This window comes from Rhinolophus sinicus, chromosome 3 (assembly GCF_057876585.1).
Source record: "Rhinolophus sinicus isolate RSI-liver-muscle chromosome 3, RSI-T2T, whole genome shotgun sequence".
NCBI lineage: Eukaryota > Metazoa > Chordata > Mammalia > Chiroptera > Rhinolophidae > Rhinolophus > Rhinolophus sinicus.
Genome location: NC_142503.1, coordinates 101189630 through 101427131, shown reverse-complemented (window position 1 = coordinate 101427131; position 237502 = coordinate 101189630). Strand labels below are relative to the sequence as shown.

The following is a 237502-nucleotide window of genomic DNA, read 5'->3' as shown; positions in this document are numbered from 1 at the left end:
GAATATCTTTGGAATAAACACACACACACACACACACACACACCCCAGTATTTTTACAAGGGGCTTGTAGAAAACTCCACTGGGGTCATACCTGACTCTGGGCCCGAAGTCCCTCCCCATCCGCCCCCATGTCTGGGGTATTGTGTCCCGTCTTCCACTCTCTCCAGCTAGGCTGGGCTGGGCATGCTCAAGAGGGAGTGAGTGAGCTGGGGACCCATCTGTCTCGCAGCAGATTAGAAAGATGTCATTTTGCTGACAATGCCGTTTATCACAGAGGCTGCAAAAATTAGTAATGCTTGGGTTGAAAGTGTTGGGTAGGGGTGGGGGCTGGCAGGTGGCAGTCGCTAATGCTGTACTGTGTCACCAGGTCAGGGGAGCTGCAGGGCAATCTCTGAATAGGGATTTTCTGATTTAGTGCTCAGCCCCTCTGAAGACCCTCCAGTGGAAAAATGAACTGGCCCAGAACCAGGGAAATAACTTTGGCCATATGACAAATTAATGCCCAGTCTCTAAAGAAAGGTCTAGGTTCAGGGCGTGACCCTGGTTGGAGTTCAGCATGTGAACGGGGTTAGGGCTCAGTGTGAGCGGGGTCAGGGCTTAGTGTGTGAGGAGGGTCGGGGTTCAGTGTGTGAGGAGGGTCGGGGTTCAGTGTGTGAGGAGGATCGGGGCTCAGTGTGTGGCAGGGTCGGGGCTCAGTGTGTGAGGAGGGTCGGGGTTCAGTGTGTGAGCAGGGTCGGGGCTCAGTGTGTGAGGAGGGTTGGGGCTCAGTGTGTGAGCAGGGTTGGGGCTCAGTGTGTGAGCAGGGTCGGGGCTCAGCGTGAGCAGGGTCAGGGCTCAGTGTGTGAGCAGGGTCGGGGCTCAGTGTGTGAGCAGGGTTGGGGCTCAGTGTGTGAGGAGGGTCGGGGCTCAGTGTGTGAGGAGGGTCGGGGCTCAGCGTGAGCAGGGTCGGGGCTCAGTGTGTGAGCAGGGTCAGGGCTCAGTGTGTGAGCAGGGTCGGAGCTCAGTGTGTGAGCAGGGTCGGGTCAGTGTGTGAGCAGGGTCGGGGTTCAGTGTGAGCAGGGTTGGGGCTCAGTGTGTGAGCAGGGTCGGGGCTCAGTGTGTGGCAGGGTCGGGGCTCAGTGTGTGAGCAGGGTCAGGGCTCAGTGTGTGAGCAGGGTCGGGGCTCAGCGTGAGCAGGGTCGGGGCTCAGTGTGTGAGCAGGGTCGGGGCTCAGTGTGTGAGCAGGGTTGGGGCTCAGTGTGTGAGGAGGGTCGGGGCTCAGCGTGAGCAGGGTCGGGGCTCAGTGTGTGAGCAGGGTCGGAGCTCAGTGTGTGAGCAGGGTCGGGTCAGTGTGTGAGCAGGGTCGAGGTTCAGTGTGTGAGCAGGGTCGGGGCTCAGTGTGAGCAGGGTTGGGGCTCAGTGTGTGAGGAGGCTCGGGGCTCAGTGTGTGAGGAGGGTCGGGGCTCAGCGTGAGCAGGGTCGGGGCTCAGTGTGTGAGCAGGGTCGGAGCTCAGTGTGTGAGCAGGGTCGGGTCAGTGTGTGAGCAGGGTCGAGGTTCAGTGTGTGAGCAGGGTCGGGGCTCAGTGTGAGCAGGGTTGGGGCTCAGTGTGTGAGCAGGGTCGGGGCTCAGTGTGTGGCAGGGTCGGGGCTCAGTGTGTGAGCAGGGTCGGGGCTCAGTGTGTGAGCAGGGTCGGCATACAGTCTGGGGGTGAGACACTTGACTTATATTAGGACTAAATCTTAGTTTTTGCCTCCATGACTCAGTCTGGGACAGACCTCAACTTGACCTCAGCTTCCACGTTATCTGGGTAGCGATTGGCAGTTAGTCTTAGAGTTAGAACCAACCCTTGGAGTGGGTTTGTGCTCCCAAGGGAAGGAGAGGAGGTTGGAGGGTTCAGGATGCGTCTTCAGGGGATGAAGACGTCCGAAAAAGAGATGGTTCCGCCAAGAAGGGGACGCAGCCTCCAGGGAAGATGAACGGGGCTTGCCTTGCACCTCAGCATAGGATGATGGGGTCATTTAGCTTGGGAGGGACCTTTTGACAAAGCAGTTCCCATCTCTTGGCCTTGCATCCCTGTGGCGATCACTGGATAGATGGCCAGCAGAAGGTCGGGTGGGCGTGACTTCCCAGGCCTGGCTGAGTGCTGCCACCTGGCTGGAAGCCCTGGTCTTATAGGACTTAAACCTGTTCCCTCAGGTACTTAGGCCTGGAGTCTGGCACGTGATCACACAGATAAGATCATTTATTCGTTTAGCAAACTTTTGCTGAGCTGCCCTATGCCAGGCTCTGGCTGTGACTGGGTGAACCAAAAGATGGTAAAGGCCCAGCCATGCCCTCCAGGAGTTCAGAGGCTGGCTTCCTGGGAGGGTGAGAAGCAGCTCTCTCCAACCCTGAGTAAACACTCGGGGGTGGGTGAGGCTCAGGGTATGCTAAGGTGCCCACCAGAGCTGCCCCCTTCTTTCCAGGGAGCCTAATGGATCACCCTCACCAAGGCCCTCCTGGATGCTGGCTAGTGGGCTGGTCTCTGTCATTCTGTTGTTGCTGGACAGACATGACAGACCCTGAAGGCCAGTTGTCACTCTGGCTCCCAGGACCTGCGGGATGGCAGCCCTAGGCCAGGAGCCAAAGTGGAGACCTGACTGCAGGGACACATTGACGCACCACAGACAGACATACGGGAAGGGGCTTTGCACAAACACATGTCCCTTACCCACATGTACATGGGGACAAGACAGATACACCTATAGCACATGCTCACATGTGTGTGTACATGCATGCTCAAGCACAGACACCACGTCTTACTCTGCACTCAGACCCCCCAATACCAGACACACTCAGATGCGTTTACTATACTCACAGGGAAAGTCAGATGCAGCACACACACCGCACGTGCACAGACACCACAGCATACACTATATACACCTGTCACTACTACATGCCCGTGTCTACCCAGGCTCCCTCACGCCGCCCGGTGCCCTGGAGAAGGTAGTAGAAAAACCATGAGAATGCCCCCCTCCTCCCGCCACCAGGAAGCAGTTGGGGCGTGATTCCCAGCCCTGAGGACAGAGGAGCCCCTGGGTAGCTCCCAGCCCTCCAGCCTGGGGTCCTGCCTCTGGATGGGGTGCACTTGGCTGTGGGGCCCTGCATACCAGGATAAGTCGAAGTCTTCTTGCTGCCCTAGCGCTCAGAGATGCCCATCGAGGGGCCACCAAGGACTGGTGGACTAGAGTAGGAGGTCCTGCCACCCAGCCCTCCAATTCCTGTCCTTGTCCGGGGTGGGTGTGGGGAGCTGATTGGAGGGCACAAGCCCCTAGATTCCTGGTGGGGGTTTGCAGCTGCGTCTCCAAGCTCACCAGGGCCAGAGTCCTCTTCCTTCCGGCTTCTCCTCTCTCCTCCCTCTGTGTCCATGGTCTGCCATCTGGCTCCTCTCCCTCCAAGTCTCTCTGCCTCCCTCTGGCTTTCATTTTTTTCTCCTTTTACTCTGCCTCTTGCTCCCATGTCCCTCTACCCTGTTTATCCTCTAGAGTAAATATCAGCATTTCATTACCCTGCAAATGACAGAGCTGTTCTTGGAGGCCCTGACAGGAGGGCTGTGTGGTGGCGTGGCTTGGGCACCCACAGTCTCACTGTCCTTTGTTTGCTTTTCTCTTCTGAAGCTTCATTTTTCCTCGGAGAGTGGAAGCATGTTTCCCTTCAGGGGAGGAAGGGAGACAAAACAGAAATAAAAAACTGTCATCGTTGTCTTGTAAACATAGTGTGTAGTCCAGAGTGGGGGCTCAGCAGGAGAGAGGGACCGAGGGAGAGGCAGGGACAGAGAAAAGGGAGCTGAGAGATGGGAGAAAGGTGAGCTGGGTGAGCAGCGCTCCTGCCTCAGGGCCTGGTGGGTGTGGGCACCAAGCCAGACTGCCAGAGGGAGGAGACCCATGGGATGGTGGAAAGGACTCAAGGAGAGAGCCCCTTACGCGGAGTTCCAGGCAAGGCCCAAGAGGGACAGGGCCTCCAGCTCTGGGGATGCCAAGGTGAGTAAGATAAACAAGAGTCTGCTCCTTTGGGCTGTAAAATCTACCAGAAACAAAGCTTCGTGTGTTCAGCGCTTGCCAAGGGCCAGGTACTTCCATAAGCTGAAAGAAGGTGGGTGACCTGCCCAGTGGTACTCAATCAGGGGTGGGGAACACCAGGGTTCCAGCCCGTCTATCTGCCTGCAATCCTCCCTTCACATAGCCTCTGCTGGGGAGCTGGGGCTGGGAAAGAGGGTTGGAGACTTCTCTGGGCCTCAGTGTCCTCATCTGAAAAATGGAGAGAATGTTGGCTGCTCTGCAGGGCTGTGGGAAGGATCAAATGTCTGGATGCTGGTGGTCACCCAGCTGGGGTTCCCTGGAAAGTCAGCTGAGGGTGTGGGGGAAACAAAGAAACCCGGTGTTGGGGGAGGGACTGGCCAGCAGCAGCCACATCAGCAGCTGGAAGGAGGGGGACTCCAGCTTCATTCCCTGCTGCCACCCAGTGGCGACATTTGGGTACTGCAGGTGATGGGTCTGAAGGGGAGTGCAGAAGGATCAGAGCTGGAAGATACCTCTAGGGAGTGCTGTCTGGTCTTCTCTGGCTGTGTTTTGCAGAAAGGGGAGGAAATTACCCACAAGTCACCCAGGGCAGAAGCTTGGTCTGAGATTGGCTTTCACCCAGGGCAGGGTGCTTCCCCTTAGCCCCGTGGTGCTCAGGAAGCTCCCATGGGGCCTCAGAGCAAGACAGGTGGAGCTCTGCAGCCTCCCCTGGAAGCCACTTTCTCCAGGGACTCCTCCAGGGTTTCCTCCAGCAGGAAGTGGACTCACTGATGCCCTGCAGCTCTATACATGTCCTCTCCTTGTTCCTCCTGCTCCACCTGCCCTGAACTTCTCCCCTGCCCCAAGCAAATCAGGCAGTGAGCCCCTTGAGACATTAGGGATAACGAAGGACCATCGTCACTATGCAGAGGTTACCTGACAGGGGCCCAGCTCTGTCCTGGGACTTTCCCTGCATAGTCTTATTTAGCCTCCTAATGCCTACAGGAGGTTGGGGTGATTTTTGAGCCCCAATTTTAGGGTGAGGAAATAGACACAAAATGGTGGAGCAGGGATTCAAACCCAGGTCCATCCGTCCTCGGGGGAGGGGCCCACATTTGGTGATGAGAACTATCCGCATGGCCGTCTGACAACCAGCTGTGACCAGACACTGAAATGACTGGTACAGGGTCCTGTGGGCTCAGGTCTCAGCCACAGCCCTGTACTGCTGCTGTGTGACTGGGTAATGCCCGTTGCTCTCTGGGCTTCTGGTTCCTCCTCTGTGAAACATGTGTGTGTGTATTCTGGGTGTCCTCAGAGATCCATTCTGGCTCTGGAATTTGGCATGTCCAACCTTGGCTTGGCCCTAGGATGGATGCTTCTGAAGGGTACTGGGGAGAAGGGGTGAGTGAGCTGCAGGTCTGGGAGGGCTGAGCTCTGGCTGGCCCGTCAGGTGCCACAGCTTGGGTGTCAGTGTTGGGGACTGGGGGTGTCCTGGGGATGTGTGAGCTGTGAGGGTAGGAGGGGTCCAGATTGGGACAGGTATGGGGGATGGAGGCTTTCCCTCTGCTGCCTGCTGGGGAGGGGGTTTTTCTTGGCAGGAAACAGCCTCATCAATCAGGGGCAAAGGGGGGCTGACAGGCGGCCACTCCCTGACAGCGGCTTGAGGCACACTCATAAATCCCACTCGGGGCTGAGCTGTAAATTCCTGTGATTCACGCCTGGCCTCTTGGAGGACAGAGACATTTAGTCTGTGGGACAGGCTACTCTCCTCTGGGCAGAAACAAGGCAGGAGGGGGCCCGGGGGCCGGTAGGGAGTAGTCTATTCACAGGCCTGGAGGGCTCAGCTCATAGGCTCCATGGGAGATACAGCTACTGAGCACCCCAGGACACCTCAGGCCCAGCCTGAGCCGCCCACCTCAGCCTTCAGTCTCAGCCATTCCTGTGTCCCAGCCTCAGTCACCCAGGAATCACATGTGTGGACACTTTCTATGTCCTCTGAGGTCTTACGGGGCCTGTGGCTAAGAGGGACCGCCCACTCACCCCCACTCCTCCTGCCACTCCATGTGAGTCTGTCTTGGTGATGATGAGGAAAAGGTGGGAACCAGGGCCTGGTCTGTGTATTGGTCATTCCAGGAGGCCTGGGCCCTGAACCCACTGCCTCTCAGGGAGGGAAGGGCCTCAGTGACCCTCGGGTACAAGGCTGTGGTCATGTGTCAGCTTCTACCAGGACTCTTACCATGCTCAGATGCCAGCCTTTCTTACTTACTTAAAAATTTTCTTTAATCTGGATCACTTTTAAAATTTATATGTGTGTTTTAGCCTTGTCTTAAGCAATATTTGTGAAATAAGACGTCTGATGTGCTAGTTAAACACACACACACACACACACACACACACACAAGAATAGATACATGAAAACAAATATATGGTTAAAATAGCAAATGCCCATCGCTGTGTATTAAAATAGTCTTGGGTCTCACCAATGATGCATATACGATTCTTCGAGAAAAGTGGTTCTAGTTTTCTTCTTTCATTTTACAGACAAGGCAACCAAGGCCCAGAGAGGTATAGGAACTTGCCCAAGGTCACACAGCACTGGGATTGTTGGCCAGCCCACCTGTAAAATGAGCTAGGCTCATACAGAAGCATGTTACATAATTGTTTGTGGAGGGGCTGGTCAGGGTGTATAGGCCTTCCTTCCCCCAAAGCACCTTTGCATCCTTTGAGGACTTTTGGAGAGTGTGCCTTAACATGGAGTACAGTGGGCATCCTGGCAGCAGAATGATGGGCAGGCAGGCAGGCAGCCACCCTGGGTCTCCTGGTGAGATGAGGCATGGCCCTCTGCTCTGACTGCCCTTCTTGGTGCCCATGGCTCCTACAGTGTCTCAATACTGGAAAGAGGTGAGGAAAGGAGTCCCAGGGGAGGTGGAGAGCAGGGCTCCTGCAGCAGCCCTTCCCTGGAGAGCTGCTTACTGAGGCGATAATTAGTGGCACCAGCTCCTGGCTCACAAGACGAGTTGCCTCATTAGTGAGTGCCTTTCCTGTCCCACTCTCAGGCTCCTGCCACCAGCTCTACCATGGCTAACACTGTCATCACCCCAGGGACATGGCACAATGACTCTTGTTGGGGAGCCAGGAAGGAGGTGTGTGTGCAGGATGGCCAGGGTGTGTGTACACTACACACACACACACACACACACACATACACACACACACAGAATGCAGAAACACATGTGTCTAATGTAAACACACCAGCACAGTAACGTGTACGACCCGACATCCCACACACTCACAGAGTCGGTACAGAGACGGATGTGCACAGAGGTGGACCTAAACGCAGACATGCAGTGCACGCCTGCAGACACCCACGCGGAAGGTGGACACGCACCCACACCAATAGCCTCGAGGGTGTGTCCACACAGACAGCCTGACCTGTGTCTCCAGACTCAGGAGTGTGCAGAATCGTCCACAGATGTGTCCGTGCTGGGGAGCCTGCTGACGCACAGCAGCACACGGTGTGCCCTGGGGGTGCAGGGACACCCCACGCACATGCACATCAACAGCACGTGTGTTAGGCTTTTCTTGGACTCTAACCAGGTGCCAGGTGCAGGATGGTTCATTTCCTGGGGGACGTGAGGACATATTAACGAATTGTCGTCATCCCTGACAGAGGGAGAAAGGGAAGAAAGGAGGGAGAGAGGGGGGTATGTGTGTGTGTGGGGGGAGGGTGAAGGTGACCAGGGACTGGGAGTAGGTTCGAGAAACCCTCAGGGCCCAGGGCATCAACATTTTAGCTCAGGGCAGGCCCAGGGTCCCATCACTCGGCCCCAATCCCAGCACCAGATGGACCCTTCAGGGCAGGTGGTTGGGCTGGTGTGGAAATCTCTTTGCAGATCTCCCTCTGCACAGCTTTGCAGGTGGAGGACCCGCCTGGTCTTTCACTGGCTTTCGCTCAGTGGAAGTCTGTCCCCCAGAACCTCCCACTCTCAGCCCCACTTCTGCTGAGATCCACTGGCTCAGGGCGGAGGGAGCTGTTCTGTCACAGGACTAGGGTGGGGGGACATGACTGGTAAGGAGGCGTCCTGACACCAGGACAGCTCCCCTACCCTTGCCCTGATCTCCGCCCTGAGACAAAGCCCTGGAAACAGGGGTGGACAAGGACCAACCCTGAAGGAGACAAAGGTGTGAGCCAGGTGAGACGCGAGCTGGGCGGGCAGGAGTGCGACAGATATACCCAGGGACCAGAGGTGGACAGAAGGGACTGGTCTGTGAAAGCCAGACAGGCCCAGAGACACAGCGGGAGGTCCAGAGAGAGTCACAGCCGGGTTGAGACAGATCTTAAGGGAAGAGATACAAAGAAAGATCCAGAGATTGGGGGAGATAGCCCAACTCTGCCACTTTCCCTGGTTGGGGGGGAGTCACCCCACGTGAGGGGCATGGGAGGAGGAACCCTGGCCTAGAGAAAATGTGACCATTCCTGGGCCACCCAACCTCTCTGAGCCTTGGTGGCTGGTCAGTGAAGTGGGGGCTGGGCTGAACCTGCTTCTGAGGGGCCCTGAGGCTCAAGGGGAGGCTGGCCTGGCCCTGGTTCCCTCTACTTCCCCCTTGGGCACGTGAGCCTGTAGATGGGGGTGGGGCCTCTGTAGCGGTTCAGGGTGCAGGACCCACTTGGGAGCCCCAGAGTTGGCAAATTGGGTGGAGGAGGAATGTCTCGGGGCCTGTGGTGTGCGGCAACCATGGAGTACTGCGTGATGATGCGTTCACCCTCAAGATTGAAAACGCATAAATATCCACTGTCAGGCACCCAGGCAGACATAACTACAGAGTTGCGGATGCAGCCCTCAGTGATGATTTACTGGCTTGCTGCTGGCACTGGCAGGGGCACTTTTGCTTGGCTCTCAGAAGCGTTTTGGGGATGGCTGTATGACCACCAGCTGCCGCCTGTGTCCCTTCTCCTGGAGAAGTGTTCTTTGGGGATTGCTGCCTGTGCTGGAGGTGGACCAAGGTAGTTATTCCTGGGCTGCTCCATCCTGGGCTTTTGGGGCTTTTTCCACCTTCCCCTCCTCCAGCATCTCCTGGCTCAGGAGGCACCACGTCTGTGTCAGACCTGGCGTGCACCCAGCCCTGGTGCACTTGGATAAAATGAGAAGAGCTCCAACCCCACTATGAGAGCTTCCAGACTGGGCCACAGAGCAGCCACCCCAGGCCCTGCCCTCAGGAGCTCACCCCAGGGGAACTGAGGCCCAGAGAGGAGACCCACACGCTAAGGTGGCTTCCACACATTCCACCTCAGCCCAGCATGTCCACAGCCCCTTCGCAGGAAGGGTCCTTGCAGCAGGATGGCAGGAAGGCCATGGCATCCCCCGGATTGGACACAGGGCCTGCCCCATGCTGGCTTGTCACACCCTTCTCTCCAGGCTAGCGGGGAGTCATCTCCCTGTCTCTCTTCCCAGAGCCGGGGCATGCTGATGCTACGGCCTGCACAACCTGAGGGCTGTGTTTACTTTGAGCTGGGACGCCGGGCCCGTGGCTATGTTCAGGGGGCTGCGTCGTTCCTGTAGCACAGAAGCCATACCTGCATGGGTGGGCACAGTGTCCTCCACACTGCGGTCCTGCTGGGGTCCCTGAATCTCCTCTTCCCAGGAGAGGTGGGGCTGGGCTTCCCTGCCCTGGGCGAGACCTCACATGGGTCAGAAGTCGCTGAACAGGCACCTGCTGTGGGGGTTGCGTGAGCTGAGTGGACATCATGAACCTTCTGGGCACAGAGCAGGGGTGGGAGTGGGCCAGACGGGACTGGGTGGGGACTGGGGGTCTGTGGGCGGGGCTGAGGCTGAGTCTGGGACACAGAACTCATCTTTTGTTCCTTGCCTGTTTCTCATCTTTACCTCCCTAAGTATGTCATTGTCATCGAGGACCCCCAAGATGACAGCATCTCGGTGGGTGACACATGGTCCTGGCCCGTGCCGTCTAGGCCTTTCCTGCCAGAAATACCAATAGGCTTAGGGAATACCCATGTGCCTGGATAGATGGGCTGGACAACCACTGCTAAAGTCAGCTTTGGCTGGTTACTCTCACATTGACTCAGAAAGTAAGAAACGCTGCAAACAGCAGTCACCTGGTCTACTGTCACCCAGCTCTCTTCTCAGTCCTAGTTCTGGTGTCTAGTGTGTGGCATAGGCCAGAGCCGAATCTCAGAGTTTATTCCTGAGTGATTTTCATGCTGACTCTCAGTTGCACATGCCACTGCCACCTGCTCTTCTGTAGAGCCAGGAGGAAGCAGTCTGCAGCCCCACTCCTGGCCCCTTGACGTGCTGGTTCCACTTCAGCTCCTCGATGAAGAGGCACGAGCAGGATCCCGCACCTGCATAACAGGTTCCAGTGTCACAGCAGTGGACACTCCAGGGGCACAGAGGGGGCACGGGCTGTGGGCTCCAGCTCAGGGCACAGAGGGGGCACGGGCTGTGGGCTGTAGCTCAGGGCACAGAGGGGGCACGGGCTGTGGGCTGTAGCTCAGGGCACAGAGGGGGCACGGGCTGTGGGCTGTAGCTCAGGGCACAGAGGGGGCACGGGCTGTGGGCTCCAGCTCAGGGCACAGAGGGGCCACGGGCTGTGGGCTGTAGCTCAGGGCACAGAGGGGCCACGGGCTGTGGGCTGTAGCTCAGGGCACAGAGGGGCCATGGGCTGTGGGCTGTAGCTCAGGGCACAGAGGGGGCACGGGCTGTGGGCTCCAGCTCAGGGCACAGAGGGGGCACGGGCTGTGGGCTGTAGCTCAGGGCACAGAGGGGGCACGGGCTGTGGGCTGTAGCTCAGGGCACAGAGGGGCCACGGGCTGTGGGCTCCAGCTCAGGGCACAGCAGGGGGCACGGGCTGTGGGCTGTAGCTCAGGGCACAGAGGGGCCACGGGCTGTGGGCTGTAGCTCAGGGCACAGAGGGGCCACGGGCTGTGGGCTGTAGCTCAGGGCACAGAGGGGGCACGGGCTGTGGGCTGTAGCTCAGGGCACAGAGGGGCCACGGGCTGTGGGCTGTAGCTCAGGGCACAGAGGGGCCACGGGCTGTGGGCTGTAGCTCAGGGCACAGAGGGGCCACGGGCTGTGGGCTGTAGCTCAGGGCACAGAGGGGCCACGGGCTGTGGGCTGTAGCTCAGGGCACAGAGGGGCCACGGGCTGTGGGCTGTAGCTCAGGGCACAGAGGGGCCACGGGCTGTGGGCTGTAGCTCAGGGCACAGAGGGGCCACGGGCTGTGGGCTGTAGCTCAGGGCACAGAGGGGCCACGGGCTGTGGGCTGTAGCTCAGGGCACAGAGGGGGCACGGGCTGTGGGCTGTAGCTCAGGGCACAGAGGGGCCACGGGCTGTGGGCTGTAGCTCAGGGCACAGAGGGGCCACGGGCTGTGGGCTGTAGCTCAGGGCACAGAGGGGCCACGGGCTGTGGGCTGTAGCTCAGGGCACAGAGGGGCCACGGGCTGTGGGCTGTAGCTCAGGGCACAGAGGGGGCACGGGCTGTGGGCTGTAGCTCAGGGCACAGAGGGGCCATGGGCTGTGGGCTGTAGCTCAGGGCACAGAGGGGCCACGGGCTGTGGGCTGTAGCTCAGGGCACAGAGGGGGCACGGGCTGTGGGCTGTAGCTCAGGGCACAGAGGGGCCACGGGCTGTGGGCTGTAGCTCAGGGCACAGAGGGGCCACGGGCTGTGGGCTGTAGCTCAGGGCACAGAGGGGGCACGGGCTGTGGGCTGTAGCTCAGGGCCGTGGCAGCCTTTTCACTGCTGGGTCTGCCTCCTCCTCTTCACCTCCCCTACTGCCCTAACCAGCATGGCCCAGCAGCTCCCGGGAGGCTTCTCAAAACACCTGTGAAGGCCCCTCTCCTCACTCTTCAGGATAGTGGGAAAGTGGGAAAGCTCTAGTCTCTTGTCTGGGAAAGCCCCGCCTTCCCTGGATGGAGACAGATAGGTCTCCCTGAATCCCAGCCCTCTGGGCCTCCAGCCGCAGATGCAGCAGGGGCCTGAGTGGGAGCTGCTCTCTAGTGTCTCCTCTGGTCCCTACCCCCTTCTCGGGGCTTCTTCAGCTTCCTGGGGCTCTGCTCCCCCATAATTGTGGTTGGTGTGTGCCCCTCACTGTGGCCCCAGCTCTGTACCCTGGCTCCTCTGGACACAGGCTCTTGGCTTCTGCCTTTGTTATGGACTCACTGCATGTCTTGGAAGGTCAAGTCACTCAGGGGGACAGTCTGGCCTGAGTCATGTTCCACCAGGCCAGAGGTCAGTGAACGGTCACGGGGGCGTGTCCTGTGGTCAGACATTCATGCGTGCTCCAGGGTGACCCAGAGGAGCCATGGGGCTCTGGAGTGGGGCCATCTTCTTCAAACAGGGTGGAAATGGGGGCAGTGACCACTAGTGGCTGAGAGCCTGCACTCGTCCTGGCCCCTCCACCTGGGCCCCGGCCATGCCTCCTGTATGCCAAACACTGTGTTGGGCTTGGGGGGACACATACGAACAAGACTGTCCTTGCTCTCTGGGCTTAGAGTCTCATGTGGGTGACACTGTGTCCATAAATAGCAAAACACAATGATATCAGAAGCTCAGGGTGCACAGAGAAGGAGAAGTTAGGTCTGACAGAAGGGTAGAAGTGTTTCAATGGAGGGGGTGATATTTGGTCTGAGCCATGAGCTGGGACTTTAGAACGTGGTTCTGGGGCTGCTGGAAACACCCCTCTGTGTAGCTGAGATGGTACAGCAGGAACAGTGGCTCTGTGGTGGGGTGGGGAGCTGACTACTAACCTGCCTAACTTGGTTGGTGAGAGAGCCCAGAGCAGTGAGGGTTTACCTGGCTCTGGAGGGCAAGTGTCTGGCTGAGGGTGTGGTTGTTGTTTGGCTGGCAGTGGGGGCCTAGGAGGATGCTGAGGGAGGGTGGTCTGGGTGACAACAGAAAGGCCCAGAGGGCGGTGGGTGGTGGGGCTGGCAGTGCTGGAGGGCCTGTTTAGCTGAGCTGCTCTGTCTGGGGTGGGGCCAGCCAGCCCTCTGACACCCCTGCTGGGCTCCCCGCCTGGCCTGCATTTAGAGGGGCAGACACACAGCCCTCTCCCAACACCCCTGGCCGCAGCCTTATGTCAGGGCTAAAATTAGTTTTGTGGGGGCAGCAGGAGAAACAGTCGTGGGAATCACACCTGCCTGTTCTTTCGGAGGTGGTTACAAGAGCTGCGAAAAGACAATGGCCACAGGCCTGGACCAGGCTGGAGTAGTGGTGGGGTTCCCTGGACTGCCTTCCTAACCTGGCTCTGGGAGCAGTAGCCATGGAGGGCAGATGCCTTGCCTCTCTCTCGGCCACCCTTTGCCACTGCCAGCTGCCTGGGGGAAGGGGTGGCCAGGTTCTGAACCCTGGGTGCACACAGAGGAGGCATCAGGCCAGCAGCCCCCTCCCCCCCCACCTGAGTGTGCAGGTGCTCCACTGCTTCGCTGTGCGGTTGCCATGGCAACCCCAGGTAGCTGAAGTTCGCATAAGCCTGGCTCCCTGAAGGGATGGGCAGTGGGTCAGGGCACATGGAGGAGACTGATCCCCAGCCTGCTCTCATAACTCCTCCCTTCCCCTGGGACTCAGAGCCTCTGTCTGGGCTCTGCCCGTTTAGCCCATGGCCTGGCTTCATCCTCACCGCCTCCCTCTCCTGCTCTCCCACAGTACTGCAGCCCCCTAGTCCTGACCATTCCCTCCATCCCCCACTCTCCACTCTGCCCCAGCTTCCATGCCTCTGACCCAGTCCCGTCTGCAGTCTGCTCTCCATGCGGTGAGCTCTGTGCCGTCATTTACTCCTGGCCCGAAACCCTTCAGGGGCTCCCGCTACCCTCCAGACAAAGCCATGCTCCTGCCCAGCCTTTCCTTCCCCTCGCCCCCATTCCTGTGCTCCTGCTCCAGCCACCTGGGATGCTGAGCTTGAGACACTGGTACGTGTGGAGAGCCACCCTTCCAGAACAATATCTGTGGAGCAGTAGTGATGTCTCTCCAGAGTTAATGCTATACCTTGAAAATGGGTTTCGTGTGCAGCTCTTCTGAGAAGGTTGCATATGTTCTATCTCCTGGAAATTCACAAGACACTCTGTTACATCTTAAAGACTAGGACAAGTCCTAAGGTGAAAAAGTCTATTTTGCCTTACTTAACCCAGGGTCCCAGAGTCTTTGCCCATAAAAAAGGACATCCATGAACAGCTCTAGCAACTAGTTTCTCTGGAGCACTGTTTGGAAAATGCTGGATGGGCCCTAAAGTATGGTGCCCTGTCCTCGGGGATTCTGAAACCTGCTCCCTGTTGTGGAGGGCCCTCCCAGGAGGCACATCCGGATATATGGCCAAGCAAGCATTGGGAGGCAGGGCCCCAAATCAGCACCCGATCCTGTCTCCTGGATCAAGCACGGTTCTTGATGTGTTTTATTGAAACTACACAATGTTCTTTTAAAATTTGACCTGATTGCCAACACTTAAAACACAACAGATTTTTGCATTTTAAAGTCCTCTTATAAAACTAGCAGCCCCATCAACATGGTGAGCACAAATCCCTCTGTGGAAGTGGAGAAGGCACAAACCATTTATCTGCAAAGCATAAAATTTATCTGGCTGGCTGAACCCCCTGAAAACATTTGCATTTCTGACCCCTTTCAAGGGAAGTGTGGGCCTCTTCTCAGTGGAGTTCCTCTTCATTGGGTGACCTATACCTGACCCACCCTGCTCCAGGGCGTTAAGTTCTGTAAAGGACTGAGGTAGGTGGAGCTTATGGAAGGTTTCTCACACCCCATGAAACACCAGGTACACTATGCATATTAAGTCAAGAAGTCCACTGGCCACCCCACTCTCTGCCCCTAGGCTCTCTTGACGTCAGGTGGCAGAACTGTAGAGAGGTGGGGGGAGGTCTGCCAGCAGCATCCTCTTGTGTCACCTGCCCGTGGTCTCAGTGGACAAGGAGACTCCATGCAGCCACCCAGGTCACTCTGGTAATCGGAGTGTGCTGGGTGAGAGATTCACTCCCAGCAAGAGCTAAAAGCTGAGAACAGTGTGGGGCCGACCTCACTGGCACTTCTGAGCTAGCTCGCTGCTGTGGAGAGCCAGCTGAAATAGCCTGATTCTGGGCTGACACTGGAACCTGGGGATATCCGGCTGTGGCCCAGAGGTGGGATGGGCTATTGAGGGCCCTGGCCCTGCCCTGGGAAGACAGCTGGGGAGGCTGAGCTCTGACATGACGGCTGCCGTCTTAGGGTGGCTGGGGGAGGCAGATAACTGAGGAACGGCCCTGTCGTGTTGAGACAGGGCACCAGGATGGGCTTCTGTCCTGGGTGGGCTTAGGGGGGTCCACAGGGCCTCTCCTGCACAGCTGGGCATCCAAGCTCTCTGGGCTCTGGCCCCAATCCCCACCAAAACCCTCCCTCAGGATGTCTGACTTCAGCTGTCTCCTGCTTTGCCTGAACATGTCCCGTTCTCAGCCCATCCCCTCCTCAGCCTAGTCAAACCTCCCTGCTTGAGGTTTCCACATGTATGTCTCCCCCCCCAGCCCCAAACCCCCTCCCTCCTCCCACTTGAAGTACCAGTCCCTCCTCCCCCCTGCCATCCAGGCCCCGGGGCTTCCCCTCCCTTAGAGCTGAGCCCACCGCAAGCCCTATCCCTCTCTCGGCCTCCCTGAAATCAAAATCTAGAGAAGGCCCTGAGGCGCGGCTGGCTGGAGTCCTTTGCATACCTTACTGTGCAGTCCTGTAAGTGTCACCAAGCCCCACACGGAATCCTAGATGGGGAGAGACTGAGACCTGGGCATGACTGCTGTGCAGGCCCCTCTCAGATGACTGGTGGTCCAGCCTCTGCTCACATGCCTCCCCAGGCAGCCCTGCCCTGCTGGTGTCCTGTTCCCCTGCCCCCTCTGCCGCAGTTCCCTAGGGGTGTGCTCCAGCCTGGCTGAGGGTCTTACACACTCCTGGGAGGGGAGGGGGCTAGACCTACACAAGACCTCCGAGGGCAAGTCCCAGTGGGCAAGAGCCATCCCCTGCTGAGGCAGGACTATAGGGAAATTGAGCTAAAGGTGCTGGGCTCTCCCCAGTGTCTACAGCCCCATGCTTTTCCTCAGCCTCAGATGGAGCCAAGGGCAGAGATGGAAGACAGGCCAGGGAGAAAAAAGGGCCTGGTCATTGAGGAAGGTGGGTCCCTGTCCCTGTGGTGAGTTAGCCAGGCTGGGGTGCCAGGAGCAGCTGGCTCCTGGTGGGTGGGAGGTCTCCCCTCCCCCATGCTTGCTTCAGCGATGTCCCAGATTTCCCCGACACAAACCCGCCTGCCATGGGCAGCGATCACCCAGACTTCCTACTGGGGCTGAAGGGAGCGCCTCAGAGAGTTGGGAGCACAGAGGCCCCCGCTGGCCAGTCTGTCTGCAGGACCTGGGGTGAGCCCTTCGGTGCCTGGGGGGGCCTCACTTGTCTATCTGGGCAAGTTCAATATTGGATCAGACCAGACTGGTTAGTGGTTGACACTCTGGGAACTGAGATCTCACTAACTGAGCAAGCTTCAGCCATTTGCTTAACCTCAGTCCCTACATCTGTAAAATGGGGATCGCAATAAAATGTTATCGTGAGGATTAAATAAGTGTGTATGATATAATTAAATGAGAATTAAATGAGTGCAGAGCCTAAAGTATAGTGTTATATAAATGTTAATTAATATTACCAGGTCACAGGTTCTTTTGAAAATTCAATAAAACATATAGACCCCCTTTTGGAAAAAACCTGCACTCACATGCCCATTTCGGTGCACAATTTCTGGTTATCAACTCCCTGAAGCTCACCTGCGTAAGAAGACACGCTGAGACATTGACTCTAATATGCTTTTGTTGTTGAATTTTGGGGTCAAATGAGTATATGTGTGGGGACAGAGCCCCAGAGAGTAGTTTACAGGCTCTCGGCCTCACGTGAAGGGGTACTGGCTCGGGGGTGAATGGCCGTCGGCTGTGGCTGATTGGCCGTCGGCTGTGGCCGGTTAGCTAATTGGCCGCTGGTATAACTGCTGCGACTACGGAGGATTGCCGAGGATTGCCGAGCAGAGCCGAGCAGAGCCGAGCAGAGCCGAAGACAGCAGAAGAGGAGCGCCAAGAGAGAGGAACAGAGGAGAGAGTGGAGAAGAGTCTTGGTCGGTTGGCGGAAAGGCGGACGGCAGGTCGGCGCCCGGTGGGCCCAGCCTCCAGTGAGACTGTAGTGGTATGGCTCCCCTACCTATGGCTCCGTGGGTGTTCCTTTTCGGCCTCACCATGTCCTGTGTTCTTGTATGGGGAGCGGGAGCAGAGACCCCGCAGGCCGCCCCGCCTGAAAGATGGCGTGGCGAGCAGGGTCTCCCGCAAGACAATATGCAAATAGTTTTAAATCTCCAAAGAGAAATGGCTGTCCCGTCTCACCCCCACCTCTGGACCCAGGCTCCTCCAGAGGCCACTTACAGCCTTTCCCAGGTATTTCTCCTCCACACCCAACCTCCTTCTCCCAGCGTTGCTGGCAGGGGTGGGGAAGCCTTAGCTGTGAGCTGCGGAGCCTGGGATGGGGTAGCAGGCTTGCTCCTGTTTCCTCCCCAGAGACTGTGGAGTTGGGCTCTGCCCCTCTGACTCACTGCCAGGCTCTTGCCCAGTGCCCTCCAGCACCTCTCCCCTGCCCCAGTCTGGATGCCCTAATTTGTTGCTTCTACGGTCCCCCTCCCCACACTGGTAACCAGAGCTGCTTTCAAGTTGCAAATCCCACCACATCCTCTCCTCCTTACAACTCCCAATAGCTCCTCATTGAATGTGATGGTTTTAGCATCTAGGTTGAGGGAGGAAAATTTATGTAAGATTCATGATGCCCTGGGTACAGAAAATGCAGAATTCTTCCTGGTAGATAATGACATCAGCAAAGGGGCTTGGGGTTGGTCCAGGGGCCTGTGGAGTTACTGAGCCTGGGCCTGTAGCTCCTGGGGGTGGGGGCAGCTGGAGGAGGCTGGGATGAAACCACTTCATGCAAATATATTGAAATGAGGCTTTGGGGCAAGATTGACAAGCTGCTAAGAACAAAGGCTCTGTGATTCTGCTGTGTCCCACCTCCCAACCAGCTGGCTCAAAGGACCGTTTCCCTGCAGGGTGCTTGTGTGTGTGTGTGTGTGTGTGTGTGTGTGTGTGTGTGTGTGTGTGTGTGACGGGCTGTCGCCCTGCCCTCCCTCACACACTTTGGTGTGTGTCCCTTGCCTATAAAGTGACACATCAGCACCCTTGGGCTGGTATAGTGGCTGGGTTTCTAGCTCATATCCGAATAACACTCCCTTTTCATTTTTTCCTTTTAAATGGACCTGAGGTGCACAGAATGGGGTTAACCACCAACCCAATAATGACACACTCTCAGTATTGGCCCATGTAGGGCCGCTTTAATCGAGTGATTTGTTGATTTGCAGTGATACGTTTTCGTCTGCAGGACGTGGTGAATGTGTCGGAGCTCAGATGCACTCGTCTTGTGCCCCTCATGATAGCCACGCCTCCCCCTCAGAGTAATCACCGAATTTTGTGTTTATCAGTCCTTTGCCTTTTTAAATATAATTTTATAACAGTATCAGCCAGGACAAACTAGTTAGATGCTGGGTAACAAATAATCCCTAATCTCAGGGGTCAACCCAGCACAGGGTTATTCTTCATCCTGCTGCATGACCAGTGAGGATCGTGACCTCTGCCCACTGCACGCACGGCGGCCTGTGATGTGCTGCTCAACACTGAGTTCTGGGGTTTGCTTTGGCAGGGGAGGAGAAGAAGAACTCAGCACCACTTCTTAGATATTTCTGCCCCAAAGTGACACTAGCACTCTGGTGACCTTTCATCGGCACAGGCTCTCCCTAATTTCAGGAAGAATGTACTGAGGAGGAAGGAAGAGCAGAGGTCTTGCTGATCTTGGGGGCATTACCACAACCACACCTCTGTGGAGGCCTAAACAGTGTTTTATTTGTTTTGTTTTTTTTAAGGCGGGTGCAGCTCACAGTGGCCCATGTGGGGATCCAACCGGCAACCTTAGTGTTATCAGCACCATGCTCCAACCAACTGAGCTAACCAGCCACCCTGCTAAACAATGTTTTTGATTTTAGTGGTTTGTGAACTTTCGGAATGGATATTGTGTAATAAATGATCTTCTGAGACTGACTTTTTCACTCCCTGTTATGTTACTAAGATCCACCTACACTGTTGTATGTCGCTGTGTTTCTCCCATTGTGTTGCTGTCCATTCGTCACAGAATGACTCTACCCCTTGTATCCATTTTCCTTTCACAGTGCTTTTCAATTGTCTGACTCTGTTCCCATATGAACCGTGCTACTGTGAACAGTCTCGAACCGTCACTAGGATTTCATCATCCCCAACTGCAGACTGTGAGCTACTCCCTTCTCAGCCTTCAAGCCCCAGAGCCCGTGCCTCTGGCCCCTCAGCCATGGAGGCTGCTTATTCTCCTGCCATCAGCCCCGCCCCACCCCGTGGACTCCCTAGCAAAAACACAGCAGCTCCAGGACACAGGGTCATCTCATAGTTTCACAGTTGAGGACAGCATGTCGGTGGTCAGGTCCTTTCTTCCTTTTTTTGAACAAGTTTTAAGCTTTGGCTGTTGAACCACAGACTGTGCAGGATGCTGGAGAAATAGAAGAACTCGATACACTACAAAGCAGACATTGATTCACTTCCTTTTATGTACAGACTCTGTTGCGCTGGGACCACGAACAAACGGACCTGTTCTCAAGGTGCTCGTAGTCTAGATGGGGAAGCGGATTTAGACACAGGACTGTACTTGCTGAAGTAGTTGTGCAGGTGTGCAAATCTCATCATGGTCATACCAGGACTTTACAAATCTAAGTGTTTTTAGTCATATATTTTTATGTCTATGTCCCTATGTATCTATGTATCTACCTACCTATTTATCTATCAAATGTGATTTGATTTATGTGAATTCAACACCCTCTATCCTAGAATAGAATAGGAAACCAGATCTTGATTGGTGGGTTATTATTTTTATAGATCATAGCGTTCCTGAGCTAATACTCTGTTTTCAGTTCTTCTAGTTGGGGCCACTTAAAAGTTCCCACAGAGAGATGGGAACAGCTTTTAGCTGCTCTTTTGATTTTCTCCAAATCCTTATCTTCTTCTTTTTCTTGGTTGCTGGTGGGCCAAAATGTCACTGCATCTCTGGGAAGTTAATATTGAGCTTGACCCTAATGCAATAGCAATGCCTGCACTGTTTTTGAGCCATGGTTACATTCACGGTGAGAATACTGGGAAAGTCACCCAAATTCCATCTCTGAACAGCGACGTGGCTTGTTGCTGCTGCTTCAATTAAGAATGCGTACGGAAGTGACAGTCTGTTGTGATGTCTTGGGCTGCCCCATTCAGCCCCCCCTCCAAGAGGGTGGCATCATCTTATGCAGACACCATTTCAGCGCAGTGGGCAGGGCACCGAAGCAGGCTTCCTCTGCATGGCCAGGGGAGGGCGGCTCTAACTCTGCTTGGGTAGGGAGCGTGGCGGGGGACAGGGAGCTTGAAGAACCAGATGGCATTAGGCAGGAGGAGAAGGGGGAGCTGGAATTCCAGCCAAAGGAGCACACATGCAAAGGCACAGAGACTGACAGGACACAGTGCTCACAGGGGCAGAGGGCAGTTCGCAGTGGCTAGAACAGAGGATCATTTAGGGGACAAGATATATGCATGTGGTGACCTTACCTGTGCTCAGCAAGACTTCTGGCTGTCTCTGCATTCTAGGTACGCGGCTCTCCTGCCGTTAGGGAAAGGTGGCAGGGGCCTTGCATGGCAGCATGTAATGGATTTTTTTATTGTATTATAGTAAAACAAATCTATATCTATATCTATATCTATATCTATATCTATATCTATATCTATATCTATCTATCAATCATGAAGTTTACCATTTTGAAGTGGATATTCAGCGGCATTAAGTACATTCACAATGTTGTGTAACCATCACCTCTATTTCAAGAATTTTTTCATTACCTCAAACAGAAACTCTTTCCCATCTAGCAGTAACTCCCCGTCTCTCATGCTTCCCTGCCCCCCAGCCCCTGGTAACCTCTCATTTACTTCTGTCTGTAAACTTGCCTATTCTATGTACCACATATAAGTGGGATCATACAGTATTTGTCCTATTGTGTCTGACTTATTTCACATAGCATAATGATTTCAAGTTTCACTCATGTTGTAGCACATATCAGAATTTAATTTCTGTTTATGACTGAATAGTATTATCATGTGATGGGATTTTGACTTTCTCCTGGAAGCGCTGGCATGCTGGGGAGACTGTCATCTAGAATGACAGCACGCTCTTGCTGCTTAGGAAGCTTTCCCATTCCTGTGTGGGAGGATGGGGGCGGGAAGGGCAGGGCCTCAGGAGCCTGTGACAATGGTTCAGGAATGGAATTCCGACCCTCCCAGCAGTGTAGCCTCACCTCTTCCGCTCTGAAACCCCCAGGGCCCTTTCTGTCTTCTGAGGATTCACAGCTGAACCACATAATCTCTGCTGTCCCTTAAACTTTTGACAGGTGAGGACTGTGCCCTAAGCACTCTCGGGGCCCTCAGGCTTCTTCTCTTTCTGTCTCCTCATGGCACAACCCATGATGGCTCAGGCCTCATTGGATACTGGAGTTGAGGCTCAGGGAAACGAGTCACCCCCAGACATCCATGGCAGGTATGGTCCTGGAGGGGTCAGTTTTTCCCATCTTGCTTCCCCTCTCCCAGCCCTTGGTGTTGGGGTGGGGTCAGGCTGCATCCCACCTGTCAGCACCCCCACCTGCTAACGTCCCTGGCAGGTTTCATCTCCAGAGTTGGGGTTGAAGGAGACAGAACAAGCCCCAGGGGTGTGGATAACAGGGTTATAATCCAGCGGGATGAGACTGAGCTCTCTGGAGTCTCATAGCATTTTTCCAGCCCTGGCCAGTTTATTACCGTATCTCTGAGTGATGGGGCTCGGGGGAGCTGTGGTTCCATCAGCTGCTCCCGCTGCCGCACTCACTTGCGATTGATCAAGCTACAATTGGAGTGAGCAAATTCCTCCTGCCCCCCAACCCGTGGTTCTGTTCCACTGTTCTCCCCAGTGTCTTCCTCTCTGGCTCAGCTGATGGGGGGAGATGCAGACTTGGGCTTCAGACTCAGGAAGCCCATTGTGTGACCTCACTGTGTGACCTTCATCCTCATTGTGTGACCTTGGGCCTCAGTGTCCTTCTGCGAACAATAAGGGCTGGAGCCGTTGTCCTCTGAGTTTCTGAAACCCCAGGCAATGAGGGCATCCTTCTTTCTCCTCCAGGGAAGCATGTGACTAGCCCGGGGCCAACAGGCTGGTGACTGTCCTCAAGGCTGCCTTAGAGTCCAACCCATTAAGCCAGAGCTGTGGGGCAATCAGATGCCATCTTGACTCAGTAAGCCCCCCTGTGGGAGAGAGTTGGCAGAACAGGCCCTGAAGAGAACCCAGCGGCCACCCCTAGCCATGTCAGATTACCGGATGTCTGTCGTTCTCCAGAAGTTCTTTGGGGAAGGACTTTTCACAGATGAGAGAATTTACCAGTCTAGGGTTTTATAACCACAATATTGGACCAAGTCATTCTAGTGAGAAGTTGTAAATGATTTACCTTCCTTCCAGGTAGGTGGAGGTATTAACTAAAGAATGGCTGGGACTCATTTTAAGCAGATCCGAAGAACGATGACTCGCTTCACGACTTTTTTTTGTCCACCTGGAAAACGGTGTCTCTGCTTTTGTAAGACTGCCAGCCCTTTTCTGCTGTCTGCCTGTCCACGTGAGCCCCACATACCAGGTGATGGAGACAGTGTCTGGCCAGCACATAGCTCTCCTGTTCGAAGATCTATCATGCTCCCCAAGGAGTGAGGGGAGCCTGGACTGCTCAGTGGTGGCCCCAGGGGCCCTGCGATTCTCTCTGGCCTCTCGATGAGGTCACATCCACAAGAATGGTTTGAATCAGCCCCAGGAAGGAGACTTCAAGGAATCATACTTTGAAATCCCTCTGCATCTTAGTGGGGTGGGGGGCTAGGGAGACATGAGGAGAATTGGGGTGATGGGGGAACAATGGATTCTATTTCTAGCTGTGCCACTAACCATTGCACACCTGTAGACAAATCTCTGCCTCTCTGCCCCTCTGTGATATCCCCACCCTTCCACTGCACTGGTGTTGAGAGGGTATAAATGAGGTAGGAATCCTTAGATATTGGCATAGATTTCTACCCTTACACCCTGGTCAGAATATTCAGGCCTTTATTACCTAAAGTCCATCAACAAACTGCCTGAAAACAAATCATATATAAGAGGACTACCCAAACAAGTTACAACTTGCAAAAATAGACAAAGTTAGAATGAAAGTTTCTGTAGCATGTAGATGAAGCTCTGTAAAGCAGACGTGAGAGATGAAATACTATTAATTGGGCTGCTACACCTCTCTGTTGCTTTTGTTTCTTAATTTAAAATTTTTTGACCTTTTCTTTATTGTTTTCTTCCTTGTACTTTTTAAAGGCTTATTCTTTTGTTCTTTTTCTTCCTTTTTGCATTAAATAACTCAGTGTGTTTATTTTAAATATTTTTTATATTTTAATAAATTCATTTAAAACTATACATTTACTTCTTTTTTTAATTAAAATTTATTGGGGTGACAATTGCTAGTAAAGTTACATTTACTTCCAAATATTGCTTTAGCTGCACCTCACAAGCTATAAATTGTATTTACAATCTTATCTGGTTACTCTTACATTTTAATATACATATTTACTTATAAGTTTTTCTAACAAAGTTCAAATATTATCCAGTATCTTTATGATCCTTCAGAACAAGTAAAGAATTTTTGAAATTGTCTAAAATCTTATGCCTTAAAAAAAATCACAATTGGGGGCAGTAGGATGGCTCAGTTGGTTAGAGCGTGGTGCTTTTAACAAGTTTGCCGGTTTGATTCCCACATGGGCCAGCGAACTGCGCCCTCCACAACTAGATTAAAAACAATGACTTGGGGGTGGCTCAGGAGGTTAGAGCTCCATGCTCCTAACTCTGAAGGCTGCCGGTTCGATTCCCACATGGGCCAGTGGGCTCTCAACCACAAGGTTGCCAGTTCAATTCCTCAAGTCCCGCAAGGGATGGTGGGCTCCGCCCCCTGCAACTAAGATTGAACACGGCACCTTGAGCTGAGCTGCCTCCCGGGTGGCTAGGTTGGAGCGCGGGCTCTCAACCAAAAGGTTGCCAGTTCAATTCCTTGAGTCCCGCAAGGGATGATGGGCAGCGCCCCCTGCAACTAAGATTGAACACGGCACCTTGAGCTGAGCTGCCACTGAGCTCCCAGATGGCTCAGTTGGTTGGAATGCGTCCTCTCAACCACAAGGTTGTTGGTTGGACTCCCGCAAGGGATGGTGGGCTGTGCCCCCTGCAACTAGAAAACGGCAACTGGACCTGGAGCTGAGCTGCGCCCTCCACAGCTAAGACTGAAAGGACAATTTGAAGCTGAACGGCACCCTCCACAACTAAGATTGAAAGGACAACAACTTGACTTGGACAAAAGGCCTGGAAGTACACACTGTTCCCAATAAAGTCCTGTTCCCCTTCCAAAAAAAAAAAAAAAGTGCACTTACTTGAAAAAAAACAATGACTTGACTTGGAGCTGAGCTGCGCCCCCCACAACTGGGTTGAAAAACAATGACTTTACATCCTGGAAAAACACTGTTCCCCAATTGAAAAAAAAAAATCACAATTGTAGCTATTATTATTATAATTATTTGGTCAATAGTTCAGTTAACTAATATTTTTAAACCAATTTCTACACTCATTGTTATTTTTAACACCCCACTTTTTCCCTTAAGTTCACTTTTCATTTTGCTGAAGTACATCCCTTAGGACTTCTTTCAGTAAAGTTCTCTTGGGTATAAACTCTCCTAGTTTTCACATGTTTGAAAAAAGTTTTATTTTATTTTTAATCTTGAGTGATTATTTAGCTGCAAATGGAATTTTACCCCCCATTCTTTTATACTCAACTTTGAAGCACTTGTTCTATGGTTTCCTGGCCTTTTTTCTTGGTGAGAGTTCTGCACATCTTGTCAATTCTTTGGTAGGTGAAAAGTCTTTTCCGTAGCTTTTCAATTTTTTATCTTTATCTTTAATGTTCTGCATAACTATGTCCAGTTATGATTAACTGTACTTATGATGCCAGGCACTTAATGTTTATTTTCACCCTGAAAACTTCCCTTTTTCTTTAATTCTAGGAAATAATCTGCTTTTATATTTTTGACTATTGCTTATTTTCCATCCCTTGATTCCCTTCTCCTGGAACTCCTATTGGGTATTTGTTGGGACCTTTCAACTTACCTTCTGTTCTTCTTAATGGATCTATCACATCTTTACCTTTCTATGCTGTGTTCTACATAAATTCCTTAGTACTAGCTTCCAATTCACTAAGTGTCTCTTTGGCCATGTGTAGTCTAGAATTTTCCCAGTTATTGAAGGTTTTATTTAATTACTTTATTTTTTCATTTTTAAGATTTGAAATTGGTTCTTTTTCATATCTATCTATTCTTGTTACATTTACGCTTATTTTTGTTTTATACATTCTCATTCCTTTTTGCAGATGCCAGTTTTTAAGGTTTCTAAACAGGCTTATGTTAAGTCATTTTAAGATTACACTATTATTTATTTTGTCTGCAATAAACTCCTCTTCTAACTGTTGATTTTGCTTTAGCATCAGTCTTCATTGTGTATTTTGAAATTGTGCTCTGTAAGCTTGTCTTGTGGGGGAGTTTTTCTCTGTTGTTTTGTCCCTACAACTATTGGTTTTACAGTTGTGCACTCAAGTCTCAAGTCTTGAGTGTAAAACCAGGTCTTAAATTCATTTTCTTATTATTGTCTAAAATTTTGGTTTTAGCCCTTTTTCTGTACCCCACTTAGGGCTCTTATCCTTTGGTGACTTTGTAAGTATTACAGATCCAGTCCCTGAAGCAGCAGGTGGCTTTGCAGGGCCAGCTTCCTCTGGCTTCCCTAGGTTCACCTTCATTTTCTTCTGGTAACATTTTCTGTCATGGTTACAGGTTTGCAGAAAAGTGGAGGGAGTAAATGGTAGGACCACAGAGCATGAATGGAGAGAAACTTCCTGACTGAAAGTCCACTGGCTTTAGCTACTGGGACTTTAGTGTCACTGTAATAACAGAAACTTATTCTCCCAGTATTGAACAGCAAGTGCCAAAGACCTTTGCGTGTTGTGACATGGTGTCAGTTCCTGCCTGTTCTGGGCTCACTGAGAGGCTTGATGCTGCAGGGTCAGCCCCACTCAGTGGCTAAGCTCTGGAGTATACTGGACGCTGCTCTGTCCTGTACCCTATCGCTAGGGTCAGCTCCATCCTGGGGCCTTAGCTTTCCCCTCACACCCCTGCAAGGTGGTCCATGCCCACCTCGCTCTCTGTCCTCCTTCTATGGGTCTCTGTGGTTCTCTGCTGGAGATAAGCTCTGTCGGCCTCTGCCCAGGCCCTCGCCCTTCATCAGCTTCTCTTCTCCTGAAGCAGGGCCTTGTTCACAGGGTTCTCCGGCCATGGGATGTGGGCTTGTAGAGACCCTGGAAAACATTCAGCATTCCCTGGCCAGATGCATCCTCCTCCACCCCCATTATTTATATATACTTTTTTTTAAATATAGGTGAGTTTATAGCTGTTCTGTATCACACAGGATCTCATAAACATTTACTCGTGTCATTACAAGATCCTTACTACTTTAAAGTTCTTTACTACCATTTACTTAGTCTTTCTCTCAGTGTTATTTCCGGTTACTTGTAATTAGAGGTAACCTGATGGCATAAAGCTTTGTCTGCACTTTAGGTTGTGTCTTTAGGAAAGACCTCAGAAGGGAATGACAAAGTGGAAACTGGAGTCCTTGGCTGTTGGTACCTGTGTAGAGCAGACACATGCATCCATGTGGCGTTGGGACTTGAGCTGCTCTTCCGCCCAGCCCTACCCACCACCAGCAGCTCCCAGTGTGCTGCAAGCAGGGAGGGGCCGCACCACGCTTCGGATAGCAAGTCATTTCATTTCTACTAGTCAAGAGCTCCTTGGTTACAAACTCTTTGATTCCTTTAAGAAACTCCTGGCTGGGCCCCAGATACAGGGAACAAGAAAGCAGAAAGTGTTGAGAAAGCAGAAGCCTCTGGGTGGCTGGGTGAAGGTCCCGAAATGCTACCAGCTGTGAGGTTTGACATCAGACAATAGAATGGCTCAGGGGGGATAAGTAGTGAACATTTTTTGAAGATTCTTGCTTTACAGTTGGCCAAACTGTTTTCATGTTCATCTTTATTATCCTTTACAAACTAAGCTGCAAGGCAGATGTTGTTATTATCCCCATTTTCTAGAGGAGAGGGCTGAGGCTCAGAGCCACTCGGCAGGGCTTCTGAAAATGTAATGTGCGTATGAATCACCGGGGATCTTATTAAAACACGAATTCAGATTCAGATGACCTAGGGAGGGGCCAAAATGCTGGCTTCCAACAGGTGATATCACTGCTGCTGGCCCGAGGACCTCACTTGAGTCAGGAGGTGCCAGGGAGCTTGGCCAAGTCACACATATCCCCAGGGATTGAAGAAACCCGTGTCTGTCTGACCCCAAAGCCTGCGCTCCGTGTCTGCTGTTCCCACCTGGCATCTTACAATCCATCCACTTCCTTTGCAGGTATCAGAGAGAGGAGGCTTCAGTTGGAGAGAGAAGAAACTTTGTTCAGGGAAGGGGGCTGCTCACGCCCCTCCTCCAGGCTTAATGAGGAAGAGATGGATGGATGGAAGGGCTGTCTCAGGGGTAGTGAAGCACCGCAGCCGGGCAGCTGTCAGTGGTTCTGTTGGAAAAAATTAATTTTTTAATTAAAAACATATTTTTCTCCCCCTCTTCTATCCCCTTTGCTTTAATGTCTCAGTCTGGAGTAATTATGAGTCGCTCTGGGGAGACTGAACCTTAGAAAAATTGTTAGTGTGACTGGCCAGGAATTTATCTGATTAACTTTGGCTCAGCCTTTGAAAGAAAGAAAAAGGGAGGAGGGAAAGCAGCAGCTCCCCACTCTCCTTCTGGCACAAACTTAATCACCGTGCCTGGAAAGACAGGTGGGTGCTGGGCTGGCTTCTCTGGGCCAGCCTGGGGCAAGGTGAGCTGGGAAGACCTGAGCTCATTCCCATTCCTGGCATTTCCTGTCCCCCAGGTTTTCTCTGAGGGGCAGGGATGTGTCATTCTGCCTGACCCAACACTGGAGATGTTGTCTTACTTAGGCTGGGTTCCTGAGAAGCAAGCTGGAAAAGGGGGTCCAAGTATTAGAGAGTTATGAAACAAGTGCTTTCAAGTGATGCTCATGAGAGAGTGAATACAGCGGAATAGGATGGGAGGGACCTAGGCAAGGATGTGGGGTCAACTGAAGTCTGGTCTCCCATCCCAGGGAGCTCTGCAGCTAGAACAGCACCAGGGTTGTCAGGGGGCGGAGAGCAGGCTTTTGTCCCTGGATCTGTCAGCTGTCGGTTGTGGGTTGTAAACCCCCAGGCATTTGCTGATAAGGTAGGTCTTTACCTGCTGAGGGTGACTTCCAGAGAAGTGGGGCAGAGTACTGGCCTGGTAAAGGGGTGTGGGTAAGGCCCCAACAGCACCTACTACAGATGGACTGGAGGGGGCCTGGAGGGGCTGGAGAGGAATGACAGGATTCATGCTAATTTAGGGGATAGAGTTGAATGAATGGGTGATAGAGGGTGAGGTGACAAGGGGGCTTCCAGGCTACTGACTGGGGCACCAGACTCTAAGATGGGCACCCAGAGGAGGGCAGACCTGCTGAGGCTGAGGGTGATTTGTTCCCCGGACGTCCCAGTGGGAGTGCCCAGCAGGCAGCTGTGTGCACCAGATTGAAGCAGAGATAGGCATGCCATCTGTGTGCAGTTGGGAGAGGGAGGGTGGGAAATGGGGAGAGAAGAGGCAAAGCAGAGCCCTGGGGACCCCCTATGCTTGGGGCTGGCAGAGAACAGGGAGCACCATGGCAGCTAAAGATGGTGCAGCCAAAACGGCAGGACCTGGTCCCTTGTGCCACCTCCCGTGCTCTGTCCGTCTCCTTATCTGTTCCCTCTGTGGGTGCATCCTTGTGGAAGGATGCTGTCATGCAGGGAGTCATGCGGGGTCTCCTGTCCCGCTCCCCACACAAGAATGCCTGACATGGTGAGGCCAAAAAGGACCACCCACGGAGCCATAGGTAGGGGAGTCATACCACTATACTCTCGCTGGCGGCTGGGTTGGAGACACAGGAGGCAGGAGCCTCACGATCCGCAACCTGCCGTCCACTTCTCTCTGCCAACCAACCTTACTTGCTGGCTGCAATCCGCCCTGCTAACCGCAATCCGCGCTTGCAGGTTCAGCCACCATCTGCTTGCTAGCCCCCATTTGCTGCGAGCGTAGCCACGGCAGTTATATTAGTGGCCAATGGCTCACTGGTTACAGCTGACTGCCAACTAGCCACAGCTGATGGCCATCTACTACCTGAGGCAGCACCTTTCCATGTGAGGGTGAGAGCCTGGAAACTGAACTCCTGGCTCTGTCCCCACATTCAGACATGTCACTGCGGCCTTTGGAGCCCCTGAGCTCAGAGGGGAACTGAGGCCATGCTTATAGGGTACAAGTAGAGAGCTGCGGTCAGACAAATCACCTCCAGTCTCAGCTCCGCCATGAAAGTGTGGCTTGGCCAAGTACCTGAGCCTCTTTGAGCCTCAGGTTCCTCATATGCAAATGGAACTAATTACACATTCCCAAGATTTTTGCGAGCATTAGAAATGCCATGAGGTGTCTGGCACACAGGGTACTCCTATAACGGCCCCACTACCACATGAAGCAGCCTCATGGCCCCATTTGTTACATTAGCACCTCTTTGCCCGTCATTGGAAATGTAACCATTGCCCTGCAGTAAGTGGAGGTCTTGTGACTAACAACTGCCTGGTGGCCATCAGGGTGTGCGGACATGCCTGGACTTGTGCAGCTGGATGGCCACTATCCGCTGGGGGGTAGAGGGGCGTGCAGCAGGGCTGGGAAGGGAGGCTGGGAGCTGGGAGTGTCCAGACTCCCCTGGGCAGGGACGTGGGAGCTGGCAGTCTTTAGTCAGCCCCCACCCATGACCACCACGAGGGGAACTGCCAAGGTGAGACTAAGGACTCCCGCAGGGTCCCTCATCGTCCAGTCAGCACACTACCCAGCTCCAGGCGCGCCACTGACACTGCAGTCTATGGGGTTGGGCTCCAGGGGACGCCGCGGATATAGAAAAGGACACGAATAATGCCCCCTGGAGGTGTGCAATGGAAACTTGTGAGCTCTTCAGGGTGGCAGTCTCAGAGCCCCACAGCTGCTGGGTATCCCTGCAGCCATGACAGCCCCTCCCAGTGTCTGCCTTCTCCTAGCTCCCTCTGGTGTTACTCCGGCTAGGGCACCGAGGCCTCTGAGGAATAGCCCTGAGCACACCGTGTCTGAAGCCTTGACGTCACACCCCTTCTGCCCTGCTCCAGTCTGGGAGCTCTCAGCGGCATGGCTGGGGCCTTTGCCTCCCTCTGTCTCCTGCCAAGCACAGGGCTGGCACATGGAGGCAAACTGTAAGATTAAAATACCAACGTCTTTCATTCTTCTACTGAAGAGGCATTCACTTCTCAGCCTCCAGTTGAGCCCTGGGTGCTGCTGGGGGGTGGAGACATGGCGATAGAGCAGACTGACCCTGCCCTTGAGGGGTCCCAGCCTTGTGGGGCGACAGACAGTCAGAGTTCAGTGTGACCAGAGCTATGATACATGGCAGGCAGGCAGCCATGTGAGCCAAGTGATGGACAGAGGGGGCACCCGAGAAGGTTTCCTAGATGAAATGACCCTTGAGTTGAAAACTGAAGGGTGGGTAGTGGGGTGGGGCTTGTGTGGGGCAGAGGAAAGAGCGCTGGACAGACCGGGAGTCAGGAGACCTGCACCCAGTCTCAGTTTTTTCTCTAAGTACCTGTGTGACCCTGGACAAATGCCCCCGACTTCCTCTGGGCCTCAATTTCTTTATCTCTTGTAATGGGGACTGGGTGACATCATCCCCAGAGCCCCTCTGGCTTGGAAGCTCTTGGCTTTCCTTCCAGGACCTTGTGTGGGAACACAGGTGGTGCCGGGACCCTCTGGGGCATGTTTATAGGTTGGTTATGACTAATCCAGACTTACCCCTTTGAGTGCCAGGAATGTTTGCTTTATTGTGAGTAGCTCTGCCTCCAGCAGCAGGCTGCATTTGGGCCCAGCTTTCTGGGAATGGCAAGGTCGGGGTCTGCTGGAAGTATGGCTGAAACTGGACACTTCCATGGGAGTGCTCCACTCTGGCCTGCCTGGACGGAAGGGGGATTCTGAGCGGCAGAGAAGGCCTGTTCTTCCAGCCTCCAGTGGCTCTCGGAGGACTGCCAAGCATCTCCCTTCACCCAACTTGCTTCTTCGAGGTCACTCTGCTGACTCTCCCTTTTATAAAGGAGCCAATTAGCACCAGCCAATCATCTCATGCCTTCCCTCCTGTGAGCTGGAACTGACCAATTACGCTTGGTATGGTCTGTCTGTTGTTAGGTGCTGAAAGCTACCTCCCTATTGCGGAGGGCTTGGGTTTTAAAAGTCCAGTCCTGGGTCTGGAGCTGATGTAGGAGGTTGGGTACTCCAGGAAGATGGATTTAAGATTTCCTCAGTGCAGTGTCCAGTGGGCTGTGCCCACCATCAGAGCTGTTGGAACTCAGGGGAAGGAGCGAGCACCTGGCCCAGGGCAGTCCTAGAGGACTTCCAGGAAGGGGTGTGGAAGAAGGGGTTTGAGGCCCAGCCTTGGCGCCCTTTTCTCCAGACAACGGACCCTCTCAGACCCCTGCCAACAGCCTCAGCACTGTCATCCTGGCAGCGTTAGATGTTCCCTGCCCCTCTGCCAGCCCTGGCACTGTCCTGGTCCCTGTGTGGCATCAGGCTCTAGGACCCTCCTCCTCAGCTCATGCACACCCAGGGCTCATGTGGGGTGTAGGACGTCTGCTTACCCCCAGGCCTGAGTCATGATCCACACTCCCTTCCCTGGCTCCACGGGCTAGGGATGGAGAGGACGCAAGCAGTGCCATGGAGGAGTCAGAGAGAAGGGGAGGCTGTCCTAGGTGTGAGTGAGTAAAGGTTTGGCGCTGGGTGAAAGGGTATGCATGTGTATCTGCCTGTGGATCTACCCCTCTTCAGCTGTGCAATCTTGGGAAAAACAACTTAACGTCTCTGAGCCTCAGTTTCCTCACTTGTAAAATACCTACTTCTATGGGTTGTCATAAGGATCAAATGGGGCCCAGTGTAAGGGAATTGCCTGGCACAGGTCAGGCACACTGGAGGTACTTAGTAAGTGTTTGCTGAAAGGAGGGCTTGAGAGCTCTCAAGTCTGGCAGTGGGGCCTGCATAGTTGCTCTGCCATGGAGCCGGACAGGGTCCTGTAGCTGGCTAGAGCTGGATACAACAAGAGTAACACGGGGCTTCTGCCTGAGACCTTGTCCCTTACAAGCTGGGGTAGCCGGGAAAGTGGGGGAGGGGGAAGCAAAGGGTGGAGAGGGTTAGCACCTTCTATTTCCCTATCCCCTACTCTTGTATCGGGGACACCGCCTTTTCTCTATGAGCGCGGTCCTTTCTTAAGTGGGGAGGGCCTCTGCCATCTGCAATCACTGGAATCTGGCTGCCTGGTTTCCTACTGAGATGGGGCGCCTGGGGGCCCAGAGAGGCAAGTGTGTGCAGGACCCCCAGAGCAATTGGTCCTGAAGTTACCTCATGGGGTTTCCCCATCAGGACTTGTGAATGGTGGGTGTGGGGACTGAGGAAGACCCTTAGCAGACTCTTGCTCAGTTTTAATTTGAAAGCACGGGTAGGACAAGAATATTTCAGGTCCCTCAGATTTAGGACTGAGGATTTGAGCAGCCCCTGAGGGCCCTTTTCCTCCTTGCCCAGAATGCTTCTCTCTGGCCATCTTTTGAACACAGCAGTGGAGACCACTGCCTTCTCCCCGGATGTGCATTCTGGAGCCACAAGCTGGGGGTACATATCTGGGTGTGGCTCCTGTCCCAGAGACGGAGGGCTGCCCAGGGAGGATGATGGTAATGGTGGTGATGATGGCAGCTGATGACATTTCCTGAGCCCCTGGCTGAACATCTCCTGTGGCACTCATCCCAGTTCTGGGCTACAGCCCATCTCATTGAAACACAACCTTTCCATGAACCTTCAGATGGGAATGGAGCCCCCCACAGGGAGGAGGGAGGGATGTATTAATTCACGAAGTTCACTGGATTCTCTGTGGTGGTGGTGAACCTATGCAATAGCTCCCCCTGTGTGCTCAGGGTAATAGTCCATGTCCAAATGCCAATTTACCTCCCTACTTTTAAAGAACATGTCCAGAGAACCAAGGCACTTTTGGGGTCTCCAGGCAGAAGAGGTATTTCAGGACCCTGGAGAGTACCCCAAATTCTTCAATAATGGGTGTAACAAGGAGTTGGGCTTTTCAGAACTGGTTCGTCCTGGGAATTCATCACAAAGGGTAGATCCTTGGAACCGAGGGCCCAGGGAACATGAGTTCCAAAGTCATTCATCAAATCAGTGCCTCATGTTCCACAGGGCCTGCTTGGCTGGGGCGGTGTCTTCTGGAATAGTGGCAAAAGCAAGGGCAGCCCAATTTGCTTCTCTAGTCTAAGTCTGCAAAGACACAGGTATCTCACTTTTTGCACTCTCAAGAGTGTGTGCAGGTGGGAGTGCTGTGAGCTGAGTCTGCCTGCAACACCGTCCTGGCGACTCTGGCGTGGGGGCAGTACTTGGCTGTTTTGACAGGCAGCGTGGTGCATGGTTAGTTGCAGACTCTGCAGTCTCACTGTTTGAAATTGAATCTTGGCTCTGCCTCTCCCAAGCTGTGCAAAATTGGGTACATGACTTAAGTTATGCATTATTCTACGCTTCAGTTCCCTCATCTGTAAAATGGGGATGACAAAGCTCCTACTTTACAGAGCGTTGAGACAATTAAACACATCAGGCACTTGAATCAGTTCCTGGCATTAGTTAGTGCAGTAACATAACATCATTACCTTTTAATTCCAAGCATTTCTGCCCCAGCTCTGACACCCCAGTTCTCCCCATGGTGCCCCGAGTCTTGCTTCCAGGGTTAGACTGGGAAGAGGCAGGCATTTCCTATTGGATCGCCTGTAGAGCTGTCTGAGGAAGCATTGGTTTAGGAATTGGGAGGCCCTACTGCCCTGGGACCTGAGGAGAGGTTGGGCCCTGGCACCTGCTTCCTCTCCGTTCCTTCTTCATGGTGGTTCTAAGCCAGAAAAGCCCAAGCTCACATCTTGGCTCTGAGCCTCAAAAGCAGTGACGTGGGCGAGTCATTATTAGCCTCTTGGAGTCTCATCTGTGTAAGGACAGAACAATACCCTTGACGTGGTTGTTTGGACGATGAGAGGAGGAAATGTAGGCAGAGGCCAAGTGCACGCTCTGTAAGTAAGTTGGCGCTGGAACACGCTGTCTTCCTGGCGTCTGGCTCATCTTGGGTCCTGGCCACTCCCCCACCTCCCCCTCCTGGTGGACGAGGTTCTCACCCCTTCTCCTTGACTTCCCGCTTAGTCCAATCCAGAGGATTGGGGACCTTCAGAGTTGGCCCATCCAGGCTGAAACCTCAGAGACAGAGGCTTTTAAGATAAAAGTAGGTTCTGACATCCTGTGGTCCACTTCTTGTGGCCTCGCCTCTTCTCTGTGCTTTGTCTTTGCCTTAATGCTCTGAGTTTCTAGACAGAGCTTTGTCCCATAGCTCTAGGCAGACACCCTTCTCCATCCTCAGCTTTGCCCCATTCCAATAACAAGTGGTAAAATATTTATTGTATTAACAGCTCAGATTTGACAAGCATGAACTGGGGGGTGGGTTCTAGGCCTTATCACATAAGTTATCTCATTTATAATTAGCATTTAATTAGCATCTAATTTTTATCTGGCACTGTAGGAAGCATTTTACATATCTTTTCTTATTTAATCACCCAACAGCCTCTAGAGATAGCTATTATTACTAATTTTATTTTACAGAGGAGGAAACTGAGGCCCGGAGGGTTTGAGTGATGCTTGGGTCACATGGTGGGGACCTTAGAGAGCCACAGGGAGGAAGCCTGTGAAGTCCTTAGCAGTGCCCAGCATGAGAAGGTGCTCAATAAAAGGTGACAGCCCTGTTCACCCTGGGTTCCCTCTCCAGGACCCCTAACTGAGAGGATTCCCCTTCATGCCGTCTCCCACCCTTGTCCCAGCTCTTCTGCTGGTCGGGAATACACAAATTTGCATTTGATGCAGGGGCAATGGTGGAATTTCAGGCACTGTGACCGTTCGGTGGGGGACACAGAGAATAGCCATTAGCTCTGATCATGCCTAAGGCCCCTTCCAGCTTGCTCTCGTGGCCACGTCCAGGGACTCCAGGGGCTGGGCTGTCACTAAGGGATTATTCATCTGCGTGGGGACTTGGACACAGCCATAGCCCCTCACTCATCCCCTGCAGCCTCTCTGGGCCTGGGGTGTGGAGGGAAGTGGGTTGGGACTTCTGGGGCTTCAGGTGCCCTTCTGCCACTGTCACGGGGCCTGGCCTTGACCATGACCTCTCTGAGATGCCCACATGGGCTGCAGAGGAGACCTAACTTCTCAGTGGCTCTGTTATGGGCAGTTCACCTTTGGGCCGAGGGCAGGTCTCTGTCCCTCTCTGGGCTTCAGTGTCCTCACCTGTAAAATGGGAGGGTAGGACTGGTTGGTCTCTGAAGGCTCCCCCAGCCCTGCCAGGCACCCCAGTAAATACCATGGAGAACCTCTCTCCTCCCCTGTGCCAGCTCTGCCAGAGGGTGTGTAGTGGAGGGTGGTAACAGAGGACCTGGCAGTAGGACGTGGGGAATGAGGCAGAAGAAGGAGTCCCAGGAGTTCCTAGCTCTCTGGCTTGAACAATGGTTGATTGGGGTGTTGTTTACTGAGATAGGGAAGAAAAAAAGCAAGAGTAGGTTTGGGGAGGGAAGATGAGTTCAGTTTTGGATCCAATGGATTGGAGGTGCTCAAGGGATGGGCCTACGCAGCCAGTATGGAGGTGAGGGTGGATTTGAACCAGGAATATCTGCATCAAAGGACATGTTCCCTCTGGCACACCAGCCTGTGCAGAGTGTGCAGTGTACTCAGTTGAGCTACTGAGGCCTAAGGAGGTGCCAGAGAGGGCTCATGTTCAGGGCAAGGCCAGCAGCTGGGAAGAGCAGCAGCTGGGAGAAAAGAAAGCTCTATCAGGGAAGGCTTCCTGGAGGAGGCCACTGAATGTTGCGTTCTGTAGATATCAAGAGAGGGTGAAGTCTGAAGGGGAACAGGAAGGAAACACAGTCACAAGGGTCCTTGAAGGCCATGCTCAGCAAGAATAGATGAGTTGTCCAAGGTCACACGGCTAATAAGTGGCAGAGCTGGGATGACCAGCAGGCCGGCTTCACTCCACAGTCTGTTCTCAACCCCACAGGGTAATGCTCTCGGGGCCTGAGGCCTGGTGGGAGGAGAGAGGGGGACAGGAGCTGCAGATTGCGATGGACTGAGTCTCTCCCAATTCAGACCAACTCTCCTCACCCCATATGTGGTCAAATTCCAAACCAGCAAAGAGACCACTGAGCTTTGACCCTTAAAGTCAGAGGATGTGATGCTGGGATTGTCCTAGTTTTAAGACAGCTCTGACTCCAGGTACAAGGGTGCCCACGCATGTAGGTGGCCTGGTAACGACTTAGCGCCAGTGAATGAGGTGCACCCAGGATCTCCCCTGCTCCTCAAACTGGTCTCACCATGCCCAAGAGTCTGTTAGTGCACCCTGACTTTGGAACAGACATGGTCTGACCACCCCCCTCCCAGGAGGGGTCACTTCTTTGGCTCCTCCCATTTCACACAGAGGGGACTCACCAGACACCTTCTCCTGGGCAGAAGGGGCGCAGCCCCTGCAGGGGACTCCCTCCAGGCTTTGCAGATGGCCAGTCTGCCACGTGAGGGCCTGGCTCTTCTGACAGAAGGGCAGGGAGCCACTGGGCCCAGCAAACCGCAGTGGTTCCAGCAGTGGAGATCGCCAGCAGTGCAGTGAGTTGGCAGTGTCAAATGGGGTGCACTATTCTCCATGCAAATTAAAAATTAAAATTAATCAAACACTCAAATTGATTTCCTTCCCGTCTGTTGGCTCTGCTGTGCCAGTCAGATGCCTGCCTGCCTGCCTAGCCTAGTACATCCCAGCTTCACACCAGGGCTGGGCAGCTCAGGCTGCTGCACAGGTCTCTGTGACAAGCCTGGGGTAGATGCAGGTACCTCATTCCAGTCTTGGGAAATTGGGAAGAGTGAATTAGGCTGGAAAGTGAACAGGAAGGAAGAGACACTACTCTGGTCCAAAGGAAACATCTGTGCTGGGCTGGGAGGCAGAACCCTAGGGAATACGCCTGTGGCCATCATTAATGACATTATGAGCCTGGGCACATTCTGAGCTCAGTTTCCTCATCTGTGGAATGAGGAGGGAGGCAGGTGGAGTAAGTCCCTCATGGTTCTAGCACTGGCCTATGGGTGGACTGGCTTTACCTAGGGTCTGACCGCCACCTCTCTCACCCCCACCTCACCCCAGCCAGCCAAGGGTCCTGGCCTCCTCCTGTCCCAGGCAGGCCCTGACCTGCCCCTTATCAGCTGTGCAACCATGGGCAAGACACTTAACATCCCTGAACCTCAATTTCCTTATGGGTAAAATGGGGGTCATAACACCAGTGTGTGGAAAGAGATTAGCATGCAAGAGGTTTAGTGGGAGGGATGGAGAGAGAAGCAGGATGCAGCTGAGGGAGAAGGTGGGCTGTGATGGGTTGGGACCAGAGTATCCTTTGAGGGGTTATTCTGAGTTGGGGCAAGAAGGATGGGCCTTTATCCCCTGCTTTGACTAGTCATTGGATACAGCTGCCTGTGGGGGGGCAAGGCCTTGGGCCAGGCACACCTCTCTCTTCAGTGAGGGAAGGCACTCACCTGTGACCTGGCAGACTCACCACCTCCAGCAGAGGGAGGAGTGTCCCGCCTGCAGGGTGTCTGGGCGGTGTGCCATGGTTCCCCCTACTCACTGCAGACAATCCAGGGAGGCTGGTGTGAGGGTTCTCTGGAGCAAGGTCACAAAGCCTGGTGGGGGTCAGCTCCCAGCAAACAGCAGTCACTTTGCTGAAAAGGCTTTGGGACCCTGCTTTCCAGCCTTCACACCCAGACACTCCCCAAGTCCCGCCTCTTAATTCTTTCCTTTTTTATTTATTTTTATTTTTGAAAATTTTATCGGGGAATATTGGGGGACAGTGCGTTTCTCCAGGGCCCATCCACTCCAAGTCATTGTCCTTCAATCTAGTTGTGGAGGGCGCAGCTCAGCTCCAAGTCCAGTTGCTGTTTTCAATCTTTAGTTGCACAGGGCGCAGCCCACCATCCCATGCGGGAATTGAACCGGCAGCCTTGTTGTCAAGAGCTCGCGCTCTAACCAACTGAGCCATCTGGCCGTCCTATTTATTTATCTTTTATTAATTAAAGTTTATGGGGGTGACAATTATTAGTACTACCTCTTAATTGTTATGTCTATCCTTGGACCCCTCTACCCCACTGCACCGCCTCTGCTGGGTGACCCCACAGCCTCCTCTCCAAGCGCCATCTCCAATTTCGCCCCCTCCAATCCATCCTCCTCATAGGAGCCAGGCGGAGTGTCCACACATTCGGATCTAACTCTCCGCCTCCCTTAAACCCTTCAAAGTCCAATCATCTTCTGTGGTATTCATGGATCTCCGCGACCTGGACCTGACCCCCACCCCCACCCTCACCGCCCTGCTACCTTCTCCCAGTGCGCCCTGTTCACCATCCTATTTCTCCCTTCAGCGTGTGAGTGGTGACTCAGGCCAGCCCCTGCTCTTTGGCGCCTCCGTTTCCCATCTGTAAACAGGACCCATAAGCCTGTCTCTGCCTGGTGGCACCCATGAGGGTGATGCAGTCCTCTTGGGGAGGTGTGCCTTGTCTTTGAGGAGAGTGGGCAGCTGACTAAGGTTTTCCAAGAGGGAGGTTTTGTAAGGTCAGCTGGTGTATCTGTCTGGTCCAGGAGGATGCTTGACAAGGGAGCAGTACACCTGAGGTTACACCAAGAAGCCCAGTTTCCTTCATCCTGTTTCCTGCCAGGGAGACTATAGGAAGAAAGAATTATTCCCTTTCACAGATGGGAAAACCAAAGGCCCAAGGATCCAATGTAGCTCTTATAGGCCTGCAGAGACCCCACGACATCTGATGGGGAAGTAGTGAGTGAGGGTGCTGAGTGGTGGTGGGGTGTTCAGTTCAAATGCCACTGTCTTCTGCTTCAAACCTCCAGGGCCAGCCCAGAGCCACCAGACTAAATCCCCAACTCCCTGTGGGGCTCACAAAACCTGTTGTTCCGACCCCTTGCCACTGCAACCCCATCTGCAATTCCCTCTTCCTGTTCTGGCCACATGGCCTTTCCTCCTTCCTCCCACCACAGGGCGTTTGCACGTGCTAGTCCCTCTCTGGAGCTCCTCACTTCTCCAAGTTAATGTCTACCCAGACTCACGATACTACGTGAAATGGCACATCCTGCCAGAAGCCTCTCCTGACTTCCAGGAACAGAACGGACCTTGACTTAACGGCCCCACAGCTATTCATAGCACTTGTCCCAGTCGTCATTTTACATTTCTTTGAATGATGGTTGGATATCTGTTTCCTTCTTTAGACTCTGAGTCCTCTGGTGTGTATTCCCCACACCTGACACAGTGCCTCGCATGGAGTAGGTCCTCCATAAATGTTCATGAAAGAATGAAGAACAATGGCTCTCAGTTCAAATCCTGTAACCCCACACTAAACCTTGATTTTTCCCTTCTCTGAAATGGAAGCAATAACACCAGGGTTAGTGTGAGGATGAATCAATGAATGAAAACTCCTGACACATAGTAGGTTAAAAGTAAAGAGGAGGAGGAGATTGGAGTAGGCAGAGGGTAGTCAAGGAAGGCTGTTTAGGGATAAAAGGATTTGAGAGGTGAATGGGTTGTGTGGAAGCCAAGTGGTGGTGGGGGCAGGTGGGGAAAGACGTGGAGGTGGGCAGATCAGAAGAGAGACAGCAAGGAGAGCCTGGCTGGGTGGGGTGTTTCTCTGAATGCTTGGTGACCCTCTTTACTTTTCAGCCTTTCCCAGGAAGCCAGGGTTTGGCTGAGAAGACACGCAAGAAATGGCCACTGCCTCCTGGCACTCCATGTGGGCCACCCAGCCGCAGACTGGACCTGGTTTGGTGACTGGGTCTGGGACACTGCCAAGGTCTCCCCCACTGGCCTCTGGAAATGGCTGAAAATAGCAGAGGGGCCCCTGGTAGGCATCTGAAGGGGCACTGACCCAGTGCTTGAGGCAGGAAGCAGCCAGCTTTCAACTTCTGGTGAAGGGGCTCTTTCCTGGAGCTGCCCACACGTGCCTGGCCCCTGGCCCCCAGCCCCGCAGCAGCTGCTGCTGCTCTGCCAGTGGAGAGCGGTTCCTCCAAGTGGGCCTGTTCATTATCCATGCTTTGCCTTTGTGTAAAGCCTGCTGGGAGACAGAGGTCGTAATAGCTCCTGGCCCTAGCACAAGGGCAGGACACAAGGGGGTCCGAAGGGGACCTTTGCACATGCTTGGCTCTGTGCACAGAGGCTGGATAGCGAGCCAAGGCCTGGACCTGCTGAGGGAAAATAAATGACAGACTTCCATTCATTGCCCCTGTGGTGCAACAAGCTTGCCCCCATACTTAGAGAGGAACTTGAGGCTCAGAGAAGGTGTGCTATGTATCTGAGGTTGCACAGAAAAGCTGGGGGCATAAATTCCCAGTACAGACACGAAGGCTGTGTGGCTCCCAGAACAGGAGAGGGGGAGAAATGGACGGGATGTAGACTGGAACTGCTGCTCTGCTTGTATGTCAGAGACTCTGGGGAATGGCTGTTTGTCTCTGTTTGACTTTCCTAGGCCCCACCTGGGAGCCCTGGGAAGACTCCTCAGGAGGTGTGTTGATCCAGAACAGGCAAGAACCATGAGCTCATCTCCCTCGAGGCTCCCAGAAAGTCTGGGAGGAGGGCAGAAGAAAAATGGACAAGCAAGGAGGGAACAGGGAGATAGTAGGGGCCTTTGGGATGGCCCACAAAGCCAAACTGAGATGTGGGGAAGGAAAAGGCCATTTGCTGAATACCTACTGTGTGCTGGGTCATTCTTGTGCATTATTCCTCATGAATCCTTCACCAATTGCCTTAGTGGCTGAGTATTTCCACTGTACAAAAGAGGACACTAAAGCTGGAATTGGCCCTGATATGCTTAACAGCAAAGTCTGGGGTCTTTACAGGGCACCTGGATAGGTGGGTGCCCAAGTCTGGCCCTTGCTGCACTCATTCCCGCCACAGCCAAGGAGTGGGGGTGGGGGTGGGGCTTCTCCCACTTCCCGCTCTGGTCAGCAGGGGGAGACTGTGTGGCATCTGGCTGCAGAGACAGGGCGCTGAGGTTGGGACTGGGCCTCCGGGAGAGGGGGCTTCTCTCAAAAGCTCCTGGATTTGGGGAGCCCTTAGCTATGCCTCTGTGATGGGTGAAAGATGGAGAGGGCTTCTGCCTAGATTTGCTAAGGGGCAGCCTTGCTGCTGCCCCAGAACAAAGTGAAACTCTTCAATTCAGGGCTCTTACAGCCTCTCTTCTCCATCCTTCCGTTTCCCACTTCTAGGTCTTTGCACATATTCTTCTCTTGGCATGGGATGCCCTATATACCCCTTTCCTGTCTGGCCAACTCCTACTCACCCTTCAATCCCTGACTTCAATGTTACCTCCTCTAAGGAGCTCTCCTGGACCTCCCCCATTCCCCAATGTTCCATCATACCTCCGGCTTTCTCATTTTTCGAGGATGGGAATGTGTCCAAATCGTCTGTGTCCCCAGTACCTAGCACAGGACAGGGCACATAATAGATGCTTAGTGAATAAATGGGCAAAGGGTCTGTCTGGGGTGGGAGTAAGAATGGAGGACCAGGAAGAGGAAATGTTCATGTAGCAGCCCTATCCAGGATAAGGCTGAGCAGGAGTTTAGGGGTGCACTTTACTTCCCAGGGTTGTCATGACGATCTAGGGACATCTGGGATGTCAAAGAGTTCTGCAAACTGTAGTGTGCTGTCCCTGTAGGTCCCTGTACCTCTCAACTTTACCTTGCTCTACTGATGAGGAGAATGGAGAAGGTTATAGAATGAGGGAGCGGGCGGACCAGGCCTGGTGAGGGTGGGGTGGTGGTGGCCTCAGCACTCCGAAGCAAGGAGTGGGTGGGATTCGGGGGTCTGAGGGCCTGCCGTGGGTCTCCCTCTCCTATGGGCTCTAACCCCACATCAGAGGTGAGACATGGCCCCAGAGATGATGGAAGTCAATATCTTTTCAAGGAAGGGTAAACTGAGGCCCATAGAGAGGCAGACATTTGTCCAAGGTCACACAGCAGGACCAGCATGACAGGTGTTCTCACCCTGGGCTCAGATTCGGACAGCTGCTTCTCTGATCCCTCCTCCCCGGCCGCGCGCTCCCAGCGCCCATCGTGCACTGCCTCCACACCCCCAGTCGGCCCCTAGGCTTAGCAGCCGACAAGCACTGAGCGCCCCCTGGACGGCGTGGTCTGGGCGGCTTCCGACCGCCCTTCTCCTTGACTCACCTCCAGCTGGGAACGGCCCTGCTCAACGATTGCGGACAGGGCGCCGCCCACACAGCGCCACAGCCCCGGACTGTCCCGGCGCGACGAGGACGCCCTACTCGGTGCCTCCGGGTGGGGCAGGTCGAGCCCGGTGCATTATCCCTTTAAGCCTGGGAGAGATGGGAGCTGTCAGCGACAACCCAGGCTAGCGCGGGACGTCGCCGCCCGTCAGGCCGGAGCGAGGAGCCGCAAAGCGAGTGGAGAGCGGAGGGGACAGCGGGGCCGGGGCCCGGCGGGTACCCTCGCCGCCCACTGCGCACTCCAACCCTGGGCCCGGCGAGCCGCGGGCGGCACCAATGTAATGCGGAGAATGTGAGGCCGCGCAGGGCGGCCGGTAGCAGAGGGCGCGGGAGAGGGCGGCGGCAATGTAGCCGGAGAGACAGCGGGAGACACAGCGGACCAGAACCTGGGGGAGGGAAGGGATAGATAAGGAGAAAGGACAGGAGGTAAAGAAGGGGCAGTGACAGAAGAGGGGAAAGGAAGGAGCAGGAGAGCACGCGGCTGCGGGCGGTGGCGCGGGCGAGGAGGGATCCGGCGCCTTTGGGTGCGAGCGCCGGCAGCCCAAGTTGGGCGCCCCAGCCGGGGTTCAGGCTGGGAGCGTGACCGCGGCCCGGCGTGGCATGGTGGCGCAGCAAGGACGCCCGAGGGCTCCCCTCTGGGAGCCCCAGGGGACCTGAGACGAGGCCAGCCGGGAAGGGGGACGCAGGTTCGCTAGCGAGCACCGCGGGCCGCGTTCTGGGCTCTTTGTGGTCGCCCCAGGAGGGCGAGTGGGGCGTGCGGAGCCGGGGGTGCGGCGAAGGGGTGCACGCGCGCGCGAGTGTGAGAGCCCCGGAGGGTGGGAGCGCGCGTTAGAGATTCTGCTGGCATCGCTGCGTGGAGGGCAGGAGGCAGGAGCGGGCGCGCAGGGGAACGCGGGGGCTCTCCCGCGCACAAGCGCGCGCGCGCGCACACACGCCCTCCTTCCTCGCTGCTGCTGCCACCATCTCGGAGCCGAGCCCTGTGGAACGGGAACCGGAGCCGGAGCAGGAAGCGGAGCGGAGGCGAGCTGGGGATGCGGCCCCGGAACAGAGCTGCGCGCGGACTGCGCGCCCGGAACGGTGAGTGTGGCCAGGCCCGGACGCTGCGGCGAGGCAGGGATCGAAGGACGCAGGCCGGGAGCTAGGGTGTCTGCCCGCCGGCGCCGCGTGCGCGTCCTCTGATTGGGTGGGAGTCTCGGGGCAGGGGTGGGGGTTGGATGTTGGGTGCGCGTCCGTGGTGCGTGCACGCGCGGAGCGGGAGGGGGCGCGCCCGGCTCCCCAGTCCGTGACCGCGCTCCCACCCGCTGCGCGGCCCCGCCTAACCCTCGCCAGCCGCCGGAACCCCGCGACTTGGAGCAACTTTGTGTGCGCGATGAGCGGATGGAGGCGCGTTAATGGTGGCACTTGGACCTTTCTTTGCTGAGGAAAGAGCGCGAGGGAGGAATGGGGCGGGGCGCGGGCTGTGCCGACGGGTGGACCGAGGGATGCGTCTCTACCTCCCCGTCCGGACAACGACTGGCTCTCGGGGACATCTGTCCAGCCCTACGGCGCTGCGCTGGAGTCTCTCCGGGCGCCGGAGTCCTGTGAAGCCCTGCCAGGGTCGGGCGGGACCCCGCGGCGAGAGCTTCCAGGTCCGGGGGCCTCGAGGTCGTCTTTGCAGCCAGGCTGAGGACACGAGGCTTGAGGTGGGGGAGTGGGGAGACGTGACTAGTGTGTATGTGTGTGTCCTCGCGCCTTCTGCTCCGTGGGACAGGCGGCTAGAAGAAGGGAATTGCCCAAAATGTGCAGAGCTTCCCAGAGGCTGGGGATTGGAAGGGACACCCCTAGGCTCCCCAGGCCTGGTGCCCCGCCATCCCTGCTTCACTTGGAGCCATGCTTCTTCGTGCCTCACTCTGTGATGAGGTTGTGTCTGTGCTATGTCCCCAACCCCCATTCCGTAGTCTTCTGTCATATTCCTTTCCTGTGCTGGCTGCCTCAGGGGACTTCCTAGGACCCCCCCCCCCTTCCCCCAAATGCCGGCTCCGTTCCTGCAGTACAAGATGGGATGGGGAGATGTGGTCCAGGATCCTGCCCCTGAGAGGGACAGAACCCTGTGTCCCCAGGAGTAAGAGACTCAAGGAAGGATCAGAGGTCAGGCCTCCTGCAGGCCCCTCCCCTTAACCAAATCCTTCCTGCTTCCAGGGCAGGTTCTTCCTTCTCTAGGAAGCAAGCCTTCTCTGATTGCTCTGGAATCCTTCCATCAAGCTTGGGCTTCTAGGTTGGAGCAGCTGGTTTCCTCAGCAGCCCTTGTCCATATGCCCTCTTTCCTGGCACTCAGCCTATCAGCCTGTGGGATCAGAAATCTTGTTCTAGGTGTCGGTGGAGGGATGTGATGTTGGACCATTCAGTATCTACCGAGGTCTCTAGAGTATGATAATATGTTGTTTGATCAGCTTTCAGGCTTAAAGCTTACTTCCACTTCCATGTCCCCCCTGGAGTCCCTCAGCCACCATGTCAGAACGCAGGGCCCATAGCTTCCTCTCCATTTCACAGGGGAGGGTTTTGAGGCAGAGATGGAGTTAGGAGAACTTCAGTCTCAGGGTGGCCCCTCCCTGTGAAGGTATCCTTTAACCCTGGTCTTTGGCAAGGTGGGGAGGGGGCAGGGAGGGCACCCAGCCCTCTTTATTGACCTGGCACCATGGCTCTGGGTGCCTGCAGCTGGAGGGTCCCCCCCAGGCCGCTATCCTGCTGCTTGCGACCAACACCAACCCCCCGCCCCCGATGGGCAGGGAGGTGGGCACAGCCACTCCCAGACTGATTCTCCCTGACTTGACTTCTGGTATCTCTTGATCGTGGCCTCATTAATCTCGCTTCCTGGATTTGGGGCCAGTGTCTGCCAGGGCTCTGCGTGATGGTTTGTAAATCCTCAGCACTGGGATGTCTGTGTCATTCTGGGGATCAGGGGCATTTCCCCACCCCCAGCCTGGCACTCTAGGCTAGGCTCTGGCGTTGTCCTCCTGTTTGGGCCTTGGAACCCTTCCCACTCTCCTGAGATCTCCATCCTGGAGCCAAAGAGCTCACCCTTAGGGGAATGGGTTCCACACAGAGTTCTAAATGTGCATTGAGGGGAGGGGGCCTGGTGGCTATTGAGACCACTTCCTTCCCAGGTGGCCCACGTGAGGCACAGGAGGCTAGAGTAACTATCAGCCCCAGGCAGGCCTCTGTGACCCCTCCAGTCCTGATGGCCGCCCACTCAGGCCCTTGGAGGCCTCCTCTGGGGTTGTGGAGGGACGAGCTCTTGCCCAGGAGTGACCACAACTCCTGGAGCCGTGGGATGGCGGGGCCTGCTGGGCCTGGTGGTGGCTCCTTCAGCCTCTGCTGGCTTCGTCTCAGGCAGCCTCTTGCTGACTCAATCTTTCTTAGCTGTTCCCTCTCTCCCACCCCTCACCCCTTTTGTCCCCTGTGACTTCCCGAGCTCTGGACTTTTGCCTCCTGAGTGTTGATGCTGTGTTTGACACCCAGGTGACAGGTGGTAGGAAAGTGGCCCCACCCCTGCCATCAAGGCCTGCTTGAACCCCTGGGGGGTCCTCCAGTCCAACTCCAGCAGGATGAGCCCTCTGTTTAGGGCCTCAAGCCATGGGGAGGGAGAGAGCAGGGTACCTCTTTGGCCCCTGGTCTGTGCTGTCAGGGGTGAAAATCCCAGCTAGATGCTCCCAGCCCCCACTGGCTACCTTTTTAGATTGACAGCCCCTCGCCCCTCAAACCTGACTGGTAAGGGTAGTGTCTAGGGTGACCCCCTTAATTTCCCTCTCCAGCCAGGCCCTGACCCTGCCATGTTTGTGTTTTAAATTATGAAAATATTACATTCTAACAAATTCAATGATAAGAAGCTGTTGAATGGGGTGGGCTTTAGGGTGACTTGAGGGAGGAAAGTACCCCTGACCACTCAGGTCTCCTTTTGGGGGAAATGAAGCCAGGCCACCCTGGCCAATCAGATTCTCTTCTGTGGACTTCCGGGGCCCAGACGTCTGCTCCCAAGAACCACACCTCGCTTTGCTCCTTGTTGCCTGGAGCCCCTACTTTGGGCTCACTCCACGTTTGGGGGTATCTCCTAGTTTGAGGCCTAGGCTGACTACTGGGGATACTGCTGACAAGCCTGGGTTCCTCCCTGAAAGGGGCCACAGCCACCCACTCACACCCCATATGAGGCAGAGTGGGCTGGGCAGCTACCGGGTAGGGGGAGGGGTGGGCAAAAGACTGGTTCAGACGGACTGGAGGGCAGGTGCATTGGGACCTGCACAGATGTTCTTGCACTAGGTAGATGCTCAGTAAATGTGCTGCATAAATGAATGAATGAAGAATGTGAATGAACGGGGGCTTTCCAGCAGATTGCACAGCATTAGCAAAGGCGACGGAGGTGGGAAGCAGCAGCCATGGGTGGAACGTGTTTGCAATGGAGTAGTTCACTTAGGGCCACCGCAGGCACAGAGCAGGTTGGCAGAAGACAGAGGAGGCCTTGAGTGCCCGCCTGAGGAGTGTGGGCTGATTCTGTATTCAGGGCCTGCAGGGTTGAAGTTCTGGAGGGGTGCGATCAGATTTGCAATTTAAACTGCTCCCTCTGGTGGTCGTGGGAGGGGTGACCAGGAGAGCCCGAGGGAGGGAGGCAGTCCTGAGGCTGCTCTGGGAATCCAGGTTGGATGAGGGCGGTAGCTGGGCTAGGAGCCTCGCCTGCCTTCACCAGGATGGCCAAGGGGCTGTGTGTGGCTCCCCCTCCAATGGAAGGTGGAGCAATTGGGTCCAGGTGGGGAGCCAGGTGGGGCGATGGAGGCTGTGAGTTGGGCAGGGCCTTGGGCTTCATTCACCATGCCCACTACCTGGGTGTACAGAGGTGGCAGGTAGCCTTTAGTATGGGCCTCCCAATGTTGCACTTGAGGCTGTGGTCCCTCGGGCCTCAGTTTCTATGGATAATGGATAAGCTTATTTGTTTGCCTGGAGACCTGGAGTGAGTTTGGGTGGAAGTTCGGGACCTCGGAAGTGGGATACAAAGGGAAGAGGTAGAGGGTTAGTCAGTACCCTATTGGACAGGGAAGAGTTTGAAGCGCAGAGAGATGTGGGGACTCTCACAAGGTCTGAAAACAAGTAGGGGGCAGGGCTTTCCTGGCTTCGCCTGAGGCCCGCTGGGGCAGTGGCTGGGCCTCTGCAAAGGACATCCTCAGACAGTTGCCTCGGCAGCCCAGCTGTCAGGGAGCATATGGGGCCATATGGCCACATCAGGGGAGGTGCCAGCTGCTGAAAGAGGGATAGTGGTTGCCACCCTGGCCTTCTGGATCTATGCTGGCACTGCCAGCCACCAGGGTCAGGGCGAGAGGAGGCCAAAGTGGAACCTTGGTGTCTGGGTTGCTTTGGATGTGGAGGTTGGGCCTTGGCAGGAGGCCCAGTTCCAGCACCCATCTGCCAAGGCAGCTGGACAGGCAGCTCCATGCCCAGGCCTGATCCAATTAGCTCAAGACCAGCTGTGCCAGCCATCCTCCCACTCTCCACTCAGCTCTGATGGCCTGCTGGTCCACAGGCCATGGAGTGGCACATTGCATCTGATGCCAGGGTCTTGTCCTCAGTGGAGTATGTGTATGTGACATGCAGCGTCACCCGAGCACTGATTCTGTGGCTTTCAGATTTGGGGGTATGGAAAGGGGACCTTGAATTAGCCTGTTGTGATCAAAAGGACCTGGGCTTGGATGCCATCTGGAAGTGGGTTTGAATCCTGGCTCAGCCACCTCTGAGCTTGGTGAGCTCTGGCAAGTCACTTCAGTTTTCTGAGCCTCAGTTTCCTCATCTGTATCTGGGAGAATGCTACCTACCCCGTAGGGCTGTGATTAGCATGCTTTGAAAGGGTACCTGGAAAGCACTCACTAGCCTGCTACACTGAAGAATCTTAGTAAGCGTCAGCTCACGTTGCTCTCTGCTAGGAGAGGGAGGTGAGTCCTGCTGGAGCTTCAGTGTCCATGCTGAAGTATGGAGGAGCCTTACTGTTATTTTCCAGGACAAAATTTGCTTTATAATCGTCCATAAATTTTTACAGTCCTTTCCTCCGTTAATCCTTACAGCAGTTCTGTAGAGCAGGCGGAGAACCACTGAGTTATAAAACTGGGAACTGAGTCTCCAGAGTTGCACGGGGACCTGGGCTCAGCCCTACCTTTGAACTCCGGGCCCAGGATTCTTGCTCCATGGGTATGCTCCCCAAACTCCCGGGGTGGAGGCCTGTCCAGACCAAGCTTGGGAACTCCAGAGATTCCCTGCCCAGCCCTGTCTCTGTCATAGGTGCGAAGATAGGCTGTCATGGTGACAAGCAGCCAATCCTAGCCAGGGTGGTATGGGAGACTCAGTGAACAGCCTTTGCTGCATTTCTATGGCTGCCCAGCCCTGGGTAGGGGTGGGAGGGGTGTCAGGGAGTAGGGAGAAGTGGGCAGCCCTGGGCCATGCCAAGGCGAGCAGGGCTTAGCCTTCTGGTCAGGGTGGGAGACCACTGGGCTCCACCCCTGACTAGCTGGGTGACTTTGGCCAGGCCACTGTCTGTCCCTCTTTGAGCCTTAGCATCCCTCTTTGTACGTTGGAGATAATGATCTCCCTGCCTGCCTCACAAGGCTGTTCTTGAGGCTCTACTATAAATATATGTTTTTATACAAACATGACATTCCACAGCTGGGTGTCCAGAGCCCGCGGTCCTCCATCTGATGAGCCTATAATCGCAGCGATTCACTTGTTGGGTAGTTCCTCTGGGCCGGCTGTGCTGGCTGCTGGGCGGACAGAGAGGAAGAAGAGCAACCCCCACCCTCTTGGGCTGTGCAGCCTGACATTAACTGTGGACTCCGTGGGTTTTAACTGTGCACCAAACACCGCTGGCTGTCATGCTCCTGGGCAGCACCCTGCACGGCTCTCTCCTGCCTGCAGGCTGGCGTCCGGACCCCTCGGGGCTTTGACAGTCTGACCCTGGGGCCCTCTGCCCCAGCTGGCCCCCTCCATACTCCTCTGTGCCCCCAGGCTCCAGCCAAACACCATGCACTCTCCCCTTTATCCTCCAGGGTTTGGCTGTGCCGTCCCCTCCGCCTGATTCCTTCTTCCATCTCAGCCATGTAGATCTCATCCACTTGCCAACACTTAGCCCAAATGCCATATTTAAATCCCCCCGCCCCCACCCTGTCTCCCTAGCTGGAAGTAGCTGCTCCTTCCTGAGAACTCTGAGAGCAGCGTATCTGCTTTACATTTATCAAACATTTGCTGTGCATCTGCTATGTGTGAGGCTCACTGTATTTGAGGCTTGTGACCTGTGGTGGTGTGTGTCTCTCCATGGCCTGGGGATGCCTTGGTGGCAGGGCCTGGCCTGATCCATCCTGGGTACCTGGCTCACCCAGGAACTGGGGCCGGCTGGGCTGAGTCGGGGCATGTGGCATGTCCCTCAGGGCCCCTGCGGTCACTGACACTTCCTCTTCCTCCTTGGGCCGGGGCTGTGGGCTAGGCCCAGGACATCTGTCTGAGAAGCTTCGGAGTTATGGGCGGCTTTTGTGCTGAGGTGCTCACCACAGACTGGCCCCGCCCCCGGAGCCTCGGCCAGGCCAGGGTGGGAGCGCCCAGTCTCTGGCCACTCATCTGTCTCCCTGATGAATTGCATGGCGTTCAGCAATTAGCAACTGATTATCTGGTACTGGTAGCTCTTCCATTGTCGACTGGCAGAGGCGGGCCTGGCCAGTGTCCATGGCGGTCAGCTAGACCTGGCTGGGCCATTGCAGGCGTGGCCATCTATTCCCAACCAGGAAGCTCGATAAATAGGAGCCAGAGAAAAGGAGGTGTAGTCCACCTCTCCGACACGTGCTGCCAGGGGAGGGATTGAGGGATGGGGAGTAGGGGGTTGGGGTGGCTCCCACTTTGGCTCACTCCCACTTTACTCTGTTCCCACCTTTCGTGTTCTGCTTCTAGCCTCTCCTGGTCCTGGGTCTCCGCTTTCCCATGTGTTTCAGTCTCTTTGTGGGATAACACTGTGCCTTTGAATGAGATGGCCAGGCAGTCACTGGTTTGTCGTCATTTCTGCTTAGCCAGTGGGGGCATTGGGAGGCTCAGAGAGGGTGGTCGCCACATGAGGGGGAAGCCAGCATTGCAGCCACCGGCCCAGAGCTGCTGTGCAGAAGGACAGGGAGCTGGATGCTGGGCTGCCGGGGGCGTGGGTCAGAAGACACCAGGTGTTTCACGAAAGCTCTGTGTCTGGCGTCTGAATGCGCTAAGGCTTCTGAAAGGGGAGCTCGGACTCAGTGGAATCTGTGAAAAAGCAATTTCTAGGGAAACCACATAAAGGAGATGGCGGGGGTGGGGTGGGGTGTTTAACCTACTTAGGAGACCCGCTGCCTTTCAGACGCACAAGGAGGGTGGGGCACACTGCTGCTCTGGGCTTATGTGACCAATGCTGAGTTTTTTAGAACAATTTTTTGTTGGGAACATTTTCGAACATACAGAAAGGTAGAGAGAATAGTACAAGAAACTCCATCGACCCCTCGCCTAGATTTAACAATTGTTGACATTTTGCCATATCTTTTTTTGCTGAGCTATTTTAAAGTAGATTATACACACCATGGCATTTTTACCCCTAAATATTTCAGCATCCATCTGTAAACAATAGGAGAAAATTTCTATCTAACCTCAAGTGGTCACATATTTATTTTCATTTTATCCTTGAGATGAGGAGAGTGGGCCCTGAGAGGCGGCCTGTCTTGTCCAAGGTCACGTAACAAAGAGGCCGAGGGGAGGAGAGGTGGGAGTACCGTGTTTCCCCGAAAATATGACCTAACGGGAAAATAAGCCCTACCTAGCATGATTTTTCAGGATGATATCCATCCCCTAAACATAAGCCCTACTGCGTCTTTTGGAGCAAAAATTAATATAAGACCCGGTCTTATTTTCGGGGAAACGGTCGGAGGCAGGCTACAGGTTTCCGCCCAGGACTGGCAGAGCTGGAGGAGGGAGAGCGGAAGTGCTCTGCAGCCGGGCAGGTGGCTGAGCGGAGTCCCCCTCTGGGAGGGTTTCTCTGGCTCAGGTCATGGAGGTTCCACCTGGAATCAGGAAGCGACTGTCTTTTAGGTTAATCGTCTCTTCCTTTTGTTTGCTGAGGGGAATTAATCGGGAACTGCAGCGTCAGGAAAATCTGAAACAACTTCTTGTTTATTGTTTAATTTAGGAGAATGTTATCAGGCTCTGACCATGCTGGGTGTGGGAGCCTCTTCCGGTAGGAGAATCAGGGCTGTCCCCCACCATCCACCTCCGGGGGCAGCGCAGAAGGCGGGGGAGGGCTGGTCTGGTGGGAGGGCTTAGCACCCCTGTCTGCACAGCCAGGGGTCTGAGGCAGTTGGAGGTGTTGGGGGCTTGGGGCTGAGCCTGAGATCAGGACTGGGCCGAAGACTGTAGTCTCCCTGATGGGAAGTGAGGCACGGAGGCTGAGCTCCTGGGCACGTGCAGAAAGCGGGAGGCTCATGGCTGCCGCCAGCCTTACTGGGGAGCTGTCCTTTGCTCTTCTGCCCTGGCCATCCTCTCCCTGGGGAGGCTTCACAGGGCGGTGTCCACTGCCAGCCTAGGGCAGGCGAAGGTCCCCTGCACCTTCCTTGTCTCTTTGGGGTCAGGGTGATCCTGCCCCTGGCACCCACACCTGTTTGGGACTCCTTATTCTGCCCTTAGTGATTTGGGGACATTTATTGACTCTGCAGGGGTCACAGGTCATGGAGCTGGGACTGGTCTTTGCTCTCATCTCTGTCCCCACAACAGAGCAGAGCTCTGATTAGTGCCAGGCTTACAGTTGAGCTTGTTTCTCTAGGACAGGATGGGGGGCAGAGGGCGGGAGAGGCCTCTGTGAGAAAGGCAACCAGAGGGAAAGCAAGAGACAGACATCGAAGAGCCTTTTGGTCCCGTCTGCCCCTGTGGAGACCCTACATCAAACCTGGTATTCTCCTCAGTTGGGGAAAGAGAGGAACACAGCCAGCCTCAGATGAGGGCGCCAAGGGGGTTGTGTGACCTGGGGCATGTCACCACCCCTCCTGGTAAACCGGGGTAGGGAGGAAATGGACCTCTTCTGCTCTCAAGTGAGGCAGGGAGGACCAGGAAGGTGGGGGCTGTTAGCCCCCTGCCCAGGGGGAAGTGGGAAGGGTCACAGGAAAGAAGGTGGGTCCTTGTTGCCACCCCCGCCCCCAGGCCTTTCCTCTGCTCTCCAGTGCTGCAGGGGGTTAGGGGGGGCTGTGCCTGAGGTCCAGGGCCAGGTGCGACAGAAGCACAGTGCACACGTGCTGGAATGTGGGCAGGGCACTGGGAGAAGCCTTGTTACCTGCGTTCGTGTGCAGATGAGGGAGCGGGCTCAGAAAGGTCACCCCGCTGGTCTGTGCTGGGAGAGGGATTTGAGGTCAGAACTGCCCCCTTTGACTTTGAGACCTGGTTTCTGCTCTCGGCTTTGAGACCTGGTTTCTGCTCTCGGAACACTGACTGCTGTTCCCTGGGCCTTGGGGTTTGCCTTCATCCCAAGGGGCCGGGAGGCTGGCTGAGGGCTGGGCTGCTGCCACAGGCTAAGCCTCCAGTCGCCAGCTCCTCCCGGCCTGGCAGGTTCTGAGCGTCGGGGCATGGTTGTTCTTGGAGAAATCATTCCTGAGCCATGCGACGTGAGAGCCATGCTGAGGGCTTAGGCTTCTGTGAATGTGCAAAGTCCTTCAGAGCCTCCCACACCCTCAGCTCTCAGCCACTGTGTGTCCTCTGTGCGTTTATCAGTTGACTACAAGGTGGCATGGGAGCCTGTGTGCGTGTGTGTGGCCCATCCTGAGAGTCACACTTGAGGCCTGAGCAAGAAGGAGGGCAGAGGTAAGTTTATTGAGCACCTACTAAGTGTTAGTCACAGTGCCACGTGCTTTACAGCATTACTTCATTTAACCCTAAACAACCCCATGACATATGTACTAGTACTATTCCCATTTCACAGATGAGGAAATGGAGGCTCAGCGAGATGGAGGGACTTGCAAGATCACACAGCTAGTGAATGGAGGAGCTGGCATTTGAATTTAGGAGTAACTGCTTCTGTGCCCCAGACAGAGGGGAGTCTGCTGCAGGAAGGAAGAAGCAAGTTGGGTTTCAGGAAGGGGCAGCTCTGTATTTGGAGAGAGGAGGCCGAGGGTCAGGTGGAAGGTCCAGGTAAGGAAGAGGTGGTGTAGCTGGAGAGACTGGTTGGGCTCAGCCTCTGGCCTAGAGCTGGTGTCCGGGCTCTGTCATGTGCTCCGGGTTTCTCCTCGAGCTCGCCGTACCCCCTGCCCGGGGCGTGATGCACACTCCTTCCAGCTCCTCATCAGGCGAGGCTCCTCAGAGCACAGTCAGTCCGGGCAGCCTCCGTGCGGGCCTCCTGCAGGTAAGATGGAGAGGGCCTCTGGCTCGCAGGCCTCGATTGCCAGCCTGCAGGCTGGGTGCTGTCCAGATTTTGAGCAGGGCCAGGTCTGTGGTTGGCACAGGTGGCCCTCTGGTGACTGTGGGTCATGGATGGTGGGGAAGGAGTGAGAGAGCAGGGGACTTCTCCCCTGCTGGCCCCAAACCCCCATGCCTGCAGGCTGAGGGGTCAGCTCACCTTTCCTGGTCTCCCATTCTCCGCCCTCCCTTTTCCTGCCTCCAGAACGTGAGGGGGGAGTGGAGCACGGGGGTCTCTGGCCCCTCCCAGGGTTCTCCCTTGGAGGCTGTAAGTATTTCATCTCTACCATCTCTGCTGCTGGAAATTGCTGCTTTTAACACTTTTTTCCCTGTTACTTGATACAAACAAATGCTGGAAAACTTCTGTGCTGGGCACTCACTCTGTCGCTTTTGCTCGTGCCCAGAGTCCCCCCACAAAACCTCTAATTGCTTTTAAGCTGCAATAGTTGGCAAAAGCAGTTTCCTTTACATTATGGAGAAAGGGGAAAATCCACCAAATTTATTCTCTCTCTTTTTTTTTTTTGACTCTACCCTTTTGTTTTGAGTTCTTCCTCATTTCTTCTAAGGTTCTGGAAGGCAAATGGTGTAGAAAGACATGTGGGCAGGGAGACAGGGCACCCTTGAACGGCATTTTGCCTCTCTGGGCCTCAGTTTCCCCATATGGTTGTGCGTCCATTCATTCATCCAACAGACATTCCCCGAGTTCATCTACTGGAAGCAACCTGAGGATGGCACCTGGCTCTGGCCTCGCGTCCCAGCCCCAGCGCCCAACACAGAGTGGGCACTTGTTGAAAATAAGGTGACTGGCTCCACGGCTCTACTGTGAGCCAGGCACTTGCCAAGCACTGGGAATGCACAGGACGAGTCAGACACATCCCGGCCACGAGAGCTCACTGATGGGAGGGGAGCCACTGCACAAATGTCAGGACTTGTTACCCAGTTGTAACACAGCTGTGTCCTGGGTACTTAGGAGCACAGAGTAGGGCGGGATGGGGGAGTCGGGAAGAACTGCGCAGAGGAGAACATGAGCTGCATTGAGAAGAGGGGGTAGGAGTTTGACAGATGAACGGGGGGGGGGGGGGGGGGCTAAGGAGGAGGGAATTCCAGATAGGAAATAGCTCAGTAGGCCACCCAGACGGCTTGAGTTGCCTGGGAGAGCTTTGCATGGAGGTGTGGAGTTGGGACTCTTTCCCTAGGATAACAGGGAGCTCTGGAAGGCTTCTGAGCAGAGTGCATGTGGGGGTGCTCCAGTCAGGGAGGAAGGATGCTGGCTGGGAGGCTGGTCCCAGGTGAGCCTGTGGGGGGAGGGAGGGTGGCAGTGTGAGTTTGAGACTGACAGGACAGGAGTGAGTGGATGACCCAAATCCCGGTGCTTATCTGCTCTGCTTGTGCTGTGGCTGCAGGCCTTCCCTGCACCCTGGGCTGGGGGTCCCCTCAAGATGGACAGCTCTTTACAGTGTATAAAGCCCACTTACCTCTGACCCTTAGTAGATCGTAGATATGGTCCCCTGAGGTGGGCAGAGCAGGGCGTCATTTCCCAGTGACAAGCATAGGCCAGGCATGCCCCAGGGCTCTGCAGACAGGTGGAGACTGGGTAGGATTTGAACCCAGGTCTCAGGGCCTCTAGCCAGCTGTCTGTACCACCTCTGCTGTGCCTCCTTCTGCCCCCAGTCCTCGCTTCCCCTCCCCTCCCGAACCCTGTGCTCTTTCCATGTTTGCAGAGCGTGTGGGGCTTTTCAAAAGCATTAATGATAGAAAATAAATTGGAATCGGAGAGGAATCATCGCCAGGCATTCTCGGAGGGCCGCCTCTGCCCTCCCGTCTCTCAGCCATTTTGAAGCCAGCAGCCAGACCAGAATATGAATGAGTCCAGGCCGGCATGCTCTTAGTCTGTCGGGGAGCCCTCCCTGGCCAGACGGCACTCACCAGCCCTGAAGCGCTTTGAAGCCAGGCCTCTGTGGTGCACTGACCAGGACGGGTTTCTCTGGGTGGGGGCACAGTCATGGCTTTGGAGGAGGGGTGGACGGGGCCTTGAGCCCAGGCCTCCCTCCCCCTCAAACCCCTTACTGGGGTCACAGCTCTAAGGTCAACCCTGGGTGGGGTCAGGCATCTCTGCCAGGGGAAGGGGCACATATGAAGCTGCCAGTGGCTTCAGGATCTGGATTCCTCATTTGAGCTTTCAGGCTCCTGTGTGAATTTGACCCTCTTTGTCCTGTCTCCCCCAGGAAGCCTTCCTTTATCACTATCCGGCTCACACTGGATTTTCCATTTTCAAGCCTTTCATGGCCCCTGAAGCCGGGGTGCAAACCTGGTGCCTAAAGGGGGCGGCAGGTCCTGAGTGGGGCAGGCAGTAGGGAGAGGTGAGGGCTGCAGCAACGAGGAGGCACAGGCCACACGTTTGGAGTCCGGCCAGGCGACTCCACTCACAGCTCTGCTGTCACCTTTGCTCCACGGCCACGGTTCCTAGGTATTTGCCAGCCACATGGAGCTCACTGAGGGCAGGTGGGCATGGGCTGGGCACTGGGCAGACTTCCCATAAAGCATCAGAGACTCTGGAGACCTGGGGAATCACTTAGGGCAACCTTCTCGCTTAGAGATGGGGAAACTGAGGACCAGAGATGGTGGCTGGAAAGGGCCTCGCTTTGCTCTAAGCAGACTGTATACCTGTGCTCTTAGAACCCTCACACTCGCGGAGGTGGGTGTGCCTCTGGTTTAGAGGAGGAAGCTGAGGCTCAGCGTGGCTGCATCCAGGGGGACACTGCACGCCTGCGTTTGAATCTGTCTGTTGGAGCCCCAGTGCCAGCCGCCCCTTCCTGGCAGGGGTAGGGAGTGCTGAGGCGTGCAGTCACCTGAGGGGGGAGAGTTCCCAGAGTAAGTGCAGCCAGGGTCAGGAAGCCTGGGGTCCCAGCCCAGAGCTGCCACCAGCCCCTGTGTGACCCAGGGCAGAGGGCTCTGTGCCTCGGCTTCCCCAGGCTAGGCTGGGAGAGGCCCATGGAAGGGTCGAGACTGGGGGGACCCACTGAGCTCGTGCACGTGGCCTGGCTACCAGCCTTGCTCAGGGCCTCTGTCCAGCCTGTGGGCTCCCTTGGCCCCAGCCCAGGCTCATAATGAAACCTCTCATTCCTGTGCTGTCCAGGGTCACTGTCCTATGGGAGGTGGTGACGGGGGCACCCACGCAGGCCCAGTGAACAGTGTAGAGCAGCCTGGGTAGCCTGTCCTCTATCCCAGGACGGAAGATGGCCTCAGGCCACCACCAGGTGGGAGGACGGCCCAAACGTAGGACTGTGCACTCAGCCCTGCACCCTGGAGCCTCACCCCTGCGTTGCCCAGCACTTCCTTTCACACACTCAGAATGGACCCACAGAGACTACTTTGTTTAGCCCTGGGCTGTAATATGGGGAAACTGAGGCCCTGAGAGTCCGAGTGAGGTTCAGGGTCACCCTGACATCTGCCCCGTGCAGCCTGTGCCCTTACCCCCAGATGAGGGACTCAGCACGGTGGCCGCCATCCAGGACAGCTCTCTTCCCTGCTCAGGACCAGCGTCTACTCCTTGTGACTCCACAGGGGCCACAGAACCTGTACTGGCCCCTGCCCCCAGTCACCCCTGATGTACAGGTGGACATGGGGTCCCTGAGCCTTCTTTCCTGGGGGGCTGCCTTGCTCTGTCTCGCTCCGTGGTTCTGAATCTCTTTGGTCTGGGGGCTTGTTGGGGAATCTGATGATAGCCACAGCTACACCTGAAATAGGCACCCCCACCTCGTGCATATATTTCCATCAGTGCTCACAGACCTCCTAAGTCCCTCTCCCTGGGGATCTGGGTTAGGAACGCTTGCTTCCATCATTTCCCAGGTGACGTGGCTGATGTTACCTGTTGTGTTGACCTAGGACAGGAAGCGAGGTGTTTCAATCCCCAGGCCCTGCTCTTTCTGCTTCGCTCTTTGCCTTATGAAGGCCCCACTGTGCAGCTGGCTGGGGCCAGTGCTGTGATAATCCACTCATTCTTGCCCCAAGTTTTCGTTTTCCGTGCCTCCTCTGTGCGGGGCCTGCACTGGGCTCTGGGTGCAGAGAAGGACAAGACCCACCCCTGTCCCTGCGGAGTCACACCAGTCAGCACTTGCAACTTGGGCGCTCAGGGCAGGACAGGGGTGACTCAGGGCCAGGATACCGGGGGGCTCCCGCTTCAGCCTGGAGGGACAAGTGGGGGAGTCCGAATAGGCTTCTTGAAGGACACTGGAAACTGGTCAGGGAGGGAGGGCACCCCCACAGAGAGGACAGCAAGAGGTCAGGGGCTGGTGCTGGAGGGGCGTTACTGGGGCCACTGGGCCTCTGGGATTAGCATCTGCTCCTAGCCTCTCCAGGTCTGCTGGCTGCCGGGAAGGAAGCCCTAACATACATTCTCTCTCTCTCCCTGCCCCCACATCCAGGCACGCCTCCACACTCCCCTCCACAGTTTACCTCCGCAGACCCACGTGAGCCTTCTCTCTGTGAGCGCTGACACCTGCACACACCAGGCCCCTCTTCTTGTACCCACCGTCTCTCTTTGCAGAGAAACACACCCCCAAGTTCCCTGTTACTTTTCCCTGTCCTCTTTCTCCCGCTCCTTCCCTAGCACCAGGGCCCTGCAAGAGCCCAGAGCTAAACCTCAAAGCCCCCTCCCCTGGAGTTTTCTGCAGAGGCCCCTCCCGTGTTGCCCTCACCCCTGGGCTCCCCTGAGCCTCAGCCTAGGGTTCCCCAAGACTGTGACATCCCAGGGTTTTCTGGATACCTAGGGAAACCTCCCAACCCAACTCTGAAGAGCTGGAAGCGGAGGCCCTCGCTTTAGCCCCGGCCAGTCTGGACTGCCTGTGACCTTGGGCAAACCCCTGCTGTGGGCCTTGGTTTGAGGCAGAAGAGGTTTGGCTTCACATCCTCTGGCTGAGGTTCTCTAACTGGGCCTAGAGTCCAGGTGTCCCTGAGGGGCCTGGGGGCCATGGGTCTGGGTGGGGCTCGATAGGCCCCTCCCCTTCCAACCACAACAGGGCTGTTCAGATTTGCATTTTACTGTAGGGTCTGGCAGGATTTGAAGAAAAAAATCATTAAGTCTTTATTGATTTTCCTTTTCTGATTGCAAAATAAATTCCAACAACACATTTGTGGGTGACGAGGACCATGAAAGCCCCTTTGCCCCCTCCTTGGAGGCCATCACTCTGCTGTCTGGTTGTTGCCCTCCAGCCTTGGGGGCGTGTACCAGCAAACTTATTTCTAAGAATGGGCTCATTCTGAAGTAGCCTCGTGCCGCTTGACGTGTTTCATGCCGCCTGTAGCAGTGCTTCCTTCTGTCGGGGGCTGCAGAGCTCCGTGGCGTGGGTGTGCTCTGTTCTATTTGGACATTCACTTATTGATAAACACGTAGGCCACTTCCGATTTCTGTTTTACTTGTACCAGCAATGCTGCTTGGAGCATTCATGAATATTTATATGTGAGGGCCTGTGCTACCATTTCTGCAGGAGAAGCTCCTAGAAGTGGGATCACTGGGATATAAGGTGTGTGGGTTTAAAATGTTACCCGGTATTGCCAAATTACCCTTCCGAAGGTTCAGCTTTCCCTCCAATGGGCCGTTCCTTTCCCTACATCCTTGCCAGCACCGGTTGTTATAAATCAACTTAATTTTTCCCAGTCTGATGGGCAAAAAATGGTATTGTGTCATTTTCATTTGCATTTGCCTGATTACTGGTGAGATAGAGCATCTTTTCAAATACGTTTATTGGCCAATTTAGTTCTTCCTCTGTGGATTTCTAATTCACTGCCAATTTTTCTCTTCTTTTGCCTTTTTTCTTATTGATTTGTAGGGGCTCTTTACATATTAGTGATATTTTCTTTCAGTGTCTCACTTGCCTTTTAACTTCGTTTTTAGTGTGTTTTGCTGTACAGATGTTTTATGCGTTTATGTAGTTGGATTTATCTAATTCTCTTTATGCTTTTTGGATTCAATGTCTGGCATAGAAAGGCTTCCCCCACTGCATACGATTTCATTTCAAATAAGAATTTTATTGCTGAAAAGTCTTTGCAAAGCTCTGGTTTTTAGGCTCCTCCTGGCAGCTGCAGCACGGCTCTGGGGGAGGTGGGCTGGCCATCTGTCCACCCATTTTCATGTCTGCTTCTGTCTGTCTGGCTTGGGGTCAGGTTGCTCTTTCTTGGGTGTTCTGCCCCTCCTTTCCGTGTCTCTGCTATTTTCCGTCCCCTGCTGGTTTCCCATTGGGCAGTGGTAACTAGGGATGTGAGGTGCAGCTGTGGCAGCCCTCAGTGGGTTGGGGCGAGATGGTGATCTCAGAGAATGTCCGCCTTGACCTGGCACCTTCCAGCCCCAAGTCACGTGGGCTGCCAGGCAGACCCTGGCCCAGTTCTCTCTCAGAGAAACTCATTTCCTGCTGGGAGCCTGAGAACAGGCTCTGAGCCAATCCAGGTCCCTCCTCCAACAAGAAGCCTTCCCAGACAGCTCCTTCGTCCACGTCCACAGCCCTGGCCTGGCCCTTCCCTTCGGTCCTCACTGTTCTTTCTCTGTCCTGCCTTCTCAGCACTGAGTAACCGGGGGTCCACCTGTGCACAATAGGCCCTGGGAGTCTGTACCAGCCGCTGGGAGCCATGGCCCACATGGGATACAGCAGAGCTGGTGAGTCTTCCAAGCCAAGCTCTAGGAGGTGTCCCTTCTTGCCCTCTCAGTATTACCCCCCCTTTCCCCCCCAAGCAAACCAAAAAGGAGAGAATTGACGTGATGCTGACAGAGATGGGAACTTGAGTTCTATGAGGCGATGACTGATGAGCAGGGCTCCCTTCTCCCTGCCTGGCCTCGGCCAAGGGCAGGGTCTGCCTCTCGGGAGAGGAGAATGAACGATGCATCCGGGTGCTGAGCCTGGGGGTGGAGGGCAGTCCAGTCAGGGCAGCAACATTATTTGAACTCTCTGGGTAACAAGGCACTTGGCCCATGGTTCCTCATTTCTAGGGACGGGGGTACTACTGGGGCATACCCCTATTTCCTCCTGGAGGTGAGAGCCCCAGGTGGCCTCAGGGCTGTCCTCCACTGGCGGCCTCCATGTGGAGCCTGTTGGGGGCCTTGGGCTGGGAGAGCCGTTGGGGAAACCTGGAGGTCTCTAGAGGACGGCTCAGAAGCACATAGCTGCAATCTCTGAGGTAACTTCCCTGGGGTCCTGCAGCCCCCAGCACCCTCCCTCTCACCATGACGGCATCTTCTCTCTGAGCTCCTGGTAGGCAGGAGTGGTGTCCTTTACATCTCTTTCTCCCAATCATCAAGCACAAAGTAGGCACTTACCAAAAGTAGAATGAATGAAGGAATGGATGGAAAGCTGGAGGTGTTGGGTCGAGGGTTCAGGTCTGGGGAAGAAGAGACCTGGGTTTTGGGCCTGAATTTTTGGTTGACTTGCTGCGTGACCCCAACCCTTATTGGGCCTCAGTTTCCTCATCTATACAATGGATGTGGGTCTCTCAAGCTCTGTGATTCTGTGACTGTGTTGACCAGAGCAGGCCCACCCCTCTCTCTCTCTCTCTCTCACCAGTACCATCCCCTTTGATTACAGTGTTTGCTGAGTACCTACTGGGGGCCTGCCTCCCACAGTACTGAGCCCACTTTGGCAGTGTCCTGGAGTAGCTGTGTCTGTGGAAGTCTCACGCTCCTTGGGGCGCGTATTAATTCTGTCGAACACACAGACATTTGATTTCTAGAGCTCCCCGGACTCCAGTGAGGGGAAGGAGCCAGGAGGGCAGGGAGGGAGATTCCAGCTGTGCTGTGATTCCCTTCACGCCTTTGGCTGAGGGGCCTGCAGCTGGGATCTCATGTCCTTCCTGGACTTGGCACATTGGCAGGCCTGGTGTCCGGGACAGCTCCTGGCTCCTTCTGCGTCTCCTCCCTTGCTCCAAATCATTGTCATGCTCTGCCTGTGGTCCCATTTCCATAGCAACTCCTTGTGACGCTACTGAGGAGAGTGGGAGCTTCAGGAAGGTCTGGGGAGAAGGGAGCAGGGGGCCCGTTCATTATCTAGAAATATGGCAGCTGGGGGCTTGGAGTGGTGCTGTGGGGACGGCTGCCCTGCCGGCTCAGGTGGAACTAGGCTCAGGGCTACCAGCCAGGTGGTCTGGAGGCCTGCCAGGCTGGTGCCTGTGTACCGGGAGCCAGCTAGGGCAATCACTGAGGGCACCTTCCCTAGCTAGGCCTGGTCTGGAGGACCCCAGCCTGAGGAGCTGCCCAGGCCCTGGCGACCCCTCTGTCCCAGGTTGGTACCACTGTGTCCTATCTGCCCTCCAGGATCAGCAGCCAGTAGGAGGCACCTCTGCTGCCTGCTGAGAGGAGGGGCAGTAGTTTGCGGCTGGTGAAATGTGGGCTGGGCAGGCCTCTTACTGGGTCCACCCTGCTTTGTGGCTCTGTTGTCAGGACGGGATGGCCAGGGTGTGCCCTGGAACCTGCTTGCGGCCCATTGCCTCCTTCTTGGAGGAGAGGTTTGCACCTCCTGAAAAAAGGAGACTCTTGCCTCCAAAGAGTCTTCACCTGCCACGTGGCTAGAAATGCCACCATTTGGCCCTCAGACTTGGTAGAATGTTGATTTGGGGAGGGACTCAGAGACCTTAGCCGTCTTCTGCCCGCATTATGGCAACTGTCTCCGAGCCCTGCCCACCCGTGCTTCCATCTGTTCCATCTGAAGGGCTTGTGAGTGCCCTGGGGACCTAGGGCTGCACTGGAGTGCCACGGGGGGGGGGGGGGGGGGGAAGGAGGCGCTGGCCTGGCCTCCCTGGGAGGGAGGGGGTGCTCACCCTCGTGTGGGCTGCCTGGAGCCAGGCCCAGGTGCCATGCCAGCTTTCCATGCTTCCCTTTCACCACCCAGGTTGTAGCCACCTCTGGGTGCCACCCACCTTTGTTTGCTTAATCCTGTCTGTACGTTGACAAAGGTTTGAGGGCGGATTACCTGCGCTCCCTGAGCTATACATCCACGAAATCACAGCGGTGACGTGCCTGCCAATTTTTTTTAATACCCAGAAAAATGAACACATACTTGTGGAACTAAAAACATTTGTATACCACCCAGGATCCCCCCAGTGATGTGTGTCCCAATCAGGAATCTCTGGGCAACATCTCAAGGGGATTTAGGTTTTTGCGACGCTAAGGAAGCTGAGGCTCCGTCCGGGAAGCTGTGCCCAGGGAGCATCTCCACAGCCAGCACGTGGGAGGTTTCCAGCCTGACGCCTGTGTTCTGGGGCCTTGCCAAGGAGACAGGACTCCCTAGTGTCCTTCCCAGTCACAGAGGCTGGGGGCGGGGTGGGCCCCAGTTACCCTTGGAGAACGCGGGGTGGAGGCATAAGCCAGAAGATGCATCGGGAGGGGTGGGGGTCGGAGCTTGGGCGTCCTGGGGAAGCAGGGGGCTGAGGCCCGGGCGCCTCTGCTGCCCTGGCTGCTCCCCTCCAGGGCCAGCCCCTGCCTGCATCCTGGTACAGGGCTGGCGAGGCCGGCAGGTGGGCCCTAGTGGTGCCTGACACCTGCTGTGCGTCAGGCTGCAAGTCCCACCTCTTGTTATCTTCCCAGTAGCCCTGGCAGGGAGGACAGTATCCCCATTTCATGGGTGAGGGAAGTGAGGCTCCGAGACTTGACTTTCTCGAGGTCACAGAGCCAGTGGCTAGGGGAGCATATTCAGACCCCCCTTTGCTTAGGGCCAGGAACCCCACCATTCCCAGAGCCTTGCTGGCCCCAGCTGGTGGCATATGAGTGCATAGGTGACAGTGAGAGCACATGTGAGTGTGTGCTTGTGTGTGTGTGTGTGTGTGTGTCAGCAAGAGAGAGTGTGTGTGAGATGTATGAGTGTTTATTGCCCTGCCAGGTGGGATCAGACCAATTGTGTGCATGCCCCCCACTTCCCAGAACTGACCCTTGCGGCCCCGCGCTGGCTGACAGCTCGTCTCCTCTTTTTCCCACAGCCTCCTGCACCCATAGGCCCTGAGGCTCTGGTGCCCACCGGCAAAGAGAGCAACTGAGTCAAGCCCAGGCTGACCCCCAGCCCAGTTGCACCCCCAAACGCCTGCCTGACGAGGTAAGAAGCCACTTGGCCACAGGGCAGAGTGCCATCCCCCAGTGAGGCCGTAGGGAGGCCATTGAGGGGTAGTCTTTTTTGGGGGGGTTCGCCCTCTCCCTCCCCACATGAAGTCCAGTCCAGGAGGTTTGAGCCTGTCGTGCCACCCCTCATAGCCCTTGCTATAACAGGGCTCTGGCAGCCAGCTCAGAAGCCTGGGTCATTCTGGGTGACATAGTTTCATGGACTCACCAGCTCATGAGTTCCTGTGTGGTGTGGGAGGTCTCTAGTGGGAGCTGAAGGACTCTGTCTTTGGTTCTGTCACTCTGTTGACCAAATGTGTGCCTGACTCCAGGTTAGGAGGGAGTGGGAACAGGTGAACTAGACAGTCAGGGTCCAAGAAACTGTCAAGAGGCTGGCACTGGCTCCAGTGTGTGGAGTTTAATGAGCCCGAGTCAGTGTGCAGGTCCAGACACTGTCAGGGCAAGGGGAGGCTCAGCCCAGGTGTGGATGTGGACATGTGACAAGCACTGGCAGCCAGGTGACCTTGGCTCTCTGTGAGCAAAGAGGATGGCTTCTTGGACTGTATCATGAGGAGCAGGACACCCAGACTGTGGGAGGTGACCGCCCCCACCATGTCCCATATGAGAGAATGTGGGGAAACTGCAGCAAGTTCTGAAGAGGCGGGGGAGGGGGAGGAGTGGGACCTGGTTGCTGCCTGTCTTGAGCCTGGTTGCCCCCTGGCTCGCTTGTGACCTTGGACAAGTGATTTCCACCCTTTATCTGGGCCAATCCCTTGTCCTTGACAGGCCTCTGTGACCCATGAGAAGGCTGCAGAGAAACTTTGCTAAACGGAAGGAATGCTGGGGGAAGACTAGGGGAGCAGGCTGGGTAGGAATGGTATCCCCATTTTTCTGGTGAAGGAGACCTAGAGGCTGAGCAGGGCTGCAGGCTTGAATCCCTCCCCCAAAAGGATCCGGTGACAGTGGTAAATGTGGCAGAGGCTCAGGCAACACTGTCCTCCCAACAGGGAAGCTGGTGGGTGGGGCAGGGGCAGACGCTGGATTTCCCTCCCGGGCAGTAGACTTCACTTGGAAGTCCACTTGTCTCCATCCAGGTAGTCCTGCTAGCCAGTCACTCCTGGGTGGGTGGGCTGAGCAGCTAATTAGCCCCTCCAGTTTGGCCTGTACTTGCTGCTGGGGGAGGGGGGAGATGATGCAGTCAGGGGTGTCTGACCAGAGTGATGGGAGGGCCAGGGGCAGGGCCTCATGGAGGCTGGGCCCTGCCCCCACCTCAGCAGGGGCCGCAGGGCCTCCCAGCTGCCCAGCTGCGGGAGACAGAGGAGAGGGGGAGTTCAGCCCTCTCAGCTGGGGGCTGGGGGCTTGGAGGACAGGACGCCTGGGCTGAACCTTGAAGGCTGTAGGATTCTTTCAAAATCTTCTATTTTTCTGATTATTAAAAAAACATGCGTGTTCTCTGTAGAAATTGTGAGCACTTGGGTGTTTTGCCTGTCAGTCTTTTACAAAATATGTGTTTATGACATAATTGGGATCAAACTGTACTTACTGTTTTCTAACCTGCCTTTTGCACTTAGTACAATACTGAGGTCGTTTTCCATCATTAAATACTTTTCTGTAATGTGATTTTTAATGGCAGTGTAACGTTCTAGCCGCTGTGTGCCATCGCACGTTTAAGCGGTTCTCTGGTGTGTATTGTCATTGCTTCCAGTGGTGTGTCACTGTGAATTCTGCCTGGGTGAACAAGGTGATGCATGTGGGGTTATGATGGGCAGAGGTGCTTAGGGGAGGCGCAGGCCCCTAAGTAAAGGCCTAGAGGCAGGGGAGTTGGGGTGTTTGGGAGTGATGTGCCAGGAGGGGGCGGGCTGGTGGGGGGGGGGCTTGGAGCCTGCTGAGGACTGCAGACCTGACTCAGCAGAGCTCTGAGCCCCCGAGGACCCCAGGTTTCCCCTTGCTGACTCCTGCTTCCACTGCCTGCTCCTCTCGTGCTCCTGTGCCTGGGGGTGGGGGGCAAAATGGAGAGAAGGGGGAGGGCAGGCAAAGTCGGGGTTCCCGATGCCCCAGCCTTGAGTCTCTGGCAGGATCACGCTTCCTCTCTCTGACAGCCCTGCCCAGGTCTTCTCGCAGGAGGACGAAGAAGCCTCTGGGAACATTCACTGACACCTGAACCAGTGTGGCTGGGCACACAGGCCTCCCTCATCCCCTTGGCTGGGAGTGGGAGGTGGCCGGGCCCTGAGAGCCAGGGAGCGGAGCTGGGCTGGGGTGTCTCCCCCGGAGCTTCCCTGCCCTCTGGGCCCTGCCTGTGCACAGGTGCCCACCCAGCACTGCTTGCAGCGAGTGGAAGTGCTCCTTGGTGTGGGTCTCTGTCCCCAGTGGCCATGGGCGCCTGGGGCAGACGCAGCCTGGTTCGCCGCTGTGTTCCCTGTGGCACGCACCAGGGCTGCACGAATGCTCGCCCAGGTCAGGCCCTGGCTCAGTGGCTCGTTCATCCTCCCCTGGCACACTTACTGAACCCCTGCTCGTGCCAGCCCCGTTCCAGGTGCCCAGATCCCATGGGGGAGTAACTTAGACAGGTCATTGTCCTCCTCAAGCTTGAACTCTAACGGAGTAGAGAGAAGAAAACATAAGTAATTCATGATATAAGGAGTAATAAGTGCCGTGGAGAAGAACAAGGCAGGAAAAGGGAGTGAGCACATGGGGAGCGGTCTTCTGTAGGGTGGTCAGGAGAAGGCCGCTCAGGGGAGATGCCCTTTGAGCAGAGACCCGAGGACGAGGGAGGTCCAGACAGGCTCTGAGCTGGGAGCGCCTGTGGAGAAGATGGAGAAGAGGGCGCAGGGTGTGAATGAAGCAACTCATGTCATAGGCTCTCCCCCCTGCCTTGTGGGGAGGTGGGGCAAGAGTAGAAGCTGGCAGCTGGTTAGCAGGCTCTGGTGGGAGGGCGTGCTTGCATGTGGGCGACTGCAGGGCGGTGAAGGATGGGCTGGGAGAGGCTGGGCTGAGAATGGGGGGGGGGAACCTTTGAGCTGAGCAACAGGGGCCCAGGACAGGTTTGGAGGGGTAGGGAGACCTATTTGGAGGGGTTCCATTGAGATGCCCTTAGGCAGCAAGGCTGCAGCTGAGGCCGAGGGTGCTGAGCGTGTCAGGGAGGGTGTCATCAGCGTCTAGGGTGGTGGCAGAGGTCGGGTGAATCTGGCCCCTGGGGCTCCTGCCCATGGATGGGCCTGTTACTCCAGCCTTGCACGCAAGCCCTCTGGATTTGCCAGCCTAGAGAAACTGCTGCCAGCTCTCCATTTCTGCTTCTCCTCCCAAATAGCCGGATGGTTGGCACCGTCATTCTGTCACCTTCTTCAGGGCTGGTGTGGGCAGATAGTTGGGTGCTGACACTGGGCCCAATTATTGCACCCTCCGTCCCCAAAGGGAGCTTTGTTGGGTGCGTGTGCTATAGCCCAGACCCCTCTGAGCCCCGCTGGTGGTCACACCACAGGCCTCCCTTCCTGCTTGTGCCTCAAAACCCTCAGCAGTCTTGTGACCTGAGCCTGAAGTCCAAACTCCCCCTCCTGGTTATTCAGGGCCTTGCACGGTCTGGTGGAAGCCCACCTTGCCTGCCCCCCTTTCTAACAGGCGAGTCCCCCTCTGTCCCCTGCACACCCCAGGCTCCCTCTCACCTTCCCTCACCTCCCTCCGGAATGCTTCTCTCACCAGCAGCCTGATCCCACCTGCTCACCTTCTGTCCCTCACAGCCTCGCCTGCCCCCCACCCCCGCCCATTGTCAAAGCTCTTCCCCAAGAAATCCTGCTCAGCCCCCGGAGCTTTCTGTCCAGGGTGCCCAAGCCTGGCTTTGCCTCAGAACCACCAGAGATGTTATTAAAGAGAAGAATCCTCGGAGGCCCGGCAGCACCTTCTGATTCAGAGTCCTTGGGGGAATCCGGGCATCAGGATGGCTAACAGGTCCCACAGTCACCTCTGATGGTCTGCTGGCCCATCCAGACCCACGCAGGAGGAGTGCAGCTGTCCCTGAGAGCGTGGCCTCTGACCTTTTGTTGCACACTTGCAGGGATGGGGCCCTCACTCTCTTCAGGGCAGCCCAGGCCCTGGAGGCAGCTCTGATGTGCACAAAACTCTTCCTTGTGCTGACTGAGCTCGATGTGCCTGCTTGCAGCCTCCATGAAGGTCTGGGCTCCACAAGGCAGGGGCCACGCTTGGTACCCGGCAGCCCTCCTTTCCTATTCCCAGGGCCCAATGGGAGGCCTGGCATGTGGTGGGAACTCAGGCAGTATCTGTGGCTTGATGGATGGAAGACTTGCCTCCCTCTACCTCTGCCGGCCTGGAGCAACTCCCTTTATGCTCAGGCCGTGGCTGCAGCCAGACCAGCCAGCCCTCTGTGTGTCTGTGGATCCAACCATCACTTTGGGTGTCAAGGGCTTCAGCCTTTCCAGAACGTATCCCACCCTTCATCTCATCTCATCTCATCTCATCTCATCTCATCTCATCTCATCTCATCTCATCTCATCTCATCTCATCTCATCTCATCTCACCTCACCCTTATCACGGTCATGTGGAAGATGGATGCTGTTATCCCATTCATTCTTCCAATAAGCATTTATTGAGCACCTACTGTGTGCCAAGCAGTGTGCTGGGATGATGAGAGCAAGCCAAAGTGTACAGAGGGGCGAGGGCTTGTCCGATGTCACATATCTACTGAAGGCCCAAGTCAGCACTAAAACCCACGTGTGCAGATGTATTAGTTTGCTAGCTCTGCTGTAACAAAATATCACAACTTGGGAGGCTTAAACAGAAACTTACAGTCTCACAATTCTAGAGGCTCCAGTCTGAGCTCGGGGTGTGGACACGGCTGGGTTTCTGGAGGCGGTGAGGGAGGCTGGTTCCAGGCCTCTCTCCTTGACTGGTAGATGGCCATCTCCCATGTCCTCCGTTGCCCAATGGGGTTCTCCCAAGGTGCATATCTGTCCAGATTTACTCTTCTATTGTATAAGGACACCGGCCACATTATGTTAGGGCCCACCTTACTCCGGGATGATCTCCTCCTAATTAGCTGATTACATCTGCAGTGGCCCGATTTCCAGATAAGCTGACATTTGGAGGCAATGGGGGTTGGAACCTCAACATATGAACTTTGGGTGGGGGGGACACAATTCAAGTTCTCAGCGTGGAGTGTGTGTCCAGACCTGGGATTTCCGCAGCAGTGCGTGGATGGTGGGGAGCATGTCGTGCCATGGGGTGGGAAAGGGGGAGGCCAGGCGAGCCCTGCATCAGGGCCGGGCTGGGGCCCTGCGAGGGGTGCCTCAGCTGGGATGCTGACTGGGGCCCAGGAACATGGAACCTGTGTGTGAGGATCACAGCCCTGTCCCTGTGCACTCTGGTGGGAGGCAGGTCACAGGGTCAGGCCAGGAGGAGGCGCTCCTGGGCTCTGCACCCCCAACGGGGTGGCCTGGGTCCTTGCTGTCCCTTCTGGGCCTCAGTCTACCTGACTGACTTGGGACCCACCCTGCCTGCCTGGATGCTTCTGCTCATTTTCATGTCTACACAGTCTGCAGGCATTTGTCAGTGTAGCTGTTTGCTGGGTCCTGCCATCCCCAGGGACATAGAGATGAGGTGCTCAGTGCCCTGGCCCTCAAGACAGGCAACAGGCCGTGGGAGGGGCAGGCGGGTGAAAGTGGCACTTAAGGTTAGGCCCACTCTGGAGCCAGACTACCCGATCCTGTCCTCGCTTCCTTCTCCTAGTGGTGTGAATTTAGGCCATTTACTTACGGTCTCTGGGCCTCAGGATCTCCAGGGATGTTATTAGATAGAGGGCTCCGCGGGGGCCTGGCAGCACCTTCTGATTCTGAGTCCCTGGGGAAACCCAGGGGTCTGGATGGCTAACTGGTCCCACAGTCACCTCTGATGGCCTGCTGGTCATCCAGACCCACACACGAGGAGTGCAGCCGTCCCTTCATCAGTACACTGGTAACAAAAGCAGCAACTCTCTCGTGGCTTCAGTGGGTCGGTGCACGTAAGGGGCTCAGAGCAATGGCTGACTCTAGGAAATACTAAGTCATCAGCTACAGGACAGTATGAGGGAGGGCAGCAGGGGGTCATGGGGAGTGGTCCCTGCCCTGCTGGGTGCCCTGTCAGCCTATTAACCATTTAGCCATTTGCCACCTTTGCTCCTAGGTCACTGCAGGTGTGGTGTGGTGAGAGGGTATGGAGTGGCATGCTCCAAGGGAGAGATTGGAGGCTTTCTCACAGTCGTGGGTGGGGCCTGGGTGTCTGCAGGTGGGCTGGGGCAACTCTGCACTTGGGGAAGGGGTGCCCTGGTGCAGGGCTGGGGGCTTGGCTTGTTAGCCTTTGTGTTTAGTGGGCAGGTTTGGGGAGAGGCGGTGGTGGGGAAGCAAAATTAAAATTCCTCTTTGAGAAGTTAACAACTTTCAAATTAAAGGATTCTTATTTGTGAGATGCCCCAGGGGCCTTTTCAATCAAGAGGCTCTTCTGAATAATAAACGGGCTTGAGCTGGGGTTGGAGTCCAAGCTGCAGATGAAGGGGGGGGGGGGCACTGAAGGTGGCTCTGGGCCTTGAGAACCATGGCTGTGTGATGGGGGTTGGGCGTACCCCAGGTCCTTTCTGCTCAGGTTGGCGGGGGTGGGGTGGGGTGGGGGGTGTCGGGATGAGGAGAGCAGAGCATGGGTGTTCCCCACCCCCACTCCCAAAGCCTGTAGCCCCTCCGGCCCCAGCCTGAGCTGCGAACACCGCGTCCTCCACGAGAGACCCTCTGTCCTCCACAGCTGACCATCTGCTCTTCCACTCAAGCCAGGATGGAGTCGGGAGGAGGCTGGGGTGTGCTAACGACAGTTTGTAATGGTGGATGTGGCCTGGCTTTGGGCTCAGGACGAGCCCATCTGGACGGGAGGCAGGGTCCTTGTGGCTTCTGAGACCTCAGGCTCCTGGTGCCCATGCTGTGCCCATTGCTCTGACCCAGGTGTTCAGGTGACATCCTGGGCATGGTTTTGTTGCTGTTTGCTGGGAGTGTCCACCTGCATTTTAGCCTGGCATCTCCACCCAGTGCTGCCCAGCTGGTTTCCTGTCCTGCTTGGGGCTGAGTATCTGCTGTGTCCCAGGTAAGGTGCACCCTCAGACTTTGCCAGGGACGCTGGCCTGTGTAGCTGGGTGCCTAGAATGTGGAGGCAGCTATTACTCGAACCCCACTTACAGATAAGGGAGTAGAGGCTCAGTGAAGTGAAGTGACCCCTCAACGCAGAGAGGGATTCTTGCCAACAGGGGTGTCTTTTCCCATGTCCCCGAGGCCTTGCAGTTCACCAAGCAGAGGAGCTGGAGGCGACATGGGTCCAGGCCCTCTGCTCAACGGGCAGTCCGGCCTTTTCCCCAGCCCCCAGGCTCTGCGCCCAGGAGGTGCCAAGGTCATCTGAGGAGACCTTGCCCTAGTCCAGGCAGTGGCTCTGCTGCCCAGGTGGTGGTGGTGGTGGGAGGGGTGGCTGAGTGTTTCCAGCTCACACCCCTCAGCCCCTCCTCCCCCTGAGTGTCCTACTTTCTGGAGCCACAGGCCGTCTGTGTAAATACCCAGAGCTGTGAGAGCCTGCCCCTCCAAAAGGTCATCCGACCATGCAGGCCCTCCCAGGAGTCCTGGGGTTGGGCTGATGATTAGGAGAGGGAAGGGACAGTCCATCGGCCTGGGTGAGGGGGGCCATCAGGTGGGCAGGGTGAGGAGGCTGCCTCATCAGGTGCTCTGATCAGGCTGGAGCTTAGGGACTTGGGATTTCGGTTCCAGTCTTCACCGGTTGTCTGTGTGGCCTTGAGCAAGTGACCCCATGTCCCTGGACCTCAGTTTCCTCCTGTGGGGCTGACGTGGTGAGGGTCCCATGAAATGGCGTGTGTGCACTACCGGGCTGGCGGGTCATGGGTATGCACTGCCACTGGACAGTGCTTCACTTCTCTTAACCTCAGTGTCCCCATCTGCACAATGGGCACAATGACACCTATCTCACAGAGGTATGGACTCCATCAGTGGGAACCCTTTCCCCCTGAATTGTTTGATGAGCCTGTCCTTCCTGAGGACCCAGTGGGCTTAATGGCCACAAAATGATAGCAAGCTGAAGTGAGAGGGACCAAGGAGAAATGTGAGCACAGGAAAGGGAAGGAGATACAGGCTGGAGAGTCAGGGAGGGCTTCCTGGAGGGGGCTGAACCTTAGTGGTCAGGGGGATTGAGGGGGGCGGGTAGGAGTGTGGAGAGGGCATGCCTTGTTGGGGATCTGTAAGCAAACGCCAGGCAGGAGTAAACACAAGGTAGGGTGTGAACCCCCAGAGTGGGGCAGTGGGGGTGTGGGGTGTGGGAGGGTAGGTGGAGTCAGAGCCCAGAGAGGTCCTGGCTCTGGAGCCCTGGTGGGGTGGGGACCTAGGACTTGGGAGTGGGGCAGCTGTCTCCTGCTGTCAGGCGGAGGGTCAGCAAACGTGCAGCTGGCATGGGGCCAGCGGGGAGCCGGGGTTCAGTGCAGGCTCGATGCACACAGGACTTCCCCGGTCCGGGGCCTTGGGTGGGAGGTGTGGAGGTCTCTTGCAGGACCTGAGAGAGGCAGGTGGCGGCCGCCCACACTGCAGGACGGTCCGTGGGGAGGCTCTAGGTGGAGGGGGAGGTCAGCCTGAGAGCAGCCTCTAGACGGGATGAAGGAGGCTCTCTGACCTGGCTTCTTCAGCGCCAAGAGACAGAGAAGCAGGAGGGGCCTATGGCGGGCTACGAGGGCTGGGATTCCTGCTTATCCAGTACCCACTGTGCCAGGCCCTGAGTCAGACTCGCTCCGAACCCCTCCACTTACACAACAGCCCAGAGAGGGGGTGGCACTTGCCCTCACCCTAAGGAGTTGGAAATTAGGCTCAGAGAGGCTAATGCCTTGTCTGTCCTGGGTCATATTCCAAACCTGAACTCCAAACTTCTTGCCTTTTCAGAGACTCCACATTACTCTCCAGGGCTGTGGTTTATAGAGGCGATGGCCTCCTGTTCCTTCCTGGGTGGCTCAGTAGAGGGACACTCAAATATGCAGTCTTCTTGGCTTTGCCTATCTTGAGGAGGCTCAGAGAGGTTGAGGGTCTGACCCAGTGCCACACAGCACAGGGGTCTGCAGTCCTTGGCTCCCTGGAAAGGAGGTGCTGTGCTCCCTTCCTCCAAGGAGTATAGTCAGGTCTGAGGACAGAGGGAGTCTTTCCAGCCACAAGTCTACTCATGTCTCTTAGCCACTGAGGGAGGCTTTAAAATCTAAGCCCCTAATTAAAACCTATGAATGCTTCAAAACAATGAAAAATTTCCCTAATAAAAGAGAAGGCACACTCAGGCATGTCCTAAACGAATGGAGTGACTTCTGGGATTAATCCAGGATGTATGGGCGGATGCCCAGCTAGGGAGAGTGTGAGATGGATACTGTAACAAATCCTCTGCCTGTGCGGATTGCTGGCGGAAGTCACCTTGGCTCCCTCCCGGAAGCAGCGTTCCCTCCTTAGCTGGCCCTGAGCAGGGTCGCTGGACGTTCTGCGATGACCTTCCAACCCCAGAGGCCAGTCTGCACGGGAGTGGGCGGCCCGGAGCCTCTCCTTGGAGCCCCCGAGAGCCTTCGGAGACCCGCCACCTCCCCCGTCTGTTCTTCTGACCCAGCGGGGGGTTCGTCCTCCCATGCCATGTGGGCCACCTCTTCCTCTTGGAACTCAAGACTCAGGCCTGCCCACTCCTCCACCTCAGACCACCTGGTGAGTCTCTGCACAGACTCCCTCTCAGCTTGCCTCAGTTTACCTTGGCCAGCTGCCTCCTCCCCAGCTGCCTTACCTCATGCAGTGGCAGGAGGGGGCAGCATTGTTTCTCCCTGGCCAGTTCTCTCAGCTGCCTGAAGTGTCTGTGCTAAACCTGGGGGAAGGGAAGGCTAAGCCAGTTCTACTTGGGAACATAAGGGAACAGCACTGCTGAGGCGTAAAAAACAGAGAGAGCCCTCGGTGTTCCGTTTCCCACCCCCCTCCAGGGAGTGGCCAGGGCAGGAGCACTGGTTTCCGGAGTCACATGAGCCTGAATTTGGGTCCTTGCTCCCCACCTGCCCACTGAGGGACCCAGGCAACTCCCACAATCTTTCTTGTTTCCTTGTCTATAAGACACGGGATTTTTTTTTTTTAAAGTTTATTGGGGAACATTGAGGGAACAGTGTGTTTCTCCAGGGCCCATCAGCTCCAAGTCATTGTCCTTCAGTCTAGTTGTGGAGGGCGCAGCTCAGCTCCAAGTCCAGTTGCAGTTTTCTACCTTTAGTTGCAGGGGTGCAGCCCACCATCTCATGCGGGAATTGAACCAGCAACCTTGTTGTTCAGAGCTCGTGCTCTAACCAACCGAGCCATCCGGCCGCCTGGGATTCTCTTTATTATCATCGTAACCTCATGTTATTGAGAGCAGTATCTCATTCACCCACACGACAGTCCTAGGAGGTTGGTCTTGTTACTATCCCCCATTATACAGATAAGGAAACTGAGGTTCAGAGAGGGCCAGGACTCTGACCTGGATCTCTGATACCCTGTAACTTATTCCATGAAGCTGTTTAGAGAAAAGCACAAGATCACAGGTGCTGCTCCATAAGCTTTGTCCTCACCTGCTCCCTTCCCTTAGCTGACGAGGAGCTGAGGCCCTTCAGAGGCTGGGGCAGAGGACACTGGGGACAAGGAGCCCCGGCCCCCTTCTCACCAACCCTCTCTGCTTCAGTTGTGAGCTGTCCATTCATTCATTCATTCATTCATTCATTCATTCATTCATTCACCAAGTGTATGAAACACCCACCAAGTAAGTGCCGGGTGCTGTTCCTGCCTTCAGGTGGTTTCCGTTCTTTTGGGAGTGACAGCAGCCAAATTGCAAATAATTTGGATAACATCAGACTGTAATGAATTTGGGAGGAAGAGCATCAGGGCCATGAAATAGGGAGTGGCTGAGGTGGGCCGAGCAGCTTTGGAGGGGAAGGGTCCAGGCAGGTCTTCCGGAAGAGGTGACACTGAAGCTTAGACCTTAAGTCTGAGAAGAACTGGCCCCCTGGTGGGCTGAGCAGTGAGGCAGAGGCCTGCAGGGGGGAGAGCTGGGTGTGTTTAAAGACCAGGAGGAAGAGGGCTGGCTGGCTGCGGGTGGGGAATGAGGGAGAGAGGGAGGAGAGGGCTGGGAAACCCCACTGAGAAGCAGTGTGGGGACAGCCAGGAATGCAGTTTCCAGGCTCTCGGCCTCACGTGGAAAGGTGCTGGCTCAGGTAGTAAATGGCCATCAGCTGTGATTGGATGGCCATCAGCTGTGGCTAGTTGGCTGTCAGCTGTAACCAGTGAGCCATTGGCCATTAATATAACTGCTGTGGCTACGCTAGCAGCAAATGGGGGCTAGCAAGAAGATGGCGGCTGGGCTGGCAAGCGCGGATTGCAGCTAGCATGGCGGGTTGCGGACAGTGTGGCTCCTGCTTCCTGTGTCTCTGGCCCAGCCTCCAGCGAGAATATAGTGGTGTGACTCCCTTACCTACGGCTCCATGGGTGTTCCTTTTTGGCCTCACCATATCCTGTATTCTTATGTGGGGAGCTTGACCAGAGGCCCCGCAGGCCACCCCGCATGACAAGCAGCTTTCATTCAGAGCTCCGTGGGAAGCTCTGGAGGTGCTAAGCAGGAGAGTGTTAGGATCTGACTTGTGCTTTTGTCATGCAGGGAGGCCTGCAGGGTCTCTGGTCCCGCTCCCCACATAAGAATACAGTATATGGTGAGGCCAAAAAGGAACACCCATGGAGCCATAGGTAGGGGAGTCATACCACTATATTCTCTCTGGCGGCACTATACTCTCACTGGAGGCTGGATCCACACTGTCCGCAAACCGCCATCCACGCTTGCCAGCCCAGCGCCATCTTCTTACTAGCCCCCATCTTTTCTCTTTCACTCTCTTCTCTCTGCTAGCGTAGCCACAGCAGTTATATTAGTGGCCAATAGCTCACTGGTTACAGCTGACGGCCAACTAGCCACAGCTGATGGCCATGCAATCACAGTTGGCCATTTACTACCCGAGCCAGCACCTGTCCACGTGAGGCCGAGAGCCTGGAAACTACCCTCTGGGGCTCTGCCCCCACACTCCACCCCTACAGGCTCTCGCCTCACTATCTATGCGACAAGCGTCTTCCGCGAGGGGACCTGTGCGAGGAGCCTGGGGGTGAATGCAATATCCTGGACATAGCCAGGTTCTCTGGGCACAGCTAGGGTTTCTCAGGGCACCACCAGTGCTTCTGGGCACGGCCAGACTTCCTGGACTTCTTAGGGTACCACCTGTCTTCCCGGACACAGCCAGGGTTTCTCAGGGTACCACCAGTGCTTCTGGGCACGGCCAGACTTCCTGGACTTCTTAGGGTACCACTAGTTTCCCCGGGCACAGCTAGGATTTCTCAGGGCACTGCCACTCTCTGTGGGCACAGCCACACTTCCTGGACTCAGCCAGGGCTTTCAGGGCACTGCCACTCTCTGTGGGCACAGCCACACTTCCTGGACACAGCCAGGGCTCTCAGGGCACTGCCACTCTATGTGGGTACAACCACACTTCCTGGACTCAGCCAGGGCTCTCAGGGCACTGCCACTCTCTCTGGGAACAGCCCGACTTCCTGGGCACAGCCAGGGTATCTTCAGGGCTCAGCCAGACTTCCTGGACTCAGCCAGGGCTCTCAAGGCACTGCCACTCTCTCTGTGCCTCTCAGGGTACCCTGCTGGAACAACAGCGACTCACAATCAAGGTGCTTACATATTCTCAATGGCGGCCAGTCAAGAGACAAAAGCAAATATCCCCCAGTTCCACTAACAACAGTTCCCAAACAAACAGTCAAGCGGTCCATTAAATTAGGGATGGAAGGCAATTTCCCCATAGTCCATAGTCATTCACCAGGGCTGTCCTGGGGGTGAAGGACGACCTTGACCTCACCCTTATCTCCCACGGAGGACTCAGCAAACGTTACCTCCTGGGACTACAAGTCCTGCATCCGGGCTGCCTGAGCAGGAACTTCCCCGGCCCGCAGGGCTGCAACGACCTTTGCTTTCTCCAGCCTGTGCTGGTTGGGGAACCGTCCACATCTTTCCACCTCTCCACGGGGCTCCATCTCCCCAGCAGCTGCATGGCTTTTCCTGTGCTGGTGGGAGAACCGTCCACGTCCTCCCACCCCTCCACGGGGGTCCAGCTCTCCGGCAGCTGCTCCTCCTGGTCTTCCTCAGACTGGGTGTTCATACACACAAACTGCTCCACCGCTCTTGGGAGAGCCTTGGCCGGCACCATACCCTGCTCGCTGCGCCATTTGTCATGCGGGGAGGCCTGCGGGGTCTCTGCTCCCGCTCCCCACATAAGAACGCAGGACATGGTGAGGCCAAAAAGGAACACCCACGGAGCCATAGGTAGGGGAGCCATACCACTATATTCTCTCTGGCGGCACTATACTCTCACTGGAGGCTGGATCCACACTGTCCGCAAACTGCCATCCACGCTTGCCAGCCCAGCTGCCATCTTCTTACTAGCCCCCATCTTTTCTCTTTCACTCTCTTCTCTTTGCTAGCACAGCCACAGCAGTTATACCAGTGGCCAATAGCTCACTGGTTACAGCTGACGGCCAACTAGCCACAGTTGATGGCCATTTACTACCTGAGCCAGCACCTTTCCACGTGAGGCCGAGAGCCTGGAAACTACCCTCTGGGGCTCTGCCCCCACAGCTTTCCAAACTGTCTGGCCAGCATGGGGGAGAGAATTGGTCAGCATGAAGGCAAGGAAAGCAGGGAGCCTGGTGGCAGGGGGTGCAGGGCCTGGGGGACAGTGGTGGGGTCATGGTTGGGGTGGCTGCGGGATGCTGAGAAATAGATGATGGAGAGATTGGCCTTGGGGTGGGAAGGCTGAGAGTCCTGGTCGGGAGAGGGCATTTTGGCCTGAGTGACAAGATTCACGGTGGCACCATTTTCTGAGACGGGAGCCTGGACGAGGTGGCGGGGTGACAGTCCTTGGTGTGAGGTGCCAAGGAGCCTCCAGGGGACCCTTGTTCCCTGGCCTCCTGCATGTCTATGACTGCTCTCATCCGGTCCCTTGGGCCAAGCTCAAACATGTTGGGTCATCTCATTGCCAACTTCATTTTTCAGACGAGGCAACTGAGGGGCTCACCTCAGTCCCCGAACTGCACAGGGCCTCAGTCTGACCTCTGGCATCTAGGGGAGGCAGCAAGAACCTGAGTGACACTTGGTAGGAAGGTGGCAGGAAAACTGGAGCCCAGCTGCCGTCTCCTGCTGATGCCTGGTGCGTGTGTGTGTGTGTGTGTGGAGGGGGGAGAGAGAGTGAGAGTCTGTGTGTGTATGTGCGTGCATGCATGTGTGTGTGTGTATATGAGTGTGAGTGAACTTGCGCGTGCCTTGGGCCCATTAACAAACAGAGAAATAAATTAACAAGTATTCAACCCACCAAATGTTCCTTCTGTTCTGTATAATAGAGCATAGGAACATGATTTTCCCCTGGAGCAAATTGCTGCAGCTGAACCTCTCCTCCAAAAACTGCTTGAAATTCTGGAATGCTTGTTGATTTCCGGTCCTTTTCCTTTCTGCCTTCTGTCCCCAACCCCCAGGCTGTTTCCCTCCACCTTCCCCTGCTCTGCCTCAGAGGAGACAGATTGTCACAGAGCAGGGGTCCCTACCCTGCAGATGGGGGGATCCTGGAGGGCAGCAGCTCAGTCCAGGGGTGCAGAGGGTGAGCGTGCTTTTCGTGTGCTGAGCATGAATGAAATGCCCAGGGCTGAAAGAAAAGACCCACGACCTCCCATGGAGGCTGCCACAGACTGCTGTGTGACCTTGGGCAAGTCATTGCCCTTTCTGGGCTTTAGTTTCCTCTGGCAAAGTGGGGCTGATCACGCCCACCATTCCATGTGAAGATGCCTTGTGCACAGAGCACTGTGCAACTGTGAAGCGCCTCCTTTGGTGACACCATGTACAGGAAATGGGGTGCCCTGTCACCCCACCTCTGAGGACACCGTGACCAGGGAATGGGGTGCCCCCTCACCCCACCTCCTTCTGAGGACACTGTGTATAGGGAATTTGGTGCCCTGTCACCCCACTTCTGAGGACACCGTATACAGGAAATGGGGTGCCCCCTCACCCCACCTCCTTCTGAGGACACCGTGTACAGGGAATGGGGTGCCCTGTCACCCCACTTCTGAGGACACCGTGTACAGTAATGGGGTGCCCCTCTCTCCCCACCTCCTTCTGAGGACACTGTACAGGGACTGGGGTGCCCCCTTCATCCCACCCCAGGCCCTTCTCTGGAGCCTTTGGACTCTGGGACTCTTGCCCTGCCTCTGAAGTCCTCTAGGACACTTCTAATTTTCTTAAAGCTAAGTAATTCTTATCTACTTTAATTAAACATGTCATAAAAATGTTACTTATATATAGACCTTCGCTCTCTTTGCTTGTCCTGATCATTTCTGTCACTGAGAGCCCAGCCAGGTCTCCACTTGCAGGCAACCCCCTTAGGGTGGGAGACTGCATTGTGCGGATGCCTTTGCATGCTGACTCCTGGCTGGCTGTGGCCAGGCTGTTTACTTTTGCAGGGCAGAAGAGGGAAGCTGGAATCCGGTGCTTAGGAGTCATACAATTCCAGCCCCCTACCCCTGTCTGAGGGGGCCGGCTATAGTTTGTGGAAGACCCTCAGTTCCATTAATTCTGCATCTGTCTCTGTGCTGCTCACAGAAAATCAAACCCCAAAGAAACTGCCAAGGCTTTGCAGTCTGGATGAAGGATGGACCTTAGCTGGGCCTACCGTGTGGTCACAGGTCTAGCCAGCCAAGACCTGGCCTGTCTTCTCTAGCCCTAGGACTGCCCAACACCTTGTCTCCTCCAGGAAGCTCTCCTGGGCTTTGCCGCTTGTCTTAGTTCTCCTGGCTGCTGTAACAAAATCCTATAGACTGGGTCACTTAATCAACAGCAGTTAGTTTCTCACAGTTCTGGAGGATTAGGGCTTTACCCTTATGATCTATCTAACCTTAATTACTTCCTTCAGATACAGAGGGTGCCAAAGAAAGTACACACATTTTAAGAAAGGAGAAAACTATTAAAATTGTAATACTCAATACATACCGATAACAAAAGATGAATACAAGTCACACTTGACTTCTGCAATGACAAGAGGTGCTCACAATGGTTACCATCCGCATCCAGACACTTCTGATGACGGCGAACTTTGTTTGGTAGACTCCTGTGGCGAGCGTGTAAACGGTTCCAACGCCACAGCGGAAGCCGCAGGATATGTTGCTGCGCGAGGCCTCCGGGGTCCCCCCGTGTGCACGTGACACATAGCGCAACGCGTCTCAGACTTATCACGACTGCGTGCAGTTGTTGGGTGTGTTGGAGGTTCTGATGCAAACTCACGCCTCCGTTGACGTTGTGCTTCTCGAATTTCAGACACCACTTCCAAATGGCCTTGCGCTCCTCAAATGACAGCTGTGCTTCCCCCATTTTCTTTGTCCTGCCTGTCGCATGGTGACACTACCATTCATTTGATCAACGCCATCTTTTAAGCAAACATCATACTACACATTGCTACCGTAACTTAATGCAACTTAGAAAAGTAATACATAGATTTCATCAATGAAAATGTGTATACATTGGCACCCCTGGTATAGTCCCATTGGGAGTCAGGGCTTTAGCATACGGATACGGTTTGGTCCCTAGGGCCATTCCTGCCCTCCTGTCCCCTGGCTACATTGAAGCCCACAGTCTAGCATTTGTTGCAATCTGTTGGTTTTCATTTTCCCCAGGTCTCCTCCCAGCACAGTCCTGGGCATACGGGGGCTCTAAAATGACACTGGCTTGAGCTGCTACTGGCTGAGTTTGGGGGAATTTCCAAGTGCTTACCCTGGCATGTGGTGGTGAGTTGCACACCCCAGCCTCTCCCCCTGTCCAGGCTGCCTGTTGTCCACCTGAGGTGGGCAAGCCTCCAGATGCATACATCTGCCACGTCCTCTCCTTCAGTGGCCCACCACTGCCCATGGGGAAAAGTTCAACCCCCTTGGCTTGCTCTTTAAGGCCCTTCAAGCTTAGTCTCTGCTCAGCCTCTTTAATTGCACTTCTGGCCCATTCTGTTGCCCTAAGAACATGTCTTACTATTTTATTTCCTGTTTTCATACCTACGAAAATGCGACGGGCCAGCCGTCACGAGTCGGTGGGTTCCCGAATGGGGGAGTGGGAATGAATAAAAGACACTCTCACATATGATGGCGATCGCGGAACTTCAGTGATCCTGAAGACACTAAGTTTATTTTACTGCTCCCATATAAGCAGTTTGAGCACGTGCAAGTGTGTATTAACATAACAAATGTAAATTCTTTAGCTTTCACATAGAGGATACAAAATTCACCGAAACTCACAAGTAATTATCTTATCAATTGCCCTGATAGGCATCAGCCTTCTGTGTCTGGGAACTGGCCGTTCCCACCAAATTCCTCAGCAGCTTACAAGCTCAAGCTCCCCTCAGGTGCAGGCAGAGACAATTGCCTCAGGGGGAGGAAACAGGTAGCATAAACCGAGCCATTCTGCAAAGCTCAGAGTTTCCTGTAACCATGGCTCCCCACACGAAAATGTCTCCTCGTTCAGCCAGTGAACCCCTACTTATCCTGCAAAGCCCCCCTCAGCATGGCCTTTCCTCTGCTGACTTGGTCCCTCCCTTCTCTGAACTTCAGTGGCATCCTGGGCTTCCCTTCCCTGGTGTTAACACCCTGGATTGTCCCTGTCAGGGGCTGTGTCTGCTTCACTGCTGGGTCATAGCACCTCCTCGGTGCCTGGCTCCGTCACTGTCTGTGCGGTGAATGGGTAGATGAATATGTATTGATTACCTACTAGCCCAGGCACAGTGTTTGGACCTGGGAGGCTGTCATCATGGAACTTACATGCTAGTAGAGGAGACAGACTTAAACAAGATGCATAAGCAAAATATGTATTGTGCTAGTGATAATGTCAAAGAGAAAAATATAAATCAGGGAAGGGAAAGAAAACGTCAGGGGTGGGGGTGCCTCACTGAGAATGTAACTTTTAGGCAAGGACCTGAGGAGGCAAGGGAGCCACGGAGATACCGGGGGAGAGCATTCCAGGCTGAGGGAACAGGTCCCCGGGTGGGAGCACACCTGGCCTGTGTGAGGAATAGGGAGGCCAGAGTGGCAGGGGTGGGGGGGGGGGAGGGAGGCAGTCACTGCTCTGACGTCAGAATGCAAATGGGGCAGAACTTGCAGAGCATTGTAAGGACTTGGGCTTTTGGTGAGTGAGGTGGGAGTCGCTAGGTTTTGGCAGAGTGACATCTGTGACTTGGGTTTTAAGGGTCTCTCTGGCTGGAGTGTTGAGGACATTTGGGAGGCAGGGGCAGAAGCTGGAAGCCCAGGGAGGAGGCTGTTGCAATAATCCAGGAGAGAGTGTGGTGGCTTCGACCAGGGGGTGGCTGCGGAGGTGGTGAGAAGTGTTCGGATTCTGGATAGATTTTGAAGGTTAAACCAGCAAGACATGCTGATGGATGTGCTGTGAGGGTGAGAAAGAGACGAGGCCAGAGTTGACCCCGTGGTGTTTGGCAGCTGGGTTTATGGGAGTTCTGCCACCGGATATGGGGATGCCAGCTGGGTCTGGCTTGGGGTGAACTGAGACACTCTGCTGTGACATGTGCAATTTGATGTTTCTGTGCTGACCATCGGTAGCGGTAGGCTGACTGATGGCTCCCGAAGGGTCCATATCCTGATCCCCAAACGCTGTAACAGTCACCTGCATGGGAAACGTGTGACAAAGTCAAGGATCGTGAGATGGGGAGATTATTCTGGATGGTCTGGGTGGGCCCCACATACCATCACTAGTGTCCTTCTGAGAGGGAGGCAGAGGGACATTTGATACAGAGAGAAGGGGATGTGACCCCGGAGGCAGAGGTTAGAATGATGGGGCCATGAGCCAAGGAATGCTGGTAGCCCCTGGAAGCTGGAAGAGGTGAGGAAAGGTTCCCCCTTGGAGCCTCTGGAGGGAACCAGCCCTGCTCACACCCGGATTTTGGCCTCCTGAAACCGACTTCAGAGTCCTGGCCTCCAGAACAGGGAGAGAATACATTTCTGTTGTTTTGAGCCACCAAGTTTGTGGTAATTTGTTACAGTAGCCACAGGAAAGTAATAACAATTGTAACAGGCCTGGTAAGTTGTTACCAGTGAGTGAAGCACTGTCAGTGTACTGGGGCCATGGACAGAGGGAGTGTGTGCCCTCCTGTGGGGTGTGAGGTCAGAATGCCCACAGTGAGGGACCAGACCACTACTGTGACACAGCAGTGACAGGAGTAGCAGTACCCCGCATCCCACGTACCTGGCACTTGATGGCTGACTAAATCATGAGCGCTCGCTCCTCCTAACTCCCCTGTGATTAAGACGGGGTCTAGGAAGGCTGGAGTGAGCACCTGTAATGTGTCAGGTCCTGCGCCCGCGCTTCTCTCCTCCAGTGTTAACTCAGTGACGAGGGCCATCTCTGCAGGGTGGGCTCGAGGAAGTAGCCAAGTCTTCCCAGGCGGGGAGAACGCCTCACCTGGCCAGGCTAGAAGGCTGCGCTGAGCAGGGAGCCCTTAAGAGCTGGGCTCTGGGGCCAGCCTGCCTGGCTTTGAATCCTGGTTCCTCCACGTGCAAGCTGTGTCGCCCTGGCTGTGCCTCAGTGTCCTGTCTGTAAAATGGGTGTGTTAGTAGTGGGGGCCTCATGGAGTCGTATGAGGTTTAAGTTATTACATATAAACATGTACAATGCTCAGAACACGTCAACTTATAACCCTCAGGCCTTGGGGCCAGGACTGTGCTGGAAGGAACTTTGCAGCCTACTGTTCTGGGTTTAAGTTCCAGCTCCCACACAGGCCAGCTGTGCCATCTTAGCGGCTCTGTTTTGTCCTCTTAACACCAGGTGCCTGCGGAGCTCTTTGGGAGGGCTTGGTGGCTGATGTGTAAAGGGAGGGCCTGTCACACTGGACCCCGAGGTGGGTCTCAGCCAGGGTCAGCTCCCTTCTCTCCTTCCCACTAAAGCCATGGGCAGCTCACCCATCCTGCAGCCCGCCTCTACTGTGGGCACATTCTCTCTTAGGGCTTGCAGGGCAGCAGTGGGTGCATAGGCAAGGGGTGGACTGGGGACTCTTCAGTGGCCCTGGGCGTGCCAGGGAGGGTGGCCAGGACAGCCAGGGTGAACCTTAATGCACCAGTAACCCGCTGTGGCAGCATACTTTTGGTTTCCTCGGCCTCAGCAGCAATGTATCCAGGCCCATTGGAATCCACAGGGAAGACATGTGGTGATATTTACAGCCCAAATCCCTGTCCCCATAAAGGAAAGTGGGGGAGGGTTTGGGAGGGGGAGGGAGGGGCTGGACTGTTTGATATTGTCATAAATGAGTCTGTCTCCCTGGAAACGGTGGTGGCGATGGCAGCCACAGGCTGACAGATGTGTGCGCTGTAATATGGGCCCATGGTGGCAGTGGCGAGGACATTGGGAGGGATGGATGGGCTGTAACTCACCAAGCCTGGGGCTCAGGGACAGCTGGCTGCACTAATGAGGGCATGGCTGGGATGCTGGTGGAGGGATGAGGGCTTGGAACTGGGTATCTGGGGGACAGGGGGGTGCCTGCTCACCAGGGTTTGGGGGAGACCCTCCAGCTTCTGGCCAAGGGCAAACCTTAGAGGCAGAACAAGCCGGCAGGGAGATCTTTCAGAGTGAGGGGCCCTTCCTGACTCCTTAGTTGGGTACCCAGGACACCGATCTGCACCATGTTGTTCTGAGCACCTGAGCCCCAGGGCCGGGAGATGGGAGACCTGGGTTCTAGTGCCAGCTTGGCCCTGACTTGCGTGTGACTTCAGCTGGAGCCCTGGGCCTCTCTACGGAGCACTGAGGCTGTGGGTGGGGAGCTGCTGGGGAGGAAAAGGCAGAGCTTGCTGCTGGGTGCCGGCTCCAGCCCCTCTGACCACCTTCCTCTGCAGGCAGTTGGACCCAGTAAAGGGGAGACTAGAAATCCATGAGTGATCTCTGTGCCCAGGTGAAGGGCTCAGCTCGGGGTCAGGAGATTCTTTTCATCTGTTGCTGCTGAGTGGCAGCCAGCTGTGTGACCTCTCATTGCTGATGCCACCGGCCTGAAGCAGGTTGGCAAGTGGACTGTGTGTGTAGTGCCCATGCAGGCACCTGGCATTGCATGTGGCAGCACGCGCGCGGGTATGTGTGCGTATGTATGTATGTGTGCATGTATGTGTGTATGTATGTGCATATGCATGTATGTGTGTATGTGTATGTGTACGTGTGTATGTGTATATGTGTATGTATGTGTGTATATGTATGTATGTGTGTTTTATGTGTATGTGTGTTTATGTATGTGTGTATGTGTATATGTGTGTATGTGTATGCATATGTATGTGTGTGTATGTGTGTATGTGTGCATGTGTGTATGTGTATGTATGTGTGTATGTGTGTATGTGTATGTGTGTTTATGTATGTGTGTATGTGTGTATGTATGCATGTGTATATGTGTAGGTGTGTGTATGTGTATGTATGTGTGTGTGTGTGTATATGTGTATGTGTATGTGCGTGTATGTGTGTATATGTGCATGTATGTGTGTATGTGTGTTTATGTGTGTATGTGTATGTGTATATGTGTGTATGCGTGTATGTGTGTATACGTGTGCATATGTACGTGTGTATGTGTGTATGTGTGCATGTGTGTATGTATTTATGTCTATATGTGTATATGTATGTATGTGTGTATGTGTATGTGTGTATGTGTGTTTATGTATGTGTGTGTGTATGCGTGTGTATGTGTGTATGTGTTTATGTATGTGTGTATGTGTGTATGCGTGTGTATGTGTGTATGTGTTTATGTATGTGTGTATGTGTGTATGTGTGTATGTATGTGTATGTGTGTATGTGTATATGTGTGTATGTGTGTGCGTATGTATGTGTGTATGTGTGTGCATGTGTGTATGTGTGTTTATGTCTATATGTGTATATGTGTATGTATGTGTGGATGTGTGTGCGCGTATGTGTGTGTATGTGTGTATGTACGTGTGTATGTATGTGTGCATGTGTGTATGTGTATATGTGTAGGTGTGTGTGTGTATGCGTCTATGTATGTGTGTATGTGTATGTGTGTATGTGTGTATATGTATGTGTGTATGTGTATGTGTGTATGTGTGTAATGTATGTGTGTATATGTGCATGTATGTGTGTATGTGTGTATGTGTATGTGTATGTGTGTATATGTGTGTATGTGTGCATGTGTGTATATGTGCATGTGTGTATGTGTGTGTATATATGTGTGTGTATGTGTGTGTGTGTATATGTGTGTTTATGTGTGTGTGTGTGTGTGTGTGTGTGTGTGCACTGTACTAGGGGTTGGAGCAGGATGCCCCACAACGTCTGGCGTCCAGGGGTGTGTGGGTGGAGTTGGGTGGGGGGGCTGCTCCTGGAGTCTGAGGTGGAATCTAAACTAGAAGGTACTTGAGGGGCAGCAGGCCTGGGTGAGGTGGGCAAAGCGCTGGAGGGCTTGGCTGGGGACAGAGTGGCATTGGGCAGGGGCTAAAGACCTGTCACGCGTGGTCAGTGCAGATCAGCATTTCATGTGAGGGAAGGCCCACACTCCCTTGCTCTCTTGAGGAGCCAAGGAAACTTCCTGGGAAATTGAGCCCCTCCCTGCCCCCTGCACACTCTCACCGTCCCTTAGACTGGCCTCCATGGCATCCAGCTTCCCTCAGCCATTGTCCCCAGAGAAGGCATGGGCCAGCCTGCAGACCCCAGAGGGTCTAGCGAGGCAGGGGTCAGTGTGATCATCCTTCCCCAGGAAGCAGCTGAGAAGGGTGGTAGGTGGGGTGCAGCACCCATCTGGGGACCTTGTAACTGCTGCTCTGGTGGTCGGAGCTCAGAGCTCGGCAGCCTCACAGAACTCACAACTCAGTGACTCCTTTGGAGCACAGAGGTGTGGGATTGAGGAGGGGCATTGTGTCTGAGGGTTGGCGGGAGCCTGAGGGGTGCTCTCAGGATTTAAGGGGGGCCAGGGAGCCGAGACCCCTGAGTTAGCAGGACAGATGGGGGGCCTCTCTGCCCAGAGCGAGCAGCTACTCCTGGGGTAGGTTCCCAGGGTGAGGGTATTGCAGGGGAGCTCTGTTCTGGTGGGGCTTCTTGGGGGCTAGCTGGGCCCAGGTGAGTTTACAGGGCTGTGAAGAGGGGCCAAGAGCCCATATTCTTAAAATCCTCCCTCTCCCAGGCTGTGTGACCCCAGGCGAGAGCCGTCATTGGCCTGTATTGCTGTACAGTAACAGCTCCCATCTCTGGTGCCCAGGCTGTACAATCACGCCTTCCTTCCTGCGTGGATCTGGGCTGCAGTCAGGCTGGGCCGCATGGGCTTCCAGGGTGCTGGGGTGCGGTGGGGCTCAGGTGGCCTGCCTCAGTTCAGATCTCACCTACCAGCTGTCATCTAACTTCCCTGTGACTAGCCTCCTTATCTGTAAAGAACATGGGGAGAGACGATCTCATGGGGCTCTGTGCCCAGGTTAAATGAGTTGGTTCAGTCAATCCTGTACATAGCAGGTGCTCATTAAATGTGGGCCATCGTTGTTATAATATCAGAATTAAAGTACTCAGAGTCTAGGCAGCCCCCCCAAAACTGCCTCTCCCAGAGACAGAGCACCTAGGGCTCCATGTGTCCTCAGCAGTCATGCAGGCAGCTCTACAGCTCAGATGTGGAGAGCAAGGCCTCAAGGGAGGGTGCAGCTGCTGGGACCTGGGCTCTGAGAGCCCATTACATGCCCGTCACCCAGGTGAGGCTGAGTGGGTGGAAGACTGGGGGATGGCAGGAGGGAGAGACTGAAGCTCACTCCCCAGCTTCCAACCCCCCAGAGCAGAGGCTGGTTCCTGCCGATTAGATTCCACTAGATTAGATTAGCGTGTAAGGAACCATGCTGAGGGGCCTCCCCAGTCTGCTCCCAGACACATCAGTACAGTGATTTTTGGCTTCTGGGGGGCAGCTGGAATGTGGAGGGGACTATTCAGGCTTTTTCACTGTGTACAGGGATTTTCAAACCTACCCACTGTCTCTTCATTTGGAGAAGGGAAAAGTGTTAATGGACCTTTATCTGCAGCTGAGAAGGACAGTTTGTGATAGAGATGACAAACTTCATTTTAATGAGGCAAGTCGCACTTTATTTTAAACTTCAGATCCCCCTGCCCCTGGCTGTGGGTTTTGGGCATTGAAAGTGGAAGCTGAGGTGTCAGGTGGGGAGGACGTGAGGCTGGCTGGCTGCTCAGGGAGGCCTGGACCAAGCCCCCCCAACCCCACGGTTTGCCTGCTCGCACCCCCCTCCTTTTAGGGGAGTGCCTGTGGCCTCCATTCATGGATAAGGAAACTGAGGTCGAGAGGTGTTAAAAGGCTTGCCCCAAACCACTGGAATGTTAGGGGTTAGGGGGTGACATTTGAACCGGGGTTGTCTGACACCAAACTCCATCCTGACCCCGGGGTGTGGGACTGTTCCCCCAGGTCACTCCCAAGGACAGCAGGTTAGAGAAGCCTGGCAGTCTTCCAGCCACTGGCCAGCCTGGCCCCAGAGTACCTGCGGTCACCTTCCCCAGGAGAAGGGCTGCAGGGTTTCTCTTTCTGCATAGATGATGCTGTTTGAGGGCATTCATGGCAGGCCTGGAGGTGGGCGTCCTGCCTCTCTGGTGGCCTCTGAATCAGAGGGTGGCCACTCTGAGGATTCTAACACCAGACCCAGAGCTTGGCTGGAGAGGGACGATCCAATCCATGGAACACAGGGAAACTCAAGGCCAGAGAGGGCAGGCAGCCTGCCTAATGCCCCACAGCTTTTCAGGGCCAGAGCTGGGATGGGAGCAGGTCCCCCGTGCCCAGGATGTCGAGTTGAGCCCAGAGTCTTCTTTCCTGAGTTATAGCATCTGTGGAATGGGCCCAATAGCACCCTGTTCACGTGCGTGCAGAGGGCTGGCAGTGGTTTCTGGGGTCCCTGCCAGCCTCACCCCAGCCTCCTGTCCCAGCTTCCAGGGTCCTGAGGCCAAGCCCCACCTGTCCCTCATTGGGGGTCTCCATGAATATTGGGAGCTTGGAGAGGGTCTGGGAGAGCAGGACCAGTATGGGGGTTTCCTTCCTACCCTCCGAGGACTCTCTGTGGAGAATCTTAGGACTGAGAAATGGCTGTCAGAACCTTGGTTTTCTAGATCAGAGGAATGTATTGCAGAATCCCCTCCCCCCACTTCCCTTCCCTGCTTAGCCTGCGACAGTGTAGCATGAGGACATGCAGGCTATGTGCTCAGGGCACAGGGCACCGACATCAGACCCCAGTCTGCCACCCGTCACTGGGACCTTGGGCAGGTCCCGTTCCCTGTGAGAAGAATAGGTTAAGTCTGCCTCCTGCCGGGCGGTGGAGAGTGTGAGTCCCGTGCTGTGTGATGTCCCCTGTGTGGCCGTGCTCATGCGTCGTGGCAGATGCATATCCCCAGAATCGTGGGATTTTAGAATCACAGACCCTTTGGAGGTCCAGGATCCTCGAATGCCAAGGAGGTTGGAAGGATCGTTCTGAGCCCCTGGCCCAACCCCTGCTCCAGAGGAGCGTGCTCTTCCTCCAGGGCTGGGATGCTCTCCTCTCACCTCTCTTTGGCCTCATTCTCTCTCTGACCCTGTCTCACCCACCCCGGTGCCTGTGGGTGAAGAGGTGTTGTGTCGGGGGATAGGGTGGGGTAAGGCTTTCTGTGTGACTTGAGTCCAGAGAAGGGCCACAGTTGTCATTCGTGGGCTGGAAGATGGGGACCAGCTGACTCCTCTGGGGCCCACCGTTCGGACTGGCCCAGGCAGGGGTGGAAGGTGATGGGTGTCTGGGTGCTCTCCCTGGCCCTGGGAGGCAGCTTGCCAGGCCAAGCTGGGAGCGCCAGCCTTCGGTGTCGCTGGCTCTGAATGCTGAGCCCTGCCCTGGCCCTTTCAGGGCTCAGAAGGGCCTGCTGAGTCTGCAAGCTGAGGATGGGGAAGGGCCCCTGGATCAGGAGTCAGGCTTGGTTCTGAACCTGCCCTTCTAGTGTGTGACTGGGAGAGTCCCTTAGCCCTTCAGAGCCCCACTTTTCCCATCTATAAATGGCAGCAATGATCTAGCTCTCCAGGCGGTGGTGAGGACTCATCCAGTGCCCAGCACTTAGTAGGTCTTCTCCCTGGAGGGAAAGTGCTGGTTTTGGGCCTGCCTCTCTGGGGGTGAGCCTGGGAGGAGTCCACTGGGGTCCCCCCACTCCAGCTGAGAGCATCACAGGTTATTTGCTTCCTGGGACTCAGGTCCCAAGTGCTATGTGCCCCCCCCATCTGGAGGACCCCTATCTCAGGCGGCCCCTGGGAAGAACCCAGCTCCCTAGGTCGGCATATTTGACACTAGATCCCAGCCCCACCACCTACCACAGTGTTACTGCAGCCAAGTCACTAAAACTTGCTGGGCCTCAGTTTTTCCACCTGGAAAATGGAGCCAATCAGGGTCTTAGAATTAAACAGGCGCACATGAGCAGGTAAGGAAAGGCAGGTCTTATGTAAGGTGCCTGGCATGGAGGAGGTGCTGTGATGGTGGCTATGTCAGGCCCTCCCTGGACCCCCTTCCCAGGGACTGTTTCTGCTCGTGGTGTGGGGTGGGGGTGGGGCACACGATGAGTGGATGACAGCTGTCCAGCACTGTCAGGTGTGGGTTGCTGTCCACCAGGGGTGGATGGGCGCCTGAGGAGCTGGCTGTCTTGCCTCATTCTCTCTCCGTGCCAATCCCGCTGCTTCCATCCTTGGCTCTAGTTGGCTTTGACATTGCCCAGCTCAACTTGGGGTACAGCAGGATGTGGGGGAGAGTCCTCCCGTGGGAATCTGCCCCCTTACAAGCCCTGGCGTCTCCATTGGCCAGCAGATCTCCCAGGTCACCTGCTGTGCGCTAGTGGGAGGAAAGCGGCCCAGGTCACGGGGGAGACTGAGAGAGGTCATGGAAAGCTGCTTGGAAGAGCAGTCTCAGGAGGACTTGCAGTGGGTTACCTGGGTAGGAGAACGGAGAACCCCTTGGCCAGGTGCACTCAAGAGCGAAGGCCTAGAGGTGGGAATGGGCCAGGGGGCTGCCTTCCTGTCCATGAGCTCTTGGCAGAATTCCACTATCCCCAAGGCTGGGCTTCAGCACGGTCCCTCTAGAGGGTTTTGCTGACTTTGTGGCCACTGGTCAGGGCTTCCCTCTCTGGGCTCTCCTCTGTTCCAGCCAGATGGTGCCAAGTGGTCCTCAGCTCTGGGCTCTGAGCCTGGCTGGCCTGGGTCTGGCTGCAGCTGGAACTACATGCGGGACCCATAAATTGTCCCTTAGAGCAGTGGGAGCTATGAAGGATCTTGAGTGGGAGGCCTGAATGGAAGCAGGGTTTAGGGAGGAAGGAAGGGTCAGGAAGACACCTGCTGTGACCGGGCTGCAGCAAATCCAGACCCTCCCCATGGCTGCAGCACCACTGGCCTGAGTGAGGAATGAATTAAGTGTGTAGATCTGCCTGGCCAGGTGGGCACCAGTGTCCATTAACAGGTTGGGCTGTAGGTTCCTCTCTCCTGCTGTCCTCCACAAGCCTCGCCCTGGGGTGTGATAGGTGGGGCGCAAAGGAGGGAGACAGGACAGAGCTGGGGGTGGCAGAGAGAGCCTCACCTGTTTCTTCCTTTCTCCAAGGCTGGATTCTCCTGTCAGCCCCCCACCCCCCGCCCCATACCTCAATGTCCCTGTGAAGACATCAGAATTCTGCTCCCACTGACCTGGGTCCTTTCCCTCAGGGCTGTCCCCACAATTTGTCTTTATTGCTTGAGTTGCTGAATATGCAGCTGCCTTGCTCACAGCCCTGTCCCCAGTGCCTGGGACAGAGGAGGCATTCAATAACTATTGTTACAGGAAAACCCAGCCAGCTGCTGGCTTTGGGCAGACCCCCTCCTCAGGAAGCCCTGCAGCAAGGAGCAGAGGAGGAGCAAGAGGAAGCTGAGCCCCTCCCTGTCTGCCCAGAGGATCTGCTCTGCCCCTTTCAGGGCGGGGAGGGGAGGGGTCCAGCAGGAGTGGAGGCTGGAGCTGGCCAGGAGGCTAGGATGCTGATGGGTGGGGAGTGCATGGGACCCTGAACACTTACTTATGAGTCAGGAGGGGGCTGTTTAGGGCTCAGAGATGGCCACAGTGGGGCAGGGGTGGGGGGTGGGGTGGCACTGGTGTTGCTTTGCCACAAACCCTACATCCTCTGCCCTTCCCTGGGCCCTTTGCCACTCTTCTGGAGCAAACTCAACTCTTTGTGGATTGTGTGTTTACTTCCCTCCTTCTAGATAACTGGCTTATATAGCTGCATCTTGATTTTCCAGTTTCAGGCATTACCTACTGACTAACTAGAGAAGTTGAGGATTGAGCTGCATTTGACGACCGCTCCACCCCCCTTCCACCACCCTCACACAGTTTTAGTTAGCTGAGCCTCCCAGCTGAGGCAGGTAGAATACTCTGATTACTTTTCCTTTCTTGACAGCTGTTTTCCCTGGAGTTACTAATTGTCTATTTCAGGTGTGTGTGGGGGGCTTTGTTTGTTTTCGGGTTTTTTTTAAATGCTTATCACTAATTCAATTCCCAGCTCTCCCCCAGTTGGGTAAATCTCCTCTAGACATAGGTAAACACATGAAGTCCTGTATCAGTTTTATCTCCTGGAAGAACTCTGTACGTGAGTCTTCTGACCTGCTCAGTTCCATTTCTTTAGAGGCCCACCTGCATTACTCAGACTCCCTGTCATCGCTCTCTACAAGTCCTCCCCTGTGGCTCCCTTGTGGCTGGTCTGCCTGGGCTGGTTCACTGGGGAGCCCTGATGGCAGAGCCTCCTGGAGCCTAGTGGGAGAGGAAGGCTATCCGTCCGTCCATCCATCCATCCATCCATCCATCCATCCATCCATCCATCAGCACACAAGCTTTCACCGGCTCCTGCAGTTTTCAGTGTGGTCCCCACCCTCCATCTGGCCTAGTGTCCCCATCAGCTTGACCTCCTTTCCCTTCATCCCCCGCTTCCCAAGGAAAACCCACAAAACTCCAGTCTTCTCTGGGCAGAGCTGGGATGGACACTGCTTGGAGTTCTCCTCTCTTTACACAGCCTTCCAACCAGGCCTGCGTTCCTATGTCAGGATACCTGGTGCCATAAGGTATTGAGCCTCTGGTGGGTTCTGCCAGGTAACAGGGCGGCGCCTTGGGACTTTCTCAGCTCTGCCAGATCAATTACCACTCATTTGTCTGCTTCCCAACTTCCAAAATTATGGTGCTGTTTCCTTTTCTTCCATTCTTTGTTCTTAAGGATTTTTGTACAAAAAACTCCTTTATTGTTGTAATGGGGTTTTGGAGAAAAATGAAGGTAAATGCGTATGTTCAGTTGGCCTGTTACTCTGGGCATTCTGCAGTTGGTCCATTCTCTTGCCAGTGCACACTTGCGGCGTTTCCCCTTCACTCTTACAAACGCGGCTGCCTGCCGTCAGCATTGTCCATGTTCCGGACTGTGGTGGGTATCTCGGTGTGGGGGGTGTCTCGGTGCAGAATGGTGATGGCAGGCAGGGTAGATGCATCTGCAGCTTCACAGGCCACAGCGTTTCCCCAAATGCTTGTGGCAAGGTCCACTTCGCCCAGCAATGGAGGAGAGGTCCTGTTGCCCCATAGCCCCTAAGAAGCACGGTGACTTCTTAGATGCCCACTAGCTTAATGGGCCCAGAATTGTGTCTCATACTTTTGCTTGGTGTTTCCAGGATCTCTGCTGCACGGGCCGAGTCCTGTCCTGTCTGTGGCTCTTCAGGGCTCCTCACCCTCCAGTTGCCTGTCCTATTACTTTGCCTTTTACAAAAAGTGGATGATTTGTCTTTTATAAGAAAAAGTCTTATTGATTTGCAGTTTGTTATATAGCCTGGAAATAGGTTTTTGGTTTTTGTTTGTTTGTTTGTTTGTATTTGTCAACTATACTACTGCCAGTATATTCTAGTCTGTCTATGGCCTGTCTTTTCCGTTTGTGATGTCTTGTTGCACAGATGATTTAAATTGTAACAAAGTCAAATTTTTCACTTTTATGACTGGTGCTTTTCATAGTTTGTTGGGAATGAGCATTTTTTAAGGCTCTTGATTATCTATTATCCATCCATCCATCCATCCATCCATCCATCCATCCATCTATCCATCTATCACCACTGAGAGAAAGCTGTCCTGATTTGCCTTTGGAACAGGCAGAGCGCACCAGCATTCCAGGTGCACGAATGCTGGGCTTGCCTGCAGTGGGAGCCAACCAAGGTGTAAGGCAGCTGACGGGAGGACAGTGCTCAGGGCTTCCTGGTGCTGTAGAGGAAATGCTGTTCCTGGTGTTCTTCCTTGCGGAATGGAGGCCTCGGCCTTGGCCCGTCACAGGTAGTGATGATTCTAGCTCAGCTCCCGCAGTGGTCACTGGGTTGGGATTTAGTTGAGGAGGCCCCCCCCCCCCCAGGTGGTTAATTAGTGTCCAGGGGAGACGAGAAGGAGCAGCCACCTTCTCCCAGGGTAGAGGCCGCTCCTGCTGTTGCTGCCAGTGGATTGTTTGTGTTTCCAAAAGCTGCTGCCTGGGGAAGTGGGAGGGGCTTTGGGGTTACAGAGCCTCGGCTCTGTGGCTTACAGGGCCTGGACCTCGTGAGCCTCTCTCCTCCATGACGCGGTGGGAATGATGCTGACCCTGCCCTCAGGGAGCTGGGAGGGCTGAGCGAGGTGATGCAGATTAAAAGCACCAGAAACTGAAAAGATTTTCTTAGGTGGAAAGTGTGTTCCCTGCGGGGAGAGCGGGGTGGGGTGGTGTGAGCACTGAAAAGTCGGGCTGAGGTGCCGGCTGCGCAGGGAGATACTCAGGGTTGGCCCATGGGGGACGGAAAAAGCCTTGGGTGGTGGTGGGGCTAGGACTGTTTATTGACCTTTATTTTCTTGTAAACGTTCTTTTTTGAGAAACTAGGACGGTGACCCAGTGAGTGGGCTGAGGGGGAAGGGGTGGAGGCTGGGGAGCAGGTGCAGAGGTGGGGCCGGGGGAGGGGCGAGGTGGGGCCGGGGGAAGGGCGAGGTGGGGCGGGGGAGGGGCCAGGTGGGGCCGGGGGAGGGGCCAGGTGGGGCCGGGGGAGGGGCCAGGTGGGGCGGGGGAGGATCGCGTGGTTCTCCAGCCTCCGCTGGCGCGTCACCCTCCTCCCCACACCTCACCCAGTCCTCCCGCCTCGGACCAGCTGGGCCTGAGGGGTTAATTTGCCGCCTGAGCAAGGCTGGCGTGACTGTATGCAAATTCATACACTTTCATAAACTGCTTAATTAGGCGAATGTTAATGAGACGTTAATTACTGTTGTGCCCGCAGATCCCACGGAAACGGAGATTATGTTTCTCTTCAAACATCCCGTCTTAATTATAACTTGTGCTTAATTCTGCTGCTCTTGCCATCCAGGGAGGGCGGGGTGGGGCGGGGCCGCCAGCCTGGCTGGTGTGTGGGGGTGGGCACCATCCTCTCTGGGCATTTCTTCCATGTCTCCTCACCTTTGGTCCTCCATTTGCTCCTTAGACGTCTATTAAGTACCTGTTGTGTGCCGTGCAGGGTCCTGAAGCTGGTACTGAGGTGACAGAACGGTGAGACCCAGGCTGGCCCTCCTGGAGCTACCAGTCCTGTGGGAGGCAGCTCTGTGAGTAGGTGTTACAGTGAACGTCCTTGAGGCCCATGCACAGTGTCCCGGGCTGCTTGGCAGCACCTCCCTGGGGTCCAGTGGACGAAGTGGAGCGTCTCTGGAGACGTGGGCCAGTCAGGGAAGGCTTTGTGGAGGAGGGGGTGCATGGACTGAGTGCTAGGAATACGAAGGTGTTCACCAGGGAGAGAACAGACCCGAATTTGGGTGGAGGGCCCTTCTTGGGCAAAGACCTGGTGATCTGAGCATGGTCGGTGTGTAGCTTCCCCAGTGTGCTCTCCCTCTCTGGTCGTGTTTGCCCAGCCTCCAGTCCAGACCTCCTGGCTGTGACGCACAGGAGGCTGGGAGGCCCTGTGCAGAGAACCTTGGGCAGGTAATTTCTCCTCTCAGGGCCTCACTCACTCCATCTGCATCCCGAAGGTCTGGTCAGGAATTGATGTGGGCCTGTGGGGAGTGGGGTCCTAACCTAGAGAGGAAAGTAGTCAGGGTAGGCTTCCTAGAGGTCGCCTGCCCAAGGCCTGCTCCCCTGGAGCAAGCCTATGTCTTGCCCTTGCACTTGGGTCCTGAGCATAAGATGTGCTTGGTGTGTGCCACGGCCCCACATTCCATCCAGGCCTGACCAACACATCCAGGGTCCTAAAAGACTGGCTTGCACTCACTGCCCTCTTGTCACTGCCCATTACCCCTTGCCCTGCCCTGCCTTTAGCCAGCGAGGGCCACCCAGCGCCACCTCAGCCTTCTGTCCTCTTCCACCCCCAGGTACCAAGACACCTCTGGGTATTCTGGCCACAGCCAAGCCTGCCCAGGTGACTGGATCAGCAAGTTCTAGGGCTCAAAAGGCCCAATAGGGTAGAACGCCTCATTTTACAGATGGGAGAGATGAGGCCAAAGAGGGCCAGGGTCTGACCTGGGGCCACATAGCCAGGAGTTAGTAGCGCAGCATAGCCTAGGCCTGGGTCTCCCTTTCTTGGGGGAACCAGGGAAATGGAAGCAGAGGACTTCTCCTTGAACACTGCACAGCCAGGCCTCACTGTCACTTACATCCATTTTGTAGATGGGAAAACTGAGGCTCAAAGAGGCCATGTGCCAGGGATGGAAGCTCTAAGGGCTGGGCATGCAGCAGGGCCTCCGGGAGCTCCTTTGGGTCATCTCCTCTGACACCACTCCCCTGGGAATCACCCATGGGCACAGGGGCTACAGGCAGCCAGTGAGGGGACTTGGCCCCATGGAAACTGCCCAGGCTCCCCCAGCCCTTGGTGACCTTCCTTCTGAGAACTCCTGCCAGAATTTCTCCTTCTAGCACTTCCTTGTGGTGGGAGATTATTTACCTGGAATGTACTGTACCTGACCTGGGCCAGATAAATGGTATTTCTAGAGTCTAGACATCTTAACTGGAAAGAACACAATCATAGCGGAAAAAGGCTTTTTGTTCATTATGTCTATTTGCACAATTACAACTCAACCTTTTAAACTGGTTATTACATCCCCAAATATAACAGAATGTCTGTTCCAGCTCCTGCCCTAGCGGCAAGACCACTCGGAGAGCCTTTGCTCGTGTGTGGTCCTGTGTTTGGACTGGGCTGCTGTGGCCTGGTCCTTCACAGCTGTGTGGGGAGTCCCGGCACTGCCTTCCCTGTGCACTGTAGCACATGTTTGGTTTAATAGAATGGGGTGAACTAAAAATGGATACTTGTTAACAACAAAATAAAACCTTTTACAATACATTCTGTGGTTTGTATGTTCCTGGACCGTGTTCCCGACTTGGGTTGAGTTTGAATCCTTTACCCCCTTTCCTCATGTGTTCCATGTCCCCCCAGCCCCAGGTAGGGCACAGGGGCTGGGTACAGATCGAGCATTTGGAACCCCAGCACTGGAGACCCAGGGGTTACAAACTTAGATGCCCCAGAGGCCAGTCTGGGAATGGAAGTGAGTGAAGCAGGCTGGGTGGGGACTGATGGGGACTGGAGGGCCTCTGTCAGCTCTAACTGGTTGTTATCACAGGGAAATGCAGGCCTGTGTGGCCAGGTCAGACTCTCCCAGGGGACACCAGAAATCCAGATTTCTATGTGATTTGTAAAAGTTGGCAACTGATTCTTATCTTTTAAAACCACTGAGCAGGCTAAACAAAACACTCTTGCCCAGTTTGCAGACCCTGGGGGTGGTCCAACCCTGCTTTTACAGGTAAGCCCTGAAGCCTAGCGGCAGTGGGGATTGCCGGGTGGGCCCAGGGCCCGCTCTGTGGCTGGCTCACCAGCTTCCTGACCCCCCTCCGTATCCAGCCCAGGCTGTTCACTGTTCCCCACTGTGCCCCAGTGGGCGCCCCCCCACCCCCACAGGACAGGGAGTCATCTGTGCTTGGGTGACAGCACTGAGGCAGGCTGCTACAGGAAACAGGGGTGAGTCACCTCCAAGCTCTCTTCTGAGGAGGAAGAAAACCTGCCTTTAGAATTGTCATCAGGCTCGATGGGGAGGGAGTGGGCTTCTGAGACCTGGCAGTGGCGTTCTGGGGTGTGGCCACACTCAGGGCCCATTGGGGAGCAGTGGCGTCCTGGTTACAGGGTGTGACTCAGACGCCAGGCTCCTGGGGGTGTGGCCAGGGGAGAGGGTTTGTTCAGTTATGACTTAGAAATAACACAGGAACTTCTTAATAAAACGGCTTGTGTTACCAATCAAGGAGTTTTAGGAGGACTCAGAGCAAGATTCAGAGATGCAGAGGCCCCTTCCTCCCCAGTCGCTAGCTCCACTCACCACTGTCTGGTGGGGTCCCCTGCTGTAGCTGGGTGTGAGATGAATCTGCACCTCTGAAATTAGAGGGGGGCATCCAAGGATACTTGTTGAGCACCTACTGTGTGCCAGGCACTGGGCTTGGTGTTTCCATATACGGCCTCACTTAATCTTTACAACCATGGAGTGAAGTTGATGTAATTGTCTCCATTTCTTCGGGGGAGGAAACAGGTTCTGAGAGTAATTTGTGATGGCTGCTGCCCAGGGCCACCGGGGCAGACAGGTTCCTACCTGTCTTCCCGGCTGCTCTCCAGTCCTTGCTCTGGGCGGGCCTTTCCAGTCTACATCTCTCCTCCACACAACCCCACTCTTGGGTCCAAGTGTGCTGGCAGCCGCTGTGGGCTTGTAACTTCAGCTCAGAGGTGTGTGAACGGAGGGGAGGTGTGCGAAAGGTGATGTGTGAGGCTGCATGTGCACATTTCTTTTATACAGGTCACACGCTCCCCCAGGTGCCCGCTCCTTACTCACCTGCCTTGCCATCATGTACTTTCCAGGACTTCAAAGAATGCCCTGGTTTTATTTGGAGGGTGGGCTGGTTGGTTTTGCTGCCACGGTCAGGGCCTCATGGGCTCCCTATGGCTGAGCAGAGCGTTCCCCACCCTGAGACTCCTCAGATAGACGGACCGGTGCTGAGGTGGGCATGGGTAGTGGGGGGAGCCTTAGGTCCAATCAGCCTCACCTGGGTATTCCCCGCCTCTCCCCCTGGCCATCCCTGATGATGGTCATACTGGCATTGCCTGAGTACTTTTTCTGTGCCAAGTGTGGTGCCAGGGGCATTGCAAGGACAGTGGTCCCATCGGTCCTCCCAAGAACCCTGTGGGTAGGTACTGTCATCACCAGTTTTTAGATGAGGAAACTGAGGCACAGAGAGGGGAAGCAACCTGCTGAGGACACAGAAAGTGGGGATTTGAGTCCAGGAAGTTAGCTCCAGAGGCTGTGCTCCCAAAGAGCTTGAAGGTTGGCTGTTCCCCTGGCCTGAACCCGTATCTTGCCTCCTCTGTGAAGCACACCATGACTGCTCAGCCTGCTCTGAACTCCCCCAGGTGCAGTCGTCACTCCCTCGGAGGTGGCTGTTTTGGCCGTTCTCGAGGGTGCTCTGCAGCAGGGTCCAGCCCTGCTTCTCCTCTGTCTCCCCAGAACACCTGCATGGACAACAGGGGTGAGGAGATTCCCAGAAGAGGACAAAAGAACCCAGGTCTGGGAGTTCGCAGGGTCTTGGGCAGGGTCTCGTTTGCTCCAGCCTCTGCTCTACAGACAAATGGATGGAGGCTGGAAATGGGAGGGGCTTGTCGCCATGCAGTGAGCAGCAAGGCAGCGCCTCCCTCCTAGTCCAGGGCTCTTTCTTCTGCACCCACCTGTTGCATTGATTTTATTTCAGAGCTAGGGCCAGGCTGGATGATGGGGGAGAGGCCAGAAGGAAACCCAGCCAAGGTTCCTGTCATGCGGGAGACCCTGCTCGCTGCGCCATTTGTCATGTGGGAGACCCGGCGGGGTCTCTGGTCCCGCTCCCCCCATAAGAACGCAGGATATGGTGAGGCCAAAAAAGGAACACCCACGGAGCCATAGATGGGGGAGTCATACCACTATATTCTCTCTGGCGGCACTATACTCTCACTGGAGGCTGGATCCACACCGTCCGCAAACCGCCATCCACACTTGCCAGCCCAGCCGCCATCTTCTTGCTAGCCCCCATTCTTTCTTCTCTCCTTTTGCTAGCACAGCCACAGCAGTTATATTAGTGGCCAATGGCTCACTGGTTACAGCTGACGGCCAACTAGCCACAGCTGATGGCCATGCAATCACAGTTGATGGCCATTTACTACCTGAGCCAGCACCTGTCTATGTGAGGCCGAGAGCCTGGAAACTACTTTCTGGGGCTCTGCCCCCACACTCCACCCCTACAGGCTCTCGCCTCACAATCTATGCGACAAGTGTCTTCCGCGAGGGGACCTGTGCGAGGAGCCTGGGGGTGAATGCAATATCCTGGACACAGCCAGGCTCTCTGGGCACAGCTAGGGTTTCTCAGGGCACCACCAGTGCTTCTGGGCATGGCCAGACTTCCTGGACTTCTTAGGGTACCACCTGTCTTCCCGGACACAGCCAGGGTTTCTCAGGGCACCACCAGTGCTTCTGGGCACAGCCAGACTTCCTGGACTTCTTAGGGTACCACCTGTCTTCCCGGACACAGCCAGTGTTTCTCAGGGCACCACCAGTACTTCTGGGCATGGCCAGACTTCCTGGACTTCTTAGGGTACCACTAGTTTCCCCGGGCACAGCTAGGATTTCTCAGGGCACTGCCACTCTCTGTGGGCACAGCCACACTTCCTGGACACAGCCAAGGCTCTCAGGGCACTTCCACTCTCTGTGGGCACAGCCACACTTCCTGGACTCAGCCAGGGCTTTCAGGGCACTGCCACTCTCTGTGGGCACAGCCACACTTCCTGGACACAGCCAGGGCCCTCAGGGCACTGCCGCTCTCTGTGGGCACAGCCACACTTCCTGGACACAGCCAGGGCTCTCAGGGCACTGCCACTCTCTCTGGGCCTCTCAGGGTACCCTGCTGGAACAACAGCGACTCACAATCAAGGTGCTTACATATTCTCAATGGTAGCCAGTCAAGACACAAAAGCAAATATCCCCCAGCTCCACTACATGGTGGTATGTTCCCAAACAAACAGTCAAGCGGTTCATTAAATTAGGGATGGAAGGCAATTCCCCATAGTCCATAGTCATTTGCCAGGGCTGTCCTGGGGGTGAGGGATGACCTTGACCTCACCTGCATCTCCCACGGAGGACTCAGCAAGCCTTTCCTCCTGGGACAAGTCCCGCATCCGGGCTGCCTGAGCAGGAACTTCCCCGGCCCACAGGGCTGCAACGACCTTCGCTTTCTCCGGCCTGTGCTGGTTGGGGAACCGTCCACATCTTTCCACCTCTCCACGGGGCTCCATCTCTCCAGCAGCTGCATGGCTTTTCCTGTGCTGGTGGGAGAACCGTCCACGTCCTCCCACCCCTCCACGGGGGTCCAGCTCTCCGGCAGCTGCTCCTCCTGGTCTTCCAGAGACTGAGTGTTCATACACACAAACTGCTCCACTGTCCTTTGGAGAGCTTTGGCTGGCACCATACCCTGCTCGCTGCGCCATTTGTCGTGAGGGGGACCCTGCTCGCTGCGCCATTTGTCATGCGGGAGACCCGGCGGGGTCTCTGGTCCCGCTCCCCCCATAAGAACGCAGGATATGGTGAGGCCAAAAAAGGAACACCCACGGAGCCATAGATGGGGGAGTCATACCACTATATTCTCTCTGGCGGCACTATACTCTCACTGGAGGCTGGATCCACTCCGTCCGCAAACCGCCATCCACACTTGCCAGCCCAGCCGCCATCTCCTTGCTAGCCCCCATTCTTTCTTCTCTCCTTTTGCTAGCACAGCCACAGCAGTTACATTAGTGGCCAATGGCTCACTGGTTACAGCTGACGGCCAACTAGCCACAGCTGATGGCCATGCAATCACATTGATGGCCATTTACTACCTGAGCCAGCACCTGTCTATGTGAGGCCGAGAGCCTGGAAAGTACTTTCTGGGGCTCTGCCCCCACAGTTCCCTTTCCTCTCCATTGTCTCTGACCCTCAAACCGAGCAAGCCTATACATTTTTGACTTCCCTCCCCTTTCACCTTACTACCATTAAAAAAAAAAAAAATTGGGAGTCAAGGGTAGGAGTGAGCCATTGACTTAAATGTTTAAATTAGCCTCACTTTGAGGAAAGCTGGGTGTCAGGATAAATCCATTCCTACAGCATCATATATCTTTTCCTGAGTGGGAAGTTGGTGAATAAATAAATGTTCTTCCTATGTTATTATGGCCTGACAGAGCCCAGGCAGAGAGAAGCGGCCCGTGGTGATTAATGAGCAGGTCTTGGCTAATCAGCTGGAGGTTGGGCTCCTTACCAGAGGCCTGAGCCAGGTCGGGGGCTGAGCTTCAGGTTCTGGGCAACTCGAGCCAGCGCTTGCTCACAGGGAGCCTGGGGCTGCCTTCCTCCTCCTCTTAATCCTTTTGTCTGTCCCACAGGGCAACTGCTCATCCCTTGCTGGCTCACTTTACCATCTCCACACTCTCTGTCCTGTGTCTGGGGACCAAAAGTGACATGTCTGTAGCTCAGGGTCCACTGAGGACTCTGTTCCCGGAGAATAGAAGGCCTCCCTGAGAACATCCTGTAGGAAAACACCATGAGAACCTAACACCAACGTGGCATTTTCAGACCAAGTCGCCTTGACTTGGTCTTCACAGTATCCCCATTGACCAGTGAGGAAACTGAGGCACAAAGGTGGGAAGTGACCCCCATAAGGCCTGTGGGGGGTCCAGCCTCCACCTTTGTGGTGCTCCCATCCCACCACTGTTTTGGTCTGGCTGACTGGACTCTTCCTCTAGAGTGAATGCCTGTGCGTTTCAGTGCCTGATGAGCCCAGCCTGGGTGAGTGGTGTAGGAACTCAAGCCTGGAAAGGAGTCCCACCTTCCCACAATCATTCTTGTTCTGGGGGCTGGAACCTCCTGTCCTGTCAGACCAGTCAGGACCCCTAGAGGGACTGCCCAAGAAGACCCTTGTCAGAGACATAGTCTCAAACATCAATCCAAGATGATACCCGGGAACCAGGGAAACTTCCTGGAGGAGGTGACCCTGAGACAGGGACACCATGGGGCAGGGAGATGGGGGGTGGCTTGCCCAAGGAGGGAGGCAGCAGGGCTCTGGGCATCTAACCTTGCCCAAGGACGGTGGGACTCCTCACAGACTTGGGTTCCCCTGACTCCCTCAGGTTGTAGGGGTTCTTGTATGGATGGGGGGACAGGCACAGCAGAGGTGGGGCCATACCCCAGGGCTGGGCTCCATGGTATCCCTGACGGCTGCGTGTGTGCACTGGGTGAGTGTGCATGGTCCATGCAGTGCTGGGTTTGTGTGCACACACGGAGTATCCAGTGCCCTCCCTGTCGGGAGGACGTGTCAGTGGGAAGAGGGGAGTGCAGGGTCAGTCCTTTAAAGTGGCACTTTTGCACCTGTCTTTCAAGTTAGTGTATCCACATAACTGTTCTTAAGAACGTGGAGAAAATGTGCAGAAGGTTTAGGTGAAGCCGGACCATTCAATGCCCAGATGGAGGGAAATAGTTCATGCCTCACGAACCAGGGCGCTGACCCGGGGCCGCCACATCAGCTGGGCCTGCTCTTCATGGTGTGTGTGTGTGAGTGTGTGTGTGTGTGTGTGTGTGTGTATGTGGGTTGCTTGGGTGTGTGTGTGTGTTCTGTGTGTGTGTATATGTATGTGGGTTGTGTGTGTGGGGGTTGTGTGTGTGTATATGTATGTGGGTTGTGTGTGGGGGGGTTGTGTGTGTGTATATGTATGTGGGTTGTGTGTGTGTGTGGGGTTGTGTGTGTGTATATGTATGTGGGTTGTGTGTGTGGGGGTTGTGTGTGTGTATATGTATGTGGGTTGTGTGTGTGGGGATTGTGTGTGTGTATATGTATGTGGGTTGTGTGTGTGTGTAGGTGTGTGTGTGTTGTGTGTGTTGTGTGTGTGTGTTGTGTGTGTGTGTATGTGAGTTGTGTGGGTATGTGGGTATGTGCGTGTGTGGCTTGGGTGTGTGTGGGTGTGGGTGGTTGTCACTGTGTCAGTACATGTGTTGTGTAAGGTGTGATTGTGTGAGGATGCATGTGTGACTGTGTCATGTGCTGGTGCCGTATGTAGGTGTGACTATCTTTGTGAGTGTGGGTGTCCAAGTTTCTGAGCCGCTTGGGCCCCGTGCTCCTCTTGGACCCCAGTGAGACTGTGAGCCCCACAACAGTACGTGTGTGTGGGTGTTGTCACCACACAAGGAGATCTCTATGCAGAGATCAGGGCCCTTCAGGGGAGAAGGGGCTCCTTTGGGCAGGGTGTCCTGGCCCTTGCCCTGGCGCTTCTGCGTGCTCCTTGTGGTGGACGCTCTGCGCCCAGCCCTGACCCTGAGCGGCCCAGAACACTCCTGCTAGCCTTTGTTTGGCCACACGTGGACACAGGATGAGGAGGAGACCTGGTCCTAGCCCTGGAGGAGTCCCAGGATGAGGACCCTGGGAGCAGCACGCTGAGACGATTAGAGGAGCCTCCCTGAAGGAGACAGCGCAGGAGTAGGCCTTGGCAGATTGAAAGGGAATTTAGTTTGCGGAGGGGAGGAAGGAGAGCAGTCTAGGTGGAGGAAACATCAAGGGCAAATGTTTGGCATCAGGAAAGAGGCAGGAGGGTGGAGGAGAGAGGGAGGAAGCCAGCCTGCTGGGTACAAGGTACTTACAGAGGAGAGGAGCCAGAGAGATGGGCAGCAGCATGCGTGGCACATAGTAGGTGCTCAGTGAGTGTTTATGACATGAAACCAGGGGTCCAGGTACGGAGTTTTCCATGTGACCATGGAAAGGTGTTAAATGGAAAGTGTAACTATAGCATAGTTAGTGCAAACAGCTCCATTTGTTGAGCCCCTACGGTGTAGGCAGCACTGTTAGTCAACAGTATAGGAATAAGGAAACGAAGGCCCAGGGAGGGAGTGCCTTGTTCAAGGTGATGGCGCAAATACATGGTGCTAGGATTCCATTCCAGATGGGACCTAGAGCCCGAGTTGCTCTCCCACCCCGTGCTTCCGCTTCTGCATTTGTACTGTGAGACCCTGGAGATGATCTCAGATTTGGCTCTTCTCTGTGAGTTTGGGGAGTGCCTTGCTTTGGGGCTAATGCCTGCTGACCCCACAGGTCCCTCTTGGCCTTGATCCTGAGCCTGGCTTTCAGGGACCCAGCTTCCCTCATGTCAGACCCCTCAGTGTGGGCCAGGCCTGGTGTGGGCAGTGGGGGCAGGGCTGAGTGCCTTTTGGAGGAGGGGCCTCTCCATGCTCCTGAGGGGACTGAGTGCCCAAGCATGGTCCTAGGAGGGCCCGGCCCAGAGGGGAAGTTTGTATATCCGTCTGTGGCCGTCTGGTCCCCTTTCCCTCAGGCCTGGCTAGCACAGGGAGAAATGCACAGCCCTGGCCAGGCCTGCATGCTTCCCGCCCGTGCTGCCGGCTTTGAGCTTTACAGCCACCTTGGGAGCTGGGAAGAAACTGTAAGCTTGTGAGTTTCCTGGACGCCTGTGAACTTCCCAAGGTCCCAGTGGCTGAGGGCAGAGTTGGGGCTTGGCCGTTTCTGTGCACCTGAATCCTTGGTCTGGCTCTCTCATAAAGGCTCAGAGAGGGCGGCCCTGACCTCTGAGGGGTCAGCCTGAGGCAGGGTCCCGGGCCAGAGCGGCCCCTGTGCAGGCAGCTCTTCTTCCTCAGAGCCTCTCCCCCCAGGACACGCAACAGGTGCCATGCTAGCACTGCCACCTTTCGAGTGCCCTGGAGTCAGCTCTGCTGCCCTGGGCACAGCACCGTGCAGCCCCGGCCGGGGAGGTGGGCGTGCCTAATGAATGAGTGAATGTTGGCAAACCACTTGGAGATTGCAGGCTGGGAGGTGCGCAGTCCATGGAAATCAGAATGACTGTTATTACCCATGATTATGGTTCCTGCTGGAGAAATTATTCAGAATGGACAGGACAGGGCCAGCGCAGGGCCCTGCCAAGATCTGCTCCTAGTAGCAGTGGAATCTTCCCTTTCCCCCTTTTGTCCCCTTTTCTCTCTCCCTCGTCTCCCCCCTCCCTCCCTGCTCCCACTTTCTCTCCAAGTTCTGGGCCTGTTGCCTGCTCCTCCACAGAGAATGCCTTCTTTGTCTCATCTCTCATGCAGACAAGCACCTGGCAGTTTGGAGAAGGTGGGGATTAGGCAGCAGCCTCTCACGCTATGGAAATGAGAGGGACCCAGGAACTGAGTCTTTCTTTCCTCCTCTTTTAAATGGGTCCATAAGGGGTCCCTGTGCCTCCTCAGGTGTGGGTAGAATCAAGGGTGCTAAATCCTGGGAGGCACTCTGGGCTGGGAAACGATGCCTGCAGCTCTGCCAGACATTCTCTCCACAGACATTGGTGTGTGACTGCACTGCTGCTGTAGCCCCCACCTCTGTCAGCCCATGTTCTCAGTGTGGCTCTGGGCCTTTGGCCAGACCGCTGGTTCCCCAGTGCCTGAGGCTGAGCCTTTTCCACCAGCCTGAGCACATGGCCCCCACGCCAACAGCCCCTGGCAATGCCCAGAACCAGCAGTGCAGAGAAACTGTCTCTCAGCTGTACCTCCCTTCCCTCCCCAGCCTTCAGTCCTCTGTCTCCGTGGCTTCCTTCATCTTTTGTGCCCACCCCTCTCAGAGAGGGTCAGTCCTAGATTCCACACCTGGATCCGCCTGGGTCACCAGCTCCTCCCAGCTGAACACAGCCTGAGGTGGTTCTGACTCAAGCCCTACGTTGTCAGATGGGACACAAAGGCCAAGAGGATGGCAGCGACTTACTCAAGAGCTCACATAAGCTTCACTTTGGAGCCGACTACAACCTGCCCCCCCTGCCAGGGTGCGCCCCATTGCAGAACATGGAGGTGTTACAAGGACTTCCCAGTGCTGTCAGCACTTATCACGCACCTCCTGTGTGCCCATCTCTGTACCAAACCCAATGACAGAGGAGAGATGGAGGCAGCCAGATACCTGTTCTCTCCACACCAGGACCCACAAATCAACAGCTGCAACCATAAGAGCTGGGCGTGGCAATCGCTACAGAACCATGTGCTTGATTGGGTGGGGACTATGGGAAGTGCTCCAGAGACATGAGTCAGAGCAGGTCCCTGCAGGATGGAACAGTTAGGAAGGCCCCTTGAAAGAGGTGGCACTAAGCCTGGAGAGACAGCAAGGAGAGGAAAAAAGCATGGTCACTGAAGAGGAGGCTGGCATGAGGCCACCTGTATGTGGGGAATGGCGAGAAGCCCATCCAATGGGCTTAGGGCAGCTGGCAGTGATTGAGTCTGGGAAGGTAGGTGGTGCCCCAGCAGAGGGGCTAGTCTCTGTCTTGTGGGCATGAGGGAAAGCTGTCCATCACCATGGACACGGCAGGATCTCTGCTCACTCTCCACTGCTAGCCTGGCCTGCTACCAGAATCCCACCCTCACCTCTCCTGCTTCCCGTCTTTACCTGGGGTTGGCTGATTTCATCTGGAAGTGACAATCGGTGTGGGTTTCTCTGGGTCCTTTGTGCTGTAGTGCTCAGTCTATAATCTTTTCCATCCAACACGACTCCTTTCTCTCCCCCAGTGTTTGTCAGGAAGATGGGACAGGGCCCCAAAGACCTGTGGGGAGGCCGGGCCAGAGCAGGCCTCTTGCTGCCCAGCGATTTGCACTGCTTTTGGCAGCTGCCTGAGCTGGTTGGCTGGACACCATAGGTCTGTGTTTGGCTTTGGACAATGAAGTCATGTCCTGACTGAGGGAAAGATGGAGTCTCTGCTATTAGCTCGGCTGCCTACCTTGAGGATAAAAGTCTTTCCCAACAGGCTCCTGGGGCTGGCTGAGTGGGGCCTCTTTGGGGACCAGACCTTGAGGGCAGCCATGGGAGGGCTAGAGGGGCTGGCAGGCAGGACCCACAGGAAGTTTTTCAGGAATACATCCCCTTGGCCCTGGGTCTTGTAGTAGGGCCTTCCTGGTTCGGGGGCAGCGTTGGGTAAGGCAAAGCCTTGGGTCAGAGAGATCTGACTTCCATCCCCAGCTCTGCCTTGCAAGATCTTGCGACGTTGGGCAAGTCGCTGCTGACATCTCTGGATTTCACCCCTTTCAGAATGGGGCCATGGTCACACTGGGGTATATGAGGGCAGCTGTTCAGCTTGAGTGACATAATGGAGGAGAGTGCCTGATGCCCAGCAGGGACTTAGAAAATGCTGACGGCCTCACAATTCACCGCTTGGGCCATGCCCTTACTCTGGTGTTGTCTCAGACCTTGTTCATCTTGGGTACCTGTGCCCTGCCTCCCGGCATCTGACCCGTCAGAAGGACAGAGTGTTCTTCTCCCACCTCTCCCAGGGCTCAGAAGGCAGTGGGGCCAGTTGAATTGCTGCAGCCAAAGGCTAAAGCTTTTGAGCCCCCTTCCCTTACAGTTCAGGCTCTGGGCTAGGGTCTTCCCAAGGCCCCATGAAAAGGGGCTGAAGATCAGGCCAAGTGAGCAGAGGAGCACTGTCCCCTCCTCCAGGAAGCCCTCCAAGGACCAGCTGGAGGTATTCCTTCCCTATGTGACCCCTCTCCCCACAGACTTTCACTGTGCTCCCCCAAGGGTTTCCCTGCCCCATTATTACAGGTCTTGTAATCCTTCTCATTTCTGTGAGGCTTTTCCTAAGTTCTCTCATATCCATGACTCACTAACTCCACAGGTGAGGTGGGTAATGGCAACAGCAGTAGTCGTAACAATGGTAACTAGAGCAGCTAACCCGTATGGAGCACGTCCTATGTGCAGGCATAGTTCAAAGTGCTCTACCTGTATTCACTCCTGTACTTTATGTAGGTAGGGTTAGGTTTACTCCCGTTTCACAGAGAAGGAAGTTGAGGCCTGAGGGAGTGAAGGGGTCTCTTGAGGGCATAGCATGAGAAGTGGCAGAGCGGGGGCTCACAGCAGCTTACTTAGGTCAGTGTACTCGCCATCAGGAATGACATGCCCACTTGGGGCCCTGCCTCTTCCCTGCACACAGAGAGATGGTGGGACGCACTCAGGCCCTGGAGGAGCTTACAGTGGGAAGAATCCCCTAGTACATCCCTCCATGCGCCCCTGTCCCACCTGACCTCCTTCTGGCCTGACAGGTGGCAGCGGCTTCTTTCCCATCGCCTGGCTTGGTCTCCAGCTCTAGGCTTTCTTCTCTGGGTGGGCGCCACAAGGGGAGAGCCTTGAGGCAGGTTGGCTGAAGCATTGCTGGCGCTTACTGGGCCCTGGCATGTAGTGGGTATTCACTCATACTTGCTTAATGGAGGAATGAGTGTCATTGCGTGGATTAAATGGGACCGTGCATGTGAACAAATATTTATTGAATGAGAAAAACATCTCTGGTGGAATAAAGGAGGCGATGCTGTCAGCTTTGTGGCTCACAGTGGGCTCAGTGCACAGCGACAGCAGCAGCAGACGTTTCTGTTCTTTTGGGAAGGGCTGGGTGGATGGGTGGGAAGCGGGGCCGGAGGGGGAGAGAGGCGGAGAAACACAGGCACCGGAACTCACTCGGAAAAACAGGCGTCAGCGGGAAGGAGGCTGGTTGGCAGCTGCGGCCCTGACACCCACTCTGTATGGAGCTGAGGATGGGAGCTCGTGCGTGTGTGCACATGTGTGGGTGGGGGTGTGTGTGTAAAACAAATAACTTGAAAATGAATTTAATTATAAGGCACTTTTAATAGCTATTTTTATTTAATCCTGCTAATTCTGTGTCTTGTGTAGCCAAACTGTAATTCTATTCTTCTTACTTATTTGCTAGCGAAAGTGGAGAGAGGGGAGATGGAGACTGGAAGGCAAAAGGCATCGTCACAGGCGGGGGCTGGCATAGGCCAACTGTGGACCCTGAGGGCAGCGAGGAAGGGATCACTGGCAAGCCTGCCCCAGAGGGATCTGGGAAATGACCCCAGGTCTGTCCCCAGGGCAGTTCATCTGCTGGTGTTTACTCAGCGCCTGGGGTCAGGGTAAGGGGAGCAACGGAGAGAGCCCAGCCTCAGAGTCAGGTAGACCCAGGTTCGAACTCAAGTTAAGCCGGTGCCTTAACCTCAAAGAGGCTCACTTTCTCCCTCTGTAAAGTGGGCATAATATAACCCTCCCCAGGGTTGTTGGGAGGATTAGAGAGAGTGGGCCTGTCCACAGCTGGTGTTTACTAAATTCGTGTTTCTGTACCCAAGCTGGCCACTTCCGAAAGCACCCAGACAACCCTCCGCTCATTGGCAGAGGGAAGGTGATTGACTAACACAATAGCAAATAAATGGCGAATAAATTTTTTGCCCCTTTTTTCAGATGACCCCTTGGTGATGGCTGGAGTTCTGGTGGTTTTGTAGCAGGACCCCAGAGATGCTGTAGCAGCCTCCTTGGGCAGCAATGAAGAGGCTTACACAGTAGGGGTGTGTGTGTGTGTGTGTGTGTGTGAAGAGGAGACATTCCTAAGGAGGGATCACAGACCTGGCCCACATAGGTGCATTGGAAATGGTAGGTTTGGAGGAGCAGAGACCTTTGGAGTTAGACAGCCCTGCCCCAGGCTCCACTCTGTTTTCTTGTCTGGGCCACGAGGCTAGAGTGTGGGGACAGTGAGAGTACAGAGAAGAGCTCCGGTTGTGGAGGGGTGCTCACGGGCCCCACCCGGGGGTGGCGTTGTGCTTGTTCCCTGGCAGGGCTTCCTGTGCTCAGGCTAAAAGCAGGCTTCCACGTAGCCCTGGAGTGGGCAGGCAGGAGGTGCTGGGTCCAGGCCGATCTCCAGGGGCCCCAGGGGCCTTCATCATGTCCTGGAGCAGGGACCCGGACTTTCTCCACCTGGTCTGCTCACTGAGCCTGAGCCGCCTCTAATGGCAGCACCTTAGGGCTTTGGGGTCTCCCAGGGGACTGCCTCTGCAGGAAGTTAAGGTGGGTGGGCGGCAGTACCCAGAGGCAGAGGGGACTGCCCTGAGGGCCGTCCCTGGGCTGGGCCCTGCTCGGCTTCTTCCAGATGTTCTCTCATCACTTCTGCAGTGATGTTGCAAGGTGGGTGTTACTTTCTCCATTTGACAGATGGGGAAACTGAGGCTCGGAGGTTAAGAGGCATGAATAGAATTTGGGTCATCCAGTGGAGTGGGGTTGTGTGCAAAGTCCTGCCTCATTAGAAAAGCTGAGTGCCTGGTATGAGGAGGGTTTCTGAGGCCTGGTTTTCATACCCCTGGTCCCCAGCACGGCTCTGCCCTGACGCCCTGCAGGGCTGCGGTGGTGGCCACTGCTCCTCCTGCAGAGTGAGGCTCAGGGAGACGGCTGTCTGGTCGTGTGGAAGGAGAGAGCTTGGCTCTGGGCCCAGCTGCACTTGGGTCCAAACCCTGCCTCTGCCTCCCATCAGCTGAGTGACCTCTGGCCAGCCACTTGACCCGAGCCTCAGTGTTGCCACAAACGTCTGGCACCTGGTAGGTGCTTGGTATGACCCATCTTTCTCCTCCCCTAGCCCACTTTCTCTGCTGACAAGGGGAGGTAGTAATGCTTGAGGGTAGATCTCTCTGTGGGATCGCCTCACTGTGCCAGGAGACTGTAATGCCTCTGAACCCCAATGGAACGATGCTTTCTTTTAATGGTGACATTTCAGCGTGGTGGCAGCTGTGGGGAGATGCCTGAGTGGGGGCTTGCCTGGCTCCTGTGTTGTGTGCAGCCCGCTTCTCTGGCCCTTCTCCCACCCACCTTCCCCCAGGGCTCCCTTGCTCTGTTCACAGGCAGGTCAGCATCTTGTTAATGTGATTGAGGGATTTGTTTTGAGTGTGCTTTCTCATCAGCTTGGAACTGGCGGGCGTTCTGACACAGGCACGGCCAGCCTGACCTCTGCTTTTCTAGGAAGTGAGGGGTCACCGGGCAGAAGTGATTAGCAGGTGCACAGGGGAGCAGTTAACATACAGGAGGGAACCGGGGGGTCTGGTCCTTGGCAAGAATGTCCAGGGATGAGTCTTACTTGGTCATTAATGCAGAACCCAGGACCTGTCTGTGCTCTCACTCTGACTTGTCATGTCCCCTCATCCACTTGGTCCTACCAGAAGTGCCCCTGAGCCGGGGTGCCGGCCGTGGTGTGGCTGTGTTGTCACGGCTAGCGGAGGGAGCAGAGGGACAGAGGTATCCTGGATCGGTGGTCTGGAGGAGCAGCGCTGGGTCTTGGGATGGAGTTGTCAGCAACTCTTCTTAAAGGCAGGGAGGTTTTGGAGAGGTCCCTGGAGAGTGTGCCTCCTGAGGCTGAAGGCCTGGGTTGTAGGCCAGGTTTTGCAGTTGGCTCCCTCTGTGACCGTGGGTAAGTCCCTGCTCTCGCTAGGCCTCAGTTTTTCCATCTGTGCAATTGGGGATTTGGTCTGGACCCCTTCTGCACCCTCCTTCCCTGATCCTAAGAAAGTGTGGGGAAGGGGCTGAGCCTGGGATGGTGGTTCCAGAGCACAAGGAGCTGGAGAGGAGTGGGAGGCAGACGTCTGTGTTCCCACCGCTGCAGCTGGCACACTCATTAAGCATCTCTAGATGGATCCACCCCACAGTTCACCTGGCACACGGGCCTCAGGATTTATTTCTTCCTGAATGGTGTCATCCATCATGTTAGCTTTGCTGCCAGCGGAGCGCCAGGCCCTCCCTCAGCCTACTGCAGGGTAGGGCTCCCTGTTATCCTCCCGGCAGCGCTGGCAGCGCCCCCCTCCCCCCAGCTCTACGCAGGCACCTGACTGCCACTCGTGTGGCATGGGGGCATTCTGCCTTCCAGTCTTCAGCTAGTTCTCAGCCACACTGCAAGTTCAGGGTGCTTTAAGGGGTGTTGGGGCAATCGGGGCTGACTTCTTGGAGTTGGTGGCGGTACTGGTTCTGGATCTGAAAAAAGAGCGGGGCAGGAATTGGACAAGTGGAGAAAAGAGTAGGTGCTTTCGGCATCGTGTTGGGAGAGCGATGTGAGACCATAGAGCAAAGTCGGGGAGGCCCCTCGCTCACATCCATGTTCCTTAGGGAGGGTGCCCAGGGCGTGCTCCTCAGCCGAGTGATGGATCCTGTCCCCAGTTCTTATCCTCTCCTGTCCTTTCAGGCTCAGATGCTCTGCATCCTTTTCAGGTGGCTCAGGAACCATAGGTGACCCCACACTGGCCTCCATGCACACAGTAACGCCACGTCCTTTCCTGTTAGAGGCATGTGGTATATGGCACATTCTACCCCCAGCTAGCTAAGTGACCTTGGACAAGCCACTTTGTCTTTTTTTTTTTTTTTATTGGGGAAGGGGAACAGGACTTTATTGGGGAACAGTGTGTACTTCCAGGCCTTTTTTCCAAGTCAAGTAGTTGTCCTTTCAGTCTTAGTTGTGGAGGGCGCAGCTCAGCTCCAGGTCCAGTTGCCATTTTCTAGTTGCAGGGGGCACAGCCCACCATCCTTTGCGGGAGTCGAACAGGCAACCTTGTGGTTGAGAGCCCATGCTCCAATCAACTGAGCCATCCAGAAGGCAGCTCAGCGCAGGGTGCCGTGTTCAATCTTAGTTGCAGGGGGCAGAGCTCATCATCCCTTTCGGGACTCCAGGAGTTGAACCAGCAACCTTGTGGTTGAGAGCCTACTGGCCCATGTGGGAATCGAACCGGCAACCTTTGGAGTTAGGAGCATGGAGCTCTAACCACCTGAGCCACCGGGCCGGCCCTCACTTTGTCTTTTTGAGCCTTAATCCTGAGAAGGATCGGCAGGTTTCACTGCATAGAGGACATTTGACATGGGCTCCAGAGAGTCACTAGTTCAGTGGGCAGAGACATGTTAGGGTGGCAGTGATTCCAGGCTGTAGTGGACGCCTGTGCCAAGGGCTCCTGCTGGGACAGCTTCTTGACCACAGTGCAGCAGTTAAGGGCATAGGCTCTGGAGCCAGGCTGTCCCACGGTGACTCCTGGCTGCGCCATTACAGCTGTGTGACCTTGGGCAAGGCACTAAGCCTGTGTCTCCAAGGAAAGGGGGATACTGAGAGTATCTACCGCATAGTGTTGCATTGATTAAATGAGTTCATCCATGTAAAATTCCAGAGCAATGCTGCGTACATAGTAACCATTTAGTCAAAGCCAGTGGCTATTGTTATTGTTACTGAGGCTCAGAGAAGCTAGGGGACTTGCCACAGACACAGCTTGTGATGAGGTTCAGGATCTAGACCGGTGCCTGTCTAATTCCAAAGCTCTGCTCCTTCCTCTATTCCGGGCATTCCGGTATCTGCCGGAGGAGCCCAGCGCCTAACCAGAGGGGAGGCCCTCCCTCCCCACCACGCAGGTGCTGGCCCAGGGTCTGCCCACCATGTGTTCTCTTCCAAGCCCCTCTGTGGGCAGGACCTTGTGTGTCTCACTCACTTGAGGACCCTCAGGGCCTGGCACGCAGAGGTGTTCAGGAAGGTACTGGCCAAACGGCTTGCTGGGTAAATGAGGGCAGGAGAGCCACCCGGCCCCCTGCTTCCTGCACAAACTCTTCCGACTGCCCAGCTCTCACCTTGCTGGGCCTCTGCCCCGGAGCAGGCCTCAGCCTGGGGGCTCTTGTTCCCACTCTGTCCCCCGCCCCCAGTCACGGCAAATCTTCAGCCTCCCTTCTGCATTCCTCTCTCCTCCCTACTTGCTCTTTGAGATGAGAACTCTTGAACTTGTAATTTGACTGTCTAAATGTTCTTGGAGGAAAGAGAAAAGAAAATCCCTCCTGCTCTGTGTCCTGAGCAGACTCTGTCTTCAGTGGGAACAGGACAAACCCTGCCAACCCTCTTTAGACTGGAGTTCCTTAGGAAGGGCATTGGCACAGGCCTGGGCTCTGAGCGCCACCCTAGGGATCTGTGCCCTCTCAGCCCCTCGCTCCTTCACAGCAGAGGCTGTGGGCCTTGAGCTCCCCACAGGCCTCCTTACACCACCCTGTGGGCCTTGGGTGAAGGTGTACTTGAGATGGACGTGACTGATGGAGGGAAGAAATCCCCCAATGAGAACCCCCTGGCAGGGGAGGCTGGTGGAGGATGGGAGGATGGGGTTAGTCAGGAGGGCCAAGGCAGCAGGGAGGCTGGAGAGTTCTGCCCCCACCCCTCCCGCCCTTTCAGTCAAACGCTGTCTGTCCCCTTTTCCCCACTGGTGGGGTGTCCTGCCTGTGCATCCCGAGGGGCCTTTCTCTGTTCCCCTGCTGTGCCCCATGCTTTCTCCTGTGCAAATGAGCTGGCTGTGAGGGCATCCCATGTCTGAACCTCCCTGGGTTTGGTGGTCACGAGGCCCACACCCAGCCCAGACTTCTTATGCCTGCGCTGTTCTCTGCTCACCTGCAGTGTGGCAGGCCGTTTCCTCCATCTCTGCCAAGGGCGAACCATCCGTGTGTCCTGCTCTCCTCCCAGTGGCTTGTCACCTTTGGAATTTGGCTCCCTTGCTGCCTCGTGACCTCAACTCTGATGGGCTAAAGAAAAGGGACGATTTTGCAGACCATCTGGCTCTTTCTCACAGTTAGGCCAGGAGTGATGCTTTCTGTGGCTTCTTCCAAGTCTTGGTTTCCTCTCTGTGAAGGGGGACACGGATTCCTTCCCAGAGAGCTGCTGGGAGGATAGGTGGGTGAGCTGCATGCCCCCCCACCTACGGGGGGAGCTGTGCAAAGCCCTGTGTGCCGTGACTGCCCCCCAGAGGCCACAGGGAGAAGGTGCAGTGACAGGCGGGGCTGCTCTGGCTGGCCTGATGGGGAAGGCCCCTCTCACCCCGCAGGGGCTCCATACATGCCCATAACTTCTCCAGCCAACCTGAGCTGGGCTGGGGGCCTCAACCGGGACTGTCAGCTCCCCTGGAGCAGCCCCTCTGCCTAGCCCCCCATCTGGCCAGTAACTGGCTGAAGCCCCACTGCTCTGCCTGTGAGCGCCTGAGCAGAGTGAGATGCTCAGTGTTCCCATCTGCAGGACATTGAAGCCTCTGCCCACTGGCTGTGGCCCCAGCCCCTCTCTGTCCCGCTCCCCGACCAGACTCTATGCCCTCCACCTGAGCCCCGATTTCCTCCTGCACCTCTCCTCTCTGGTTCAGCAGAGGTCTTGGGGAGGCTCATGCTGGGACATTCTGGGTGAATCTTCCCTAGTCTGTGCGGGGACCAGGGCTTTGGCCCCCAGCAGCGGGGCAGGGCTGGTTACACCGAGCTTCCTGTACCTCTCACTGACATCCCAGAACCCACAGCCCCGCCCGGGGCCACAGTGGGGAAGCTGAGGCGAGAAGCCACTTGCCTGCAGAAATACAAGGTCAGGCTGGGTGGGCCCTGGGGAGAGCAGCTGGCTGTGGGGCCTGTGGGGCCGGGGGCCAGGCACCGTATCGGGGGCCAGTCGGGGTGGCTGGGCATGGGCTGAGCATCCCAGGAAGGCTTTCCTACTGGGCAAGAGCCTTTAGCCTCTGCTTGTCTTCAACCCAAGGGGCTGGGACCGGGTGGGTCCTCAGGGCCCAAAAGTGAAGGACTGAAAACCTGAGCCTGGCCAGAGCAGGTTCCAGAAGTTTCCCAGAACAGCCTCTCAGGACAATGCAGTGGGTGGGGAAGAGGTTCGTTTTCCCTTAAGGCTGAGGCTTGGATGGGCTGACACCTGTTCCCAGGACCCAGCCAGGTCAGAAGCCCTGGGGGGCACTTCTGGGCCTTGCCCAGGACTTGCCCTGCCTGATGCGTCTGCTAGGCCAGCAAACGTCTCTGTGGAGAACCACTTCAGGGGTCTCTGGCCTCCTAGCCCAGGTCTGTGCTACCCCTCCAGTGGCTACATGGTCTGGCACAGCGGCTGCCCGATTTCTGCTCCGTGGTATCTTCTGGGAGGGGTGTGGGGGTGCTGGTGGGCAATGCCTGCTGACAGGCAAGAGGGAGGCTGCAGCCACCTTTGGGTGGCATCCCTCCTTCCACTGCTGCCAGCTGCACAGCCTTGCAGAAGCAGCTGCTCTCTGTGAGCCTCAGTTTCCCCCCCACCAACTCGATTTCTTGGGGGCTGCAAGTTAGAGACCAGCCTGAGCAGGTCTCAGTCTCCGGGTCTCACCTCCTCAGGCCTTTCTGAGCCTCGGTTTCTGCTGCCCTGGGCCCCCAACCCCCCACCCCTTCTTCAAATCCTTGTTTATTCAGAGTCCCGACCCATCTCTTCAGAAAGCCTCAGGCCTCACAGAGCTGAGACTAACCCTTCTGTTGGCTCTCCAGTGCTCCCTTCTCCTTGGCACACACTCCTGGCTCCGTGTGGGGCTCCTGCTACTCAGGGTGGGCAGGGGGCCAGTGTGGTCCCTGCAGGGGTGGGAGCCCAGAGGGGGCAGTGCCTCCTGCCCACAGCTGGTGAGGTGAGACTTGTGCTGCAGCTCACAGGGGAGGCTGGGGATGAGCCCGTCTTGGGGACAGACCAGGTGAAGAAGGGCCTTGAACACCAGGTGGGGAACCCAGGGATCTGGCCTCCTTCTGTAGGCAGAGAGCATGGGGGAGAGGCCCCCTGCTGCGTGGCTGTGATCCTGAAAGCAGACATTCCACCCACACCTTCTTCCCGGTGGTCTCCCACTTGTCCACAATCTCTGCTCCAAGGATACTTCCTCAGGGCAGTGCTCCGTGACCTTTCTTGTAAGGCCATCGTCCCAGTGTGACTATTGATGCCAACCAGCTTTCAGGCCACTAAGGCATGAGCCAGAAGGGTTTGGTTGTGCCCTTTGTCTTCAGCTCCCAGCCCAGTTCCTGGCACAGAATAGGTGCTCATTAGTGTTGATTGAGTAAGTGAGTGCATGCTGGGGCACAGGGTCCATGAGCACCAGGCTGGAGGGGCTGCCAGGCTGGGGGAGGGGGCTGCCGAGGGAAGGCACGGACCTCCAGTGAGGTGAGGGCAAAGCCTGGTCCCTGTTGGAGCTCTGCTCCCTTTGTTTGTCATCAGACTGCTCTTTAAAGAGATGTTTGCTGGAACAAAAGCCACCTCTGGCAGCACCTCCGTGGGCGGGCCACCTTGCTTGCTCCCTTCAGAAATGCTTTGAGAACAGGTGGACTGAGCCAACTTGTCACCTCCAGGCTCCGGAGCGGGAGGCTGTGGGAGGCAGGGCGATTGGTGGAGCCAGCCCTGACCTCAACGGAATTATTTTTAAAACGTGCAAGAGAAAGGGGATATTTTTAACCTTTGTTCCACCAAGGCATCCCAAGGGAAAAAGAAGGGGAGGAGGCAGATGGAGAGTTGGGCGAGGGGCATGAGCAGGGGCCTCCAGGGGCGGGGGAGCAGCCCCAGAGAGCCCCAGGACAAGCTTTTTTGTCCCAGCCCTTTTAAATATTTTAGAAGCTCCAAACAGCAAGAGGGACAGTGGAGTTCATTATATCGAGTTATCTCCTCCGTTTCAGGCAAAGATCAATCTTCTGAGTCTTGAAGCTCTGAGGGGGGAGGGGAAGAGAAAGAAAATGGGAAGCGAAGGAAAATGCTCCCTGGACCAATTTCCGTGGGCTAACATGATTACTTGGCTGCCTGGCAGCAGCGCCAGCTGTTGGCAGGCATTCTGGCCCCCTGCCAGTTGCACTCATCTGCCGGCTGCCCCCGAGACTCCTGACTGGGACAGGTTGGCAGATGTGAGAGGCCCAGACCCCCCGAGGTGGGGGCTGCTGGACTTGGCGTCCCAGGAGGCAGGGACAGCCCTGCCCCAGTGACCTCGCCCCACCCTTGTGCCACCTGTGCCCACTTATGCCCTCCCCCCTGCCTCTGCCCAGAGGGTCCTGCCCCACTGGGGGTTCCTCTGGCTCCTTCCCACTTCTTCATATGGGAGGCAGTTTGCGTAGGAAACAGGAGCATAGATTTTGGAGCCAGATAGAGCTGGCTCTGCCTGTTCATTCATTCATGCATGCATGCATTCATTCATTCACAAATCCTCACTGAGCATGTGCTGTGTGCTGAGCATGGCACGTGGCACAGAGAGGGAGGCGGAGCCAACGAGATGGACATATCGTCCCTGCCGTGTAGAGTTTCTTATGATGACGAGATGCATAGGATACAGGATGGAAGATAATGTCAGGTGGGCGTGAATACGATGAAAAATGGAGGAGATTGGGGTGCACTGAACCTAGGGAGACCAGAGCAGATGAAGGAGGTCCTGTTTGAATGGAATGATGGGAAAGTTAGAGGAGAGCATTGTGGGCAGAAGGAGCAGCCAGGACAGAGAGCCTGAGATGGGCCAGAATGTGGGGGAGGTGGCAGAAGGGGAGTTCTGAGCAGTGAGCAGGCTGAAAAGTGTGGACTTGATTCCCTCTGCTGTGGGGCCCCCTTGCTGATGGCAGGGTAGTGACAAGATCTGATCTGTACCACTAACTGGCTGCTGTGGTTGTTGGGGGCCAGGGGGAGCAGGGATCTGCTAGGCTATAGCTGCTGTCATGATCCAGGCCGGTGTTGGCGGCCGAGAAGCCGCTCGGGGGAGCAGGCAGGTGCCCGGTGTGTTTGCCGGGAGAACTGACAGGATTTGCTGATGGCTTGGGTGTGGGGTGTGAAACAGGAGTCAAGGCCGAGGGAGATGTAATTTTGGGGATAAAAATAAAGAGTCCGGTTTTGGACAGGTCTGTTAGATGAGCAGTAGGAGCGACAGGCCTCTGGACACGCACAGCTGGTGCTGAGGAGGGAGCTGGGGCTGAGAGGTCTGGGGACTTGGCTGGGACTTAAAGCCACATGTCTGCTGAAGCTGAGAGCAGCCAAGGACTGTGCAGAGCGGAGAGAGAAGAGCCCTGGGGCCTTGGAGGTTTGGATGGTGAGAGGGGAGGCAGGCTGGGAGGACGACCAGGAGACACTGAGTGCTGGGAGCCCAGAGATAAAGTGCCTGTCAGACAATGACCATCGAGTTTGGCAAAATGGGGGTTTCTGGGAAAACTTGATGAAAGCAGTACAGTGGAATGGTGGGGATGGAAGCCCAGCTGGAGAAGGGGTGCGGGAGACTGGACATTTAGTAGACACAGCTCTTGAGTTTTGCTGTAAAATGAGCAGAAAGATGGAAGGGCATGTTGAGTGGAGGAATTCCCCTTACCTGCTACCCCTTTCGTTCACAACACTGAGGCAGATTTAATATGCTTTTTAGCAGCTGTGTGAACTTGGGCAAGTAGGTTAACTTCTCTGAGCCTCAGTTCCACATCTGCAGAAATGGCGATGTTACTGGATCTGGCACATAGTAGGTACTCAGTAAATGGGAGTTGTTCTTAAGTAGGTGTTCACGTGGGGACACAGGCAGCCAGGCATTGGCACAGACACTTTTGGAGGACAATTTGGCAGTGAGTATCAAAATTTAAAATGTATATACCCCTTGACTTACCCTTCAGAAATATGCGCACAGCTGCACAGCGGCAGGATATTTTTCCAGCAATGTTTGAGATAAAAATTGGAAACCCTAAGCACTCGTCCGCGTGGGCCTGGTTAGGTAGGTCAGGGGATGCCCTGCGTGTTCCTGAGTGTGGCACTCTGCCGAGAGCACAGACACATCCCCAGCTGGTGTCCTGCAGCAGCTTACTGACTGCTGCTGTGCACTTGGTTTTCTCACCTACAAAGTTAGGTGAACACTAGCACCCATCTTAGGGGCTTGTTGTGAAAATTAAATGGGTACTCAACCCAGTATCTGGCACATAGTAGTGCTCAGTGAGTACAAGCAGCGATTATTATTATCTATGTACAGACAGGGAAAGGTCTCCAAAATCTCTTGTTAAGTGAGGAACGCAGTCACACACCGGCAGAGAGGCTATGCTCCCGGGTGTATAATGTCCTGTGTGTTTATGTGCACACATGTGTGCATTTCTCTGCATGTGTGTGCAAATGCACAGTGGCAGTTTCACAGCAGAGGGGCAGCGAGGACCTCTGGAGATGTGTGCAGGGGTGACAGTGTTGGTGCTCCAGTGAACCGTCTGTATTTGAAGCTCTTAACGAGGGAAAGCTTTCATGTTTTACTTGTATCATAATAAGACTCCAAGCAGTAGAAATGGTCATGTAGGCCTTCCCTTCCTCTAGGAAGCTTTCCATGTTTGCACCAGCCCATAGCCCACTCCTGTCAGATCTCCTTGGTGGGTAGAAGCCATGTTTCCTGCTGTGGCTGCTTTGAGTCAAATGTGCATGTGTGCAGTCCCCTCAGCCTGTGAATGTCCTGAGGGAGTGGGCTACGCAGCTTGCAGGCAGGACGCAGCTAGGCCAGCGGCTCTCAAAGTGTGATTCTCAAATAGCTACATCAGCATCACCTGGGAGCTTGTTGGAAACTAGATTCTCAGGCCCCGACCTGGACCTGCTGAATCAGACACTGGGAGTGGGCCCAGGACACTGTGTTTTACAAACCCTTAGGTGACTGACGCACCACAGCAACTGATGGGAAATGAAGGCGCGTGGAAGGCAAGGGCCGGCCCCGGATCACAGGGAGAGCCAGGGACAAAGCTGAGGGGACCCAGGTCACAGTCCCAGTCAGAGGTGAGGAGAGGGCCTGGGTCCCCCTCTGGCTACACCATCCGGCCCTGGAGGGAGGCTCTGAGGTTCACGCGTGTCCTGGGCCAGAAAGCCTGCAGGGCTGAGGAGTGGCGCTGCTCTCTCTGGTGTGACACTGCTTAGGCTTGTGGAGCTGTGGGCCTGGGGCAGGGAGGCTCCCGGGAGCTCCCTCCTTCGGCCCCTGCCCAGCTTTACAGAAAGTGCATTCCAGACTCTGTGGAGTGAGTCTGGCATTCTGGGGCTGGCTGGAGCTTGCAGAGGGCAGGGTCCAGGTCTCATCTTGCTCCGTCTGTCCCAGGGCGGAGGCTTGGGTGGGATTGGCTGCAGGACGGGTCCTGGGGGCCAGGAGTCTGCAGGCCCTGTCTGACGTCATCTCACCACTTTCCCTGTCTCTCTGCAGGTGACCCTCTGAAGAGCCTGCGCCCTTGTGAGATAAACAGGTGCTTTCTGGGTTGGTGGTGAGGTGGGCAAGGAAGGTTCCAGGGGTGCTGTCTTCCTCTGCTGGGCCTTCTCTCTGCCCCCCTCTGAGGAGGGTAGCTCCTTAGTCTGACGGGATCAGGGTTATGGTGCTGGGGGCCCCTAGGGAGCAGCTGTTGGCGTCCTGGGGGTGCCTTGTCCAGGTACCAGTCAGAAGTGAGGCTTGGGGATCCTGGAGGCCCTTCTGTAAGCAGGGGGCAGAGATGTGGGCCACTCAGGGGAGGTGGGCCAGCAGGCCTCAGGGGCAGACATTTTCCATTCCCTTGGCTTCTTGTGTCTCCTCAGACTTTAGTTCCAAGGAGGCTTTGCTGAGTGGATGATTTCTGGGAGGGCTTCTCGCTTTAATTCGGTGTCAGGGGTCCAAGTGTGTCTGCTGAGTCGGCCTGGCCTCCATGCAGAGGAGGGAGCAGAGGGGTGTGATGGGGGCAGAGTCTTTCACAGCAGCAGCTGGTGGCAAGCAGTGGGGGAGGGTAGTTTGAGGGCCAGGCTACGCCCTCCTCCACCGTGACAGTGAGGGCAGGGGGTAACTGAGAGGGAGCTGGAGTTCTGGGTCCACCCCTGTCTGTGGGACCCACTCCCCTGCATTTCCTCACAAGGCATCCTTCTGGGTGTTGTGTTGTGTGGACAAGGCCTAGGACAGGCCCTGGCACACAGCCTGTACTCAATGAATGTTAAAACGCACATCAGTTATTTTGCCACAGGGACTGAGTTCTGCGTGTGCCGAGCCCTGGGCCGGGCGTGGGGTGGGACTGATTACTGGGAAGTGTTTGCAGGACTCTGGGGAACAGAGAAGCACAGCCCTCAGCAGCTCAGATACCCCTGCGAAGGCCAGCGTAGCCTTCCTGCTATTGTAGCGAGGAGAAACTGCCCAGTGGACCCAATCCAGGCAGGCTGCTTGGAGGAAGGGTGTTACTTGTTACTAATTTGCTGTGGTTGGTCACCTCTTTCAAGTCTACAAGAAACCTTTTTCACACTTTAATTAGCTCATTAACCTTAACAACAACCCAGGAAAGAGAGCAGTTTCTTCCCTCCCTGAAGGACCCTAGTGGCTGAGGTAGGATTCGGCCTAGGGCCTCCCTCTAGTCCACAGTCTACCTATCACTCCCCACCCCCTGCACATTGCCTCCCAGTTTGGGGCCACCCAAGGGGAGGGGCACAGTTGGAGGCCATGCCCTTGGTCACTATGTCCCCTGACCAGTCCCCCAGGAGCTGGGGTCTGCCCTCCAAGAAGCCATAGCATGGGGAAGGGGATCTGGAGGCTGTGCCAACTCAGTGGGGATGCCCTCTAGACCAGGCCAGAGAGTTGTGAGACGGAGACACTGGGCTGGTCTCCTGGGGCACACTTCCCACTCCTGCCTGCATACTGACAGTCCCTCTGCCCAGTTTGTCCCCGTGTAGAAGCTAATCCACAGTAACTGCCCTCCCCAGCCTACCATCCCTTGGGAGGCCGAGTGGGCCCCCACCCCATTTAGTTCAGTGAGAAAAAGCTCCGGTGCTGCCCCATACCCTGTGGGGCTGAGGAAGTGTGTGTGGGGGTAGGAGGCTGGGTGGGCACTGGGGGGCTCACAGATGCAGGACCTACTGGCAGGGATGCTGTCCTAGGGCAGAGCTGGGAAGGGGTGAGTTCCAATCCACGAGGCTGAAGGGATGTCATCCAGCACAGCTGGATGTGGCTCCTGACAAGGTCGACCATTTATGACTCATGGGACGGCCCCTCGACATGTTTGGATAGAAGAAACCTGTGCTGGATCACAGCCCTTATGTGTTGGGGTTTGGGGAACTGGGGGGCATCATGCAAATCTAGGAGCCCCGGTTATTACAATACAATAGCATCACTAAGGGTAGGAGAGGACCCTCAGGTTGCCCCAGGGCTCCGTGTGCAGCCCTAGGGTCACGCCAGCCTCAGCCAGTGCTCTGCCTCAGGTGAAGCTACATGTGGGCACCAAGGGGTGGGCACTTGTCTGTGGACCAGAAGTGTGAGGACCATGCCAGCAGGGGCCTAGGCCCACCTGGCACAGCCCAGGAGGCGTGGGGACAGGCTTGCCTGGATTGGTAGGTTTGCCAGGCACCCACCCCCACCCCAACATCGCTGCCAGAGTTCACTAGCCTGACTTCCTGTAGGGTCTGAGATGCTGACCCAAGCTGGGACCTCCCTCGTTTCTCAAACAGGTGAACAATGGGGCTGGGTGTCAGGCCTGTGACCTAAATGACATCCTACTCGTAGGGACTTAATTTTCAGCTTTAAAAGGTCAGTGTCTCTGCTTCAGACATAGCTCTGTTACTCTGGTTTTCACCTCAGTTAGACCAACACATGAGGTAGATCCCTTGGCCCTCTCCCCAATGCCCACCTGACCTCCATTCCTGGGCATTTTTGAGGTGCTGGGTTGGACTGAGCAGAAAAGTGCAGACTTAAGAGCTCATGTTCTGAGTGAGACCACCTGGCTTCATATTGCCGTTACCGTTAGTATGTTGTGACTCTGAGCAAGTGTCCTAATCTCTCTGTGCGTCAGTCTGCTCATCTGTGAAATGGGCACAGCAGTCGCTTCCTCATGTGGATGTCGAGAAGATGAGATGAGAAGATGCACGAGAAGCCTTTAGACATGGTCTAGCGTGTGGTGAGGGCCCCATCAAGGGAGCTGCTGGTATTGCCAGGGTTGGTAGCTGTGTGCTCAGGGCTGGGGTGGGCAGCAGAGCGGGCAGGCTGAAGCAGCCCTATGGCTGTAGTGAGGGAGGTAGTTGCAGCTTCTCTTCTGCTGCTTTTCTCCCAGTCTGGGAGCCAGTTACTGGGGGCTGCCAGGGGCACTGCTGGACGTGAGGTTGGAGGCAGCTAGTCCCAGCTTTGGTGATTGGTACTCTCAGCCACCAGGGTGGATGGAGGTGGACACAGGGGTGAAATCTCTGAGTTGTGGGGAGATAGGGTGGCTGCTTTAATGGGACACAGGGAGGCAGCAGTGGTAATGCTGGGGCTGGGCTGAAAGGCCTGGCAGGTAGAGGTAGGGTAAGGGCAGAGAGAGGGCAGAAGCAGAAGGATCTGGCACACGGCACGTGCTGAGCACCTAGCCAGGCTCTTCACACAGGTACCATCACAGGAGACGGGTGTTATTAGCTCCGTTTCCATATGAAAAGTGGAAGGTGAGTTGACCCAAGTCACAGAAGAGGCAGAGCTGGAACTGAACCCACACGTCCTTGGCCCTGGGGGTGGGGGCACTGCAGAGCCTCAGGAATGGGTTGGGCTCCAGTACCTCGACCTGGCTGTTTGGGGTGTTGGTCACGTGTGTTCCAGGGTGTGTGAGCACGTGCATGTGTGACTGATGACCCAGTCCCCACTTCAGCAGAAAGTCTTCTGGGTAACTGGGGCGGGGGCAGCTCTCTGCCACCTCCTACAATCCTGGCACCTGGGGCAGCTTCCACAGTGGAGCCCCTTCTCCTGCACATGCCTCCTGGGACTGCCCAGCTCTTCCTGCCAGAAAGGAGGGGTGCCCAGGGCTGCAAGATGCCCCGGGGTAATAAAAATAACTAGTGGCTAAGACACTGTATGCCACGCGTGGGTAAGTGACAGTTCTTCTGTTTTTCCTATTCTGCTGCTGAAGCGATGGAGGCCAGAGGGGTAGAGCGACCTGCCAAAGGCCACACAGCTAAGCAGTTGATGGGCAGGATTCTGACCCTGCTGGCATGGACAGGCTGGTGGGCCGGCTCTGGTTTTGCTGAGTACGCAGTCCCAGGAGAGCCCTTCGTGGGCTGAGGGGCCAGGACCCTGCCCACGCCCTGCTGTGAGCCAGGCAAGTTCTTCCTGTTCCCAATTACAGACGTGGAAGCTGAGGCTTGGAACGGGCTCAGGCCGCCCGATGCCAGAGTCTGGCCTTCGTCCCCTGCCCTGTTACCTCAGAGTATCTGGCGACTCCCTTTGCCTGCTCATCCCCCGCTTGCTACTTGGGGAGTAAATGCCCACCCCACCCCTGGCCTGATACCTGCTTGTGTAGCTGGAGGGAGGGAAAGGGGAGAGCCTGGGCCCGGCCCAGGGCAGCCCCTGCACAGGCGGGTGGGGCAGGGCCCCGGGGGTCTTGTTGAGCCTCCCATCTCCATGTCCTTTGTACCACCTGAGGCAGTATGATAGTTGTTAAGAACCTGGGTGAGGGCATCACACAGCCTGGCATGAATCCCAGCTCTGGACTTACCAGCTGTGCAACCTTCAATGTGTTAAACTCTCTGTATCTCAGTTTTCTCATCTGGAAAGGGAGAGGGACCGTGGCACCCACTGCAGGGCTCTTAGAGGGTTAGCTGGAGTGCTCAGGTGCTGTGCCAGGAGTGATGCCTGGCACGTAGTAGTGGGCACTCAATCAATTTCAGTCACACTTGCCAGTGTTGTTATTGGCAGGGCTATGGAATGTTCTAGGATGAGAGCAGGGCCCTCTTGGCTCCTGTGTGCAACTAGAGGCCAGAGTCAAGGCGGGGCTGGAGCCTGCCCACCCCCCACCTTCTGCAGACCTCAGACCTTGAGTTCTCCTTTACCTGGAGAGGAGCCACGCGTGGGGCTTTTGTTTTTTTGGCTTATTTTTGTTGTATTTTACGTGTTAACTGTTTATACCCACCTTAGTCCATCAGGTATTTGTGAGGGCTTCCAAGTACGTGTGTGATGCTGAGAGACTTAATCCAGGGCCAGAAACAGGATGTAATAGGAAGAAAAGGTCCAGGGAACGTAGAGCATGGACATACAGGGCCCGATGCTGGGCTGAATATTTGGGCTGGTGCTTCCTGGTGGCCAGAGTGAAGAGGGAAACATAGTTTATGAGACTCACACTGTCCTCAGGGGCAGAGCAGCCTGGGGGCTCGAGGAGTGGTTTTGCAGGAGGAGGGGTCTTGGGGGAATGGGGCATGGAGGCTTCCCCACACTTACCAGGTTGGGTCACAGCAGCCCCTGCCCACCCACCCCCCGGCAGTCAGAACAGTGGATTCACATCGCAGCCTGGGGGAGGGGGACAGAGACCTTGGAGTCCTTGGTTGGTCCTAGGTGGAGACCCTGCAGATGGTGCAGTGTCATCTCATCCTTTGCACTTGGCACCTGGGCTGGGAGGCAGAGCTTGGTGAGCAGTGAAGTGGGTACCATAGCTGGGCCGATCCTGCTAGGACCACCCCCCAGAGATAGTGTCTGGAATGAAAGGGTTCTTACACACCATCTCTCGACCCTTCCATTTTACAGGTGGGAGAACTGAGACCCAGAGGGGAAATGAGTACATACTGTGAGCCAGAGCTTTTAAGGCCATCACCCACTTCTTCCTTACTGTGCCCTGTGTGTGCGAGTACATGAGGAAGCTGGGGCTCAGCGAGGCTGAGTAACTTGCCCAGGGCCACACAGCTGGGGAGCTGAGAAGCCAGGCTTGAACCCAGGCCTGTCTGGCCTCAGAAGATGGGAGGAGATGTGTGGTGCTCTTTCCTCTCAAGATCTTGGCTGGCTGAAGTGGGGGCTGCATCTGTACAGCCATTTCTGCACCCCACAGTTCAGGTGGGGAATGGGGGTCAGAGGCCAGATCTGGGTCAGGGGGCTGGCCAGCTTCAGGAGTGAAGACCCTCTCCCTCCCTGCACAGGTGTCGCTGGCGCACAGGGTGAAGCCTGTCTCGCCAGTGTGTGTGGGGTGGGCATTGGGCCTCAGCCCCTGCTGCTTGTGCCGCCTTCCCAAGTTCCGCAGCCCCACCCCCAGCTCTGGGTTCTCCAGTCCAGCTGGGCCTGCATGCCTGCAGGGCAGGGCCTGAGACCAGCTCTGCCTGCTCTGCTTCTCTCCTTAAGATCTCTCAGTGTCTCTCCACTTCCTGAGCCCTGGCTACAGCTCCCTGTGCCTGGCCTTCCAGCTCTCAACCCTTGGGACTCCCCCACCCCCTTCCCAGGACCCGGCTCTGCGGGTACTCATTGATCTTGGTGTGCCAACCTTGCCTCTTCCTCCTACCCACTGGTCTCTGAGCTGGACAGAGGGACCTGCCTCCCTCCCAGGGCTGCCTGGACTCTCGGGGACGTAGGGGCTCCATGAAGCCTTGTGGGGAGGGAGGGCTAAAGAGAAGGATCATTCAGCAATCACAGGGGATGGGTCTCTAGTCTGCAGAAACTTGTATCTACTCAGCCAAGTCCAGACCTCAGAACGGCCTCATGAAATAGGACACAAACATCCCAACTGCAAGCCCGGCTTATGCTTTCTCAGTGCCCGCTGCCTGCCCGGTGCCAGTCCAGGCATCTTACAAATCTTTATTTATTTATCCTCACCACAGCCCACAAGGAGCTTTCGACAGAAGAAAACACTGAAACAGAGTTTAAGTAACTTGCCCAAAGCAACATGGTCCATAAGCGGCCAAGTGGCTTCAGATTTGAAGCTGGACAGTTTGGATTCAATACTATGTTTCTCCGAAAATAAGACCTACCCGGAAAATAAGCCCTTGCATGATTTTTCAGGATGCTTGTGATATAAAGTGAGCCCTACTGTGCTTCCCCGAAAATCAGACCAGGTCTTTATTAATTTTTGCTCCAAAAGACGCATTAGGGTTTATTTTATATTATGAGCAGCCTGAAAAATCATGCTAGGGCTTATTTTCCGGGTAGGTCTTATTTTCAGGGAAACATGGTAGGAAGAGAAGGGGCCCACCATCTCTTATGCTTCTGTTATGTTCTAAGCATTTAGCATATGCTGTCTCCTTGGCTGCTCCTGAGGGCTGGTGTGGGCATAAGGTGACACCCTAATATTACAGATGAAGAAACAGGCTCAGGGAGGATGCGGCCTGAGGCCACACATCTGGGAGGGGGTGGGTGAGGCAGGTTCCCTGGAGCTGCCCTAGAGGCTGGAGGAGGGGACAGGAGTGCCCTCTTCCAGATATGGCCGTCACTTGGGGCCCAGCCTTCAGTGAATCTTGGGACTCAGGCTGGCCCTGGAGCAGCCAGTCTACCCCGGGCTGGTGGGCACATGACGTGGCTGTGATAAACGGGCTGCTGGCAGGCTGACTATTAATCACATTGCCAGGCTTTGGGAGAGGCAGCTGCCTGAACTCCCCACACAGAGGCAGATCTATCACCATCAGGCCTGGCTGGACAGGGAGGGGAGGAAGCAGCCAGGGGCCGTGTCTGCTGGCAGGTGGTCGGGGTGGGAGCCCAGTCTGAGGAAGGTGACACAGCCCTGACCTCGGGTCCCACCTGAAGAAGCGTAGTTTGAGGGGCCTCCTCTTTTTTGCTCCATTTGTGTGTCTTCTTTGGAGAAATGTCTATTCAAGTCCTTGGCCCGTTTTTGATTGGATTGTTTGGTTTTGGGTGTTGAGTTGTAGGAGTTCTTTGTGGATTTTGGATATTAACCCCTTTTAAGATGTATGGTTTACAAATATTTTCTCCCATTCCCTAAGTTTCTGTTTTACTCTATTGATTCTTTCCTTTGATGTGTAGAAGTTAATTTTGATGTAGTCCTGCTTGTCTAGTTTTGTGTTTGTTGCCTGTGCTTTTGGTGTCATGTCCAAGAAATCAGTGCTAAGTCCAATGTCTTAAAGCTTTTCCCCTGTGTTTTCTTCTAGGAGTTTCATAGTTTCAGGTCTACGTTTAGATTCGTAATACATTTTGAGTTAACTTTTGCGTATGGTGTGAGATGAAGGTCCAGCTTCATTTATTTACGTGTGGATATCCAGAAACTGAACCGAGCCTCCAGCAGCTTATCCTTGCTCATGCAGCGTCTGTTATCTGGGCCTGCTGAGAGCAGGACCCAGCCTCCTGGAGCTGGCTGTTGCCTTGGCTCCAGTCCTCCCTCCGCCCCTCTTTGGGCCCGCAGCCCCCCTGGGATGGTGTGAAGCACTGTAGGGGTTCTGGCATCGGCCCCACACATCTCCAGGGCTGCTGGGGCCTCAGGAGCTCTGTGCTGGCGTAAACTTGGGGGTCTAGTGTCAGTCCACCCAGCAGTACTCAGCCAGGACCAACAGGCCAAAGAGTCAAGACGGGTCATGGATCTGTGGGAGGAAGGCCACCAGTGAGGCACCCTAAGCCTCTGGCCTCATCCTGCCCCAATCTTCTGGTGACTTAGATGAAGATGTAGAATCCATATTTGCCAGCGAGAGGCGATTCTCACCATGGGTGCTCAGCTGATGGAAGCTCCACCAAACCAATTGGAATTTTAGAGCTGGAAAAATGAAGTTCTGCACTTGGGCACAAAAGCTCAATGACCAGGGGACGGGCACAAGGGTGAGGACAGGGAGCTGCTGCCACACATGCCCTGGCAGCGCTGAGCTGCAGCCGGCTCGCACACCTTGAGCCCACTGGCACTTGTTCAGCACAGACATCCTAGATGTCCTGGCCGGTCCAGGCCTGGTGGACACAGCCTCCACCTCTGTTGGCGCTGCCCATGGAGCCAGGGGTTGAACAGACTCTGCCACTAGCTGTGTGACCAGGAAGGCCTTGTCCCCTCCCTGGGCCTCAGTTTCTCCATCTGTAACATGACCATTGCTTCCTTGTTGTAGTGGAATTTTGAGGGTTGGACAAGATGATGGATGTGAGGCCCTCTGTGGGGAGTCATCCAGGATGTTATCATTACCTCTCTGGGCAAGACTTGTTGGCTCCTCTGGGACCCCTCAAGCGCCCCCACACTCGAGGGAGGGCAGGCACTCATCGGGACGTGTGTCTGGCTGTGGGTCTGGGTGCTGGGGTGATGGGGTGCTTGGAGGAAGCCGGTGGCTGAGCAGACACTGTGGCAATTGGGCAAGAGGAGAGCCCCTGCCCCCTCTCAGCTCCAGCTCCAGGGGCAGGGAGGGGGAGAAGGCCCAGAGATGGGTTTATGCCCACTATATATAGCCACTCAGATGCACACACCCAGCTATTTCTGTGTTCTTCCTCCTACTGAGGCAGGGGGAGGGGGAAGAAAGTAGTCCATCTAAAAATATATCCCAGGGAAAATCGCCTGGCGCCTGGGCCTGAGCCTCAGTCATCTGTCTCCTCTCACCTCCCGCCCCGCGCGCTGACTTACCTCACAGCCGCCTCCGCTCCTTTTGGAATCATCGGGACGTTGCCTCCTCCCCCTCCCATGCCCCCTCCTCCTGGTGCCCATTGCGTGGGGCTGGAGTCTTCCTGCCCCCATTTCACAGGTGAAGAAACTGAGTTCTGGAGGGCTTGCTTGGGCCGGCCCATGGGCTCCCCGACTTTCTGCTGGGGCGCCTCCAGACACCCAGTGTCTCCCACCCTGCCCTGCTGGTTCAGGACTTGGCTCTGTACTCACTTGCTGCCACATCTTCCCTTGGAGCCTCAGTTTCTTCAACTACAAGGGGGATAATGAGAGCACTTACCTGGTGGGTGGCGGTGAGGATGGGAGGAGAGGCGCAGGTGAACACCATAGGCCATAGTCAGCCCTTGTCCTCACCTGTGTTCTGGCAGTGACTCTCTTTTTTAGAGGCTGAAGTCCTCTCGGCTCCATTTTCTGAGGCTTTGCTGGGTACAGTGTCATTTAAAAAACTACTTTTCTACCCCCTTCCTTCCCCTCCTCTCCTCCTGCCCCTGCCACCCGCCCCCCCAGCTTCCTGAGGGCGAGTCTGCACACACACACACACACACACACACACACACACACACACACGCTTAGCACGAAGGTGGCCTGCACACCACAGCCTTCAGGAGGTGTCACCTTCGCTGAGGAAGGCAGGGCCAAGTTAAGGGTGAGTGAGCCCCAGCCTCAGGCCGAGCTTCCACTCTGTGGGCAGGTGGAGTGGGACGGAGTTTGCCATCTGCACTTTAGCGATGGGAACGTGGAGCTCAGAGAGGGAAACTGGTCCCTGGGTCATACAGCTGGCCGGGGTACCTGGAACAGTGGTGACCTGACTTCTCTGGGCTCCCAAATCTCCAGGTTAGAGGGGCTCCTCGCCCGCTTGTCTCCTTCTGTGTGGACTGTGGGAGCGTCCGGGGCCCCTGTGAAGGCCCAGCCCCCCCGAACGCTCCTTCCTGGCACTGCTTGTTGCCAGCCGCCCTGTCTGAATCTTGCTAAGCAAGGGCCCGAGAGGTCCAAGGCTTTTGAGGCTGGGAGACTGCACGCTGGTGGGTGCCTGTGTGAGGGTTTGGTATGGAAGTGGGGAGACTGGTCTGTTGAACCCTAGGTTCCCATCAGTGAACATCAACTCATGACCAGACCTGTTTCCTCTATGTCCACCCACTCCCCACACCAGTGGGTTATTTTGACATCGTATAATTTTATCCTTAAATGTTTCAGTGTGTGTGTCTCTAAAAGGTAAGGGCCCTTTAAAAATACATAAACGATAATGCCATTACCACACCTGAAAAGTCAAATATTACCTGCTAGTTGGTATTTATTACCTGATTCACTCTTAAAAATAGCACTGAGGTAGGAGTTAGCATTGCCATTTTGTAGATGAGGAAACTGGAGGCCCAGAGAGGTTTGGTCACTGGCCTGAGGTCACATAGCTGGTAAGTGGCCTAGAAGGGATTTGAACCTGGGCCACTTTCCTCTGCCAGGCAGGGCCCAAGTCTGCCCACCACCACTCCCTAAAGGTTGCCAAGTCTTGTGGCCCCAGTGGGGGCTCTGGACATACTTTTGTTGGGGGGTGTCTGGTTCTTGCGTGAGGTCCAGCCTGAAGCAGCAGGGGTGTGTGCTCAGAGGGCAGGCTGCACAGGGGCCAGGAGGCAGCTGGCCAACACTGAGCTTTACGGGTATTAACAAGCTGTTAAAAAGCGCTGACAGCACACTTTGCAGCTCCTATTGAAGATGTACTAAAACATAAGCGCCTTTTTTAGGGAGGAAACTGCAGCATGTCGGGGTAAAATATGCCCATGGTGTCACGGATGCATGTGTCACCCTGCCGTGCTGGTAGGGAAGCAGTGAGTGCCCAGCTCCACCTGCCCTGGGTGGCCTTGAGGGCAGCCGGTGCTGAGAGCAGGTCAGCGCCTCCAGCTCTGCAGGAGGAGGAGAAGGCAGGTCTGAGCTTTGGCGGTGTTAGATAGCAGGGTGGGTAGCGGGGGGAGGAAGTTCCTGCTCTAGGTTGCCCATTTTGCATATGGAGAAGCTGAGGCCCAGAAGGGGGGAGGCTCGTTCCAAGGTCACACATCCTGAGAGCTGTCCCCAGCAGCTCTTGGCCCCTCAAGCCCAACGGGACACTGCACCCATCGGGGGCACGCCTGTATTTCTTTCCTCCCTGCTCCTCCCACCTAGAAGCAGACATAGTCAAGACCTGGGCAGGTGCAGCCTCTGCGCTGGTTCCCTGTACTCTTAGGCACCTCCTGCCTCTCTCTGGGCCTCAGTCTCCATATCTGTAAAGTGGGGAGAGTCATGATGCCCAGATGGGGAGCACTTGTTGGATGTCCCCTCACCTCCTTGAAAGGCTATGGCGGTCTCCTGGAGAGCGCCAGGCTGGGCCTTCCTCCCTCCTTCTCCCTCCTCCCTTTCTTGTTTCTTTTCTTCCACAAATGTTTCTTGAGTGCTTACCTTCAGCCAAACACTGTGATGAACACTGGGGATGAGCATGAACAAACAAAAAATACAGTGAAATGATCAAACAAACCAACAAAAATGAAGTGTCTGGCCGTTGAGTGGAGCTTAGCTGATCGAAGGAGACTGCTCCATAAAGAATCCAGCCATGCCGGAAGGAAGGCTGCTGCATGTGCACTGCCCCAGCTGCTGTGCAGTGCCCTGAGAGCACCCAGGAGGGGACCCACCAGGCCCAGGAGGTTGACCAGGGCCTCTCTGAGGAGCCTGAGCTGAGCACTGCCAGTGAATGAATGAGCTGAGGGTGGAAGGTGGTGGCTGCAGGGACGGGCCTCAGGCCGAGGGAATGGCATGTACCAGGCGGCAGAGCTCAGCAGTGAGGAGAGGCCAGTGTGGCTGGCGTGGAGCACCTGGGGAGCTGTAGTGTGGGAGGTGTGGCTGAAGGAGGCTGGCCCAGGTCTCCATGGGCCCTGAAGGGCCTTACGCTGGGATGGGGAGGGTCAGACACTTAGATGTGTGGTGTGGACAGATTTCTGGCTGTTACATGGGAAATGGCCTGAAGGTGAGTCAGGAGCGGAGTGGGGAGGTGGTTAGGGGTGAATGTGAGCGTCCCCATTATGCCCCCTTGGGCCTCCTGACCCAGGAAAGTCCCTGCAGGTGTCCGGAAGGGACAGCACTCTGGGACTTGTCATTCTTTAGGGGGTGGAGGGATGAGTGGGGGAGAGAGGGGGCTTTCTGAGACATGCCCTTCCTTTAGGAGGCGGAGGCCAGGCCCGGGAGGGTCACTGGCCTGGGGGCGCTGCTTCTCAGAAATGCAGCTCAAGAGGCAGGTGGGGTGTGAGAGCATGAGCTCTGAGGGTGTGACATCTGTCTTGTCACACTCTGAGATCTAACCCTGGGAGGAGCTGCTGCCCGAAAGGGGAAGGAGTGAGAGAAAAAATGGCTCTTTACTTAATTATGACTGATTGTGACAGCTTGTATCTTTAGTCTGAAAAGTATCTATGGGGTAAGGACTGCTTTTCTCAATCAGGATAATTATGTTAATTAAAATGCTTTCTTTATAGCAGTTCTGATTAATAAAAACAGTTCCACTGCTCTCTTTAAACACTCTAACCTTCTGTTGCACGGGGAAGGAGGCCCTTTCTTAGCAATTTATGGATCTTCACGCAGATTCCAAGAGGAGACCTGCTGTCGGCTGGCCTGGTGGCAGGCACTTCGCTCACACACATGTGGGGATGGACACAGGGAGAGAGGGCAGGTGTGTGGACCTGGCAAGTGGCTGGACTGGGCACCAGGAATGGGGATGGAATGGAACCCCGTGCTGCTGACTCTGCTGGAGAAAAAACAATACTTGTTTCTCTAATTGCTGTTTATTTCCTCTGGAAAGCATGGGGATAATTAACGAGTTCCCAATTAAGAAAAATTACGTGAGGGAGAAAGAGGTACCCGGGCCAAGAGTGGTTCTAGAGTTGAAGGGTGAGCAGGGGGCACACCCACCCTGGCCTGGTTGGGGACAATGGGCAAGAGGCGGGTAGCTGGGAAGGTTGAGGGGGGTCCTTAATACAGTAGAGATGGTTGTTGATATGCAGGGATTAGAGATAGAGTGAGGGAGGGACATGAAGGTGGGGAGAAGGCAGGTAGGAAGGGAAAGAAAGGGGACCCCCGTCTCCCCCTCCCAGGGAAGCTGAGCTGGACGGCAGAGAGTGTAACCTCAATAGCAGAGACTGAGTCTGAGCCCGGCTCCTCCACCACCTGATGTGCTGTGTGACCAACACAGCCTCCCCGCCTTAGCCTCCGTTCCTCATCTCTGCCTGGGTCAGAGATCCCAGACACCCATAGATGTGTGTGAGCGTGGGGGAGAGTGAGTATGCAGGCAAGTGTGAGTGTGAGTACATGTATGAGGTCTGACAGTTAAGTTGAGAACTTGTTGCAACAATGTTGCTAAACTCTTTTGATATCAGAGGGATGATTCATTATGAATTTGTACCAGCGGGTCACACAGTTAACCAGGTTTACTATTTGGAAGTGCTGAAAAGGCTGCGTGAAAAAGTTAGATGAAAACAACCTGAACTTTTCATCAACAATTCATGGCTCTTGTATCATGATAACGCACCAGCTCACACGGCACTGTCTGTGAGGGAGTTTTTAGCCAGTAAACAAATAACTGTATTGGAACACCCTCCCTACTCACCTGATCTGGCCCCCAATGACTTCTTTCTTTACCTGAAGATAAAGGAAATATTGAAAGGAAGACATTTTGATGACATTCAGGACATCAAGGGTAATAAGATGACAGCTCTGATGGCCATTCCAGAAAGAGTTCCAAAACAGCTTTGAAGGGTGGACTAGGTGCTGGCGTTGGTGCATAGCTTCCCAAGGGGAGTACTTCGAAGGTGACCATAGTGATATTCAGCAATGAGGTATGTAGCACTTTTTCTAGGATGAGTTCGCAAACTTAATTGTCTGACCTCATATGTGTAAGAGTGTATATGTGATTGTGTTTATGTGTGTAAGGGAGAATATGAGTGTGTAAGTCTGAATGTATGCATACCTGTATGCGTGTGAGAGTGTGTATATTCCAGTCACAGAATGTGGTAAAAATCTCAGCCCACAGATTTTGGAAAGATTGGGTTGTTTCCTATCAAAATCAGGCTTTCTGGCATATGTTGAAAAGTCAGAAGCTGGGGACCCTCCCTGCCCGCCAGGTGCCCTGGGTGGGCAGAGCGGTGGTGCTCCCATAAGCCTCCTCCCCTCCCATCTCCATTGCAGCCCGACTTGGAGGTGTCTGAGTTTTAACTTCTGGTCCCAGAAAGCACTGACTGTGTCCTGGCCCTGTGACTCTGGGGTCAGCCAAGGACTGAGTTGGGGGGCTGGTCTTGCATGGAGAAGGATGTTTAGGCCCCATTTAGAAAGGGGAGCATCTCAGCTGACCACCATCCCCTTGTCCTGACAGGACTAAGTGCAGAGGGGGTCCCAGAAACCTCGAATGGAAGTGTCCCAGATCCTGGAGGGAGACTTTGTGGGTTTCCCCACTGTGTTCACACCCAGCCATCCCAATCCTGGGAGCACTCAGCCCTGCTCACGGTCACGGCCCTCAGACAGAGCTGGGAAGACTCTGTCAGGAGGCTGTGAGAACAAGGTAATAGGAGACGGCCCTCACAGGGAGAGCTGCTGCCATCCCCTCCTCCCTACACCCCTCCCAGGTCACTGTGGCTGCCCCCGCTGGCAACACTCATGTACTGAGGGGTTTGGCTCCTGTTCTGCTCATGCAATCCCAGGCCCCACCTGCCAAACACAACCTGGCTTTGTCTGTCTCCCCATTCCCCTCCAACCAGCTTTGTCCCGGCCTCTCTTGCTTCCAAAAAAGAAGAAATAAGCTGTGTGACTTTGGATAAGTCACTTAACCTCTCTGGGCCTCAGGTCTCCCATCTGTAAAATAGAGATAAGAATAGTGCCTCCCTCATAACTGTTGTACAAATGAAATGAGTTAGTTGCACATAAGGTGTCTGGTACATGTAAATGCAATGTGTTTGCTGTCATTGTAAGACACACACACACACACACACACACACACACACACACGCACGCAGCACACTCCCCCCCCACCTGCTGACCATGAAACACCAGAGATGCAGTAGGCACATGTGCCCATGAATATGTGCCTGGTTGAGGAAGAGGCTGTTGTAGCCCACAGAGCATGTGGGCCAGGAGGGGCAGGGGCTTATCCAAGGTCATGCAGCTTGGAGCCATGGTCTGGGGAACGGACAGAGCCCAGACTCCCTGGCCCCAGGGAGTTATGAGGGTGGACAAGGACAGGTGGCTAAGGCTTAGGGGACCCCACGGCCAGAGGAAGAGATGCTAGAGGCTCCCTACACCCCTAGACCTCTTGTGAGAACCTTACAGACTAGTTCCTGGCCCGCATCTCGGGGGCTGATGTGGGGTCCAGAGGCTTGCCTGTGCACATGGGGCAGGCACTCACGTGCGTGTGTGAGCGTGCACCTGTGCAGTGTGGGTGGACATGTGCACCGCTGAAGGTGTGTGGGCATATACACACATGTCTGGACGCATGTGCATGTGGAGTATGCCTGGACATGCGTGCACACAGTGGGTATGTGCACCATGTGGCACACACGTGTACATGCGTGTGTGCAGTCTCCTGTGTCCACACATCCATGGGCATGGGCGTGTGCATGTGGCTGTTTCACACGTATGTGTCTGTGTTGCTGCAGTCGTTCTGCCCCTGCACGTTCACACATGTGTCATCCTGTGTAGGTCTCTGTGTGCAGCTGAGGGACCCGGCAAGGCCCCTCCTCAGGCCCTGGAAAAGGGTGGTTCTCTAGGTGGGTGGTGACAAGTGAGAGGTGTGAGCTCTGGCCCAGCTGGGAGTTGGCCCCCTCAGGAGGGGGTGTCACAGACGCCCCAGGTGCAGTGAGTATCAGTATCCTCTTCGGGGCAGCACACCGAGCCCCAGCCTTTGAACAGAGAGCACAAGCGGTACAACCTGTCCTGGGGCTCCATGAGGATGAGCAAGGACCTCCCTGTCCACTCCCCCTGAGGTCTAGCTGGGGGCAGGCCCTTCCCCACATGGCGGTACCAAAACCCAGAATGCACTGGGGTCTGAGCAGTGAGAGGAGGGCTTGGACTTGGGCCTGTCTGCTGGGACTGACTCCCTCCTGCAGAGCAGCCTGGGCCCACACAGAAGGAGCTGCCCCGCAGGCTTCCCTGCTCCGCCTCCCTCCCACCCCCCATTATCTAACAGGCTCCTGGGCCCAGCTTATGACCCTCTGCCAAGGGGGAATCGAGTTTTCATAGACAGGGTAATTCTGCTAGAACTGCTAGGACGTGGAGTGCTAATGGAGGGGTTTCAGGCACTGTGAGTGGTACTGGGCGCCACTTCTGGGCAGGAGCATCCCCGTGCCTCCGTACACGCTGGCTCCTGCAGGTGAGGGGGGCAGAGGCTGGCTGGGACCTGGGCCTGCCACCCCCACCTCAGCCGCCTGGGGGCTGCCCCCCTTTCACCTCCACTATATTTACGTGTCTATTTTATGATTTCAATTTTTAATGCCTCTGCTCTTTGAAGACGCTTAATGCTTTCGAGTGGAACATTTCCTTCCAGGACCTGAGCGCAGATTGAGGACAGAGCAATAAATCAACTAATAACTGGAACCTCATTTTCTGCTCCACGGCAGAGCATTAACCCTTGCCTTGCTGCACTCCTCTGGTGCAGCCTTGGGCGAAGGGGCTGCTGAGCTGGTCCTGGGCCGGTGCCCTGCAGCTCACTGCTCAGACCTCCTGCTGCATCTCTCCTCTCTTCCCTTCTCCTGGCCTCTCTCCTTCTTACCTTTGTTTCCCCTCTTCTTGTTTTCCCTTCATCTCTATTTATGTCCTGCTCAAAGCAAGTGGAATAGAGATATCTGGAACTGGGGATTGTGCAGGGGACCCTGGGTGGTGTGAGGAAGCATGTGTTGGGGACTTCCTAGGCCTGGCACCAGCCCAGTTTTGCCCGGACTTGCTGTGTGACCTAAAGGACAATGTCCAACTCCTGAGCCGTCACGTCAGCCCTTGTGCAAAGGCGCCTGCCACACAAGCCTTTGGTTTTCACATCTCCGTCTGACTTGACAGCAGAGGTGGGCAGTGCCTGAGGTTTTCCTACTTTCTCCCTGCCCATGGTGGCTTGGGGAGAAAAGAGATGAGAGACTCTTAGACCGTGGGACTGGTAGCGATGGCTCGATGGCTCTATGGCTCTTTGCTCCTTTTGTGTGCATGAGTCTGTGTGTGTGTGTGTGTTTCTGCATGTGTTTCAACCGCCAGGGCCATGAGACAGTACTACTGTTCACCTAGGATGTTTCCTGACCCTCTGCAGAACTTGTGAAAAGGGCTACAGTCAGGAACATTTGCACTGAGAGGTTGAGTGGTTCAGGTTGAGGTTAGGAGCATAGACTCTGGGACCACACTGCGTGGGTGCAATACTAGCTTTGCCATTTACTGCTGTGTGACTTTGGATAAGTCACTTAACCTCTCTGGGCCTCAGGTCCCCCATCTGTAAAATAGAGATAAGAATAGTGCCTCTCTCATAACTGTTGTATAAATGAAATGAGTTAGTTGCCTATAAGGTGCTTGGTACATGTAAATGCAATGTTTGCTGTCATTGTAAGACACACACACACACACACACACACACAACATGCCCCTCCCCTCCACCTGCTGACCATGAAACACGAGAGATGCAAGTAGACACATGTGCCCAGACCCACCAGCCTCCAGTACGTGGTGTACCAGAGCTTGCAAATGAGGAGGAGCCCAGCATCAGGATGGCTTCCTGGAGGAGGTAGCACCAGCACCAGGCCTCAGGTAGAGAGGAGGGTGGACCTGGGCCCCTGTTGGGGAAGGGCAGGAAGTGCCAAGGCCCAGATGGAGGTTTTACATTGATTCAGGTGGAGGCAGGGGACGCATGTCTAGTAAGCACCTGCTGCATGCGGACATCTTGTGTGTGTGATCTGTCTGTGGACGGGAGGACAGTGCATTTGAGCACTGATGTATGACCTGCTCAGGGCCACCCAAGCTGTCAGTGGCAGAGGTCGGATTTGAACTTGTGTCTGTTTGACCCTGAAGCTCTACTCCACTTGTGGCTCAAGTCCCAGCACTGCAAAGCTGGAGAACGACAACTCGTCCAAATCCTCCCCTCCAATGTCCTGCTCTGCCTGGACACCTGGTGAAGGATGGTTTATGCCATTTTCTTACGATCCCACATATTCAGGCTCGGCTCCAATCTGGTTGCCACAGCTCAGCCCTCATCCACGTCACATGCCCTCAGCCATGCCGTGCCCGGCCCTGCTGTTCCTGATGGGCCCACACTGAGTGGGCTGCACATTTCCTCCCAGTGCCCCCACTGAGCGCCTGCAGTGTGCAGACACGACATGCGGCATGGCTGTACCTCACATGGAACATGGTCACTACATAGAACATGCTGGGCCCAGCTCTGGTGCCCAGCGCTGGAGTTCAGTGTCCCAGCAGCCAGGTCCTTCAATCTGGAATGGTGCTCAGCCCTGGAGCCTGGATTCCCGAGTATGTAAACAGGTGACATTCTTAGGATATAATTTCAGCACATTACAGTGATGTCTTCTTGGGGCCATAAAACAGCAAACTTTTACCGCTGGAAGCACCTCCCAGCAAGACGTGGGGAAGTTGTCATGTCGACCAGTCATCTGGGTATCAGTTACTATTTGGGGTCGAGTGGAGTGTGTGGGTTTATAGACATGTGAACCCCCCCATGTGCACAGTCACGTCAGCCTCATTGGGGCAGAGAGGACGCTGTGGGGAGGACACTGGGCAGGGCCTGTTCATTTACTCAGCAAGTGTTACTGAGCACCTACTTGTACCAGGCGCTGCCTGCAAGCTCCCGCAGGCTGGCGGGCAGGCAGACACTGACAAAATCAAGGCAAACAGGGAATTTGAAACTGCTAATGGTGCAGTGATGGGAGGAATGGGGACACCTGTGAGTGACGCCCCATCCCTGGGGGGAAGAGAGGCTGTGTGGCCGGGGAGTGAGCCCCATGAGAGAACATTTGCACGGGACTCTGGGGCTGTGGGGGGAGCTGAGATGTTTTCCAAGGGCCAGTGGCCAGCTACTGAGGGGTTAAGCAGGAAGGGGGCTCATCCGATTTATGCTTTTCAAAGATCCCTCTGGCTGCTGCATATGGGGCCAGGAAGGGAAGCAGGATAAGGCTGATGTGATCGCGGCTTGGGCCCAAATGGTGGCGGTGGGGATGGAGAGAGGCAGACACATGTAGCCCTCTCATGGAGGCAGGACTGGGGTGGGGGAGGGACGTGAGGACGCAAAGAGGACCCCTCATTTCCTTACTTGAGACGGGAGGACAGTGGGGGTTGGGACTGGGAGCCTCAGGGGTTTGTTCCTGATGTCTCGGAGCAGAGATGTCCGCTGGCGTTGGGTTCACAAGCCTGGAGCTCAGGGCCAGGACCGAGCAGGCGATAGGACTGCAGGAGCCCACAGCGATAGGTGTGTATAGACATGGCACCGATAGCTCGGGAAGAGACGTGGGGGTGGTGCAGGGACAGGACCCAGGCCTGGACCCTGGGCTCACCAATGGGGAGACTCAATGGAGGAGAAAAGCCAGCACAGGAGGCTGCTGGGGCCTATCCAGGGAGAGCAAGGAGAGCCCGGGTGGTGTGGCATCTCAGAAGCCCAGAGAGGGCTCCAGAAGGAAGGGCCAAGTCACGTGGTTGCTGCCGTGAGGGGTCAGATGCGGGCAGACACCACCATTGTGTCTGACAACATGGAGGCCATGGGGCTGGGACACGAGAAATGCTGTGAAGGGGTGGACGGAATCCAGTTTAAAGTGGGCTGAGGCTAATAGGGGGAGGGGGAGGGAGAAAGGGTGGCGTTGACTCTTCCTGGAAATGGAGAAATGGATGGTGGTGGGAGCAGGGACGGTCACAGGAAATATCCAAGGGGTGTACTGGCCAGGCCTGGACCCCCACCCACCGTCCTCTGCGGGGATGTCTTGTGTGACTCGAGGACAAGGTCAGCCCCAGGTCACTGACATTGACACAGTTCACAGATCTTTCCCAGATTTCCCAGACACACCTGCTCTCGTGTGTGCACATGTGCATGTGTGCGCACAGTTCTGTGTAACTGTGTAGCTTTGTGTGCCCATCACCACAGTCCAGGGACAGAACTGTTCCGTCACCATGAGGCTCCCTGAGCTACAACCCCCACCCCCAGCTACCACTCCTTTGTCCTCTGTCTCTGAAGTTTTGTTATTTTGTGTGTGGAATCATATGGTGTAGAACCTTCTGAGGTTGAAAAACTTTTAAACTCAGTCTAATTAAGGGGGGATTTTTAGGGGATGGGAGATACCCAGTGTGATTGTTTGCTGGTGGGAAGGCTGATGGGTCCAGTAGAGAGGGCAAGATGGGTGATGCCGAAAGACAGCATGATGGGAGCCGACTCCTGGCCCAGAGGGGGTGGGTTCAGAGTCCAAGTGGCCCACCTAAGCTTTGACGTGCTTTATGACCCCTCCTCAGGCAGGAAGAGAGACACGGGCAGAGCAGGTGGGCTTCTAGGCCGCACAGGAGGCAGGTGAGGGGGGTGCCATTCCTCAGAATGGAGGGAGGTCTCAGTTGAGAGTGACACGTCAGACGGAGGTGGGAGGTATGAGGAGAGCAGACAAGTGGAGACATTGCGTCTGGGAGACCTGGAAAGTGACAGCAGCTGGGACCTGCAGCAGTGGCAGGACGCCTTGAGCTCTGGGGGGCACAGCCTTCATGTGGGCTCATTCTCTGCAACCACATTTGACTTCCCAGCTGTGGGTGCCCAGAGGGTGCTTGTTGGGCTTATCCAGCCTGGGATTTCATGAAAGTATTGCCAAGGGAAAGGGGGCAAAGCATTTGGGGGGCTAGTACACTGATGGACTGGGGGCTCTGAGCTAGGAAAGGAGTGCGACCTGGAGAGCAGTGGTGGAGAGGGAGGTGTAAGGGCCACAGTGCGGTGAGAGAACTGTAGCAGGCGGGCTGAGGAGAGGCTCCAGAGGGCCGGCTGTGCTGGAAGGCCTGGCCAGGACACCAGGCCAGGCCATGCCTGGCACAGAGGCTGCAGGGAATGGGGGCCACAGGTCTCTGGGGGCAGGAGGGCAGGGAAGGGAGAGCCTCAGTGCTGGTTGTCCCTCGCTCGGTGAACTCACCTAGAGGATGACAGAGGGAGATGCGATCCTTCTGTGGATGAGAAGTGGCCCAAAGCTGGAAGGAAGAGATGGGGAGGCGCAGCCTGATACGGTCGGCATCCAAGGGGAAGGGAAATTCTAGGTGGGAGAGATTTGGAGCTGAGGTCTGGAAGGGGCCCAGAGGAGCAGGGAACACACCAGCCTGCTCTGGCTCAGCAGAAATCATCAACAAAATGTCACTGTGTGCCCATACCTCAGATTGGAAAACAGGCCCAGAGTGGTTGAGCACGTTTCAGAAACAACAGGCTCCACCTGAGCTTAGCCAGGGCTCACTGGAGGTTAGTAGAATGGAAGAAGGCGTGAACAAAGCTAGTGCCTTGTGTGCGTTTCAGTCCTGCCTTCTCCACCTGTAAGCTGTTTTTAAAACCTTTCTGGGCTTTCTTCATGTGTGAACTGGAGCCAACGACAGCACACACTCAAGAGGGGGTCGTGATGATTGAGTCAATGCTTCCTGTGGGTCCGGGGCCAGCCCTGTATATACAGTGAAACCAAGGCTCAGAGACTGGAGTTAAGTTGACCAAGCCCCAGGGCTGCCCCGCCTGCCTGCCAGGATCGTGCCCATGCCCCATGCCCGCTGTCTTGATGTCCTAGCAGTCCCATGGACCAAACAGCACAAGGGCTTCATCCCCATTTGGCAATTGGGGAACTGAGGGCAGGATGACGTCTTCTCTCCCCGTGTCTCCCTGAGTGCCACGGGAGGTCAGAATCTTCATCAGCCAGTCTTTACTATGGGGACACAGAGGTGACACAGACGCTGTTCCTGGCCCTGTGCCACAGTCTCATAGGGGAGATAGGACAGAATAATGAGCTAAGGTAGAAACATGAAACAATGAAATATAGGTCGAGAAACAGTTGCTCAAGGTGACAGGGCCTGGGGGCTGGAAGAGCTCTGAGAAGGTGAGAAGACCCGACCACTGGGACTGCTGGTGACGGAAAGGGTAATGGTGCAGCTGGGTTTGGAAGGGTGGTGTGAGCTTAGCCAACATGAAGGGAGAGCAGGTGTTCCAGGGAAGAGGGGAGGGAGCTGTGGGGGCAAAGGTCCACAGAAGGGTTGGGGGAGATGTCCACTCCAGCTGCAGAGGCAGGCAGGCAAGGCGTGTAGGCTGGCTCCCATAATCTCTCAATCTTCCCTGGGATGGGTGAGCCAGAGGCCCCTAAGGCTTGTGAACAGATGCCAACTGTCGTGCGGGAGACCCTGCTCGCTGCGCCATTTGTCGAGCAGGCAGAGGCCTGCTCGCAGCACCATTTTTCAGGCGGGGCAGTCTGCGGGGTCTCTGCTCCCGCTCCCCACACAAGAACGCAGGACATGGTGAGGCCGAAAAGGAACACCCACGGAGCCATAGGTAGGGGAGTCATACCACTATGGTCTCACTGGAGGCTGGGCCCACCGGACGCGTGACCTGCTGTTAGCCTTTCCGCCAACCAACCGACCGACGACTCTCCTCCACTCTCTCGACTCTGTTCCTCTCCTCTCTTCCTTTCTCCTCGGCTCTGCTCGGCTCTTCGGCAGTCCTCGGCAATCCTCCGTAGCCGCAGCAGTTATACCGGCGGCCAATCGGCTAACCGGCCACAGCCGACGGCCATCCACCACCTGAGCCAACACCTTCCCACATGAGGCCGAGAGCCTGTAAACTACTCTCTGGGGCTCTGTCCCCACACCAACTGTGGGAAATCAGCCAGTGGATTCTCCATTGCCCAGCGTGCCCAAAGCCTCCAAGAGCTGAGGCAAAGGGGCCGGCAAGCTGGGGGAGGGGTATTTGCTCAGGGTGTGATCCACCAGCTCACCTGTGACCTCAAGCCAGCCAGCTCTGCCAAATGGGCTGCCCCAGCTGCCCCTTGCCTCCTCCCAGGTGGGCAGTGTGAGGTGTTACAGCCCTGTCCTGTCTTTCTGAGTGAAATAAAAGCTCGCACCGCAGTGTTGGGGAAGGCTTAGCTCCCTGGCACAGGTGACCCGTGGAAACCCAGGGTGCGGCAGAAAGCAGAGTTCTGGGAGAAGCTTTGAGTTAGAGAACAATTTTGGCATCAAACTGAGGTCAGAGAACAGATGCAGCCCACCAGGCTGTGAAACTGAGAGCCGTAAACCTCGTTAATCTGACGCTTCTGTGTTCAGAGTGGCGCCTGATTAGAAGGAGCAGCCACTGTCCAGTGGCTGGGTGTCCCAGTGTTCCCACTGGACACGTCACACCAGGTGACTTCAAAGCCTGTCCCTCTCGCGTCCCTGGGCTGCACAGTGCCAATTAACCAGCGTTTAGAGCCAGGCTGCCTAGGCTGGCCAGCCTGGCTGCACCCGAGATCAGTCTGGTGCCTGAGCGGGGGCCTCTGAGCAGTTTTCTAGCTCCTGGGGCAGAGGGGCAGAGGGGCAGAGCTGAGTACCAGGTGCAGGTTGGGGTGGGGACTGGCCTGCAGGGCCCAGAGACCTGGAAGGAGCTGGAGAAGGCAGGAGAGGTGCTGCTCTCTCTTGGCCACTCTGTCCTCCTTCCTTCTCCTTCTAGGTCAGACTGCTCCTGGGGGGCTCCCAGGAGAGGGCCTAGGATACCCAGCCAGAGGTCACACTTGGTCTGGGGACACCCTGTGGGGTCTCACTGCGTGGTCTGATCTACATGGACTCTGGGTCCCTGAGGCGATAAATGGTCTTGCCTCCCCTTGGCTTTTACGCTCACTCCCCGCTGTGCTAAAGGGCTTTGTACGTAGTAGGTGCTCAGTAGGGTCTGTCTCTCTTAGCCGAACGCTGTCTGGGAGGCTGTTGACTGTGTCGGGACACAAACGTCAGTGACACTGGGCTGTTGGTGCTGCTAGGAAGCCTTAGGTCAGAGCTGAACAAGGCTGTCGTCAGTGTTGTCCCTGAGTCTGGAGCAGCTGGGTCCAGGGACTGCGGGCTTCCTTCCGCCTTCCAGGATGGTGCTGCGGGTCAGTCTAGAGGCAGGCAGGCCGTAGCAGGAAGGCTCAGGGCGAGCCTGAAGGAGCCCAGACTGGCCTTCGGGATCCTGGATTTCAGGCCTGCCCCTGGCACTGGCTTGTACTGACTGACGACTGTCCTGTCAGACGGGCTAAGTGGGATCCTGCACTGTAGCTGTTCCGAGTCCTGGGGGCGTGGGGCACTCTGACTTTGCTTGCATACCTCCGGAGGTCGGGTGCTCACCACCGTTTGAGGCTGCCTTTTGTATTGCTGGATAGTTGCAGTTGTTACATGGTCATTGTATTAATTTCCTAGGCCTGCTGTAACAAATGACCACACAACTGGCAGATTGAAACAACAGACATTTGTTTTCTTGTAGTTCGAGAGGCGAGCAGTCTGAAATCTTGGTGTTGGCAGGGCTGCAGTCTCTGAAGTTCTGGGGCAGGAACTTTCTTGCCTCTTCCAGCTCCCGGTGGTTCTGGTGGCTCCTGGGCATTCCTTGCCGTGTAGATGCATCGCTCCCGTTTCTACCCCCATCTTCACGGGGTATCCCTCCATGTTTGTGTGTCTGTGGCCAAATTTCCCTCTTCTTATATAGACACCAGTCCTTGGATCAAAGCCAGTATGACCTAATTGTGACTAGTTCCATCTGCAATTACTAATCACCCTGTTTCCAAATAAAGTCACACTGAGGTTCCAGGTGGACATGAATTTTGGGGACACAGTTCAACGCAGTGCCTTCATTCTCCTTCTCCCTGTGAGCTGGCCCATGGGTCGCCCGCCCAGCCCCAGCTCTGTCAGCCTCCATGTCCTCATCGCAGTTCAGGGATGTCTGCTGGTGTTGCAGAAACTCTCCTGCAGGATGTCTGCCGTACTCCCGGAGTTTGGCGTCCCTTCTCTTGCTCTTCTTGCCTTTAGACGTGGGACTCCCATTGTGCCACTCTGGGGCTCATCCTGGGCCCCACCAATTACCAGCTGCCTTGGTGCAGAACACTATAAACCCCTGCACCTCATTATAGGAAATTTCTTTTGAATGGCCTTTAAAAACCGTCTCATTACACTGGAGGAGCTGTAATTATCTTGCTAAGACAGAGGTTCTGCATGAGCTGGTGCCCAGTACTGTCAGAATCTCAGGACAGGGTTCTCTGCTGGTCTGGCTGGCAGAGCCGAGCTTCTCTCTGGCCCCTTTCTTCTGGGATTTGGGCACCCTCACCTCTATTGGTGTCCCCAGGAGGTCAGAGCCTCCACAGAGAGAAGGACAGTGGGCTCAAGGGGTAGGGGTGGCAGCCTCGGGCTTGGGCCTGCTGTCTGATGGCCAGAGCCTCCCCTGTCATTCTCAGGCTGCCCAGCCTCTTCCCAAGCCTGTCCTCCTGGATGTTGGTGGAGCTTGCCCACTGGTCCTAGAAAATCACAGCTGGGTGGAACCCTGAGGTCAATAGGTCCAGACCCTGCCCTCAGCCACTGTTCTACCCTTCTTCCCAGCAGCCTCCTGAGGAGGGACCCCAGCCCAGCTTCCCGGAATCAAGGTTCCTCTCCGACCTTTTGGGATGTTTCCTTTGTGTCTGGCTAAAAGCCTCTCAGGGGCACTCACCTCTATCTGGGGAAATGGGATGGGAACAGGGTCCTGCTTCTGTAGAGCTGGGAAGTCCAGGATTGCTTCACGTAAGAAGTGGGACTAGTCGGCGTGAAATCTGGATGGAGATATTGAGGAACAGAGGAGACAGCTTTGGCGAAGACATAATGTGACTGGATGCCCGTGGCCTGCTGGCAGGAAGACAAGACTCTGGGCGTCTGTGTGGGAGGGCCCTGTGTAGGAGAAGGTGCGAGGAAACAGGCTGAGAGGTGCTGAGGACCCCAAAAATGTCAGGAGATGGATGCCATTTGGCTCCTGGCTCTGCCAGCACTTCTAGGAGATGTCACAGTGGTTCAATTCCAAGATTCCAGCCCATGAACCCTGCGTGTGAGACAGCCCTTCCCAGCCACTCACCCACCCTGAGGTCAAGTTACCCTGAGTCGGGCCCCACAAAGGGCTGACCTGCCAGAGCCCAGCACCAGGACGGGCAGAAGCGGGTGGTGAACTGGGATTTTCCCTCTCTCTCCTGGAGCATCAGGAGGTATGGGCACGTGTTATTCCTCCCCCGTGTCCCCGGCCTGCTGACAGGGTTTGCTGGGACAGCGCCCAGCCCCCAGCATGGTCTTGGCAGCCACAGGTCCTTCCCTGCTCAGCGCCTAGTAGTGCTGTCCCCTGCAGGGGAGTTGCATGGCATCCTGGCATAGCCACAGCCCTGGGCTCTGGCAGGGAGGCAGAGCCATGCGTATCTGGGTGTCTGCGCCTGGCAAGGCCTCTTCTGAGACTGCGGATATGGCTCCTGGGACTGGCTAGGGAAGCAGCAGGGGCGGACTCTCCTGAGTGATGACTCTCAGGGAGGATTCCTGTTTGTTGAGCACCTACTGTATTCCAGGTTCTGGGGGTGCAGTGCTGAGTTGGATGGGGAGGAGTCACAGGGCTCCCAGGTTTCCGGTCTGCACAGCTGGGCCAGTGGTGGAGACATCCACAGAAGCAGGGGCACTGGAGGAGAGGAGTGGGCTTGGGGAAGACGTGGACCCTTGAGGAGTTCATGGGGCACCTGGGGGAGACGGCAAGGATGTCAGGGTGCCAGTGGTCACAGTCAGATGACTGACAGTATCTTCCCCATTTTGCTGATGAGGAATCTGACAGACCACACTGGTGGTACATGGAGCTGTCACCTCCAGAGGTGACACCCACACCTGGTCTTGTGTGTGAGAAGAGCAGTGCTTCACTGTTACCGTGCGTCTTCATCTGGGGCCACATCTGGGTTCAGTTGCAGACTCTCCCCTGCTATCACGCTCTATTGCGCTTGGTGAGCAGGCCTCCGCTGCCCCACAGATGGTGGGGACAGCTCAGCCCTGTGACCCCAGTATGCCAGGGAGGATCTAGAAACGTTCTTCAGTTGTTCAGCCAGAAAAGTCTAAAACTACCCCCGAGTTGGGGCTTTCTGAGGGCAGAGGAACCCATGACAGAGTGACTTCCTGAGTCTCTGCCACCTCCTGCTCCCTTCCTGGGCATGGGACAGGGGTTGGGGCTTGTGAGACCCACATCTACAGGGACCCATCCTCTGCTGGCTGGGTAGGGCACTGAGAAGACGGAAAGCCCCTGCAAGCCAGAGGGCTGGGTAGAGAAAGCGCTGGACCAGGAGGGGAGCCCAGCGGCTGCCATTCACCCCAGTGACTTCAGTGCCCGCATCTAGACAGTGAGCTCAGTGAATGAGTGAGGCCTGAGGCCCTCACTTCAGGCGTTCCGGAATCTCTACCTTGGGAGGCTGGGGGTGGGGTGGGGCGGGGGATGGGGGCCAGACATACCAAGAGCTTGGGTTGCAGAGTCGTGGGCAGGAGACAAAACTTGTCAGGGGGCCTAGAAAACGAGGCCAGGGTAATGGAAGTGGGGCTGGTGTGTGTGTGTGTGTGTGTGTGTGTGTGTGTGTGTGTGTGTGTGTGCTTAGCAGCCAGTGGCATAGGGGAAAGTCGTGGGAAGGGTGTGAACATGTGGGGCAAGGGGCTTAGGGCACACTCAGAGCCCACAGGCTCCCACAGCCTCCCCCTAGGGAAGAGCCAATTCATATGATAGAAGATTAACGCAGCAGCTATTCTATAAAAAGATGGGAGCCAGCAGCCCTCCTCAGAGCGACCCTGATGGGGACCAGCTGCAGTGGTTGGTGACTGGCTCAGGGCTCAGTGTGAGCAGGGTCAGGGCTCAGTGTGTGAGCAGGGTCGGGTCTCAGTGTGTGAGCAGGGTCGGGGCTCAGTGTGTGAGGAGGGTCGGGGCTCAGTGTGACCAGGGTCAGGGCTCAGTGTGTGAGCAGGGTCGGGTCTCAGTGTGTGAGCAGGGTCGGGGCTCAGTGTGTGAGGAGGGTCGGGGCTCAGTGTGACCAGGGTCAGGGCTCAGTGTGTGAGCAGGGTCGGGTCTCAGTGTGTGAGCAGGGTCGGGGCTCAGTGTGTGGCAGGGTCGGGGCTCAGCCTGGTTGTCTGAGGCAGATTTGGGGCCTGACCTCCTCACTGCCCCTTAGCTTTCAGTTTTCACCTTCCCCATGCAGCCTGTTGGTCAAGCGCTCAAGGCTGACTTCACTCCCTCTGGGCTTAATGTAAAAAGCCACAGCCCTGGCCAGGAATCTGGTCATAATGTCCACAGTTCCTCCAAAACTTGCCTCGTACCAGGCAGTGTATTGCGTGTATGTCCCCCATTTTATAGAAGGGAAACTGAATTCAAAGTGGGTGTCTTTCTGCAGTCAGCCAGGTAGGTCAGGCGGAGCCAGGAGCCAGCTGTCTTCCTTTTACCTCTTCTGGGCTCCCTCAGCAGAGCTCGTCCTGCCCAGGTCCCCCAGTGTAATTTTAGTCCCCTTCCCATGGAGATTGGGGGCCGTAAGTTCAGCTTTCCGCAGGCTGAAGCTCTCTGGGTAGGCCAGCTCTCTGGGGGCCTGAGGATGGGCTGGGAGACGCTCCTCCATGGTCTGCGGGGAGGCCCTGCCCTCACAACGGCCTGGAATAGCGAAGTCTGTCTGCAGGACCCCATGCGTCCCTCGGGGTGTATTTGCTCTTGGTTAGAGGGTGAAGGAATTGGCAGCCCCCTGGAGGCATTTGGTCATCATGGTTCTGTATTTGGGAGCTTTGGAGGGTCCTTTCCAGCACCCCTGCCATCACCTCTGTAGACATTTTCCTCCTTTGCTTCCAGGAAGTGGTGTGGAGAGGGCACGCTGCCTCCCTGGATACCTCGTGCTGCAGATGGGGCGACTGAGGGCCAGAGGACAGACACTTGTGCCAAGAAACAGTGTGTTAGTGGAGAACAGGGACCGGAACCCAGGACTGGAATGGCAGTATTCCTGGGTCTTCCTGCTCCTAGGCTCAAAACCATGGTGGAAACGGAACGCTCATGAGCACACAGAGGAATCACATTCTAATAGTGGGACTCCAAGCTGTTTTCTTGGGCCTTCCTGACCCCTCTACTAGCCTCACATGTTTCTCAGTGATAATCGGCTCATTTGTTAGTTGTTTGGTGCAGAATTTGAGTGAAGTCCCGGGAGGGAGGGTACTGAGTGCGGGTCAGCAGGAGGGCACCGCCGGAGGCTGTGCCGACAGAGCAGAGGCAGCAGCCCCTTGTCGGGCTCGTTGGCACTCTGACATGACAGGGCCTTCTCATTTCCCTGCTGGGCATCCGCTGCGTGTGGCACAGTCAGTGCAGGTGACACTGGTCCTACAGTTTTCCCGCTCAATTCCACCCACATCTGCCTGATCCAAAGCTAGTATTTCCACCCGTCCCCTGTGTGCCCAGACTGTGGCATAGGAAGGAGCGTGCGAGACAGTCCCCTGCCCTCAAGGAGCTGCCAAGAGAATGAGGTTTAAGTCAGAAGTAAAAGGGGGCAAGTGTTCCATTAGGTCTCAGTGCTATTTGCACAGATCATAGCCATGCCCAGAGCCCAGGACAGATGTGTGCAGCTGGAGCAGTCGCAGAAGCTGGTAAAGTTTAGATAGGAAGAGGGCAGTGGGAAAAGCAGGCATAGCTAAGGGTGTGTGTGTGGGGGGAGCAGGTGACTGAGTGGTGGTCAGGAGGGCAGCAGCCAGGAGCTGACCAGGGTGCTGCACAAAACAGCAGCATAAGGCTGTTGGCGTCCTCCCTCCCCCCTCCCTCCCTCCCCCCTCCCTCCCTCCCCATGTCCTCCCTCCATCCCCCCTCCCCCTGCCCTCCATCCCTCCTTCCCCCCTCCCCCTCCCTCCCTCCCCCCTCTTCCGTCCCTCCCTTCCTTGGAGTGCCCCTTCTCTCCTCTGAGCCTCAAGTTTGTGCGCCCGGAAGACAGAACATGATACCTGCATTATGGCCTGGTGAGAGGATAAAGGGAAGCCGTGGAGGGTTACGCTGGGCACCCAGCCTGTGTGCTGTCGACACACACACTGGAAGGGGTGCTTGTCTGGGGCGTCTCCACCCCCTTTAGGTGTTCCCCAGCCCTTAGGCCTGGACTGCTCACGTTGCAAATGGGGCGACTGGAGATTAGCAAGGGGAAAACACCTGTGTCAAAAACCAGTGTGTTAGAGGAGGGGTCCGATCCCAGGGCCCTGCCCCCCGTCATCAGTATCCTAGATGGCCCCTCTCCCAGGCTCAGGGCCTTGTGGAACTAAACACCTTTGAAGACTCAAAGGAAATGATATTGGAGTCCAGACACTGTGACCCCTGTTCTTTGGGCCCTCCTGGCCCCCGCCTCCCCCCGCACTCGTCTCAGCGCACGGGTGGCCGCGTCCTGGCTCTGGGCTGAGCGCTCACCCCTCTTTAACCGCAGCCTCAGCCCTGGCCCCACACAGAGGTCCTTCTCAGCCCTGTTGGCAGCGTCAGGCCTCCCAGGTGCCCCATCTCACTAGGGAGTTGGGGTGCTTTCAGGCAGGGGTGGGCTTGGGCACAGGGCTACTGGAAACCAAAGGAGAGACCTTCCTCACTCTTCCCTGACTCTTATCTCATCTTCTCAAGCTGCCTAACAACCCCCACGTCCCCCCCAGGCCCTGGAAGAGGCCACCCCCAAAAACCTTCCCAGGCCTGACGATTATGCCTGAAACGCCCTCTGACTTCAGCCCAGGAGCCCTGTCAGCCTTTGGCATCTCCGTGTCCATTAGCCAGTTCTAGGTGTGAATCCCAGCTCAGCCATGTCCATCTGTGACCTTGGGCGAGGAACACAGTGCCCTCAAGCTGGTTTCCTCGTCGCCTGCCGTGTGGTGCAGTGTCAGTGCAGGCGACATACATGGCAACGACCACTGCTGCTCTTCTTCCTCTCGGCCCTCTTCTTCCGCCCCTGAGAACTCCTGAAGCCTGGCACTGGGTGGCTTGGCCCTTGGAAGACAGGGAGGAGCAAGCGGGAGGTACAGGCCACACTCAGCACCAGTGTCTTAAACGCTGGGGGCCTAAACTGAGCTGCCAGCACAGGCATTTCATCACCTCTGCCCTTGTGCCTCTGACCTGGCTCTGGAAGTTTCCCTCCTCCGCCCCCACCCCAATCACCCATGCTCAGGAGTGGCCACTTGGAGTGATGCTGAAACACTGGGCAACTTGCAGACTTTGGCCACTACTGACACCCACCTTGCCCACCACCCTGCCTACAGCTGGCCCAACGCCCAGACCCCGTCAGCTCTCCACTAACCAGTCCAGCAGAAGGGAGTCTAGGAGGTGCAGGCTGGGCTCAGCTCCATCTCAGTCTGTCTTGGCACGAAGCGCTCTCACAGAGCTTACCGCAGAGCAAGTACCCCGATGCTTATATATTATGATTCACATTAGTAGTCATAAAGAGGGGAGGAGGAAGAGGAGGAGGAGGAGGAGGAGGAGGAGGAGGAGGAGTGTGGTCCCATTTCACAGAAGAGCAAGGTGAGGCCCAGAGCAGTTGAAAAGCCACCACTTCTGTGAAGTCTTCCAGGCTCTTCCTCCTTTTTTATTACTTTAGTGTCTCTCCTGTGCTGTAGTGTGGTCAGGGTCTGGCACACAGTAGGGTGGATTCTAGGGAGGGTGGGTTTAGGTTGGAGGAGCAGCTCACGTGACTGTGGGTGCTGTGAGGAGGCCTAGGCTCAGGATGCCCGTTTGTCCAGGGACCCTCCATGTGGTGTCCCCATACCAGCCCTGCTGGCCTGCTGAATTATCGAGCAGTGTGATGTGTGTGGTGAGAGCAGGGCCTGGTGACCTTGGTCTTCGCTGCATCCTCACACCTGCTCCCTGGGGCGTCTGCCATGCCCTTCTTCCTTGCAGCCCTTTCCCTACCAGGTCCAGTGGGCAGAATTCTGACCTCACATCACTGCCAGCTGGTTAGCAGTGAAACTAAGGTCAGCAAAAGTTAATAGAACAAAAGTGTGTGTGTGGGGGGGCACTGGGGGTGCTGTGAAGACTGGACTCTAAGAGGCCACCAGGGAGGGCAGGGGACAGTCATCCGTGTACACGTGCTGTGTGCCGGGCCCGGGGCAGCGCTTTCCTGGCCTGACCACCTGAGAGGTGGGGGCTGCCCCTGAGGCCTGCGTTACAGACGGGGAGCCAGTGGAAGGGAGCGGGCTGGGCGGCTGCCGTCAGTGGCAGTGGGAGCTCGGAGGGCAGCCTGAGACCGCTGCCTGGGGCACCTGCTTGGCATGGGGCCTGCTCTTTCCTGCTGAGGCTCCCTGCTCTCTGACCCTCTCCTAGCTCAGCCCTGCACCCCCTCTCCTTGCATCCACCTCAGGGGCCCCAGTCCAGCTCAGGGTCCTCCTGCTGTGCCCACCCCGACCTCTCTCACCCCTGGCCCTGCTGTGTGCTTCTCCCTTTCCTCCCTCTCCTGCCATTCCCCACCTGTGCCCCTCGGGCCCACGGGGGAGATCCACGCCCTTTACTGTGAACTTGCCTCCTTCCACGTCACACTGTCTCTGGCTTCCTACCCCTGTCTGGGGGGAAGAGAGGCTTCCACTCCCTTCCCCTGCCCCCACCTTGACCCAGCCCCATTGCTAGGCAGTCCCTGTCTACAGTTCCTGTCTGACTTCTGCACACACCTGACACCTGTTCCCCAACTCTGGAGGATCTCTGGGTCCCCCAAGCTAGTGGCCATTCACGGTCACTCCTGCAGTTTTCTAGGCCATAGCAGAAGCCTGTGCCACCTTTCACTAACAGACTGACAGCAGCCCTGGGCTGCCACGCGGTGCAGCCCATGTGGCTGTGGAACCTCTTGGGCAGCACGTCTGGGCCTCAATTCCCCTCCTGTTGAGTGGGCCAGACAATGCCTGGAACAGGGTGGGCACTCAGCGAGTTCTGTTGAATTAATGAACTAATGAACTGCTTCCTGGCCTCCCCGCCTCACCTGTGCAGGCCACAGTAACTGGTGGGTTTAAAGGGCTTTGCCAGCATTGGCAGTGTGGTGTGGGCATGAGCATGCCTGGTGCTCGGCGGGTATTGCTGCTGCGGTGTTGCAGCCTCTGTCCTCACTGCAGGCTCTGCCTCCTACATGCCTCCCCATCTGCCCCTCCTCCCCATCCATGTGCCCACCTCAGGCCTCATCAGCTCTCCCCTGGCCGCTGCCTCCGTCCTCACCTGGCTCCCCCACCTGTGGTCTTCTAATGTAACCTGTTCTCCACTGGTGGCAGCCAGATGTTTTATCTGAAGCACAGATGGGACCATGTCACTGTCCTCTAAAGCCTTCAGGCTCCCAGACCCCTCAGTGGAGCACACAGGCCCTCCTGTGCAGCCCACTGTTCATGCCCCTGGGCCTTGGCACAGGCGGCCCCTCTGCCTGCCCCCTCCCCAGTGCTTTCAAACCCAATTGCTCTTCCTTTGAGACCCTTCTCAAAGACCCCTTCCCCTGGAAGGCGTCCCTGGCCCCCAAGCCTGGATTGGATGCCCCACCCTGTTCCCACAGCACCCTGGGCTCCCCTCTCACACAGTCCCTGAGTGGTCATCTTGAGCTCCCTGTGCCCCACCCCCCGTTTATCCCCCTGGGCGTGAGCTCCCTGATGCAGAATCTTGGGCCTCTTCCTCCTCTAGTTCACAGAAAGCTCTAGGGAGCACTGCTGAATGACCGACCCAGTCACTAGGCTGTGGGGACTCTGGCTGGACCTTTGGGCCGCCAGTGGGAGTGGGCAGCACAGCCGCCTTCCCCCTGCCCTGGCAGCCTTCCTTTCTCAGTGTCCCGCTGGGCTGGGCGCTGTCCTGGGGTTGCCTCAGCGCAGCATTCCTGGCACAGCTGTGCCCCACAGCAGCAGTGGCTGTGCTTGCAGTGAGGGGCCCTGGTCCTGAGCCGTCCCAGGGCTTTACCACAGGCCAGCAGTGGCACGGGAGCCCTGAGGGTCTGCAGAACGTCCCCACCTGTGCCCCACCCAGCTAGAGCCTTTTGGCCGTGCCCTCCCCTGCCCACCAGTGAGCCCTGAGAGCCGCCCTGGCCCGAGCACCTACAGAATCTCAGCACTGCACCAGGAACCCACCTCCACCCTGTCAGATTTGGCCCCTGTCCCTGGCAGTCCTGCAGGTGTTCTGGGCACACTCTGCCCTCACAGACTTGGGTCCTGGGATTTCTGGCTTCCTGGCCCCGCTTCCCTGCTGCTGACAGCCGTCCCCTGAGTGTCACCCTTCAGTGCACCAAGTGGACTGCTCCAGGTTTCTGCCAGCCCTGCCTCGGAGCCTGCACACCTGGGCAAAATCCCACGTGCCCAGTCCTGGGGTGGGAGGGGCTTGGAGAGGGAATGCTGTCCTGTTCAGAGGGAACCCCTCAGGCTGAAGCACCCCAACCACCAGAGACTGGGCGGGCCTGGAAAGTGGGGTTCTGCTGTAGGAGGTACCCATGGGAGGGTTTCCTGGGGCGGTGGTGGTGCCGTGTGGGGTGAGGACAGGAGGAGGAGGTCCTCACCAGCGGGGCAGTGCAGGCAAAATTGTCCTGGGTGCCCACTCTGCTGGGCTTGGTTCTGGCCAGTTTTTACCTTCTGGCACAGCCCACGGGTGGATGTTATCAGCTCCGTCTAACAGATGGGCTTCAGCGAGGCTCAGGGACTCACCCTTTGTCCCCAAGGCAGTGTCAGGCCTCGACACCAGGGCGGGCGTCTTTTCGGGCTCCTAAGAGTAGGGAGCGAGGGGGAGGCTGGCCACGCATCCAACAGCTGCTGCCTGTGACTTCCAGGAGGGGTGTGGAAGGGTGAGGGGTGGCTTTCTGAGTGGGTCTGTTTCCCCCCGTGGGAGAGCTCTCACGATGAGAGATTCGTGCCTTGCACCCCCTCCGTGGAGAGGCTGGCCGTTGCCTTTCAGAGGATAATTCCCCATTATACAGAGATTTTAGCCTAATAGAAGCCGACAGATCATGCAGGGCAGTAACGCACTGGCGTCCAGCGTTTAGTTTCCTGGCCTGAACTCGGGGATTAAAGGCTTCTTGCCTGTGCCTGCCTCACACCCATGCCTGTGACCTTGACTGCAATGATGGGGTAGGTTTCTCCTTCCCTCCTTCCCTTCCCCTTCCCCTGTGGGATCTTCCTCCTCCCTTTCTCTCTCTTAAAAAAAAAAAGTATTTTTCTTCTTAAATATTCAATTGAATGGCTGTTGTTTAAACTCTGCATGCTCTGGGGACAGACCGACCATGCTCCCTGCCCGTGGGCACAGGAACACCTGGCTGGCTCAACCACATGGGGCTGGTGGGTGTGGTGGGCAGTCCAGACAGCTGGACCTTGTAACTAGGCACGGGCAGGCAGAGGCTGGGCAGATGGCAGCAGAGGTGGCACTTGGTAGCTTCCATTGATCATGAGGGCAGCTTCTGGAGCTGCCTCCTGGCCCTCGCGGGTCCACCAGTCAGTCGTCTGTTTCTTTTGCACATCCTGTCTTTGCCCTGCCTTCTCCTCCCTCTCCCCGCCCCACCTCCTGTGGTCCTCAAGCTGCCTGCACTTCTGCACAGGGAGCTTGGGAAATCATCTAATCCTGGGTTCAAATCTGAGCTCCAGGACTTACAAGCTCTTTCTGTTCGATTTAACATTTTGAATTTGGGCAAGTTCCTTAATCTCTCCGAGCCTTCATTCCCTCACCTGTAAAGTGAGGTGCTGCCACTCGGCTCACAAGAGCATTCTGCTCTGCCTCAGTGGCCACAGTCTCCCCTGAGGAGACACCACCTCCTGCCACTCTCACCTCTCCTGCCCAGATACTCTGTGTGCTCCTCTGGCCAGGAAAGGGAAGGTGGTCAGGAGGGATGCTTGGCAAGGTGGGCTTTGGATCCCACTGGTCGCAGCTGCCTGTGGGTGGAGGTGTGAGGGGAAGAATGAGACTGAGTGGGAGGGGCCTTTCTCCTTGAGTTCACTTCCTGGGTGTAGCTTAATGTCTGCTGTAAAGGAGTCCACTTGAGGGAATGTGACAAGACTACCAGGAGAAGGAGAGAGAGTGGAGGAGCAGGGTCTGTAACCTGGGAGGAGAAACACTCTAGGCTGGGACTGCACCCCCAGGTACAGGAGGCGAAGGTCCCTAGGTCTGGGGCCATAGAGGTAATCTGAGGCTGATGTGCTGTGGGACCTTGGGCTGGTCCCATTCTGTCTCTGGGCCTCAGTTTCCTCATCTGGTAAATGGGGTTTTAGTTTGCCCTATCTGCCTCATGGGTTGGGCAGAAGATCCAGTTAGAGAATAGATGGGAGTGTTCTGTGATCTATAATGTAGTAACGATAATAACTATCATTATGGGCATGACTTTGCTTACCCTTCATGCTTTGTTGTGCCTGCTTTGAGCTACACAATCTAGCCCTGATTCATATGTTGATAAAATTAAAGAAACTCACAGCTGAAAGCAACCTCCTTTCCCATTTAGTGCAAACCTCAACCCAACATACATGGTCCCCAGACCTCTGCTTGCACACCCCCAGAGACAGGGAGCTCACTACTCCCAATGCTGAACAGAGATTTGTCTCCCTGAAATCTTTTCTCACTGGGCCTAGCTGTGCTCTCTGGGCCCATAAATGCCAAGTGTCTCTGTCAGGGACCTGAAGTCCCCAGGGGACACGTGTTCCAGGCCCACCTCTTTCTGACAACGCCCCTGTGAGCAGACCTCACTTCATCAAAGACCTCTGGACAGAAACAGCAATGACTGGGCATGGCTGTGAGGAGCTGCTGCACCGTCTGCAGAGCTGGAGTAGCCGGCTCACCCAGACACAGGCTCCCTCGCCACTCTGAGCAGCTGGCTCTGGGAACGACCTCAGGACTCACCCATGTTCTACTAACTCTCTCTTGTCCACTTTGGCCTATTTCTGGGGCAAGTGGAGGGCTTTGTACAGGGGACCCTGCCTCCCTAATTGACCCTCCCCCCGCCCCCCTCCCCCCCACCCCGGCTGGATCTACCTTCAAGATTCCATCCTAGTCTCTGCCAAAAAAGTTGTTGCTGGTGGGGCCAAGGAGCAGCCCTGCCGACACCAGTGAGAACCCAGCCTGGGGGCCAGCCTGACACCCGCTGGCTATTTAGCTCTCCACCGGGCCACCCAGCCCAGCTGCGGTCTCATCACAAGGGTGTGCCAAGGACCTTGCTGGAGTCGAGCAGCCAGGAGAGGACGTGTTGCTACCTGGCAAGACTTGGCTATGAGCCCCTGTGACGCGCCGCTGTCTTTCCTGCTGCTCTGTGCAGCACTTGTGGAATTCCTATTAGCATGGACGTGAAAGTCACTAGTCTAAGCCCAAGTTGGCGCTCACAGCCCTCCTTAAAGCAGAAGGGGGAGGGTGTGAATGAGCACCGGTTCTTGACGTGTTTCACTGATTCTTCATACAGCTGTGGGGGAGGGTTGTGCTCGCCACCCTACAGAGGAGGGAAGGAAGCCTTGAGAAGTGAAATAACTCACCCAAGGTCCCTGCCAGCACGGGGCAGAGCTGGGGTCACTCACGCCTGGATGTTCCTCCCCTCACACTCACGCTTTCCAGATGCTATCTCCACCCAGCCCCCACGCTTCCTCCTATAGCTTGTCACAGGTCCAGCCAGCACGCTCTCCAGCCGCACAGGCTGGGGCCCTGCTCCGAGCCAGCCCCTCCGCCCACTCCCAGCCTGCCCGGACCTGGCTTTTAGATAGCCTCGTCTCCTGTCAGCCTGAGGGTGGTACCCCATCTCTGCCCCTCTGCACACACCACCCACTGGGCCAGGGAACAGAGCAGGGGCTTGGGGAGAAAGGTGCTCCCCGGAGGCTGTGAGACTAATTGGGGGGGGTGTGTGACAGTCTTCATGGGTGGCTCATCTGATGCGATGTTTTTAGCAGTTACGTTTGATTTGGGGGCGTCTGTGGTAAGAGCAGTGTATGTCTGGGGCAGAAGACCTGGGAGCCACCCTTGATGCCTTTTCTTACCCCTCCCTCACATCCAGCTCATCAGCCACCTGCATGGCTTCTGCGACAGCTCACGCTGAATCAGGCCAGTCCCTGCTTCCCCCTGGCTGAGCCTGGTCTCCTTGTCCTGAGACAGCCACACGCTCGCCCCTTGTTCCCACGCCTGCTCCCCTTGCATGCAGACTCCACTCAGCAGCCCTGGAACGTCACAGTGAAGAAAACATCATAGCCCATCCCTGTTAACTCCCCCACCCCATCCCAGTGACTTTTCATTGCACTTGGGATGAAATCCAAAACCTTTGCCTCCGCCCCCAGGGCCCAGCCTCCCTCTGCAGCCTCATTTCCCGCAGTTGCCCCCATTTCTGCCCACCTGTTCTAGGCACCCGGCCTGCCTGCTGCTGCTCAGAAACCTGGGCTCCTTCTCGCCTGTGCTCTTTGTCTGCTCCTCCTGCTCTAGGTGTGGCCTCCGCAGTAGGTATCAATTCAGATGTGCCCTCTGCAGAAAGCCTTCCTGACCCGCAGCTGAGGTAACCCCAAGCCCCAGCCCACGTGCTCTGTCTCACAGCACCAGGCTTGATGGTCCTAACTGCACATACCACTTTTTGGAACTACCTTGCTTATTCATTTGCTTACTATCTGTAGCTCTGTCCCCATAAGAGCATCAAAGTTGTCTGTCTTGTACCCCATGGAATCCCCACAACCTATAATACACCTGGCATATAGTAAGTGCTCAATAAGTAGTTGGTGACAGAATGAAATAACACAAAAACATGTAAAGGAGAAATAGCAGATAATACAATCGTGGATATATATAGTGGCAGTTAATAAAGTAATGTTTGTGCACGCGTGCATGCTCGCGTGAGCTGGAAATCACCTGCTTTTTTTTTTTTTTTAAGGAGGGCACAGCTCACAGTGGCCCATACGAGGATTGAACCGGCAACCTTGGTGTTATTAGCACCACGCTCTAACCAACTGAGCTAACCGCCACCCCCATCAACTGCTTTTTAATGATAGGCTTGGGGGTGCCTGGGCCTGAAGCACAGCAAGCATGGGAGACACACATATGTACGTGTGGGTCATGTGCACACACGCGTTTCCCTATTCAGTAGCAGTGTGACCTCTGGAGAGGTCTTTTAGGTTTTGGGCCTCAGTCGCTCCACCTGTGGAATGGACTGCCTGGGGCGAGAGGCAGAGGCCTGGATGCCATGGCCTCTTGACGTCAGCCCTTGCCAGTGGCAAGAGCACGCGGGCAGCTGGCCTGCTGCGCTGTGCCCAGGGAGATGGGGTGTTTCCTGAAGCCCTGCTCCACACACAGCCGCCCTCCTGCCCTCTGAAGTGAGGCTCTCACCCAGGCAGGGGGCGTGGTCCGGGGCAGGAAATTAGCAGAAAAGCCTGGAGATGGGAGCCTGGCAGCCGGGAGGAGCGTGCGGTCACATTTGAGGTGTCTTATATGCATCTGTCGCTTCAACTTGATACATTTTTATTTTTGTGTGTGCTTGTTTTTGTTTTCTAAAAAACTTTGACACACTTATTTTATTTCTTCAACTTTTTTTCTTTCTTTGCTACAAAAAGAATTTCCATGGAAGTTAAAAAGGGAAAACACACACACACACACACACACACACACACACACACACACTGCCCCTTGCCCTTTTCCTGTGAGGACAACACTAGAACCTTGCACAATGTGTGGGACAGGCAAGGTACTTTATCTCTCTGTGCCTCAGTTTCCTTATCCAAAAAAATGAGTCTAATAATTGCTCCCTCTTACGATTGTTGTGCAGAGTGCATGAGTCAGCATTTATTAAGCACTTAGAAAGGTGCCTAGCCCTTAGTGTGTGTTCATTAAATAAGATGAATAAATAACTAGAAAGGAAAGGGCACCCACAATGCCACCATCCTGGCACAAAGAGCCAGCTGTGGAATCTATCCTTAGAGCCAGCAATCAGGAGCTCAAGCCCTGACTCTGCCTTTGCTCCCCATGTAACCAGGGGTAGGTGTGTGGCCTCTTTAAGCCTCAGCCCTTCTGCCTATAGAATGGTCACATAATCCGGACCCCACAATGTTGCAGTATGTCCAGGGGTAACGGATGTGAGTGGGCTCAGTGAACACGGAGCCCTGTATACCACAGCAACCCAGCTCCCACCGCATCCATCTCCTTAGTTTTCTTGCTCAGTGTTGATAGGTAAACATTGCTGTGTGTTGCTGCCTAGCTCTGTGTTTATCACTTTAAATGGCTGTAATATTCCATCGAGCAGAGTTGTCGTGATGCACGCTGTCATCTCTATTGTGGCACGTGTAGGCAGCTTCGAACATCTTGCTATTATAAATAACCCTGCAATGAACAGCTCTGTGCCGGAGCACTTCCCCTCTGATGGATGATTTCCTCAGGCGACCTCAGGGACATTCATCGAGGCTGCTTTGCCAGGGGGCTGAGAGACAGGCCAGCACCTGCGAGAAGGAGGTCCCTTCAGAGGTGGGCTGATACCCTGCTCCAGGAGCAGCAGCAGGGTAGAGGGGCAGCAAGACACCCAGGTGATAGTGCTAAGCATGATGGGGAAAACAAGGCATCTAGCATGACAGTGCTGAGCATCATGGGAGAACAGGAGGCCACCGTGGGAAGGGCAGTGGGTGCTGTGGAGAGTTGGGACTAGATGGTGGAGGAACGAGGTTCTGGTTTTGCCTTCACTATGCTCTTGCTCTGTGACCTTGGGCAAATTCCTTCCCCTCTCTGGACCTCAGTTTTCTCCATGTACTGTGGCCAGGGGATAGGCAAGGGTTGGTCCAGAGGTGTGCTGTCCACTAGCCACATGTGGCTGTTTTTGTTGGAATATACATGAATAAAGCGGAAAGTCAGTGTCTTGGTCACACTCCCAGTTGTGGCTAGTGGTTACCACATTGGGCAGCACAGGCGTAGGACATTTCCAGCTGCAGAAAGCTCCAGTGGGCTGTGCTGGTCTAGAGACAGTTCTAGAGAGACAGCCAGACTTACTGTGCTGCGATTCGGGGGCTCTGTCGTCAGGCCTTGTGGAGCCAAGAGCAAGGCGAGCGGCCCTTAGCGCAGAGGACTCCTTAGGGGCCTCAAGGGGCGAAGCAACTTTCCAGGGGCCAGGACTCTGAAAGTGTCCTGAGTCTGAAATAGCCACATCCATTTCTCTCCCTAAATGTCCCAGGTTGGCCTCAGAGAGAAGCTGGCGAAGAGTGTGCTGGCCCCCAGTCAGGGACGGTGCCCGAGGGAGGCTGGCATGCAGGAAGAGTAGGTGGTCTCCTGCCTCCTCGACGGGCACTCGGAGGGTCTACACTGCTCTCTGCCCATGCCTGAGACACCACCATCCATTCTCTTGGGTCAGGCGTTACCCTCTCTAGGATTCCTTTAGGAGTCTAGACTAGAGATCAAAGCAGATGGCGACCTCGCTCAGCCTGCCCCACTGGCTGCCTCGGGCCTGGCCTACCTCTGGGCACTTGCTGGGAGAAGAGCTGGGAGAAGCTGTCCACATGCTGGAGGCTGACACTCCCCCTGCCTCCCCACCTCCAAACTCACACTCTGGCAGCAGCACACGGATTCCAGCCCTCCCTTTCCTTTAAGGGCAGGCCTCCTGCAGATGCTTTTGTACACCTGGAGGTTCTCTGGGAGGAGCACAGGGACCCCGGGGAAGGGGCAGTAAATGGGCGAGACAAGAAGTGGGGAGTGAGGAAGTAAAGAGGAACTTGACTGACTGGTCTCTCCTTTGTCAAGGCGTGGCCACCGTCTGCCCTGCACCGTGCCCAGATGCCTCTCTGTCCCCAGATGAATCGTGCTGCTCACTTTTGTTTCTCCTGTTTTCCAGGGATCCCATGGCCAGGTCCTGGCTGCCCTGAACCTGTGGGGCCACACTGCCTGCTGCCCGCATCCCAGGGCTCTGGCCTGATCCAGCCCCTGGACCAGCTCGTCCTCACCCAGGCCTGGCCCAAGGGGACTCAAGCCTCAGGACTCAACAAGGCACAGCAGCAGTCACGGTAGGTGGCACCCCACCCTACCCCTTCCCTGGTTCCTGGGGACACCTGAGCCGTTTTGGTCCCTGGAACAGGAAAGATACCTTTCTGAACACTATCTGTCACGATCCCTTTGGTTGCAAGTAGCAAAAAATCTATTTCAATAAAATGAAATGATCACCTCATGTAACTGAAATGTCTAGAGGTAGGATGGGCTTCAGGCAGGGCTTGATCCAGTGGTTCAAACAGAGTGAACAGGATCTGGTTTCTGTCTGTATCCTTCCGTTGCTCTTCTTCGGTGATGGCTTTACTCCTAGGCGCATTTCACAGGATGTGGTCACAAGATGTCTGCCAGCAATTTCTGGGACAACATTCTTCCAGGTTTAAATCTGGGAATGGAGAAGGATAAAATCTGCTTTCTTGACAGAACAAATAAAATCTCCTGGAGTTGATCTCTTATATCCTATTGGCAAGATTTGCATCACCTTGATCCTTAACTGTGTCCACAGGGCTTGCGAGCATGGATGGGCTGGGAGTCAGGGTCTATCAGTCCCCAACTGTGTGACCAGTAATGAAGGGAGGGCATTTCCCACAGGAAGCATAGGGTCTTGCTGCAGGAAGAAGGTGCCCCCACTGGGATCATTGGAGACAGACTGCCCCACAGTTTAGGTCTCCTTCTCCAGAAAGCCTTTGCTGGCTGCTCCAGCCAATGGTTATCTCTTTAGTCCATCCTCTAGCTCCATCCTTTTTACAGATGGAAGGACCAAGGTCCAGTGTGCATTTCCTCATGAATACTCTATTGGTTATTGATTGCATCCGTGCCAAAGTGAGCTGTTTTCTTTGCCTTGGCTGCAAGGAAGCTCATAGCTGGTTTGCGGGCCATTTCTGAGGAGTGCTCAGGGTGCTCTGGCAGGTGCGCAGTGGCCTTGCCTCTGGCTTTGTTTTCTTCTCTCTCATTTTTCCTTTGTTCCTGTTTCTTCTCTTATTTTTCAGCTTGTGCTGTTCTCAGCAGCCTCAAACTCTTTTAGAAGGAGGTGGGGTATAAATAACCAAGAGTGGTCATAAATGAAGCATTCAGTGCCAACTGCAGCCAAATGCTAGGCCTTCTGTGTCCTAGGAGCAGCTGGGGTGGGGGTCTCCCCCAGGATCAGGCCAAGTCTGTCCCCAGGGAGACACCAAAGCCTGACCATGATGGCTCTAGCACAGTGACCCCCCTGCCCGCCGCGGGCTGGGAATGGCATCGTTCTGCTGCCCGTCTCTTCCCTTCCCCCTCCCATCTTATCAGAAGCTAATGAAAGAGGCTGGGAAACCCAATCCTCTGATAATTAAATTTACTTAACGGGTATTCAAGTGGAGTAATGAGAAGTTTAATGCAGTGATTAGATTTTTCTTTAATTAATTAAAATGAGAACCATGTGTCTTGCCAGCAAACCAACTTGACCTTCTGCTTTGAGAGTAGTAGGCAGAGACAGTGGGGGGCTTGGCTGGGTGGGTGGGGGCTGAGGGGTGGTGCAACCTTCTTCCCTGGCACTGCCATTCTCAGAAGTGAGCCCAGCTCCGATGCCCACTCAGGCCAATCTCTGGTTCAGCTCCTGTTTCTGAGCCCTGCAAGTGCCAGGCCTGGGCTCGACCCAGGATGGAGGTTTCAGAGGAGGGTCAGCAAGGGTGGCTTAGAGCACGGAACTCTAAGGAAACTTTCAGGCTCTGTGACAGGAGGAGGTATTTGGATGGCATAGGCCACACCTTCACCTGCATGTTCAGCTAGACCTGGGTTTACCTCTGCTCGCACTGGATTAGCTGGGCTAACGGAATGAGGGCCGTGGGGTGGGTAATCAGAAAACCTGAGGTAACCCACAAACCACTTCTCCGTGGCTGGGGAATGCCTCCATAGCAGAAGGCTGACCGTTTTTGCTGTGGTTCTGAAGGCCAGTTAGGGCTGCATGGATGTACTTCCCACCGTGAGCCACCTCTGCTGGGGTCAGGCAGTGGCTGGGGCAAAGCATAGCTGTCTGGAGTGGAGCACAGGATGGGTCTCGCCAGGGTCAAGGGTGGGCATAGTGGGGAATCTCAAAGACAGGCCCTGGCACCCCATGGGCAGGATATGTTGTTTTCTAAGCAATGGGTAAGGCTGGGGAGGGTCCTGAGCCCTTCTTGGTTAAGGGGTGGCAGAAAACTTCCTTCATTGAGCCCTGATCCCAGCCCCACACTGAGCCTAGCGTTGTCATGGATATATCAACAGAGAAACAGGTGCTAGGGTGGGAGAGGACCGTTGCTAGCTCTGCAGCCTGTGGGCAGGACTCTGGAATGGAGCCCCACACTCTGGAATGGACAAGATGAATCAGACATTGTCCCTGCCCACAGGGCTGGTGGGGGAGGTGACAAGTGAGTGATCAGAGTGGAGGGACGCCCAGAGGGCTGGGGGCTGCAGATCTGCACTTAGAGCTTTCCTCTGAAGCAGGTGGGGGGAGGTGGCTGTCAGGGTCTCCGTGAGGGGAGAGATGAGGTAGAAGGCACCCAGGGAGGGGTGGGGGCCTAGGGTGAGTGATTCTCCCCCAAGAACTGGCCGTGACTCCCCCAGGCTACCCTCAGCTCCTGGTGAACCAAAGGAGGGGGAGGGTTGGTCGTGTGCCAGGAGCTAGGCTGAAATGTTACCTCACAAGAAAGGCATTTTCTCCATTTCACAGATGAGGAAACAGAGATGTAAGGACTTGTTGATGCTGCTCACCTGTAGCATCCTGGTGGGTGTCCCCGGGTCTGGCTGCCTCCAGGTCAGCGCACTGCTGTTCCTGCCAGTGAACTTGCCCTGGGAGGTGGGGCTCCTCTTCTACCGACTACTTCACCCCCACCTGGGTGAATACAGTCTGGGCACTGAGCGGGGGGCTTGAGCTTGGGGCCAGTCAGACTGGCATCTATGGCTTCCGACCCCAACTTGGAGTGGGGGAATCAGGGGCCCCTGGCTGAGTAGGGGACTAGCCCCAGGAAGGAGGGTCTTCTGCTTCCTTCATCCCTACTCCTCCCCTCTCTGGATCCCACCCCTCTGGATTTCTACTCACCCGCCCCATTTCTCTCCTTCCATAGCCCAGCCCCTTTTGAATAGCCAGGCCTAGAGAAACCACCAATTGAGGCCCTGAGAAAGGCAGGGACCTCTCTATGAGGCTCTACTTCTAATATCTCTTTAAGGTGAAGAGTCTAAAATCACATTATTTTGAATTTGCGCTTTATTCCCCCCTTCTTCTGCTTCCTCCCCCCCACTCTGGTTCCAGCCGTTGTTTCTCAGCCTAGTTGTGTAGGACACAGCTCCCTGGCCCGTGCTGGTGTTATGAGCCTTGCGCTCCGCTCCCCCGGCTGAGGCAGGCGTTTGCCTGCTCACAGCAGCTCTTGCAGGCTGCTGGCTACTCACGCTGGCCACAGGCTGCTCCGCCTCCACTGCAGCTCAGGGCAGCCCAGCTCCAGGGAGAGCCGTTGTTCACAATCTTAGCTGTAGAGGGCGCGGCTCACTGGCCCATGGGGGCATGGGTGTTAGGAGCCTGAAACTCCAACCGTCTGAGCCACCGGGCTGGCCCCTTGAATTTGCACTTTAAACGCAAGGATTGTATTTGAATCCTTACCCTCCAAGGGGGGCCTGGCGGGGTGGGGGTCGGGGCATGTGCACACAGGTTCACACCACACTGGCACATGCCCTCAGGAAGCTACCCGTCTCCTCGGGCCCTGACCCCAGGTATGTTCATCTACCCTCCCTGGGTTCCAGGGGCTGCAAACAATGTCTCATTCAATCCTCTCAACACTCTGGGAAAGTGCATTATTTTCTACAAGCGAGGGAACCGAGGTCAGGAACTAGGACATAGTCACACAGCGAACTGCAAGGCAGAGTGCCAGACAAGCTCGATGGGAGGCTAGGCCCCAGCCCCAGCCTTGGATTGTCCCTGCCTTGCCTGTGGGCAGTTCCCTCCCCCAGGGCCCCCAGTACCCCTCCCCCACTGCTGCTTCCCTACTTGCCTTGTGCTGCTGCCAAAACCCCTGACTCCTCCCAGCACGCCCCACACTTCCCCACCCCCAGGCTCTTGTTCAAGCTGTTCCAGCTCCCCGGAGCGCCCCTCTCCAATTCCGTCTGCCCAGATCCTCTTGTCCTTCTAGGCTGGCCCAGTTGCCATTTCCTTCATGGAGAGCCGCTGTCTGCCCTCACCCTGGGTGGAAGCCGGGCTGTCCCCGGAGCACCATCATACAGCTCTTTGCCTGCCCCCCCTTAGGTGCTTGTGCTCGCTGTCTGACTTCGCAGCTGGGTGAAGGGCAGGGTCCTCTCCTGGTCTTGACTTCCTGGCCACTTACCCCCAGAGCCCAGCACACAGTAGGTGTGCAGGAGATTGCTGGGGTCCTTGCCTTGGGAGGGGCTGCATCTCCACAAACCCATCACTTTCCTCCGCAGTCCTGGGTCAGCTGGCCCCACCCTCACCCTCCAGCCAAACCCTTGAGGAGCCCAAGGCTTACCCTAACCTTGGCTGGGTGGAAGTGAGGGCTGGCTTCTGGCCCCAGTAGAGCTCCCTGTGCACGCTCCTCACCTGCCTAGTTTCTGAAGGCAGGGTCAAGGCAAACCCCACCCTTGGGACTCACAGTCCCGTCTTGGAGCCCAGCAGGTACAGGTACTGGGGAATCCAGCCCCGTGTACTGAGTGCTGGCGGAGGGCTGCATGGGCACTCACCTGATTCCACGTACGCTCTGCAAGTTCTCTAGCCTCTCTGTGCCTCAGTTTCCTCATCTGTTAAATGAGGTGATGACAAACCTTCCTAGGGTTGCTGTGAGGATTGATGAGTCAGTACAATGTAAAGCACACAGCACAGCCCCACCATGGACACACGTGTGCTCCCGGGAATGTGCGCTGTCACCACTGTTATGGGAGGGGCCTGGAGGCAGTGTGTGGGAGAATGCTCACGGACACTTTCCAGAAGGTGGGGACACACGTGCAATGATTTGAAACGTGTGGCACAGAAGGCAGAAAAAGATGTTCTGGGAAGAGGGAACCATGTGGGCAGAGGCCCAGAGGCAGCCTGGGGGCAGGCAAGGGAGCTGGGCACGGCTCACTTAGGGTAAGAGTGGGACGAGGAGGACCACAGGCGAGTGGCACAGAGCTCGTTCGGAGGCGCCTTGGGTGCCACCCTGAGGAGTCTGTGAGGGGCCGTGGAATGGGCTATATTTTCTTACTGTAAAAGCCATACTTGCTCATGAGAAAACATTGAAACAATATACATAGAAGTGTGTCTTGTTAAGTAGGAACGTTCCCTCCTTGCCCTTAAATCTCATTCTGCGAGGGTCCCACCGTTGTTGATCTGATGTACCTCCTTACTGAACTTTTCCTTTGCCTTTGTAAGCATACGAGGTGTGATAAAAAAAAATAAAAATGCATTGAATGTTTAAATTAAAAAATTTATTACAGTAAAAGACACATGCCATTAATCCCCCTCAAAATACTCCCCATGTCTTCAAACACACTTACCCCATCATTCTTGCCACTTTCTGAAGCAGTTCTGGAAGTCCTCTTTCATGAGTGTCTTTAGCTGTGCTGTTGTGGGTGCCTCCATGTCCTGAATCATTTTGACTTTGGGGAAGAGCCAGAAGTCACACGGCGCCAGATCAAGTGAATAAGGTGGATGAGGACACACCATAATGTTTTCATTTGACAGAAATTGCTGTACCAGGAGTGATGTGTGACACGGAGCCTTTCCGTTGTGATCACGAAATATGGTGAATGCTGCTGCTTCCGAGTGCCATCCAATGGAAAGGCAGGGATCTTCAATATGGGAAGCAGCACGTCGAACCTTAGTAACAGTGTGTGACAAGTTTCAACTTGTTTGGTGCCATCGGTGTGAGCTATGGTTGAGAGAGAGTGTGTTTCAAAGTGTGCCGTAAATCATCCTCCATCATGACAGCGCTCCGTGTCACACATCGCTTCTGGTAGGGCAATTTCTGTCAAATAAAAAAATTATGTTGTGCCATTATTCACCGGATCTGGCCCTGTGGGACCTCTAGCTCTTCCCCAAAGTAAAAACGATTCAAGACATGGAGGCAGCCACAACAGCACAACTAAAGACACTCACGAAAGAGGACTTCCAGAACTGCATCAGAAAGTGGCAAGAACAATGGGATAAGTTGTTTTCAAAGCAAGGGGGAGTATTTTGAGGGGGATTAATGGCAATGTGTCTTTTACCGTAATAAATTTTTTTATTTAAACATTCACTGTGTTGTTTGATCATACCTCGTATTTATTGTATTTTATTTTTTAAAAGAAATGGAATCACATTATGCACATTACCCCAGCACTTCCATTTTTCACTCAGCAGTGTATTGGGGCATCTGTCAGTGTCATGGCACACAGATCTACTGTGTGTTTTTAATCATTGCCTAATATGCCATTGTTTGGACATAGTAACTAGTCCTGGGTTGATGGATATTTAGGTTGTCCTCCATTTTTCACTCTTGCAAATAATGCTTCAGTGAACATCCCTGTATATATATATATATATCTTGCTGACACGTGTAAGCCTTTCTGTGGGATAGATTTCTAGATGTGGGGTTGCCAGGGTGTAGGGTGTGCTTATTAAACTTTGGGAGGCAGTGCCACGTTGCTCTCCCAACAGGCGGGGCCATTTGAGGTTCCCGCCGTGGTGTCTGCAGTGGCATTTCCCCACACCATCCTCTGCATTGAACATTATCACACTTTTAAATCTCTGCCAATCCAGGGTGACCTCGTGCTGTGGTGTCTACCCTCACTTTCCTTCTCCCCAGCAAGGCTGAGCATTGCTTCATGCAGTTGTCGGCCATTTGTATTTCCTACTCTGTGAATGGACTACTCATATCCTTTCCCATTCTTTTTTTCTTTTTGCCCTTTTCTTACTGATACAAAGGAGCTGTTAGGAATTTAGAAATTCTGTCTGTCATGTATGTTGCAAATATTTTCCCTAGTCTGCCGTTTGTCTTTTTAACTTTGTTTATGGTGTCTTTGGCCATGTAGAAACTTTAGATCTATATTCAGTCAAATCTGTCAGACTTTTTGAGTTTCACGTCTTGCTTGGCCAGGCTTCCTGAAAGGATCTGAAGCAGAGTGGGGATGAGGTCAGATTTGTGACTGGAAAAGGTTGTCTGATTACCACTGTGCAGAGGGTAGGTGTGTGTGTGTGTGTGTGTGTGTGTGTGTGTGTGTGTGAGTGTGTGTGTGTGGCGGGGGACTGCAAGCCAGAGACCAGGAAGCAGCTGAGACTTTGTGCTGGGGTAGGTGGGGGAGAATCAGGGCGAAGGTGAGTTGGAGAAACATTCAGGAATTGGCTGCCCGTGGTGATGGGATGTGAGGGTGCGAGAGGGAAAGAGGACCCTGGAGGAAAGCCTGGGTGTTTGGCTAATGTCACCATCATCCTGAGTTGGGGTTAGGACTAGGGAAGGAAACGCATGTAGGTACACATGGGTGCACTTTGGCAGGGAACGGCGTCACGTGGGCGAGAAGTCCTGGAGACTGGCGTGTCTGTGCTGCGGCTCCATGGTGGGCTCTGCTTTTCTGCAGTTTCTGTTTTCCACCAAATACTGCGCCAGGCCCTTGCCACCCCTCCCCCCACGCACATGCTCTGTAATCTCCACTACCATATGAAGTATGTTTGACAGGTAAGGAACCAGGCTCTGAGAGTGAAGTAACTTGCTCAAGGTCACAGAGCTAGTAAGTGACAGGGGGTGTTTTTCACCATCAAAATTCCCATCAAGGGGCCTGTCATTCTTTTCTAACCTGAACAATCCAGTTTCATCAGGGACTCTTATGATGAGTGCTGGAGCCAGGCTGCCTGGGTTTGAAATGCAGCCCCATTCCTTACAAGGCAAGTTATTCACCACTCTGTGCCTCAGTTTCCTCATCCTGAAAACGTAGACGATGACAGTGTCCCCCTCGTAGGGCCTGGTAGGAACCAAGTGTGTTGGTACCTGTGAAAGGCTCACCCATGAGGGCCGAGGATCTGTGATGCCGTCTGTGCCAATCGTGATAATGACCCCGACGGCGACAGCACTCCCTCTCACCTTGGAGTCTGCACCCCTTTACCTTTCCTGGCCCCCTCCATCCTCCCTCTTCCTGTCACCTTGCTCCTGTGCCAGCTCTTCCTCAGTTCCCCACAGGAACTTCTGTCAACATTTGCCTTTGTCCTCTGTTTGTAGCCCCCAGACCCATGGTGGACTGTGAATTAAAACCCAGTCAGTCAGCAGAAACCATTCAGGGGAAAACAAGTCACATTGTGCTCCAGGAATCCTCCCCCAAGCAATTCTAATCAGGATTTTCCACGAGCTGGTGTGAGTTCACCCCAACATTGCTCAGGCCTCTGAGAACAAGACCATAATGTCCAAATCTAAAACCCTTTTCTCCCTGAGTGGGGCTGCTCAGGTGTACTCTTGAGCTGGGGTCCCAGCTGACCCCAGCCTGGCCAGCTCTCCACTCCCGCCACCAGCTGGCACTCGATCCCTGACTTGAGGACCACTAACTCTCGTCTGGGAAACTTGTCCTGGGAAACTTGCCCGTAGAAAGGAAAAGCAGGAAGCACAGCAAATCCTGGGCACACTTCCTTCCCATGAGCATCTCTGAGCAGATCCTGTGGCCATGCGTGTGGGGGCCAGGTGTCCAAACTGGGTTAAAACGTGAGGTCTGCACCCAATTTAGATGTTTTCTTATGCTTAGAAACTCACTGAAATCACCAAACTCGCCGTTACGGATTTCTCATCATCAAAATAAACTCCCAACTAAATAAATCCTCATGGTAAAAAATAGAGCAGTTTTTGCCTGTTTCTTTGTAGTATTTTGTGTGCGCTTGCCCTGTCTTAGTCACACCCTCTTATTCTTAAACACAGGACGGCAGAACTCACTTCAGTCCTTCCCAGGGACTTCCCGGGGAATTGCAGGCCCCCCACCCTAAAGCCTCTGACATAAGATGCCATCCTGGTCCCCAGGTCCCCAGGTCCAACCAAGCCTGCCTTTGTCCCAGGGGCTTCTGTAATTTAAATGACTCCCACACCTGCCTCCAGCCTCAGTCCCCTCCCCTAGCTCACCCACTACCCTGCAGGGCGCCACACAGTGCCACAGGCTCCAAAACACAAGGACTGACACCAGTGCCCCGTGCTCATACGCAGGGAGCTTCTCGAGTTTGCCCTCACAGTAGAATGGCCTCAGAGAAGCTGTATTGTACTCATTTGGGAGCTTTTAGGGGGTTGGGTGGGGGAAGGAATGTGTTCTACTGTAGACAAAGTTCACTTCTTGCAGAAAGGGAGAAGCGGCAGGGGCGTTCACAGACATGAGGCCTTTCCCCTGGGGCCTCTGTTCTCATCTTGAGGGGCTGCCTCTTTTCCTGTCCCCTGTGTTGTCCCACAGGCACACACAGCATTTAAGGTGATAATTGCCAAAGTTAAGTGCCAATAAGTTCATAATATAAACCTATAATTAAGCTTGCAGCTGGTGGGCACTTGGGTCTCCAAGGCACCCTGTCAGAGGTTTCCTCCCCACCGCCCTCCCAAGCACCCATCCAGGTCAGTTGAGTTGGGGGCCTCAGGGCCTTTCTGAGAGCTGGTCCCAGACCTGAGTCAGGCATAAAGCTCTGAAGACACCCCTGCCTTTGTTTCAAAGTCAAGTTCAAGCCTTTGAATGTAGGCCAAGGCCCCAACTGCTGTGGAGGTGCCCTCACCTGCCTCAGCTAACACCTCCCTCGTCCAGGTGGGGATTGTCTTGTTGAAAGGCCTGGAACCTCCCCCTTTTCCTTCTGAATAACAAACCCTTAAACTTGGGGGTTGAGAGTATTCCACCACCACCCCTTGAGATCCCACTTATTTAGGGGCTCCCAAATGGGGCTTAGTTCTCTCACCCAGAAAGTCATCCCAGCATGTTCTCAGACCACATATGACAGCGAGGTCATGTGCCCCAGGTGGAGAGTGGGGGCGCAGTAGGGTAGCAAGGTTGTGCTGACTGACTAGTTCTCGCTGAACTCCCGGTGATTTGGTACAAAAGCTCCCTTCTTTCTTCCTTTAGCTATTGACTCACACTACACGTCCAGTGTGGGAAGTGGTCCTTGAGTCATGCAGGGGACTGACAGAAGCTCCCCCATCTGGAACATGTGGCCTCCGTCAGTCACTGTGACAAAGCAGAAAAAGTGGTAGTCATGCACTGGCTCTTAAATGCTATGGCCCAGCGATGACACACGTCACTTTTGTTCAGAGTCCATCGGCCAGAACTTCTCATACGGCCTCAACTGACTGTAAAGCTCTGAGGAACTATGGGGGGCAGTGTGCCCGGGGGCGGGTGCAGAGGAAACGTGCCCAGACATTCAGTGAGCAATAAAATTTTCTGTACGGGTGTCATGAGACCACCCTCAGAGCAAGGGTTTCAGAAGAGCCAAGCCCATGACTTCACATTCATTCTCTCCGCCTGGGGTGGCATGGCCAGAGAGGCTGAGTGCCTGGGCAGGCCAGGTGGGAAAAGCTCTAAGCAAGAGTCCCTGTAGACAAATGAGGCCCTGGCAGGCCCAGGACCCCCACCCTCCGGCTCCAGCTTTGCCTCAGCCTTTCCCTTCTTATCTTATTGATCGATTTCAATTCTAACACCATCCTACACATTGAATTTCTCAGGAGGAGAAGCAGGATTGAGTGAGGATGAATTCAGCTTTGGTGGGAGAAAATCCCGGAGGAGACATCCAGAGGCCACTGTGTCTTAGTCCATTGAGGCTGCTAGAACAAAATCCCACTGACTGGGTGGCTTATAAACAACAGCAATTAATCTCTCACAGTCCTGGAGGCTGAAGCTCCAAGATCAAGGTTACGGCAGATTTGGTGTCTAGTGAGGGCCCGCTTCCTGGTTTGCAGATGGCCGACTTTTCATGGTGTCCTCACATGGTGCACGAGGCACCCCCGTGCAGTCTCCCTGGGGTCTCTTTTATAAGAGCAGTTATCCCACTCACGAGGGCTCCACCCTCATTCCCAAAAGCCCCACCCCAAATATCATTACACTAGAGATTAGGTTTCAACATATGAAGTGGTGAGGGGGACACAAACATTCAATTCGTGGCACACTGGGTGTGATGGCCTCAAGCCCAGGAGAGCACCCCTGCTGGGACAGAAAGGGCTGTAAGCTGTTGGCTTTCTTCCACGCTTCCATTCCTCAGCAGATGTGGGTGCCACGGGCCCTGGAATGTACTGATTATGACTGCAGAGTCTGACTCCAGAACACCTAGGATTGAAATTGGCTTGGCCCCTTATTAACTGTGTGACCTTGAGCTAGTTACTTCTCTATGCCTCAGTTTTCATCTCTTTAAAACAGGGCTTTTGATAGCGTCTGTGTCTCTTAGGGTAGTTGTGAAGATTAAATGAGTTGGTACTTGTAAAGCCCTCAGAATGATGCCGGGCATATGATAAGGGCCCCATTAATGTCAGCTGTCACCACTACCACTGTCATCGTCGTCGTCGTCATCACCGTCATCCAGTTCTAGGTGTTGGGGAGTAGATGTCAAGGTCCCTGCTCTCACATATGATGGGGGAAATGGAAAATTGTACGTAGATAATTAAATTAAGATGATAATTTCAATGGTGATGGTCCTAAAACAATAAATCAGGCGCATGAAAAATCACTCATTGTCATTAGACTGGGAAACACAAACGGAAAGCATGATGAGGTCCCACTGTGTAGCGACCACACTGACTTCTATAAAACTGACACCACCAAGTGCTGGTGAGGATACAGAGCAAACAACTCATATGTTGCTGGTGGGAATGCAAAATAGTAGAGCCACTTTGGGAAACAGTTTGGCACTTTCTTATAAAGTTAAAAATATGCTTACTGTGTAACCCAGCAATCCCGCTGCTAGGTACCCAAGAGATATAGCAACTTACGTTCATACAAAAACCCGTATGCGAATATTTACAGTGGCTTTATTCATAATAGTCCAAAACAGGAAACAATCCAAATGCCTTCAGCTGGTGAATAGATAAACAATTGAATACTACTCAGCAATAAAAAAAAAAAAAAAAAAAGAAATTCTGATGCAAGAAACAACAGAAGTAAATCTCAAAAGCATAGTACGCTAAGTGAACAAAGCTAGACTCAAAAGGCTACATATAGATGATTCCATTTATGTGACATTGTAGAAAAGGCAAAACTGTAGGCAAAAAACATCAGTGATTGTCAGGGGCTGGGAGTGGGGGGAGCTGACTACAAAGGGACAGAATTGGGTGATAGAATTGTTCTATATCTTGATCACGGTAGTGGTTACACGGCTGTATGCAGGTGTCAAAACTCATACAAGTGTGCACTAAAAAAGGTAAATTTTACTGTACGTAAATTATACCTCAATTAACCTGACTGGAAAACAAAGCTAGCTGTGGGATTGTTGAGACAGGGAAAACCAAATGATGAATCAGTCAGTCAGGGTGTGTGACCGCGTAAGGAGGGGCTCCTGCACACAGCAGTCGGGGAAGGCTTTCTGAGGAGGTGCCTGGAGCTGAACCGAGAGCAGAAGGATCCGGGCCTGCGAGGACTGGGGGAGGGTGTGCCGGGCAGAGCAGCAAGGCGGCACAGGTGGCTGGAGCTGAGTGAAGGAGGAGAGGGCGGGAGACAGGCCAGGGGCTCTGACTCTCCTCTGGGCATGATGAGCCCCATTGGGAGCACTTGTAGAGGGAAACTGAAACATTAATGTAGGTGAGGTGGTGCAGGGAGGAGAAGGGAGGGGAGGACAGGCAACAGCAGCTTGTGATACAAGATGGGGGTGCGGTGACCTGAGGAGAGGGTGGGTCGGGGAGCCCGGCAGGCTGAGGTAGGGGCACTGGCACGGGCAGCTGGGGTCCTTTGGGACCTTGCTGAGAGTATTGCGGGGGGTAGTGGGGCAGAAGCCAGACATCTGGGTTGAGGGGTGTATGGATGAGGACATGTAAGTGAAACTTAGAGGGGACAGACTTGGTGGGAAGCAGTGGGAATCTCAGAGAGAACAGGGTGGAGCAGCCCATTATTGTGTGTGTACGTGTATATGCGTGTGTGTGCGTGCATGTGGGCGTACGTGTGTATGCATGTGTGTTATACGTGTGTGTAGGTGTGTATGTGTGTGGGTGTGTATGTATGTATGTGTGCATGTGTGTGTATGTGTGTGTATGGTATGTGTGTATGCTTGGTGTGACTACAACTTGCAGAGTGGGCCTGACTTATTGAGATGGCCAGAAGTGGGGTCTCGGACAGGGTCTTGAATGCCAGGCCAGAGAGGCCACTCGGGGGGCTGGGGGCTGGCATGGGGCTGGTGTTGCAAGGCCCATCCCTGAGGTAGGAGGTAGTGCAGAGTTCCCCTGGGCTGGGGCACCAGGACCTGTCTTGGGGAACCCGTCCTGAGGTGGGCCCACCGGGGGTGGCCGAAACCCCATCTTTGCTGGCACTAATATTCTTGCTCTTCCTCCACAGTGCATGCTGGGACCGCGACGGACAGGTTGCTGCTCGCCAGGCCCCCTGAGGCCACTCTGTTTGCCTCCTGGTGCAGTCTAACCCAGGTAGGGGGCGCGAGGTGGGCTCACTGGCTCAGGCCTCTGCGCCCAGTGGGAGGTCTCTGGGAGTGAGGCCTGAATGAGCCCCCGCCAGAGGAAAGGATGTGGGCACAGCAGAGTCATCTGGCCAAGGCTCCCAGGCTTCTGAGAAAGCGGGCCACCCCGGCAGCCATCCGTCCTCACCAGGCCACCTCCCTGGGGCACCGGGAGGCCTGGGACACACAATTCCTCCAGCGCCCGTTTGCTGTCACATGTTCACGGTGTGCAGGCTGTCCGGGACTTTCTCTGCACATACCTGCTAGTACTCTGGCTGTGGAGGTTCTGCCTCTGTGGGGCACTGCCTGCTGTCACTGTACTCACCTTGTGACTCAGGAAGGCCGGCTCTCTGCTGGACTGCCCCAGGGCAGGGCTTCCCCCCCCCTGCACCCAGCTCACTTCTCCAGTTGGTGTTTGTCTGCTGCTCCTGGACACCTCAGATGGACGCTTTCTGCTTAGCGCCAAGTGCCTCAAGGGCTGGGATGGGCTGTGGACTAGGCTTGCTAGAAAAAACACAGAATGTCCAGTTAAATCTGAACTTCAGACAGATCAATCTTTTTTATTTATTTATTTTTTTAAGCATTAGTTCATCAGAAACACTGCACAAGACGTACACTTTTACTTGCTAAATCTGGCAGCCCTAGTGGGGGCTGACGTCCCCGTCTCCCTCCTCTTCTGGCTAGTTCTCCCTGCTGGGCCACCGTGGCCCTCTCGGGTCAGTGGCAGGTATCTGGGAACCCAGGGAGGCCGAGCTTGCTCAGGCCACAGTGAGTGGCCATTTCCTAACCCCCACATCCTCTGGACCATTCCCACTGGAGGCTGGGGCAGCAGTCCTGGCTGCTGAGAGCAGTTTCAGGGTCCTGTCTCCCCGTCTGGCTCTCTGACAGCAGGGTCCAAGCTGAGGAGATCATGGGGTGGGGTTGGCTGGGCCTCTGGCCCTGTGAGCGGAGCTGTGAGACAACTCATGAATAGAAAATTATTTCGTGAGCTTGAGACCCAGAGTACTTGGGGGTACAGAGGTAGAGGTCGGGGTAACAGGGATGAGGCAGGGCCGGGATAGTGGAAGGCTTGGAATATACAATTCCTGCATCCTCGACAATGGGGAGACATGGGAGTGTTTTCACTGTAAGCTGAGTTATGTTTCTGACTATATGTTCTCTGTGGGTTCTCTACCTAGTTACCTCACAATGCAGGGTATTTTAGCATGGAGTTCAACCCTCCTCGTAATCTCTTCTTCCCCAGGGCTAGACGCTGCTAACTAGTTTGATAGATATCCTTCCAGACATTTTTCTATGCGCTTACAACCATCTTTTAAAAAGGAAAAACATGGGATCATGCAAGTTACACTGCTCTGTCACTTGACTTTTTACTTTCATTTATTGTATAGCTCATTCCAGAGTTCTTCCCTCTCCTTTTATGCCCATTGTTTGGATGGTCTTTAAATTATGTATCAATTATTAATCCTGTTGGTGGCCCTTTAGATGGCTTCCGGTGTTGGGCTATTTATAACCTTTACGGGGAATCTCCCAGGCCCCACATCTGTGTGCACTTGTGTTCTGGGACCTGCAGGGATGTTTCTGGTGGTGGATTGCCTGGGTCAGAGGGCACACACATTTCCAGATTTGCTTGTACGGCCAGACTAACCTCCGGAGGCTGTGCCGATCTACTATGCACAAGAGGCCCCTTCCCCTTGCCAGCCATGGGCATTGTCAGTCACGTAAGCCCCTGCCACTCTGACAGGTAAAACTGATTCTATTTTCTGTTTCTTTGGCCACTATGAGTTTGAGCATAACTGTGTGTGGGCCGTTTCAGTTGCTTCCTTTGTGGATGGCCGTTTCAGGCCATGTCCTCGCTTATTTTTCTACTCATCTGTCCATTCATTCAATAAGCACTTATCGAGCCCCTACTATGTGTTGGACACTGTTTGGATTAGGGACCTCACTGAACGAGACTGACAAAAAATACCTGCTCCATGACACTGATGCTCTAGTAGAGGAGAGGCAGCCAAGGAAAAGCAGATGCGTGAACTGCAGCGTGTGTGTGAGTGTTGAGTACTAAGAAGAAAAACATGAAGCAGGGAGGAACGGAAGGTGTTGGGCCACTTGGACGTGGCAGCCGGGAAGGCCCTCCTGGGAGGTGGCACTGAAGTTCAGCCCTGTAGGCAGGACAGACAATCAGGAGCGGGCCAGTCTGCTCAGGGCTCCGTGCAGCCAGGACAGGGTGTGTGAGGAGCGAGTGGGACACGCGGCCAGAGAGGATCAAGAGCCAGGTCACGCAGGGCCTGTGGGCCCACCTAGGGACCCGCTTGTCCTTACAATGAGGCTCGGAGCCAGGGGGAGCTTCTGATTAGTGACATGACATGATCTGCATTTCGTTTTCACCAGATCCCTCTGGCTGCTGTGAAGGGGGCTAGAGTGGAAGAAGGGAGATCAATCAATACTGTTGAGGTGATCTGGGGAGGGGTTGTGGGGGCTTGGACTAGGGGTCCTGATGGAGGTGGGGCCAAGTGGATGGATTCTGGGTGCGCGCTCATGGCAGAGCCAATAGGATCTGCTGAAAGATCGGACGAGGTGGTGTGTGTGAAAGGGCGCAAGTGTTACTGCCTTAGTCGTCTTGGGCTGCCACAACCAAATACCATAGGCTGGGGGGCTTAAACAACGCAGTTTTGTTTCTCACTCTTCGGGAGACTGGGAAGTCCAAGATCAAGGTGCCGGCAGACAGACTCAGTTCTTGGCGAGGAGCCTGCTTGGCTTGCAGACGGCCTCTGTTTCCCTGTGTGCTCGCATGAGCTCTTCTGTGTGCAGGTGGAGCGAGAGCTCTGGTGTCTCTCCCTCTTATAAGGGCTCTGATCCCATCATGGGGGCCCCACCCTCATCACCTCCTCTAACCCCAATCACCTCCCAAAGGCCCACCTCCAAATACCATCACATTATGGTGAGGGTTTCAACATAGGAATTTTGGAGGCGAAACATTCAGTCCACAACAATGACACCAATGGTTTCGGCCCAAGTGGCTGGAAGGGTGGGGCTGCCAACAACAGAGAGGCAGAGAAGGGGAGTCGTGGGTTTGAGTGGGAGAGCTCTGCTGTGGCCAGGACTGGTTATGTGAGGGGTGGCGCACAGAGCAAAATGAAACTAGGTGGCCCTTTGTTTAAAAAAATTATTAGAAGTTTCCACGTGGTGACAGTAGAGCATGAAACCAAGCCGGGGCCCTGTGTGACTGCCTCGGTGGCCGCTGGTGAGCAGGCCTGTGGACTGTGACGTGCAGGCGACATCCAAGTACAGACGTGCAGCGCATGGCCGGGTACACGAGGCTGGGCTTCAGGAGGAGGTCTGGGCTGGAGATACAAACTGGGGGTCATCAGTGTAAAGATAGTATTTAAAACCATGGGCTGGATGAGTGTCAAGGGAGTGAGACTAGATAGGAAAGGGAAGGACCAAAGGGAAGGACAAAGGGGCCTCCTTCAGCCAGAAGTTGGGGAGCTGAGGAGGAACCGAAAAGGCGACTGAGTAGGAGCAACCAGCAAGGTGGAGGAGGACCAGGCAAGTGTGATGTCCTGGAAGCCAAGAGCAAGGCGTGTCACGTCCGAGGGTGAGTGAGCTGTACGCTGAGCCCTGATGGTGCGTTAGCCGTGGGGAGGTCACAGGTGACCTTGTCTCAGTGATGGGGGTGGGTGTGTGTGCATGAGTGTGTACGTGTGTGAAATGCATCTTATTGACTTGCAAGAGCAAATTCATTTATAAGAGGGTAAGTGATTTAACCCTTTATCTGTCACATGCTGTAAATGTTTTCTTTCACAGTTTTATGGTTTTTGTTTTGTTTTGTTTTTTTGTCATTTAGGTTTATGGAGTTTTTTTTAACCCCTTAAAAGTTTAAACTTGTCCTGTGGTCAAGTCTGTCACTCTTTCCTTTAGCGGTTCTGACCTCACCTACTGCAAAATTTTGAAAATGTTGCCTCATATTGTTTTCTAGTGGTTTATGATATTTAAAAATCTTCAAATATCTAGTTCATCTGGAATGTTTTTATGCGTGTGGTGTGAGGTAGGGACCTGTGTTTGTTCCCAAGTGGCCAGCCAGCCAGTTGTTTTGCTGTTGACTGAGTAAGCGGCCCTTTCTGTCCCCACTGCTCTGCATCTCCATTCCCAGCGTCGACTCAGTGTCCCCACAGTCTCCGGGGCTGTCCAGGCCTTAGTGTTTGATTCCATTCACCTTTGCCTGGGCAGAGATGTAGCAAGTAGAGAGAATGGACAGACAGTGGTGATTGATTGAGGGTAGAGGTGGGGAAGCAGACACAGCTGCCTTCCCCACCTGTACCCTCAATCAGTGAGGGAGGAGGCGCAGGGACGTTAGGGGTGAGGGGAGCTCTTGGGCATTGAGGCATCACCACAGTTCTGCAAGGCTGTTCTGTGCGCTCATTTGCAGATGAGGAAACAGAGGTTCAGCCAGGTTTCATGCATGTCCCGTGGTCTCCGCTCTTGGGAGGTGGAGCTCACACTGGAGGGCAGCTTTCTCGGCTCCAGGGCCTGTGTTCTATCCACGGCTGTGAAGGGGGAGGTGGAAGGACGGGGTTCCAGGAAGGCTGGAAGGGCTCCAGGCACAAAATGACCCCCACAGCTCACTCTGCCATTGGGTAGGGTCGGGAAGGTTTTCCCATTTCCTGAGCAACCTGTTAAAACCAAAATGTTCCTGGCAGGGAATCACACTTTAAGTTTACAGCTAACATCTTAATTATCAGTTGCCACCTCTGTGGGGATGAGCGGACAGCCCGCTGAGGACACTGAATGGGGCCAGTGTGATGTGTATCTGTGTGGTACGGCCAGGAGGGAGGGGTGTGAGGGGAGGGCAGGTTTCCAACAATCCGCAGCTTTTTCTGGACCCTTGGGAAAGAGAGGGAGGGGGAACTGCATCCACTGGGAGCTCAAGGGGATGTGGCAGGAGTAAGCTGAAGGGGGGAGGGGAGTGGCAACTTCTCTGTGGAAACCTATAGCTGGGCTCAGAGAGGAGCTGCATCTATTAGACACCTGCTGTGTCCTGATACCAGAGGAGGCTTAGCACAGTCTCAGTCTTGTCCTGTCAAGAGCAGCAATCAGCCACCCAGGAGCGACCTTGGGACAGCTGCAGGGTCGGGCTCAGTGTGTGACCCAGGTCAGGAGGGCCTAACCCTAGAGGTCACCCAGAGGGGTGGCTGAACTCCTTAGGCTGAAGGAAGATACAGCAAGAGGCCCCACATGGTACCAGGCCGCTTCCCACCGCACTGGTGCCTGGGGGCAGGGGACTAGAAAGGAGATGTGGCTGCTTGTCTAGAGCTGGTTTTTCTCTCCCAGAGGGGCTTCCCTCCCCCTTTGTGTCCGTCTGCACAAGGGGGCTGACCTGTGTCTTTGGGGGATATCATGTGTCTAAAAAGGTGCCAGGTGCCCAGTCACTTCGACACTGTGCTGGAGCCTGGCTTAGCCTTCCTGGGACTCGGGCTAGAGCAGCCCCTCCGTCATCACCCCTTTCCTCTCCCGTCTTGTCCATCCTCTCCCCTGTCCTTTCCTCCTCCCTTCTCCCTCCCTTCCCTTCCCCTCTCCTACTCTGCCGCCAACTGTAGTCTTGCACCCAGCTGTGGTGGTCAGACCCTGAGACACCCAGACACCTTTTCAGGTCAAAGCTGGCCCAGGTCCTGGGTGACCTGCAGCCAGGCACACCTCCAGCTCTTCCCTCATTTTCACTTGCACACCCTCCTAAACTTGCTGCCAGGGCTCAGCCAGGTAGAAGCAAAGTGAGATGGGAGGGGAGGAGCGGCCCAGAGCACTCCAGGGGGGGCACCTACGTGAGCAAAGGCCTGGGTCTCTGGAGGTGCTGGGAGTGGGGCCTGGCATGAGGAGGGGAAGCGGGGAGGGGGAGGGGTCAGATAGAGGATGCCTCCGCGGCTGGCTGAGGACTTCAGAACTTATTCCTGAGGCCAGTAGTTTTCAAACTCTGTTTTTCTTCAGCATTTCAAACCTATCATAGGGAAGCCTGAAGTGGAAAATGGACTCGATCATTCATTTAGCAAATATTTACTGGGCACCTAGCTTTCTAGACCCAGAGGCACAGCTGTGAACCAAGCAGAAACTAGCTCCCTGCGCTCCGGGAGCTGACACCCTGTAGGGAAGTGTGGCTGAACGAGTGATGGCCTCACCCTGCGTCCTGCGTCCTGAGTCCTGTGTCCTGCCTGCTTCCTCTGTCTCCTGGCCCCGGGCATCTCCACAGACATGGGGACTCAAGGGGCTGGTTCTGGAAATCTGCTTTCCTTGAGGGACCTGAAAGAGAAGCTAAAGGAGAGGATTCCTTTCTGCTCATGGAAGGTTCTGGGAGGAAGGGTGGCCAAGACAAAGAGGAGGTGAGCAGAGAGGAAAGGCGAGAAGGGCTCAGGACAGGCGCCCACCCGCCGTGGCTCACCCTCTAGGCCAGGGGCAGGGCTGGGGCTTTCCCAGGCGTGGTGGCCACCTGCCCTGTCCCAGTTTTAGCAACTCAGTCCCAGGATGGCTGGTCACCATACCAGAAAGCCTGTCTGTCCCTGAGGCTGATTGGCCTTTGTCCCTGGCCAACCCAGAAGGTCCAGTCAAGCTGTGCTGGGCCTCTGAGCAACCAAATGTTTAGGTCAAGGTGCTGGCTGTACCGGAGACTGTGAGCCGCTGCTGCTCCCTGGGGTGAGTGGAGGCAGGTGGGGCAGGCCCCAGAGGCCAGGTCTGACCGAGGCCAGATCAGGACTTGACTCTGAGGCCTGCGTAGGGCCTGGGGCTCGAGGCAGAGCTGCCTACACTGCTGAGTCCGCCTGCCTCTGCCATCAGAGTCTGGCCGCCGACTCAGGAGTTCTGGCTTCCCTTCTCAGTTCCGCCTCCGGCTTGCCATGTGACCTTCGGAAGGCGACTGTGAGCCTGGCCCCAGTGGCCTTGCCTGGGACACGGCTGTGACTGTGGACCAGAGCCATCTGTGGGAGGCTTTGCAGAGCACAAAATGTGTCCTGGAGTAATGTGCTGCCGTGGTCACTGCTGTGGCTCAGATGCCTGGCCTTGGAGTGCCCACTGTGGGCACCGTGGAGAAGGGGGAGTATTCAAGGGTGAGATCGCCAGTGGACTTTAGCCCCTGGGAGAGAGTCCGAGGCAGGTGGACAAAAGGTTGAGGGACTTTGGCCTTCCTTAGCTGGGGGCAGAGTCACCTCCTAGGGCAGAGGTGACCCAGAGCCTGAACACTCCACGTCCCAAAGTGACATCCGATTTTTCCCTCTCTCGGGGGCAGATAAGAGGTGGGTGGTCCAGGCCCAAGCCTGGGGCTGCACGCACAGCCTCCTGCCTTCTGCCCCTCTACCTAATGGCTAATTACACCCTGACATGCAGGCAGGCAAAGAAGGGATTTTCTGTGAAGCAAAATCTCCCGTAAAATGTTCGGGCCACGCTGGGCTCTGCTTCCAGCCTCCTCATCACCACTGCTTGGCTGAGCCACGGCCTGGGAGGCCACCTGGGGCTCCTTAGTTTCTTTCTGACAGGGAGACGTTTCCATGGCCTGGGCTTGGCTTTGGGCCCAGGATGCTGCGTGCGTGCGAGTGTGTGAATGTGCGTGCGTGTGTGCACCTGTGTGCTGGCTTGTGTCCAGCCCATGCACCTTCATTTATGAACTTGGCGATGTGTGTGTGTTCTGAGTGCGTGTTTTATGTGCCTGTGGCTGTGACACACCAGCAGGCACGCCGCAGCTCATAACGGCTGCCGGAGCCATCTCGGCCGGTGCTTCTCTACTGTGCGGTTTCTCAGATTCCTGGGGGCTGCCTATGAGAGCCTCTCAGTGGCTAAAGGGCCACTCTGTGTGTGAGTCCCACCTGTGATTGGCACGGCATGCTGGTTTTGGGTGTGGGTTGAAAGCCTTGAAGTCCCCACAGGCTCAGGGGCTCGGGGATACCAGATGGCAGCTGGCTGGCTCACATTTGAGTCAAACTTTGCCTCTCTTCTTTGTCTTGAGTGCTTATTTGATTCTACCAAGTTTTGAGTGCTTGATGAGGGCCAGGAGAGGGCAGGGTATTTGTTTCTGAGAGTTCGTGGAGCCGGGACATGTCCGTCCCTCTGTCAGTGCCTTCGGCCACACTGCCTGTTCCAGCCATAGAGCCGCTGTATGTGCACTGAGGTCGCCTCCTAAAGCTGGTGTTTGAACTTTATTCACATCTCCACATTGTGCAACATATGGGACTATTGTAGCCATTTGGCAGTTGAGGAAACAGGTCCAGAGAGGCAGAGCCAGGTTTGAAGTCACTCGGTAAGCCAGGGCTTTCAGCAGGGTCACCAGCTCCTCCTCCCGGCTCACGGACCCCTTGCACTGAGCCCCAGTCCTGGGCCACTGGACCCAGGGAGAACAGGCTCCCGTTTCATGAATGAATCCAACTGGAGGCACTGCCTTCTCCGAGTGGAGCTCTCCTTTCCTGTCATCACTCGGCATTGTCCTAGAGAGATGGCCCCAAGTCAACAGGCAGGGAACCACAGGAGGTAATAGCATTGATGTCCATCATTGATATTTCCTTACTGTGGCTGTAATTAGCAATTCTCCCACGGCTGAGGCCCGATCCGGCAGACAAGTAGAGGAGTGCTGGCTTATTAATGTCAGCCTGTTAATGTCACACTGACAAGGCTGACGGGGGGGTGGCTTTAGGGAGGGAGGAGGAGAAGCAGGCTGGGCAGAAGGGTCAGCCCCCCCTCCTCCACCAGGCGCTTGTTCTCCTTGAGCACAGCCCTCCTGTCCCACGTGTCCCAAGGGAGTTCACGTTCCAGGTTGCCTCCGTCACCCCACGGCCCCTCGCTGCTCCCTGTTCTGACAGGATGGCTAGGATTAAAGAGTGGCCTCCATGTCCCTGTCAAGCACGCAGGCATGAGCCTGCGGGCCCCCCCTCCCAGGAAGGTTCATGGGAACCGTCCCAGGTAGCCAGAGGAGGGAGAGGCACCCCTTAGCCCTCGCCCTTCTCCAGAGGGGAGAGTGCCAGCCCTGCCACATCCTGATCACCTCCACAGCCACGCGAGGCAGCCCCATCCTGCACATGTCCCCTCTCCACGTACTGCTCCAGAGAGGGGCTAAGACGAGCACTCCAGACCCCTGGGAACCTCCTGTCCACTACTTCAGGCTTTCCTTCCCCTCTCCCCCCAGGGAATTCTCGGGGCAGCATACCCCGCACCTCTGCTCCAACCCGATTGCTTGCTTCAGTGTCCTGCCCAGATCTCTTTAGATTCTTTGGTCCCTTTAGCGGGGAGAGCCAAGCCAACCATCATCTGGAGAGGCTGTGACCCAGCCCTTGACAGCTCCCACCTTCCTTGCCTCCAGGTGGCCTCTTTGCTGCATGCCTGGTCTAGGGCTGTTCCGAACTACTGATTAGGGGGGAAAAAAAAAGTAGTGGTAGCACTTGTTTCTTGAGTGTTTTTTTCTGCGCCAGCTTCTGTTGAAAGCATCTTATGAGCATTTGATCCTTATAACAACACTAAGGGGTAAATATGCTTATTCCTATTTTACAGATGAGGAAGACTGAGAGGCAAGGAAATTAAGTTAGCCACCCAAGATCACAGGGCTGCTGAGTCGTGGGCCCAGTGAGCTGGGCCCTATGTCTGGCTGAGCAGCCCCCTCCTCTACCTCACGTCTATTCCTGCATCTGCCTCTCTCTTCCAGGAGCTCCAAGGGCAGGCAGGGGCCATATCTTCTTGAGCCCCCAGCCCAAGGCTGGCCCCCACACAGAGAGGGGAGTAGGGGAAGCCGCACATGCTCTAAGCTCTGATTTCCGCAGCAGGCCCTCCTGCGCCTCAGGTGTGTGCCTGCTGACCCCACAGCGCTGCGTGCTCCCTGCCCACAAGGGCCTTACCCACCGTGTGCCCCGCTGGTGCTGGTTGCTGAATGAGGGACCAGTGCTGCCTGCAAGGCCCCCGGAGGCAGAGAGAGGCAGCCCTGCCTGCCGAGCTGCCTCCTCGAGGACCTTCAGAGCACGTGCCTCAGCTCATGCTGGGTCTTGGCGAGGATGTCCATACAGTCACATCATGGATTTGTCCATTTGTTCATTTATTCAGTCATTCAACAAACACTTGCTAGATGCTGTGTGCTCAGTGCCAAGCCCTGTGGAGGGTCTTAAGTGTGCTGAGACCATCAGGTCCTGCCATGCCCTGGGGAGCCCGCAGCCTCGTCCAGACCTGAGCAGTGCGGGTAAAATGGGCCCAGTGGAGGCAGTACCAAAGCATCGGTGTGCGTGGTGGGTGGGGGAGGGAGGCAGCACAGAAGAGGAAACCTGAATGGTTTTTTAAGGAGAGGGAGGTGTTTTCAGGCTGCCGGAGAGGGAGGGCACCACAGGCAAAGGGAGCAGCTTGTGCAAAGGCTCCGAGTCTGGGAGAGCAGGTCAGAGTTAGGAAGAGGTAGAGTTCAATTACAAAATACCCAGGTGGGTGAGCCCGGTTATAGAGACGGGGTAGGGGTAGCTGTGGAAGCTCTTGGGAGGATAGGTGCCCCCACCCCCGCTGCTGGGGACCCCTGGAGGGACATATGAGGACAATCCCTGAAGACTAGGTCTTCTACAAATGGCTACAGGCCCAAGACACATTGCAGGGAGGTCACACTTCTCCTTTCTTGCCCAGCGTGGGGTGAGGTGTGGGCAGGTCAGCATCCGTGGGGGGGCTGTCCCCAGCATGGGGACTGAGCCAGCTGTGGAGGAGTGTGTTAGGACAGAGATGCCCTGACTATACCAGGAGGCTCCTTGGGCTTAGGGACCAGATGTCCTGTGCTGCGCTGGCCTGGAGGGCACCCATGACTAGATTCTCCCACCTGTGCCACGCCTCCCAGCCCTCGCAGCTCTGGGCAGAAGGGAGACTGAGGCCTGCCAGTGGCAAGGCCCTGACCAGGGCCACACACCAGTAGTCGGGGAGATAGGGTTCCTCCCAAGCTTCAGGGGGATGTTGGGGTCCTCCGTAAGGACAAGACCCCCAGCTCTCAGGGTCCAAGGCAGAGCCAGGGCGGACACCCTGTGTGGCACAGAGAAGGCCTGGCAGGACCCACCAAGGTCAGAGGTCAGACAAGGAGCCTGGCATGTTGGCAGAGGAAGAGGCTTCCCTGTGGAGTCTTAGTGCTGGAAGCTTTTCCAGGATTTGACTGGAGCACCTAGTGGCTGGTCTCTGGGGAAAATGTCATGCGCCTCATGAAGCCCAGAGCAGCCCCAGTGGGAGCCAAGCTCTGCCTGGCCATCCTCCTCCCGTGTGCGCAGGCGCGTACCTGCAAGTGCCCACCTGTGTGTCAAGCTCACACTCAGGCGTGTTCAGACCTGCTTCTGTTCGTACTTGCAGACCTCTGTGTGTGTGTCATGTGTCCAGCTGTGTGCCCACATGTCCCGTATCCGTATGTGTATAGGCCACGCCAGCAGCCCCCCAGGGCACAACTTTTTCTTCCCACCCTAGACAGAAAGCTCCCAAACTTGCCGCTGACCAGTTTGGGTCTAGCTCTGCCCTGCCCCTCGCATGGCCCTCTGAGTCCTGAGGTCTGGCCTCCTGGGGACGGGGACAGGCACTGTGGGTGGAGATAGGCATGAGGAGGCTGGCTCAGGCTGAGAGGCGTCAGCCAGCTCTTTTTCATGCTGATCCTCTCCCCACCCACACTAAGTGCCCTCCATGGGGTCCTGACAGGTAGGTGCCCTCCCCTGCCACTTGTGCAGTCCCCGTGATGGGGAGCTCCCTGCCTCCCAGGGCAGCAGCAGGGACGTGGGGGACCCTGCCCAGAAAGGAGAGGTCAGGAAGGGAGGGAGTGGTGTCAGCGCCCGGGGCTCTCCCCCAATAGCCAGGCGGGGGCTTCAGCTCCTGGCGGCAAGGTCAGGCCGGAGGACTCACCTTGTTGTCAAAAACTATTAGTGGCAGCAGCAAGGGATCCGGGGAGGATTTCTCTCATTTCCCAGAGCTTTCAGCAAGCCTCCTCCCTTCCCACCCCTCCGCCTGCCAGGGCTGGGAACACACACACACACACACACACACACACACACACACACGCACGCACGCGCGCGCCAGCTCCTGTGTGGCTGAGAGAGGGAGAGAAATCTAGGTTAGTCTCCCAGGGAGGACTCCGTGGCTCTCCCCACCTCCTCCCCGCACATCTCAGCATTGCCAGTGCCGCCTCAGTCCTGCCCAGCCTGTCAGAGGTGCCTTGCGCTGGGACCCCAGGCTCAACACTCCCTGTTCCTTGCTGGGCCTCCCTGTCTAGGTGACCTCATGCCAGGCCAGCAGCAGAAGCTCCCCGACCCCCCACAGCCCTCCAGCTTCAGCCCTTGGGGTCGGGGATGACGGGAGGAGTGGTTGGGGACATCTGTCTCTGGAGCTGGGACCGTTTAATAGCAACCCCACGCAGAGAATGTAGACACAGACGGGGACCCCTAGGGTGGAATTTCAGGCAACCTGACCACATGGCAGGGGCTCGGGTCTGGGTAGGATGCCTCAGGAGTGGCAAGGGGTTTCTGAGAGAGAAGGTGGACAGAGAGGCAGCTAAAGATAGTACTGCCATTTCAGGATGGAGCTTGGAGTAGGACTTCAGCTCAGCTAAGCCGGTGCCTGAGATGGGACCCAAGTCCAGATGGGGAGCCTGCCACACCCACTGAGCTCAGGGAGCCCTTCATTGGACTGGGTGGCAGAGGGAGGTGGTGGTGTTTCCTGCGTCGCTGGGGGGAATTGCAACGGTCTGAGTCATCCAGGGACACTGGAAGCCTGCCCCTACCTCCACCCCAGGAGACACCAAAGCCACTTCCTTCTACTGCCCTGGCACACAGTTCTCAGGCACCCAGCAGGGTGTGACGCAGGGTCCTCAGTGCCTGCCTAAGCGTGTCTGTTGGGTGAAGGGATAGGAAAGTGATTTGATTGAAGCTAGCTAGAAAGAACAACTTCCTGATGCCACTGGGACAGCCTGGCCTCAGGACTTGATGCATATAGAGGTGAGACAGATCCTTAAAAGGGCTGTCAGGTGGAGGGCACCCAGGCACCCACAGCTCCCCCTGCCTGCCAAGTGTGGGGAGGCACCAGCTGCCTGCCTGCACAGGCTTCAGCCTGATCCAGAACCGCCAGGCCCAGAGCCCACCGGGATGTGTGTCTTTATTCAAGCATTGGGTATGTGGGTCCCGTGTAGGGGTTGGCTGTTGAACTATTGGTGTCACTTGTGTGTATGTGTGTGCACATATGGTGCTGTTTAAAGGATCTAGAGGGATTGTAGTTAAGGCCATGGAGAGGGTGGCTGCACCAGCCTGTTCGGGAGTGGAGACTCCCCGGCCAGGCATGTGGGGAAACACTGGCTAGAGGAGCTGGTCTTTAACCTTGAGGCCTGGCTGTGAGAGGGGCGAAAGAAGGCCAGGGAACGCCCTGAAGAGGGGGTGCAGAGTGTTTGGGTTTGAGAGGCGGAGGTGAGGCAGGCTCATGTTCTCCTTGGATGGGGTCCCAGGGCAGGGCCGGTCTCCCCACTCAGATTGGGGCTCCTGTGGCTTTATCGGCTCCTGGACCGCCTGCCTCCTCCTTGAGAACCTATAGAAGGAAGTTTCCTGCCTTCTTGTCCTCAAGGCCCCCAGCCAGCCACATCCCTACCACTCTGACCATGCCTGGCCCATCCTTCCCTTGTTCCCTGTGGCCCCCACCAGGAAGCTGCAACCCCACATTCAGGGACACCTCTTGCAGGAGCTGGGACAGCTGGGGCTCCCCTGGGAGGATTGGGGCCGCCACACATCATCCCGCTCTTAACCTGCCTGAGTCAGCACATGCACGGGACCCCATGGGCTGGGGACACATGTCACATGTGCACAGCCTCCCTGAGCAACAGGGCAAGGAACCGGAAAGGACAGCTGGCTCTTACTTTGCCGGGGTGGCTTGCTCAGCCCACCTCTTTCTCCTCTGGCCTCCATTCAGAGGGCCCCGCGGGACTCCTGGCAGGTGCTGGGCAGGTGTAGTGTGGGCAGTGTCCCAGGCGGGAATGGCCCATGAAGATTGGGGTGGAATCTGAGACGACCTCTCCCCTCCCGGAGCCATTGGGCCTTGGAGGGTCTGCAAGACCCTGTGGGTCAGCATAGCCCCTGTGCAGACAGGGAAACTGAGGCTCAGTGAAGTGGGAAACTGAGGCCTTGTGCAGGGTGTGGTTAGGGCCACCTGTCCCAGCTTGCTCAGCCCCTCTAGGAAGGGCAGAGGGTAGGAAAGTCAGAAGGCACAGGGGTGCAGAATCTAGGGTGGAGTGAGGATGTGACCAACTAGTCACCCAGCAAATGGTGTCTGAGCCCCTGGACCAGAGAAGGGCTCATATTAACCCTGCCCTCAAGTGGGCAATGGACAGTGACCTGTACTGTGTCTCATATGGCCTGGCAAGGTAGGCACTGTTATCCCCATTTCATAGATGCACAAACTGAGGCCCTAAAGGCTCGTGAATAGAGAGGGACAGTGCCTATTCATAGGGGAACAAACGTGCTCCTGGTGCAGGGGGCTCTTCCACACTGAACACTCTCAGCAAGGAGGCTGTGCTCGCTGCCTTGAGACAGAGCTGGCATCAGCTCCTCTGAGAGGCAGACACTTCTCTGTAGGACTCCGAACTTCCCCGTTTGTTCCCAGTGTTGGCCAAGAATTTCTCCTGCAAGTCTGGCCATAGTCCCTAATGCTTTAACTTCACTCACCACTCTTGGGGGGATGTTGTCAATCCACAGCCACCCCCCCCCCCTCTCCTCTCCTCCTCTGCTTTCTTGGTTCCGGGTCTGAGCATTTGGGCATTGGCCCCTGCCCCCTGCAGCCTAGCTAGCCCCTGCAGGCAAAGCTGACCCACTCCAGCCTTCCCACCCAGGCCTGAGGGTCAGCTCGCCTTTGCCCAGCAGTGCTGTTCTCACCACAGCCCTGCTCATCTCATTTCTGTTAAACGCACTTGCCATCTGAAGGGCTTTGTTTCCTGAAGGGTTTCGTTTGTCTGCCCATAACCACTCTCCCAGCCCGTTCCCATCTCTGCAACCTCTCCCTGCCGTGCCCAGCATGGTGGCGAGTGGGCAGCCAGAGCCCTTCCTCCCTCCCTCCTGCCTGTCTTGGGAAGAGGTCTGTTCCCCAGGCAGCTGTCTCATCCCTGCCTCTGTGGGTTTCCCTGGTCCCAAACCAGACACCTGGCTTGACTGAGAACTAGGGCAAACTCTCAAGTCCCTAAAGACTTTGCAGCTCCCACTCCCCACCTTCCCCACCCTGGCTAGGAAGACCTGGGCGTCACCCGGGAGCGTCGTCTGACGCCTGGGGGCCTGGCCTTGCTTATCATGCTCCATACAGAGCAAGCCCCAAGTTTACCATCATCCCAAGAGAAGCTGCCCTTAGATTAAGATGAGCAGGAAAGCAAGGTGGCTTTAACTACTACAAAGGTGTGAGTGATTGATAGCAGTTATGTTATTGGGGTTTGGACAGAGGAGCATTAGAGCAGGAGTATTAATAAGAGTAACAGTAATAACCACTACCTCAGTTTCTAGTGTGTCAGGCATTGTTAACACTGTGCATGTATTAAATCCTTTAATTAACCCACTAGCCTAAATGAATTTCTAATTGGCAGGAAGATAAGGGGAAAATGTTGAGAATAGGAGCTCCTAAACCTGCACCCCAGCTCCCAGCTGGTACAGGGCAGAGCGTCCAGTTGTTTGCACAGCAAACCATGTCAGGCGTTTGCTTGAGGTCACCTGGGGAGGGCAGAGGAGGCTCTGCTCATCCTGGGGGCTCACAGTTCTCCCATGAGACGCTGGGTGGGTGCAGTCTCCCCAGGGTCTCAGAGCTTGGAGCTAAGGGTCATCACCCTTAGCTCCCCCTGAGCTAAGCAGGCCCCCTGAGGAGACAAAGCCAGTGTCCTCCATGGTCCCTGAACTGTCCCCACCTCCAGCAGCTGAGCAGCTGCCTGGCCCTCGGGTACACCTTTGACTGCACTCCAGGCTGCACGTGCCCCAGAGCCTGCCTAGAAACGCAGTTTCACGTGAGTCAGCTGGGCGCCTGTTGGGTGAGTGGAGCTGGGAGCTGGGGGCTGGGATGAGGGTCCCATTCTGCAGGTGGGGAGCCCAAGGCTCAGTGAAGAGAAGTAACTGTACTGAACCCTCCTCTCCAGAAGGACGGCCTAATGAGCTCCTGAAGTGAGAAGGGGCCTGCTGCATTCTAACAGGGACTCACCACGTCACGCAGACAAATGGGAGCTAATGCTGGCATTTCAGATCCCACCTCTTTCCCTCCCCTCCAGGCAGTCTCCTGGTTGCCCAGGGCACCCCCTGTGGGAGGAGGCCAAGCAGCTGCTCCCAGGCAGTCCTCCCTACGCCTCCCCCCCGCCCCCCCAGCCTCTCCTAACCTGCCAGCTTTCAAGGTCAGGCCGCTTGCTAACTCAGTAATTGATCTGGGAGATTTCCATTATAAATCTCTCAGCTGTGGCCAACTTCTCCCATACAGCTAGCAGCCACAACCCACAGCCCATTCCATCCAACCTACCCTGGCAATGACCCCTCATCCATCCCTCCTGGGAAGGTAGCTGGCCACTCCCTGTCCTCCCACCTCCGCATCAGGGCTCCAGAGACTTTGAGAAGTAACTTGGTTCTGAATTGACCTCAACCACCAACTACGGAGTGATCTCAAGCAAACCACTTTCCCTCTCTGAGCCTCTGTGTCCACACCTGGCCCGTGGATCTAATCAGATGGCCTTGAGGATCCAGTAGGAGAAAGTATGGGAGCTGGAAGGGTGGCCACTGTGCTGAGGGCTCCTGTGGGACCCATGCCTGGGGGTCCTCAGGATGGAAGAGCCCAGGGTAGGGCATGACAACACCTGCTTTTCTTAGCAAGTTGGGAAGCCTTCTCAGAGGAGGTGGCATTTAGGCTGGGCCCTGAAGGATGAGCAGACTCCCCCACATTTGGGGGTGGGAACAGTGGTAGATGGCATTCTGGGGCGTAAAGAAGGGGCCCCACAGGGAGGCATGACAAGCAGGGGTCCTAGGTTTTCTCACTTGTAAACCTGAGCACGTCCAGCCCCTGCTTACACAGTGGTTCCTCGATGCCCTTGGGCTGTAGTCCCCACGCCCCGGGGGAGTTTCCGAGGCACCAGAGGCACTGCCCTGCCCCAGGCCTCCAGCCGGGATGAATTTCCTCAGTTTTCTATACAGGCTCTAGCCTTTGCACCAGCTGCTCCCTAATTTGGCTCTATGACCACAATACAATTGTACTCTGCAACCAAATAAAACCCCCACTCCTTCCCAAGGCCCCCCAGGCCCTATGTGATCTGCCTCCCGCTCCCTCAGAGCCCACCCTTCTCTCGGTTCCAGATCCTGGCATTGGGTCTCCAGTTCAGGACTCGGCTCAAATGTGCCCAGCTTACGTAGCCAGCAGGGGGCCAGCCATGCCACTGTGCAGGACCGACGTGTGTCCAGGATGCAGAACTTGTAGTGCGAAAACCAGGGTGTCCCAGACACTTCTTGGTGGCCAGCCACCCTGCTCTCCCAGCCCCTGTGGCAGGCCACCTGTTTTCTTGTCCTTGCCGCTCTTCATTCGGAAGACTGGTTTGTCTGTGTGCTTTTCCTCATTGACCGTCGTCGATGGGCTGTGTCCACCACCGGCCTCGGACCTGACCTGTGTCCAGCTCTGAATCCCTCATGGCCGGAGCAGTGCCGGCCAGTGCCTGAAGACGCCCAGTGTTTGTTATGAGTGAGTGAGGGGCGTGGACTCACACCTGCATCAGCCTCTCGTCTCTGGCCTCAGTTTCCCATCTGTACCCTGAGGTGGGCTCTGGGTGTCTCAGGAAGGGCTCTCCCAGTCCCAGTGCCCACACAAGCAGCACGTTGGAGAGGAGGGGCAGTGCCCAGCTCAGTGAGGTGGCCCAGCAGCCGGGTGGGGACAGCGCAGCTAGGGGAGAGCACGGTGTCACAGCCCTCACCTTCCTAGATGCTCACCATCACCTGGTGGCCATTACTGGGCCAGACCCAGGGTGGGGGTGTCCAAGTGATGGTACCGGCTGTCAAGCCCCACTCCCCTCCCGCCCCCTGGGAACAGATGGCCTAAGCTTGGGCGAGTGGTAGAGATGGGGACTGGCATTTGTGTATAAGTGTGGTTTTTAAAAATCTGACACATTTTTGTCACGTCTTGGTGCATCAGAACAGTGAAGGAGGCGGGAGTGTGAAGAATGTTTTAACTTGCAACTTTGTAACAGTTCCAGTTTCCCTGGGCCTCCTCCCCCTCCCCCAAGCCTCCACGGAGGAGCCTCCAAGCCCATCTGTTCCTGAATCCCTGCTCTCCGCAACCCCAAATCCATCCATCCTCCCTCCCTTCCTTCCTTCCTTCCTTCCTTCCTTCCTTCCTTCCTTCCTTCCTTCCTTCCTTCCTTCCTTCCTTCCATCCGTTGTCTTTTTAGTCAGTTGACAGGGAGAGAGAATCAGAGGAAGCAGCTCCGGACCCCAGGACCCTGGGCAGGCCTGTCCCTTTGGAGTCAGTTAGTTCTCTGACCCTGGCGCTCATGGAAATGTCCGGGGGAGAGGGATTAGAAATGGGGAGGATACAGGAGGGATCTCGACAGGGAGCATCCAGGGAGGTGACCCCAAGCTGGCAGAGGGAGCCGTTCCTGAAGCCAGACTGAGTGGGTCCCAGCCTTCACTCCCCTCAGGTTTGGGGCTTGGGTCACCCTGCTCCCATTCAGCCTGCATTCCACCTAGCCCACCCGGAAAGATCTTTGAAGGTGACCCAGGGCTGGCTGAGGTCTAGGGCAGCTGCTCCAGGGTCAGGTGGAGTGACGAGGAGCCAGGACCAGGCACCTAGGCGTCCATCCACCGCCCTGCTGTGCTTGTCAGCCCTGCAGTGCCCTGGGAGAGGAAGCAGGGTGGATGCCAGGCCCTAGAAGATTTGTGTCTCAGCCGCCAGCCCTGCTGTCCCCAGGCCTGCCTGACACTAGCTTCCATTTCATTAGTCTAGGAAATGCCAACTGGCCTGGAAAACCAGGAGTCCGCACAGCAGGCTGGTAGGAGCTGCCCTGGGCATGGGAAGCAGTTAGTGGCTCGAAGGGGCAGTGCCTGGGCCAGCAGGGCTGCTGGGCTCCTGTGCTCATGTTTGCAGTGGGGTGGGGGGCAGGGAGTTGGTGTTTCGCTGCCAGGGGCAAAGAAACCAGCCATAGCTCCATCCTGTTCCCAGCCTCTCTCACACCTGACAGAACCGCCAGCGTCCAGGTCATGTACTAGGGGCAAAGGCAGGGGGCCGGGGGGGGGGGGCGGCGGGGGAGGCAGAAGGAGCCCCCTCCCCCACGTGACAGGCCCACTCTGTTCTGCCTTTAGGAGCTGAGAACAGGGTTCAAAGGCTGCACCAGATCACTGCTGACCACAGAAAGCCCCACCTCCCTGCACCCTGGGTGGGGCTTAGGACTGCCGGGCTCCCCACCCTACAAGAGTCTGCAGGAGGTGGTGTCCCTTGCTCAGGAGGGTGAGCTCTCGTTAGGGCAGCCAAATGAACCGACATCGCCCATTGCAGCCTGGGCTCAGAATCCAGGGCACAGCTGAGTGACTGCCAGGCGAGGCTCACCATATGGGCGCAGGGCGCTGCGGGGGGGAGGAGCTGGGGTTGCCATGAGAACCCGCACACTGGCATTTCCTCTTTTGGGGAGGCTGAACCATACTTCGCAGGCGGTGTAGGCTTCTGAATCCCATTTCTCTGTGTTTTTTAGGGAAGGAAAAAGGGCAGGGGAAGGGGGTGGGAGAGACGAGGAGGGAGCACAGGAATGGTGTGGCTCTCGGGGCTGCTGAGGGTTGGTCAGGGCCTATGCTCCCAGAGCTCAGCCCGGGACTGAAGCAGCACCTGGTGTCCCCTCTGACCCCTGTCCAGACCTTTTCCTTAAAATACACGACCCTGTGTCCTGCCTGAGCTTTCAGCTCAACTCTTTGGTCCCTTTCTGGGTTCCTTGTCCTCATCCTGTTCCTTGAGTGTCCACTCTGACAGTGACACTGGAGTGGAGACGGCAGACCCTTGGGCCTGCTCCCGGGGTCTCAGTCAGGGCAGGCATCCATTCTGACCTGAGGCGGGCGTCCCAGAGTCCTTCAGCAGCTGGGCAGTGGCCCTCCACACGGCTGCAGCAGATATGGAAGGCTGTCTGGACGGAGGGCAGGGAACCGTGCAAGGGTGGGAGGTGGGAGGTGAGCTCGGGGGACGTGGGGTGCTGAAAGGAGAGGGCTGTTCCCACCTATCCATCCGGTCAGGGTGTGGGGGGTGGGTATCGTGAGAATCCAGGCTTCGGGTGGGGACAGGCCTGGTGTGAACCCAGCTCCAGCTCTTCATAGGTGTGACACCTCTAGCAAACGAACCTCCGTGAGCCCCGGTTTCTTTGTTCTATAAATGAGTTTGACAGAATCTCCACTGCAGGTTTCCTGTGGCGTACGCACAGTGGAGGCACTGGAGTAGATCTCATTAAATGGCAGCTGCCACTGTCTGACCTTCAGGACATGGTCCCTGGCATTAGCTGGGGCCGTTGCGATGAGTTTATGTGGTCCTGAGCCTGGAAGGGTGCCCACCTGGGCAAAGGTGTGGTGGGACGCAGCACAGCATGCGCTGGGTAATAAGCACAGCCGTCCTGACAGGAAGGGAGTGGAAGGGCAGGAAGAAGGCTGAGCGTGACAGCTAGGGAGCTTGGACCTGGGCACAGACAGGCCTGGCCCCTCCAGGCCCTGGGCAGGCCCAGGCCACATGGGCAGCTTGAAAGCAGAGCCTTGCCTCCATTGAATCTCTGGCTCTCCCCCAGCTCCTCTTCCCAGAACCTGGCCTGTCATGTGTGGGGCAGCCAGACTTCCTCCTTGGAAAGTACCCCAGACCTTGGAAAACGGCTATGGAGTAAGGAGACCAGCACTGTGACATGTGACCCTGGGAAAGCCCTGCTCTCTGGACAGCCATTCCTGACTGTAAATGGGGTTTGACTGCTGACTTTCCCTCCTCCGGGGCTTAGGAGGGTCCAGGAAACGATGGGGCAAGTTTCCTCTAGCACGTGTCTATAGAAAACAGGAGGGAAGTCTGGCCCTTTTCCTGTGGAGCAAGTAGGGAGGGCAGGGTGGAGAGTGGGGCCACTGCACCCTGGGTATTGCCTTCAATGATAACAGAGCCCACGTGTCAAGTCCTCCTGTGTACCAAGACCTTCATATCTCCTTTCACTCTCATAATAACAGGGGAGTAGCATCATTCCTATTTGACACCTGAGAAGATGGAGGCTCAGAGGAGTGTAACCTGCCCAGGGTCACCCAGCTAGAGGAATAGAGGCAGGACTAGCCAGGTCTGCTTAGCTCAGGAACCCTGCCCATTACTTCTCCAGGCCTCTCCTCTGACTTCCTCCAGCTCCCACAGACAGGCCCCAATCCAGCCATTCCAATGGGCCACTGTGGAGGGCTGCAGGGAGAATGGGGAGAAAGGCCCTGGGCACAAGGCCCCAGGGATGCAGGAGCCCAGCTTGGGAATCAGGCATATTGAAACTGATTCTGCACTTTGCTGCTTCCTCACTCTGGTCTCAGCCCGAACCTTTCTGAGCCTCCATGTCCTCATCCAGAACATGGGACTGGGGCAGACTGGTATCAGTCAGACTGAACAGGTTTTGCTGCCGTCACAACCTTAGGCACCTCAGAGATTTAAGACGGCTTAGGTGCATCGCCTGCCCTGACTGCGAAGCGGGAGGATGGCCTGTTCCTCCTGTGACTCAGGACCCCAGACTGAAGGAGCTGCTACCACCTGGACATGTGCACACACAACACCCTGGCCAGGAGGAGGCAGGGCCAAGGCCACTCTGGCTCCTGCAGCTCCACCCTGTGAGTGACGCAGGTAACTCCCACTTATAGCTCATTGGCCAGAGCAAGTCACATGGCCGTGCCCAACTTCAAAGGGGACAGGGAGTGCCATCCCTCACATGTGCCTGACAGGAAGAAGACTGGGGCCTTACAAACATTTCTGACTGATGACCACCGGACCTGCCCAGGAGCACGCAGTGTGCGGAGTGACAGGGTGGAGACCCCAGCACACAGGAAGTGCTTAGTAAGCATTAGCTCTCTGCCCTTCCCTCCCAACAACTAGGAGATCCAACCCCCTATCCTTTCTGGCCATCTGCCCTGATGGGTCATCAGGGTGGATGGACAGTCCCCACCTTGAAGATGAAGACTTTTCTGGGACGGAGAGGGGTGGTGTCTTTGCCAGGGGCACACATCGTGGTGGCAGCAGAACCAGGATAAGCAGACATATGTCCTCACTCCCAGCTGAGTACCTGCCCCCCATCCGCCACCAGTACCTCTGTTAACAAATGAAAAAAAGCAGCAGAGACCAGTAGTACCTTTACTTTATTAAGGGCTTCATAAGACCCAGATCAAATTCCATCTTCTGTAATCGACCAGGAAATTCAATTCTGTTCCACAAATGTTGCATTCGACACTGAGAAGGCCCGGGGTGGTCTGCGTGGCCCACAGGTGGGGACCCTCCTCTCACGCAGGAAGATGCTATCCTCTCTGGCTGGAGGCCACAGTCTACCCTAGAGTCCAAGATGAGTAACCAAGGCCTGTGGGGTGGGGGAGTGGGGGAAGGGACAGTGCGCAGGGAAAGCAGCTTAGGACTTGGGCCGCCGGAGTCCACAGTCACACAAGGCTGTGTGACCTTGGGCAAGTCCCTTTGCCTCTTTGGTTCTCAGTCTCCCCCAATTAAGGGATTGGCCTAGGTTCCCATCCTCACCTCTGACATCAGGGTTCTGAGAGCTTCTTTACGAACCAGCATTTCCCCCTCCCGAAAGTGAGGTGGCTAGAGTGGGAGAGAGGCCTTATCCATTCACCCTATCTCTCGCTCTACACTCACTGGGACCCTGCTCTCCACCTCAGTAGCTCATAGTCAGAGCAGGAGACAGACAGGTAACCAGCAGAGACCAGGTGGTATGACAGAGGCACACCCCTCCTGGGAAGCTCACTGGTTACCAGCCGTGGCACGAACCACTTTCCTGCCCTCTTGCCTCTGGTCCTGCTACTGACCACTATTGGACTGGAGAAATCCAGGAGGACTCCCTGGTGACAGGGGAATGGGAGCTGGACCCTGAACCACTTGGCTGCGTAAGCAAGCAGGGCAGGTTCGCGGTAGAGAGCAGCAGGAACCATGGCTTGGAGGCTCCGTGCATCTGGAGTGGGAGTGAGTGACAGATGTCACCTGGAGGATATATTGACATGGGGAAGAGTGATTTCTGTGTTCCAGCAAAAGCCTCTGTCCTTCTCTCCCTTCCTTTCTGCCCCACCCCCAGCTGCAGCCACAGGCAAGAGATACTGGGGTTGTTCAGGAAGACAGAAGAGCTGTCAGCCAAGATTTTATAGTGCAGAGAAGGGATGCTGTTGGAAGGCCCAGAGAGGCTTCTGAGTCCCCAAGGACTGTGGGAGGGACCCCCTTATACCCAGTGAATCAATAACGGCAACAAGAATAGTAGTAACTCTTTTTGGCAGTTCACCATTAATGAAACACTGGATCTGTCATCTTATTTGATCCTCACAATGCCCTGTGAGTGGGACTCTGTCCCATTGATTCTCTGTTTCACAAAGAAGGAAGAGACGTGCCCAAAGCCAGTGGGTGTGTGATGTGTGCTCACACCATTTGACTCCACGATGTATCCCTGCCTGCTTGTAGGAGTCACAGGGGTCTTCGTGAGGGGTCATCTCCTTGGTGAGCAGATGGAGCAGGGTCTGGCATGGATGAGAAATGGATTCTGTTCCCCGTTCTGTGGCTTTCCTGACTTCTCAAGTCTGAGAGGTCTCCCAAGGTCACTCTTGTTGAGCCTTCGGCCCAGGGTCCCCGAGGGCCTGGCCAAACCCAGAGACCCTAAGCCCCCGAGCCCCAAATTACTGCAGAGCCTTCTTCCAGTGAAACAAGACTGTGGCAACAGCACCAGTCTGCCGGGGAAGCCGTTTGGAAAGTGTGACTCCAGGACTTGAAGCTGTGAGACTAGCATGTGTGTCAGAACCATGGCTTATGAAGTCAGGGCATGACTAAAGGAGTCTAAGCACCTAGGGACGGTGTGCTACTTTCTTGGTAGAAATGGACATTAGCAGTCACTACTTGATACAAATTTGGGCTTTTGTCATTGGCCTGAAGAAGGACTTGCTAGCACTTCCCCCGGATGTGGGCTGCCAGAAGCTCTGGGCTGCATGCGGTTAATATTCCTCAGGCTTCCTAGGAAGTGACTTTCTCATTAGCAATTTTAGGTTGTATTGGTTTCTTTAGCTGCTTAGCCCTTTCACTACCAACCTGCAGATTATCAGAGAAGGTGTCAGCTGCCTCCTTAGTGCCTACGTAGCTTCCTGAACACTATTCATTCAGTCCTCCATCATTTACGCAAAACAATATTTGAGTGTCAGCACTAGTGATACGCAATGAAAGGCCAGCTCCTTTCCCATAAATGAAGGATTCTCTCTTCCCCCAGTTCAGTCATCCTTCCAGAGTGGCCTCTGTGTCTGTACGCGTGTACCCGGCTCTGTCACGGCCTTTGTCCAATCAGGATTTCCCTTCTCCATGCCCCTCCTGCTTGACCCCTACCTCTGACTCAGCCTCTGAAAGGTCTGCTTGCCCTCCACTAGCACAGGCTCAGAGTCAGCTGGGGAGGGCCACCAGCTTCCTCACCGCGCCCTGTCCCCTCCAGCACCTGGGCGCTCCCACTGCTCACCCCATGTCCCAGTCCCGTGTTAGCCATGCACAGCCTCTCCTCTCTGACCGTCTCACAGGACTCCTTTGCTGCCTGGGACAACCTTTCTGCCCCACCTTACCTCGTCCCTGTCCTGAGACTTCTCCGTCTTCAGATGCAGCTCCAGTCCCAGCCTGGCTTGGCCCCACCACTAGGCAACTCCAGCCTGTCCTCTTCCCACTGGGGCTTCTAGAACAGGAGGGACTGGATGCGCAGGACAGAGGGTACTGGACTGGACCCAGCTCTGACCTCTGGTGTCTGCTGGGCGACTCACCCTCCTCAGCTCAGACAAAACTTCGGGGTCCAGGCTGCCCCCTGCCAGATGTCCGCAGTTGCTATGGCGACCCTCTGCCTGTTTTCCCTGCATGGAGACAATTGAAAAATAACAGCAAAGACTGTTTTATTCTGTATCCCACCTGGGAGCCATTTAAGCTTCCCCACTCCTTTTGACATGTAATAATTTTTTTTCACTTTTAAAATTGTCCTGAAGTCTAACTTCCTCCTCTTCCCCCTCAATACAAACCTCCATGGCAAGGGTCTGAGAGCCTCGGGTTTTAAAAACATACATGCACACGCGTGCACACACATGCACATGCTTACACGCCATGTGGGCATTAGATTGGCCTCCCTGGTGCAGGACTCCTCCTTCTCACATTGCACACCGCTTTACAGTTTACAAAGCCCTTTCATCTCCTGTGGGAACAACACAGTGGTATTAACACCTCTCCCATTTTTCATGTGAGAAGACTGAGGCTTGGGATTTTAGGTGCATTGACTAATGTTGCCTGGTGTCTGACGGGGCTGAAACTAAGGCTTCCTGACTCTAGTTCTGTGTTCCACAGTCGACCCCCTGCAATGATAGAGTTGTGGGGGAGTAGAGCAATCCCCACTGTTTCATCCTCCCCGGTCTCCCCTAGCAGGGTGTCACTCGCCTGGTCACCAGTAGTGCTGGGAACTGCTCACTCAGGTTGGCCTGCGGAAACCCAGCATAAGTAGCGGGTCCAGCCGGTCACACTGGATCCCCAGATACCCTAATAGCCCTCGGGGGGTCCCTTGGTTTCTGTCCTCCAGCTAGAGACCTTCCCCAGCCACCTCTGGACACCAGCTGACCAGGTTCTCTACCTGAGCCAGCAGCTAGTCGCCTGACCCTAGCTGCCTCCGGTGCCTCCTCTCCACTCAGTCCTTTGTCCTTCCTAATGTGCCCCTGGGCCTTTGCTCTCCCTGTGCCTGGCGGGAGCCGGCCCCACTCTTCCTCCACTGGGATTTCTTCCATCTCAGATGGTCAGCCCCCTATTACAGATTCCCATGGGTATTTGCCTCAAACCTTACATTTGTAGTAAACACATGCATTGCCACTGGCCAGACGCATCGACCAGAAATGTTTTCATGAAGTCCTCGGTCTCACCAAACAGAGAGCACGCCACCAAACACAGGCGTCACCACCCACTGCGCTTACTTTCAGTTCATGGGCACTCACACAGACCACGGATGAGCTTGGAACATTCCCCTCGATCTGAACATGTGTGTTGCTATTACATAGTCAGCCAAGAAGTGCTCTGGGTTTGCAGATAATCCAGCTGCTATCCTACAGAACACCCATGTCTGATCCAAATGACCTCCCAGCTCACAGGGTTGGAGGTCAATCCTTGGATGTGTCTTAAAGGCACCTCCTGACATTTGGACTTGGGGGTACACAGATCAACACCCACAATAACCATGCAGAGCTGAGAGCCTCTGGCCTTACAGGGGTGCCCCAGGGTGTGTGCAGGATTCCTGGGGCCACTGCTTTGTGTAACAGCAGGTTTGAGGCTGGGTTCCTATTGTCCCCCTCGGGTCCTCTGGCAGCAGGCAGCAGACTGGGTTCCCAGAGGAACAAAGGCCTGAAGTCTCCAGCTCTGGAGAACAGGGTGACCCTTGGGAGGGGGGGCATGGGTTGCTCAGCATGGTCCTGGGGTGCGGGGCTTGATTCTACCCAGGGCTTGGCCTGTCCAGTCTTTCCCTTTTTTAGCTGGGGGGCCCAGAGAGGGCAGGTCAGAGGCTGAGCCTAGAGCTTTGTACCCATTGGCGTTGGAATGAGGTTGGTGTCAGGTGTAGGCCATGTCATCCTGTGTTAGAACTCAGTTCACTGTTCTCCTGGCAATAGCAAGCAACAGTCTTGGAGTGAGAAAGTACACAAATGTGGGTTCAAATCTGGGTTCTCCTGCTCAAAGCCAGCGGAGTGTGGGGAGGGGCAGCAGCAGGGTGGCCATGTGCATGGTTGCATGGGTGGATATTCCAGCTCTGCCTGCCTGGTTATGTGGCCTTGGGCTAGTGACGGCCCTTCTTTGAGCCTCAGTTTTCCCCTCTGTAAAATGGAGCCAGTAATGCATTTGCCTCAGAGGTTCATTGCATTTGAAGTGTCCAGCCCAGCGCCTAGCATGCAGCAAGTGCTCCTTAAATGCTAGCTCTATGGCTAGTGTTAGTATCATAACTATAATCGTATCTGGTGATCTTGGGACTCAGTATCCTCACCTGTAAAATGGGGTTAGTGATGCTATTAAGGACCCCAAAGTCCTCCCCACTTACCACCCCCTCCCCCAGCTGCCCTCCGACTGCCCTGTCTTCCCAGATACCCCAGAACAGAGCCCAGAGAGAAGGAGGAAAGAAGGAGGAAAGGAAATAAATACCTCACCGTTCGTCAGTCAGTTAGCAAGGGTGGTGTCAGTTTTCATCGAGATGGGGAATCTGCAAAGTAGTCAAAAAATATTTCCTCTGTGACTCCAGCAGCCCAGCTGCTCTCTTTCAGTAAAAGTGCTGAGGGCTGAAAATAAAATAAAGGAACAATGATAGAAAGACACGGAAAGAAGGAGGAAGGGAAGGGAGGGAAGGGCAAAGCAGACAGGGTAGAGAGGGGCACAGGGTGGGGCAGCCGAGGGTGGGGCAAGCCTTCGCTAGGGCCTGTTCCGCTGCCTAGAAGAGCATAGAAGAGCATTCAGTAGGGCTGCCCTGGACCAGCAGTGCTCTGAGCTGCCAGCCGCAGCATGCCCCCCCACACCCGGGTACGTAGACAGTGCTGCCGGTGTAGCCAAGCCTTCCTGCTCAACCTTGGGGACCCTCATGCCCTTGGCCTTTAGCAATGGTGGCATCTCAGCACTGAGTTAAACGCTGGCCTCAGTGCTGGGGAGGGAGACCTTGGCGAGGAATTTCCGGGGTCCTTCTTGGCCTCTGGCTATATTCTGACTCTGACCCCCACTGGGCAGTTGTGGCCACTCTGTGGGCCTTGTACAGACACCCCACTCTGTCCAACCTCCACATCTTTGCACTACTGTTCCTTTCTCTTAGAATGTCTGTCCCCGCCTCTGCATGGCAGGATCCTACCACTGTTGCAAGACTGCCTCCTCCAGGGAGACCCCTGGGATTGCCTCCCTCCCCCAGGGCTCATCTCTCCTCCCTTCCCTCTCTGATTGCTGTCGACCTAGTGTCAGACCCTCTTGTGAGCTGGGCCTACCTCTCCCCTGTTCTGTGTTCTGGTAGATGGACTGTGGCCCTTTCAGCTCTGGCTTCCTGTCAGGGGCAGGACATCCTGGGGGCCACAGCAGGTTCTGGTCTGAGAGCCCCTGGGGGCCTTGGGTTCTCAGAAGGCAACCCATCCATCACTAGACTCCCACTAGGGAGGCCACTAGAGAAACTGCCCTCGGTGCTCCAGCATCAGTGCCTGTCAAATAGTGCAAAGCGTTCTAGGCCCCAGAACACAGAGCCACCCAGCCTGGAGCCCTCCCACACGCCACACTTTTCAGCTAGAGGGTACCCAGGGTGCCAGTCCCAGCTCTGTCGCTTACTTCTCTACCTTGGGTAGGTTACTGTGTTTCCTCACCTGTAAGATGGGGGTATTTCCTCACTCTCATAGAGCTGCTGAGAGTGTAAAACAAATTAAGGCCTAGGTTATAGGAGGCCCTGGTGTCTGGCTCAGAGTAAATGCTCAGCAAGAGTCAGCCATTTTTATCTTCCCCCAGGGTCTGTGGCAGGGCCTGCCTCTTTCTTTACCCAGTTTAGAGGAACACACCCTCTCTGGCTGTCATGTCAGCTCATCTCGGCCCAGTCACTTATGGGGACAGAGGTGCCTCAGGCCCAGTGGAGGCCCCTGCTGGGACTTCAGGCCATGGGGGTGGAGATGGGAGAATATCTCACAGGGGAGACATCTGGGCCAGGGGCTGGCCTCCAGCCTCGCCCTGAATGTGGGTTTATACTCTGCCACGTCTGTTCCCAGGACGGGCAGGGGGCTGGCCAGCCTCTTCTCTGGCCCTCTGGGAAGTGGAGAACCCCAGGTTCCTGCCCAGGTTCCTCCTGATCATAGATTGGTGACCTATATTCAGGGTACAAAGAGGAGGGAAGGAGAGCTTAGCCCTCTCCATGAGTTATGAGTCACAGCCCCATCCCCTCACCCCTCTCCTTCCCCATCTCCCCCCTCCCACTCAGCTCTCTTGGTTGCCATGACAGCAGGGTGCTGGGAAGCAGGACTCCTTATGGGGACAGAACCAGAGTGTGCCAGCATGTGTGCTCATGGTGGGCGAGGTTCCTCCGTGTGCACCCAGGTCTTCCTGCAGGCTGGCGTGTGGCGGGGTGGGGACGGGGGCTGCGTGTTTGGGTGGTGTCCTTCAGGGCAGCAGGCCTGGGCCACACTCCCCTGACATGCCTCTTTTCTGTGTCCCCAGCACAGCCCCGCCAGGCTCATGCAAAGGACCCTTCACTACCCTTTGCTTGTCGCTGGCCCCCGCATGGAGCAGGCAGGAGAGGCAGGGCTGTCCCAGTTTGTAGATGGGGAAACAGGCCTGTTCACACACTCGCTCATTCACTGGACTCATGCTGGACTGCCAGCCTGGCTTAGGCTCTTCTGGGGCCTCCTCAGCAGTGGCGGTGTCTGAGGACCCTTTGGAGCTTATGCTCTTGGCCTGTCTCCTCTGAGTGAGGCCAGCTAATGTCCAGTACAGGGGAGAATTCCCAGCAAGTTGATTAACTGCTCTCTTTATTCTTCAGTTTCGGAGACAACCGCTGGCTTAAGGGAAGGCCGCCAGCCTTTCTAAAGTGGGTCTTGAGCCAGCTCTCTAGTGGGACCAGTAAGACGTGTGCAGCACAAAGTGAGTTCAGGGCTATAACTGAGGGCCCTGAGGAAGCAGCCCTGTGGGTTAGGGACCAGCCTGCCTGGGGAGGGGCCACCCCAGGAAGCCTGCATTTGTCCATGACGCTTCCCACACTTCAGATGTTAGCTGGCATTTATCTTAGCCGTGAGATGTGCAGCCCCGCCACCAGCATGTTGACTAATAAAAATGGCCCTGCCAGTTCGGGCCTGGAGGAGAGCTGGGTACTGGGACAATGGGTGGTGATGAGGTCCGCCCCTCTGCCTCCTGCTTGAGCTGCTCTAGGGAGAGAGATGGCAGAGTCAGCCCCTCTTTCACCCCATCCTCCCCACCCCCCTGTGTGCCCTGGGGGCCTTCCCTGGCCCTGCTTCCTGATCTGTGAGGAAGTCTTTACAAGCTGGCTGGCCAGGGCCCCCTCCTCCCGGACCACTGGGCTCTTTGATTTGCAGAGTGGCTAGGTGGTCTTCTTGGCCCTGCTCTCTTTGGGGGAGCATGGAGGCTCCTGGATAGACCAGTCTGGGGGGTGAGTGTGTGTGGGAGGAGTGTCTGGGTGTGCAGACAGGTCTCCACCAGGCTGTGAGTTACTGGGAAATCTCCTGAGGGCACACCAGTCCCTTTCCCCACTTGCCTAATGAGCTATCGTGACAGGGCAAGTATTTATGGCTCATTTTCAGACCCCAGCAGGTGATGTGAACACTGCGTCTGAGTGTATGAACCTATGTGTTGGTCCTCAAGTGTGGGGGCTCTCCCATTGTCTGGGCCCTTCCAGGTCTCTCCACCTTGGGCTGCCAGCCTAAGCCACATCATTTCCACCATGGAGAGGATTACCCCGGGCGGTCCTCCATCTAACCATAAACCTCTGTGACTGTCACCAGGGCCAGACCTGGCTGCTGGTCCTGGCATTACCAGGGAAAGTCACCGCCCCTCTCTGAGCCTCAGCTTTTCATCTGTGAAATGGGTACAGTAGCCCCATCTGCACGGGTTGCTGGAGGGATTGTGGGAGCCAGCCCAGTGCCATGCTCATCAGCTCTGGAAGTGGCCAGTGAGAAGTCAGCCAGGGCTAAGTCATGCCCCAGCCTGTCCCTGGTGCAGCCCTGCTCTCTGGCCCATTTCCTGTCATCTCAGGGGCACGTGTTGGTTCTCCCTTGCCCTCTTGGTGTCACTCACACTTCAACCCATGCCAAGTTCGTTTCCCAGGTAACAGAACTGCCACAAGCAGATGGAAAGCCCAGAAGGAGCAGGTAGATGCGCAGGTCTGCCCTTGGAACCCTTGGAACCAGGGCACCCCCTCACCCACCTGTCCTCCAGGCTCCAGTTAGTCAGTTGTAGGGGGTGGATTTCCAGAACAACGTGGGCAGAGAAGGGACAGAGAGGGATGGCAGCACCCAGGTGCAGACCACAGCTGCTGCTCCTCTGCAGCATAGCCAGGAGGCCCCGAATGGGGGCTTGGGTTTTCTGTCTGTGGATGGAAGGGCATTGGAGAATGGGGAGGTGCAGAGATGCAGAGAAGTCCTGCTCAGGAAGCCTAACCCAGACACACACAACAGAGACGACACCTCACATTCCACAGTGATACAGCACACATCTGCCTCACGACACAGTTCTATTAAAAAACATAACCCACTAACTCAGCAAACTGGGAAGCAGCTACCACTGCCCCCCTCAGACTCCACAACTGCGGTCACCCTCCTGAGGGCTGACTGTGTGCTTGGCCCTGTGCCTAGGCCCTGAATGGATTATGTCATTTAATCCCCACCTCCCTTTGGAGCAGCTGAAGGGCCTGGGGTGGGTTACAGAGGGTGGTCTGGCTGCCTCCTCAGGGCCAGGCTGGGGTGAGGGCACTGCCTCCTTTTGTCTCGTGTGGCTGAGCACACCAGGGGCACCCAAGCATGCAAACCAGGCTGCCTGGCTCTACCTCCCAGAAGGGAGCGTCTCAGAGACTGCAGACCCCCAGCCTGGGAGACAGTGGGATTCAAGCTCCTCAGGATCAAGGAGCCAAAACACCAGCACTCCCACCTCTCCGCCCTCCTCCAGGCCTCTCTGTGTTGGCAGCTCTGGCTCTGGAGCCCTGCATCTGCCTTCCTCCTCTGCTCCGGGGCTGGGGGCGCCTATATGTGGTGTAGCTGGGGGTGAGGCAAGCACGGGCAGTGGAACCTCCCCCTTCCTACCATGTCCTGGATGCAGGCTTTAATGGCATGTAAACGGTCTGGCAGAGGGAGCTTCATTAGGCCCCATCTAATCAGGAGCCCGTGAAACGAGGGTGGATGAGAGGGAGTGCGGATGCCTTATGCATAGGGCCCCCCACACCAGGGGCCTCACATCTGTGCTCTGCCATGGACCCTCCCCACGCTCCTCTCCCCAAGAAGTGGGAATGGAAAGCGACTCAGAGGGTGGGTGACTTGCCCAAGGTCATACAGCCAGCAGAGGCTTCCCTGGGATGTGACTGCTTCTGGCCCATGTCCACTTCTCCCCAGCATCCCAACCTGCCTCAGCTCGGCAGGCCGGGCAGGCCCTCAGCGTTCTCAGTCCCCGCTAGCCTCCTCTGTGGCAGGTCTGCCCAGCCTCTGCTCACACACTGCCATGATGGGGAGCTCGTGGCTGGGTTTTGGCTCTTCGTGTCCCTGCACCTTCTGTCTCCCAGCACCACCTGACTGCATAGTGGGTCAGGAGGGTGACGGGGGCAGGGAGTGGGGCCGCCAGGCTCAGGCTCTGTCTACACCTACCTCTCACCCATGTCCCTGTGCAATCAGAGAGGGTGTGGGAGCCCGTGCAACGCCAAGTGCCCACCGCCCCTTAGCTAACAAGCTGTTCATGGGTGCCACATGATACCTGCTTTCTTCTTTATAATTTCAATAATTTATGGGCATATTAGTGGCCAGGCAGCTTTGCTGGGTCCCAGCCAGACGGGACGGGGTGATGCAACCCGTGCCTCTGCCGATATGTACTCTCTCCCACCATCAATTATTAAGGAGCTCTCCTTCATTTTTGTACATAACTACACGTGCTGTTATGGTTTGAGCTCCCCTGCTCTTAATCCCTCTGGAAAGAGCCCAGCCTGCCTAACATGGCTGAGCAGGTCTGGGGACTAGCTGCCTAGAGAATGCAGCAGGCTGACACCCTACCTGGAAGAGCAGTGGTGGCAGCCTCAGCCCCCAACCCTCTGCTCACCTCAGCTGGAAGCACCCTTGGGGCCGGCTGTCCCTCCTCACGTCTTAGGGCCGGGCCCTTGCACCTGCTGTTCTCTCTGCTCAGGGCACCATCCCCACCTTCCACACAGCTGGTTGGCTCCTACGCACCCTTTTTGCCAGCCACCGTTACCACCTCCTGGTTATCTGTCCTCACTCCTCAGTGCCTGCCCTGTGTGTGCACCACTCTCCATGCTTCCCTCACCTCGGCCGGGTCTCATTGTCGTGAACCTTGCATGTTAGACCATGGATTCCTTGGGACACAGAGAAAGCTGTAGTGAATTTTGTTGAGTGAATGAATGAGTAGATCGGGATGGAGGAATGCCTCCCCCTGCCTCAGCACTGGTGAGCCCACTAGAGCCCCTGCCCTACCCCTTCCAGGAAACATGTTCTGATTGCTGCAGCCACACACGTCTCCTCCCAACTCCGTCAGACCCTCCTGCTCTGGGCTTGGGTCCCCAAAGGGCAGCAAGGCCTAGACCTCCATCTGTGCTCCCAGGACTAAACAGGGCAGGTCAGGGTGCAAGGAGGGCCAGTTCTGACAATCTCAGCTCTGCTGTGTGACTTGGGGAAGTTGCTCACCCTCCCTGATCCTGTTCCCTCATTGGTTACATGGGGATATTAACAGTTCCTACTTTACTGGGTTGTGGTTGAGGCTTACATGAGATAATTTACAAAAGCACCTAATACAGGGCCCAGTATTGTTATAGGTGCTCAAGCAATATTCCTTAACCTCAACTCTTTTCTGTCTGTGACCTGAATCAAAGTAAAATTGAACCGAACTGGATTGTGTTAAATTGAATCATTCTGTTCACACCTCTTGTCCGTACCTTTTTGTTTTTAGTCTTCCCGTCTTCCCTGCAATGTAGCTAGCACCAGGCGTGGCTACTGGGGCTCTGTGCACACATTACAGTTATTTATCAAGACTTTGTCATCGTCTGCACCCACACCTATGAAGGGAGAAGCCATCAGTCTCTCCTGCGCTACAGAAGAGACTAAGGCCAGGCGGGTGATGTTGCCTCACCTGGGTTAGTGGCGAACTGAGGAACCAAGCCCTGGCCTTCAAAGCCCCAGAATATCTCCCTGGAGACTGTGTGCCTCAGTTTCTCCCTCTGTAAGAAGATATAATAATAGAATGGACCCCATGGGGTTGTTGGAAGGATGAGCTAGAACCACTATGCCTGCTGTGGTGACCACTCTGGAGGTGTCGGGTTCGGGAGAGGCCCAACTCTATCACTCCCTTCCTCTCTCTCCGGAGGCAACTCTGCCCTGGAATTGGTGTTGATCATTCTCGTGCATGTTTTTATACTTTTCCTATATATGTAGGTAGCCGGATGTAGTCTAGGGGTTGGGGCTTGTTTCTAAACCTTATATAAATGGCACCATCTTGTACATATCTTTGGTTTGTTCATCAGCATTGTGTGTGGGCTCAGCCACACTGACGCAGGAGCCCCAGCGTCCCTGTTCTCAGGGCTTCACTGCATCCCTCTGTGTGGCTGTACTGCATTCTGTTCATGCCTTCCCCCAGCAGTGGGCTTCCAGGGCATTCCAAACACCATCCCTGTGAACGTTCCCGTACTTGTCTTCCATAAACACGTTTCTCCACAGTCTGTGCGTCTTCTCAACTTTACTAGATAACCAGCTAGTTGCTGTGCCCTCACCCTGGCCGGCAGCGGGCACTCTGTCTGCGTTATCTCAATGCCTCCAGCCATGTTGGGAGAAAGGAATTTTTATGCCCATTTCACAGATGGAGCAGGTATTAGTTGTCTTTATAATAGATCACCCCAGAACTCAGTGGCTTAAAAGAACAAATACTATCTCGCAGTTTCTGTAGGTCAGGAATCCGGGTGAGGCTTCACTTGGGCATCTCTGGCTCAAGGTCTCTCACAAGGCTGCACTCAGGGGGTCAGCAGCATGTCAGTCATGTCCAGGCTGGAGGGAGGGTCTGCTTCTAAACTTGCTCGTGTGGCTGTTGGCAGATCTCAGTTCATCACTGGGTATTAGTTAGAGACATCAGTACCTTTCCATGCGGGCTTCTCAACAGAGCAGCTGTTAACAAAGCAGCTGGCCTCTGTCATAGTGAACAAGCAAGTGACAGAGAGAGGGCACCCAAGATGGAAGCCACAATCTTTTTGTAACCTGATCTCAGAAGTGATATTCCATCACTTCTATAAAATTCTATCCACGCGCCCTCCTTAAAAAAAAAAAAAAAATTCTATCCATCACAACTGAGTCAATTAGTTTAGCCCACACTCAAGGAAAGGAGGGGATTGCACAAGGTGGGGGACACCAAAAGGTAGGGACTGGTTGGGGTCATCTTAGGGGCTTCCTATCACAGGGCACCTGAGGCTCAGAGAGGTGAAGTGACTTGCCTAGGGTCACACAGTGGTTAGAGACAGAGCCAAGGCTGGGACTGCAGACGGCTTGGCAATGTGGCTGGACACCTGGGCCATGCACTGCCTTTGACTTAAGTTAATAAACAAGTCTTCTGCACAACAGAACTCAGGACAAGCGCTTAATGAATGGATTTGCTGATGACACTGCCTGTTTGCACACGTTAGCTCAAGTTTTCCCTGACGTGATCCATGGGGCAGCTGAGCCCAGTCTCTTGGGAGAAGCTGCTCTGCCAAGCCTGGGGCCCAGATTCCCAGTGAGCCCGGGAGCGGCCCTTTCACACAACTGTCTTTTTTGTGTTAGTTCCCAGTCATTTAGGTGTGTGTGTTGCGGGAGGGTGGGGTGGGGTGCACAGTTCCCTGTGTTCTTAAGGAGCGTTAATTGTGGGGTCAGGAACGTCACGTAGTCCCCAGAGGGACTTTAGGGTGGGCAGGGCCACTGAGCCCCTTCACTGACTGGCCCCACACAAATTTCCTGCTTCTTAGCTCAGCAGGGCTGTGTGGCCTGTGTGGCCAGGCTGAGCAGGGACCAGCCCCTGGACCTCGGCTGTCTGCAGGGCTTCTGCCCTGGGGCTTACCACAGCCCGATTCTCAGTGTGATTCCCAGTAGTGGAGGCTGCTGCCTACATTGCTTCTAGTAGATAAGTGGGTGTCACTGATGCTGGGATATTTCCAATGGAGGCATGGATGACCAAGCCCTGGGATGAGGGGAAGTGAGAATTGAGGATTCAGGATTACTCCTGAAGCATACCTTGGCCCCTTCCACAGGGGAATCCATTGCACTGATTAGTGGACTTCAGTCAAGTTTGATTTGCACACATCAGACCCTCCGGAATCAGGGTTCTGGGCTGTCTGCGGAAACTGGGGGCAACACACGATCAGTCCCTGCCTTCAGGGTGTGCAGATTCTCAGAGAAGAAGTTGGTCAAGGCCTCGCCTAGTGGGAATGCTGCAAGGGACCTTTACAGAGGAGGGGCTGCAGGCTCAGGGGCAGAGAGCAGCCATAATAGTAAGTATAATAACCATGAAAATACCTGCATTTATCAAGCACCTACTGTGTGACAGGCCCAGCATCAAGTACATTAAGTCATGAGATCCTCACACCAACCCTCTGAAATGGGTTCTACTGATATTCCCATCTCACAGAGGAGGAAACTGAGGCTCAAAGAGGTGCCCAAGGACACAAAGGCCAGCGCAGAACAGGAGACTGAGGTGCTTAGAGCAGGCTTCTGAAAGGAGAGGGCCACATAGGGCCCTACTTTTGAAGGGGAGGAAGGGAAAGTATATGAGGAAGTGGGTCTAGGGTCTGAGAAAGCTGTTGATGTTAAGATATTGCAGTAGTGGGGGCTGCTAGGAAAGGGGATGCCCCAAGGAAGTGGGGGCGGGCTTTCCAGCCCTGCCCTTGGAGTCTTGGCTTCAGCCTGAACCCATATGGCTGTCCATCATGTCAATCAGCATATTACCACATCCAGGTGGACCAGCCACCATGCAGACAAGTCCCCTTTAGCTGAGCCTCTGTCCATCTCTGTGCCGGCTGCCCCATGCAGGACGTAGAGGACCTGGACAAGTGCCCTTAAGTAAGACCTTTCCCTTTTAGGTACGTTGGCCTGACCCTCTGTAACATGCCTATGTGGGACCCTGGTGTTCCCGAGTCCCTTCTGGCTCTTGGGGAGCCAGGAAGCAGGAAGCAGGAAGGCCCTAACCCTGGTCACAGATCCAGGCCCACTTCCTAGTAGGGACTTTCCTGCCACCTCCCTTAGGTGCCCCCATCCCTTGCCCCTCTCCATAGCTGCACCAGCACGGGGCTCTGACCTATGGATTTTCTGCCATTTCCTGATCCACTTGACTCTCGCCTGAGTCTCTGGGACTTCATTATACCAGCGGCCCCTACGACCCCAGCATGGAGGGTTGCGAGAGCCATGGGTGAGTGCAGGGCTTCTACTGTGGTTCCCAGAGGCTACAGGGCCCCCAGCTTCTGGGCTTCAGCCTTCTAGGGACTCAAGGTCCTTCAAGGAGCCCCCACTTGAGGCCTCACCCCACTTTCCCTGGTGTTTAGGCAGGGCAACCTAGCTCTGAGGTTAGAAGACTCCCAAGCCAACACCTCACTGCATAGCTGGGGAAACTTTCACCCAGGGAGGGGCAGTGACCCCCTCAAGGTCCCACAGCAAGTTACTAAGAGAGCTCAGATTCAAATGTATGGCCTAAAGTGGGACATGGGGACCTCCAGCTGCATGCTGGTTCCAGTCCACTTCCCCAACCTTGCTCCATGCCCAGCGCGCTTGCCCAGCCCCCACCCGCCTCATCAGGCTCCTGGTCTCCGTTTTGCTTGCTAATTAGAGGTTTCAGCCATGACTCCACTGTCCCAACCATTTTAGAGCTGTCATTAATTTCAAGTGCCTTCAGAAATAATCATCGTAAAACCCCACAAGCTGCTGGTATGCAAGTGCGTAGGACCAGCACAGAGTGGGCATGCAGGCAGGTCACTGTGTGCCACCCATTCCTTCTTGTGCTCTGGGGGGGCCTGGCCCCGCCGCCTGCATCCTTGGCCCCCAGAGAGGGGAGAGCAGGGCTTGGGTTCTGACATCAGAGACACACAGAGTGAACTCAAGCAGTCAACAGCTCTCCCAGAGCCTCAGCTTTTTCATCTGCACAATGGGGATAGCAGTACCACTCTTGAGAAGGAGTACGTGAAGTATGACTCAGACCCTGGCTTACCACAGGGCCTGAGTAAATGTTGGAGGGCCCTGTCCCCTCCTCCAGCGTCCCCTGGCAAACTCATCCCAGCTCCTCTGCTTGACTCAGCCATCGGCCCTTGCTTGACTTGAGTTTTTACCCCAAAGCCAGGATCTGCTATTGCTGCGTGCCTACTTGTATGGCACACAGTCTCAGACCTACTCTTGGAAGCTCCTGGCCCAAGGACAGAGGGAGGAGACTGAAGCCTTGCCTCTAAGCCCATTTCATTCTGGGGAGGGGAGATGGGAGTAGAAGAGGATGGTCTCAATTTGGTGTTAAAGCACAGGAGGAGACAGCGAGAGGGCATGCCGACAGGTGGACCAGCAGGGACGCAGGCTGGGGAGTGTGGCTGAGCATTTGTCTCTAGCTCCTGGGTATCCTTCCCGGTTGTCAGTGAAGTCCTGGCTGGGCTATGCCCATGTGTCCCCATGGCCCTGGACCCCTGAGAGGTTGGGGACCACTCTACTGGACAGCAGTGGACAGATACCTGACCGCAGCTCCTGCAGAGGCTCTGACTGGGAGAGGTCCTGGTAACAGGCCCCCCTTTTATGGGATCTCTTGGGACAAGGCCAGGAGACTGCACTTTCACCAGGCCCAGGCTGGACCCTCAAAAAGACCTTTTCTCCAAGTTTTTTCCCCCAAAACCTCCCCCTCTCCATTATTTCCATTGGTAAAATAAGACGGGATGCTTGGACTGGTCATTTCTTTAGGAGAAACCGGTGACGGAAGCGGCTTGGATGCTGTTTATAATGTAGAACTAAGGCTGCGGGGCAGTTCCTCCCAGACACAGCTCTGCCGTCATCTCTGCTGACTTCAAGGAGCGGAGGGATAATTGGCGGACCCAGAAGACCCCACCCTGGGACGCCAACTTCCTCAGCCAGCATCTGAGGGCTGGGGGCGCTGAGCTTTCTCCCATTTCTCTGCGGAGATTACTGAGGCAGGGAGCAGGTGAGTCGGGGGTGGAGATAGGCCGCGCAGTGTCTGCGTCAGTCGCCGCACCAGGAATAGCCCCCGCCCCCGCCCCAGCGGGTCTGCGCTCCAGCCTGGCGGAGCCTCCACGCAGGAGCAAGAGCTCGTCTATTCCTGCCGGGCTGGTGGGAGGAGGTGGCGCGGGAGGCGGGAGCTCACGGCTAAATCACAAACAGCCGGGGCGGGGGAGCCGGGGATCCTGGGAAGGGGTCCAGGCAGCACAGAGTTGAGCGGCCAGGGAGCTGCCTTCCCTGGGCCTTTGAAAGGAGGAGGACTCCTGTGCCGCCTCCCTGCTTTCTCTCCCACCTATAAGTCCTTCTGCCAAGCCTGCCCCCTACTGGTTTTCTCAGCCCTGGAAGGCGATTCGAATTCCCTTCCCAGGCGTTACTACCTACCAGCTACGTGACCACAGGCAAGTCAAGTAACCCCTCTGAGCCTGGGGTTCCTTCTGTCACAGCGGGAAGGAACAGCGTCTCCTCCCAGGGTTGTGGGAGCATGAATATAGAGTGCACGGCACAGCATCCGCTCCTGCTGGGAGGGGGCGCCAGCCTGACCTAGGATGAGGATGGACGCAGACATAGAAGACAGGAGATAGCTCTCCAGGACTGTCCCTAGCAATGGTGTGGCAGTGAGACTGAGAGGTGCCCAGAATCTGTTTGACTGGAACAAAAGGTTTGTGCAACGCTTTGGGCTGAGTGTGGGGGGCTGAACAGTGGAGAAGCAAGATGGGGCTGGGGTGGGGGGAGATGCTGGCCCCACCATGCCAGCCAGGTATCTGCAGTGAATGTCAGGCAGGCTCCATAGGGGGCGGAGCACTGGGAGCAGGATCCTGGAGTCTGTTCTGAGACTGAGAGGCCTTGGGCCAGCCTCCTCCCGCTAGCCTCAGCTTCTTGTCTGCCTGCCACACCCCTACCCGTGAGCTCTAGGTGTCAGAAGCACTAGTGTGCTAAAGGGATGCACTCCCAGCTGTGGAGAAGGGGTGAGTGTCCACATTAATGGTTATTCTAATCAAACTAGCTTAGTGTTAAAGTGCATCTGGCTTCAAGGAGACGCAACAGTGGAAGGAGGTGAGGTCCCAAGAGTAGTAGCTCTGTCTGCAGGCTTTGCCAAGACACCCCCGCCAGCCGATTCTCTGTATGTGCTGGTCAAGGAGGATCTGGACGTCTGAGGACAGGTCCCATTCCCTGGTCCCATCTGAGTTTGTGGCCCCAGCACAGGACGCCCTGGACCGTGGGGGTGCAAGGTGAGGACAGCCATAGCCCAAACGGAGGTTTTATGCTGCCCTCTGCTGGCCGGAGCCGGCCACAGCAGCCTGCTGCCCTCTGCTGGACAGGAAGCCCGGCTGGGCGGGGACCCGGGGTGAAAGAGGGGAGCAAGACCGGATTTGGGGTAGAGCCGCCCAGCTGGCGCGTCTTCCCCTCTGTCGCTGGGAGATTCCCTGTCTACCCGCCTGGCCCGAGGGCGGCCAGCCTGTGGGCCCTCTAGCGATGCGCAGACATTTCCGAGAAGAGGGGACAAAGCGTAGGACAGAGGCTCTGGGCCTGATCCTTCCCACGCCGTCCTCCAAACAACCCTGACCGGATGGGGAGCTTTGCCCGTTCACATGCGTGTGTCCGTTCAGACGGTAGTGTGTATGACCCTAGTTAACACGTGTGAAACACACTCGGGCTCACATGCACACGCATATGGCCACACAAGAGGGTGTGCGCAACACACTCAGGGAGGACCGCAGTCCCGGCTCTCCGAGGCCGGTTTGGCCCAGGACGCGCCCGGAGCCGGGACTCGGAGGGGCGCGGCCGTGTGCAGGGCTGGAGCAGCCCGGTGCCGGCTCGGACGCGAAGAGGGTGCGCCCCTCGCCAGTTTCGCCGCTCCATCGGTGCAGGGCAGTGGTTGGGGTGCCGCTCGCTCTCCGCCCCCTTCGCGGAAAGGAGACGAGCCCCCAACCTCGCCTCCCCTCACCCCCTTGGTTGTGCGACCGCGCCTTCTCCCCCGCCCCGCTCCGACCGCTCGCTCGCTCCCTCCCTCCCTCCTTCGGCCCCTCCTCCCTCCCAGGCTCGCTCCTCGATCCTTGCGCTCCCTCCCCGAGCCGCGGCAGAGCGCGGAGCCCGGGCGGGAGCCGGAGCGGGAGCCGGAGCGGGCACTCGGCGACAGCGCAAGCGGCGGCGGCGGGTCCCGGCCCTGGAGCGTGCGGAGTCCCCACCCGCGCCGCTCCGGCCCCTCTCCTCACGCGGGGCTCCGAGCAGCATGCGCGGCCGCTGCCTGCCGGCCTCAGCCCTGGCCCCGGCCCCGCTGCGGAGCGCGCGCGGCCTCGACCCCGGCCCCAGCGGCAGAGGCGGCGGCGGCGGCAGCGGTGGCGGCGCCAGGCCGGCTGGGTGCGCAGAACTAGGCTCGTGGAGCCCCCGTCGTGCGTCCTGAGCGCGCCCGCCCCTCCGCCCGCCGGGGCCGCGGCCCCGGCCCGGTCTCCGGCTGGGCTCCCGCCCGCCTGGGGAGGACAGACAGACGGCCAGCCCCTCCCGGGCTCACGGACCGACGGGCGGAGGTGTCGAAGAGGAGGAGACGGAGGAGGGGGCTGGGCAGGGGCTGTGGCCCGGCGGGGGAGACATGCGATTGGTGACTGAGCCGAGCGGACGGACAGTGTGCCCGAGATGCAGGTGAGCCCGGCGGCCACGGCCCAGCTCAGAGCGGGCAGCCCCGCAGCGAGAGCCCCTGGGGGCCACCTGGGCCCTCCTGGGGCTGCGGGGCACCCCAGTGCGACCCAGACCCCCCTTTGGGGTCACAGCTCTGACTCCTCAAGCCTCACAAACGAAGGTTCTTCCTTTCCTGTTTCCCCACCCTAACAAATTCCAGGTTGGCTAGCTGGGACCTCAGAGCTATGGAGGAGCCCCTACCGGCGTCTGAGTCCTGCCCATCCTCCTTCCCCCCTCCTATTCTGAGCACTGTTCACCCTGGAGGGTAGGCCCCCTGTTCAGCGCTGGGTGGTTGTCTCTTTCCATAGACCCCAGATGTCCCCAGGCAGGTGGATGCAGGTCAGGGGCCAGGTTTGTCCACAGGCTTCAGCCTAGGCGTCGATCTCCCTCCCCACACAGGGAGCAGCCCCTTTCCAGCTGCAGCCCAGGAAGTGTGTGTGGGGAGGAGGGAGAAAAGGGGAAATGGGGGGAGGGAGAGTGGAAGTGAGGGAGTTGGGTCTGTGGAGGCCCCAGGAACCCTTTAGGGGCCTCCCCTTTGTCTGCCTTCAGCCCAGGTTTCTCACCTCCTCCTGCCCCACTTTTTATTTTGAGGCAGAGTGGGTGGGAGGTGGGAGCCCGCTATGAAGAAGGTGAGGAGGGAGCCTCCAATTCTGCCACCTGCCCCTCCCCCAGGTAGCTAAGGGACCCCCAGGAGATGTGTTCCTTCTGGTGGCTGCCACTGGAGGAGGGGTGGGGCCAGGCCCAGTGAGCAGTCCCAGCCCAGCCCTGTCCAGCCCTGGCTGTGCCAGCAGCACCTCCTCTTTGTTCTTAGAGGTCCTGGGCTTGGGGTAGGTGAGAAGGATGGGAACAACTCTGCCCTGGTGGGTGGCAGTGGAGGAGGCCCTGAGGTGGGGGGCAGTACCATCTGGGTAAGCCCCTTCCCTGCCAGCCCAGCCCTCCCTCAGCCTTCCTCTGCTTGGCTTGGGCAGCCAGAGGGCATGCAGCCCAGCCTGGTCCTTGCTCTGGGCTCAGCCCTGCTGGTCATTATGCTAACAGCCCCAGCACCAGTGCCTCCCATGCCCAGGGTGCAATGAGCCCTGGGCTTCCCCTCATCCAGCAAGGAGTGCCAGTGAGGGAAGAGACCATCAGCTGTCCCAGACTCTTTGTCCTTGTGTGAGCCAGGGGGCCCTCTGAGTCCTCACACCTCTGGGGTGAGGACTCACCCTCACACCTCTGAGTCCTCACATCTCTGCCAGCCCCTGGTCTGCTGGGGCAGCTTGCTTGGCCTTTCTGCCACCTCAAACCCTTGACCTGAGGCAGGAAAGAGAAGATAAGGTGGCAGAAGGGAGGAGGGAAAAATTCCTGGGAACCCAGATGGGGGCTCCAGGCAGCACCCAGCTGCCCTTCCTGGAAGGGGCTTAGCAAAGGCCAAGGCAGGCCCTCTGCTGTGTTCTTGTTGTCCTGGCCTCCTCTCCCACCCCCTGCCTATTTAAGTGTGAGAGGGGCTGGGTCAAGGCTGCAGTGCTCCCCAGAGGCTGGAGTTAGAGTGGGTCCCAAATCCAAAGGGCCACGTTTTAGGGGACGGGAATATGCTCCAAGTCCAGACATCACGGCTTGTGGGTGAGGCCCCCGTGTGCTGCAGGGCGGTGGAAAGACTACTCTACCCTTGTAATACTCCCTTTTGATCCCAGCGCTCAGCTCCTCCATCCCTGCCTCCGAACACCCATTTTTCCTGTACTAGATATTGTTTTTTAAAACCCAGGATTCCAGAGGGACACACACACACACACACACACACACACACACACACACACGCACACGCGCACCCTCTCAGGAGGGTGGGTGGGTGTTCAGCATAAGGCCAGACAGGACCGCTGGTACCAGTGATGGCTCGTCTGGGCTGCTCTCCAGGCGCCTACCACAGCAAATGGCTGCAGGATCACGGTTGGGGCTGGGGGTACATTCCGTTGAGAAGAGAGGCAGTGCAGTCATTTGCACAGGGTCCCATGGAGGCACGAGGCAGTGTCGGGTAAGGAAGTGGGTTATGTGGGGCTGGGTAAGAGCCTGGGAGGGGAAGTTGGAGGTGGTGGTGGTGATTTCAGCGTCAGAGCCTTGGTTGGCTGGTCAGGGTCTCTTGGTGTAGCTGTCCTGTGTATGACACTCTATGGAAGGATGGTGGCCTTCCAGCCCCAGGGTCCCCTCCTCCCTGTGGTTGCCCACTGATGGCTCTGTGTTCTGTTCCGTCCAGTCAGTCCCCCTGCAGGTGCTCCCATCAGCTGGCTTGGTTCAGCATCCCTACCGAGAGGCCCTCGCCTCTCCGTTCCTTCTCCTGGCCCCTCCTCCAGGAAGCCTTCCTGACTGCTCCAAGTCACTGATCCTCATCCAGGTGCCTGTAGTATAGAGCCACATTGATTTTCACCTAATATCATACCAGCCCATTCATTCATGTGTTCATTGTACACATCCTGGCTGAGCTGCCTGCTCAGCTCTGGGCTAGGCCCTTTCATAGCTCCTGTGGATTGCCTTGAACGCCCTGGGCAATCTTGTGCCCATCCCCTGAGCTCCCCTGCCCAGCCGCTGGAATAGGGAAGACATTAGGAGGCACCAGGGAGCCTGTGGCTGGTAGCAAGGACTGCCTGGAGGGGCCACAGTTCCTCAGGCTGTGGATGGACAGAGCTGGGTGACATCAGGATGCCCCAGGCAGGGGTGAGGACAGCCAGAGCAGGGTGCTCTCACACAGGCACTCAGAGGAAGAGAGGATTCATTCCTGGGGGCGGAGATGGTCAGGGGTCCTCCAAAAAGAGAGAGACTGGGTGGGTCCTGAGGTAGTAGCAGACTTTGCAGAGGCACAGAAAGCAGGGCATTCCAGAATCAGGGACAGTTCTTTTAGAAAGTGTGTGGGAGGGCAAGTTCATTTCCAAATGCATTCGAGGCGTTCTTGATGCTGACCTGTGTTCATATGTGGAATGAATGAGTGAATGAATATCCTCAGGTACTGTGGGCCTGATAGAGCTGAGCTGACAACAGTCTCCTGCTCATGTGTGTTCAGTTCCTTCCAGGTCACTTTACAGTGAAGTTGTTGAGTGTGGACCCTGGAGCCAGATGCCCTGGTTTAAATCTCAGCTCCACACTGCCTAGCTCTGTGACTTTTAGCAAGTTACTTCTGCTCTTTGGGTCTCAGGCTCCTTAGCCATACAGTGAGGATAACAGTGGGATTTGCCTCTAGGGTCATCATGTTAATGTATGCAGAGCATTTAGAGCTGTACCTGATACACGGTGAGCTCTCAGGAAATGCTGGCCACTCGAGTTTCCATCAGTGATGTCCTCTCAGTCTTACCCTGGTAGGTGGTGCAGAGATGTGATTGTAGAGCTAGAAAACAGAACCAGAGAGGGGAACGACTTGTTTCAAGTCCCCACTAAATGCCTTCCTGCTGGCCTCTGCTCTGGGTCTCTTGCTCACTGGTCTGGGCCTGACCTGCTAATCAATGACCCAGTGTATTTAGTATTAATAATAATAATATAATGAGCACCGTGACCCTTCTTCCCAACCTGAACCCAGGTGCTTCTCCTCACCTTATCCCTTGGCCTATTTCTCTGAGGCAACCACTACCCTAAATTATCTATTTAGCATTTCCTTGCCTTTTAAAAATCATATACTTTAATACCTAGAAATTGTTCAGTTCTAGTTATTTTTGAACTTTGTAAAAAGAACATGAAACCATAGGTAGTCCTCTGGAATTTGCACTGTTCTCCTACATCTACATTGTTGCAAGCGATAGTAGATGTAGTTCATTTCCACTGATGCACAGTGGTCTGTCGTCTGGACACAACACACTGTATGCCCTGTTCTTTTGTTGGTGGGCATGTGGGTTGTCTTCTTTGTTGCTCTTACAAACAATGCTGCCGTGAACCTGCCTGTCCAGTGTCCTCGGGCAACGTGCACAGCCTCTCTGGAGCACAGAGCTGGGAGCGGAATTGCTGGCTTATGGGGCATGTTCCTGTTCACCTTTACTAGGAAATTTCCCAAGCGTTTTCTAAACTGATTGGACCATTTATGCTTTCCCAGCAAGAGCTGATGTCTCCATTGCTCCTCACCCTCGGCACAGTGTACTCAGATATCTTCATTGCTACTGATTGAATGAGTGTCAGACGGTATTACATTGGGGTCTTGGTTTGCATTTCTGGAATTCAAAGTTTCTGGTGTGTGGGGTTGAGATGGGCAGCAGCCAGTGTGTAACACATGCTCACTAAGTGACTGTCCCCTTTGCACCTCAGTTTCCCCCAGTTGTGGGGCTGTTGTCCATACAAGCCCTGAACTGAGGGATGGGCAAGAACAGTCAGGGAGGACTCCCCAGTGAATGAAGAGGGAGCAAGGAGAGCTTGAGCTCCTGTGCAGTTAGAGCCAAAGGAACCTCGGTGGTTCTGGTCTGCCCCAGGGTGGGCAGGGGCAGTCCTAGCTTGGGCAGTGGAGGGAGCCTGTGCTTCGTTCGTTCAGTAATGCACAGGGCCCCAAGAACCCTGTCTCTGTACCCTGGCACCCATCGTGGGGCTGCGCATTGGTGAATGCTTAGTAAGACTTTGGTGACCTGGATGGAATAAGTGTATATTTGTTCTTCCTTCATTCCCACCTCCTGTGGGAGTCCTCCCTGATTGCTCTTACCATTTGTGACTGAGTAGAGGCTGAGCAAGGTGGCTCCTGGGCATTCGCTAAGCCCTCCCACGAGGCCCTCAAGCTCCCTGCCTACCCACAGGGGCTGAGAAGCCCGGTGCTGGCAAGGTAATTTGGATTGGCTCCCTCTGCCAGCCTGGTGCATTTCCCTGCCCAGGCTAGGGTCCCTGGAGCTGGTTAGAGACAAGCGACGGGGCTGGTGGAATAATTATACCTATTTCATGTGACACCCAAATTGATTGCCGCCAGGGTGACATTACCAGGGCATTGTTCCTCATCTCCAACCTCTTATTACATGTTATTAGGGTGTGTGGTGTGTGTGTTTTTCTATTTTTTCCCATTTTGGAGAATTAATCTCTCTCTGCTACCTCCTCTGCTTCTGTCTGCTGAGAACCTGCTGGCAGCTCCGGGAAAGGGTGGGGCCTGGCCAGCAGGCTTCCCTGGCCTGACCCAGTGCAGGGCTGCAGACGTACTTGGGGGCTGGCCATCTCAAGTCCCTTTACTTGGGTGCAAGATAGGGAGCTAAGAGCTAAGAGAGCTAAGAAAGGCTGCTGAGCTGTGAGTCCCAGCAGAAGTCTTCCTGCAGTGTCCCTGATCCATGGTCTCTGCTTGGATACCTCTCACGACAGGCTGCTTACTCACTATCTCCCAAGGCAGGTCTACTTAAGCCATCTGCTCTTGCATTTGATTCCTGGCACCAAACAGAACGGGACCCCCGTAACTACCCATGCATCTGGGCTATGCTCTCTTGGCCTGCACTGGACGCTTGGCTCCGTCTGTCTTGGGACACTGCCTGGAGATTTGCCGAGGTTCCGGTGCCCTCCCCCAAGCCCGGGCTTCTCAGGAACAGCCAGCCAGCCAGGGGATGGCATCCATTGTGCCTGAGCAGAGGAGTTAGTCACCTCTTCGTACTGAGCTCAGTTAACCAGGTTGGAAAAATGGGCTTAGGCTTGTCGAAGATTCAGTTGAACAGAGAGGGCTTTGAAGAGTCAGGGCCAGGAGACGGGCAAGTGTTTTTATTTATAGTTAGCCTGTCTATGCTATAAATAACTCACTAGACCTTGGTTTGTGATGTATTGGGGGATTCTTTTGAAATCTTTTTTCCCTTTTGAGGCAGAAATAACCCAAAGCTTCACCTGTCCCTGATCTAGCCCCACCATGTTACCCTATAACATGCTGGGGCAAGTGTCTGCAGTCAGGAAGCAGGGGTTCTTCCAGGCCTGCGCCTCCTCACCTGTGCAGTGATCTCTAGAGTTTTCATGCCTGTGGGTCAGACAAGCTCAGTGATCTTGGGCAGGTGAACTAATGGTTCGGAGCCTCAGTTTCCTCATCAGTAAAATGGGGTTAATGGGACCTCTCACACAGGGTACGTGGTGAGGGTTGGTGGGGTCATTCGGCAAAACTCTGAATATAATGTCTCTTCCCTTCCCGCTCCTTGAACTCTCTGCCCCCAGCCTGTGAGGGCAGTGTGAAGACAGCCATTCCTTCTTCTGAATGAGGAGTTTAGGGCCTGAGATATAAAACCACTTGCCCACAATCATGCAGGTCAGCAGGCCCTTGAACCTGAATCAGGGAGAAGCACTATGCAAGAGTGGTCAGGACAACCTTGAATCTGACTGCCTCAGGCCTAATCCCAGCTCTGTCACTTGTCACTGTGTGATTTGGGGCAAGTTGTATCACCTCTCTGTGCCTCAGTTCTCTAATCTGTAAAATGGGGATAATATACCAACCTAATAGGATTGCAGTGAGGATTAAACAAGTTCATGTTTGAGTTTGTATCATGCTGCCCGTGTGACCTTAAGCAAGTTACAGAACCTCTTTGTTCTTCTGTGTGTTTTTTTCCATCTGCAAAAGGGGATAATAACAGGACCTACCTCAGTGAGCTGTGGCAGGATTAAATGAATTTTTATATGTAAAGTGCTTAGAATTGTGCCTGGCACACTGAAAACCCTCCACAAGGGCTTTTTCGGTTATCGTCCTCACTGTTCATTAGGTCTCTGGCCTTTGGATCTCAGGCTAGTTCACCACTCCCCTCAGCTCCACTCTGTCCTCAGCTCCCCCATCCCTGCTCTGTGTCTCTGAGGCTGCGACCCCGCCTGTCCTGTGCCCTCCCAGGTGGGGGGTGACTGGTTCTAGGACTCCAAGTCCTGAGATGGGTCAACCTGAGCTGTTCCCAGGTGGAGGAGCCCTAAAGGCTGCGGGAGGGCCCCTAAGGCCCCAGGAAGGTGTGAAAGGATGAGTGGATGAGTGGAGATGAGGCAGGTGTTTCTGCCAGGCACTTCCCACTAGCCACTGGCCTGGGAGGGGGATGGGGCCAGAGGCCTGCAGGGGTACCTTTCTGTCCCTTAGAGAATGTGTTGGTATCTCAGACCTGCAGAGAGATGGGAAGGGAAATATGGGGGTACAGGACCTGGGTTTTCCTTGAGCCCCCTCAGGTCACCATTTGGGTGCTTGCCTACCCCTCTTTAGTCTGACACAGCTCCAACTCAAGTAAGGGTGCCATCTGCTCAGATGGGCCCAGCACAGACAGCAGGGAAGCTTCCCAGAAACAGTGGCCCCTCCCAGCTTCCGCAGGCCAGCTCCTAGCTTCCTGGCTGGTCTCTCACCTCAGACAAGGCTGGAAGGGGCAAGCAGGGCCCACAACGGTCCAGCACTCCCTTAAGGTCACACAGCAGGGCAGGGGTGCCCTGGCTGGAGCCCAGACCTGGGACCTGTGCCCTTTCCTCACCCAGAAGTGGCCTCCTCTAGGCCTTGCCCAGTGCCGCTCCTCCCACCAAGCTGGCCACTCCTGGAGGACAGAGCCTATATGTAGAAACCTTGAAACACTAAGACGCTTTGACAATTAAAATTCATAATTCATCCCACAGATGGACTGGGGCTGCACGCTGGCCGGAAGGCTGGCAGCTCCTGAGATGGGCTGGGATCTGGTGGGCTGGGCAGGGGCATTCCTCCCTCAAGTGCAGGGGCCCAGGTGCTTGCCCAGGGCCACACAGGGGAACCGCAGCAGTTAGTGGGGCCTGGCAGCTGCCCTAGGAGACCATCAGACAGCCACACGTGCCCAGTCAGCACCCTCCAGCCCGGCCCCGGCCAAGAGGCCAGGCGAGCACCTTTGGGAGAGGATTGAGTTTCCAAGTGCACGTAGGAGATGGGGCTGGTGGCTCTGGGCCAGGGAGGGCAGGGAGTGGTGGGAGGAGGGGCAATGGGCACCCCCCCCCCCCGGCTCCCCCCCAACCCCCCCCACCCCGGCTCCCTGCCCCCCCTCCCACACACACACACACACACACACACACACACACACACACTCTGGGTGCTCCGCAGCTCTTTGCCAGAACCAAGAGCGAGAGGCAAATAAAGAATTATACACAACAAAGGACATGACCTCAATTTTCTTCCAGGTTAATGTTTCTCTCCCTGTGGGGGGCTGCTGGAGGAGAAGGGAGGAGGAGAGGGCAGGCAAAGGCTGGCCAGCCAGCCCAGGAGGAGACAGCAGAGGCTCCCAGCTGCCCTCCTGCTGGAGCCAAGCAGCCCTCAGCCTGGGCCCTGGCCCCTCCTCTCAGGGTCCCCTGTGCCCTCGGGACTGAGCTCCCATTAGCAGCTCACACTTTAAACCATTATCAGCCATTCACACCTCAGCGGGGATTAGCCCTAGAAAGCTAGAACGTGGTGTCCTGAAAAGTGGTCCTGGTACCTGAGGCAGGACTTAGGGGGGGAGAGAACAACTGTGAGTCCCCGGATGCTATCACAGGGACCCAGCCAGTTGCGTCCCCCCCCCACATGTTTGCTCTCACTGTTTCGTCTGTCAGAATGCCTCCTCCTGCCCCTTACTTGGCCTGTGGAAATGTATTTGTATTTCATCCTGAGCTCCCGTGACACCTCCTCCACGAAGCCTCTGTGAAGAGCCTAGGCTGGCATCAGACAGAACTGGGGAGCTGTCCCAGCAGTTGTTTGGGCCTAGGGGTGCTGAGCTGTATCAGCCCCAGCCCTGTCCTGGGGGCTTTCCATCTGAGGGACACAGAATGGGGGGCTGCAGAAGCTCTAAGTGATGGAGGAAGGGAGAGAGGTACACATCCCAGCAGTGCTGGCAGAGGGCTACCAGAGATCTAGAGGGGACGCCCAGGGGAGTGAGAAGAGCTGCGTGGGGTGGGCGAAGCCCTTGAGCTCAATTCTGAAGGCCAAGTGGTAGATCTCCAGGTATGGATGTGACCACTGCCATTGGAGAAAGGCCCACTGAGGCGCTTTGCCACAGGCCTCACCCACCTCCGCTCCACTCCCGGCCTCGTGGCCACTGCTGCCTGTGAGTGGACACACTTTCTATGACCGCACTTTACCATTCATGAAATGGATCCAGCTGCTCCGTGCCCTGGAGCTGCGGGCAAAGAAGGGACCTCCGACAGGCAGGGGCTTGGGGACAGGGCAAATCACGAGAATTGCCTCTGTTCTTTCCTCTTGCTTGCTCTTCTGTCTGCTGGCTGTGTCTCTGCCCCATCACCTTTCCCCTCCCCTGCTCTTCCTGTCATTTCCTGGTGACAGAGCTGGGCAGGGCCCAAGGCTGACTGTGGAAGCCCCCAGCCCCGTTTCCCAGGTCTGCCATCCCTCCTCATCAATCCTCCTCCTGCTGCTGCAAACCCAGTCATGGAACTTAGGTCGGGGCAAGAAGAGGTTGTGCATACCTGCCTTATTTCCCCGGCTGAGAACCCAGAGGCCCTGGCATCTTGAGGCCCCCAGCAAGGGCAGCAACACCTCCATGCCAAGGAGCTCATGCTGCGTGTGCGGGGGGTCCCTGCAGTCCCCGAGGAGCACTGAGTGGGAACACCATGAAATGCTGATACTGGAAACCTAAGATAACTACGCCTACCAACCTGTGCTGCAGCTGACCCCAAATTAGGTGAGAGTCTAGCACAGACAACGCAGCAGGTGCAAGAGAAGGGTATGGCAGAAAAACACTGGAAAAATTCAGTGTGCTCAACATACAGTTTTCTGACAGCTGGGAAAGGCCTTCGTCAGGTTTGGCGGGCAGGGTGCCTACTTGCAGCTACCTAAGGCCTAGGGCTTTCCTTCAGCCCTGGGGCCTTACCTAGCACGGCCCTAACATGCCTGCCCCACGCGGGTCTGGCCTGAGTGTCTGAAAGAATTCCCACTTTGCACCAGGCAGCTCCTGGGGAAGCCACCTAACCAGGAGGAGCACAGCTCTGTTGCCTACGAACTTTGTGGCCTAGGCCTAAGGTAGATCAATTCCATTTGGGAGCTGCAGTTATTCCCATGTAACACCTCTTTGGAATGCTGGTTGAAGGGTTCTGAGACTGTGCAGAAAGCCCCAGACCTGGCCTGTGGCAGGTGCTCTGCAAACGTTAGTCCAACCCATTTTCCAGGAGCTGGTGTCTGACTGGCTTGTGTGGGCCGGCTGGGTGCGTGGAGGAGACACACCCTATCCTCAGGAGCCCCCAGGCCCTGCTCCATGATGGAACCACCCTTAGCCCCCTCAGTACACTTCCCAGGTACACCCACAGGCAGTCCCATGCCCCTTCTGAGCCATCAGTTGCCCCTTCCCACCCTGAGCCCCAGAGGGGTAGCCCTAATGTGAGGCCCCTCAAACGTCCTCTGGCCCTGGAAGCTACAGTGTGGGGCCTGAGCCCCCACTCCTCTTTGTCCTCCAATCACATTTGAGGATGCTGATTTTCCAGCTGGAGAAAGTCCAGTGTCTATTGTGGGCTCTCTCGGGGACCCTGGAATCCTGCCCCTCACTGCACAGTGGGGGAAATAGACCAGAGAGGACAGGCGTGGCCCCATGTCACACAGTGGAGCAGTGGCATGGGAGCAGCTGACCAGACCATGTCTGCCCTGGGACATGAGTGAGGGTGTGATGGTGGCCGTGCAGGTCTGCTGGGCTGACAGGCAGTGTCAGCGCTCTGGCAGTGGGACTCAGGCTGCTGTGGGTTCTGAGCACTGTGCCCCGGGCACTGCCTGCCCACTTGCCTGCCTTTAGTGTTTCTCTCCTTTGTATTTATTGGTCCGGTTTTTAAACTCTTGCCCTTGTGGGAAGCCTTTCAGGGGACAAGGACCCAAAATAAAACACTGATTAAAATTCATAAAACACTTCTTCTTGGCAATTGCAGGAGGAACCTGTAGGGTTAATGGGGCTGGGATGACAGGAGCAGCCCATTGCCGCTCTGCAGTTTTGGTGGCCTTACACACTACCCTGCCAGCATCCCTGGGTGACAAGACACCATGGGTGTGTTAGACCAGGAGATTAGGTCCAGCCTGCTGAGCTACTGCTGTGTCAGCTTGGGCAGGCACCTTAGCCTCTCCAGGCCTCAGTTTCCCCATATTTTAGGATAGCCACATGTAAAAGGTGAGGGATGAGGCAGTTCAGAGGCTGTGCCCTTCTGGACCTATCCTGGTCCTGCAGAGCATGGCGCATGGCTCGGAGTGTCTCACTGCCAGGGTGCAGCCACGCAGGGCAGTGCTGACCAGCTTTCCCATCAATGTGTTGGAATTCCCCAGGTCTCATTGCTCAGCTGCCTGCTCCAGAATCAGCCCCATCAGAGGCGTTTCAGCTCCTGCAGAAACTCAAAGAACATTCACTGGGGTCTGTATGTGCCAGTCCTTGGTCTGAGACTGCACCATCTCTTTGGCCCTTAAGCATCTCACCCTCCAGCAGGTGAGATGCACCCATGACTGTTTGACCCATTATTAAACATAAGGAACAGGGAAGGGTCAAGTGCTGAGGCTTTGGAGCATATTTCCTTCTTTGCTCAGGTCACTAGGAAGCTCTTAGCTTTAGTCATTAGTCAGGGTTTTGCAGCACTCTTTTCATATATATATATATATATATATATATATATATAAAGATTTTATTGGACTTTATTGGGGAGCAGTGTGTACTTCCAGACTTTTTTCCAAGTCAAGTTGTCCTTTCAATCTTAGTTGTGGAGGGTGCCGTTTAGCTTCAAGTTGTTGTCCTTTCAGTCTTAGTTGTGGAGGGTGCAGCTCAGCTCCAGGTCCAGTTGCCGTTGTTAGTTGCAGGGGGTGCAGCCCACCATCCCTTGCGGGAGTCGAACCAGCAACCTTGTTGTTGAGAGGACACACTCCAACCAACTGAGCCATCCGGGAGCTCAGCGGCAGCTCAGCTCAAGGTGCTGTGTTCAATCTTAGTTGCAAGGGGCGGAGCCCACCATCCCTTGCGGGACTCGAGGAATTGAACCGGCAACCTTGTGGTTGAGAGCCCACTGGCCCATCGAATCGAACCGGCAGCCTTCAGAGTTAGGAGCACGGAGCTCCAACCGCCTGAGCCACCGGGCCGGCCCCTGTAGCACTCTTTTTTGACTGGCTTCTTTAGTTTTATCTTTTTACCATCTGGTAGCATAACTTTTCTGGCAACTGGCTCAAGTCATTTTTAGAATGATGTGTGCTATACGCGTTACATAATATCACTGCTAATAAGGTATTTCATTGTTGTGAACAAGAGGTGATTTCTGACCGAGTAGGTCAAGGGTGGCTTCGTGGAGGAAGTGGCCTTTGGGGTGGAAATCCACAAAGGCTGCTGGGGCAGGAGACTGGGGGAGTTTTCCAAAAGGAGACGGCTTCAGGGCCGGAATGTGAGGACAAGGTGAGTGGTGGGAGAGGAGGTAGATGGGTAGGTTGAGGCAAGGTGGTGGAGGATTCGACTGCCAGATTCTTGTCTGAGTGAGGGGCTTACCAACATCTCAGGTGGCCTGTGTCCTTGCTAACCCCCTCTCATCTCTCAGCCCCCACCCGACCCAACCCAGCTCCAAACTCGGTGCTGAAAGTCCTATTTACCGCTCCAGGCGCCCAGCTGCCGGCCCAATTACTTATTGATTGCCTGTCAGGATGTTTGCTTTTTCTGGTGGGTCATTGGAGCATGTGTGACTGTGGAAGATGGCCTGATGGGGGTGGGGCGGCGGAGGACGAACCACAGAAGTCTGGACAGAGGATGAGAGGGGCTGAGGGGTGGGGGTAGACAAAGCCCTTGGAGATAACAAAACCTTGCAATTCCATAACATGTCAGTGACAGCCAGACCCCTTTCTGGTTAATCAGTCATTTAGTCGATCAACAACCAGGGAGCACCTGTCAGTCCTGGGAGACAGCTGGAGAATTGAAAAGTGTGTGGCTCCACTGGAGTCTGACAGACTAGAGCTCTGGTCTGAAATCTGCCCCTCTACGGACTGTGTGTCCTTGGGCAGCCACAAGCCTCCCGAGCCCCAGTTGCCTTCAGGATTGACGTGTGGATGACAAGACCTGGGCCTTGAAGCAGAGTCTGTGGGCAGGCATGGGGGGTGCCCTGGGAGGGGTGGGCGAAGCCGAGCTAGGGCAGAGAGGTAGGCCCTCCCAGCCTGGGCTTCCCCTTCCTGCAGTGAGCCCCACTTGGGACCACGATGTGGGGTGTGTGGACAGGCTGTGGGGCCCCATGGGTGCCAGGCCAGGGTAGAATGGTTCTTCACCCCACCAGCAGCCCGAGGGCTGCAGCTGGCCACCAGAGCCATCTGGTCCACCCTGGAGTTTGGAGAAGTCCAGACTAGACCTCCCAGCCCCCTCCTTAGCTGGGCCAGTTTCCCATGGTGTGGAACCGAGGATGGAAGGAGGAGATGGGGAGACCATCTGGGTACAAGTGTGAGCAAGTGGCCCCTGAACATAGTCTGGGAGAGAGGAATGGGGGGCGAGCTCCACACACCTCTTGCTCACTCCACCTACAGCCTGTGCTCAATTCTGACCCCCCTCCTGGCGCTGTCACCCTTATCACTACCACCCAAATGCTGCATGTTCCTCAGGGCCCAGCTGGAACAAGCCTCACACCCTCAGTGCTGCAGTGTGGACCAGCGCCTCCATGCTGCCCGGGTCCTCCTGGGCTTGGGGGCCTGGCCGCCCCTCGCAGACGAGCAGACCCTGGCCCTAGCATGAGGGCAACTGAAACCCTGCGAGACAAAGTGATGGAGGTTTGGGGGTCTTTGGAGAGGAGCATACTTTTTCCTGGGGAGCCGAAAAAGCTTTTCAGAGCAGTGGACGTGAAATTAGGCCCAGACAAAGGGGTTTCACAGGCAGGTGTGTGACATTCCAGGAGGACAGAACTACAGGAGCCAAGGCCAGAAAAACTTGTCCCCTGGGCCCTGCACCCAGGAGACTGGGTGGGTCATTGTGAGGACCCAATGGACGGGGAGAGTTGGAGAGACTCTGAGGGGAGGCATCAGGCCTCAGTCCTGGCTTTCTGGGTGGGGGTGTCCTCCACTGATCTCAAAACTCCACTGGGGAGTAGACAGGAACCACTGGGTGTGGTGATTGCCCAAGACTTGGGCTGTGGGCTCAGCTGCAGTGCTGTGAGGAGGGGGCCGTGGTATCTGCACCTGAGGCAGCTCAAGCTAAAGGCGGTGAGAGGGGCCCCCAGCAGCTCCAGAAGCCCTTGCCTGCAGGCTGGGGACCAGACGTGCTTCTCTGCAGGCTGTTCTCAGAGGCCTCAGCCAGGGGAAGCAGGGATGGGGGTGTGGGCCGCAGCCTGGAGCCACACTGCCTGTAAAACATAAAACATAAAGGAGGTGGACCACAGCCCAGGGACCAACACCAGGCTACTCTGAGGTGGCCCCGCCCCTTCCACCCAGGAGATGCTGCCAAGGTCCGTTAGGAGGGCTCTGGGCAGGGTAGGGGGCAAGGAGGAAGCAGCATAGGGTGGCAGGAGGCCTCCTGGGCATCTGGACCTTACTGTGGGGTCCCAGGTAGGTGTCATATGCCACTCTGGCCCCCACCTCTCTGTGTCAGGGACGTCCTGACGGGGCATGAGGGCATGGGGGCACAGAAGACTCGGGGTGGGGGCCAGGCAAACACTGTCCTCTAAGTTCCTCTTCTGGCCTGTGCTTACTCCCGGCTGCAGGTAAGCAAGAGGATGCTGGCTGGGGGCGTCAGGAGCATGCCCAGCCCCCTCCTGGCCTGCTGGCAGCCCATCCTCCTGCTGGTGCTGGGCTCCGTGCTGTCAGGCTCGGCTACGGGCTGCCCGCCCCGCTGCGAGTGCTCCGCCCAGGACCGCGCGGTGCTGTGCCACCGGAAGCGCTTTGTGGCCGTGCCAGAGGGCATCCCCACTGAGACCCGCCTGCTGGACCTGGGCAAGAATCGCATCAAAACACTGAACCAGGACGAGTTTGCCAGCTTCCCCCACCTGGAGGAGCTGGAGCTGAACGAGAACATCGTGAGCGCCGTGGAGCCGGGCGCCTTCAACAACCTCTTCAGCCTCCGGACGCTGGGGCTCCGCAGCAACCGCCTGAAGCTCATCCCCCTGGGTGTGTTCACCGGCCTCAGTAACCTGACCAAGCTGGACATCAGTGAGAACAAGATCGTCATCCTGCTGGACTACATGTTCCAGGACCTGTACAACCTCAAGTCGCTGGAGGTCGGCGACAACGACCTGGTCTACATTTCCCACCGAGCCTTCAGCGGCCTCAACAGCTTGGAGCAGCTGACGCTGGAGAAATGCAACCTGACCTCCATCCCCACCGAGGCGCTGTCGCACCTGCACGGCCTCATCGTCCTGCGGCTCCGGCACCTCAACATCAACGCCATCCGGGACTATTCTTTCAAGAGGCTATACAGGCTCAAGGTCTTAGAGATCTCCCATTGGCCCTACTTGGACACCATGACGCCCAACTGCCTGTACGGCCTCAACCTGACGTCCCTGTCCGTCACGCACTGCAACCTGACTGCGGTGCCCTACCTGGCTGTGCGCCACCTGGTCTATCTCCGCTTCCTCAACCTCTCCTACAACCCCATCGCCACCATCGAGGGCTCCATGCTGCACGAGCTGCTGCGGCTGCAGGAGATCCAGCTGGTGGGGGGCCAGCTGGCGGTGGTGGAGCCCTACGCCTTCCGAGGCCTCAACTACCTGCGCGTGCTCAACGTGTCCGGCAACCAGCTGACCACACTGGAGGAGTCAGCCTTCCACTCCGTGGGCAACCTCGAGACCCTCATCCTGGACTCCAACCCGCTGGCCTGTGACTGCCGTCTCCTGTGGGTGTTCCGCCGCCGCTGGCGGCTCAACTTCAACCGCCAGCAGCCCACCTGTGCTACGCCCGAGTTCGTCCAGGGCAAGGAGTTCAAGGACTTCCCCGACGTGCTCCTGCCCAACTACTTCACCTGCCGCCGCGCCCGCATCCGGGACCGCAAAGCCCAGCAGGTGTTTGTGGATGAGGGGCACACGGTGCAGTTCGTGTGCCGCGCGGATGGAGACCCGCCGCCCACCATCCTCTGGCTCTCGCCCCGCAAGCACCTGGTCTCCGCCAAGAGCAACGGGCGGCTCACAGTCTTCCCCGACGGCACGCTGGAGGTGCGCTACGCCCAGGTACAGGACAACGGCACGTACCTGTGCATCGCGGCCAACGCGGGCGGCAACGACTCCATGCCTGCCCACCTGCACGTGCGCAGCTACTCACCGGACTGGCCCCATCAGCCCAACAAGACCTTCGCCTTCATCTCCAACCAGCCGGGCGAGGGAGAGGCCAACAGCACCCGCGCCACCGTGCCTTTCCCGTTCGACATCAAGACCCTGATCATCGCCACCACCATGGGCTTCATCTCCTTCCTGGGCGTCGTGCTCTTCTGTCTGGTGCTGCTGTTCCTCTGGAGCCGGGGCAAGGGCAACACGAAGCATAACATCGAGATCGAGTACGTGCCCCGCAAGTCCGACGCCGGCCTCAGCTCCGCCGCCGACGCGCCCCGCAAGTTCAACATGAAGATGATCTGAGCACAGGGCGGGCCCGCTTTCCGGTCCTGCCCGCCCCCACCCCGGCCATGTCCTTGGCTGCCCCACTGGCCCTCACCACGTGCCCTCCCTCTACCAGGACCTCAGATGTGCAGCCTGGGGACCCCGCTGCACACGGGCACGCGTGGGCAGACTGGAGTCGAAGCTGACTGACCGACACAGAGAAGTCAATAATTCAATTTAAAAAGTTACGAACTTCCTCTGTAACTTGGGTTTCAATAATTATGGATTTTTATGAAAACTTGAAATAATAAAAAGAGAAAAAAAAAAACTATTTCCTTTAGCTAGTCGGAATGCAAACTTTTGACATCCTGATTGCTCCAGGGCCCTCTTCCAACTCAGTTTCTTGTTTATCTCCTCCTCCTCTTCCTCCCCTTCCTCCTTTCTCTCCTCTTCCCCTGTGGGGAGGGATCACTCAGGAAAACAGGAAAGGAGGTTCCAGCCCCCCCCCCCCCCCTGCCAGGGCAGCCTACACTAACAGGCAGAGTGGTGGGTGTGGGCCCACCTCCCAGCTGGCTGCTTGTTGGGAGCAAGTGGAGGGGACAGGTCTGCCAAGTGGGGGCAGGGCTGTCTGCTGAGCTGCCAGGCAACACTGCTGCCAGTGTTTGGGGGCCTGGTCTGATGTGGCTGAGACTCTGGATAGAGGCTAGGGTCCTCCTGGAGGACAGCATAGTCAGCAGAGAGAGCCAGGGGCCAGAGGCAGGGGACAAGGCCTAACTTCTGGTCCCAGTTGTGCCGCCAACTTGCTGTGTGGCCTGAAACAGGTCATTGACCCTTTCTGGGCCTCAGTCTCCACATCTGTACAGATGGAAGCGTTACCCCCTGCCCTGCCTACCTCACAGGGCTGTTGTGAGGAATTGATGAGATGATGTATGTGAAACACTTTGTAACCTGTAAAGCGCTGTGCACACATGTGGGTGACTGTTCTCATTATGCTCATTATTATCATGGTGGGGGGCGGGCCTCCTGAAGGGCTCTCCCTGTGGTCAGGTTGGGACGTGTCTGGGCGGGGTGGCTGGCTCAGGGACAGCAGTCTGGGCAGTGGCCAAAAGCATGGGCTGGATGAACTGGGCTTTAGACCCACAGGGACATCCTGAGGCCCGTGAGCTTCCTGGCTTCACCCACCTCTGTTCAGTGGTCCCCTCAGGCAGAATACCCCTGCAGCTTTGGCCTGGACCTTTCCAGGGATTGGGAACATCAGCTCTCTCCAAGCCTTCTTTCCACAAGTTTTTATAAAGTTCCTACTCTGTGCTACTTCCCATGTAGGGTGCACAGTCTTTGGGGCTGGGGGAGGCTGTTCTGGGGCTGCCCTTGGGACTGCCCAGACCCACGTCACCACTCCAGCCTTGCCCCGGCCTCCCCCAGGCCACACTCTGAGCCTCCTCTGGGCTGTGAAGGGTTCTGGATTGGAATCCACTCGCTCATGAACTGACCAGGAAGGCTAGGAGTGGCCCCTCCCATTCACATCAAACCTACACGCTCCAAACTCAGCCCTGGAAAGGGATGCCCAGATGACAGACGTGCAAAGAGCCACTCAGGTCACCTTATCACTCCCCAAATCCATGGGCCCTGGCTCCAGAAACGGGCAGTAGCTCAGCCAGCAGACCATGTGCTTGACCCATCTCTGCCGGGCAAGGAAGGATACCAGAGTCAGGGCAGCCTGGCTTCTCC

General features: G+C 55.7%; 1 protein-coding gene and 2 long non-coding RNA genes across 14 annotated transcripts; 2 read left to right on the top strand and 1 right to left on the bottom strand.

The window, feature by feature from the left end:
- Positions 1-16528: 16528 nt before the first annotated feature.
- LOC141570642 (uncharacterized) lies at positions 16529-21148 on the top strand. Its single transcript, XR_012494884.2, has 2 exons — positions 16529-17214; positions 18983-21148. It is a non-coding gene; the product is annotated as an uncharacterized LOC141570642 (long non-coding RNA).
- A 13719-nt stretch (positions 21149-34867) lies between these two features.
- On the bottom strand, positions 34868-42866 carry LOC109457813 (uncharacterized). 3 transcript variants are annotated; one of them, XR_002139105.3, is made up of 5 exons: positions 42730-42866; positions 41255-41982; positions 40434-40619; positions 36960-37158; positions 34868-36555 (listed from the first exon to the last, which is right to left on the bottom strand). It is a non-coding gene; the product is annotated as an uncharacterized LOC109457813 (long non-coding RNA). The 3 variants fall into 3 exon arrangements; XR_016020756.1 differs by having other exon boundaries at positions 40434-41328; positions 41923-41982; XR_016020755.1 differs by having other exon boundaries at positions 40434-41982.
- On the top strand, positions 42633-236745 carry LINGO1 (leucine rich repeat and Ig domain containing 1). 10 transcript variants are annotated; one of them, XM_074328307.2, is made up of 6 exons: positions 42633-43865; positions 60788-60882; positions 64188-64300; positions 163983-164151; positions 177566-177651; positions 233954-236745. In XM_074328307.2, the coding sequence occupies exon 6, from the start codon at positions 233966-233968 to the stop codon at positions 235811-235813; it is 1848 nt and encodes a 615-aa protein (XP_074184408.1). In that variant the 5' UTR covers positions 42633-43865; positions 60788-60882; positions 64188-64300; positions 163983-164151; positions 177566-177651; positions 233954-233965; the 3' UTR covers positions 235814-236745. The 10 variants fall into 10 exon arrangements, with proteins under 10 accessions (XP_074184408.1, XP_074184407.1, XP_074184411.1 ...); XM_074328308.2 differs by lacking the exon at positions 42633-43865 and adding an exon at positions 44076-44470; XM_074328306.2 differs by lacking the exon at positions 60788-60882 and having other exon boundaries at positions 42687-43865.
- The last annotated feature ends 757 nt before the right edge of the window (positions 236746-237502 follow it).

Excerpts from the sequence above, each read along its gene's own strand:
- LINGO1 (XM_019750979.3), top strand. The coding sequence starts at position 221,334 with ATGGCTGCAGGATCACGGTTGGGGCTGGGGGTACATTCCGTTGAGAAG. Across the intron at positions 221,436-233,953 it reads GAGGCACGAGGCAGTGTCGG|GTAAGCAAGAGGATGCTGGC; the intron begins GTAAGGAAGTGG and ends TCCCGGCTGCAG.